Below are 254,399 nucleotides of genomic sequence, written 5' to 3' on the forward strand. Positions count from 1 at the left end.
TCTGCCGAGCTCAGCGGCGGCTCTGCCCACCGGGACGAGGTAGTCAATAAACATGGAGGCTGCGTGCCCTCCGCTCACCCGGCCCGCAGAGGAAGCCCCTGGAATCTTGGGATTTCTGGTGAAAGCTACAACTACCCCAGTATAGGTGTTTTCGGTTGTTGGCAAGGGGTTATGAACCAGAGGCCATTGTTCCACCAGTCTCTGGCTTCCACGGTCAATACTGAGAAGTCAGCCATCAGTCTAAACATTGCAACTTTTTTTTTTTTTTTTAGATTATATTTCTTTATTTTGAGAGGGAGAGTGTGCATGTGCCCTGGTGGGGAGGGACAGAGGAAGAGGGAGAGAGAGAATCTCAAGCAGACTCCTGCTGAGTGCTAAGCCAACATCGGGCTCCATCTCATGACCCTGAGATCATGACCTGAGCCAAAACCAAGAGCTGGATGCTTAACCGACTGAGCCACCCAGGTGCCCCCAAATGTTGCCACTTTTAAAGACATCAGTTTTATTCTCTAACCCCTTAAAAACATCTTCCTCGGGGTGCCTGGGTGGCTCAGTGGGTTAAGCCGCTGCCTTCGGCTCAGGTCATGATCTCAGGGTCCTGGGATCGAGCCCCGCATCGGGCTCTCTGCTCAGCGGGGAGCCTGCTTCCTCCTCTCTCTGCCTGCCTCTCTGCCTGCTTGTGATCTCTCTCTGTCAAATAAATAAATAAAATCTTTAAAAAAAAAAAACTTCCTCTGTAAATATCTCGATATGTATCTCTAAGGAATAACTATTTCTAACATAACCACAGTACTGATATCATAGCCATAGTATTAAGAGTGTATCACTCTTTTTTTTTAAAATGTTTTATTTATTTATTTGACAGAGATCACAAGTAGGCAGAGAGGCAGGAGGCGGGGGGGGGAGGGAAGCAGTCTCCGTGCCGAGCAGAGCCCAATGCGGGGCTCAATCCCAGGACCCTGGGATCATGACCTGAGCCGAAGGCAGAGGCTTTAACCCACTGAGCCACCCAGAGGCCCCAACAGTGTATCACTCTTATCAACAATTCCCAATATCCAGAGTTCAAATTTCTAATTGACTCACAAATGCCATATGCTTTTTAAAGTTTTAGCAATTTGTTTGTTTGAATCAGTATCCACAAAGGCCACATATTATGATGGCATGATATGTTTTTTTTTAATTTTTTAATCTGGGGGGCCTGGATGGCTCCGTCGGTTAAGCGTCCCACTCTTGGTTTCGGCTCAGGGCAGGATCTCAGAATCCCAGGAATCAAGCAGCACGGCAGGGTCCTCACTCTCCTCAGAGTCTGCTTGGAATTCTCACCCTCTGCCCTTCCCCCTGCTCATCGTCTTTCTCTCTCACTCTCTCAAATAAATAAATAAAAATCTTTTAAAAATAAAATCTCTTAATCTATAGGTTCCTGATACACACACGCACGCGCATATTCCTCAATAGCGTTCACCAGTTCTGTAGTTTTCCTCAAATAGATTTTGTGTATGTTTTGTAGATCGACACCTAAGATCGACACTTTGGAGAATGCTCATGTAAATGGTAATGTGTTTTCAATTTCAGATTTCACTCATTCATTGCCAGTCTATGGAAAAGCAGCAGCTTTGTATATTAACCTTATATTCTGCAATTTTTCTATAATCCTGTTAGTCATAGAATTTTTTTTTTTAAACTATCGCCATGCCCAGTAGGAAGCCCAAGCAGGACTCAACCTTGTGACCCTGAGATCATGATCTGAGCCAAAATCAAGAGTCAGATGTGTAACCGGCTAAGCTCTCCAGGCATCCCTACGGGAACTGATTTTTAAATGTTGAAGCAAACTAACATACCTCATATAATTCCCACCTGGCTGTGGTGTATAGTTCTTTTTACACATTGTTGAATCCTATTTGCTAATAATTTGTTGAGGATGTTTGTAATTATGTTTACGGAAGACATCGGTCGGCAGTATTCTTCTCGTTATTGTCTGTCTGACTGTGAGCGTCAGATTGGCCTCCCAGAATGACTTACAAAGTATTTCCTCTGCCTCTCCCTTCTGGAAGAGATTAAAGACAATTGGAATATTTTTTTTTCATAAATGTGTGGTAGAATTCACCAGGGAACAAATCTGTGCATGTGCTTTCTGTTTTGAAGGGTTATTAATTATTAGTTCAATGAAAAAAAAAAAAAAAGACATGGCCCTATTCAGATTGTGTATTTCTTCCTGCGTGAGTTTTGGTAGAATACACCTTTCAAGGAGTTTCTCCACTTGGTCTAGGTTATCAAATATACATGGGCATAGAACTATTCATAATAGTCTCTTATTGCCCTTTTTTTTAAAGATTTTTTTTTAAAGATTTTATTTATTTATTTGACAGACAGAGAGATCACAAGCAGGCAGAGAGGCAGGCAGAGAGAGAGAGGAGGAAGCAGGCTCCCCCCTGAGCAGAGAGCCCGATGCGGGACTCAATCCCAGGACCCTGAGATCATGACCTGAGCCAAAGCCAGAGTCTTAACTCACTGAGCCCCCCAGGCGCCCCTTTTAAAAGATTTTATTTATGTGAGAGAGAGAACGAGCACAAGCAGGGAAGGGACAGAAAGAAAGAAGCCAGCAGACCCAGATTAAAGCCAGCAGGCTTTAATCCACTGAGCCACCCAGGTGCCCCTAATTCAGAATATTTTCAAGTTTATCTTCAGATTTCTACTTCGATCTGTTACTTAGAAGCATAGTTAAATTTCCAAGTTTTGGGAGACTTTCTGGCTACCTTTCAATTATTTGTTTCTAATTTAATTTCACTGAGGTCTAAGAGCAAACATTGTATGATTTCTGCCCTTTAAAAACTTGTTGAGGGGAGCCTGGGTGGCTCAGTGGGTTAAACCTCTGCCTTCAGCTTGGGTCATGATCTCAGGGTCTTGGGATCGAGCCCCACATCGGGCTCTCTGCTCAGCGGGGAGCCTGCTTCCCCCCCCCCTCTCTGCCTGCCTCTCTGCCTACTTGTGATCTCTCTTTCTGTGTCAAATAAATAAAATCTTTAAAAAAAAAAAACTTGTTGAAGTGTGTCTCACGGCTCAGAACCTTGGTGAATGTCTCATGTGAGCTTGAGAAGAATGTGGAATGTGTTGTTCCTGGGTGAAGTAGTCTATGCACGTCCATTACACCCAGCCGGCTGGTGGTGTTCTTAAGTTCAACTCTGTCCTGACAGATTTTCTGCCGCTCGATCTGTCTACCTGTGACAAAGGAGTGTAAAGTCTTCAACTATAATAGTGAATGAATTTTATTTCTCTTTGCGGTTCTATCAGCTTTTGCCTTATGTGTTTTGACACTATGTTGTTGGATGCATACATGTAAGGAATATTATGTCTTCGTGGAATACCGAGTCCTTTATCATTACGTAATACCCCTCTTGAGCTCCGATAACTTTCCTGGCTCTGACGTCTACTTTGTCTGAAATGAATACAGCTACTCCTTCTTTCTTTTGGTTAGGGTTAGCATGGCATATCTCTCCCCATCTTTTTTTTTTAATAAAAAGATTGACCTTGGGCGCCTGGGTGGCTCAGTGGTTTAAGCCGCTGCCTTCGGCTCAGGTCATGATCTCAGGGTCCTGGGATCAAGTCCCACATCGGGCTCTCTGCTCAGCAGAGAGCCTGCTTCCCTCCATCTCTCTGCCTGCCTCTCTGTCTACTTGTGATCTCTCTCTGTCAAATAAATAAATAAAATCTTTACAAAAAAAAAAAAAAAAGATTGACCTTGTCGTTAAAAACTGTCCCACAGTGAAAATTCCAGGCCCAAATAACTTCACTGGGGTAGTGTATAAAACATTTGAAGAAGACGTAATGCCAATTTCACACAAACTCTTTCAGAAAATTGAAGAGGAAGAAATTCTTCCCAACTCATTCTATGAAGCCAACAATACTCAAAACCAGATGGGATATTACAAGAAAAGAAAGGGATAGACTAATATCTTTTATGAACATAAGATATAACAGTTCTTAATAAAATTGTAGCCAACCAAACCAAGTGTAAATAAAGGGTTAACATCACAACCAGGTGGGGCTTATCCCAGAAATTCAAGGCTAGTTCAATATTGAAAATCCACAATATGAAGCAACTACAAAAGAAAAACCATAGGATCATCCTTATCAATCCAGAAAAAGAATTTGATAAGATGCAAACATCTACTCTTGATTTTAAAACTAAAAAACAAAACAACAACAAAACAAAACAACCATCAGCACACTAGGAGTAGACAGAGACTTCCACAATCTCACAGAAGAGCACTTATGAAAAACCTACAAACACATTCACATTTAGCGGTATAAAAACAAACGCTTTCCTCCGAAGATCAGAAGCAAGACAGGGAGGTGCGCTCTTCCTAGTCCAATCAACACTGCACTGGAGGTTCTGGCTGTTGCAATTAGACAAGAAAAAAGAAATACGAGGAATGCGTACTGGAAAAGAGAGAGTGAAATCATCTTTATTCTCAGACTAGATGCTCATTGAGACAGGAAACCTGACGGAATCGACAAATACCTACTAGAGCCACTAGAGTGGTTTGGGGAAGATCTTAGGATGTAAGATCAATAGACCAAAAATGCTGTATTTCTATGTATTCGCAGGAAGCAAGGAGACACTGAAATTTCAGAGGCACCCGCTGGCTCAGTCATGTGACTCTTGAGCTCGGGGTCAAGAGATCGAGCCACATGTCAGGTACGGAGATTACTTAAACAAATAAAACTTAGATTAAAAAAAAGAAATTGAAGGGCACCTGGGTGACTCAGTGGGTTAAGCCTCTGCCTTCGGCTCAGGTCATGATCTCAGGGTCCTGGGATCGAGCCCCGAGTTGGGCTCTCTGCTCGGCGGGGAGCCTGCTTCCCCCTCTGCCCCTGCCTGCCTCTCTGCCTGCTTGTGAGCTGTGTCAAATAAAGAAGTAAAATCTTTTTTAAAAAAAAGAAATTGAAATTTCAAAAATACGATTCAGCATTAAATTGATACGATCAACAACATAGATGAACCTAAAGATATGCTGAGTAAAGAAGTCACACAGAAAAGAATACCTACTGTATGATTTCATTTATTTAATATTCTAAAAAATGCAAAGGAATCTACGAGAACAAAAAGCAGATCTGTGATTGCTCAGGAGCTAGGAGGGGTAAGGGGGTCCAGTGGAAGGAGTAGAAGGAAAGAACCAGAAATGAGCAAAAGGAAACTTCAAGGTCATAAATATATTCATTATTTTTATTGTGGTGATTGTTTCATGTGTCTGTAAGTGTCAAAACTTACCAAGTTGCACATTTTAAACAAGGAAAAAATTATTATATGTCAATAACTTTTTTTTTTAATTTAAGAACATAGCTCCGTTTTTAAAGCAAGCTTTGGGCAGTTTTTAAACATTATCTTCCCCTTGGCATCTCACCTTTTTGGGAGCTCACTTTTGATCCTAGGAACTTTTTCTGATTCAGAGGGAAAAAAATAACACACATACACACCCAACTTCCCAAAATATTAACCTTCAATCTAAAACCGGTTTTCTTTCACACGTTTTCCTTTACAAGGTGTCTTGGCACCTTCCCTGTTATTTGGTTCGTCTCAGCTCCCAGGGGTGTCCGCGGGAGAGAGTTGGTTTCCAAGGTCACCAGAGACAGTGAGGCACCAAGCTTGGGAGGCCGGACCCCCGCAGGCAATGCTGACCGGCCCTCAGGGGGAAGGTAAGGTGAGAAGCCCCTTCTCCACCAAATGCCTCGAGAGCTCCACAAGCGATGAGGGAGCAAGCTTCTGGGCTCACGTCTCAAGGGCCTGAGAGCTGAGAGCATGCCGGTAAGGTCTAGCCACCCCCGCCCCACAGACTTCAGAGTGGAGGGGACAAAGAGATGCTCGGGTGTGCCCGAGGAAGGTGTTCAAGAACACGTGCACGGTGCTATCTAACGAGAGCAAAAATAACCGTCTAAGCTTTACTAATAATACCCTCTTTGACATACGGGCCACCTAGCACCCCTTCTAGGGGTCCCTGCCTCAGAAGGCATCTGTCCCGGGCCATGAGGGAAATGTTTCCAAGAACCAGCCGCCATGCCACATGCGGTTCAGACATTCACTTTCTTTACAATGTGATGCCATCCGCCAGACAAAAACGAGCCTGTTAATTGCTACAAACTTAACAATTCTTAGTAAAGACAGAATGACCCTGAAAATCCTTGCTCTGCAGAGCGTCACTGCTTATCTCCAGGGAAAGGCCCAAGAGATATCAGACATAGAGGAGATACACGCTCTTACCGTTCGAAGTCCTGTGCTGAGAAGGACAGGGTTGTGCTGAGAAGAAGCTGGGAAGAGGGTTCCGGCCCCTATTTTCAAAAACAACCACCACCCACTTAATCTGTTCCTTCAAAATGAACATGACAGTCTATTAATGAGTGAGAAAGCCAAGGCTCTTTCTAAGGGAAAGTCATGCCCATGGAAAAAACATTTGAAAATGTATGACTACAGATGCTCCCAATATTGTGATTTTGGGGAAAATGTATGTATCAAAAGCAATGCGTGTCACTTGTAAGACTTTTTAAACAATTTTTATTGAGTAAACTCTATGCCCAGGGTGGGGCTTGAACTTATATCCCCAAGATCATGAGCCACCTGCTCTACCGAGAGAGGCTGGCAGGTGTCCCATCAGCTGTTAAAAGTTTTGTCTGCATGCTTGAGAAACTAAGAAACAGAATTTTAAAATCTGTTTTAAAAGCCTAAATAGAGGGGCGCCTGGGTGGCTCAGTGGATTAAGCCTCTGCCCTTGGCTCAGGTCATGATCTTGGGGTCCTGGGATTGAGTCCCATATTGGGCTCTCTGCTCAGCAGGGAGCCTGCTTTCCCCTCTCTCTCTGCCTGCCTCTCTGCCTACTTGTGATCTCTCTGTCAAATGAATAAAATACTTTTTAGAAAAATAAATAAATAACATAACATTTTTTAAAAAACTAAATGGAATTTGAGCTCATCTGTTAAAATTATAAAATGCGGGGCACCTGGTTAAGGCAGTCGGTTAAGCGTCTGCCTTCAGCTCAGGTCATGATCCCAGAGCCCTGTGCTGTCTCTCTGTCAAATAAATAAAATCTTTTAAAAAAAATTATAAAATGCAATACCTTCCAACCATTCAAGGACTAATTGACTTAAAATGTTAATTTACTAGATGAATTTCAATTAAAACATTTGCATCGTGGTGAACGGATTGGAAAATGAATGTCATGATTTAATAAAGGCCATCAAGGACACACTTCTTCAGTCTTTATCTGCCTTGGACAAGGATCTCTTGCAGTTATGACAGCCAGTAACATTCACTGAAGAGTAGGAATTTAAAAATGTACTTCATCTTTATCTTGATTTTTTTCCTGTTCCTATTTCTATTCCTATTCTACGACATGTTTTATAAAACATGTAATAAAACAGGTGTACGTAATTATTTTAAAATACTGCATCTCCTAAGAAAGCCGGGCATGTTTGGTGACCACAGGTTGGTCTATCCGGAGGGAGCGCCCACAACCGGGAGCACCCTGTTGGCAGGTGTGTGGGAAGGAACTAGACAATGGGACAGTAGCAATCCGGGCTGTGGTGCCTCGGACACGAGCAGACCCCGCGTCTTTGGAAGTTCTGACCTAGGAGGTGGTGGAGATGGGCGCAGGCAGTGGGACTTTCCTTCATTTGCCAACTTGTAGCTGGTATAATTTAGGGAAGCTCCTGGATTATTCCAATGGTCAACCGATGCTTATTAGTTTTCTCCCCTCTTGCAATTTGCAAACCCGCCCCCCCCCAACATTGCTGGGGTCCCCGGCTCCCTCCACACCAGCTCCAGGATGTGTGCGGGTCTGGCCCCAGGCGACTGTGCCTGCATTTCCCCCAGGAACAATCCAGCCGGAGAGGGAGGGGGAGGACACCGCCAACGGCCCTGCCTGCGAGGGGTTTACAATAGCATTTACCTGGGCAAGAAGACCAAGTCCATTCCCCAGTCCTAATGAAAAACTTTCCTTTTCATCTTAATTATTTTTAACTACAACGCCAGGGACCTTCAGACGCGCGCGTTACCTGCAAACATTTGGGAACTGTGATTCTCTGAAACTAGAATCGGCCCTGAGAGGCTCTTCCCCCGGGTTCAAAAGCACCACGCCGGGGGCACCGCGGTGCCCGGGAGCGCAGCCGGCCGCGGCCACGGCCCTCTGCCCGCACGGCGGGTGCGCGGCGGCCGCGCAGGGCCGCAGACGCCGGGGCCAGTTTCCGGAGCTCCCGGCGCCCAGGAGGGAGGCCGCACGCGCTTCTGGAGACGAAGATGAGGACAGAGGTGGCCAGCGGGTGAGCCGCGGCGGGGCGCGGGGGCGGGAGAGAGGCGCGCCCGCGGGGAGGGGCCGGGCGGCGGGGGACCGGGGACCTGGGAAGGGGCACAGAGTGGGGAGGCGGCCCGGGGCCGAGGAAGGGGGAGCGGTGGGGGCGGCGCGGGCTGCCTCGGCGAGCCGGGGCCGGGGCCGGGGCCGGAGCCGGGGCGGCCGGCGGGCCGGGCCGGGCAAAGCCGGGGATCCCGCCGCAGCCGGGGCCGGCTAGGCCGCACCGAGGGAGGGCGCCGCGCGGGGGGCTGCGGGCCGCGGGAGGAGGGGGAGGGGCGCGGGGGGAGGGGCCGGAGGAGGGAAGGGGGAGGCCTGGGAGGGGGGAGGGGCCGGGGAGGGCCCGGCGAGGGGGAGGGGCGTGTCGGGAGAGGGGGAGGGCCGGGAGGACAGGCGGAGGGGGGCGGGCCCGGCGGGGAGGGGAGGGGGAAGGGTAGCTGGAGGGGGGAGGAGGGGCAGGATCCGAGGTGGGGGAGGGCCGGGGCGGGCCGGGGGAGGGGCCTGCGGGCCGCGCCGCCGGAGCGGGGCCGGGGGGCGGCGCGGGCACGGGCGGCCGGCCGGGCCTGCGCCCCGAGGAGCGGCGCGCCGAGGGGGAAGGGCCCGGAAGGAGCCGCCGAGCCGCCTTCCGCGCGCGAGGCCGGAGCCGAGGCGGCGGCGGGCGAGCGGCCGAGAGGGGCGGAGGGGAGCCGGGGCCGGGCCCCCGCGGGCCGGCGCGGAGGAGGCCGCGGGGCGGGCGGCGCGGGCACGCGAGCGGCGTCCGCGGTTGATGGCGGCCGGGGCGGCGGGCGGCGGGCGCGGGGCGCGGGACGCGGAGAGGCCGGGGCCCCGGCGGGCGTGAGGCGGGGGGCGCCGCGCTCGTGCTCGGGGCCGCGGGCGCTGGGAAGGGTCCCCCGAGCCGTGGCGCAAAGGCTGTTTCTGTTGTTGTCTTGAAGGCGCTGCACCCGCGCGGCGCCGCGGGGCCGGCCCGGACCTGAGCGGTGTGGCCGCGGCGGCCCGGCGTCTGCGCTCGCTTATCCGCCCGCCCGGCCCTCCGCCGCCCCTGCCCCGGCGCGGCCGTCGTGCTGAGCGCGGGGCGACCCCGCACGGCCCCGCCGGCCCCCGGCGCCCGGCTGCGGCAGGACAGCGGCGGGAGCGGCGGCCCGAGCATGGGCTCCGCCTGGGTCTTGCAGCGAGGACGGCCGCTTTGAGGGCGGATTCTTCTGTGACCCGTGTTAGCCCCGGCGCCCGCCTTGAACAGATTTGTGGTTGGGTTTTTGGTTTCTGAGAAGGTCACAGTTTTTCCTCTTTTTCTTTCGGTTTTTTTCTGCGACGGGGGAGGGGCGGGGGGCTGAGGACGGACACCATGCCGGCTGGTCCGAGGAGACGGGAGCCTCGGTTCCCGGGCTCCTAAGGGCCCGCGGGGCGCGTCCGAGCGTCCGACTGTGCGGCCGCGAGGTTGGGGGACCCTCCCCGCGCCTCCCCTGGAAACTGCAGCGACTCAGCCGCGATCAGGACGTCAGAACTGCAGGATCCTGGCCGCGCGGAGACCCTGAGAAGCCATGAGTGTGAGGCTGCCCCAGAGCATAGACAGGTAGGCGCGCTGGGAAGGGGCTTTTCCGCACTTTCTTAACCGGAGACTGGGGGAGAGGGTGTTGCATTGGGGAAAAGGTTGCGAAGGAGGGGTTGGGGTGGGAGCGCGGGTCTCTGGGGACAGTACGGCCATGTGTGTTTGTGTGTCCTCTCGGTGTGTCTGTGTCCCGATTCAGTGCTTCTTAAAAACGAGCGATGAACAGTGAAGCCGGGAGAGGACACAGAGGGGAAGTGCTTCCCTCAGTCTCTGACTTTTGCCCTGCTACAAGCTGAATTTGAGCCCCTAACTTGCCTGTTTAGGGGGCGGGAGGCCGCCTGGGCCTGGTCACGTGAGTCCCCAGGGTGGATTGGGACTGGCTTTAGGTGTTGAGCTGCTGGGGGAAGGGCCCTGGCAGGGGCGTGGGCCTCCGCGGGCTGGTGGCTACGGAATGGTGGGGCTTGGGGGCCGGGGGTGATTCCATTTCCAGAGCCGGGGAGGATGTTCTAGGCCTGACTGATGGGACAGAAGCACCCTTTGCACCCATAGAGGTCTGGATTTTTGCCAGTGGCTGATAATAATGGCCCCCAAATGCACAGGGCGCATTTGAATTTCTTCCTCTCCAAGCTTAGGGTTTAACTTGGGACCTGCTGACCAGCAGATGCTCTAAGGTGTAATCTTCCAGGCTGGACTTAATAAGCTTGACTCTGCAGGGTGGGCCTTCCCTCCGCCTAGAGCCGGAACGAGTTGTTTTGGACTCTGAGGCCTGATGGGCAGAGGTCCTTGGAGGTCCTTGGAGCCTGGGCCCAGGATCCAGCCCCCTACCAGCCTGGGCAGCGCCGGTAGCCCTGCTCTTTACAACTATGCCAGGGGTCTGTTTCCCCAGCCCCCTCCCAGCCCCTTTCTCCTTAAAAATCTTAGCTTCTGCACATAGCCTGACTGGGTGGGTGGAGGTTAGAGGATGGAGCAAGCAGATGGAAGCCCCGGCCTGGAGACCCTGTTGCTGGAGACGCAGGAACAGCGGGGAGCCGAGGTCTCTCCATGCCCGTTAACCCCCGATGATCCGTGCTAGTCGTAGTTTCTTTCTGGCTGTGGAATGGGCTGTAAACGTAATCCCTCCCGAACACTAGAATGCGGATCGCCTGCGAGTCCTGCTTGACGTGCTCCACACCCCGACCTGGGCCCTGCGTTGTCAGTGGGCTGTAGGCAGCCAGCCACAAAGGGCATAAAACGTGTGTCCCTTCCCCTTGTCATTGGCTTCCCTGTAGCTCGCGTCTTGTAAAGGGAGGCCCAAGGTGCGTCCGGGCAGGGACGTGACATGGTCACAGGGCTGCCTTCTCGTTTCAGGCATTAGTGCATCTGCCTTTTGTGAGATGTGGTCGGTGAGTGATTTCTCTGACATCAGGGATGTGAGCAGATGGAAATCCAGGTTTGAGGGTGCAGGAAGGAGGCCAGGAGGGTTCCTGGGCTGATGCGAGATGCTCCTAGGGGAGCTCGTATACCCTCACTATCTGGTAAGGTATGGCGTGGGACGTTTTTCCCCACGTGCTTTCATGGAACGGGTCTAAAGGTGAACCGTGTTATTCCCGCTGTCCGGTGGGGGGTCCTTGAGGCTCTAGGAGGACACCTGGCTTGCCCTGTGCCATCTTGCTGGACTAGGGGCAGAATCTGAGCCCAAATGCGGATCTCCTGACCCCTGCAGGCTCTTCTGCTTGCCCCCTGCTGCCTTAGTGGGTTTGTGTACTGGTCCTGCGGAACGTGCTTTCCACATCTCCTTTTGACGGTAGCGTATGACACTGTCCAGTGTTCCCTTTGCATTGGTCTTTTCAACAGTCTTGGGAACGGTGCCGTCATTTCTCTAGGAAAGCGCCCATTTCTCCTCTGAGGTACCATAGCTCTGCAGACAGAGCATTCATCACCTCTGCCTGGTCAGAGGCTTGGGTCACCATCTAGGTATCTTATCCATGGTGTGCTGTGTAGAGTCTAGTGGAAGGTGCCTGACGGGTGTCACAATGGATGCACAGTCCCGTTGGGGAGCAAGGGAAGAATAGGGCTCCCAATGAAGACCGAGGAACTGTTGACACTCAACAGTGAGCCCCAGAAAGGCGGGGACTGCATCCCCTTCACTCAGCAGTGGGCCTGCGGTGAGCATTCCATCTGTACGGGCCAGAATGCTGGGGTGAGCGAGCGTGTCAGCAAGTGTACATTCCTCCCCCTCAGAGTGTTCCAGCACTCCTGGCTTGGTTGCCCACATAGAGCCAGGTCCGAGACGGCCCCCTCGCTGGTGTGTATTTCCTAGGGAGGAACCATGTGCCGGAAGATGTGTGGGGAAGATGTGTGGCCCAAAGAAACCTCGGGAATATTTCTTCAGAAGCGTCTTTAACTCCCTCTTGGGAGCTGACACCTGGGTCCATAGGATGGAGAAGTGTCTTTGACGACTCTTGATCTTTCTGTATTGACACACGGGCTCGTGCAGCTGCTCAGCCCCTGTCCTTCTGTCAGCGGACGGCTTGTTGCCTGTGGATGCATGTTCTCAGGATTTCTGAAAGCGTGTTTGATGCTGCAAGCAGAGATGAGGACGCCGAGTTACTTCTGTGGGGGTGACGATGAGCTTTGCTGAGCCGTCTCTAGGCCTCGTCTCCCATGGCAGGTGTTTCCCAGCTGGCGGGTTAGACATCTGCTTCTGTAAAACCGCTGTCCTCTGTGCCGAGTCCCATAGTCCTGTGGGCCAGCACAGACAGGGAAGCACTAGCTTCACACCAAGAGGGCCTGGTTTGAACCCTGGCATTTCGCTCAACTCTGCGCACTGGGACACGCCACGTACCTCCCCTCATTTCCTCCTGGGCGTCGCGAGCGTTCACATGCACGAAAGGCCTTCCAGTTCACAAGCACTTTCACGCTGTGCGTGGTTTGAGGATTATAACATTTATTGTGTCTCGTGGGACTATTGGGAGGAGCAAAGCAAACACAATCATATATTTCGAATCGCTTTCTGAGCTGTAAAAACTGTACATTTCAGGCCATGGACTTCTGAGTTTGGTTCACACACCACCTTCCAAATGAGCCCCAAACCGTTCGAGCAGCCGAGTGAGCGTCGTGTTGTTCTGAAGCACGTGGCCAGAGTGAGCAGGCTTGGTGTGTGGAGGTGCCTGGGACTGGAGGAGAGCTTTGGGTGATGGTCCTGGGTGCCTTCCCAAGAATTCTGCTGAATGGGAGAGGCTGCAGCTACCTTGGCTCCCTTCGACTGGAATAGAAAGGATGTGTTTAGCAGTCTCTGGCCATTCCCAGTTCAGAATGAATCCGACCCAGCAACCGTCCTTATCAGGGATCTGAGGTTGAAGGTACCTTTCCCCCTTCTAGGAGCAGCACAGTGTTCGGTGAGGTTGGAGGAGAGGCATAGGAGGGAGGCCGGTCGCAGGTGCTGGGAGAGGGCCTTGGGCTTCAGGGAAGGTCTTAGAGAGGAGATGCTGGTTGCCCAGACTGGGCTTATCTAGAAAGGAAAGGGGTGGCTCCCAGAACAAGGTGGCTTCCCACGTTGGCCTCAGGTTCTTATCAAGCCCTGGGCCCTAGAATCCACGTTCAGCGGAGTTGAGGCGGTTGGTGTCCCATTCAGAGCTGCAGATACGAAGCCCTGCAATGCCGAGTCTTCTCCAGAACCTACCCCTGTGCCGTCTGGGGTGAGACAAGAGGTGGCCACGGATTTGCGTGGATTTTGGTGGGTGATCACCGTGATGGGCAGGAGCAGGCTAAGCTTGACTTCAGACACTCAGAAACATTTCTGAAAGAGCACCCTCTGATTAACAAATTTTTTAGCCTTTTTTTTTTTTAAACTGTCAGATCGTGATCAGAGTCCCTGCCATCCGTTTGTGAAAGTATGTTAGAAAATAGGAAAAGTTATGTGACAGTATGATTTCATCAAAAATAAAAAAGATTCCATGAAAGGTAATAGCCAGCTCCCAAGTTAGCATAAAGACAGGGCAGTCCTGGAAGCCCCTCACCTGCACGGGACGGTCTTTGGAAGCTTTGAGGGGTGCTCCGTGGCCCGCTCTCTGAAGGTCTAGGATTCCGATGCAGGAAGGGCTTTGCTCGGTGTGCAGTCCCGGAGGACATGAGGGAGGAAGTGTCGTTTTCATCTGTGTTGGCCGAACCTGTTTCAAGTCTTCACAGTGGCACTTGCTGCCTTTAAGACTCCACTTTATTGGTTTGTTATTTTAACAGCTTGATTCCAGGGTTTATCTGTGGCCTGCCAGCCCCGTGCCCCAGGAACCATGCACACTTCCTTTTCACCAAGTCGTGTGCAGAAGGACCCACACCTCAATGGCTCTGGCCTCCTGGGTCCCTCCTGCGCCCTGTGAGGGGAGCAGCACTAAAGAAGGTGCGGGTTCTGTCTCGGAAGAAAAAAGGAATCATTCCCCTATTCACAGTCATGCTGGATCCACCAGGAGAGGGGACCTTCCGCGCTCCAGGCGAGCGCGCTGGCCGCTTGAGAACACCAGAGCTGGGGCCCTTCTCCAGGAATCTTGTCTGGCCTTCCTGGAATCGGTGAAAGTGAAAGCTTGGAGAGACCAGGGAGTCGCTGGGCGCTGACACGAGGGAGGAGCGTGGAAGGACCGTGAGGGAGGCAGGAAGGGCTGCAGACCCACGGCCCTTGTGGGACCCCGGGGGCACTCTCCCACCTGGAGAAGCACTTGGAGGTGTGGCCTGAAAATCACATGCATCCCAAGTCAGAAGGGGTCACCTTGCCGCTTCCTCTTGGCCCCGAGAGGACTCCCTTGGAGCTAGTCGCAGCAGGTGGGGGTCTGTCCCGGGTCCTGTGTTCCATCGTGGGAGGAAGTACCACGCAGTACCTGCCTGAGCCTCCTTTAGGGGCTCAGACTTGCCTCTGCTACAGCTTAAGCTCATTTCGTTGTCTTTTAATCCTGATTTCAGCCAGTCCCTAAAATCATAAGTGTTCCCCCGTCGTCTTTACTGACTTCTTCGGGATTTCCCTTCTTGTTCTAAAGAACAGTAAACCGAGACTCACATGCACCAGGGAGGAGCTTTGAAAAGTCAGAGCAAGTGATTTCCGAGTGATTTCCAGCACTTTCTCCGGCACTAAGTGCTGCTACTCTAAAGTGGTCTGATGGGGCCTCCAGTCACCAGTCGTGGCCTGGCTGCGGTCAGGGGGACGCGATGGCTCCAACAACTACCCAGGGACACAGCCCCGTGACCCGGCCTGACCTGCGATCAGTTCGAGGCACCACAAGTATTTGTCCCAGAGCTGCGCCTCGCTGGGTTCCTGCTGTTGCGGCAGGTGACGCGCAAGCACGGGGAGCTCACGTTCCTGGTGCGAAAGGTTATCGGGGAAGCAGCTGGAAACAGCGAAGGCGTCGTCCATAACTGCCGGTCTCGTCGCATACCGGGACGTATGGTTAGAGACGGAGCAGGAGGTTGGTGCTGAGGAGAGCAGCTGGGACGGGTGGTTAGAGATTGGGAAGAGAAGAGCGGAGCCCGTCAGACAAGGGAGCAACCTGGGCAGCCGTCACAGGTGGGACCGAGCGAGGGGTGGGTTGGGACGGCGGGGTTGTTGGTCTTCGTGGGGCGGAGAGAGGGCTGGATGGGGGATGAAGGCGTTGGGCGCCGGGCAGGGTCGTGTGTTACGAGGTCAGAAAAACTGTTCGCAGAGACAGTGCTGACATTGAAACGGTCGCGGGAGAGGCCTGGGCCCAGGAGGGCCCCGGGGAGGTTTTGCAGCCGTCGTGGTGAGCAATAACGTTGAACAAGGAAGAGGGGCAGGATCTAAAAGACGTTTTGGAAAGAAAATCAGCAGGGCCTGTTAAGGCTGAATCAGATTTGATTCCTATGGTTTTGAGGCTGGTTGGCTGGGAGAGGGGTCCGGCTGCTGCTAGAGAGAAGACTGCGCAGAAGTCCTCCCGCCTCCCGTGGCCGCCCAGCAGTGGGCTGCCAAGGTACAGCTGGTGAGACGACCCCCCCCCCCCCCCCCCCCCGCCACCAGTGCCGCCCTCCGGTCGGGCCTCCCCAGGCAGTCGTTCCCAGGGAGCCCTCCTGAAGGGGAGCGGCGTGGGAAGCCAGGGCCAGAGACGGCTTAGGAGACGTCCTGATCTGCAAAAGCGGGCAGGTGTCTGATGGAGCGCCGTGAACTGATCGCACCCAGCCCCAGGGTGCTGGGACCAGCGTTCCAGAGTCCAGGACCTTGAGCGAGAGGGTCTCTGTGGGAGCCCCCCACCCCCTGCCGGCCACTAACTAGCTGAGTGCTTTCTGTGGTGCGTGCCAGGATGGCCGTTGGGAAGGTGGTTGCTTGGGCAAGGACCCCCCTGGCCTGAGCTCTGCTCAGCTGCCACGGACTTCCTGGGGCGGGGGGCTCCGACCTGTGCTCGCCCTACACGAGGGACCCGCAGACGTGGCTCTGGGGACCCTGCACGAACGCAGGGTGTGGGATCTCACCCTAACGGCATTCCTTGCTGGCCCCCGCGTGGCCTTTCCTTTCCAGCCCCAACTCCGCATCCCGGGATCGCGGGTCCTCCCTTCAACTCAGCCCCCTCTGACTGCCACAGGTCTTGTTCCCGGGCCCCCCACCGGCTTCCTGGGCCCACGCGCCTCCCCGCGCACCTGTCCACGGTCTTTGCCCCCCCGCCCCCCGCTGCAGGGGACCTTGCAGGCTCACACGGCACACCGGGACGTTTCTGTCGTTCTGTGTTCCTTCCGCACACGCAGAGCGCTTGGACTCTCGTCTGTCTTACTTGCGCGTGTGTAGAATAACGCACGGAGAGGTTCGCGCAGAATTCGCTGCCCGCAGCGCGCCAGCGGGCGATCTTTGGCTCTTTCCGTGTCCTTTGTTGGTGATCACGCCTTCTGCTGCTCGGGGTTGCAGTGTCTGCTGGTCCTTCTGGACGGCTTCCTGGTGCCCCGTCGGTTTGCGGAGCGCACGCCTGCCCGCTGTGAGCCGCCTGCGCCCGCCGCTGCTTCAGGACCTCCCGCGTCCCCCGCCTGCCGAGCCGGGGTTTTCAGGAAAGCAGCTCTGAGCACGGCTGCCGGGAACCGAGACCAAGAATTGCCCTTGTTCTTGGTGGTGCGAGGTCTGGGGCACTTGGTACTTTTCGTAGGGACAGAGCACCCTTGTTGGGGTTGCTGGCCTTGCGGAGCTTGGGGGATTTCCCCCTCGGCGGCCTGGTTTCCGGGTTGCCTTTCCCCACAGGGGTCTGACGGCACCGGGGCCCACCCTGCCATTGTCCCGCCTGCCCGGGGCTGGCCCCATTCATTTCCCAGAGCAGCCTGCCCCGCAGAGAAAGGCCACTGTTGTTCTAGGGGAGGTGGTGGAGAGAGTGGAGGAAGTAGCTTTGTGAATGGGACCCTTTCTCCTCAGGCCCCAGCGTTGGGGACAGGAACACTCGGCTTCCAGGGTGGGCAGCAGGCCGAGGTCTGGGAGTATCCGCACCATCCCTCAGATGAGAACATCGGTCAGCTTCTCGGATCTTCAGGCCCTGGGGTTCAGCGTGAGTAAGCTGCGCGCTGTGCCATCCAGGTGCCCGAGGCTGGGGGCCGGCAGACAGGACGCTGGGGGGTGCGTGACAGCACACTCTTCTGTGAGTCTGCCTGGAGCACATGGGAGGGACTCTGAGGAGGGTTTCCTGGAGGGAGGGACTTTAAATGGAGGCCTAAAACTGAGAGCCAGGCTCGGGAGGGCTTGAGAGGGCTCAAGGGTCCAGGCAGAGGGGCCACACGTGCTGCAGTGGGCTGGAGGGTCGCCGAGCTCTGTCATGGGACCACAGAACGACAGATCCGTGAACCTGGACAACGGGAAGGAGCTGGGTCTTGGGGACTGTGGAAGCCTGGGTTAGGGCATTTGGACTCTGTCCCGAGGGCCACAGAGCACCGTCGCCAGACTTACATGGGGAGCGACGTGGGCAGATATGCTCTTGGGAAACCACGACCTGCAGCTTCAGCGGAGAAGGGGCGGCGGGGCAGGGAGCCGCCACCACAGGTGGGGAAGGACAGGTGGGAGACTGAGCAGGTGGCTGTGTGGGGGAGGACAGCGCCCCTGTTCTTGACGTGGGCTCGGGCCGGGAGGCCCCTCGCACGGCGGAGTTCGGGAGGGAAGGAGCTGCAGGGTGAGCCACAGCCCTCGGGGACAGAGCCGAGGGCCGCTGCTGAGTGCGAGCTGGCCCCTGGGCCTGGCAGGCCGGGGTGGAGAAGCACACGTGCGCTGCTCACGCATCCAGGTGAGGCGGACAGCGGGGTCCCACGGAAGAGGCTGGGGCGGGGAGCGGCAGAGAAACAGAAGGCCGGCAGTGGCAGATGCCCCCACCAGGGGAGGAGGGGGGCATAGAGAAGGGAGAGAGATCTGTCTGAATGTGGGGGTACTTCTGTGGCCTCTGGGTGTGGGGGGCAGGCAGGAGCCAGAGAAGAGGAGATGAAGAAACCGTGATAGAGATGTTAAGTGTCTGCCTTCGGCTCAGGTCATGATCTCAGGGTCCTGGGATCGAGCCCTGCATCGGGCTCTCTGCTCAGCGGGGAGCCTGCCTCCCCCTCTCCCAACCCCGCCTCCCCGCTTGTGTTCCCTCTCTCGCTGTGTCTGTCTCTCAAATAAACAAGTAAAATCTTTTTAAAAAGAAAGAAATGGTGATAGACTCATCCAGTCGTTTCTGAAGTTTGCTCAGGAGGAAGCGGAGGGAAGACATAGCCCCTGGTCCCTGTCGGTAGGACTTCGAGTTCACTTTTCCAAGGCAAGCCTGGCCGCCTGAGGCACACTCACACCGGAGGCACGCCGCAGCGTGGGCCAGAGACTCATTCCCTTCCGCAGGGCAGGGCCGCACCCTGCCGTGTCTGACTCTGTGACTCTGAGTTGGGTTTGGGCCTGGGCGTTTGCGTCTTTGATGTCCTCCTGGGTGACATCTGCGCAGGTGTCCGCGTGGCTCAGCGGAGCACGGTTGGTGCACCATGAGGCCTGGTGGCCTCTGTGAGCTTCTTCACCCCGCTCCAGGCCTCTGGATCATCATGGCAGAAACCCAGAGGAGATCCTGGTTCTCCGGCAGGATGTGGGCCGGGCCTGGTGGCTCTCCTGCTTCAGCTCTGGTCCCTCTCCAGCTCCGAACGCGGAGCCTGAGAGGGTGAGAAAGACGCCTGCACGGGGTATGGGGGCAGAGACCCCTCCCCTGTCAGATCCCCCTGCACAGACCTTGGTCTGGGATGCCGGGATTTTTTACGTATTCAACACTTTCATCAGACGTGTATGAACAGGAGGCCGTGTTCTCAGCGTTGGGGACGCACTGGACTAGAGGCCGTTGGGGAAGACAGACAACAGGGAAGCTTGTTTATGATGCGGACGTAAGTGAATTTGGTAAAAGCTGGGTTCAGAACTACGCAAAAGGGAAGATCAGAGTCAAGAGGGTGGTCAGCGTTCCAAGCAGGGGAGGATGCGGGTGACAGAGAGAGGGATGGAAGGTTCAGGACCCAGGAGAAAGGCCCCGATGGCGCTCCTCTGGGTTTGGGCGGTGACATATTGTTGGGGTGCGGTTTTGTCCCTTGTGTTACAGCGGCCGTCGGGCAGGGCTTTGTGCTCGTTCCAGATGGGGAGGCAAGCCCAGAGAGGCTCTGGCCACTCAGCAGTCTGGACACGGGGATCAGAGCCCGGCATGGCGTCCCTCACCCGGCAGGCCTCTTCCCAGCAGGTGTGCTGGGCCACTTGGGACTGTCCTGGAGGCAGAGGACTCCGCCCTCCTCCTGCCTCCTACCTGGTCCGGAGCGGGGCAGATTGGGTGACGGGAAGAGCACGGAGCCTTCATAGGTCACCGTGCGCACGAACACGCAGTGTGACACCTCCCAGCAGCTCCGGAGCTTCTCTGTGTTTGTGACGCCAGGGCCGTGTCACGGGGGTCGCTTGTGAAGTTCTCGAGTGAACGGATGCAATTTTTTCTAAAGATTTTACTTTTACGTTATCTCTGCACCCTGCGTGGGACTCGGACTGACATGCCCGAGCTCGACAGGCCCCTCCTGCAGCAGCGGGGCCAGGCGCCCCAACAGCGTCTTCGTTCGCGGCTTCATAGGGAGAAATCCCGCACGTCAAATGGCCCACGTCAGAGTGTGCAGTGCGGCATCGCTCAGCAGTTCACTTGCTAATTGTGGAAAATTCTCATCAGCCCGAAGAGAACCCTGTGCCCGAAGCCGTCACTCCCACCGGCCCTCGCTCAGCCCCAGCAACCCATTAATCTACTTTGTGTCCGTGGGTTCGTTAATCTGGACTCTCGCTGTGAAGGGGTCCTGCAGCACGTGGCCCCTTGTGCCTGGCCTGATCTTCCCGGGGCTCATCCACGTCGTGGCGTGTGTCAGCCATTGGTTCCTTCTGTGGCCAAAGGGTGCTCCGCCCTGTGCATCGTCCACCTGTCCGTCCGTCCTCTGCTCGCAGGCACCTGGAGGCTCCCGCTTCCCGCTGGTGGGGGTGATGCCTTGGGGGACATTCGTGTGTGGGTTTTGTGGGGACGTGTGTCCTCAGCTCTCAGGTTCGTGCCCTGGGGGGAGGGGTTGCCGGATCCCACGCAGCTCCGTGTTCTGCGCTTTAGGGAACTGCCAGACGGTTCCGCAGAAGTCCCGCGGCACCCTGGGGCCCATCTCCGAGCGTCGGAGCCCCGCGTCCTCGCCGACGCTCGCTGACGTGTCTCTGTTGGAGCCGCTCGCGGGCCTGAGGTGGGTTCTCCTTGTGACTTGCATCTGAGTCCCCTCGGGGACAGCTCACGTCGAGCACCATGTCGTGTGCTCGTTGGCTGTTTGTGGGTCTTCCTTCAAACCCCTGGCCCGGGTTTGTTAGGATTGTTTCTCTCTGTATTATATTGAGCCAAATCGCTCAACCACGCCAGGCCTTCATTTCACCATAAAGTGGAGGAGCGGGAGTTGATGTCTGTGATGCGTGTCACCATGTTGTCTGGAACCGTCATCATGCTGACCTGGGACTCTGAGCTTTGTTTTCGCCCCTGGGTCCTGCCGCTGCCCGGCCACTTACCCCAGAGACTGACCTGCTTGGGAGCCCGCTGAGCTCAGTTACTTCAGAAAAGTGGGCTCCAGCACGAGATAGAGTGTGCGCGTGCGTGAGGTGCGCTGTGTGTGCACGTGGTGCCTGTTCCGGAACGATCGGAGGAACGGTGGTTGACAGGGTGGGAAGCACCAAGGAGCAGGAGGGCGGGAAGGAGGCCGGAGTGTAGAGAAGAGGGAGGCGGTAATCGTGAAGTTCTTCCTTCAATGAGAGAGTCCTGGCAGGTGCAGGACGGGACAGTCTGTGTGCGTCCGACCCGCTGGCGACCCGCGCGGCCTGCAGACCCATGCTGGGTGGTCGCCCTGCTGCATCGCGTTTCCTGCCTTGCTAAGGCAAGCGAACAGACTGTCAGGTGCTGCGGCAGGAGCCAGCTTCAGCAGAGACTGAGAACCCCATAACGCGGCAACCCTCGGCTCCGAGCACCAGTGCGGCGCTTCCCTCGGCACAGCTGTCTGCACCTGTCCTGGAGTTTAACCCCACCGTGGGCTTGCGGAGAGCACGCGCGTGGAGCAGGAGGCTGACCTGGTTTCCCTTTCCTTCTCCCTCCTTGGGCCTGGTGGCCTCGGGGCACACTGCCTTGACAGCTCTTTTCCGTATTGGAATTGCCCCCCTTCTGATGCAGCACTGCTCCTCTGTCTTCCCGCGGATGGGGAACCATCCCTCCCTGGGGGACCCGCTCGTCTGGCTGCCCCATCTGTCCCCGTCGTTGTGTGGAGAGCCTTTTCTACAAAAGCTACAGGATTGGAAAATCAATTGGCTAGGATGGAAAGATGGCTGGCTCTGGGGGCCAGGGGCCCACGGTTTCAGGGAAGCGTGCGGGAGACGGGGTGAGGGGGAAGGATGAGACAGCCACAGGCAGCCCGGATGCCACAGGAATCCGAGGTTCTGTTCCCGCCGCAGACTTCAGGCCCGTCTCACTTTGGCTGGCATCCCCTCCGTCAGCGTCCACTCCTAGCCTTTGCGTGTCTTCCAGATGCCTTGGGGGGAGGCTCCCTGACCTTGCATCTCCTTAATGACTGATGACATTGAGCAGCTTTTCGTGTGCCTGTCGCTCTTTTGCATACTTTCTTGAGAGAAATGTCTGTGTTGAACTGACTTTGCATTCCTGGTACAGATCCCACCTGCTCATGACGCATAGTCCTTTCCCATGTTTGGTGGATCGGATTCGCGCGTACTCTGAAGATTTTTGTGCGCGGAGTCTTGTTCAATGGTGACGCGAACCCTCTGAGGTCGGGGTCCTCGTGGAGAGGCCAACACGAGCTCGGCAGTGTGCCTGGGACCGCACCACGGCAGTGCATATCGGGAATGCGGACTTCCGAACGTGCTTCGCTCTGGCCCTCTTCTTGGTGCAGACAACCAGCCGCTGATCTCCTTTACTGGGGCGCTGTCCTTGTCTGAAACTTCTCTGTTACTCCGTAGATTGAGCATTCCCAGGGGGTGTGGTCTCAGGAATGCTCTTGTCACGTGCCCCCCCCCAACTGGTACTCTGGTCACGTGCACCAGTTAGGACTCAACACTGGGGATGTTTTGGATGATAATGAAGTTTATATCCTTCAGGGTCATTGATTGACTGTAAACGTGTCCTTGTCCCTTTGTGGACGTCAGGAGCATTACAGAACAAGGGCGTAGGTGTGATGCTGCTTCCTTGAGTGCTCAGCGTTTCCCCATGCCCTAAAAAATAACTTACGAAGCCTTACTAAAGGCTGTGGGAGAGGAGGGGTGCACGGAGCACCCTCCTGAAAGCTCCCCTGAGATGTCCCTAGTGTCCCCAGCTGTCGAGTGCTCGCCTGGCGGCGTCCTCTGCCTGGACCATGTGCCCTGTTGTACTTGTCTTCTTCCCGCAGAGCGACTGGTTCATCAGACTATAATCACTGAGAATTTACGGACACAATCTCAGCATTAAATCTTGGCTTTTTCTCTCTTTTCTGATGTGAGCATCAGCAGACGGAAATGCAGGCCACGTTGAGGTGCACACGCAGGGAGACCCAGAACGGCTGTGGGGCGCTCAGGCGGGTGAGCGGGCGGCATGTGAACAGCCCCCTGTAGGCGTGTGACACTGGCAGATGCGCACGGAGGCTTCTGCGCGCTCACTGTCGACGTCTCTGTGATCGCCTTAGCTCCCTGCTCGTGTGAGATGGGAGGAGGGGTGGCAGCTCGGGTTAGTGGTACTTGGGCCTGACATCCCAAGAACGTGTTTTCTGCAAAACCAGACTGCGTATTAAATTACAAAGGCAAATTTAATTGCTTTTTGGATTGTCTGTTTCGCTGAGTATTTGTGCTGCCTGTCCGGTGGGGATGTTGGGACCAGCCGGTGCGCTAACTGATGAAATAGAGTCGTTTGTACGTACGAACAGATAGAACGCAAAGGAATGTGTATATGGGGTGATTTTCCCGTTTTAAAATACAAAGCCATTGCCTCATTTTTGATCTAGCAGCACTGCGACCTGGGTCAGGAACAGAATGTCTTGGGGGCAGAGGCTTGAATTACCGGGAAGAAGCGTCTGCTTCATCTCTACAACAGAGAAGGGCAGCGTTTCGCTTCTGCTGTGACCCGGAGGACCTGTTTCCCATAAAGCTGCTTTTTTGCCCTTTCTATTGCTTTATTGGGTATATTTGATGTGCAGTCAAAATGCACACAGAGTACGTGCCCCGACGCAGTTGACAGATGTGTGCGTCTGATGCTGTCCCCCCACCACGACCACAGCGTTCTCGTCACCCCCAGATGCTCCTGTAGACTCCTCTCTCGTTCCCACCCGGAACTTTCTGGCACAGATTGGCTTTCTTTCACGGTACATTGCTCACGTTTGTGTAATTCTGTGTCACACACGGTGACCCGTTCCCTGTCCGCCCTCTTTCACTCAGCACCGTTTGAGGCCACCCGGTCTTATACAGACGAGCGTGTGCTGGTTTCCCCGCACGGAGGTCCTTTGTTTCTCTCAGTGCTGTTTCGTGCTTTCTGATGTGCTGGTCTTGCTACATCTTTTGTCAGATTTGGCCCTATTTTATTTATTTGTTTATTGATTTTAGAGAGAAAGTGTGCGTGAGCAGGGGAGGGGCAGAGGGAGTGAGAACCCCAAGCACACCTCCCGCCGCGTGTGGAGCCCAAGCGGGGGCTCGATCCCAGGGCCTGAGATGACCTGAGCAGAATCCAAGAGTCAGACACTTACCCGATGGCACTGCCCGGGCCTCCCGCCGCCGCCCCCCACTCCCATCCATGGTTCATATTTTAAAGGGCGGTTTTTACCAACCACTTTTTAGTTATTTTAGTATGTGTAGACACAACTGATTGTTGTATGTTGACCTTGGATCTTGTAGCCTTGCGGGACTCACTTTTAGGTCTTACACATTTTTTGTTAACTCCCCAGGATTTTAGAATCCATGTGTCTGGTTCTAAATCAGTTTACCTCGTCGTTTCCAATCTGTGTATTTTTGAGTTTTGGAGAAAGTCGGAATTTTTCCACTTCCTGCTAGACCTGTGGAGTAGATGTTGGGTTCTCCCTCCCCAGGAAATCTTTAAAAACGAGAAAGCAAGAAGATCATTAAGTCCTTCTCTCCAGCAGGATCAGACGTGTGTGTGTCAGACTCCCTGGTGACGGGGGAGGAGGCACACATGGGAGCCGGTGAGCAGAGACTGGACCACCATGCTGGTGACCCGAGCGCGTCGGGCGCTTGGAGGCAGGACTGTTCAGAGCCGGGGACAGGGAGATGGTGTTGCAGGCCTGCTGCCCCAGGTGGCTTGGTTGACACAGGGTTAAACACTCACAGATGGTCGACAGGAAAATAGAGAAACCTCCCAGTCCGCACTGGTGGTTCAGTTCATTACCAAGATTCTGAAAAGAATTTACCTTTATCTGTAGTTCTTGTTCTTTGTCCTGTTTTCTTTCTCTTTTTAACAGTCTCGGTGGTGTGCTTCGGGCCCAAAACCTCCCTGACCCAAGGCCAAGGGCAACGTGAGCATCAGTCCTGGTCCCGAATAATGCCAGCGTCCTCAGAGACCCTGTGAGCTGGGTCCTGCTGCCCCACTTCTGCAAGGCTCTGTTTTGTTTAAACACACGGCAGCACGGTTCCTCGTAGCAATTCTTGAGATCTTTGGGGTTTTTTAAGATTCATTTATTTATTTGAGAGAGAGAGCCCATGTGTTGTGCACCTGCAGGGCAGAGGGAGAGGGAGATCCAAGCAGCCTCCCCACCGAGCACGGACCCTGACCTGGCCGAGGGGGGCAGGTGACTAGGGCTGGATCCCAGGACCCTGATCTGGAGCTGAGCCAAAACCCAAGAGTCGGACGCATGACCTGGCTGAGCCGCCTGGGCGCCTTAACGGCGTCCCTGTGGGGCTCAGCCTACTCCTCGAAGAAGCCTGAGGTTCCCCTGCCGTCCCAGAGTCAGCCACGTAGGCGTGTGCTGGCTGTGCAGAGTTCGGGCCAGCGCGGAGATCGCTGACCCAGCGGGAGCCGTTGGCTGCTGATAACTCCCTCAGCCCGCCTGCCGATGGCCTGTGAGTCGGGTGCCAGCAGCGTCCCCACGTCACAGCTGCAGGGGAGTCGGGGTTGCACGGCTGGGAAGTAGGGGAGGAGGACCCAAGCCCAGGCAGTGAGGCTGGAGGTCTTCTCCACTGCCCTGTCTGCTGTGGGAGGAACAGACCTTAGTACGGAGTTGACAGCATCCATGGTTCACCTGGCCAGCGGGTAGAGAGAAGGACAAGCCCAGGCACCCCGGGAGTGTCTGCCCTGGGGGGAGAGGCTGCAGGAGGAGGCTGGAGGTCTCTAGGGCCTCGACTGAGTGTCTGCGGGTGAGTGTCGCCCTGAAGTGACAGATGGGAGTCGGGAACCTGAGGGAGACTGGGGGCAGCAGATGTGGGGATCCTCCGTGTTCCAGAGCCGGCTGAAGGCGCCAGAGCAGGCAGCGTCCCTACGAAGGGGGCGAAGGGCAGGGCTAGTGGCCCACGCCGTCCGACAGAGAGGGGCCTGGTTAGATGTGCAGAAGGCCTGCCGGCTGCGGGACACGCCAGGCTGGGGGTCAGTGATCTCACTGAGAATGGTCCGTTCTGGGGGCAGAGGCCAGACCACAGTGGGCTAAAGAGGCATAGGAGGGGAAGGACGAGCCAGCAGGACAGACGACCCTTCCCAGAAGCCCAGGTAGGCGAGGGGGCTGGGGTCAGCTGGTGGGACTGGAGGAGCTTCCTGCCTCCGGAAGCCGTTCTCCACAGCTGAGAGGGATTTGGGTCAGTTTGGGCTGGGGGTCGAACTGTGGACTGGAGGGACGTGAGGGTTTAGGAGGTTCCCGAAGAAGCAGAGGGGAGTGGGGCCAGGCAGGTGCCCGGATTGGGGAAGGGGTGAGGAGGCGACTGAGTGTGTTCTGAGAAGCACTCGTGGGGAGCTGAAGAGGCTCTCGTTCCTCAGTGAGGCAGGAGGGGAGACCACCTCGGTCTGGAGGGTGACCGTGCACACACGCCCGGGGCAGTGCTGGAGGGGGGTGAGCCGGCCAGGCAAGGCCAGGGAAGTGGCAGGATTGCCACAGACGGGAGCCTCTGCGCCCCAGAATGGGGTGGGGGGGTGGACTTCCTGCGCTCAGGCACGGGTGACGGAGGCAACGCCCAGGCCGGGGAGGGAGGGGCACGCAGGTGGAATCTGGCGGGTCACTGAGCCGAGCAGCTACGGCCCACGTGCCGGCTGGTGCTCAGAACCGGCCTGTGAAGTGGTGTTTTCGGCTTCAGCAGAGGGGATTCGACCCAAACCCTGAACTAGCCCTGAGAGAAACTCCTTACTTGGGACGGATAGAGGGTTAGGTGTCCATCAGTGTCCTGGGGCCCTTCTCCTCCACTCGGTAAAACCAGAGAAGCCGTGTGTATTTTACAGCTTCATTGAGCTGTGGTCCCCAGAGCATAAAATTCACCCATGAGAGTGAGCCGTTAGGCGGTCTGGGGACAGTCACAGAGTTGGGAGGCCATCACCCCTGTCTCATTTAGAATTTTCCAGTTTCCTGGGAAGCAGCCGTGTGCTCATTAGCAGTCATTCCCCTGTCCTGCCCCCCTCACCCCAGCCCCAGAGCTCCCCTGCTGCCCCTCCTGTGTCCAGGAACATGGTTCTTCTGAACACGGCACGTGTAACCGAACCCCCGTAAGGTGTGGTCCTTGTGCCCGGCTCCCCCGAGCCTCACGCGTTCTCGGTGCTTCCTGCCCGGGGCGGGGCTGGGGGTGAGTCCGTCCCGCGGTCCGGACAGACCACCCTGGGCTGCTGCAGGTCGCGTGGCTTCCTCTCTGGGGCTACACTGTCACGAACGCTGTCGTGAACGTCCGTGGACAGGTGCGCGTCTGGCCGTGTTTCCAGTTCTCCAGGGTCAGACCCGGGAGTGGGGCTGACGGAGCGTCTCTGCGTGTTGCTGTGTTGACCGTTCTCGGCAGCCGCCGAACCGTGTCCGCGGCGGCCGTGTGACTCCGCGTCCTCCCTGGCAGCAAACAAGGTCCCCATTTCTCCATGTCCCCACACTCGCTGTTTCCCGTTATTTTGGCTTTAGCCATCTGGTGGGGGCGGTGGCGTCTCGTTGTGGTTTGATTCACATCTCCCGGAGGACCGATGTTGCGCATTTGTTCATGTGCTTACGGCCATTTGTGTGTCTTCTTTAGAGAATGGTCTATTCAGATCTTTTTCCGTTTTAAAAAAACCTTTTTTATTTTTTTGTGAGACTTTTGTATGTATTCTGGTTAACGTCCCTTCCCGGACGCGCAGCGCACACATCTGTCTTCCACTGTGCATGTAGCTGCTTCACATGCGTGATGTCGTCCTTTAATTGGAGGATGAAAGTTTGATGCCGTGGGTTTTATTGGTTTTGGGGGAGGAGTGAGAGGAATCGGCAGGGTGCCCCAGGCAGCAAGGGTGCCTTGGGAGAAGCCAGGAGAGGTTCAGCGAGGGGATGCTGAGCCTGGCAGTGCGGTGCGTGCTTTTATGGTGAACGACGACACGGCCCGGCGCGAACGTGACCGGTCCTGGGCCCTGTGTTTTCAGTCTCGCAGTCAGGCAGCCTGACCGCATCTCGGTGGAATCGTCCACCGGCTTCGACCGGCAGATGAGTCCGCGCTGAGGAGTTCCAGCGTTTGGGTCGGTTCGTGGTTCAGACGGGGTGAGAAGCTCAGCAGATCAGACGAAGCATCCGCACACTCTCTGCCCCTTTAAGAGCTCAACGCAGTCCACTGCCCCCGGCATCGCCAGAGAGCCCCGGTTTCTGCTCCCAGCACTGACTCGGTGCTGTCCGTAAATGGCTGGCTGTGGATTCACGCTCAGCTCTCGCACTTGTACCTTGCACACTGTGCCCCTGACACCTCAAGCTGGCGAATTTCCCAAGGACGAGAATCCTGCGCGCGCCGGCTGTGTGCCTGGGCCTCCTACTCACTTCCGTGGACCGAGGAGTGGTCCTTTGTGACTGATGAGCACCGTGATGGTAAACGCACGGGTGTCTGAGTCACTGGGGAAGCACATTAAGTATAAATCCATTTGTCCTCGGTCAGCAGACTTTTGGCAGAGAAGGAGGAGTTTACCTGAAAGTCCGGGTTTTTAAGTTTCGTACAGTCTTGGGTTTTACTGACGTGCAGGGTGTTATTCTAAGCTGCCTCTAGAGTTTAAGTTCAGGCCGTCCGACGTCTCACTTCCGTGGACTTGATCTGCACCAAGTGCCACGTGTTGTGCAGCCTCGTGACCCAGCGGGGGGTGGGGGGACACGAAAGCAGAGCCAGGGCTGGCTCTCGTCCTCTCCACACCTTGTGAAGGAGTCCCCTGCGGGCCTCCCAGAGCTGAGGCCATGGGCTCGGGGCCCAGAGCAGGAAGCTCTGCAGGGTTGGACAGAGGGAGAGACGCTGAGCCCATCTTTGCAGCTTCTCCGAAGGTGGTTATTTCCAGAATGGCCAGCGCACTGACGCCGGTGTGCACGCACACCCTGGGCCTGAGCCCAGAGCCCTGGGTTCCGGTTCTGACACCAGGGACCCCAGAAATGTCACACGAAGACTGCCTTGCTGTGCTCAGGCTGCTGTAATAAATACCACACACCGGGTGGTGATTTTCTCCTAGTGCTGGGGGCTGGAAGTCTGAGGTCAGGCGTGTGTCTGGGTCCTAGAGAGCCATGTTCTGGCTTTCAGACGGCCACATGCTACTCGTGCACACCCACCGCCTATCCTTGGCGTGTACACGCTGGGGATCCCGCTGTCCTGTGTCAGGAGGGCCCTCCGTGACCTCATTCCACACTCCTCTCCCAGAGGCCCAGGTTCCACTCGCTGGCGATCAGGGCCGCAGCCCAGTGCTGTGTAGGGACACAGGTGCGGCCCGCAACAAAGGCTCTCATGATCCTCCGTCTCCTCGTCTGCGACAGGAGATTGGGGGTGTCGAGATGCTCCCTCCCTCCTACGGATGGCGGTGCAGGCCATGTGCGGGCGCAGAACCGAACCGCCTGCCGTCACGGGAGCTGGATGCATTCCTTCGTTCCCCGGGGGTTTCTGAGCATCTGGTGCTGTGAGCGTGGAACAGAGCAGAACTCTTTGCCTTCCTGGAGCTCCCATTTGAGGCGAATTACATAAAAAATAAAATTGGGGCACCTGGGTGGCTCAGGTTGCTAAGCGTCCAACTCTTGATCTCCGCTCAGGTCATGATCTCAGGGTGGTGAGTTCGAGCCCCACTTTGGGCTCTCGCTCAGCGGGGAGCTGCCTCTCCTCCTGCCCCTCCCCCTGCTGTCTCTCTCTAATAAAGTCTGTGTAAAAAATGAGAAATTAAAGTATAGTGCCCTAGGTAACTGTGCTAAGGAGACCATGTCAGGAACGTGGGGTTGGCGTTTTCGGGAAGGTGCTGTTTGAGTCGAGGGGTGGGAGCCTGTGTCTAATTCTGCGCGGCCAGGTGGGAAGCTGAGAGCCCACGGAGGCCAGTGCCTTCGCCCAGCACCCCGCAGCGTGCCTGCTGCCTGCTCGCAGACTGCCCTCGTCTCCTCCCGTAGCCCTGCTCCCCATCCCCCATCACCCACTTCTGTGCAGACGCTCTGCGCTAACTAATGATTTCACAGCCTTTTTAAAAAAATCTCCACCCAAAGCCGGTAATGAGGAGTTCCACCTCGCCCCAGCCGCCAGTCGGGGGAGGCTATAGACCAGCTCCTGAGGTCGTCAGGTGTCTGGAAGTGCCCCTAAGCCCCTCCTCCCTGGCCACCTGCCCTCTGTGGCCCTGGCTCACCCCTTTCTCCACATCCTTCTGGGAAGCCCTCCGTCCCAGATCTTTTTATTCAGGCATTCCCTTTCTTTTCTCTCGGGCCTTCTCTTTCTTCGTGTTCACTGCCCCCCCCTTTCCTTGTGGGAGTGGGGCTCTCCGGTTCCCCACACCAGGTCACACCCTGCTGCGTGCACTGACCCCAGTTGTTTAGGACCTGAACGGCTGCTGCTCTGGGCCCTCTGGCCTGGCAGGAGTCCTGGCCTCACTGGCCTTGCCGTGGGACTCAGACTGCAGACCTTGGGCTGCCTCGTTGGGTCCTTCGTCCTCTGGCTCAGGCCCCTGGCACTTTTACAGCCCTTGATTATGGGGATGGTGTCCCCTGTCAGTCAAATCATTGACGGTTCAGCCTGCTCCAGCGAAGGGTCCGGCCGTTGGCAGAAACCTTCATTGGTCATCCCCGTCTCCGACCTGAGGCCTGCGCGAGGGCCCAGGAGGGCAGGCCACCTGACCGCCTGGTGTCACCAAGAACCAGAGCCTCGAGGACCGTTCCCCACCAGCTGTCTGCACCCGAGGGCAAACAGGATCCCAGAGGACTCCTTTTCTTCTTCCCTTTTTTTTTTTTAAGATTTTTTTCATTAATTTACTGACAGAGAAAACAAGAGAGAGCACAGGCAGGGGAAGGAGTGGAGGGAGAGGGAGGAGCAGGCTCCCCGCTGAGCAGAGAGCCCGATGCGGGGCTCGATCCCAGGACCCTGAGATCATGACCTGAGCCGAAGGCAGAGGCTTAACCCCTGGAGCCACCCAGGCGCCCCAGGAGTCCTTTAAGAACTGGAAAGAGTCCCAGAGAAACTAGATTCTGCCACTTGCGTCCGAGGATTCCAGCGCCTTTGATGGGATGTGTCCTTGCTCCCGGCACCCTGCCTCAGTCCCCTCTGTCTGCCAATCGGGAACAGCCTTGGGACCGCATGGAATCCGGCCGTGATTCTCAGCCAGCGTGGCCGTGGCTCCGTCTTCAGTGGCTTGTTTCTCTTTGGCTTCTGGTCCCTTAGACGTGTGCCAGTGGCTGCATATCAACTGGTCTGCCCAAGAGGTGGACGGAGCAGTGCTCTGTGCACAGAGTCCCGAAGCTTATAGTGGGTGCTCTGTGTGCGTGTGTGTGTGCACGTGCCTTTCCGTGGGTGCTGTGTGTGTGTACTTGCTTGTGTGTGCACCTGTCTGTGGGTACTGTGTGTGTGTGCACATGTGCATGTCCATGGGTGGTGTGCGTGCATGTGCGTGTGTGCATGCGTCTGTGGGTGCTGTATGTGCGTGTGTGCATGCACCTGTCCGTGGGTATGCATGCGTGCGCGTGTGTGTACCTGTCCGTGGGTGCTGTGCATGTGTGTGTACGTGTGCGTGCACTTGTCTGTGGGTGCTGTCCGTGGGTGCTGTGGGTGTGCGTACACGTCCGTGCCTGTGCTGGGACACCCAGGTTGTCCAGCTGGCCTGTGGGGAGGAGATGCAGAGACGCCCCAGTGGTGTGAGACATGCACCCTCCTTTCAAGCTGGGGCACCAGAGACATAGAAGCTGATTAAGAGTGTCAACACAAGTGTCATTTAATCCACAAATCAGGTCTTTGGAGAGAGATTTGGGGATGTATTCATCTTTCCTGTCACGCCGGGATGGCAGGTGCAGCTCGGGATACATGGGTGAAGTGCTTGTTTGTTCTCGCTGCATTTGCTGCGTGGAGCCAGGGACACGGGTGAGTTTGTGCGGGCAGGGGTGCTGCGCACCTGGGTCCAGGGGAGATTGACCAGGAGAGACCACATCAAGCAAAGCTTCTAGGGACTTTACTGTCTGGAGCCGGATTCCGTGGGTGGACTTGCCCGTGCCAGTCTGCTCTGTCAGCCACGATTCTGGGGCCTCTGGGCTGGCCTCGAGAGACCCCGGACAGCCTCCTGTCCCACCATAACTGCTTCAGGGTCCTTTAGGATTTTGAGGTCCATGCCCTATTTGGGATGTCCCTGTCCCTGTCCTCTGCACTGTCCAGCACCCACTGCACCCTGTGGATGAGCCCAGGCTCTTAGCCCCACCGAAAGCCACAACATAAAGAGGGTGAGAGTGGGGACAGCAGGGACAGTATTTTGTGATTAATGGTGTGTCTGGAGCCGTTCTTGGAGCGACACGGGGCAAGCCTGTCAGACCTCCCTGCCCACCAGGATTAGGAAGGGCCCTGGGGTGGGTATTTACTCAGGACCCCATCCCTCCAGGATACTGGAGTAAGAGTTAGTAGCCCGGATTCCTCTGGCCCCCCCGACGCCGTGCTCCTTCATCCTGTCTGCGGCCTGCGGTGCTCCCTGTCTGAGGACACTGACGGGACACTGTGTTCCTGTTCCCCAGCATCCCTTTCGTTGTCACATTGGGGGTCTCACCCAGGGAACTCCTTCGCAGTGTCATCTTTGTGGAAAGCGGCGGAGTGAGGGAGGGCCCTCGAGAAAGCTTGCTTTCTGCGCAAGTTGCTTTCGGCTTCTGCTGCCGCCGTTCCGCTTAAGTTATACCCGTGAGGCGGCTTCTTTCCTCCCTCACCCACCCTGCCTCAGTTTCTTGGAAGTGAGGGGGCTGGAAGAGAGAAGGAGTGGACATCCCCCAACATGTCGGCCCACCGCACAGTGGCTGCCGTGGGCTTGGCCGAGGGGGTGGGAGAGGCCGAGACTGCTGAGCCCACAGTATGGGCCTAATTACTCCTCGGCCCCGAGCTTGCCTGTAATTGTGGTTTCTGGGAGCCGGCGCATGCTGGAAAACTGCTGGAGCAGCAGAGACTTGGGGTTTCCGCCTGCGATGGGCTTGGATTTTCCACTTGGAACAGTGTGCCCAGCCCCCATTTTCAGCGGGGGGGCAGGGAGAGCCTGTGAAGCTCTGACGGGGCAGTTAGGAGAGGCGTAGGGCAGCAAGGCCTTCCTCTGGGTGCGAGACTGTGTACTCTGAAACCCCGGACGGTTCGGAAGAGCTCAAGGAGGCAGCAGGGCCTGGAGAGCAGGTCGGCCCTGCCCTCAGGGGAGGACCCCGTCTCTGTGCCTTGGTTTCCCCTGTCCTTGACTTGGGCATCCGTCGTCATGGGTCGGGAAGTGCTAACCTCAGACGGGGCAGCAGCTCCACTGCCTTCCTCGCGGCGGTAGTAAGAGCAGAAGCTGCTCTGAGTGCTTGTCGGATGCCCAGTGCGGAAGGAACGGCACCATTAAATCTCGAGACGGTCTCGTGAAGCAGCCGTGGCCTCTGCAACAGGTGAGGGTGCCTGAGGCCCCGGGGCCCGCATCGGCAGCAGCAGGATGTCCCACCCGGGGACCGCGAAACCGGAGCATTTGGCCTGCAGACGCATAGACAACAGTCCACGTGGTGTGTGTGCGCGGCCAGGGAACGCCCAGAGCCAGCCCGGCTTCATGGGGCTGCCGTCAAGCTTGGGGCTCGGGGGTCTAAGTTCCAGCCCTGGCACAGACCACCACCAACCCCGGGACCTTGGGGAGGCCTATGTCATTTCCGACTGTGGTTCCTCGTCTGTGAAGTGGACGTGTGCAGAGCCGCCCCGAGGGCCCGACGAGGTGCTCCCAGCTCTGCCCCTGCCACCCAGCAGGTGCTCGGCACACACCGGTGGAAGGGGAGATGAGCGGCCGGCTCTGCCCTCTGGGCCTCGGGACGGAGGTGGAAGAGAGGATGGGTCTGAGCAGGGGGCACGGGTGGTGAGGCCGCTCTTGGGCTGCAAGGGCTGGAGGGGCTCCTGGACCTGTGCTACCTCGCCCACCGTGTGCGGGAAGTTCAGCCTGGCGGCCGGTGTTTCCGCAGCCCGGCTTCCTCTGCTTTGAAGTTGTGACACCGAGATCTCTGCCCTCCTAGGGGCATCGTGAAGAATAAGTCCCATAAACGAGGGCTTGGAGTTCTGAGTTCTGACTGTGTGTGCCCCAGCCCGAGCATTTTCCTGTCTCGTGTTCAGACAGTCCGGTCCTCAGAGGAGCCCAGGAGAGGGCAAGCAGGTGGGACGGGGAGCGCTCAGGGGCCATAGGCCCGGCCCTCTCCTCCGGGGGAGCCCCGGGGCCCACACCGCTCACCAGCCGCGTGTTGTCGCAAGAGGTGCTCGAGACGTGCGTGTCGCAACCTGGCTGGAGCCCGTCTGCGCACTGGGTCCGGGCAGTGTGTGCCCAGTGCTGGCTCAGGGGGTGCGATGTTGCCTATGGAGGGAGACGTGATGGACCCGAGAGAGGTGACTCAGAGCAGTGAGGCACCAAGACATGCTGGCACCAGGCACAGCGGCTGGGAGCCACGCAACCACAGGTACCCAGACCAGCTGACCAGGGAGGCCGGGGAGGACGTGAGCTCCGCTGTCGGAGACGGGGCGAGAGGCACAGGACTGCTGTTTGGGAGGAGTTGGAATGTCAAGGTTAGTCTTCCATCATTTAGCACATTTTCATGGAGATGCGTGCATGTCTGGCCTGACGGGGAGAATCTGCGTAGCATCCCAGGTGCCGGGGACCCTCTCCCGGTCCGTCCGGGTTTGTTCCTTCAAGATGTTATCCCGCAGATGGGCAGGTTCCGACTTGAAATACCGTTCTCACCCTGCTGGGGGTAGGGGTCCCTCGTTGTGATGTGGTTTGTGCCTGGGGGAGTGAGTGTGTGTGTCTAGGTCCTGGAAAGGAGCTGCGGGACCCTCTGGCTCACGCGGCCCCGTCACCGCCCCACACAGGTGTGCGCACGTGCCGCACTCGGCTGTGAAGAAGCCAAGACCCGCCGCTGAGGTTCTGACCCGAGCTGCAGATCGCCAGGAGGCCGCGCTGAGACCACACGCACGGCCCGATGGTGACCTTTGAGGCACACAGAGGGCCCTGAAATGTAGCCGCACAGAACAGATGCTTCCATCTGTTTCCCAACACGGGGCAGCCGTGTCCCGTCTCCTGCCTCCCATCTTCCTGAGGCGCCTCCACTCGGAAGATGGGATTAGTAGGAAAGAGCACGAGGCCACCCTTGCTGGAAGTGGTGGGAGCCCTGCTTGTCTTCCCACAACACGGCCTTGGAGTGTGTCAGACTTGGGGAGAGCCCACGGCCAGGGCCAGTCCCACTACACCCTCTGTCCCGTCCCGCAGGCCCCGTCCCACCAGCACCGGGGTCCCCTGGGGGTGCACAGCTCAGAGCAGTCCCAGCATTCTGGCTGGCCTTCCGTCGGCGTCCTAACCAGCTGTGTCGCGAAGCGTCCGGTGTGGAGCTCGGGCTTTTGGCTGGGGGCCCTGGTCAGGGGAGCCGAAGGAACACAAAATAGAGGACAGAAGTCCCACCTTCCAGGCAGGTGTTTTATTACTGGTTCCCTTCTAAAGTAACCTGGGGGCGAGGACGCATCCTTACGGCACAAGTCAGAAGCCCAACGGCTGGGCGGTGCAGACAACAGGAGTGGCCATCACTAGGAGTCAGCTGAAGGAAGCTTCCGGAAGGCGGGGAGTTTCCGGGCAGTCTTGAGAAGGGTGAAAGGAACTCAGAGGGCCCTCTCCCCCCCGCCCACCTTTGTTCCTCTGCTGACTTGGGGGCTCCCCAGTACCTCTGGAGGCTTCTGTGTTGTGACCCCATTTCTGCAGGTGCCTCAGCTGTCATTCTGTGGCTTAAGTTCATCTGTTTTAAAATCAGGGGCTAACTGTCCTCTCCCACCAGTGTTTCCCCTCAATTTTGATACGCACTTGGAACGAAAACAGATTTTTTTAAAGATTTTTTAATTTGCCAGCGAGCGAGCGAGAAGACGCACAAGCAGGGGAGCGGCGGAGGGAGAGGGAGGGGGGAAGCAGGCTCCCCGCCGAGCAGGGAGCCCGACGCGGGCCTCGATCCCAGGACTCTGGGACCATGACCTGAGCCGAAGGCAGATGCTCAACAGACTGAACTGCCCGGCCGTATCCACCCGAACAAAGTTAGGAAAATGGATTTTGAGCCGGATGACGGACTGTTTAGAGGGGGTGGAGGTTTCTTGATCGGCTGTTATTCAGGACTGTTTTACGGTTCGTCCTCTATTTGTGGGGTCGAGAGAGCACAGCTCTGTGGACACAAGTCCCCAGCGAGCCGCGCCTCACGTCCCATCCCTGCTTCCGGAGGATTCGCCTAGAACGTGTAGTCAGCGCTTCAGGAAAGCCGGGGGAGAGACAGCATGCTCCTGCAGACGGATGCGGCATTTCCGAATAAGCACCATTGCAGGGCCCCATGCGAGGGGCAAGACTCCGTCTTCCCACGGTGCTGCCATGGAAGCAGGGACCTGGAGGCGTTCGGTGGCTCGTCCCCTGTCACGCCACAGGCACTGCACAGGCGAGGACACGTCAGGCCCCAGACTGAGGCCCTCCACCCTCAGGCCCTGGGACACGGGCTCAGCCTGTGTCTTGTGGGTTCTGAGCTCTGCTCTTCCTTGGCCCTTGTGAAAACCTGGAAACGGAGCAAAACTCTTCCTGGCCACCTTGCCGATGTCCCCAGCACAGACGCTGACATGCTTCTGGGTCACTGCTGAGGACGGCATCTGGCGGTTTCCTGTCCATTGAATAATTGCACTTCTCCGTGGGTTCCCCGGGGTGTGCAGACCGGTGTGCCCGGGACACCCCGGGACGGGCGGAGGGAGGGGCGCGATGAGAACGAGCCGGGGGTGGGGGGTCCTGGCCCAGCCCTGCAGCGTCGGGGTGAAGCCACGGCGCCAGGAGGAGAAGCGTGGCTCCCGCGTCCGGCTGCACCGCTCAGTAGCTTGTGTCCTCGGAGCAGCATCCGGCTCCTCGGACTCGGGTTTTCCTCACCCGTCGAGGGAAATAACAGCGTCTGCCTCGTCAGGTTGGCACGAGGATCAGATGAAGGCCTGTGTCCCGACACGTGCTTATTCCTTGTAATTTTCTTCTGCTTTTCCAAGGCCGTACGATGAGACGGGGGCAGAGTTGGTCTAGAACCACATGTCTAGACGGGCTGGGCCGCCCCCTCCCTGCGGCCGCCCCGCCTCCGACCCGCACACCCAGCCGGGTCTGGGGAAACACCGCGACCCACACTCCCACCGTGGGGGGTGGCTTCGGCCCCAACATCCGCAGACGCGGAGCCGGGAACGCAGGGGTGGGCCCCGGGGAGAAGAACCCGCGGTGGGGTGTCTGCCCCCGCAAAGGCCTAGGCACGGTCACACGGACCCACGAGCACCCCACGGTCGTCTCTCCTGTGCTCGGGCCGCTCGCTCCGGCTGCGGGACCGAGGGCCTCGGGGCAGGAATGGCGACCGTTTTTTGAGCTCAGCCACGTGCCAGACGCTACGCCAGAGACTTACCCCAGCTCAGCACGTACCGTGGGCCGGGTGGCTAGTGTTCCCGTTGTGGGGGTGAGGACACCGAGGGTCATGGCCAGGGAGCGATTTTCCCTAAGCCCCACAGGTGGTCAGAGCCGTGATGCCCACGAACCCCGTCCAGCTCCACACCTGCCCACCCTTCTCCTCGATACCCCCTTGACTCCCTGGGGGTGGCCCAGGCCCGGGGCTGCTTCTGAGGACCAGGTGACCAACTCGGTGAGTCGGACGTGAGTCTGTGCCCGTGCTGGTGAGCGAGGAGGCGGCGGGTACTGGTCCTGCGTGGAAGGTCCCGTGCCCGCCAGCATCCCGTTCTGTGCCAAGCGCTGGAGTGGGCCAACCCTCAGAGCCCCTCCCTTGTTCCTCCCTGGGGCCGCCGAGAGGAGCCCTTCCAGAACTCAAAGCCACCGGACAAGAGCAGGGGAGAGAGGTCAGCGCCCATGTGCCCAGTGGGGCAGAACGCAAGCCACATGTGGCGTTGGGAATGTTCTAGTAGCCACATTAAAGTAGTAAGGAGGGGGCACCCGGCCGGCTCAGTCAGGGGAGGTGCATCTCCCTCTCAGGGCTGTGATTCAAGGCCCCCATGTTGGGTGTGGAGATTACTTAATAAAAATCAGAACCGTAGGGAGGGGTAGGAGAAATGAACTTCAGCGTCACGTTTCATCCGTCTGCTCAAGGGTTGCCGTCTTGACGGGCAGAGTCGCAAGTGCTGATCCCGTCCATTTCTCCATGGTTCATACTAAGTCTCTGCAACCTCGGGGGTGTTTACATGGAGTCTTTCTCACTTCCAGTCAGCACGTTGGCGGTGCCCTGCAGCAGCCCCCGTGGCTCCTGAACCCCCCCCGTGGACAGCGAGGGGGCAGTCGTGCTGCCCACCTCCAGGCCTCTCTCCCACCAGCCCTTCCCGGGTCTCCCCACAGCAGTGCTCGCGCTCAGGTGCACGCCGGCTCTGTCCCACAGGCTCTCTGGGCCTCCAGCCTCTGGCCTCCGCCATCAGACCTGCACTTCTCAATGCTGGCTCGGATCCCGTGAGCCCCAGGAAGCCTCCAGCAGCTGCCTGGCCCCAGCCTCCCCTCCGTCGTTGCCCTGTGCCTCAGCGTTTCCTGAGCCTCCCGACTTCCCCTCATGTAATTCCCACAGCCGCTCCTGGGACAGGTGGAGCAGGCAGGTGGGCTGTCCAGGGTGCAGGCGTGATGTGTCCGATTCTGTCTCTAACCTCCCGTTTGTTGGCCATCCGCGGCGTGCCACGTCCTGGAGCCGAGTGCTCTAGAGCGGGAGACAGCGAAGCCAGTCGGCAAACCAGGAAAGAAGATCTGAACCGACCCCAGAAAGCACCAAGTGACCGGTCAGCTCTGAGTGGGCGCTGCGGGGGAGACTTCAGGGGAGAAGTGTGGCGGGGGTTGCCCGCTGGGGGACCTATAGACTGCGCTGGCATTTAGATGGTGGGAAAGCCCTCCCGGGTGACATTTTGATTTATCTTTTTACAAGCTCGTGGATCGTAGACAATGGGTGGATTCTGGGGAGGGGACACTGCACAGCCGGGAGGGGTGGGAGGGGCAGAGGCAGGTGGGTCCAGACCTAGAGGAGGGAAGTAGCCATAGGACTTGGAGGTGACTCGGTTTGCAGGGCTGTCAGAGATGACTGTCAGGCCCCTGCGTTCACCTTGGGAGGACACATTTGCTCAGGAGCTGGGCTGGGCTCGGGCTGGGCTGGGCTGGGAGCTGGATTTCTGTTCGCACAGGTTGGCTCCGAGGTCTCGCTGACCGTGCTTCCGCGCTCCCGGTTGCCCTGGGAGGAAAGTCATATTTTCCACATTTGTCATTGAGAAACTGGGGCTTCTCGGTGGGGTGACAGCCAGGAGAAGGCTGGGCTTGAGCCCGTATTTCACTGCGCCCGCAAGTGTGCTTTCCGAACGGTCCCGTGGGGGCCACGTGTAAAACACTGGTGTAGAAGCTCAGCCTCCCCGCACACGTGGCTGTGAGCCAGGGAGACATGGCCCTCCGAGAGCTGCGTGGGAGCAGGGGGGACTGGGCACGCCAGGCTCATCCTCACGGCTCTGTCCCTCGTCCACTCACCAGTCTGTGGCCCTCGCCACTAGCACGCTGTCGGCCATCCAGTGTGGACCTCAAGAGCATTTACACCATCAGGGAAGCTGATGGACAAGGCCCCTGTGACCCTCACACCGGCTCCCCAAGGAGGGGCATGCAAGGCCCTTCAGCACACGTGCGGCATGGGCACCCTGTGTGACCTTGACCTAGAGGGCCACCCAGACACGGTACCCGGGGGCCGTGAGGGCCCTGAGAGGCTGCTTCGAGCTCCTCCACCCTGGAAGATAAGGAAAACCAGTCCAGTAAGACCGGGGCAGGGTTCAGCGAGTGTGGACTTATCTGGGACGAAGGTCCTGGTCAGGTAGCTCTTTCCTGGTGTACGGCTGCTCATGGCTTCGGGGAGGGGCCTGGGAATGTGACTTCCCCAGACGCGGGAGACCTCGGTCAGCTCACGTGTGGTGTGCGATTTCTTCTCTGTATTCATCGTGTTATCTTTCCAGACACATAGGACATGTGTGTGCTACGTATGCATCCCGTGAGCTGGTGTGTGTCTATGTCCTGTGTGTATCACGTGTGAGGTGTGTGTTGTCCCATGTGCGTGTGTTCTGTGCCCATGTATGCATGTGTGTGGAAAAGAAGAGGAGGAAAGGTCCCGTAAACACAGTTAGCTCTTCCTGGGGCCACAGGTCAGATAACTCTTGCTTTAGGGGCCCAGACCTCGAAGTCAGGTGTGTCCTAACTCCACTTCACCCCCGTGTTCGCTGCGTGTCAGCCCCTGCCTGGAAGATGGGAAGCACCTAGTAACCAGCCACGGAACAGGGACCTGCTGGGCTGTTCGTCTGGCCCACGTGGCGGTGGGGTGGAATGAGGATGGGGAGGACAGCTGACAGTGGCTGAGCGAGACCAGGGGCACAGTGGTGTCGGAACTCCCCCCATTTCCCAGACACCAGACACCTGTGTCTTGTGAATGTGAAATTGCCCGATCTTCAATTTTTAACTAATTTTTAAAAATACACACACACCCACCACCCATAGGCCAACAGAAGGGACCTGTGGGCAGTCTTTGCTCTCGACTTTGCTCTCTGGAAGGTCGCCAGACGTCTCCGCACTTTCTCACATGTCTTACAGACTCCCACGAGGGGGGGAGGAGGGGCTTTTGGGTGTGTATTTGTGGCGTGGCTCTCCCCCGTGCCTGGTGCTGCTGGAGGGCTCCCGGAAAGTACACGCTGCGACCTTTGCCCTCTAGCAGGTGCCAGGGAGCAGGGGCGGTGGGGGTGGGGAATGCCAGCGTAGGTGTGGGCCCAGCGGAAGGACAAGGAAATGGCAGATTTCTGCGGACTGACATGGAGTCACTTCGAGGATCGGTTAAATGGGAAAGACGAAGTGTGAGCCTGTGAGGTACTGCTGGTTGTGTAAGCAGCGGGGGAGAACGAGAACATTCCCGCGTGTTTGCTTAGCTTCCCAGGAGCAAGCCCAGATGGGAAGCCGAAGACAAATGAAAACGTATCTTTGGGGGCACCTGGGTGGCTCAGTGGGTTAAACCTTTGCATTCGGCTCAGGTCACGGTCTCAGGGTCCTGGGATCAAACCCTGCATCAGGCTCTCTACTCGGGGGAGCCTGCTTCCCCTCTCTCTCTGCCTGCCTCACTGCCTACTTGTGATCTCGGTCAAATAACAAAAATCTTTAAAAAAAAAAAAAAAAAAAAGTGTCTTTGGAGGAGGGGGAGGAACAGAGTAGGGACAGTTCTGAATGTACTTTATTTTTTTAAGATTTTATTTATTTGACAGAGATCACAAGTAGACATAGAGGCAGGCCAGGGGTAGGGGAAGCAGGCTCCCTGCTGAGCAGAGAGCCCGATGCGGGGCTCGATCCCAGAACTCCAGGATCATGACCTGGGCCAAAGGCAGAGGCTCAACCCACTGAGCCACCCAGGTGCCCCCTGAATGTACTTTTTTTTTTAAGTTTTGTTTTGAGTTTTCAACTGCATTTACACGTTTACGCTTAGCAAGTTCAAAAAATGAAATTAGATGAAACAGAAAAGCAGACCGCAAACTAAGCGCAAGTCTGAAAGGAAGCATGCCCGCCTTGTGGGTGGATGGCACGAGGTCGGCAGGACGCTGTCTGAGGACAGATGGATCCACAGGGAGACTCCCACTCCATCCGGGAGTCTGGACGGCGCTGCCCCCCAACTGGGGAACCAGTAAGCACGATGCTTCTGTGTGGGAACCGGGTTCTCACTGTGGGAACTAGTCCGCACCGGGCTTGGGGAAGACGAGGGAGGACCCTGTCGTGCTGCAGTCACATCTGGGATTTCTGTGTGAACTCACCCATTCTGCACAAATATCTTGCCCCGCAAAGGGGAGCGACAGCCAGAACTCCCCCCAGCAATGTTCGACTGCGGGTCTGGCTCAGGGAAGGTACCAGGTGAGCCAGGAGCATCCGTGCAGCCTGCAGGGGTGTGCTCGACACAGCTCGTGACACTGGAGCAAGAGCTCCGCCAGCCAAATGCGGCACATCCGACAGTTTTTTAAAAAAGTGGTGAGGTGGGGTGCCTGGGTGGCTCCGTCAGTGGACTAACTTCGGCTCAGGTCGTGATCCCAGAGTCGTGGGATCAAGTCCCACATTGGGCTCCCTGCTCAGCGGGGAGTCTGCTTCTCCCTCTGCTCAGGGTCTCTCTCTTTCTCTTGCGCGCATGCGCGGTCTCTCTAATAAATAAAATCCTTTTTTAAACCAAGCGATGACGACACGCGCCTGGCCTCAGTCAGTGGAGTGAGCCGCTCATCTCGCAATCCTGAGTTCAAGCCCCATATTGGTTGTAGAGATTTTTTTTTTTTTATGAAAAAAACAAACACATTAAAAAGGAAAAGTCATGATGATAATGGACTATAACGCATTGCATCGGAGAAAAAATTCACGCGTTCGCAGCACCATTCCAGGGGAGGGTGAAGATGGTGTTCTCTACACGGCACTGCAAGCCGGTCAACATGGGAGGAAAGACCGAGCCGGCAGACGGCCTGTCCGCAGCCCTCAGTGCATCGAGCGGGTCAGGCACAGACGTCCGTGGATGGGGCAGCAGCTGGGCGTGGGGCCCCCGAAGAACGGTGCGCCTCCTGCTCAAACATCAGCCCAGGTGGGCTGCTCACTCGGCGGGAGATCTGCTTGTACCGCTGCCGTCTCCCAGGAGCGACGGAGCCGAGAGGAACCAGAGACGAGCATCGCTTACGGGATGCTCTTTTAGAAGGCTTGATGCGAATCCATGGTCTGGAGATAAGTCCTTTGCTGGCCGTGCACGAGGACGACCAGCGTGGGCAGGGTTCTGGATCAAACGACCACCACGGAGAACGAGTAAACCCGATCTGCGCTCCACGCCGGGACTGTGGCTGAGGCCGTTGGAGCCCAGCGACATAGAGGAGCGATGGATGGTGGGGGTGGAGCGGGGACACGTCTGAGGTCACCTTACTGGGTCAGAGGCGAACTCCTGGCTGTCCTGACATCGCTGTGGTTGTGTAGAAGCCCGGAGGGCCTGGGGCATCGATGCCGATGTACTTAGGGATGAAGTACCGTGCGGTCTTCTGGCTTTGAAAGGGAAAAATAACCACAGAAAAAGCAAGTGTGAAACGTTCACCGTGAATCTAGCGTCAGGCTCCGTGTGCGCTCACCGTGCTACTCCCGCAGCGCGAACGTGGGTTTGAAATTTCTCAGCATAAAATCTTGGGGTAGAGGATGTGCAGGCTGCCGCGGCCCGGGGAGCGTGGTGGGGCCGTCACCCGCAGCCGCAGAGTGAGCACGGGGTCCCGTGGTGGCAGGGACCACGGAGCCAGCACGGTGTTGGAGCCGCCTGGAGAGAGGCCTTGGCACTCGGTGCCGGGGGGACGGCGTGCACACCAGGGCACTGGGGAGTGACGCAGCAATGGCCAGCTAGTCCCGATGAGGGACCCAGAGAAGGCCATGCTGGGAGGGCCGGTCCACGGCAGGGGAGCCGACACGGGGCTCCTGCGGTCGTCCAGGCGAGCGGCTGGAAGCCACGGTCAGCCATGGTGGCACGAGGCAGGGGGCTCGGCCACATCTGTCGGGGGCTCCAGGGCGCGGGGCTCACTGAGCAGCCAGGCCGGCCAGCAGCTGTCTTGCGGCGGCCGTTCAGCAAGCCCCAGATTCTTGGGGAGAGTCCGCACTCTCCCGGGCCTTCCCCACACCCATCGGGTGTCAGTCCTTTGGAATCCTGTCTCTGCTGCCACATTTCCGTGGGTGTGTCGGGAAGGGGGGGCCCCCGCGTGGAAGTCTTCTTCTCCTCTGATGGCCTCTTTCATGCCAAACTGCCCTCCTGCCTCTGCTCCGTCCTCCCTTGCCTCAGCCTTTAACCTCCCCGCAGTTGGCCTCAGAGCCTCTGCTTAGGCTCCACGCCCAGGGACCCAGCAGCCCAAGGGTCGTTTGCATCCAGCCGTGCTTGCTGCTGCTGGCGAGTCTCCCTCCTCTGGTTTTGGGGTGGGTTTTCCTCCGTGAAGCTCTCAAGGAGAAAAAAATGTCCGCCTCTGTTGCAGGAAGGATTCTCGATGCTCCAGACTCCCTTCACAGCCTGGGGGGCCTTCAATCATGCGCCACAGCGCTCGGCCCAGGTCAGGGGCAGAGCAACGCAGGCTGAGAGTCCCCGTCTCTTCCGGGCTTTGGGACAGGTGTGTTCCCAGGGCCGCAGAGTCCATCAGAGGCCACGAGGGGGCCTGACCTGCCCCAGGACAAAACGGGCCTTCTCCTGAGCTGGCAAGGAGGGGTTCACACCTGTGTGGGGTCACCCAGTGGTGGGGGGCATGGATCCAACCCAAGACAGCACAGGAGTGGCTGGGGTAAGAGACTTTCCACCGAGATCCATTCTGAGAACCGTCTCGGTGGGGCCGGGACAGAGCGCTTACCCCGTGTCTGTGGAAGCTCTGTGGTGCCCTCCTCCACTCGCCGCAGTGACCATGTCCCAGGTTTGCGCCCCTGTACCTCACACCGTGTCTGGAGCAGCGCCGTCTGGTAGAACAGTCTGTGGTGCCGTGTGTGGTCTGGAGTGTGGTCGCCATGAGCCACACCTAGCTGTGGCGACCTTGAAATGTGGCTCGTGCAGCTTTGAAACTGAGTCTTAAATTTTATTTCAAGTGTAAATCTGCGTAGCTCCTTGTGGCTGGTGGCTGTTAGACAGCACGGGTCTGGGTGCTGGGACGCCGTTCAGTTTCACGGCGCCGTGAGTGACACGCGGGCTGCAGCGCAATGACGGCAGGACGCATGTCATGCAGAACGGTCACGGGGGTGAGTGCCACTCCCTCCCGCACCTTCTAGAACACGGGATGCTGAACTCAGCAGAGGGCGCACCGTGGGTGGAGGGGTCAGGTGGGCAGGGACCCATGGAGTCAGGTCCTTGGAACATAGCTGGAGTTGGAGCTGCCGGCCGTGCACCCTCGTGTCTGGCGTTCGGATGCCGTACCGGGCTGTGGAGTGGGAAGGACATCGGGGAGCAGGCCCAGCACGGGCAGAGGCAGGAGCCAGAAACCAGAGCAGGTGACCGGACCATAGCCAACAGTGAGAAGGAGCGTCGCCCTGGGCCGGCAACTGCCCCAGGCCACCTGGCAGCCGAGGGAGGGGGCAGCCCCACTGTGCACCTGCTGGTGCGGCGCGGGGGTCTAGGGCCGTGTGGGGGCCGGCAGGACTCCCTGCTCCATGCCGCGGCCCAGCTTTCCTGTGGACCCTAGGAAGCTCTGCGAGGTCCCGAGCAGCGAGAGGACGCAGGCGGGTTTGCATTTCTGCAAGGTGACTCTGCTGTTCTGTGGCGGGTTTCCCTTCCCAGGCCCTTGCGGCTTTTCCTGAACGAGCCGCTCCAGTGTCTGGTCTGGTTCTTTGTTTCTCTTCCTCCTTTCCTGCGTCGCTCTCTCCTGGGCCCCGTGCTCTCCTCTTCCCTGGTGTCCTTCTCTCTCTGATCCAAAGACCAGCCAGTAGAAAGCATCTCACTTGTCCGGGTAAGAGGGGCACCAGAGTGAGGGGAACTTTTCTTTGAAGCGTCAAAGGGATCTTCACGCTGGGTTGTGTGTATTACCAGAGGCGACCTTCACGGGACTGATTGTGGCGGGTGCATTCAGGCTCGTGGCTCCCGCCCTCTGCCCCGGACACGGAGCCTCCGGCCTCGGCCTGGGTGGGGGTTTCTCTCAGGTCCTCCCAGAGGTGCTTCCGACATTCTGTACACATGTGAACGAGTCTGTAAACACAGAAGCACATGGCTCCCTTCCCCGCTCTCCTGCCCACCTATTCTGTGCGCACGGTTCTGCTCCCTAGTCCCTTCACCCCACCAGACATCCCAGAGGCCAATGGGTTCACTTGGTCGCCCCCCACACACGGCTGAGCGACCCCCCCAGTCACACCGTGGTGTTCTGGCCTGGCCACCTGCAGAAGCCATCCCACGAGTCCGTACTTTGCCTCTGCCCACGGTGCCTGCCTGGTCACTTGCTGGGGATGCACCTGAGGATCCCCGTCAGAGGGGCGGCAGGTGCACTCTTCCAGGAGGGAGAGGCATGGCAGTGACGGAGTTCACCGCACCGCACAGGGGACCCGTTCAACACAAGCTCGGGGGTAAATCTGTTTCGGTAACCTTGAGGCTTTAGGGTCTTAACAGTTGCTGAGCGAGGTACCCCAGGCTGGCTGCCAGCGGGGTGTGTGTGGGTTGGAATATGGCCACCGGACAGGCCAGGCTCCCGTAGCCCACAGGATAGGCGTGTATTCAGAGGCTCGGGCCATCGCTGGGCCCCTCATTTCTAGAGAGGCATGTGCTGGTTCCCCAACAGCTTCGTATCAGATGCCCAGTGAGCCTCCTGGAGGTGCCAGTTGCGGGGGGACGGGGGCAAGATGAAATGCGAGTTGGGGAGGCTGTCCGCCGTACCCACCGCCGTCCTCTGCTGGGTGCACGTGGGTCTCCGTGTGGCTCTGACCTCCACGGTCTTGCCCTCTAGTCTCCCTTTCCTTTGCAAATCGCCGCCTAAAACTAACGAGCGCTTGTCTTTTTCTTGCATCCGTTTCCGCGCTGCTTCCTTCCGTCCCATCAGCCCCACTGCAGCCTGGTAAGACCCAACGAGCGTGCGTCTGTGCACATCCCATCCTCGCGTGGCTCCGTCTCCCGACCCCGGGGAGGGCTCTCGCCCTTCACGCCTTGCTGGGTGTCAGACCATGCCTGCCCTCCCAGCCCAGGCTTCCAAATAGATGGTGTTGCCAGTGGTGTAGACCTGGTTCATCTCCCACCAGGTTTAGCGGGTTCTGGGGTGAGAGGGTTGGCCTCTCTTTACCCAAGACTCGGGGCCCCTTTTACCAGAACCAAATGCTGGTCCCTCCCCGCACAGCTCACCAGTGTGCTTTCCTTACCCGCCAGGTTAAGCAGCCTGTCTCTGGGAGACCCGGCCCCCGAACGCAGGTCCCCTTCCCACCTCCGCCAGCCGTCGGACGCCTCTGAGACAGCAGGTGAGCTCGGGCGCTGACACCGACACCGACACGAGCGCCGCCACCGGCAGATCTGAGCTCACAACGTGTGTGAGGTGTGACGTTACACGTTTTATATATAAACTGCCTCAGTCGTCCTCCTGTCGACTCTAGAAAGTAGACGTTACCGTGCTTTACAGCTGAGGAAGCGGAGGCACAGAGGGCTCAGAAACTGGCCCCGCGCACGAGCTCAGAGGGGACGGAGGCAGGTATGAAGCCCATTGGGTTTGCACTCTAGAGCTCACGCTCCGTCCATCACAGGAGATGGTCACACATCGGCAGGCGCGTGTGAGTCCATTCACACCCACAGGGACGTGGCCGGCCGGCGGTTCCAGCTTTCTTGTCCTGCACATTCTGTGCACGGACATACATGTGAAAAGAAGGGGTTTTCTCTTTCCACGCACCCTTCCCTGGATTTGGCAGGGTCCCCCCCGGGTCACCCCCATCAGCGAGCTGGTGTAGCACGCCGCGCCCATGGGGCTTCATTTGATGGAAAACCCCAGCCTCCCTTGGGCCTGTCACAGGGCTGCTTTTCTGTCATGCCTGTCCTCAGCCAGACCCAGAGAGTCAGCCCAGTGCGCAGAGGAGGGCCGCTCCTCGGGTGTAACGTAGAGTCGGGGACAGGGTGCTGTCACTCGCCGAGTGTAGTGTTTGGACAGGAGGAGTCTGGGGAGTCTGTTAGTCTGGGAAGGCTTTCTGGAGGAGGCAGCGCTGCGGCCTTCCTGGGCTTGTCTTGATTGTGCGCACCAGCCTGCCAGCGGCTGTGCCTCCGTAACTCCTTGTCCTCTGTCCTCTCTTGTCAGGTCTTGTCCAGCGCTGCGTCATCATCCAGAAGGACCAGCATGGCTTCGGCTTCACAGTCAGCGGAGACCGTATCGTCCTGGTGCAGTCCGTGCGGCCTGGTGAGTGCTGCCTCCCCGGCCTGCCCGCGTGTGACAGCGCGTGTGCCACAGCCACTGGAGCCAGGCAGCACGTGCTTTCTGCACGGCGTGGCGAGCTCTGGGCGTGAATGCCTGCCTCCAGGTCTGGAGGGCGCCTGGGGGCGTCATCAGACCCCCGCGCACCTGCACGGGATTTCTGGGGTCGCACTGCATGCTCGCGTCGTGCTCGAAGGGTGGGAACAGCCGGCGACCTTCGGGATGGCAGGGCCCGCGCTGGGTCAGGGGATGCTGCAGCACCTCACAGTGCAGGATGGGATGTGCCGGTCCCTGTGGTCACCCGCATTGGTGGGTGCAGCGACCTTAAACGTGACTGCAAGAGGAATGGCGAGTGTGGGACAGCAGGGAAGGGCGGTGTTGGGAGATCTGTGTGTGGGCCGTTTGTGCCTGAAGCCTTCCTGGAAGAGGGGGTTTGGGGACTTGTCTGGAAGGCAGGAATGAGAGCTTGCTGCTCGATAGGGATCGGGTGGGAAGGGAGCGGAGTGGGACGGCCCGCACACAGTTCAGTCCGGCCACTGCGTACCTGGGGAAGAGCCACCAGCGGCAGGACCGAGCTGGCCGGTGACCGCGGCTGACACCGACCTGCAAGAAGGAGCACGGAAGCCTGTGAGGCCCGTGTCCCAGACGGAGCGACCGGCACTGCGGCAGACGGGCTGGGCCGCTGATGTGGAGAGCATATGGGCTCCAGAATACAGCCCCCGGCAGAGGCGAGGCGGGCTCGGTCCCTGTCGGACGGCCGCAGTAGAGCAGATGGCGCCGTCAAGCGTGTCACACGCGTGACTCGGGTTCCCAGCAGGTGAAGCACGTGTACGCTACACTGTGCTTTGCCGTGAGTGGTCGCGCTAGGTGTAGAAGCTTGGTGTTCACGTCTTCACGAAAAGCACCTTCTCACTCGTCTGCCAGTCGTAAGCTCTGTGCTGGCGGCCGCTGAAGGCCGCGGGGCCGTGCCCGTTTCCTAGAGTCACACAGTGAAGTTTGCGGCTTCAACAGACGCCCCCCCCGCTTCCGTGAGCAATGTCCCTGCAGCACAGTCCCCTGTGTGTGCAGCTCGATAGCACCACAGACCCGGGAGTGCTTCCCTGAACTGGGGACAGTCCTCTCCCTCCCGCCGCGGCGCGCTCCACTGGGTTAACCGAGACCCTCAGTGGTCGCGGCGGCCTGCACAGCACCCCTCTGGGAGGAGCTTCCCTGGGGGAGAGCTCGTGCTCGGAGCCTCTGTGGGGAGAGCTCCTCACACGTTCCGATCTCACAGGGAGACCACAGCCCTTCCAGCTTCACACCACTCCCCCGGGTCCAGTTCTGGTTCTGCTGCTGTTTGCACATCTGCAGACACTTCTCCAGCAGAGTTCGGAGTCCCTCACGGTCCTCCATGAGGACTGTGATCGGTTCCCAAACCCCGCAGAACATTGGTATTGGACGTCTTCCCACGAACCGTTGATGTTCTTCTCAGCGACATCAAGAATGACGAATCCTTTCCACGAGGTTTCCTGGTGATTTTGTCCAGATTCCTCAGCAGAATCATCTGTGGCAGCCACAGCCTCACAAAACGTATTTGTCAAATAATAAGACTTGAAAGTCGGGGCGCCTAGGGGACTCAGTCAGTGAAGCGTCTGCCTTCAGCTCAAGGCGTGAGCCCAGAGTCCTGGGATCAAGTCCCACATCGGGCTCCCTGCTCGTGGGCAAGTCTGCTTGTCCCTCTGCCAGCTGGTTCCCCTGCTCGTGTTCTCTTTCTGACAAAAAAAATAGTCTTTAAAAAAACAAAAAAAAAGACTTGAAAGGCGAAACCACTTGTTGATCCCATGAGCTGCAGAGCAGGTGTCGTGTCGGTGGGCACGAAGGCAACACCCCTACCTCATCCATCTCCGTCAGAGCTCAGGGGTGGCCATGTGCCCAGCGTGGGGCTACAACTCCCGACACTGAGATCAGGAGTCGCGTGCTGTACCAGCCGCTCAGCCAGGGCCCTCTGTCAGGGGCGTTTTGAAAGGGATCTGTGTTCCCAGCAGGTCTCGGGGTAGAGCTCAGACATTCCGTCAACCCTGCCGGGGACAGGCGTGTGGCCCTCCGGGCTCTGCCTGGCCATTTCTCAAGCCCCTGCGGCGTGGAGTCCACGTCATCCCACAGGGCCCTGGGATTCCGGGAGCGGCCCCCGAGCACCGGCTTCCACTCACCGCCCCTAACGACACAGGCACCCTGTCCCCTGGAGCCCGCAGCCAGGCCCTGCCCTCTCCTCTCCAGCTGCGGGAGTCCTGGCTGCGCCCCCTTCCCGGGGAAGGCTGCTTCGTCCCCACGGAAAACCAGTTGGTCAGTGTGGCACCTTCAGGGACTCTCTGAGCTGCGCCTTCCGGAGCACCTGCTGCTTCACCGGCCACTTCTGGGTCACGGACACGGCTTCTTTCCCGACACCCCCTGAACCCACCCCTGCCTGCTCCAGACCAGACTTCGTCCGAAGGGGACACGGTGGCCACCAGGACGCTCGGCCCGGGCCCCTCCGACTCAGGACTGGACTTCGACCAAATGGGACATGGTGACCACTGGGACGTTCGGCCTGGACCGCTCGGACCCTGGACCGGACTTTGGCCGAAGGGGACACGGTGGCCTTGGGGACACTTAGCCCAGACCCTTCCAACCCTGGACTGGACTTTGGCCGAAGGGGACGCAGTGACTGCTAGGACGCTCGGCCTGGACCACTCTGCCCCAGGACTGGACTTCAGCCAAACGGGACGTGGTAACCGCTGGGATGCTCAGCCCGGACCCCTCTGACCCTGGACCGGACTTTGGCCGAAGGGGACACAGTGGCCTCGGGGACACTTAGCCCGGACCCTTCCAACCCTGGACTGGACTTTGGCCGAAGGGGACGCAGTGACTGCTAGGACGCTCGGCCTGGACCACTCTGCCCCAGGACTGGACTTCAGCCAAACGGGACGTGGTAACCGCTGGGATGCTCAGCCCGGACCCCTCTGACCCTGGACCGGACTTTGGCCGAAGGGGACACGGTGGCCTTGGGGACACTTAGCCCAGACCCTTCCAACCCTAGACTGGACTTTGGCCGAAGGGGACGCAGTGACTGCTAGGACGCTCGGCCTGGACCACTCTGCCCCAGGACTGGACTTCAGCCAAACGGGACGTGGTAACCGCTGGGATGCTCAGCCCGGACCCCTCTGACCCTGGACCGGACTTTGGCCGAAGGGGACACAGTGGCCTCGGGGACACTTAGCCTGGACCCTTCCAACCCTGGACTGGACTTTGGCCGAAGGGGACGCAGTGACTGCTAGGACGCTCGGCCTGGACCGCTCTGACCCTGGACTGGACTTCAGCCAAACGGGACGTGGTGACTGCTGGGATGCTCAGCCCGGATCCCTCTGACCCTGGACTGGATTCCAGCTGAAAGGGACGCAATGACCAGCAGGACGCTCGGCCCAGACTGCTCCGACCCCAGACCACACTTGAACTAAAGGGGACTCAGTGGCTGCTGGGACGCGTGGCCCAGATCCCTCCAATCCTGACCTGGACTTCGGCCGATGGGGACGTGGTGGCCACAGGGACGTTCCCCGGACCGCTCCGACCTTCCCTGCACCAGGGACGTCCAGCCCGCCTTCTCCTCACCCCATGTGCTCACTGGAACCACACATTCCGTTTCCTCCAACGGCTTCTCCTTCACGTTCACAGCTCAGCTGACCACTGGCGTCCAAGGCCCAGGCTCCTAGGCTGTCGGGTCCGGACACGCCTGCCTCGCCGAGCTTCACCCCCGCTCGCTCCACCCCTGCTCGCTCCAGACTTCCAGCTTCGGACGAGCGACTCTTCCTTTCGCACGAGCACGTCGAGGCCGTCCTCAGGTTATGAACTGGCCTCGTGTCCACACTGTGGCGTCTCTGGAACGAGGGAGGCCCGCAGGGAGGGAGACAGAGGAACGGCCATTGGCAGAGCCATCGTCACACGCACGTCCGTTAGGTCTGCCATCTCGTGGGGGCAGCCTGCGGGGTCCCCAGGGACGCCGGTGCCATCCACGACCGCTCAGCACAGATCCCCGCGAAAATCGAACAATGAATGATTTAGATCTTTTGAGAGTCACCAGAGTGTGACAGAGACAGGAAGAGAGCAGCTGCTGTCGGAACACGGGCACTGACACGGTGGCCCCAAACCTTCCATTTGTAAAAACCCAACAGCGGCCGCACGCCCCACGGCCCAGCACCGCGAGACGAGGCCTGCATGAGGAAGGCCGGGAGCAGGCTGCATTTTACACTCAGTGTGTGGCAAAATGGGAGGAAAAGTGTGTTTTACGTAGTACCGGAGAAATATCTGGGACTCGTTTATGGGGAAGGTGAAAGGAGAATCTCGAACTTAGGACCAGAACAGGGTGTGAGGGTCGCACAGGACGTAACTGGCCGCGCTTGTTTGCGGGTTCCCGTGGGGGCGCGGCCTGCTCGGCCTCCTGCCGGAGGCGGAGCCGCGAGGAGACATGTCTATTCCCTGCTTCCCTCGTTCTCCCTGGTCCGGACGGGGTCGGCGCTGCTGGGAGGACTGCCACACGTCTTCGCCTCTGCCGCCGCCTCAGAGCAGCTTGCGTGGCCCAGAGGCCTGGGTACAGTCAGACCCAGAGACGGAACGGCAGACAGGCGGCTTGCTGGTGGAACCTGAGTTCTGGAAAGAGTGCGTGTGTGTGTATGTGTGTGTGTGTGTACACGCACGCGCACATGCGTGTGTGTGTTGGGGCAGGAGACGCAAAGAGACACGTGTGTCAGCGCGGACGTTGCAGGAGTAGCGGTTGGTACCGTCTTTCTGCGGCACGAGGCTTCTCCAGCTCACCGTTTCTCAGAGTGTGGTCCGTGCTGCCTCGAGAGCCGGCCCGACCCCCAGTGGCTGCCGTCCTCATCCCGAGCCCATGTCCGGAAGGACTGAACCACTCTCTGGCAAGGGGGCCAGCGGATGAGCCTTTGAACAAAACCCCCAGCGATCGTCGCGCTCACCGACTTTGGAGAACTTCTCCGGTTCCGTTCCTCCGGAGACTTTGTTTTTTTCTCAGAGATCTCGCCACATGTGTCTCAGACTTGCAGGCGAGGCAGCTCATTTCCAGCTTTGGTTTCCAGACACAGCCTGGAGCGTTGCGAGCTCCTCCGTGACTAGCGGGTTGCCGACGAGGGTGCGATCCTGAGTCCCGACGGAAACCCGACTTGGAACACGGCTCCGCCCTAGAAGCTCCTTTTAGACCAGAAGCATGTGCTTCGTGGGAGTTCTGTTTTGATCCGATGAACGCAGCTGACAGATTCAGTGATCGTCTGGGGCAGATCCGCAGAAACACAGCCTGTGGGCCGCTCGTTAGCCTGCCTTGGCTCCTGTGCTTCTTGCTTCCTGGATGACTGAGTCGTTAGAAACTGCACAGCAGCGGCCGCTGCTGCAGCCTCCAGCCGAGGGACAGCCACCAGCCACAGCAGGGGTTCTGGGTCCAGCCCCTTTTAAAGGGAGAAACTGGGCTGCCTGGGGGCTCAGGGAAGCGTCTGCCTTCGGCTCCAGTCATGATCCCAGGGTCCTGAGACCAAGCCCTGTGTCGGGCTCCCTGCTCAGTGGGGCGTCTGCTGCTCCCCCAGCATGTGCTGTCCCTCTCTTTCTCCCAAATAAGTGAGATCTTTCAGTAGGTGGAGAGATCGCAGATGCTCTAAAGCAGATTTTAACACTAAAGCAGTGACCTCGTCTTCGGCGGCGTGAACTCCGGAAGGGGCCTGTCCCGGCTCAGGAAGTACAGTTTGAAAACTCTTGTTTTCACCCATTGTTCCCTGCTCCTCTTAATAGTTACTGTTAGGTCAGCGGTTACGTTTCGTGCAGTAAACTTATTCGTCCCGTTGGATCGTGGGAACCACGGAGACGTGCTCCAAGAAAGTACAGGTCTGGGCCCGGAGCTGGGCCTGTCCCTCTGGCCCCATGGCCTGGCTCCCAGCAGCCGGGCCTCCGAGCCACCCAGCGAGAACGCCCACTGCAGCACACGGGCCACCATCCCCACGGCAGGACGGGAGGCTGCCCAGCTTCTGAGGTCCTGGCACAGAGGGCTGAGGGACTACAGGGCAGGGTCACTGACCGCAGGAGCGAGGGGCTGGGCTCTCCTGACCAAATCTTCTCCCTACAGGAGGAGCAGCCATGAGAGCTGGTGTCAAAGAGGGCGACCGGATCATCAAAGTGAGTGCCCCCCGCCTTCTGGCTGGCTCCCGGTACCCTCCTGCCCTGCCCCCAGGGTGGTTGGCCACTGGGTTGGGGGCAGGGCCACAAGAGGGCCCCAGGAATGTGGGGACCTGCCCCCAAGAGCCCCCTCCTCAGCCTTTCTGGACTGTAAGTAACCAAGCTTCGGGAATGGGTTTTATTTTCCCATTTAACACACAAAATATACTTAAGATGGGGGGAGGGGCTGAGACCAGCCAGGGGCCCAGGGCCTTCAGCCTCTGTCGCCACACGGTGCTGACCTGAGGGCCTTGCCGGCTGCCACTTGCTGGGACCTGCCCGGCCTCTGGGGTCACACAGTCCTGGAGGCACTAAGGGAATCCTAGGCGAGGCAACGCCTTAGCCCTCCAGTGGGGAGGAGGCCCGCTGGGCTGGGGCGTGGGCCAGCCGGGAAGACAGAACGTACAGCAATGTGAACGGGAGCAGATTCACAACGACCGGCGGGGTCTGGGGGCACCGGAAAGTGGCTTTGTGAAGGCATCTGAGCCTCGGAAGGACCCCCGCATCCATCCCGGTCACTCCAGCGTTTGTCCTGCCACAGGTGAACGGCACCATGGTGACCAACAGCTCACACTTGGAGGTGGTGAAGCTTATCAAATGTGAGTTGGAAACTGGGGTGCACGAAAGTCGGGGACAGGTGGGCTGGGCGCAGCAGGCCCTTTGACCCGGGGCCTCCTTTGTGGTGAGACGTGCAGCCAGGGCCATGTGTCTCATCTTCATCCACTGGGCCTGCCCCGTCCCCTGCGGTCACGGCCCGTGGAGACCATATCCTGCTGCCCCCAGCTCTCTCCAGGCCATTCATGCCTCTCTCCCCTCCACAGACAGCCTTCCTCTGTTGTGGCCTATCTGGGGGCGGGGGGTGGGTAGCACAAACATTCTGTCCGCAGCCGGGAAGACCCAGCCCTCGGAGCTGCCCAGGTGAGCCAACGGAAGCAGGAGACGCTGAGGAAAGCGCTCACGGGCGGGTGGTCCTAGGAGCGTGGAGGCCAGCGCCTGAGCGCCTTCCGCCTTCCGTGCGCCAGGGGCTTGACAGACCTGAGCACAGTGACGGACACGAGGGCCAGGCAGCCACACGCATGGGGGGGATTTGGAGCATCCTGCGTAAAGAAGAGGGAGGAAGGGGCACCGGCGTGGACGCAGGGCCGGTGGCTGGAGCTAGAGACGTCCGGGCACTCAAGTGCAGTTTTATCCGCAGAATTTTAAGCTTCATGAAAGGAGGAGGGAGAAGACTCTCTCCCCGCTCACCATCACCCAGTTTGTAGCCTGAGTGTCCGCCCTCCAGGACGACACGCCCTGAACGAGCCGGTCCTTTTCTGTCTGCCTCCAGCTGGCGCCTATGTTGCCCTGACGCTCCTGGGCTCCTCCCCCTCACCCCTCGGTGTCTCTGGGCTGCAGCAGGACCCCGCCCCCGCCGGAACGCCCCGAGCCACTCCTGTGGTCCCACCACCACCTCCACCACCGCCTCTGCCGCCCCCGCAGCGCATCACAGGGCCCAAACCGCTGCAGGTGATGGTCCCCGCTCGTCACCAAGGGGGGAAGCAGGTATAGCAAGGTGTGCTGGTGAGCAGAGGCGAGTTGGAGATGCGTGAAGAGCGTCGGTAGGACAAGGGAAGGGCTAGTCGCGTGGAAGGGGCCACTCTGCCCTTCGTGTCCACCTTCCACATGAATGCACCCCGTCTCCCCAGACAGCGGAGGGCAACGTGCTTCCTAAACAGAGGGGACCCTAAGGAGGCCTTTGGGGGTGCTGCCCACCAGCAGGGAGAGTGCACCCCTCCAGGCACGGAGAGAGGTGACCATTAAAGATACGGCCAGCCCCTGTCACAGAGTGTGGGACACATGGAGCCGTAGGGGAAAGGATGCTTGAGGGAGGAAAGGAAGAGAAGGGGAACGGATCGGGAACTCTCAGGCAACAGCAGGGGCGGACCCAGGGCAGGGCAGCGGAGGGACGAGGTGCGGTGAGGAACAGGGCCGGGGTCTGTGGTTGGACAAAAGACCAAGCGAGCAGGGGCAGGGAGCCTTGGATCGGTTCGGTACCAGGGGTGGTTGCCGCCAAGGCCTCTGGGAATTCGGGAGGTGCCTGAAGTCGGGTGAGTGGCTGAGGGTCACTCAGACGTACAGGCGACCCCAACAGCCTTACTGGGTTTTTCAGCCTGAGAACTGGCAGGTGGGAGAACAGCCGTGAGGCTGTCCCCTCTGTCACCACTCACTGGTCTCTTCGGTTTCCAGGATCCCGAATTCCAAAAACACGCCACCCAGATCCTTCTCAATATGCTGAGGCAGGAGGAGAAAGAATTACAGGTGAGGTCCTGCTGAGGGTAGCCGGCCATGGCCTTGCTTTCCGGACCCCTGTCACCGCCAAACCCCAGCACCCAAAACCTGAGGCCCGCTGACCAGTTGTGACCATGGGACGCGTTAAAGCAGAACTGGGATGAGACAGTAAATAGGGACCAGAGGTCCTGGGTAACAGGTCGAAATGGTGGACACGCAGCCCCGGGCCAACAGGAGACAGTGGGGAGAAGACAGGGAGGGAGCACCAGAGCCGAGGGGGGTCTCAGGGTCCCCGGGAGGGGGGCGGGGTGGGCAGGCTGCTGGCAGCGGGACCCCGTTGGTGGGGGTGGGGTGCAGTGGCCCCTCATTTCCATTCATCGCTTTTTTGGAAGCTGCATATAAAGCATTGTTTTAGGTCGGGTGGTACAGAGACATGGAGAGATGAGACCGTCCTTGCCCTCAGCACAGCTCTGATGGGGCAGAGAAAACTCCCAGCGTAGTAAGAGTCGGGGAGGGGACAAAGAAGGCAGCAGTCCCTGAACCACAGGGACGCAGGAGGACTTCAGGGGAGAGCGGTCTCTCAACGGGGCCTTGGGTGGGCCTTCTGCAGGCAGACGGATGGGGAGGGTCCACCGGTGAGTGCATAGCACAGGCCAAGGGCACGGACGTGTGGAACCACGCTCCCGTGCTTGGCAGGACTGAGCTGCTGCTAGTGTGGGCGGGGGGAGGGCAGGGTGGGCGACGCTGGGGCAGAAGCCAGAGGGTTACCCGGGAAGGTGGGGGGGGTGCTTTTCCTCTGGGGTTTGTGAACTGGTGGGGTATCTGTGGGTGGATGGAAATGCAGGCAAACTGCATCATAGTAAGTGTCTTAGCGAGCAATGTGGGACAATCGGGGCAGACCTGTCGGTCCGTGGGACAGAGCTCAGAGTCCAGAAGTTAAAGCACACGTAGAGGGTTGGTTGGGTTTTAACAAAGGCGTCCAGACCATTTGGTGGAGAAAACCATCTTCCAGTAGTGGTGCTGGAGCAGCCGGCTATCCACGTGCCGAGGACAAACGTGGATCCGTACTTCACGGTGTGAGCTGAATCTTATCCCAGATCTCTCAAAGACAGATGTAAGGACTGAAACTGTTCTCGAAAACCGCAGAACGTTCAGAAGAAAACACAGGTGGAAATCTTCATGAGCTTGGGTCAGGCCACGTTTGCCTACACGTGACACCAAAAGTAGACGGAACCGAAAAATAAACAAATTGTACTTCGTCCAAATTAAAAGTCTTTGTGCATCAAAGGACACAATTAAGTGAAAAGGCCGCCCCCAGGATGGGAGGAAATACTTGCAACAACTCATCTGTCCGATCCGGGTCTCGCGCCAGATTCGTTAGGGACTCCGTAAACGTAATAAGACGACACGTGAGCCAGTGGGACGGACAGCAGAGACGTGCACGGACGCCTGGTGAGCTCGCAGCGACTGGTCTTCAGGCCCGTGCTGGTCACAGCCGCACTGCACACCCACCAGGATGGCCGGAGCCAAGGCAGCGCCAGTGTGGGGGGAGGGGAGAAGTTGGGGAAATGCTGGTGTACGCGCCCTCCGTGTGCCCATTATCCTGATGGATCCCCACCATTGCTGGGGAGGACGCGGACTCACACGGCCGCCGCGGACACGGTTCGGCGGCTGCCGAGAACGGTCAACGCAGCAACACGCAGATACGCTCCGTCAGCCCCACTCCTGGGTCTGACCCCGGAGAACTGAAAACACGGCCAGATGTGCACCTGTCCACGGACGTTCACGACAGCGTTCGTGACAGTGTAGCCCCAGAGAGGAAGCCACGCTACCTGCAGCAGCCCAGGGTGGTCTGTCCGGACTGCGGGACGGACTCACCCCCAGCCCCACCCTGGGCAGGAAGCACCGAGAACGCGTGAGGCCCCGGGGGAGCCGGGCACAAAATTCGACGGGTCCTGTGAACCCATTTAAGGGGAAATCCAGAACACGTACGTCCACGAGGACGCCAAGTAGATCACTGGTTGCGGGGGTGGCCAGGACGCTACCCTGCCGTGTTCCGGAGCTGCGCGGTGGGGTTGTCGTGAACCCTGCAGGTGTGTGCAGGCCCCTCAGCTGTACGCTCACACGTGCCAAGGTTTATTTTACGTGAATTCCGCGTCAGCCGTCTCGGAGGTGCTGGTGCACGGAAGCCCGAGAGGAGGACGAATCCGCAGCCATCGCGGACGAGTTCCCGAGGTGGCGCTTGAGTTTGGGTTCAGCCCGTTCCGCTCTGGGAGGTGTGTTGGGCCTTGAACCCCTCCTGAGCTTGGAGTTTATTCTGAAGACCATGGGGCGGGTCGGAGGACTTTGAGCAGGGACTGGTCCCATTCCCCAGCCAGTGTTCCCCAGAGACGTCCCGCGGCCACTACAGGAGACCGAGCCAGAGGGGTAGGAGTCGGCACGGGAGACGCGGGGCCGCGGGGGACATCATGGAGGTCACATGGGTGAACACAGCCTGCGGGGGGCAGGTAGCAGGGCAGAAAAGGCAGGAGAACCGAGTTTGGGCGCTAGGATGGCAGCGATGCTGGTGGTGAAGGGAGGCAGAGCAGGGTTTGGGGGGAGACAGGAATGTCAGCTCTGCGTGCTCAGGGGACGTTGAGAAAATGATCGTCCACCTGCCACGTGGAGGTGAGAGGGCTGAGCCTCAAAGGAAAGGGCAGGGTTGAGACAGGTTCGGGTGTCCTCGGCGTGAAGGTGGTCGTCGGAACTGGGGACTAAGTAGGGTCCTCCCTCCCGTGCAGGGAGGAGGAGAGCGTGTGCCGTGGGATTTCGGAAGTGGGCTTCTGTGGCACACCACACCCACCCGTCGCATCCCTGTTATATTGGCTGCTAAGTTGTTTGTCCTTCTGTCTGTGGGACTAAGTAGCGTCCAGGCTGGGACCACGTCTCTGCGTGTGTTTCCTGTCAGCGGCACAGGCCCACGCAAATTTTGGGGCATAGGGACCCACCGAAGCTGTGGACAGGCTGTGAGGGAGGGTGGGGGGCACCGGGAAGGCTTCCAAGGAGGGAGACCGTGCACAGGCCTCAGACCTTGGGCCCCAAGGGTCGAGCCCTGTCTGGGGACATGTCCGTGGAAGGAGGGAGAAAGGGCCAAGGCAGCAGCTTGAAAGATAATCAGAATCGATGGAAGGGCCTCTTGGTGGCCGCTGGTTTTCGTTTTAAGAACAGAAAGGAGCATTCCTGCAGGGTGAGGGAAGGAACCATGGGATGGGGAGACTGAGGGCGCAAATAGGGTCCCTGGAGAGCCCCCACGGCTGGAGGCAGAACTGCTGTGTGGGGCCGGAGTGGCCGCATATGTCGGCAGAGCAGCTGGGAAGCCCGCTGGGGGGACGGCGCCTAGTGGGGCTGGGGGCCTTGGGCCTGGAGAGCCGTGGGGCAGCAGGGGGCTCGGCTGAGCTCACAGCTTGATGCACTTGCGTCCGGGGCCGGCTTGCGAGCGCTTCCTTCTGCAGTGCCACAGCACCTGCGCTCGGGGAAGGCGTCACAGGCCAGGGCTCATCCGGGCCTCACTGCCATCTGGCGGGCAAGGACCGTCATCCCTGTGTTACCCGGGAGGACGCGGCAAAGCTTTGCAGGTTGACACAGCTAGTGAGCACGGGGGACAGGATTCAGAGGGAGGCCTCCCCGATGTCAAGGCCCAGGCTCCGTGCTCTCCACGCGCACCAGGTACGCACCGGTGAGCGTCCGAGTGGCTCCCGGCTGTACCTGCGGCCGGACGGGGCACCTGGGACTCGGCCACGCAGGAGCTCCGTGCAGACTGTTGTGTACGGACGCTGAGCATCCGACGCCCGAGCCGGAGCCGAGGCAGACCTTGTTAGCGTGAGGCGTGCGCCTGGCCTCGAGCGGTAGGTCAGAGGGGACGGTCCTTGTGTGCTGTTGTCTCACTCCGGTCAGCCTCCCGAGGCGTTTCCCGCCACCTCTGCTGCTTTCTCTGCTCCCGAGTGACTGCGAGCTCACACGCACCTCTGCAGGCAGAGCGTGCCGTGTCCTCTCTCGGTTCAGGGGTCACGGCCTGCTGTCCCCCCCGGGGAGTCGTGCTCCCCACTAACCACCTCGTGCCTTCCCCTGCCTGTCGTCCTCACCGTCCCCAGCGCATCTGTGAGGTGTACAGCCGGAACCCCGCCAGCCTGCTGGAAGAGCAGATCGAAGGGGCCCGGAGGCGCGTCACGCAGTTGCAGCTGAAGATCCAGCAGGAGACCGGCACTGGCGGTGTGGTGAGTGCCGCGGCCAGGCGCCAGGGAGGGGCGCTGCGTGGGGGGCCGCGGGCAGAACTGGGAGGTCAGCCTGGGCAGAGGCCTCCTGAGTCGTGCCGGAGCCTGGACCAACCAGTGGGCAGTTAGTGTCTCACAGAGATGAGGGGCAGCGATCTTGCTTTGGGGGCACAGGGTGGGGTGCCACGCCGGCGGGCAGGGGACCGTTTGTCACCCCCCGGGAGCCTGCCGTCGCGGTACAAAGAAGTACCCGTGAGCTCAGCCGGACCACTGGCTTGGGTCTCCTCCTTGTCCACTCCCTCCCGGGAGTGTGGCCATTCCCACACTGGTTTTCTTTTTTTTTTTTTTTTTTTTTTAAGATTTTATTTATTTATTTGACAGACAGAGATCACAGTAGGCAGAGAGACAGGCAGAGAGAGAGGAGGAAGCAGGCTCCCCGCTGAGCAGAGAGCCTGATGTGGGGCTCAATCCCAGGGCCCTGAGATCACGACCCGAGCCAAAGGCAGAGGCTTAACCCACTGAGCCACCCAGGTGCCCCTCCCACACTGGTTTTACCCAGCACACCCATGGCGGCCTCTCAGGCCATGTGCACCACAGACGGTGGGTTTCCTCCCAGACCGCAGGGCTCCCCATGTCAGCCATGCCACGCTGCCACGTCTGTAGGGAAGCCCCAGGGAGGAGATGCCCTGACCCACGCCAGTCAGGGAATCCATGCCTCCCGTCCCGCACCGTCTCCGTCAGGCCGGAGTCCTGCGGGCAGATAAGAAGGAACTCTCCGGAAACGAAGGTCTCCAAGAGCAGTATTTGCAAAGCCAGTGAAGGATTTGAGGGTCACCTCCTTTGTTTGCTAGAACACCCAGATCAGACTGCCTGGGAGCCACAGGCTGATCAAGCGAGCTGCTCTGTTTCCTGAAGGGCACGTCCATGTCACGTGGCCAATAGGCGCTCAGGTTCTGAGCTCACCAGCTCTCAGCCTCTCGGGCCGGCTGCTTGACCCTGGGAGCCCCGGTATCCTCATCTGTGAGCTAGAGAGCCCAGCAGGGCCTGCGGGGGCGCTGATGGTCGGAGTCGAAGTGAGCCCCCGTCGCGGGCCGTGTGCGTCTGCCCTGCAGCTGTGCTCGCGGGCTCCCTGGGCTGGAGCAGCCGACACACCCGGCCAAGGGCTTCGGGGCTGAGCTCCAACCCCAGTGTCGGTCCTTCTGCTGCGCGCCTTGGGCGGGCAAGTCACGCACGGTCTGGGCTCCCATTTGCTCCCTGGTCACACGGGCCACAGCGTTGCCAGCAGCCTAAGTGAGACCCAGAGAAGCGTTCTTCGCGAGTGTGGTGCACGGTCACCGCGGTTCAGTCCTTCAGGGCCGGCCCTCTTCTACGCAGCCCTGCACTGGAGCTCCTCAGGTCCTTGCTGGGATGCTCCCCCCGGGTCCCGCTGACCAAGGCAGTGGGTGCTGAGGGGTCGGGGCGGTACGTCTGTGAACCTGGAGGCTTCCTGTGAGGGCGAAGCTCCGTCTGCGTGTTAGGGTTCGCATCCTCCTCACACTCTGCCAGGGTCACAGCAGCTCCCGGCCCAGCTGTTGCTGCGGCAACAGAGCAGGAAGGGCCGCGGCTTGCCGCGGGTGCTGAGACCAAGGAGGGGGCGGGAGACCCACAGGAAGGCCCAAGTCCGGGACAGGCTCACGAATCGTGCCCACCCTCTGACCTTTCTTTTTCAGGACGTGCCCCTCCAATATGGTGACTCCAGCCAGAGAGCATCAGAAGGTGAGGTCCTCACCCCAGCTCTCCGGCCCAGGTCTCCTCCCTGCTCCCCGCCCCATCAGGCCGATCCAGGAAGGACGGGCTGTGGTCCCGGCTCTCCGGGCAGGAGGATAGGGAGAGAAGGTGGCGTTCGTGCACAGGGACGGGGGCCGCAGGGACGGGGGCCGCAGGGGCGGGAGCTTCCCACTGAGGGCGAATGCCAGGGTGCTCCTGGGCTGATGGGGGTCTAGACCCCAGCTTGCCCACTGGACCCTGGTGCTCAGGAGCCCGGGAGCCGCTCTCGTGATAGGAAGCGAGTCGAGCCAGAGAGGGATACGGTGGGTTGAGGGCAAGTCTCGCGGTGACAGAGCCGTGGACTCTTGCTCCAGGAGGTGATAGGACCAGGCGCTGGCCCACAGGGAGCTGGAAGCTGGGTGTGGAGCGTCTGACCTGAGGGAAACCAGGAAAGGAGGGAAGGTGTCAGCTTCGCCTTTCTGAGCCCACGCAGCCCCCAGGCCATGGCACCACCTCCCATGTACACTCTTTCCTCCCCAGGGCAACTCTCCCTGGATTCCCAGGAGGGGGACAGCGGCCTGGACTTGGGGACAGAACGCTTCCCGTCCCTCAATGAGGTGAGTGCCTGCAGGGGCCAGCCCTGTCTCAAACTGTGGCCGGTTGTGCCATGGCTTCCGACCTACCACGTCTGTGCCTCAGCCACGCTCCCAGCTCCTGGACTTCTAGCCGCTCTGCTCTGTGTGCAGAAGGGGTTTCACACGCGCCTTGCGTGCAGGACCGTCAGACTCAGCATCTGTTCTGTAAGGAGTCGGGCAGGGAGAGGCGCACGTACAGTGGCAAGCCTCTGTGAGGAAGCAGCCCCAGCCACGGCCGCACACATGGGTCCTTCCCAGCTGTGGCCATGCCATCTCGGACACGTGCCCGGAGCCGGCCCAGTGGGAGGAGCAGCGGGGTCTGCCGCAGAGCACTGTCGTGCACGCTGAGCAGGGCACCCTGTAACCGAAGGCTCCGTGTGCCACTGGGCGTGTGTGCACCCCGGGCATGGGCATCACCAGACCAGCCAAGGGGGATCTTCTGGAAGGGCTTTCTGTTCCTCCAGGCACTATTGAGTCGGAACTCAGCACTGTCGGACCCTGGGCTGGACAGTCCCCGCACCTCACCTGTGGTCATGGCCCGGCTGGCCCAGCACCACCGGCGGCAGGCCTCGGACACGCCAGTGCCCGGCGCCGGCGACCAGGTAAGGGGTCCAGAGCCCCTTGTGGTTCTCCCTCCCGCCTCCAGAACCAGCGTACCCGGGATCTAGCCAGGAATACTCCAGCTAAACCCCCTGAAAGGGAAACTTTGCCTAGAGAATGAGAGTGAGGAAGGAACGTGGTGTGAGCGGCTGCTTGTGAGGACGCGTGGACATGTCTGCGGGGAAGGGACAGGACAGGGAAGAGCAGGTGACATTTGTATGAAGTGCACAGAGCTTTGTTCGGTATCTCCAGGACACTCCCGTGCACGTCCGTCTGTAAGGAAACACTCCGTCTTACACCGGATCTTGCTGTTCGGTACACTAACATAGGAGCCAAACAGACGTCAGCTATCTGGGGACCTGCCCCAGGCGCATCTACCGCCGGGGGTGCTTCCCTGTGCCCCCATGAAAACCCACACCTGAAAACCTGGTGTGGCCGCCACTGCCTGCAGGGGTAGACTGGGTGCAGGGGGGCAGTGGGAGGAGTGTCGTGGGCTCAGTGCAGGGACTCTGAGCTGTTGTAGGGCTTCTCTGACATTTTGGAGGCAGAAGCTGGGTCCCGGCATGGGAGCAGCGTGGCAAGAGCTCCTGGTGTTGTGCAACAGCGTTTCCCAGCGTCCACCCACCCCCTGCCCTCCCCAGGGCACTGTGGGGTCATGCCCTGGGCTCGTGCTTCTCTGGAGCGGGGGCTCCCTCGGGCGGCTGACAGGAGCCGGTGTGGAGGCCCTGGCCACGGAGTCCTTTCTCCCTTCCCGGAAAACCGTGGGGGTCGTTATCTTTGAATGACAGGAGCGGCTACAGAACAGCCCCCGTTTCTGAATCGTACTCTGTGGTTGAGGGCGGGGCTGGGGGGGACCATTGTGCGGAGCAGCAGCAGATGGAACCATCGGGAACTCCTGTGTTCTCTCGTAACTGGATAACGTCTGATTTTTTTTTTTTAATAATGAGCATCTTCTGCCTTCTTAATCAGAAAAATTGCGTATTTGTAAAGACTTTTAAAATAACCTCCCCTCTTTCCACAACAAGCCAAAATCTGGTGTTTTCACGCGTCACCCGAGAGCCAGCTAGAGCCACAGGTGGCTATCCAGCATCCCGGACGCCGGATCCGTCCCGGATCCCGGACCCCACGGTGCCCGCGGACGCAGGCTGCGTCTGCATTCAGTGTCTCTGGCCTCGCTCTTCCCGTGTCAGCAGGTGCTGGGCTCTGGTCACTGACCTACCTTCTGGGCCTCGGGTTCTCTGACTCCCGAGCTGAGCGTCAGGTCCACAAACGTCCAGGGGAACAGGATGAGCAAGGGGCACCCGGGAGGCGCCATCAGGGGAGGCCGCTGGAGTGAAGGGGTGGGAGGCGTCTGATGTCGGGGAGAGGGTGGGTTTGAGTGACCTGGGGAGTCCGTGGAAATGAGGCAGGTTGCGTTGAGTGGAGAACACAGCTGGGAGGGACCTCTGCGAGGCCAAGGAACCGTCCGGGGAAGCGTCCGGAAGGCCTGTGCAGGATGAACTCCCTTGTCGTTCCTAACGTCGACTCACCAGTTAGGGCTCAGTTTTAGTAAAATTGGTGCAGTGAAGCAAGTCACACTGAGAAACCTGGATTTGAGACCCGTCGTAGCCTCGGGCAGGCCGCAGGGGCCAGAGGTCAGCTCTGTGCCCTCTGCTCCAGGAGGCGGGGGTGGGGAGCTGTCGTGGGACAAGCGGCCCGTGGCTGCAGGCGCTGGTGTGGGCTGTGGTGGAGCAGGTGTGGCTGCTGAGGGGACAACGGAGCCTTAGCCCACCATCGCCAGAGCTGGCACTGCCCCCCGGGGCTTTCGCAAACAGGAAGAGCACCCCCGCTCTCGCTTCCTGTGCTCACGCACATGTGCCTGGCAGCCCCGCCTGGAAGCTCTTGACTTCTGCAAGTGAAAATTGTCGTCCTGTCCTCTGAGACTTTGGGGAGGTGGGGAGACGCCACGTTTACCTGACCGTGCGGCATTCCTTGCCGGTGCTGCACTATTGACTCCCGTCCCCTAACCTCTGCTCCCTGCCACTGGCTTCTCTCCCCAGGGCACAGACCAGACCCCGAAGCCTTTAATTATTGGCCCAGAGGAAGATTATGACCCGGGTTATTTCAACAACGAGGTAACGGTTTCCTGGTCTCCTTTCGTCATGGTCCCGTCAGCTGCTGTTGCTGGAGGCAGGGAGGGCCGCCGCGGCTGTGAGGGTGTGCAGGGCGGGCCCCGCCACTTGTCGGCTGGGGGCGGCAGGGGCCATGGGGGCCCAGCTTCAGGAGGCCGAGCTGCTGTGCCCCGAGTCCAGCCGCCCCCGTGCTCCTGCGTTGCAGAGCGACAGCGTCTTCCAGGACCTGGAGAAGCTGAAGGCTCGGCCCGCTCACCTGGCCGTTTTCCTGCGCTACATCTTCTCTCAGGCTGACCCCAGTCCGCTGGTGAGTCAGGAGCAGCGTCCTGACCGGGGCCTACGGGTGCCCTCCCTTCCGCGTCCGCCCTCGAGAGGGGTCGGATCCGCGGGCTGCGACAGGTTGCTCAGGGACAGACACTGGGCCGAGAAGGTGCAAGTCCAGAGGGCTTCCTGTAGTCTGGGTCGGTGCTGGGGGAGCGAGGCGGGACCCCTGCCCCTGTTCTCAGTCTGGTCGGAGGACACGGTCTCTCCCGGGCAACACCGGGGATGGCAGATCTGCAGCGTTCCCATGGGCGAGGGGACAAAGGTGACGATGGCACGCGTGGGGACAGGATGCCCGGGGCCAGGGCTCAGGGCCGGCAGCCTCAGCAGTTTTTCTCATGCTGCTCCGTGCTTGGAGAAGGATGGACAAGAGAGGAGGACCTTGTGTCCTTCACAAGACCCAGACCGCTGATTTCCTGCGGTTGAGCCTGGGTCAACGTCACGCGCCCCACAGGTGTGCCCTGAGCACCTGACACCGGCCTCGAGACAGAAGCAAAACACGGACCCTCAGGAGACGGGGGGAGACAGACGAGGACGAGGCCAAACCTCAGGGGCAGGGGCGCGCAGAGTCCTCTGCTGGAGGCTGTGGGCTGAGGCTGGCGTGGATTTGCCGGAGGGTTTGAACATGAAGCCAGGGTTTCTCAGCCTGCGTGTGGCCACGTTGAGCTGTAGGTTGCTCATTGGGCCTGTCTGATGCGTCTTTCCTTCTCAGCCATGTCACGAGGCTGCACCTGCCAGGCATCCCAGCACCTCTCCTGGGAAGGGTGACAGAGGTCTCCAGGCCCTGCCCGTCTTCCCCTGGGGCTGGAATCCCGCTCCAGAGTCGGGGCGTGGGGAACGGCTGCTCCAACCCATTTTCTCTCTCCTAGCTTTTTTACTTGTGCACAGAAGTTTATCAGCAGACAAACCCCAAGGATTCTCGAACCTTAGGAAAAGACATCTGGAACATTTTTCTAGAGAAAAATGCGGTAAGGCAGTCACGGATTCAGTTAATTTTACTGGACCCTTGGGGCCACTCAGGAGCAGAGGGAAAATGAAGCCACGCTTTTAGGCTGGATGGAGATAGGTTCTTGAGGAGAAGTCGGGTCTGAGGGCTCCTGGGTCGTGTTCACGCCCTGCCTCAACCCTGAGCTCCTGTCCTGGCCCCTTCATTCCCCGTGTGCACAGTAGAAGTCACATTGCCTGTCCCCTGGGCCACAGCTGCTTCCCCCCAACCCTCCCTGCCTGCCCATCAGGGGACAGAGCAGCAAAGACACAGAGACACACATTCCCCCCTCCGCCCCCGCGATGGCAGTCGAGATCAGTGAGCCATGACAAGGAGCCAGGGTTCTGACAGTCAGAGCCCTTGGGGATACCGCTCAAAGCAGGGTTTGCAAGGAAGAAGCCCAGGGTGTGAGCAGAGGAGCACCATGTGAGGGGACAGGGCCACGACAGTGCCCCCTCCTCCCTGCCCCACACACGGCACTGTGGACCTAGTCTGACCAGTGACTTTAGTCTTCCAGTTCCACAGTGTGAGCTCAGCGGGATTAATGAGATTGGGGAGTGAGCTGTGTTCCTCAGGACTTGCGTGTCCATCCCCTTGTGTGGGTCTGGAGAAGGGTGGCGGCTGCCAGCCTGTCCCCGTGGCCAGGTCCCTGTGCTTCATGCTCCATGGGACGCTCGGCCATAGGAGGGAGCAGATGAGAGGGCCCAGCGAAGTTTCCCTGTTGCTGCTCAGTTGGCAACAGTAGGGAAGTGGCAGACCCATGGGGCCGGCCCAGAAGGTGGCCAGCTGACCCTGTGGCTTCAGGTTCCATTTCTCAAACGCCCTAGCCTCGCGTGCAGGCTCCCAGAGTAGTAAGTGGGGGGACAAGTGGCAGGTGTCAGGGAAGGAGACGAGGAGGATTGGGAGGCCCGCCTTGCCTCAGGGTGACGTCTCCCACGTGCCCTGGGCTGGGGGTCTCACCACTCACTCCTACTATCCTCTCTTGTAGCCGCTGAGAGTAAAAGTCCCAGAGGTGTTGCAGGCTGAAATTGGTAAGTCAGCTCATGGGCCACTTAGTGTCGTCCTGGGTCCTGGGGGGTTCCAGAGCACAGAGGGCATGTAGCCCATCCTTGGGCACCCCTCCTCTAGGAAGGGGAGGTGGGGGCCATTCCTCCAGAGTGCCTCGTGGTAGCTGGAGGACAAGCACCAGGGGACAGGCCCTGCCTGGGGAGCTCATCCCAGGGAGGGAAGACGTGACCCCCTCAAACATGCGCTCAGTTCTGCCCTCCATCCGCCTGGACGCAGCAGGGTCGTCTGTACCAAGGGGAGGTGGGACTTGAGGGGTTCCTAAGCCTGGTTGAGCATCAGAACCCCTTGGGGAGTTCTACAAAGTCCAGAAACCAGGGCTTCCTCCATCCCACGTCGGGGTCGGCATTTTTGGTTCTGTAAGTTCCTCACTGATGCTGGGAGCAGCAGCCCAGAGAGGACCTGGCCGGCTAGGTGGTCGCTCCATTCCCTTCTCATGCTCTGCTCATGAGTAGAAGAGCTAAGGGAAGGTGGCCTAGAGGGCAGCAGCCCAAGGAGGGGTCCCAGGCGGCTTTCTGGATGATAGGTTTCCCACGGTCGAGGGTAAACGGAGCTGGGCAGGCACTGGCCCTTGCTCCTGTGATGCTGCCGCAGGGACAGGATAGACTTGGCCCAGGTCCCATGAGGGCCTTGCCTCCTCAGGCTCGTGCACTGGCCGGGCAGCCCCTGGGGCACGTCTGACAGCAGGCAGGGCCTAAGGTCCTTCCACATCATGTGGTTTGGAACACCCAGGGGTCGTGTCCTCACTTTGGGACCCGGACGTCAGGGCTCCGGTCCTAGATTCAGGAGTGACCGGCTGGATCCAGGCCTCCGCCTCCCTTGGCTCACAGGAGGGCGGAAAGCTGGCCTCCCTCTGGGCTACTGGGGGTTCCCCAGGTACGGGCCCCTCCTCTGACGCCCCATTTCTGTCCTCCCTGGGTTCCCACCAGACCTGCGTCTGCGCGCCAGTGAGGACGTCCGCATCGCGCTCCGTGAGGCTCAGGAGGCGGCCATGCCCGAGATCCAGGACCAGATGCAGGATTACAGGTGCCGACCCCGCTGCTCCCTCTGCCTCAGCACCCGCTGTCCCCGCGCCGAGTGCGTCCCGTGTGTGCACGCGCACTTGCCCCTGCTGGGTCTCTGTCAGGCATCTGTGTACGTGTCTCTCTCTGACTCAGGGCAAAGCGCACCCTGGGGCTAGGCAGTCTGTACGGGGAGAACGACCTGCTGGGCCTGGATGGGGACCCTGTCCGAGAACGCCACGTGGCTGAGAAGCAGCTGGCCGCCCTGGCGGACATTCTGTGAGTGCGCTCTCCATACCCACCCCTGCATGAACACACGTGAGCGTTTGTGGGTCTGCGCCCTAGCGTCTCCCCTCCACGTTCACCCCACGCTTCTTCCCCACTGGCTCTCCTGCTGCCTTTCTCAGGCGAGGGCGGTGGCACTCCGTGGCAGTGCGGGGCCTGGGGCTGCCCACGGGAGCCGCCTCCTGCCTGCGTGTTCCGTGGACACCGGCGGGAGGCCCACGCCACATGTCTGCAGGGGGGCTGCCTTCCGGAGGCAGATGAGCTGGAGGACGGGCGAGGGGCTGTATTTAACGAATGGCTCGGAAGACCAGCGTAGCGCGAGGAAGGAGCTCGAGCACAGCGGCCGTGCCTCTCCAGCCCATCTCGACAGCGTCCCCCGCGTGACTTTGTGGCACATGTCAGGCTTCGGGCCTGTGTGACCTCAGTCTAAGCTACACACTGACAAAAGGGGGACAAGACGGTCTCCGTAGTCTGTTCACGTGGCCTTTCTGAGCAGTGAGATTTATTGGGTCTCTTCTGGGCTCCTGGGATGTGTTCATGAGCAAAAGAGCAGTTCCCGTGATGCTGACATGGTAGCGGAAGGAGAAGGCCACGTTGGACGCGCACATTCTGTAGTGCGTTCCGAATGCGGAGGGGGAGGCAGCAGCTCCGAGGAAGGGGTCCGGAGCCAGCACGAGGCCATTTCAAATAGCAGGGTCAGGGCAAGCCACACCCGGAGAGCAACACTGGGGCACCTGCGGGACGTGGGCCGCTCTTCCTTGCGGCACCTGGGAGAAGAGCATCCCAGGCAGAGGGAGGCAGCGCGGGTGGGCACGCTTGGCGTCTGGGGGCTGTGGAGAGCCGCGTGGCTGGGGCTCGTGGAGAAGGTCTGGGCTGACGTCCGAGGCCTGAAGGGGCAGCCGCTGAGCCTTCAGCCACGCCTCGGACCTCCCGGGCCCACTGCCCTAGCGGTCTGATGGCAGGAGTCCGCCCGACCGCTCCAGGGGTGAGCACGGCACCAGCCTGTACGGCGATCAGTGTCTCTGATGCGTGAGCACCCCGCTTGGGGCCGAGCAGGGAAGCCTCGGTCTCGATCACGGAGACCTGTTGCTGGCTCACGTGCCGTTCCGAGAATCCTGTGCATTAACGTGTTCGAGTTCATGCGTGTCAGGCAGCACCTGGCCCCAAGCAGACCCTCCAGCATTTGTTGCCAGTGCCATTTGCCTGGTAAACCGGTTCCCTTAGATCCGGTCTCAGGGTACCACCTTCTGTCCTCGCTCAGTGGGCGCGACAGAGCCCCTTTCTCCAGAATACTTGCTGGGGCTGTGTGGAGGCCCCCAGGGGAGGGAGAACTGTCCCTGCCTGGGACCCACACCAGCTCCGAGCGGAAACCAAGAGTCGAGTCCCAGCCTCTGTCCCCCACGGCCCCCATCTTCCACGTCTGTGCAGTGGACACGGCTGCAGATGGACACAGCTGTGCCCTGTGGTGCGAGTCACCTGTCCTTTCTTTTATTCCAGGTCCAAGTACGAGGAGGACAGGAGGTAAGTGATCTTATGGGGGCCCCTGGCCTCGGGGGTCACAGTCTGCATGTCCCCCCAGTCACAGCGGGGTGTGGGGTCCAGGCCACTGCTGTTCCGGGACCACCACCTGGGTGGCAGGGATAGCACAAGCACTCTGCCCGCGCCCCCTCCCCACCACCGTCGCAGCGCCCCCATGGACTTCGCCCTCAATGCCTACATGAGCCATGCTGGGCTCCGTCTCCGAGAGGCACGGCCTTCCAGTGCAGCTGAAAAGGCCCAGGCAGCTCCGGACAGGGACAAGTGGCTGCCCTTCTTCCCAAAGACCAAGAAGGTGACAGAGCTATCTAGAAAGTATCTTCTGCTGTGGTACTCTCTGGGGGGAGGGATCATGCTGGGAAAGTCCCCCCACCCCATCCCTGCCCTTGACCCCCACTGCCCTCACGTGAGTGTCCTTGAGGACCCACAGATGAGCTCAGACCCAGGCCAGTAGCACCCAGGCTGGCGCAGGAACATGTGGGAGTCTCCTTCCCAGTTCGGGGCACGGCTTGGGACCAGTGGCCACGTCTGGGGACCGGGACCTTCTCCAAACCCGGTGTCTCTTGTCTCAGCAGAGCAGCAATTCCAAAAAAGACAAGGACGCCTTGGAGGATAAGAGGCGAAACCCTATCCTCAAGTACATCGGGAAGCCTAAAAGCTCTTCGCAGAGCAGTGAGTCTAGGGGGTCGGTGGCCTGGGCAGGGAGCAGCCCCGGGCCCACATGCCACTTCCTGTCCCTGCTGCTCAGTCTCCCCTTGCCGGTGCGTGCGGGCTTTTCCAGGGACAGGGGCCAGAAGGCCATGCTGGTCCCTGGGCCTGAGTCTAGAAACTCAGAGCCCGTGTGGCCGCGGAGGACCACCCCACCCCTGCCAGTGGCAGTAACTGCCCCATCCACCTTCTCCAGTCGGCTTTGTCCAGGCCCCGGAGGTGTGCGGGGGCACATGGGGGCCCTCGAGGGGACGTCCGAGTGACCATGCAGCAGAGCTAGGAAGATGGGGGCAGGTTTGGGGCCCAGAGGCCCCCCGATGCTGCTGCATACCCGGAATCCGGGTGGGCTATTCGCGGTCTCCTGGCTCTGTCATTGCTCCGGAACTTGCCGCCGGCCCCCAGGCAGCATCTTCAGCCGCCAGCGTTGGTCTCAGGAGTCTGGGAAGGGCCCTGGGGTGGGCCGGCAGCCTTTTCAGCAGTTGCTCTGGGGTTGGGGTGGGGGTCTCTTCCCGATAAGACCAGAGGTTTGCCACCACCTCTTCACTTTCCAGCTTGATGTAAGTTTTGTTTTGAGTCTTGAAGCATTGGTTTGACTTTTCATGGTTTACTTTTGTTTCTGTTTTTTTTTTTTTAGCATTTCATATTCCCTTGTCCCCTGTGGAAGGTAAAAGGACCATTTTCTGTGGGTTTTTCTTTGCTTTAGCTTTGAGTTTCCATCTCTCAAGTCTGTGTCTCCTCTCCCTGTTGGCCCCTCCTCCGTCCGTCCGTCCCTTTCCTCTGTTTGTCCGTCCCTGCTGCCCCAGCAACCCTGTGACACAGCCCTCTCCGGGCGCTGCTCTCCGCCTCCCTCCGGTCTCGGGGAACGGGCTGCAGAAGTGCCAGGGCTCTGTGTGCACGCGGGAGGCCACGTCCCACACAGTCTCCTCGGATTTTTTTCCCCTTGAAATGACAAAACTCCTCATTCTCGAGGGTTGTGCGGGCTTTCTTCAGTAGACAGCAGGTGTCTCACGGAGCTCTGGGGCTTTTACGGTCTGTCCACGCCTCTGCTTCAACCCTCCGGCTTGGCCCCTCCCTGACCCTGACTCTGAATGTGGACGGCCCCGCCTAAATGTGGTGGTTAGAGGGAGTGTCCCGCCGTGCTCGGTAGCCTTGGGTGGCTTAGGCTCCGCGCACGGAAAAATCACGTCCTCACATCAACCCCGAGAGGCTGAGCGCCTCCGGGGGGGGGGGGAGCCCAGGTGCCGTGCATGCCCCCCCACCCCCACCCCCCGCACAAGCACCATCACATGACAGGGACCCTCTGGCAGTGCAGTGGGTCTCTATGGAGAGAGCTGTGGGACGCAGTCAGGAAATCATCTGGGCACTAGAAATCATTTTCTGTAAAATGACAGTTAAAAATAGTGATATTCGAAATTATTTCAAGGTTTTAAATTCCTAGATCCTTTATGCTACTTTAAAGAAAAAAAGTTTAAAATTCTGACAAAAGGTCTATAAAAACGGTAGAAAAATAAAAGAATGGCCTTAAGTCCCAGGCCCTTTGTTCTTCACACACCCCGTCACGTCCGTCCTGCCTGAGAGAGAGCAGCCCCACCGATCTGCCGCCCGGGGCCCCGGGAGGGTGAGGGGCCTGGCGGTCCCAGTAGTTTTAACGATTGGGTTTGGTGTTCTCGAGTTCCCGGGACATCAGGAAAGTCTGAATTCGCATCTGAGGACCAGCCCACCCTGCCCGAGGCAGACACCCCACCACTGAGCATTGGACCGCTTGGGGTCACCCCTGATTAGCAGGGAGTCTATCTGGTTGTTAGTAATGTGGACTCGATTTCTGTCTCGTTTCACTGTCATCCAGAGGATGGATGAGGGAGAACGGGGGACACCAGTGAAAAATGGGCTCGTTTTAACAAACAATGTTCCTTTCTGCCTGTTTTTCACCATTACCCTGACTTACTCGGTCATGCCGGCTCCCAGACCGCGCTGTCCCTCGTCATAGCGTGCGGCTACTTGCCGAGGACGCGAGGCCCGCACGAGGAGAGCAGGGGCTCCGTCCCAGGGCGTTCCCGGGCCCCATGCCATCTCCCCGGGCCGCTGCTCAGGGTGTGAGCTGCGTAGCCGAGCCCGGGACAGGTGGAGGTGGCCGCGGTCCCCAGAGTGAGGGTGACATAGCAGACCCTCATCCAAACACATCCTCACAGCCTCCTCGTAGCGGGTCTGGGAAACTGTTCCCCCAGCTGCTGCCCAAAGGGTACTGAGTTCTGCTTCCTCTGGCCCGGCACACGCGTTCTTGCAAAACCCAACATCAGCTCTTCAGGGAGATGTGTGCGTTTCCATAGGCGGGACTCCAGTTAGTGTAGGTAGGATCAGGGCTTCCCCAGCTCCTGTTCTGAGGTCCCTAGAGCTGAACTCACTGTCTTTGAGGAGGAGAGCCCCTCTCGGGCACCACACGAGCCTTTTGAGTTTCTTACCTGTCCTGTTTCTTTGAATAAGAAACGTGAGAGAGAGACCACCCGTGCTGCTCTGCAGATTAGTGGGAGAGGACCTGGAGCTAGACCAGGGGTCTGGTCCCAGGGACGGGTCTGGTCCAGGGGTCTGGTCCCAGGGACGAATCCAGAGGAAGAGCTGTGTCTCCCGGCTCTAAACCCAGTGCTGCTGTCATCCTGCTTGCTCATAGCTCTGTCTTCGGGGCCAGGCGGGAGCGAGGGTTTTGGGATGCCGTCCCCAGACAGAAAACCGAGTGCCCTCCCTTGTCTCTCTGCTTCCAGTCAAGCCAGGCAACGTGAGGAACATCATTCAGCACTTCGAGAACAACCAGCCATATGAGGCCCCGGAGCCCGGGACGCAGCGGCTGTCCACTGGCAGCTTCCCCGAGGACCTGCTGGAGAGTGACAGGTGAGGGGGGCCACGTGGTGCTGGCCACCTCCCCAAGGAGGGGAGCCCGGGCAGGGACTGCAGCCAGCATCAACCCCGCTGCCTTGCCCTCGCCCCCTCCCTTAGCCCGTAAGGCGCCCGCTGCAGGGCTCGCAAGCGCTCCCTCAGCCTCCCCGCCTGGGGACCGTTGGGGAAGGACGCGCTCCGTGCTGGCAGTGAGGCCCGCGGAGGACGGAGCCGGGCCCCTGACCGCCCAGCCTTGGGCTGCTCACCCTCAGTGTCTGCTCTGGGTTCATCCGGGGCTTCTGAGCAGCGTCCATCCCGGGAATGAGCTAGAGGCTGAGAGAGAGCTGCTGATCGGGTTGCCACGGGTGTCAAGGCAAGAGAAGACCGTGGGGCAGGGCGGTAGGAGACGGTCCTGGGAAATAGCGAGGTCCCACGGAGATGGTTGTGGGCGCCCGTGAGGAAGAGCTCTGGAGATGGGGCTCCCCCGCCTCCGAGCACAGCGCTCTTCCCTCTCAAGAAACGCAGGGTCTGCAGCGTGCTCTCTGGGTTCTCATGAGAGCCCTTCTCTGGCTTGGGCTTGCCCTGGACTGTGGTGTGACAGCAGCCACGTCCTGTCTTGGACTCTCCGGCCAGCACTTCAGTGAAAAACCTCTGGTCGGAAAGCTCCGAGCACGTTCCCTCTGTCACTCTCGAGCTGTAATCCCCGTGGTCCTGCGTGTGCGCTCGAGCCTGAGCCCCTGAGCGGGCGGGCATGCAGTCCCCAGGGAGCGGCCCGGGGGGCCAGACGGTTCCCGCTCACACCCGAGGCTGCTCGTTTGCGGGCCGCATCTGTGAGCCTCGTGCGCTGGGACGACTCTGCCGTAGTGAAGCCGTTGGAGAGTCGGGGAAGAGGGAGGTTACGCTTGTCCCGAGCTAGAGATTGAGTGCTGGTACCAGCAAGCGCGTCAGATGAACGGTTCTGTAGACGTAATAACGTTTTGGGAATAAGGCGAGGCCTTCTGCAAACTTGTGTTCTTGAGGCTGTCAGGGAACGAACTGTGCCCTGAGGCCCTCACTAGGCTTCTGAGTCCACGGTTGGCAGAGCCCTCGGCCTGGCCGATGGTAAGCCCGCCCGGCCCTCTCCGTGGCACAGTGGGGCCAGGCTCGGTGGGTGAAAGGAGTCCCAGTTCCAGAAGGCAGCCTTCCTTCTAGGGACGGGGCCAGAGGTGGTTATGCGCCCTGCTCCTGGGGAGGAGTGTCACTCACCCGTGGGGCCCGGGAGGAGGCCGGGAGGAGGCCGTGAGGCACTCACCGGGCTCAGGCGGCCACTGTGGGGTGCTGGTGAGAGTGCTGGTGGCAGGCTTGAGCGGAGCAGCTCTCGCTGACCCCAGGGGGTGTTCAGAGGCGATCGGCTGGCGGCAGCTCCTAACACTCAGGACCCCAGGGGCAGCTCCATTTGGGTCCTTGGCGGTTCGGAGAGACGAGATAAACGGGGACGAGCTACTTGGTTCTTTCTCTGCGGCAGCCTGCTGCGACTAAGAGCTCCCCGCGCTCTGCAGGTGGGTCGAGATGAGTGACAATGGCAGCAGGGCCGGGCAGGGAGACCCCACCCCGGGGCAGTCAGGGGTCCAAGGTGCCAGATGCCACCGTGGTCCTGCACTGCAGGACGCAGAGGAGAGCAGCACCGGCCGTCGCCCTCTCCCGTCCCAGAGGCACTCGGTGGCCAAACGTGGCTGCCAGGGCACAGCTTCCTCCTGTCAGAAGCCAGCGCCCCGCCCCCGAGCCGGCCAGCCGCCCGGAGGGGAAGCAGAAGCCGGGAAGCGCGCACAAGACAGGAACGGGAGACCCTGCGCCGCGGCTGGGGCAAGAGGCCAGCAGCCAGTAGACCTTGTGCCAGGCCTGCCAGTGAGGAGGCTGGCACGCATGCGAGAGGGTAGCATCTGTCCCCCATGGTAGGAAGTCCCAGAAAAGGAGAGCTCTGCCTCCAGCAGAGTCCGCGGTAGGGGCTGACCTGCTCCAGAGCCGAGGGCAAGGGGCATTGGCCACCACACGGCCCAGGATCCGGGCCTCCAGTGCCCACAGCTGTCCTGGCGGCTCCGGTCTTCGGCAGGTATACACAGCTCAAGTCTGGTCTGTTGTTCCCAGATGTCCCTTGTCCTCTGGACGGAGACTGTGGGGCAGCAGCAGGAGTTGTCACTGGGAAATTAAGGCCCCGTGGGTTGGGGGTAGAGGACCCCTGAGTCAGGGTCACAGGTATAAGCCGTCCAGGCTGTCGGACCCTGGGTCTCTTGCCCTGCTCCCCAGCTCCCGCTCAGAGATCCGCCTGGGCCGCTCTGAGAGCCTGAAGGGCCGGGAAGAGATGAAGCGGTCACGGAAGGCGGAGAACGTGCCGCGCTCTCGCAGCGATGTGGACATGGACGCGGCCGCGGAAGCTGCCCGCCTCCACCAGTCAGCCTCCTCCTCTGCCTCCAGCCTCTCCACCAGGTGAGCAGGGTTTGGGCAGCCGGGCGGGGGGGTGGGGAGGGCAGGGGTGCTCTCTCGGGGCAGCGGGTGCTGAGGGCTGACTTCCTCCACAGGTCTCTGGAGAACCCGACCCCTCCCTTCACCCCCAAAATGGGCCGCAGGTGAGTGAGGCGCCCGCCCCCGACCGGCTGGTCGGGTGTACATACCCGTCTGCACGGCCGGTGGTTCTGCCGGGCATGGGGCAAGCAGGTCGGACCGGCCGTTGTGTGCACCCTTCCTCCTCACGGAGCTGGCCCTCTCCCCCTAGGAGCATTGAGTCCCCAGCCTGGGGTTCTGCACAGACACCCTCCTCCCGCACCTGCTAGAGGATGATCTGGGCCAGCTGTCAGACCTGGAGCCAGAGCCAGACGCTCAGAACTGGCAGCACACGGTGGGCAAGGACGTGGTGGCCGGGCTAAGCCAGAGGGAGATTGACCGGCAGGAGGTCATCAACGGTGAGGGTGTGCGCCCGACACTCGGGCGGCGCCCCGGGGATGGGACCGGCTCCGCGTCACCGTGCCTTCCCCGGGGGTGGCGGAAGTAGCCACTGGGACGCCAGCGCCCGAATGCCTCAGCAGTGAGGTGGTTGGGGGTGACAGCCGTCCCTTCGGATGCTTGCTGACGTCTCCCACTCTGTCTTCCTCCCGTCCCGCGACACCCCGCTCAGAGCTATTTGTGACAGAAGCGTCCCACCTGCGCACACTCCGGGTCCTCGACCTGATCTTCTACCAGCGGATGAAGAAGGAGAACCTGATGCCCCGAGAGGAGCTGGCCCGGCTCTTCCCCAACCTGCCCGAGCTCATCGAGATCCACAGTGAGGGGCCATCCTCCCCACCTGCTGCCCCCCCCACACACACGTGCCTGCTCCAGCTGGCCTCCAAGTCTCTCTGTCCTTTGTCCACCCACACGCCAGGGCCCCCTTGAGCAGACGCCTGTCGCCAGTGCTCCCTGGCCTGGAAAGCAGCATTCCCCTTTCCCTGGACCCTTCCCTGCCCGGCACTGGTGCCACAGGTCCCCTCTGAGGGTGGCGCCAGGTCCGGCCACATAGCTCTGCCCCAGGCCCCCATGTCCCTTCTGTCCGTCCCAGATTCCTGGTGCGAGGCCATGAGGAAGCTCCGGGAGGAGGGCCCCATTGTCAAGGACATCGGTGACCTCATGCTGGCTCGGGTACGCCCAGAGGAGGCGGGTCCCCTTTCCCACGGCTGCACAAGTGGCGGAGGAGGGTATGGGGCTGGCATGTGACGCCCAGACGGTGTCCCTCGTGCTGCAGTTCGACGGCCCTGCCCGGGAGGAGCTCCAGCAGGTGGCTGCCCAGTTCTGCTCCTGCCAGTCTGCCGCCCTGGGGCTCATCAAGGCCAAGCAGCGCAAGGAGAGCCGTTTCCAGCTGTTCATGCAGGTGCGCCCACGGCCAGCAGGGGGAGCCCCGGGCCTCCCCCTGCCCATCCACGCTCAGAAACGTGGCCCCGTTCCTGCTCTCAGGACAGACCGCTGCTCCCCAAAAGGGACCCAATCCGTGGTCAGGAGGCCCCGTTCACTCCCAGGGCCCATGGGCACGGAGACGATGTCCACTTCCTCGTCCATAAAGTGGGCGTGGCAGTTGCACAGGAGCGCCTGTCTGGCCACCCCCTTCCCTGGGTTCCCCCCCTGCCCCCACCCACCTTCCCCTAAATATTTAAGGAGTTGCTCTCCGGGATCAGGACCCACTGGGAATTTTCACACCCATCTGGGTCCTGAGCCCATCGGCCGGCTCCTGACTGGACTGACCTCTCCATCCGCACCCCCATCCTTCCAGGAGGCTGAGAGCCACCCCCAGTGCCGGCGCCTGCAGCTCAGGGACCTCATCATCTCGGAGATGCAGCGGCTTACCAAGTACCCCCTGCTGCTGGAGAGCGTCCTCAAGCACACGGAGGGTAGGACGCCGGGCGCGTGGCCCCACGCATACCTTCTCCAAGCGCAGCCCTGCTTTGTGACCTTTCGAGAGACCTTCCCGGTCTTCAGGGTCTGGTTCCTGGCCTCATTAGGGTCTGTCCAAGAGAGCGATCACAGCTGTGCCCTGGGGAAGCGAGAGGAGGGAAGGGGGGGCCTCCGGCTTGCGTGGGGTCTGAGGAAGCATCTAGATGCACCCGGGGTTGGCACATGGACTCTGCCATGACCGTGGTCCCACCCCAGGGCCAAGGCGCAGTCGGCGCCCACCCCGCCCATCCCCCTGCTGGATGCCTCCAGGCCCTTGGACTTGCGGTGTTGGAGTCCGGGTATGGAGTGGCCCCCGGAGGCTGTCCCTGCCCCCAGCCGGTCCCCGGCCCTGCCCCACGTCCCCAGAGCTGGTTGCAGGCCAGATGGCAATTCCCAAGAGCTGCTGGTGTGTTCAGAGAGGGGTGGTCTGAAACCGAGGCCCCTCCGTAGCAGAGGCCCTTAGTTTGAGGGCCTCAGTTAGGCAAAGGCAGAGCCCCGTGCCCATGCCTGCCGGCTCGCCAGGTACATCAGGCTCCAACCGGCTTCCCAGGCAGGAGCCCCTGACCGCCACCTCCGCCCTGTCGGCAGGTGGCACCCCCGAGCACGAGAAGCTCTGCCGGGCGCGGGACCAGTGCCGGGAGATTCTCAAGTACGTGAACGAGGCAGTGAAGCAGACAGAGAACCGGCTCCGGCTGGAGGGCTACCAGAAGCGGCTGGACACCACGTCCCTGGAGAGGGCCAGCAACCCACTGGCGGCAGAGTTCAAGGTGGGAGCAGAGCCGGGGCCTGGAGGGACTCAGGGTGGGTGGCATGGCTAGTCTGGGATGGCGTGCCCCAATGGGACCCCACGCACACCCAGGCAGACAGCCCCAGTGGCGGGACCGGACGCTGAAACCTGGGGCGCTAGGGAGGGAATGAGATAGGGTCGGGGCGGGGAGAGGCCTTGGTCCTACCCGTGCCCCACAGGGGCTTCCGAGCAGAGAGGGCCTCCTTTCTGCCACTGGCCCCCAGCTCCCCCACGGGGCGTCTGGCGCCTGGGTGTTTCTTGCATGTGCTCGACAAGCCAGCGAGTGAGTGGCTTCTCCCTCCAGAGCCTGGACCTCACAGCCAGAAGGATGGTCCACGAGGGGCCCCTGAGCTGGAGGATCAGCAAGGACAAGACCTTGGGTAGGTGTCTGGCCACAGAGGCCGCGGGGCTCCCCCGGGGGCGGGGATGGAGCAGCCGGCCCCTGACGCAGCCCTCCCCACCGCAGACCTGCACGCGCTGCTGCTGGAGGACCTCCTGGTGCTGCCGCAGAGGCAGGACGAGAAGCTGCTGCTCAAGTGCCACAGCAAGACGGCAGCGGGCTCGTCGGACAGCAAGCAGACCTTCAGCCCCGTGCTCAAGCTCAACGCCCTGCTCGTCCGCTCCGTGGCCACTGGTACCCACAGGGGTGGGGGCAGCCCAGGTCAAGCTCCCTGCCTCCCCCACGGACCCCCTGAGCCAGAGGATGGGGCCGGAGGGCGCGGGGGACAGGGGTTGTCTCATGTCAGACAGACAGGCAGACAGGCAGGAAAGGGCCCCGGAACAACACCTGCTGTGCCTCCGGGACTCACAGGCAGGAACAGGGATGAAGGCCCTGTTAGGAGCGGAGGGTGGGGGATGGCTGCGAAAGGGACCTGTGAGTGCCTGTCCCAGCGTGGGCCCTACGGGGTGCACTGACCCAGTGCGTTTCGTGCCGTGGTTGAGGGTCTGGGCTCCAGGGCTGCTATCACCTCCGTTGCCCGCCACCGACCCTCCCCTCCCCCACACAGACAAGCGGGCCTTCTTCGTCATCTGCACCTCAGAGCTGGGCCCCCCCCAGATCTACGAGCTGGTGGCACTAACGTCGTCAGACAAGAACACGTGAGAATTGAGGGGGCCACGCGTAGTTGCCTTCCCTTGGCCAGCGGGGTACGGGCCAGCGGGGACACCGCAGGTGCAGGGGGCCCCAGGGCCACTGTCCTTGCCCAAGTCCAATGTCACCAGCGCCCCTTGCTCTTCTCGCTTCTGCCTGCTTCCTGCCCTTCCTGCCCTGGTCTGTCTGCCCCTCTAAGCTCCCTTCATCCACACGCCCTTGGCGGACGCCTGCCTCCCGGGCCGTCACCCACCCACCCCTTGTCGCCTCTCAGCGCCTGACGAGGTGGCATGACTCAAGGCACAGACTGGTAGAGTCACATGGCGTCTCGGTGTCAGGGCCGTGCTCTGGAGCGTGGGTCTGGCCTCTCAGGGGTCGTGTGGAGGGAGCGAGCAGCTGGACAGCGCTGAGCCCAGAGCCCAGCAGAGGCTCCCTGTTCGCGGCTCGTGCTGCTACTGGGTGGTGGGGGGATGTGCCCCGGCCTCGTTCTCACCACCAGTCCTCTCTGCTCCTGCCGAGCCACAGATGGATGGAGCTTTTGGAGGAGGCTGTGCGGAATGCCACCCGGCGCCCCGGAGGTGCCCCCACGCTCGCCCATCCCCCGCCCCCGGGCCCCCAGGAGCCGACGCACCAGAGCCCCACACCCAGCAGGTGCTGGCCTGCAGGCCCCACGCGTCCTCGCTGCAGGCCGTCTGCTTGCTGCTTCCGAGCCCTTCCACCTCGGCCGCCTGCCCCATCTGCTCTCCCCCTACCTGGCTGTCCCGGAGACCACACCGGAGGGGGGTGCGGGGTATATGGTCAGGACTGGCAGAAGCCAGCAGCATCCGTCCTCCCCGCAAGGTTGCCAGCCAAGGGCAGGTGCCGAAGCCTTACACCTCCCTGTTCAGGACCCCCCCCTCGCTGCCTGTTCTGATGCAGGAGGCCAGGGGGCATCCGAGACCTCACCCCTTCTGGCTGGCAGAGAGTCAGAACCCCAGCGGGTGACCACTGGTGCCTTCTTCCCTCAGGGTCCAGCTCGATGGCTCAGAAGTGTTCCACAGTGAACCAGAGCCCGGGGAGCTGCCCGGAGGTATGTGCCCTGAGCCGTCTCTGCAGGACCCTCCCCCGCTCCCGCCGTCCAGTGTTAGAAGGGCAGGTCAGGAGGTGACGGGAGAGGCCCTTGGGGCCTGAAGTGTGAGGTTGGGATAGACCAGAGAAGTGAGTGAGCAGGGCGTCCAACAGACCTGAGCGAGTATAGACAAGCTCGCACGGACAGAGGTTCTGACCGTGGCTCTCTGCGGACAGGTGTTTGGCCACTGGGTGGAGTCCAGGGGCCCCTGCTTCCTGCTGCTGGACATTTCTGTGGAGAATGACGTGCTAGGGGACAGCGTTCCCGGGCTGGGGCTGGGGAGGAAGGGTACGGGGGTCCCATTGAGCGATTCTCTGGGGAAGGATGTAGGATGCTGGGTTTAGAGAGAGACCTCCAGGCAGGCTTCTGCTCCAGGTCCCTTCCTGCCTCCTGCGGGTCTGTGGCCACGGGCCTTCTCCGGCTCTCAGTCTGCAGTGTAAGCAGCGCCCCTGCCCGCCCCTGCCGCAGCCTACGCTCTGCTGTCCCCGCGCCCACAGCGCTGCCTGCCGTGTTTCTCACAGAGGTCCCTGAGTGCTGTTGTTCGTGGGTGTCTCCCACTAGAACTTAAGGTCCCCATGGGCGGGGACCCTTGTTTTATCGCTGCTGTGGGCCCAGAGCCTGGGCCAGTGTCTGGCCGTACTTGGTACTCAGTAAACATCAGTAAACGTCCCCAGAATGAATCAGCCAGGGTTCTGGTTCCTGTTGATCAAGAGCTGGGCATGGGGTCAGCCCCCACGGACCTTCCCTCCCCTGCCTCACGCCACCCTCCCACCCGCAGCAGGCCCTGGGCCCCAGCAGAGGGCGAAGGGGACGCACCTGGTCCTGCCGGAGGATCCCGAGCAGGAGGGCAGCCTGGAGGAGGAGCTGGGTGCCCTGCCTCACCCCTCCACGTCTGCGGGTGGAGAGCACATGGGCGGCCGGACAAGAGACCCCATCCTCCTGCCCCTCCCAGGCCCTCTGTTCATGGAAGGGCTGGCCGACTCAGCCCTGGAAGATGGTGAGTGCCTGGTGGACCCCCGTTCCCCCCACCAGCCGGAGGGCTCTCCCTGCGTGTGCTTGAGGAGAGAAGGGGCCCAGACAGTCGGGACCCCATGTCCCCACGCCCAGCTCCGGCCCGTGGGGAGTCGGGGGGAAGGACCCGTCCTGTTCTGGGGATGCCACTGCGCTCTTTCTCCTCCAGTGGAAAGCCTGAGATGCCTCATTCTGGGGAGCCTACTGCAGGGTCGGCGCCCTGAGGCACAGCCTGCTGGGGAGCCTGAGGACGACCTCACCCCTACACCGTCCCTCGGGAGCAGCACCTGTCACCCCACGGACCCCGGCTCCCCGGGCACGGCCTCCTGCGGGGGAGGAGCCAGAGCGGGGGGACGCGGCTCTCCGCTCCCTGGAGCAGCTGCCCCCGCGGGCCCGGAATTCCGGGATCTGGGAGTCTCCCGAGCTGGACAGGAACCCCGAGGAAGAGGCTTTGAGCGCCGAGGCAGCAGGAAGTTACAAGGTGGTAAGAAAAGGTAAAGTGAAGGGGACGCCCCCCATGGAGACAGACCCCCAGCTCGCCAGGGCCAGGGCCAGTCTGCCAGGTGGCGCTGTAGCCCGGAGCCGAGCGTGCGGCGGCTGGTGCAGGGTCCTGGGGACGACGACGCCGCGCAGAAGCTTTGGGGTCGGAGGGCTTCAGAGCCTGTCCCCTAACATCTGTGGGACCCGAGACAAAGGCCGAGTCCCCAAACCTGACGGTAGCCTGAGGACGGCTGCACGAGCCAGCTGTCCCGGAAAGCGTCTGCTGGGGGTCTAAGGAAGTCCCGTGGCTCCCCTGGGGGGGCTGCACCCCCCGGCACTGGGCAGACACTGGGCAGATGCTCGCGGCCGCACTGAGGGCCCCACGGCAGGGGAGGGTGCGCGGCGAGCCGATGTGGAGGACGGAGGCTGTGGGCAACGGCAGCCGGAAGAGCCAGGAGCAGCTGGGATGGGGGCTCGGGTGGGCTCTGGGCAGAGCAGGGACCCGGAGGGAGGGGAGGTCCCTGCGGCGGTGGGAGGGGGAGGAGGCCCACGGAAAGGATGGAGCGAAGCCTGAAGAAGGTACTGGGGGCGGGGGCCAGGGAGGGGTCCCGGCCTCCGCTGCATTTCTGGCCCTGTCTGCCCAGGGCCCGCCCCGTTCTGGTTTCTGGAAACTGACCTTCCTTCTCTGCCCTTCGGTGAGCTGGTGGACGGCTTCTCAGCTGCCCTCTGGGCACTTGCACATGCGATCTGTGTTCACTTTATTGTCCCTCTTTTTTCTCCTCTGCTGCCTTCTCCCACTTTTCTGCTCCCCCCTCCCCTCCCCTGCTCCTCCTTCCCTCCCCTCCTCCCTCTCTCCTCCTCCCTCTCCCCTCCCCCCTCCCCTCCCCTGCTCTCCTGGTCTCTGCTCTCCCTGGTGGTGGTGGCAGCTGGTGACGGCACAGATGCAGCGGAGGTGGCGGGCAGCAAGGCCAGGCTCCCCGAGAGCGGCCGGTCAGGGCCTGAGCCACCCGACGTGGAAGGCGGAGCAGAGGCTGCGGGTAACGAGCTTCCCCTTGGACCCAGAGCCAGACCAGGATTAGAGTGTGGGGCCTGCAGGAAGGGGGGTGGGGGTGGGCAGAGCCAGGCTTCGGGGTTGACCCCTGCCTGCATTCACAGGGTGTTCCCTGAGAGCATCCACAGGGGAGGAATAGCACCCAGGGACAGGGGGAGCCCAGGCCCTAGTCGGGAGACTGGTTGGAGCGGAGTCAAGACGGTGGGGAGGCCTAGAGACCCAGGAGCCCCGAGTCTTTGGCGTCTCCCCTTCTCTCCTCAGCCCCGTGTGGGCCAAGGGGTCTGTGGGATCCCGTGGGATCCTCTGTGGCCCCGTGTGAGCCAAGGGGTCTGCAGGATCCCGCGGAAGAGGGTGGTGGGGGCAGGGGCTGCGCGGACATTCATCAGCAGAGCTTGCGATGGGGCAGGCATGAAGGAGCCTCCCTGCGCTCCTGTCCCCGACCAGTCCCCCTCTCTCCCACTCCTCCAAGGATGGGGCGGGGCACTCCCGATTCCCCAGCGGCCGCCTCTGAGCATCCTCCCTCCGCATGGGCCATCGGGAAGGCTCTCTGGAGGAGGAAGGCCTTTAGGGGTGACAGGTGGGCGCGGTGAGGCTGGCGTGCGCTGAGCTGAATCACAGGGCACCATCCCCGGCCCTGGGTCCGTGTGGGGCGCACTGGGGGCACAGGAGGTGGCTCCCACCTCCTCCGTATCCCCCTCATCTCCTCCTCTCGCCACGGGGACAGGGAACTGCTTCTATGTCAGCATGCCGGCGGGACCCCCGGACTCCAGCACTGAGCCCTCGCAGCTCGACAGCCTCCCTGGCTGGCAGCCTTGGGGAAGCAGTGGAGGTCGCCGGCGCCCTAGCCACTCTGCGCCCAGCCTGGCCCTCAGGGACGTGGGCAGCATCTTCCACACCATCGAGCAGCTCACCGTCAAGCTCAACAGGCTCAAGGTGGGCCCAGCATGGCAGGGGCGTGGTGGGGTGCTCAGTCCCCGTCCCAAGACCCATCGCCTTGAGGGAGGGGTGTCCTCTGGCCTGGGTCCTCCCCACAGCCGCCCAGGAGCACAGAGCCACCCAGGGGCATGGCGAGGGAACGGCAGCCGGGCCCCTTCCCCAGGGCCCTGCCTCCCAGGACCAAGGTCAGACGTTCCCTGCTACCCTCCCAGGACATGGAGCTGGCCCACCGAGAGCTGCTCAGGTCCCTCGCGGGAGAGTCCAGCGGCACCACGCCCGTGGGCAGTTTCCACACGGAGGCAGCCAGATGGACAGACAGCTCCCTGTCACCTCCAGCCAAGGAAACCCTGGCCTCCGACTCCAGGGACAGCCACCAGCCAGGGCCGTGCTCAGAGGATGGTGAGTAAGGCGATGTCCCCTGGGTACCTGTGGGGGATGGACGGGTGTCCTCCTCCTCCCTGAGTACAGTGAATTCATCCCCTCAGCTTCAGAAAGGGATCTGCAGGGAACCCCCACAGTAGCTCGCCTAAAAATTGGAAACCCTCTTTGGATTAGAGAGAGAAGGGACCAGGGAGCAGGTCTCCCCCCTGAAACCTCTTACAGGGCGGCCCGGGACACCGCTGCCCACGGGCTCAGGGTGGACAGGAGTGCGGTGCTGCAGACAGCCCTTTCCAGGCCGCAGGAGAAACCCTGTGCCTTGTTCCAGATGGACGCACTGGGCGGGTGAGGGTTGTCCCCACACCACCAGGCCAGCTCCTCAGCTGTCCTCCCCATCTCCTCCATAGGCTCCGACACCCCCCTGGAAGACGGTACAGCACTCACAGCCTCGTCCCCAGGACTGTAACTGTCCCCACTCCTCTGGGGGCTGGCCCAAAAGGGGCACAGGGCAATGGGAGCCCAGATCTCCTTGTGGGCCCGCGGAAGATGGGTCCAGCCGAGACCCCAGGGGCGCCCCGCATGTCACTTGGTCTGCTCAGGTCCCGGTCCAGTTTCAGCGTCTCCCCTGCCCTCCAGCTTCTCCGAAGGCCTCTCTTGAGAATGCTGAGTGCATCTGAAAGGCCCCCCAGACACACAGGTGAAAGGAGGGGTCTCTGTGTGAATGCACTTTCTTCCTCCCTCCCTCTCCCCGCAGGACCCCAGGGCTGAGGCGGGCTCCCTCTGCCTCTCCCCTCTTTGTCACTTTGGTTTCCTATAAATATGTACGTACTGTATGTGCATCTCGCTCTGTAAATAACTTTGACCCATTTTACTTGTGTTCCTGGGGGCCCGGAGGCAGGCCCAGAGGGCACAGCTCACATCTCCTAGTTAACAGGCCTGCTCCAGGGTCAGGGTGCGAAGGGGGAGCCAGACCTGAGCACCAGGTCCTCCGTGGGCAGGAAGGTGTCCCAGCCCACCAGGCTTGAGAGCCCAGTCCCTATGGCCTGAGCCGAGAGCTTCTCTCCCCTCCCAGGACAGTCCTCTTCGGGGGAGCTCCTGACCCCACCTATGTCCACCATTTGCCACGCTCTCCCTAGGGAAAACCAGTGTATCAGGTGTGGCCCCGAAAACCTGGCCCAGGAGGTGGGGCAGGGGTTCAAATGCTGGAGTCCCCCACGTTAACCCGGGCCCATCCCGGGGCCATGGCGGCATCGGCCCCTGTCCCCATGCTAGCCCCCTCCTCACGGCCTGGTAGGATATACACACTGTGCTAGGTGTATATATACGTATATATATAAATATATATATATATATATATATAATATATAAAATATAGAGATGGAAATGACTGTTTTCCTGTTAAAATAATGTATACTCTTTTATTTTCTTTCTCTCATGGTTAAGTTTTGTTTTTTTTTTTAAGAAAAGTTAAATATTCTTCAATCGTGGTGGTGTGTGTGTGATTTCTGGAACTGCTCGGATAAAAGATACTGTGGTTCTTAGGACTGGGGGGAAGACACAGGAGGCAGCCCCCACGCCCGGCTTCAAGCCCCCAGGCCCCACCGTGGCCGGAGACTCCAGGCCCAGAGCTTCCGACGGGCGCTCGCCGAGCCACCATCGGGCAGACCACGTTCCACAGCCCCACGGCCCAAGCAGGGAGAGGCAGAGCCCACGCCATCGAAACACAGGCAATGGGTGCAGAGTCGGGAGACCCCGGCAGCCGCCCTCCACGAGCCCCAGGACTTTAAGGCAAAATGCGGGGCAGGGGGAGGCCGTGTCCGAGGCCTGGCCAGTCCTTGCTGGCCTCAGCCTCTGCTCTGTCCCCTCCCCCCGCTCTGACGGGACCCAGAAGCCATGTTTTCCCCCACACCTCCGGCCCTTCTGCCTTCACTGACAGACCGAGGGCCAGATTCCCTTCCAGCTCTGCCTCACACTCCCTCCCAGACCTAGCACAAGCCACCTGCCCACCCCACGGGCTTCAGATCCAGGGGGACATCCGGCACTCCCTGGAGGAGCCCTGCTGTTTGCTCGGGAAGGGGGGGGGGACACTCAAGCTGGAGCTCAGCGGCCGGGTACCCAGACGCACAGAGAGACCCATGAGAGCCGCAGAGCCTCACCAGCCTCGCAGAGCAGGTGTGGGGGCAGGGCGAGCGCGTCTCTGTGGGCTGAGGGATAGGTCAGGTTCCATCTGCCAGGCTCCCTGGGCCTCATCCACAGGTGATCTCGGGGGGGCCCCAGCTCTCCACGCTCCTCTGGCCCGCCCACTGGGGCGTCCCTGGCTCCGGGCGGCCATCACCTGCAGCCAATGTGCCGGGCTTTGTGGGCTTCGAGGTGCTTGGCCTTTGCCACGTCGATGCACAGACTTAACGCCCTCTCCAGAGTAGCCTTCCGGTTCTTCGCGTCCCTAGCTGAGTCCTTGCCTCCAAAGTGCCTGGGCAAATGAGCCGACGGGGAAACGCAGAAGAGGAGGGGCCGGTGGTGGCGGAGCCCGAGCCCTCCCCGTGCCCCTTCACCGGGCCTGTGCCAGTCCCAGGTCATCCCACCGCGTCCTCTGAGACCAGAGGCTGAATGCGGGTCCTGGCGCGTCCCGTGTCCTGCAGGGAACAGGCAAAGAGCAAGCAAGAAGCACGCCCGAGGAGACAGGAGAGTGTGGCCCTGGCCGCCCGAGCCTAAGGGCCCGATCTCATCCCAGGAGAGCTGCAAAGCCCTTCGGCCCTTACAGACTCAGAGTCCAAACCTTCCGTGTAGTTCTGGAACAAAGTTTTCAGACAACAGCAGTGGGGAAAGGACAGCAATCACGGTTTGTTAATGACTGGAGATCTCCCCCAGGGAAGCCAGGCCACCAGCACTGGGCAGCCCCCCATGTCAGAGGGAGATGGGGGAGGGGCTAGGTGGAGGACGCAGAGGGCTCCTCCTCTCTGGGCTTGGCCTTGCTGATGGGGTCCCTGGGCAGCATCAGTTCCTGGATCATGGTGTACGTTGGACATTGCGGGGAGAAGTAGTTTTTCTGAAGGAGGGAAAGGAAGGTGACAGATGACAAAGGGATAATATCACTTCTCTGGGAGGAGACAGTTTCCCAGGTCGGGGCAGGGGGATGGGCCGGAACGGGGGACTCACCGCCAGCGACAAGCACAGCAGCCCCACAGGGCCCTTGGCCGCGCTCTTGGACTTGGAGAACTGGGCCTGGTGCTGCACGGTGGCCAAGAAGCCCTCCAGCCCCACCTCTGTGATGCGGTTTCCTGGTGGGGGGAGCGGCCCAGGTGGCCCCCCCGCCCCTGCCCCTCACCCCTCTGATGCCCCTCTGGCCTTCCCGCCTTGACCTCCCACCCACGTCTCTCTCCCGACACTAACTGCCAGAAGCAGGGCCTGTCCTGCTCTCACCCCGAGCCCTGTGTGGGGTGGCTCTGCTCCACCGAGTCGGGGCTGCGCCCCCCCCCACCCCCACAACCTGCTGCATGGGCCCAGGTGGCCGCAGGGGGGAGGACGGGCAGGGGCGCTCACGCACGGGTGAGGTTGAGGTGCAGAAGGACCCTTGTTCCCAGGATGAACACTTTCCCTCTCGGTGCTCCACGGGCTCCAGGAGAAGGGTTAACCACCTCTGAAGGCTCCGAGACCAGCTGCTGAAGCAGGAGGACCCCTGCAGCTGACCGAGGGGCTCAGCCCACGGCCGCGCTCTCTGTCCTCCGTGCTGGGGGTACAGAGATAAGCCTGCACCCCCAGAAGCAACCCATCCCCCCCCCCACACACACACCCACAGCCAGAATCGTTGGGGCCCAGAGGAGTCCCGCAGCCCAGAGCAGCGCCCGGGGCAGGTCCCCGGGACCACAGCGGAGGAGGTGGAGGACAAAGGCCGTCCAGGCAGAGGAAACTGGCCAGAGCAAGAGCCGAAGCGTCGTGTGGCACTGGGGTTTTCCCTGCGCACCGGCGGGCAGCGATGAAGCCGCCCCTGGGAGAGAGGGGCGCGCCCCAGAGCAGCCGGCGGCGGCGGCGGCCGCCGGGTCAGGATGGGCGGGGCAAGGTTCCGGGGGGCGGGGAAGGGGCGGGGCCTGGCTGGCTCGCGCGCAGGAGCGGAGCCGCCGCTTCTGATGTCCAAGCCCCACGTCGGACATAGAATTAATTACAAAAAAAATTTGTAACGCAGCACCAGCCCCTCTCCACCTGACCTTCCTCTCTGGTAGGATCCTGTCTTGATGGCAGACAAGACTCCCAAGAGAGGCCCTTCCCTGCCTATGCGGGAGACAGAAGGGGAGGACACAGACCCTGGGGCAGCCGAGGGCGGGGGCGGGGGCGGCAGTCGGAAGGCTCCAGAGTGAGGTGTCAGACCTGTCCGAGGTGAGAGGGGGAAAGAAGGCTCATAGTAGCAGAAGAGGGGTCTCCGGAGCCGTGCACGGGGGGGGCCGCAGGGGGACGTAAGACGCCTTCCCGGGTGGTTGCGACGCGGGCGAGGAGGACCGGGGAGGGGGACCCCAGCCGAGGGAGATCTGGGAGTGGCTGCCGCGCCAGGGCCAGGGAGAGTTGAATAACAGGGGAAAGGTGAAGGGAAAGGAGAGCCCTGAGCTCCTGCCCGCCCCCCAGGCAGCCTGGCGGGGACGGGGGGGGGGGGGGGGCACGCGAGGACGGTAGGACATGAGTGGTAGCCGGAGAGACCTCCAGGAGGGGCTGGCGACACGCACTTGAGGGAGGTCACTGCTGCCCACCATGGCCCCCCCTCCCCGCGCCCACCCTCCTCCCTGCCTCCCCGCACCCACCCAGTTCCTCCACCCCACGCCCAGCCCCTGGCGCCCACACCGGCTCCCTGAGCTCAACCCCACATCCACCCGACTTCCTGCGCCCACCCACGCCCCCAGCGCTCACCCCGCCCCCCCACCCCCGCGCTCACGCGCGCCCACCCCCACCCCAGCAGCCTACCTCGGACTCAAGCAGGAAGCTGCGCTTCTCCTTGTTTCCGATCTTGGGCCCTTCCCCTTGCTGGGCTTCTGCTCCGGGATGGTGACCTCTGGAGTGGGGAGAGGGGCCAGAATGCACCGCGTAGATGGTGCCATTCTGCCCGGGGGCCCCAGAGGGCACGGGCTGGACCAGGAGATTCGCTCCTCAAACCTTGGGACGGGATGCAAGGGGAACAGAACCCAGGGGCGGGTCCCTTTCCTCAGGCCAGTGCCACGGGGTTCCAGGCAGGGGACATGGAGCGCGCAGTGTCCGGGGCAGAATGGGGGCTCACCCACAGGAGGAAACCCAGAGACCGTGGGCCCCAGGAGGACCAGCGGGTGCTCAGGAGCCGTGCTCTCCCCCCCCCCAGCTAGGAGGGGCCGCTGGTGGGCAGCCCCACTTACTCCCCTTACTTACTCCCCTTGGAGGCCTTGGTGTCTTCTTTCTTGAGGGTCCCCCTGTGTGGGTGACTGCCCTGACCCCGGCTTCTCCTCTCTCTTCGCCCCGTCCTGTGCAGCGCAAGGAGAGAGCTGAAAGCCTGGCTTGCTGGGGTTGTCCCCAGGCCCTCCTCCTGCAACCGGGGTGCGATGCGTGGCCGCTTCCTCCTCCGCTGGGCGGTGGCTCGCAGGCACACCCACACCCTGACTTCTCCTTTTTCTTGCCCAGGGCCTTTCAGGGTCTTCGTGGTGGGCGACTTGTCTGGCTTCTCTGACAGGGCAACATTGCTGACGCCCGTGAAGGGTTCTTCTCAGCCTTTGGAGTCCCCGTGTCGGGAGGAGGAAGGCTGTGCTCACAGAAGGGAGGGGATGAGCCGGCACCCCTCCTCAGGGAGAGGTGAGGGGATCCCCAAGCCGGACTGACAGCACCCCCACCCCCAATCTCCCTGCCTAGGACGCTGACATTGCTGCTGGGGGACGCTGGGCTGGGGGCCCAGACTCGCTCGCTGGGAGGGAAACCCGGGGCACTTCCACTGCTCCTTCTCCGCGTCAGTCCTCTCCGCCGCCCAGGAAGCAGCCGTTCCACTGGTGGAAAAACAGCTCGAGCTCCGGGGCTGGGACCAGGGCTGGGACCGGGCTGCTCCGGGGCTGGGACCCGGCTGCTCCGGGCTCTAACTCCTAGCCATCCCCTGGCCCACACGCTGCTGGCCGCGGCTTGGTAGGAGACAGAGTGCAGACGCCCACAAGGCCTGCGCCAAGGGGCGACGACGGGCCAGGCCCAGGAATGAGGCCGGCTTAGGACGGGCCAGGGGGCCGCAGGGCTCACCGATCTCGAGCGCTCATGAGACCCCTTTTCCAGCAGGAGGCGGCGGCGCTCCACCACCTCCGTGTGTGTCAGCTCGAAGGGGCGCAGGACCTAGGCAAGCGGCCACTCAGACGCCAGCCACCGGCCGGGGACCCCCCCACAACTCCTCCGCCCCCCCACCGCACCCACCTCGGCCAGCTTCAAGGCGCCCTGTCCTGGATACGGTTGTGTGCCATGGACAGCCAGAGCAGGGCGCGATTCAAACCTGAGGCCCTGGGGCTGCGGGGGTGGGGAGAAGCCCATGTGAACCCGCTGCCCTCTGCCCCACTCCTGGTCCCCGGATCCCAGCTCCCCAGATCCCAGCTCCCTGGTCCCGCCAGATACACACATCAGCGATGTAGCCAGCGCCTGCATCCCCGATGTGGTTGAAGCCCAGGTTGAGCGAGACCAGGGAGCGGTTACAGCTGTGCAGTGTGGACAGAGCCTGGCCCAGCAGCTGTGCCCCATGGTCGTCGATGTCGTTGTTCCGCAGGGACAAGTGGGAGATGCTGCCCGTGGGGTGGGGAGGAGGATTCGCTAGGAACATGGGGTCCGGGCTCGCCTCTCCGGGGGACCTGACCTCTGAGGGTGAAGGCAGGTGGGGGAGGGCAAGGAAGGGGAGACTAGGACTACCTGGCTTGGGGAACAGGCCCAGAGACGGGGGCGAGGAAAAACAGTCTCACGTGCTGTCCAGCTCCATGAGCTTGTGAAAGGACTGCTCGGGCAGCGGGTTGCCCTCCAGAGACACCTTCCTGAGGACAGGGAAGGTCTGAGAACCAGGAGGCACCCCTGAGGCCCGGGAGGGATGGGTCAGAGAGGAAGTGTGGGTCTCCAGGACGCAGCTGGGAAACAGACTCAAAGGATGGCCTTCCAACAGAGAAAATTATACAGGACAGAAGGGTGGCCGTGCCAGGGGGTCACTCCCCAGCGATAGTGGCCCATGGTGACCTGGCCTCTGGGAGGATTCCTGTGACCACCACGTGTGCCCCACCAGAGGGTGGCTGGACCTGGTGACTCACTTCTGACCAAATGGGATATGACAAAAGTGGTGAGATGTCACTTCTAAGTTCAAGTTCCAAAAAGACTGTGGCCTCCACGTTAGGGGCTCCGTGGCCGGGGCGGGGCAGTCCCTGCAGGGAGGCCTCGTGCTTCGTGCACGGGCCACGCGTGTAGCTCGGAAGCCAGGGGACAGCAGCTCCGGCCCACGCTCCAGCCACAGCTCCACCCGCCCCCACCCACCTACCCGCCCCACCCCCACGGAGAGATTTGTGAGTCAGGAATAGGGAACCACGGGACCACCACTAGCAGTGTCCCTCCCACGGTGCCCAGGGATGGAGGGGGACAGAGGACCTTTCCCAAGTCACAACAAAAGAACTAATGGCACGAAATTTCTCTACTTAAATATATTCTCCCATGGGGCGCCTGGGTGGCTCAGTGGGTTAGGCCTCTGCCTTCGGCTCAGGTCATGATCTCAGGGTCCTGGGATCGAGCCCCGCATCGGGCTCTCTGCTCGGCGGGGAGCCTGCTTCCCCAACTCTCTGCCTGCCTCTCTGTCTACTTGTGATCTCTGTCTGTCAAATAAATAATTAATTAAATAATAAAATAAATTCTCCCACAATTTAGTATCACTTTCAGCCTTTGGGGCTGGCTCATCTTTCACCTAAGCCTGATTACACTCCTTTTAAGTGATTTGATTATGTTCATCTTATTTTTGTATCTTACAACGAATGCTACCGTTCTGTTTCTGCTGGCTGATTTGTTTCTAATTGCCACAATGGACACAAGTCATGTTCCATGGTGTTCTCTGTGAAAAGTGTTGAGGACCTCCAGCTTCAGAGGATGCTGTCCCTGCCCTGCAGACAGCCCATCCCACGGGGCGGGGCAGGGGGTGCGGTGGGTGAGGCCGCGAGCCAGTGTGAGGGCCCCGGGGTTTGTTCCGCGAAAGCAGGGTAAGTCCTGGCTGCTGGGGGAGGCTCCGGAAGGGGCGCCCAAACCAGCTTTGCCACGGGCTCCTGTAAACTACACCGCCTTACACCTCACACCGGCTCCTCTTCCTCTTCACAGCGTTGCTCGGCACCGCCTCCTCCAGGCAGACTTCCTGTCTCCCCGTCCTACACCCGCGCAATGGGGTGACTGCGCCCTACCTGCCCCCACTGCAGTGGTAGGCCCCAGGCCCCAGGCAGGAGGGAAAAGCTCCAGGAAGAGAGCGGATGGTGGTGGGAGGTGGGGGGGAGAGGGAGGGAGGCGAGGAGGGACGGTCGGGGCCCAGAGGCCAGCCTCTCCAGGCCTGGTTGCCCTCGGAAAGGGGAACCCGCTTCTTCTGGTCGACTGGAGCTTCAAAAAAACACAGCCCTGGGCAGGGATGCGGCTCTCCTCCCCAAACCTGCCCACCCTGCCGGGGTCCTCCCACCCCCTCTCCTCTCAGACCTGAGCGTGGATGGCGCAAGAGGCAGGAGAGCGATGAAGGTGGTCAGGGTCTTATCCGTCAGCCCCACCTTCCACAAGCTGGATTGGGGGGGGGGTGTACAGAACCCAGCTGGAGCCTCGCCTCCTCCTCCCCAGGCCCCTCCAGCCACACCCTCCCTGCGCCCCTCCTCCCACAGCCCCCGGGGTTCTTTCTCCCAAGCCCACGGAGGCAGCGGCCCCAAACTGCCTCCTGCCCTCCCCAGCCCCGCGTCCCCTCACTGGATGGCCTGCAGCGGCTGAGCGGAGGCAGACACGTAGAGAAGATTCCCAAGATCCGCTCCTCGACCTTCCAGCCTGCGGGCGGAGGCGGGGGGAAAGGCGCCTCAGCCCGGGGCCAGGGCCCCGCGGCGGGGGCGGGGGTGCGGGGGTGCGGGGCTCACCGCGGATGAAGACCTCCTTCACCGACTTGTCCTCGGGCTCCAGCTCCACCTGCACTGTGGGCCGGAAGAACACGTACTTGCTCTCCAGACTGTTGAGGCTGCAAGACCCCGACGGGCGCTTGATCGTCTGCAAGCCGGGTGAGAGGGGCCGGGGGTGAGGAGGGAGGAAGCAGAGCGGCGGGCCTGGGGCGGCCGCACGGACGTACCGCTCAAGTGGGGTGGGGGTCCAGCCTGGGGCGCAGCGTCTTGGGCCACGCAAGCGGCGTGGGCCGGGGTTGGGGAAGGAGAGCCGGGAGACTCGCCCACCTGCACCCACCGCCGCGTCGGACCCTCCCCGCACGGCCGACACTCACTGCCCTGCACCCCCGCCGTTTGGCCCGCCCGGCGGTGCGAAGCTGGCTTTGCACCGGGCGACCCCGGCAGACACCCCCGGGGCTCCCCGGGCACTCACCTAAGGCGGGCTTTTCCGACATCGAGGCGAGGGGACGAAGGCCGGGTGCGGGCGAGGCCGGGGAACGACTTTGGGGCAAGTCGGTGTAGTCCCGAGCGCGTGCAGAGCTCCGCGAAATCCGTCTCGAGGACCCCGGTGCACTGGTACTCCTCTGCGGGGGGCGGCGGGGGGACGGCGGCTGTGGCCCGGGGTCGCCACCGGGGGGCAGCAGAGAGCAGCGGGGGTCCTGGGGGGTCCCCGGCCCGCCGCCGGGGGTGGGGGAGTAGGGGGTCGGGGAGCGCGGAACAGCTGGGGCCCCTCCTCAGGAGAACGTCTTCACAACCCCTCATTTCTAAACGGTAAGCTGCGTTGAGAAACCCGAGGGAGCAAACAGCGCGGAATCCAGGCGCCGGAGAAGGGGCCAGAAGGGCCGAGGGCCACACAACACCCGGGGCGACCCAGGCCTCCGTGCGGCACCTCCAGCCAGCCGCCCTCAAGGTCGCTTCCCCCTCCGCGGGCCCGCCAGGCCGGGAGGGGCTCAACACGTCCCACGGGGTAGCCCGCGCAGCCTCCTCCTCCGCCTCCATGGGGACGGCCCAGGACCCCACGCGGGGAAAGAAGCCCAGGCCCGCTGCGAGCAAAGGCAGGAGCCAAGGAGCCCCTCTGCAGACCCCAGCCCGCCCGCCCCCCGCCACCGACGCGGAGCGCCCGCAGAGCCTCCGGCGTGCGCTTGTCCCACAGAGGCGTACAGGGGCGCTACACCCGCCCGCACTCTTCTAGATGCGCTGGGAACGTCGGTTCACTCCAGAGTTCCATCAGCGGGGACAGGTGCCCGCGCATCCCCTCTGGAGGGCGGTGCCGACCCCAGGCCAGTCCCCAGAGGCCCCTGCTCTTTCCTGCCTCACCCATGGGCATCCAGGAAAAACTGATTCCCGGAGCCGGGAAGGGGTGTCCCTGGCACGTGGGAGAACCGGGAGGCAGAAGGGTTGGCCCAGCGCCAGCCTGCTCTCCCAAGGGCCCGGCAGCCTGGAGCCCCCACGCACCATCACTCCCACCTTGCGGCCTTCCGGGGTTGCAAGCCCAGCCGGTGGACAAGGACTGCTAACAGCAGGAAACCTGCCCGCAGGCAGGAGATGGTTTGGGAGCACAGGGGCTCCGCGTTCATGGGGTCAAGAGAGGGTGGACGGTTTTTGTGGCAAAGGAGCGCGAAGCACAGGCACGTTCCTCCCGCGCCCAGCCATCGGGAGAGCACCATACACAAGACACGGGAGCTCCCTGGGCAGGGCCACTGAGAGGAGGCTCAGGGTCCCCGGGGTAACCCCCTTGCACAGCAGTCGCCCGCACACCACCTGCCTGCGGGAGTTGCTCCCCCTGCCGGGGGAGCCCCTCGACCCTTCCTGCTTCACCCACACCACCTTTCTCTACAACAGACCTTCTCGAACTCGAGCAGCAGTTTTGACTGGAGAACCAGTCAAAGAGTTTTCTGCCCCGCCCTCGCCCCACAGGGCCCGTGACTCCGCTTGCTCAGGGGAGTCCGGGAAAGTGCATTTCTAACAACTTCGTGGCGGGTGCCAAAGCTACTGGTCGCAGGGACAGTGCCCTGAGAGCCGCCGCCGCTTGCCCTAGGAGCCCCGCTGCGGCTGGGGACGGTCGCGGGGCAGTGCTCGCTTCCACAGAAATGTGCTGAACTTGGCGGGACGAGGAGATGCTCTATGTCTGCCTGGATCCCGCGGCGGTTACCTGGGGGACAGTGCCGCTCCGACAGGGCCTTGCTCTTGCTCCCTCTCTCGCACACTGCCACCTGGGTCTCACTACAGACCTCGCCTTTGCACTTGGAGAAGCAGAAGCCAGCGGACGGCGTTTCCTCTAACCCTTCCTACCGCTGCCATCACCCTAGCTGAGGCGCCAGCCCAGAGCCCTGCTTCTGCCCCTGTGGCAGCACACAGGACCCTCTGGCCGCCCATGTGTTCCTGCCCAGCATCCCTGGGCAGTAGCCACCTGCATTCTCTCCCCGCCGTTGGCTGGGCCAGTCAGACTTTCCCTGCCAGCCGCACTCCCCTAACAGCTCTGGGGCTGGGTCCTGCGTGCTCTGTTCTTCCCTCCTGCCCACGGGAATCTCTTTCCTTCCCAGGCTGACCGGGACCTAAGCAGCTCCCAAAGTCACACCTCCAGCCCTGCGCTCTCTTGAGTGCTCCAGACGTGTCCAGCTGACAGCCCCGCCGAGGCCTTCTCTCACATGCCCTCCCTCCAGGCTTTCCTGCTGCGTGAATGGCCCCTCAGCCCATCCTACTGGCACCTGGGAGTCCTTCCTCTTCGCACCCCAGCCAAGACTACCAACTTGTTACCAGGAAGCCTAAACCTGTTCTCCCTCATGCTCTAGTCCGGCGACACTGTGCCCCAGCCGGACTGTTGAAACACCTCATTCTCCACCTCCCTGCCTCATTCTCTACCCACTCCATGCCATTGTCCATACAGAGTGGTGGGGGGTGGACTGGCCCCTGACCAAGGTCTGACAATCACAGCCTCTTCCCGTGTCGGTTTCCCATGAGTCCAGGGACAGCAAGCCCCTGTCCCCTTTCAAAGTGGTTGGATCTGAAGCCAGAGGCCTTCCAATAGGGGCTCCTGGCTGGCTCAGTTGACAGAGCATGTCTCTTGATCTCAGGGTCATGAGTTCAAGTCCCATGTTGGGTGTGGAGCTTACTTTAAAAAAAAAATTCCCATAAATTCCCCTTCATGTATCATCGGTTTGGGTTGGGGTTCCAAGGGACAGAAGCATATGCTTACTTGTACGCGGCCTGTGGTTTTCTTTTCCCAGAAAATGTAAATGGACTATGTGTGTATTGTTCTCTCCCTACCCAAAAAGTGGTTGTTGAATGAGTGCGTGAACAAAACTCCAAGTCCCCTCTTGGTGGGTTCTCGGGCCTCCCTGCCCTCCTTCCACCCCCTGCCCCGGGGACCTCCTGTCCCTCCCTGGGCCCTCTTCGCTCGTGCATCTTGGCACATCTTATCACCTTTGTCAGTCCCAAACCACAGTGTGGGTTTTCTAGGATCGAGTTCAAGTCAAACATTGGCCAAGCTGAGTTCTAGGAGCGGGGCTGGAAGTGCTGTGATTTCTAAGGAGAGAGCCCAAGGCCACGCTGCCAATAGCCATTAGCACGCAGAGCGCCCCGCGGTGTGCGCGGAGTGGGTAGTGCACCTGCTGAGCACAGAGCTGCTTAGCATCAGAGACGCCACGATTGTCCCCCGGCTCGGCTGTCGCGCCCACCAGGGCGTCGGTCCGCACTACCCGTGCAGCGCGCCCGGCATGACGACGGCGCCCACCCGCCCTGGCAAAGCCGAGCGCGCGAGGAGCCCGGCCGCCCTCCTACCAGGGTTCTTGGGCTCCTCCTCGCCCACCGGCTGCAGGACGGTGACCGGCTTCTCCTTGGCCGCGCGATCCCCCTTCTTGGTCACCGCGCCGGACGACTTCTGTGTCCCGGGACGCGGGGCCCGAGGGGAGACCCCGGGCGCACTCGCCTCCCCCGACATGCCGGCGCGGTCCGCAGCGACTCTGGAACGGCCCGGCGGGCGAGGAGGCCAGACGGGACTCGGTGGGGCTGGCCCAGGGGGACGGTCGAACCGGGGGTCTTTACTCCGCGGCCAGCGCCCTCCCCGCCCGCTGCGGCGACCGCCTCCGCGTCCCTCTCCACGACAACCGTGGCGGGCGGGAGCAACCGCAGAGCGCGCGGGGCCACCGGGGGCGCCGCAGAGCCACGGCCGGGGGCGGGGCGAGAGAGCGCGGGGCGCGGCAGAGCCACGGCCGGGGCGGGGCCACAGGCAGGGCGGGGCGGGGAAGCCTGGGGCGTAGCAGAGCCGCGGCCGGGGGCGGAGTCACAGGTGGGGCGGGGCCACAGCCCGGGGCGGGTGCTAGGGGTGGAGCCACGGCCGGGGCGGAGCAACCGGGGGCGGGGCCCCGGAGCGAGCGCGAGGGAGGACCGGGGTCGGGAGCGCTCCGAGTCCACGCGGCCCGCTGCGCCCTGGAAGGCCGCGAGCATGTGAGGGACGCGGCAGTCGGAGGGAACTGGGCAGAAGAGTCGGTGGGGACAGATCCACTTCCGGGGCGCGGTAAGGAGAGGGTCCTCGTGGGAAAGGCGCGGCGCTGGGTTTCCATCCTCGACCCGTCTAGTTAGCCTCTGGGAAGCGTGGGCAGTTAGTAGATCCGGATTCGTTGTCCGCGGGTAGTGTAGACCCTTCCTGTTCCACGGCGGCGGGCCCCCATTTGAGCGGCCCCTCTCCCGCCTGCCTTCCCCCTCCAGCCTCCGCAGGGCTGTGTGCCCCCAGGGTCACTCCCAGCGCCCTGCGGACAGGCCGCTCCTCGGAAGCGGGGCCTCCGGCGGCCTGTGAGCTCCCAGCCCGCTGCTGGCCCGCACCTGGGCACCTACGAGCCCTTATCCCTGGTACTTTCTGCTCACTCAGCCTCTCCGCCTTTGGGGGAACATTTATTGATTATCTACTGTGTGCCAAGGGGAACCAATGTTGGGCACAATACATGATTCCTGCCTTCAAGGAACCCACCGCTTGGTGGGGGAGGCAGAGATGAATCAAACGATCCCATAAAGAAACCACACATCCCAGAGAGAGCTGGTACTGAAGGCCTTCTCCAGGCGCCGGGGAAGGCGCACAGCTTTAGTCCGTGCAGTGCGAGAGAGGCGCTTCCGTAGGACAGTATGTGAAGGAGCAGCAGTGAACAGGTGAGAGTGGAAGAGGACAGATGTGCAAAGTCCCCGTGGTAGGAAGAAGTGTGGCTCGTAGGACTTGGGGCCCAGGGTGACGGGAACAGAGTGACTGTGAACACAGTTCCAGGTGAGGCTGAAGAGACCGCCAGGCCAGCAAAGCCCTAAGGCCTTGGACAGTTCTGACATGAAGATGTTCCGACAGAGGTCACCTCACTGCCTGGTGCTTTGAGCAGTTGCTTGGAGCAGGTACCCAGTGCATGCAGGCAGGACAGTCAGGCTGTTGCTAGAGTTGACTGGTTCGGGCTGCCTCTCGACTACACAGGACAGGCTGTGTGCCTAGAACCCTCTGAAGCCCCCCCCCCCACACACACAGCCCAGCCTGGGAGTGCACAGGAAAGGAACCCCATATACATTTTCAACATTAATCTGAAATCGAACTTCTAGCAACATTGATCCCACCTGTTTACGCACAAGAGCCCCAGGGCCTTGGGGAGCCACAGGTTGGAGCACGGATGACAGGGAATGTGGGCTTTCTGCTGACCAGGGTCCCCCAGGCTGGAAGCTGGGAGCCAGGCCCTGTCCCCTCCACGTCCACTTCCTCTAGCAAATGTCAAGTTCCCGGTCTGTCGGTCCTCTCCCTGCTCCTGGCAGGTTACATACAGCAGGCTCTGTCCCCAGCCTCAGGCAGCAAAGAGTAGGTATGTGGGTCCCTGCATGCCACCGTGACTCCTCAGCGGTCCTGGTGCCGGAGCGGGGGTGATGGGGGCTGCCGAACTGGAGGCAAGTCGTAATGCCCGGGGATGTGGCTGTTCTTCGGTGAGTCGTAGTGGCCAGGGGGCAGGCCCGGAGGCAGTGGGGGCTGGGAGCCCGCAGAGTCTCGGTCTGGGGACAGAGAGGGGACAGGATGGGAGATGGCTTCTCCCTCCTCACCCCTCTCCTCCCACTGCCAGCCAGGGACGCCACCCTGACCTCACAGGGTGAGGACCCTTTGTCACCAACCTCATTCCCCTCTTTCCTGGGTACCAACTGCTCAAGTCAGGTGCTGTTGGACCATTTCAAACCCTCAGCCCTGTGTAGCAGGGACACCGCTCACGGGCTCTGAGAGGCCAGCTAATGTCCCAAACCTCGTGCCTGGTGCGAGCCCAGGTCAGAGCCCAGAGCCCAAGCTCTTGCTGCCACAATGTGTTGCCACTGCTCTCTCTCCCTCCAACCCTTCCCTCCCCCTCCCTGTCCTGGCCACCACCAGCCCCCCTGCCCCAACGGAGAAAGGGGGGCTCACCATAGGTCAGAGGGCTGGGCTCTTCGTAGGTGCCACTATCTCTCTGTGGCTGGGGGTGTCGCCGGCCCTGGCTGTCCCAGACCTGAGCTGGCTGCCTGAGGGGGGACCCTGTGGGAGGGCCTTTCATCTCCACATAGCTGCTCTCCCGGGGGCTCCCTAGGAGGCTGGGCAGGTCCCGGATGGTGGCATAGGGGTTCTCGCTACTCAGGGAAGCCACGCTGGCCCCCAGCCCCTCTTCAGAGATGGGCCCTAAGGGGAGAGGAAGGAAGTCAGGCTCCGTGGGGGCCCGGGCTCCTAGCCCCCAGCTCAGTCTGCCCCCTCGCCCCTGCGCCCACGCCTTTGCCAGAGAACAGGCCTGGGCCACCACGGCTGCTGGAGCTGGGGCTAGAGCTTCGGTGCAGGCAGCCGCTACTGGAGGGGCAGGAAGAGGAGGGGACTGTGAGCGCGCAGGCACCCCCCTCCTCTGGAACTGCTCCCACAAGCCCCGGCTCTGACTCGCCCACCCCCGCCTCGGCCTCCAGGCTCCTACCCCGCTCCACAGGCCCTGGTGGGGGCTCACGGCGGTGCTTCCAGTCCGCGGGTAGGGTGCTGTGGTTATCCAGCCCCTGGAAGCCGGCGAACTGCTGACTGCCCGGAACCTAAGGCGGGGAGGGGCGTGGAGTAGGGAGCCGAGCAGGCCAGGATGGAGCTTTCCAGAGACCCGGGTCTGGGCCCGCCCCTCAGCAGCGCCCCCGCCCCCCCAGCACTGACCTTGTTGGGGGGTGGGGTGTTCGGGGAGCACTGTGACAGGGTGTGGTAGCTGGGGTTGGAGTAGTAGTGGCTGTAGCTCGGGGGGACATCTGCACAGATAGACGTAGGCGTGTGGTGACCCGGCCGGTCCAAGAGAGGCCCCAGGCCCGGGAGAGCGGCTCGGTCAGCAGCAGGTCAGCGGCCGGCCTCTCTGACCCCTCGTTTCCCCTCTGACGCAGATGGCGCCATCTTCCGGTCCGGGAAGGGGGGAGGGACATGGGAGCCCTGCCCCCCCTACCCCACCCGGGCCCCCAGGCCAGCTCACCTGGCATGACGTACTCAGAGCTGTCCAGGTGCCCGCCGCTGTAGGCCACCACCAGGTGCCGGTGCTCCTTGCCCTTCTGCCAGTGGCGGTAGCCGACAAAGAGCGCCAGCAGGGCCACCACCAGGGAGCCCAGAACTGCGATGCCGATGACCGCCCCCAGCGAGTTGTAGGCCACGGGAGAGGTAGGCATCATGGTGAAGGGCTCCTGGTTTCCTAGGGGCACGGGGTGGCCACTCAGCCTGGTGTCTCAGGTCTACTGCGGTGCGCAGGGCACGTGCACAGGAGAGGCCCCAGTAGGGAGGCCGGGAGCACCAGGGGTCTGGGTCCTGGTGCCCTGGGGACAAGGGGGGCCTGGAGAAGAACTCACCAATCCTGCAGGGGGCACCGCTGTCCTCTGGGGGACACACACAGGCCCCCGTGACCGGGTGGCACCTCTCTCCAGGAGCGCACTGGCATGGCTGGGAGCAGTTGGGTCCGAACGTCCCGGGAGAGCAGCCTGGTAGGGAGGCAGGGAGGCAGGTGTGGTGAGGGGCCAAAGTGGCAGTCTCCTCGCTGGGCTGGGGGGCAGGGCACGAGTTCCCTTTCCATGGGTACCTTCCAAGCAGAGGCGTCCCGTCCAGCCTGGGGGGCAGAAACAGCTCCCATCCTGGGGGTGGCAGGTGCCCCCGTGGCCACACTGGCAGGGCTGGGCACAGTCAGCTCCCCAGTGTCCTAGAGGGCATGCTGCAGGGGACAAGTGGCTGTCTGCCGGGGCAGGGCCAGCCCCCCCTGGACAGACGCTCAGCCCCAGGCTCACTGAATCTGCTCGGCCTTGGTCTCCCAGGGACACCAAGGTTTCGAACCACAGCTGCCACGGGTGACCCGCGGATGCTTATCACGTGCCCACCTGCCCACTCGAACCTGCGTTTGGTTGTCTAACAGCCATTTCAAAATGGGGTGCCCAGGGCCGGATAAGCGACGGACCTGTTACTCCCCCGCGCTTAGCTCTGATTCTTTTTTTCTCTTTAACCTAAGCTGGAAGTGAGTGTCCGTACTGTTTAAGGCACGGTTTCTGTGCACCTGACACCAGGGAACAACGTAACGGCAGCCCACCCGGAACTCTACGCCCCCGAGCCCGCACCCAGCCTCTCTGGTCCCCTCTTCGCACTTCCTTCTAACACCTGCAGTACTTGGGGCTCTGGGCTCATCTGTTCCATAATGTTATTTATGCATTTTTGTGGGGAAGAAGCCACTTATAAATAAATATAAATTTAAAAACGCAGAAGCAAAAAGAAAAACATGTGAAACCAAGCTCAGGTCTCCCTCACCCGCCGCCGGGCCCCAGGCCCAGACCAACAGCGCCTTTCCCAGGCCACCCTGCAGAGGGAAATCCCAAGCTGCACCCCAGGGCACCTGGGTCATAATAGTGTCCGTACGTTTTATATAAACTACGGACCCCAAGTGGGCCTGGAAGCCTCCGGTCCTCAGCCCAGCGCTCAGCACGCACACGCGCTCTCACACACAAGCCGCCACCTACGCTGGGAGCAATCGGAGCCTGTCCAGCCGGCCAGGCAGAAGCAGGTCCCGTCCGAGGGGTGGCAGGAGGAGTGGTTGGCACACTTGCAGGGCGCACAGCGTTTGCCATAGCGGCCAGGCTGGCAGGCTGGGGGGAAAGGGCCGGTGATGACTCGGGGCGGGGACCACCCCTGGGTCAGCCCTGGACCCCACCAGCCCCCTCCCTTCTCTGCATTGTGGAAGACTCCGAGAGGGCAGTGGGGGCTTCCGGCATCTGACATTGCCCTGCACCGCCCTGCTGGTGAGGGAGGGAAGGAGAGGGAGCCTCACATTTCTGGCAGGAGGGCCCTCGGAATCCGGGGGCGCACACGCAGTTGCCGTTCTCCGGGACACAGGTGCCCCCGTGCTTGCAGGTACAGCTCTTATTGCAGTCGGCCCCCCAGAGGCCGTCGGGGCAGGGCAGGTGGCAGCGGGCCCCTGTGGGAGAGAAAGGTATGGAGAGCCTGGCCGGCCCCTCCACTCACGTCCACAGGGGCTCTGATGGACATACTCCCTGTGGGATCCATCCCCCAGCTCTGGGGGGCTTGGGGCCAGGACACCTCAGTGCTCACCCGTCCAGCCGGCCTGGCACCGGCAGTGTCCATGAACAGGGTCGCAGCCATCAGAGTGGTCACAGTCACAGCGGCTGGCACAGCCTTCGCCAAACTGCCCCTTCTTGGAGAGGGAGTGGAGGGTGGGGCAGGCCAGTCAGTCAGCAGTTTGCTGTGACCTGCCCTCCCGCGGGCAGACGGGCTGTTGAGCACTTACCGGGCAGGGGAGCTGGCAGTGCGCTCCGTGCCACCCAGGGGTGCAGGTGCAGGCTCCAGTTTGGGGGCTGCAAGCCGCCTCGTGGGCACACTGACAGCTGGCGTTGCAACCAAAGCCCCAGGTTCCAGGCGAGCAGGGCACGGAGCAGTTACCACGCTGCCAACCTGGAAGAGGGGCCCCACAGAGAGGCATGGGGATCCAGCCCCATCCCCCCACCAAGCACGAAGGCATGAGCTGTGCCCTGCTCTGGGCTAGGAGCTGAGAGTGGGCGTGGGGGTGCTCGAGGCCCAGGCGGGAGGCAAGCGTGTGCACCGGTAACACGCTGGGTGGCTGCTGGTGGTCCACCACTCCCTTCTGGGGCCTGCAGAATGGGGGGCAGGGGGGCTTGGCAGCGAACCCCAAACCAGGTACCTAAATGAGTAATGCAGATCACGTGTAAGACTACAGGGAGGAGTGGGGACTGGAGACCGGAGGGGGGTTGCACATCACCGAGAACCAGCCAAACACAACTCAAGCCGTGTCAGAACGCAGCCTAAAGGTTGCCAACCGGCCACCCGTGTGGATCTCAGAAGCCCTTCTGGGCCCTGCCAACTTGTGGCTCTTGATGACTGAGGCCCGAGAGGTGCCTTCTGGCCTGGACCTTTAAGCGCAAGTAGGATTTTTGTGGTTGAAAAAAAGCAAAGTGGATTTTCCAGGAAGGAAGCGGCCTGGCGACTTTCCCACTGTCCAGCTGCGGCCCGGGGGCCCCGCCCCTGCGCTCGGACCCGCCTTCTTGCCCGTGGCCCCGCCCCCAATCCGCCCCTCCCCGGAGACCCTGCCCCCTTACCCTCCTTGCACACGCAGGCGCCGTCGACCGGCGAGCAGGCGATGGCGTTGTCGCAGGAGCATCGCGCGCTGCAGTCGACTCCATAGGTGTCGGGGGGGCAGAGGCTGGCGCAGTGCGGGCCCTGAAAGCGGCGGGGCCCGTGAGCGGGCGGCCCGGCCCCTCCGCTCCCCCCTCCTCCGGGTCCTCCCCGCGCCGCGCCTCACCGTGTAGCCGGGCGCACAGCGGCAGTGGCCGCTGTCGGGCTGGCACACGCCGCCGTGGAGGCAGAGGCAGTGCTCCTGGCAGCCGGGCCCGTGCGTGTCCTGCGGGCAGCTCTCGTTGCAGTGCAGGCCGGCCCAGCCCGGCAGGCACGAGCACTCCCCGCTCATGGGGTGGCAGCTGCGGCGGGAGCGAGCGGCGCTGTCTGACGGGGTCCGCGCGCGCCTCCCGCGCCTCCCCGGGCTCCTCGGCGCGGCGAGCGCCGGGCTTCGCCGAACCGGGGGGCCATTCCGAGCGCGCCCCCACTCCCTTCTGTGACATCTGTCCCGCCCTCGGGTCGGGCTCCCGGCCTTCAGCGCCCAGGGCCTCTCCCATGGGCGTCCGGCCCCTGAGCGCGCTCCCGCGCCACACCTGAGGCTGTGCTCCGGGTCGCAGGTGCAGGGCTCCTGGCAGCTGAGGCCATAGAGGCCGTCGGGGCAGAGGCGCTCGGTGCAGCGGTCCCCGGTGAAGCCGTGTTCGCACAGACACGCGCCGTTGGCCGGGAAGCAGCGCGCGCCCTGGGCGCAGTCGCACGTCTCTGCACAGTCCTGGCCGAAGCTGCCCACGGGGCACTCCTCACGGCACCTGGGGGCCTGCCGAGTGAGTCTGACAGCGCGCACCCTCCCGCCGCTCCCGCCTCCGCCAAAGCCACTCACCGATCCCCCGTGTAGCCCGGGGCGCAGCGACACTGGCCAGTGAATCGGTCACAGAGGCCACCATTGTGACAGTGGCACTCTTGGGAGCAGTTGGGTCCATGGAAGCCCTCTGGGCAGGGCAGGGAGCAGATGGTGCCCTGGAGAGGTGGAACATGGACAGCCCCTCCCCATGGGCATAGGACCCCTTGGTACCCCCACCCCTCAAAACCCTGCAGGGTCACAGAGCCCACCCCCTTCACACACACCCTCCTCCAGCCGAGCAGAGAAGCTCCCCGTGCAGGCTGCCCCCTTCCTACCATCCAACCAGGTGGGCAGCTGCAGGAGCCCTGGGAGGCCTGGTAGACACCCCCGTTGTGGCAAGGTTGGGTTCTGGGGCAGAAGCCAGCGGGGCCCGGGAGACAGGACACCTCACAGCTGCTGGGCAAAGCAGTGAGGTCAGGGCGGGCACAAGCAGCACCGGCCCCCCTTTGCCCCCAAGGGCTGCTCCCCCATCCCTGCCCTGTGCTTCCCGGGGGAGCAAATCCTGACCTCAGAGCTCAGTGTGGCAGCCAGCCTGCGGGGGCCGTGCCCCCCCCGGCCCCCCCACTTCCCCACCCCCCACCCCCACCCTGGGACAGGAGGAGTCAAAAAGCAAAGGTTTCCAGGACCAGCAATGGCAGGGACAGCCGGCACCACCAGAAGGGGTAGGGTAAACAGCCCGCACTGCCGGTCCCCTCCCCCCACCTCTGCTCCTGCTGTTGCAGGGGGTGGGTGGCAGGGGCAGGGGTGGGGAGGGGAGACAGACACGTCTGCCTGCCCTAGCTTCTCTGCCCCAGAGGGCTCCGAGTTGGAGCTGCTCCATAAGGCCCAATGCATCCCCCCACCCCGGCCTGCACCTCCTTGCGACAGGCTTCTCTGGGACCGTGTCAGCCCCACTTTGGGACACCCGCTCACACGCGCAGGCTCTGTCATCTGCACAGAGAGCCTCCCAGCTGGAGGACCCTGCTGTCGCCTTACAAAGAGGGAACAGCTCACAGAGACTCAATGATGGGCTCAAGGTTGCTCAACTGGTCAGTGGCAGAGCTGGGACGAGGACCTTGGCCTCTCCATTCTGTCCCACTGGGGGCCCAGCCAGAGTCTCCTCATATCTGCACGTGTGCCCAGGTGGCCCTGTGCCCACGACCCTGTTGTGCACCTGGGCCCCTTCCTCTCCGGGGGGCAGAAGCAGGCTCCGGTCCGGGGGTCACAGGGCGCTCCGTGGCACCTGCAGCGCAACCCGCAGGCAAGGCCGTACTGGCCGGGGGGGCAGGGCTGGAGGCAACGTGGGGGCTGCAGGCCCAAGGGGCAGAAGCAGGCCCCGCTCTTGGGGTCGCAGGAGCTGTCGTTCCCGCAGTGGCAGGGCTCGTCACACTGAGGCCCCCACACGCCTGGGGCACAGGCTGCGGGGTGAGGAGGGCAGAAGGGGGTCACCAGGGGTCTCCCCTTCCCTAGCCTCCATGAGTCCAAGCCCACTCCCCAAACCCGTGCCCTGTGCCCCACTTCGGAAAAGGCAGCTGGCTGCTCTGGGGCTCTTGGAGTGTTGGGGTGCCTGCCCCGGGGGGCTAAACCCCTGTGAGCGGTAGGGAGGGTGCGGCCTGGCCCTCCTCCACAGCCCCCCCCGCAGCTCCCCCCCCCCCCCCCGCCGCACTCACCACTGGAGCAGTCCTCGCCCCGCCAGCCCTGCTCACACTGGCACCGACTGGGAGCCACACAGCGGCCGTGGACGCACTCCTGGGCACAGAGCGCTGAGGCAGAGACTGAAGGAGTGAGAACCACTTCCTCTGCCCCCACCAGCCTTTCCCCCTCGGAAGCCCGACCCCGGGGGGCCTGACCCTCCCAGAGCAGCACCTCGGCCTGGAAGAAGTGGCCACAGAAGACAGGGCCAGCAAGTTAGGCCAGAACTTGACAGAAGCTCAGAGTCCAGGCTCCCCAGCCGCTTTCGGTGACATTGTCCAAGCACCATGGTTGGGAAAGAGAGGGGACCCTCAGGAGGGAACCAGACTTGGCTGCTATGTGGACATGGGTGGGTGGGGCGGGACAGGCTGGGCAGGGGTCGACAGTGACGGTGACGGTGAGAGGCAGAGCAGGCTCCGGCTGGGAGCCTGTGGGGTGTGGTGTCCCCTCCGGGATGTGTGGTGGGACCAGGCAGGTGAGCCTGGGCAGCGACTAGTGGAAGACCCAGAGCAACAGAGCAGGGATGGGAAGAGACAAAGACTCGTAGTGACAGAGGGACACAGGCAGCCCTGAGACAGACAGACAGACAGAGACAGAGATGCTCCAACACATGGAGAGGAGGGGAGGGAGAAACATGGGGGCAGCTAGGACAGAGGTGGCTAGTGGCTGCTGCTGGGGGTTGCGGGGGACAAGCCCGGAGGCAGCAAGGAAGACTCACGGACACAGGTGTCCCCGCTCTCATAGAAGCCATGGCAACAGCGCAGGCGTTTCCGGTGCTCCGTCCTCACCACCTGGCGGTACACCGGCCTGTAGACGACCCTAGGGGACCCCCGAAGGTGGCCCTCAGTGCCCCCCGCTGACACCAGGCCAGCCACACCCAGCGCTGTGCGACCCTGGGAGGCCCCTGCTCCCGTGCAGCAGGAGCATTCCCTCACTGCCCCCCACCACACACACTTGCGCACACGCACACCCGTGCACAGGTGCACACACACCCACACGAGCCCCCCCCAAACCTCCCTTTCAGGGCTGTGAGGCCAGACGCTTCCTCGGCTCTCCCAAGTTTCCAAGAAGAGAAGGAGGGTATGGAGAGCCGGGGCCGCTGAGCCAGCGCTGAGCCCACGGCGGGTGGGGGGCAGGGAACCCCGGGCACTCACGTGGGCTGGGGGCAGGCGTGGGGGCTCTCCCAGGGCCGGTCACAGGGCTCTGAGGGGAGCAGGCTGAAGGGGCGGGAGTGGGACTCCTTGGTGATGGTGGTGAAGCTGCAGGACAGGGGTGGGGTCGGGTCAGGGCGGGGGAGGCCTCGCTGCCGCAGGGCCCTCAGGAAGCAGGGGTGTGAGGGCTTGGCCATGCTGGGGAAGGTGGGTTTGCTCCCCCAAGCCTAGGAGGAACCCCTACCTGGCCCCCTCCCTCTGAAGGGATCTTCCCGGAATTGGAATATTTCTGGGACCCCCCATCACTGCCCCCTCCTCGGCCTATAGAACCAGAGCGTTCCATCCCCCTGCCTCCTCCCTACTGGCAAGAGCCGGAACTGATTCCTGGGGCAGAGGTGTGCTGAAACACTTCTGGCCAAACCCTGACCTGGGCCTTGCTCCCCAACCCCGTGCCTTTTGCTCCCCCTGAACCAGCGTCCCTATTTGCTCCACAGTGAGTGGCTCCCATCCTGCATTCTGCCCTGCAGCCGGCTTCCCACGGGGACCAGGGGGTGGGGACACGAAAGGACAGGGTCAGAAGTAGCCCCTGCAGGGGAGCAGAAAGAGAGCAGGGACAGAACCAGGAGGGATGGGAGGGAGGACTAGGGAGAGGCAGGGAGGCGGGGGGGGGGGGGGAGCTGGGGAGAGGCAGGGAGGCAGGGAAGGAGAGGGAGAGGAGACCCCGAAGAAGGCAGTAGGGGGAGCTGGGGAAGCCACAAGGGACCCTCACCTTTCCCAGAAGCTGCAGGTGTTGGGGTCACTGGGGCTGAGGGCTCCAGCCAGCCCCAGACCCAGGGCCAGGAGTTGCAGGGGGCACAGAGGTGGTAACATTGCCAAGGCCGGGCTCTGGAGAAGGCGATGGACAACTGAGAATCTGCAGGGACCAAAAGGTAGGAGAAGACACGAGGCTCTTGCCTCTTGTCCCCTAGCCCTCTGCCCATAGTGGGCTCTGCTCCCCAAGGTCACATCCCTGACCAGGTGGATGTTACCTCTGCCTGGCCGTCCTCCCTCCATTCTTTGCCTGGGTCCTCACGTCTTCCAGTCTCCCCCAAGTGACACCTGTCCTCCCCTGCCGACCGCCCCCACCCCTCCCAGCACCATTCACTGAGCCCTGGCCCAGGGCCCCCAGAGGCAGGGCTCCTGCCCAGATCCCAGAGCCCCTCCAGGCCCTGCTCAGGGCACCCAGACACTGGTACAGAGTGGGAAGCTGGAGCCAATGGGAAGTCGTGCGGGAAGCCCACAGGGGCTGGGGGCCTGGCTGGAGAAATAATTCCCAGTCCCCACAGCCCATCGTGGAATTGGCCACCAGAGGGGACCTTCCTGTCACTGCATGCCAGCAGGTGGGGCCAAATCCCTCTGATGCAGCTCGGGCCTGCGGCTGCTGCAACGGATGGGAGTAGGGCCTGTCCGGATGACCTCGAAGGAGGCCACTCCGATCCACGGTGTCGGGCCCAGTTCCACGGGTTCCCGGGAGCCCACGGTGCCCGGTCACAGAGGACACATTAGGAGCCTGAAATCCAACTTGCTCCGGGGGATTACTGACCCCAGGGACGCCACCGAACACCACAAGCCAGGGAGAACCCCATCCCCACCCCGCCAGAGGCCCCATATGCCCCCAGGTCCCACTGCTCTGGCCCCCAAGCTGGCCTCAGATGGAAGCAGCCCCCAGCTCTCTCTGGCCTTCCCCTCAGCCATCTGGAAGCGGCTCCTCTCTTCTCCTCCACCCTGGCCTCGCCCGGTGGGTGGGGAGCAGGTCGGGACCTCAGCTGGGTCCACTCGGCTCCGGCGCTCAGGAGGGGCTGCGCTCCTGCCTGCCCACCCTCGAAGCCAGAGTCAGATTGTGTTCCATGTTCCTAAAACTCGTCCTGGCTCCCTGCTCCCTGCCTCCCCGAGGCACCCACATCTGCTTACAATTTTCCCGGGAAGGTCGCGGTTGCTTGCCCCTTCCCCACCCCCCACCCCCGGAGTATCTCTGGAATTCTGGAATGCCTGCTCCCTGGCCCCGCCCGCGCCCCCCCACCCACACACTCCCAGGGTCCCCGCAGCCCAGAGACGCACCAGACTTCACCCCACATCCCCCTGTGCTGCGGCCCCAGAGATGCCTCCCCCTGTCTCCCACCACCTCCCAGCTGCTGGCCCAGGGGCTGTCCCCACTGAGGATGAGGGGTGTCCCTGTCACAGCTCCCCCAGGGCATGTGTCCGCCCCCCCTCCCGCTGGCCTTCCTGGTGCTTCTCCACCCACCCTTAGGCCTCAGGGCACTCACCAGCTCTCTAGGGCATCCTGCGGCCTGAGAGGCTCAGAGGAGCAGGGGCACGGCCTGGGGGACCTGGCAGTGTCCTGGGGGATCCCAGTGCTCAGGATATGGAGCCTGAAAACAGGAAACAGAGGCTGGTTCCAGCAGGGAGCGGGTCATGGGCTCCCCCCTCCCCACACCCTGAACTCAGAGGGTGGGATGCAGGGGGCTGGGCCAGTGGCTGGTCTCCCGGGCTGGGCACCCAGGCCACTCTGAAGGGGTGAGGGGGAGACTCAGCCTGTCCTCAGAGAGCCAGGCCACACGAGGGTCTGTCCCAGGGCACCCCCCACTCCCCTCCCGAACAGACCTGGCTTCTTCTGCCGGCGTCCCCAGCTAGCCCCTCCACCCCTGCCCTGCGCGGGCTGCCTTCCTAGGTCCAGGGCCCACCTCCAGGATCCATGGTGCCCGCTTTCAGGTGACCTGTCCCCGTGGGGCCTCCCGTGGCTGAGCCCCTGCAGGATCCTGAGCCTCCACATGCCTCCCACCCCCACCCTGTTGCCACACCGCCCTCCGCCTGGGCCCTGAGCTGTCCTCAGACTGGGGCTCGGTCTGAAGGGATCCAGATTTCCCGCCACCCAGCACCCCCCTCTCCTGGACCCCTGTCCCCGGAGTGCGAGGCTGGGGGGGCACACGCCCCACAACAGGAAGGACCTGAGGCAGGGCAAGGGGCCCTCACATTAGCCCCTCCTGCCAGTCACCACCTCAAAAACCAAGGTCTAGAGGAAATGGTTCACCTGGGGGCTTTAGGAGGTGGGCAGGGGACAATAAGGAGGGCTCGACCCCCCCATCCCCCGCCCATCCAGGGTTCACCTTGATAATGGCTGATCAGGGGCTGGAGGGCTGGGAAGATTCTGTTTTCCCAAAGGGCCTCGGGCTCCCAGAAGGCACCAGGGTCCCAGTGGGTCAGGAGCAGGCCTGACAGTGGGGTTGGTGCAGCCAGTGGGTGGTCCACAGGGAGGGGTGAGGTGGGAGGGGGATCCCAGCAGGAAGGGGCAGTGTTTGGCCTGACCAACCTCAGCCCCTCAGCTCCTGATCCCAGGCCAGATCAGGAGCCCAGAAGCCCAGCCTGGCCCCTCACCTTGTCTCTGAGACTGCCTGGGCCCATCCCAACACCCCCAGACCCACAAGTGCCCGGGCCACCTCTCCAGGGTGTTAAATCAGACAGTGCTGGCTCCCGTCCTGCACTCACGGAGGGCGCCCCAGTCCCCCTCACTGTGGGCTCCTGGAGGCCGAGGCCTCATGTACTGTGTGGAGAAAGGTAGGGAGCCGCCCCCGGGTCTCAGGTGCGGTGGGCCTCAGTCCCCTATGGGAGGCAGCGGGGTTCACAGGTGAGGGCTCGCCCAGGCCACACAGCGGGTGGGATCCAAACCCAGACCGCTGGCAGGCGCTCCCAGTGGTTCCCACCAATCCAGCCCAGAAGGGGAATCCCAGGGGCTTTGCATCTCTTTGTAAAAGTCTCAGTTATGCAGAGGGAGAGATGCCGAGGGGGCGGGGGCGGACAGGAGGAGGGGGGCTGCCGGGGAACACACCAGAGTCGTGGGAACGGGATGCGCTCGCAGTCCGGGACCAGCGGAGCTTTTCTCTTCCACCTCCAGACACGAAGCAGCTGCCCCCGCCGCCAGGCCCCGAGCCCCCCCAGGCCTGAGCGTGGCCTCCCCCACCCCCAGCCATGCCCCAGGGGGCCTCCAGGCCCACACGCAGCCCAGCCCCAGCCCTCCTTTTGCTCTGGCGGATTCCTTCCGGTGGGGAGCCCCTGTCCTCCAGCTGCCCCAGCCCCCTTGGGAGGAGGGAAAGGAGTCTGGGTCTTCAGGGTGGGGCAGAGCTCCTGGTGGACAGGAAAGTGACCATTTCCATAGGAGGCAGAGAATGGGAGGACCTCCCCCTGCCCAGCTCCCCTCCCCAACTTTTCTCCAGGAGGGGGTCAACAGAGGACAGCCTCTGAGCTGGGCCGCGAGTCACAGCTCTCAGCTCCCCCACGAGAGGGGTTGAAGCAGCAGAGCTGTCCCTCAGATCAATGTGGAAATTGACAGATGAAGGGCTTTGAGACCCCCCCCACGTGCTGGGTTCACACTCACCGTCCCCCCCACACACCCCATCCCCATCCCCCCCCCACACCCCATCCCCATCCCCCTGCCCTTGGCACTGTCATACCGTTTGGGTATCAATTCCAAGAAAAGCTGTTTCTTGTTTTTTTCTGAAGAACCTCCAGGATGATCCCGGAATGGGGCCTTAGCTGCTGACACAGAGAAGGGAAGTGGGGGTGGGAGGGGCCAAGCCCCCCACAAAACTTGATCCCTCAGAAGAATGATGGGCTGCCCGCCAGGTACGCCCTCAAGCCAAAGGCAGCGGCTGAGGCAGGAGGCTTGGCTACTGTGGACCCAGCTCCCAGCCTGACCCCCACCCACCAGAGAGGCCCCAGCCCCTCCTCCCATCTCTGTCTCTCTGCCCCTCCTGTCATGTCACGGAGTCCAGAGATCATAGCACTTACAGCCTGGCACTTACGAGCTGTGTGATCTCAGGCATGTCACTGGAGCCCCATGAGCCTCCATTCCCTCATCTGTGAAATGGGACAGTGGCCCCCACACCTTGCGGGGTACGGTGGGGGTAGGAACCGTTAGCGCCGGTAAGCCCCCTGGAGCAGAGCCTCAGCCCGGAAGCCGCTCTGAGGACATGTGCGGGCACAGGGACAGAACCCCCCCACCAGGTTCTAGGCTCTCAGCCTCTTCTTTCTGTTTTTGTTTTGTTTCTCATCAAAGTCTCCCTGCTGGGGCGCCTGGGTGGCTCAGTGGGTTAAATCCTCTGCCTTCGGCTCAGGTCGTGATCTCAGGGTCCTGGGACAGAGCCCCACAGTTGGGCTCTCTGCTCAGCGGGAGGCCTGCTTCCTCCTCTCTCTCTGCCTGCCTCTCTGCCTGCTTGTGATCTCTGTCTCTCAAATAAATAAAATATTTAAAAAAAAAAAAAAGTCTCCCTGCTTTGGGGCAACTGGGAGGCTCAGTCAGGGAGCACCCAACTGGGCTCAGGTCATGATCTTGGGGTCCTAAGATGGAGCCCCACGTCAGGTTCATGCTCAGTGCAGAGTCGGCCTTGGACTCCTCTCTCTTCCTCCGCCCCGCTTCTCTCTCAAATAAACAATAAATAGTCTTTAAAAAAAACAAAAACAAACCTCTCTGCTTTCTGCCTTTTTCATCTTCCTCCATCAGTTTCTTGGTCTGTGTCTTTCTGCCTCTCTCCTTCCTTTCCAACTGAGCCCCCCAGGGGCCCCTCTCCTTCCTTTCCTCCAGGTTGCCAGGCACAGCACAGTTGTGCAGTGTGTTCACTGCACAAGGGAAGCTACCCTCAGGCGTGCTGCAGTTCACCAAGCCATATGTCTTAGCCTAGCCACAGGGGCCTGGCCCCAGATCGACCTGCCTTGTCTGTCTGTTTCTCTGTGCTCTTTCCAAGCCTGTCTTGGCTATGGAGACAGGATCACCTAGTCCTCCTCACCCAGCAGTGAGACCCAGTCTGCCCCCTCAGGGCTCAGCATCCACGTGTGCCTGCACACGCAAGCGCAGAACCCCGGCTACACCCAGCCAGGCCGCCGGCCTGCAGCACTCCAGGCTTGTCTGCCGGATGGAGGGGCAGGAAGCCTGTGTGCTCCAGAGGCTGGCGGGGAAGGGGGCAGGGGTGAGGGGCCGGCCTTGTGTTCTCTGTGGCTCAGGAAACAGAAGCTAGAGGGTCCTCAGCCGGAGCTGTTTACTCATCAGGAAACAGGGAAACCTGGGATTCTGATTCACCAAATGTCTATCGCGTGCCTCCTGGAGGCCGGCGCCAACGCCAGGCCCGGCCCTGCCATGGCCACGGCCTACGGGGGCCCTCTGACCGCTGTCCTCAGTCACGGGGAGGCCTCGGGAAAGTGACTTGCCCGGGGCCACCTGGGGGGCCAGCAGCAACGCCAGGATTAGAATCCGCCTCAAAGAACAAAGCACTGGGGCGCCTGGGTGGCTCAGTGGGTTAAATCCTCTGCCTTCGGCTCAGGTCGTGATCTCAGGGTCCTGGGACAGAGCCCCACAGTTGGGCTGTCTGCACAGCAGGGAGCCTGCTTCCCTTCCTCTCACTCTGCCTGCCTCTCTGCCTACTTGTGATCTCTCTGTCAAATAAATAAATAAAATCTTCAATTTCTTAAAAAAAAAAAAAAAAAGAACAAAGCACTGGGTGGAGCGGAATCCCAGACGACACAGACCGGGGGGCGACTCCCCTTCCAGACCCTCCCGTCCCACTCCCTGGCACCCCCAGATACCCTCAGAAAGCACCGCTCCTCTCTAGCCACCGCTCCTGTCTGACGCCCTCTGTGGCTCCCCACACCACCACCCCCGGAAAGGGTACCCGGGAGCCAGGCCAGCTGGCTGGCCATCCCCCTGGGGGCACAAATACTTGCTCCTCTGGCCTGAGCACCGGCCTGCAGGCCCCCTCGGCCCAGACGAGCCCCCCCATCCACCCACCCAGGGCCGGCTCCAAACTAGACGGGACCAACACTTCCTCAGACTCCAGCCAAAGGCAGAGCACCCGTGTCAGTCCTCTGCGGGCACGTGGGGCAGACCGAGGCCAAGCCATGAGTCCATAGGCCCCCAGAGGAGGGACCCTGGTGTCCTGTCCGGTCTGAGGCCGGCACTGGGACTGCAGGTTCATGCTCTGCCTCCCCCCACAGGCTGGGGTGCCCTCCGTCCGTGCCGCTCGGAGGCCGTGAGTGGGCTGGGGACTCCCACCGACCACCATGGCTATGACACTTTTATTAAGCTTGGCCTTCCCCGTGGGAATGGGGCTCTGTGGGGCCAGGGCGCTTTTCCACCTTCCTCGCCCCTGGCCCTGGCCCTGGCCAGCAGGGCCCGCAGGGATGCCTGGCCCCCGGGACGTGCCTTCACCCCGACGGGGCAGTGGCACTGGGCCCTCAAAACCGGAAACGAGTTCCTAAGGAGCCTCCACCCTTAGGCAGGGTAAGGCGGCTCCAGACCTGCCCTCCTGACCTCAGGCAGGCGTCTTCGGCGGGCCCCCAAGTTCCTAAGCGATGAGAGCACAGTCCAGCAGGGCCCTGAGTCACCTGGGGAGGAGGGGCTGGGCCCACCGGCCAGAGCCCTGTCCTGTGCCACGGGCCTTGGGACTGGGACCCACCCCCAGCCATCCACACACTCCCATCCAGTCAGAGGGTCTGGGCCCCTGAGGCCCTGTGTGGGGCAGGGGAGGCCCCATGTCCCAGAGCCTCGCAGGCACCGGTCCCCTCTGGAGACCTCTGTCTGGGCACCCATGGGAGAGCTGTCCCCAGCCCCTGTGAACGTGTGCTGCGGCTGGTTTCTGCCCACACCCCCAGCGCTCTGGAAGAGCACGCTGTCACGCTTCAGAAAGACCCCAGACAAGGGAAGTCACGAGCCCCAGGTCACACAGCCAGGCAAGGGCAAAGCGGGGATGGGGACTGGGATGGGGACCGGGTCTACCAAACCCCAAAGCCTGCGCTCACCCTTCCCATCTCCTCCCGCGGCCTTCCTTCTGCTCTTCCCACCCCCCTCGCCTCTGTCTCCAGCCCTTCTGTTCTTTCTCTCGGTCTCTGCTGTTTGCCTAAGTCCGCCCTTTCTTGCCTCTGGCTCTCCTCTGCAACGTCACTGTCCGTTCTCATGTTTCCGTCTCTTTACATCCCCATCTTTGTCTTTCTCTCTCCTTCTTGGTCTCCCCTTCCTTCTGCTGGCATCTCTAGGCCCGACTACATGCCAGGCCCAGGCATGGTGCCGTTACTCCCCCCTGCCGAGCCAGGACGGCTGGGCTAGGATGGCAGGGATAGGACAGCGGGGCTAGGACGACAGGGCTAGGACGGTGGGGTTAGGACAGCGCAGATAGGACAGGGCGGCTAGGACAGCGAGTCTAGGACAGCTGGGCTAGGACGGTGGGGCTAGGACGGCGGGGCTAGGGCAGTGGGGCTCAGCCAGCCAGGCCCTCCAGCGTCCAGGGAGTCTCTTTCTCAAGAGTTTCCCAGGCCACTCTAAGGAGATGCTCCGGAGCACAGTGGTGGAGGCCCTGCCTCACTCTCGCACCCTCCCCAGCAGATGGTGGGGGCCAGGCAGACAGCAGCCCAGTGACCTCTATCTCTGCCTAGAGAGCCAGTTTCCTCTTCTGGGAAAGCCTGATAGGAATGGGGTAGGGGAGGGAAGGAACAGAGGCCAACCCTGGGCTTCACCTCCCGGTGGAGAGAGGGGGCCAGAGGGGCGAGCCTGGCCTCCCCCTGAGCTTCTCCGCGAAGGGAAGGTAGCCCCAACCCCCCAGCCACAGCGGCAAGTAGGCCGGTACCCTTCGGGGTGCTCTGGGAGCGGGAGAGGAGCTGCAGGGGACCGGCCAGGAGAGCCGCCCCGGTGCTGCCTCACACACGCACACGTGGGCACTAGAGCGTGGACTGGGTGGGCGGGGGTCAGGGAAGAGCCCCTACCACGCCATGCCCCTGCCCGGCCCAGCTGAGGCCAGGCTGAGAGCTGACCCCTTGCCCAATCCCTCCCGGAGCAGTGGTCTGGCTGAGCCTGGGAACCTCGAGCCTACACAAGCTGTTCCCATCCCTAGGGACCTGGGTCGTAGCCCAGCCCGGGAGAGACGCTGATAAGAGGTCAGGACAGGAGAGTGAGGCTCCCGCCTTGAAGGCAGGAGACCGGGTGTGGCTGCGGGGTGGTCTTCTAGCCCCCACCCCCGGGGCAGGCCTCCCCCACTCCACCCTTGCCGCCTCCTATGACCTCTGCCAGCCCAAGTCTTTCTGCCCATCCAGATGCGGGAAACCTGTGGCCAACTTCTTGTGTCCCCAACTGGCGAAGCCGTGGGTGCCGGGAGCAGCATCCCGGCAGTCGCTCACCCTCCTGAGGGGTCAAGTCTCCTGTTAGCCACCCCCCCCCAGCAGTGACAGGAGCCCTGATCAGGCCTGTGCTCGGAGGAGACAAGCTGTCCTTCAGCTGAGCCTCTGGCGACCCCAGGGGCAGGCACGGTGCTGTGGGCGTCCCCTCTCAGAAAGACCCGCGGGGCCCAGAGGACCTACAGCCCGGGAAGGGGCGGAGTGGAGGTTCCAACTCCTGTGTGGCCACTCACGCATCCCCGAAGCCTAGCAGAGGACCTGGAGCCCCGCTCTCAGGCTGCACAGCCCCCCGCTCCCCCCGCCCCCACAAGTCGCTCCGGGGGGCTCGGGAAGAGGCCTCTTCTGCATGCCACTAACTTGGTGTCCCCCCAGAGGGCCACCCCAGTGCCCTTGGCCCCTCCGCTGCCCGCACCCTCACGCAAGAGAACTCGAGGTCCTCAGCCCTTCCGAGGGGCAGGGGGGACGCGGGGTGCGCGGGGGCGCACAGTCACTCACCTGCCTTGGACTCGAGCTGTCGCCGGCCTGGGGTGGGGACCGCCCGGGGCCGGGAGGGGACGGCGGGGCTGCGGGACGGCGGGGAGGCGGGGCGCGCGGCCCGCGGGGCGGGGCGGGGCAGGAAGGGGGCGGGCCCTGCGGGGCAGGAAGTGTGGAGGGGGCGCCGGGGCGGACGCCGGAGCCCGGGGAGCGAGGGAGGGGGGCTGTGGGCTCCCGGGGAGGGAGATGCGGGGGAGGAAGGCGCTGCGGGGGCGCTGGGGGGGGCGCTGGGGGCTCCAGGGGTCCCGGGGCTGGGGGCGCGGGGGGAGCCCGGGGCTGGGGCGCCGGGGAGGGGGCTAGGGACGGCTGGGGGGAAGGAGGCGTTGGGACGGTGGGGGCGCCGCGAGCCGGAGGGAGCGGTGCTGGGGTGGCGGCCTGCCCCGGAGTGGAGCGGGGGGCCCCGGACCGGGACCCTCGTGGTTCCCCAGCAGCCGCAGGGCCCCGGCTTGCTCCGCCTCCCGCGCCTCAGCCTTCCGGGCCGCAAAGTGGGCCCGCGCCGGGAGCCAGAGAGCCCGTCCGCGGCGGGCACCTCCCCCGGCCGCCCGGCGACCGCGGGACCTGAGGCGGGCCGCGGCCCAGGGTCGCCTCCTCCGCTCCCGCCGGAGGAGCCCGGGGGACGCGCCGCGACCTGGGCCCGACCTCCGCCGGCGCCACCTGGCGGCCACAGCGCGCTCCCGCGCCGCACTCTTCGAAGGCCGGGGACACCTTGGTGACCGGCCGGCTCGCTCGCCCCTCGCTAGCCCTCTGCGTGGACCGCGTCAGCGAATCCTTAGCGCGAGCTCGGTGCGTCCCAGGAAGAGGCGGCTGTGCCCGCGACCGCGCAGCGTTCGGCCGTGGTCTGCGCTCCCGCCCCGGGTTGCACCGCCTACCCCCAAAAAGCCACCATGGTTCGGAAAGTGCAAGGCCGGACACCCCTCCTCGGAGATTTCTCGGATCAGCTTTACTGAGGCATGACTGACAATAAAAACCGTATCCACTTAAAAATGTACTGATCGGGGCGCCTGGGGGGCTCAGTGGGTCAACGCTTCTACCTTCAGCTCAGGTCATGGTCCCAGGGTCCTGGGATCGAGCCCCGCGTCGGGCTCTCTGCTCCGCGAGGAGTCTGCTTCCTCCTCTCTCTGCCTGCCTCTGCCTACTTGTGATCTCTGTCAAATAAATAAATAAAATCTTTTTTTTTTTTTAATGTACTGTTCGATGACGCTTTTTAATATTTTTAACAATTGGGGCGCCTGGGTGGCTCAGTCGTTAAGCATCTACCTTCCACTCAGGTCATGGTCTCAGGGTCCTGGGACCGAGCCCCGCTTCGGGCTCCCTGCTCAGCCAAGAGTCTGCTTCTCCCTCTCCCGCTACCCCTGCTTGTGCTCCCTCTCTCGCTGTGTCTCTGTCAAATAAAATCTTTTTTTAAAATTTTAATTATGACAAAATCTATGCAACAAAATTTACCACTTTAACCATTTTAACAAGTTATTTTTTAAAAAGATTTCATTTATTTATTTGACAGACAGAGATCACAAGCAGGCAGAGAAGCAGGCATCGAGAGAGGACGAAGCAGGCTCCCCGCAGAGCAGAGAGCCCCATGCGGGACTCGATCCCAGGACCCTGAGATCATGACCTGAGCTGAAGGCAGAGGCTTAACCCACTGAGCCACCCAGGCGCCCCCACTTTAACCATTTTAAAGTGTGCAGTTCCGTCGCGTAAATACCTCCACACCGTGCAACCACCATCCATCTCCATAACGTTTCCATCACCCCAAACTCGAACTCTGTCTCCATGAAACAGCAGCGCCCCACTCCTCCTCCTCCTCCCCGTCCCCGTCCCCCCTCCCCCACACTCCTGTCTGTCCTTTCTGTGTCTATGGATTCCACTACTCCCAGTGGCAGAAGTGGAATCCCAGTGTTTGTCTTTTTGGCTGGCGTGTTCACTTGGTTTGACGTCTTAGTTTGATGAACTTTGACAAATAGGTCACCCTGTGTATCCACCACTTCAAAGTAGCTTTCCGGTTTTTTCAAAGTAGCTTTTCAAAAGGAAGCTCCGCGCGCAAAGCGGGGCTCCAAGTCACCACCCCAAGACCAGGTGTTGTGCGCTCCACGGACCGAGCCGGCTGGATGCCCCAATCAACATAATTTCTACAAAGTCTCCCGGCCCCGCCAGGCGCCTGGGCGGCTCAGTCCGGCCTCTGACTCCTGATTTCCACGCAGGCCGGCCGGCGTGGGGGGCTTGGAGCCCGCGTCAGCCGTGAGTCTGCTCCAGATTCTCTCTCCCTCCACCCCCCGCCCCGCATTCTCGCTCTAAAATACATATATTTTTAAGATTTTATGTATTCATTTGACAGAGAGAGAGAGAGGGAATGAGAGGGGAGAAGGTCAGCGGGAGAAGCAGACTCTGCACGGAGCCGGGAGCCCGACGTGGGGCTCGATCCGGAGACTCCAGGATCATGACCCGAGCCAAAGGCAGTCGCCCAACCAACCGCGCCACGCAAGCGGCCCAAGAAATAATTTTTTTTATAAGATTTTATTTATTTATTTGACAGAGAGATCACAACTAGGCAGAGAGGCAGGAGAGAGAGAGAGGAGGAAGCAGGCTCTGCGCCGAGCAGAGAGCCCGATGCGGGGCTCGATCCCAGGACCCCGGGATCATGACCTGAGCGGAAGGCAGCGGCTTAACCCACTGAGCCACCCAGGTGCCCCAGAAATAAATAATTTTTTAAAAAATATTTTATTTATTCATTTGACAGACACAGCGAGAGGCAGCACAAGCAGGGGAGAGGCAGAGGGGGAAGCAGGCTCCTCGCCGAGCAGGGAGCCAGCGCGGGGCTCCATCCCAGAACCCCGGGATCATGGCCCGAGGCGGAGGCACACGCCCAACGACGGAGCCCCCGGCGCCCCCACAATAAATAAATCTAGTAAGTTTTCTGCGCCGTCGAACTCGCGGTGACCTTTGCACGTCGAGCCGCAGCCCCGCCCCCGACGCGCGACCGCCGGGACCCGCCCTGCCGCCGCGGAAGCCGGAGCCCCCACGTCCGCGCTGCCGGCCTGTGCGCTGCTCGCTCGCGGCGGGCTTCGCTCCCCGCAGGCGCCTGGGGCGGTCGCGCCGGGTCACCGAGGTCGGCCGCACCGCCTCCCGCCCGGCCGCGCCTCCGCACGCAGCGCCGGGCCCGCCGGCCGCGCGGGAAGCCGCTCGGAACGTCTGCGCGCGAGTCCGCCCGGACGCGCTTCCTTCGTCCCCAGCGAGCGGCCCCGCGTGCGGCTCGAACCCGGGACCCCGCGACGGGCAGTCACGCGCTCCGAGCCCGCCAGACGCCCCTGCCCCGCGGCTCCTTGGGGCGGGGAGGGGCTGTGGGCTTTCCCGGGACGAACGCGAGCGTCGTCCCGGCTTCCGGTCCGGGGTCCAAACCGCGTCTGGCGCACGGACTCTGCCGAGAGGCTCCTGCCCGCGGAGCGCGAGGAGCGGCCGGACGCGTCTGCGGCGGGCGGACCGGAGGCCTCCAGCAGGGGGCAGCAGAGACCGACGCACGGCTCCGTCCGGAGGCCCACGACCATAGAGGAGGAGCACCCCTGAGGCCAGAGGGGCCTTGAAAGGCTTCCGATGCAACGCCTCCTAGGGGCCAAGCGGGGAACCTGCGCTCCGCCCCGACCTGAGCCCGCGTTCTCCTCCCTCCAGGTTTGGTTGGGCGCCCTGGCGCCCTCTCTGGGACCCTGTCCGGCCTCTCCCTCCTTCCCCACCCTTGCATATGAACCTTAAACTTGCCTCATCTAGCCTGAGTGTTCCCTTTTTTTTTTTCCCAAAAATTTTTAAAAATTTACTCATTTGGGGGAGACTGAGCGAGAGCATGAGCAGGGGGAGCCGCGGAGGGAGAGGGAGAGGCGGGCTCCCCGCGGAGCAGGGGCCCAGCGGGCGACTGGCCGCCGGGACTCTGGGATCACGGCCTGAGCTGCAGGCAGACGCTGAACCGAGCCACGCAGGCGGCCCTGGCCCGAAGGTTTCGGGGACGGGGACAGGCCGAGACCGCCTGCGGGATCCGGAGCCCGGCGCAGGGTTGGAGCTCGTGAACGTCCAAGCCCCGGGCCACCTGCGCCTCAGCTTCTGGGCCCAGCCCTGCGGCTGGGACGATGGAGGTCCTCCTCCTGCCTCCCGAGAGGGGACAAGGGGTCCAAGGCCCTCATTCTTTTCTTTTCTTCTTCTTCTTCTTTTTTTTAGTTAGTCGCTGTACGCAACATGGGGCGTGAACTCACAACCGGGAGATCCGGATGGCTGGCTACAGGGACGGAGCCAGCCCAGCGCCCGCCTCCTGCATTCTTTTGTTCAACAAGCAATGAATGCGCTTGTGCATGGGCCCAGGATGCAGAGGAAATGACCGTGACGATGATGGCGGCAGCTTTTATTGGACAGGCCCTACTGACATCCCGGCACTGGTCTGAGAACCTTGCATTAGCCAAGAAATGAAGTCCCCCGGTTCTCAAGAGCTCCCATGCTAGTTGGCGACGCGATTATTCATTCCTTCGTGGAACAGAGGTTTGTAGAGCGGCTGCTGTCGCCCGGCATGGGGACCACAGCTGTGAACAAGCAAAACCTCTGTCTGAACGTGGAGGGAAGATGGAGCTTGAGCCTGATTGTGGGGCTGCTGGGGAGGAGACACATCCGTAAAATCGTGATGCATCCCGTGACCTCCGTGCTGTCACAAACAGGCAGACGACACAGGAGAGGGGGGTGGGAGTGCTGGGGGTCCTGGTTTTAGAAAGGGGGTCAGGGAAGCCCCCACTGAAAAGGGAATCTCCAGGTGAGGACCTAGAGGAGAGGAAGAGGGACCACACAGCTCTCCGTAGGGAGGGCATTCCAGGCCACAAAGGCCCTGAGGCCAGAGCATCTGCCATGTACAGAGACCAGCGAGGAGACTGGGACCGAGTGGTGTCAGGGGAGTGGATGGGTCAAATCCCACGGGGCCCTGTCAGCTGTGCTATGGCCACTGGAGTTTCTAGGAAATGGGGAGCGTCAAGGGGATTTTGAACAGAAGAGGGTCACGATCCTGTTCAAGCCTGAAAAGAGTAACCATGCATTGTAGGGAGCACAGTGGAAGCAGGGAGAGTGGGAGGAGGCCACCGCACCGATGGGGGACACAGAGTGTGGGTGCCTCATCCCTCTGGGAGGGGAAGGGGTTGCGGAGGAGCCCTAGAGGCAGCTGTGTCGAGGGGGTCGGAGAGGGCTGGAGAGAGGGTCCTGATGTGGCGGCCAGCGGTGTAGCAGGTTGGGCTCTGGGCCCCCTCAGCACACAGCTCATCTCAGCAGGCTGGGTGCCCCACACGGCCCAGATGCACAGACATACAGAGGGAGGGGCCCTTGGCCCCAAGCAGCCCACGTGGTGGCCAGCACAGGTAGGACAGGGCAGGCAGGGAGAGCCTCAAGGGAAAACCCAGGGGCATCTGGGTGGTTCAGGGGGTTAAACCTCTGCCTTTGGCTCAGGTCATGGTCTCAGGGTCCTGGGATCGAACCCCGCATCAGACTCTCTGCTCAATGGGGAGCCTGCTTCCTCCCTCTCTCTCTGCCTGCCTCTCTGCCTACTTGTGATCACTCTCTCTGTGTTGAATAAAAAAATAAGATCTTAAAAAAAAAAAAAAAAGAAAAGGAAAGTCCAGAAGGACAGAGCCTCCTTGCCGCTCCACAAGCCTGTCTCGGTGCTTGGCCACGGTGCTGATGACACTGGCCGGCGTGGCCCACCCACAGGGGTCGTGCCCACCGGACCCCTCCCTTACCCTCCTGGGTCTTCGGGTGTGGGCAAGGGACCCTGGAAAAGGAGCTACAAGCCTGGTTGCCCACCTTCTCACCTGGCGTCCCTGTCCCTGCCTCAGGCTCCCAGGTTCCTGCCCCTGGTGGTCCCTGCCCATCCCCACCACCTCACCCCTCCCAGCCCTGCGCACTCCAGTTCCCGTCCCTCACAGCCCCCCCCACTGGAGCTGTAATCACAGCTCAGCCCAGACCCCCTCCTGTGAATAATTGGGGCTGATTTAGGGGCTATCAGGGGAGAGAGGGGGGGCTAATGGAGTTGGTGGGGGGCCGCCCTGGTGATGAGAGAGGTATGAGAGGCAATTAGCCGGGCCGGCAGCCTCAGGATTCACCTAATGCACCGGCCAGCAGTAAGGGCGCGGGAGGGCTTAGGGGGTGGACTTGGACTTGGGGAGGGATCCTGGCCCTCCATCAGGATGCCCACAGGAGGTCGGAAGACAGCAGGAGGAACTTCCACCAAACAAGGACAAGGGAGGGGCACTATGGAGAGGGAGGGAGGCTGACGGCATGAGTCAGGGGCTCCTGGTCCCCCCCCAGACCCTCACTCTCAGTGCATGTGTGGACACACACACACACACACACACACACACACACTCTGCCCCAGCTGAACGCTATCCCTCGCTGGGGACCAGCTCCTGATTAATACCAACATTAGCCCTGAATGCTCGCCCCCCCCACCCCCGGCCTTGCTGTCATTAATTACCTCCTCTCCCAGCCCAGCGCAGGGGAAGCCAGTTCCTCTGGGGCAGAAGGAATGAGTCTGACCCCCGGCCCAACCAGCCACTCCCACTCCCTCCTCAAGGCTTCCGAGGGTAAAGGGAAGGGGAAGAGAGGCAGGAAGGAGTCCTGAGGAAGGGAGGGAGAGTGGCCTGTCCCCAGCACACTGCACCTGCACCGCCTCTCTGAGGCCCTCACCCCTGCGCCAGCCCCCACCCCCAGGTGGTCGGCCCAGGGCTGCAAAACCTGGGTGAGGTGGGTAGCCAGACCCCGGAGCCGCTTCCCCTGCTTCCATCCTTTCTGATTCCAGCTGGAGAACAGGAGCGAGCACAGCTGTGTGCAGAGAACGAAATTCACACACACCTCCTTCCAGAGACTGTCCCACGCGAACCCCAAACCAGACACACTGGGGGTGAGAAGGGGATGACAGGCTCCCCCGTGGGGCACCGCCCAGCACCACACCCGCAGCACCTGGTTCCCAGGAGCAGGGGAGGCTGCCCAGATCCAGGCAGCAAGGTGTCCCGGAACATGCCAGTGTTTGTGGAGGGGGCCTGGCCTCCACCATGGGACCCCGACTGGCCTGTCCTTGAGCTTCAGAGGGGGCCCTGTCTCCTGCTCTCTGGGCGGCCCCCTTAAATCTCTCCAGCTCAACTTCGCCACCCCTCGTCGCTCTTTCTCTCTCTGTGTCACACTCGCATGCAGGAGCACACGTTAAAGCAAAGGCAGCGTCCCCCACAGTCTGTTCCTTGCCTTCAGTCCTCTCCTCCGCACAGTCCTACACTGTGTCTCTACGAGTCTCCCTCAGGGAAGACGCAGGCACCTCAGCTCCCGCTCAGGATATGGCTGGGGGCTCCATGAGATTTTTCTGAATCCCCCCAACAACCCCGTGAGCCCCGTTATAAGGCCAAGTGAGCCTAGAGACCTGGCAATCGATATCCCTCAAAGACAAAGATGCTAATAACTTTATCCCCTCTTGTCCTCCGACTCTTGCCTGCATTAGCTCTGACCACAGGCCCGGGCAGCTGGGACCTGCAGTGGGCACGCCTGGAGCCAAGTAACCCCTTCAGATCCAGGTGGGAAGCAAGAGGGTAGACAGCAAGGAGGACTTCCTGACACTCGGGAGCGGGAGGCCACGGGGATGAACACAGGAAGCCCCTGCAGTATGTTCCTGCCACCCGGATGGATACGTTGGAGGCCTGGCTTGAGTGTGTGAGGATTCGTGACCTCAGAAGCACCCTACTGGGGTACCCAGGTCCCTGTCTAATCCCTGAGGGCTGCCGGAGGAGGTGAGAAGGTAAGGGAGGTTTCCCTGGGGAAAATCAAGGAACAGGAGCTGACGGGGTGGGTCAGTGGGGGCTGCTCAGGCCTTTACCTCCCTAGCCCTGCAGGCTGCAGGCGGCTCAGAGGGAGGATGAAGCCCCTTCCTTGCCTCCCACCCCCACAACCGGCCAAGTCCACTCTGCAGCTGGAGGGCTGGTCGGGACCAGGCAAAAGCACCTCTTCTGTGAGGACTGTCCCCACACACGGCTCCTGCCAGCCTGTCCTGCCCCACCCCCAAAGACCAGGGCCAGGCCGGGACAGAGGGCATGCAAAGGAGGAAGACAGAGGAGGAGACAGAGGAACGAGGCCGCCTTGTGCCTGGAACGTCCAGTCCCCGCTGGAAGGGATGCACACACAGGACTTGCTGAAGCCTCCGAATGGCCCTGTGAGGTGGCTGCCACTGCTCCCCAACCCCCAACACCCCCCCCCCATTCTGGAGCCGAGGACAAGGCGCGACAGAGAGGCTGAGTGCCTTGTCCACCACGGAACCTGCCGCTCTGGCTCCAGAGTCTGGAAGCCTCATCTCCAGGGAGCCTGGTCCTGGAGGAAGAGGAAGGGCCCCCGTGTCGCAGGGGACGGGCTTGACGGGCGACAGGACTCCAGCACAACCCTGCCTGGGCTCTGCTCCCAGCTCACAGGCCCCGTCCCTTTTCCTCCCCGTGATGCAGATGGGGCACAGCATTTCTCTTTGTGACTCTGGGCTCCTCATCCCTCTCTCCCTCTCAGCCTCTCCATGGGCTCCTCCTGCCTCTGTCCCTCCTGGCTCCAGGTCCGTCTCTCCCCACCGCCCCGGGGCCGGAGCGGCCAAACACTCCACTGGGTCAGAGCTGAGGCTCGATGCCACTGGGGGCAGGGGCTGTACGGCCAGGGGCACTCAGCTGAGAGGTCGGGATTCCTAGGTCCTGCCTCCTCCAGGGACCGCCGTCCCCTCCCTCGCTGGGCAGCCTGTCCACGGCCCCTTCAGGACTTGGACAAGACAGGATCTCTCCAGCTGAGACTCGGACAGCCCAGGGCCTCCGGAGTCTGGGATACTCTCTGGGGTCTCCCTTAACTTGGGGGTTCATAGCGATGCAGGTCAGGACATCCCCCCCAAGGCTGCCCAGCCCTCTGCCCACACTGTTCCTGGAAACTGGAACAGAGTCCTGGCTCCTCTGTCTCCTGTCAGGAACCCAGCCCCTGTGGGACACGGCAGGAAGGAGGCAGAGGTTGCTTTCGAAGGCTGAGGGGGTCCAGCGGGCTCAGACCCCTGGGTTCTTCAGTGAGCCCATCTCCGCACTGGGGTGGCCCTGGGGGAGCCCCACTGGCTTCTCTCTCCAGAGCTGGGAGAAGCTGGCAACAACCTCCTTAAGAAGAGAGTTCTGGGGGCGCCTGGGTGGCTCAGTGGGTTAAGCCGCTGCCTTTGGCTCAGGTCATGATCTCAGGGTCCTGGGATCGAGCCCCGCATCGGGCTCTTTGCTCAGCAGGGAGCCTGCTTCCTCCTCTCTCTGCCTGACTCTCTGACTACTTGTGATCTCTCTCTCTGTCAAATTAAATAATAATAATAATAATAATAAATAAAAAGGAGAGTTTTTAAAAAAAAAGAAGAGAGTTCTGGGCGCTCCCCTCAACGCTGAGCATATCTACGGAGTCTGCCACCAGCTCTGAGCCAGTCTTCAGTCCACACAGATTTTTCTCAGGGTGGGGCTTACACTGGGTCTAGGGGACCCAGATGTCCACTCCCCACAGCCTCAGGTTGCTGTCCCTGTCCCAGCTCCCTGTGGGGTCCTCAGGGTCCCCTCTCAGCTGGGGCTGAGCCCTGGTGTGCGTGGGGCGGGGGCTAGCTAATGGACTTGGCACAGCCAGGAGGTAATTAGCAGGGAGGGTGGGGTGGAGTGGGGCGCCACTAACCGCAGAGGAACCCGACAGCTACAGCGAGGGGACGGGGGCCGTGTCACGTGAGCGCATGTGCCTGCCCGTGAGACCTGGTCGTCTGCACGCGAGTGAAGGGCGGGGCTCTTTTGCCGTGAAACTGGCCATGTGAGGGCAAGCCAGCCCCCTCCTCACCAAGCAGGACAAGGCCCTGGGCTCAGGTCACCTGAAGGGTCCGAGTGACCGGCTTCAGCTCCTGTTCCCGTCCCCTCCCCCACGCTGTCGCAGACCATTCCCCTCCCCGGCTCGACCTTGTTCCCAGAAGCCCCCACCTCACCTGCCCGGCTTCTCCAACAGCACCTCCGGCTGTAGGCTTGAGGTCTTCTAATGCCCTGACGCTCTCCACCTTGGACAGGGTCCACTTGCCCTGGCGGGTCCCTTCTACTGCCTGACCTCCGTCCCCTCTGCTTCAGGAATGGCCCAAATCCTGCTCAGGGAGGGGCCCCCAGCCTCCCCCCAAGGAGCCTCCCAGTCCGCCGCCCCCTCCTCAGCCCTGAGGAGCGGCTCAAGGACGGAGCCCACAGACGGAGCACAGGTGAGAGACTCCGGCGCGGCTCTCCGGGACGCCCTCGGACTCAGCTGCCCGGCAGGCCCGTGTCTGTGTCCACCACTCATCCACCCCGTCTGTCCATCGGTGTCCGTCGTTCTCTCTCCTCTGTCCCCACAGGCCCCCGCACAGTCGTCTGCGTGTCTCCAAGTCTGTGGGTCCGGCCCGTGTCTGCGTCGTCTCTCTCCTTGCGGCTTTGCCGCTCTACCTGTCAGATCTGGTCGCTGACCCTGTCTCTCCCGCCACTGTGTCCCCCTCCCCCTTCCTCCACCTGCAGCAAGCCCCCCTCACTGGGAGGGGCCGCCCCCCCCACCCCTCCCAGGTCAGAAGAGGACGGAGGGCCTCAGGGACCAGACCCCCCACCCCATCAATCAGCCTGCAGCCCTGGGTCAGACCTCCATTAGCACTAACCAGCCTGGACAAGAGGCAGACACCATTGGGCTAGGCCTCGGGGTGATAAGACCCAGATTGAATCACTGGGGCGGGAAGCTGGGCGCCCAGGGACATGAGACAGCCGCGACATCAGCCCCGAGGAGCCATGGGGAGCGCGGGTTATTGCGGGAGCTGAGCGGATGATTGGAAGTGATGGGCCCAGAGTTGGGGGGGCCGCTCCTCCGGGGCTCCTGGTGAAGAAGACGGGGGCGGGGCGGGGAGGACCTCAGCCAGCCTCGGAGCCTGCAGAAGCCTGGGGCCACGCGGTAAGGCCAGTGGTGTTCCAATGGGCACAGAGGAAGGGAGAGCCCTCCTCCTCCTTGGGCAAAATGGGAGGGGGAGAGGCCTGTGTCCTCAGGAAACAGCCGCTTTGCCCAGGCGCCGGCCCCCAGGTGCTGGTCTCAGAGCCCTCAGAGCCAGGAAGAGGGATGAGGGGAAGCAACACGGGTCTTGCCTCCCTCAGTGTTCCTTCACCCTGCTCCTTTCCCGCCTCACCACACTCCGGCACACACACCCGCGCACGTGCACACACGTGCACTCTCCCTCTCTCCCATCCGTGTTCTACACGCGCCTGCTCTGCTCCGTGGGGACGAACATGAGGCAGACCCTCCCCAGCGATGCCTCCCTCCTGTCCACACGACGGCGAGCTTCTGTCCCTCCCGCTACAGCAAGAGCCTTCCTGAGCACGAAGCGGTGAGACAGCCGATTTGGGCCGGGGGCTCTGGGAGTCGCCCCAAGGCCACCCCACCACCTCCTGGACACAGTGGCCCCGGGCCCAGGAGGGTTTGCCACCGCTGGTGGCGACAGCTACTGGGAGTAGGACCACCGCAGCGGGGAACGAGCGACAGGAGGACCGTCCCCCACCTGAGGCTCAATCCCCCCGCAGAGTGACGTCATCACAAGAACTGGGAAGAGACATGGGGCCAAGGGATAATAAATATAATTGCTATGACGGGACCCTGCCCAGAGGAGCAGGAGCAGCAGCCCCAGACCCCACTTGTCCCCTCTGGCATGCTGAGAGCGAGTTAGAAGCTTCGAGGTCACCCTGGGGCTGCTGGGAGTGGCAGGGGTCACGGGGGCCAGACCCCAGGCTTCGGGCTGTACAGGCCCTGGGCTGGCCGCCTAGCCCAGGACGTCCAAGTAGACGGGAGGTGCCTGGGCCAAGGCTTGGAGCCGGGCGTGCACGTCCTTGATGCTGTGGCGCTGCTGGGGCTCCCGCTGCCAGCAGCCCCGCATAATGGCGTAGACCTCTGGGGGGCAGGCCCGGGGCCGCTCCAGCTCCCTCCCCTGCGTGATGCATTCAATCGCCTACGGCCGCCGGAGAAAGAGAAAAGAGGGCGCCGGGCGCTGGAGCAGGGGCCAGAGGCCAGCCACAGCTCCCCCCGCCCCGCCTCCCAGAGGCTCTCCAGGAGGGTCCCACAGATGGCTGGGCCTCTTGGCTACAAATAATCTAAAAGGAGGCAGGGAGCCCCAAGATTCCTTTCCACTCAGATGCTGGGCAGGGTTAAGGCTACGTAGGCTGGGAAGGTTGGGCTGGAATCAGACCCTCAGGAGACTTGCCAGCTGATGTGAGGAAGGGGCAGGGCCTCCAGCTCCCAGCTCCGAGAGCCAGAGGTAAGGAGAGCGGGACTGCAGCCAAAGGCCCTGGGGACTGGCTGGATGGCCATTTAAGGTAGAGGGCAACCCCAGTTCCTTTTGGCTTCTGTAGGTACCATTCGGGGGGGACCTAGCACTTCTGAACAGAAACTGCAGCAGGAAAGACCCGAGTCAGACTCCAGGAAGGACTGTTAGAGCAGTTAAGGGAGCCAAAGAAGGAGAGATGGCGGCTGGGTGGTGGGTGACGGGGCCTGGAGTCTCTCCCCGTCTTCTTCCCTCCCTCCCCATTAAAGGACTTGGGTTATGGGCAGCACTAATTCCATTCCCTCTCTCCGTGCTTGAGAAAATTAAAATCTATAACCCTCTCCCCCGCCCCAGCAGCCTCCAGGGAGCGGACTGCATTAGGAGAAATGGAGACTGACAGCTGCGAGCCAAGGAGGGGGTGGGGGGAGCTGCTCTGGGAGACAGAACACCTGGGGCCTGCTCTGGCCGAACCCAGCCAGGAGGGCGGAGGTGGGGCGGGCCTGTCCTTCCTGCGGTCTGACCTCCAGCCTTCCTGCTGCAGTGTCAGGCCCTCGCGCACCTGCCCCTCGTCCAGGCCTCTCCCTTCCTCCCTGATAACGCCTGCTGCGTCTATAAAACGCAGCTGAGGACGGGGGTCTGGGCTCCATCTGTAAAGTGCTCTGAGGCTCCCCCAGGAGCCCGCTGGGCCCGGGCTAGGAGGCAGGAATCCGAGGGAGCGGGAGCTGGAAGAGGGCAAGGAGAGGAGGGGCGGGGGTGGAGGAGGCCCCGGGCCTGCGGGCGGCAGCGGGATGGAGGCCCCGGGACCGGGCAGGCAGGGCCGGGGGGGCGGCGGCGGCGCTGACCTCGGTGTTGGAGAGCTGGTACCAGGGCTGCTTGCCGTAGGTGAAGATCTCCCAGAGCACCACGCCGAAGCTCCACACGTCGCTCTCGGTGGTGAACTTGCGGTAGAGCAGGCTCTCCGGCGGCATCCAGCGGATGGGCAGCATGGTGCGGCCCCCCACCTGCGGAGGGCGCTGCGTCACCGCCGGGGCTGCGGTGCGCCCCGCTGCGCCCTGCGCCCCGCCCCGCGCCGCCGCGCCCCCAGTAGTTACCCACCCACCCCCTCCCGTGGGTCCTTAAAGATGAATGGAAGGGGCTCTGGGGGTCGGGGGCTAAGCGGGACAAAGCGAGGGAGTCCTCTCTGTGCGTCCCCGGAGCGCGGAGACACCCTCCTGTGTGGCCCAGGAGGTAAGACGGGGTTAGAATCCGGAGACAGGCAGCCTGGGCCCCCACGCCCCAGGAAGAGAAGGGTGAGCCTGCGCCCAAGGCGGGGGACACCAGAGACCCTTACTCGGTAATAGTCCGTGCTGTAGATGTCCCTGCTCATGCCGAAGTCCCCGATCTTGACCACGAGGCCTTGGCCCACCAGACAGTTGCGCGTGGCCAGGTCCCGATGCACGAAGTGCAGACTGGCCAGGTACACCATCCCCGCGGCGACCTGGCTTGCCACGGCCAGCAGCTGCCCCAGGCCCAGGGGCCCCGGAACCACGTCCTCCCCGCCAGCCAGCAACTTGGCATCCGGCCCATGGGACCTGCCAAAGAGTGAGGGGGGGGCGGGCTGGGTGGCGGGGAGAGCCCTCAGGAAGCTGAGGACCCGGAACCGGGGAGCTGGGGTGAGGGGGGGTGCGGAGGACTCCGGAGAATGGAAGAAGGAACAGAGAGGCAGGTGTCCGGAGGGCTTGGGAGGGGGGCCGCCAGGTGTGCCCACCTCCGGAGCCTCCACCACGGCCCACACTTCCACATTCACGTCGCCCCCCACCCCCACAAGGCAGCCCTTGTGAACTCGGGAGCCCAGCAGCCGGCCACCCACCGGCCTGCATCTGTTGCCCACAGACACCTCCCATAGGGCCCTACAGATGCTCACCTTCTACCCCCAGGTCTGCCCCTGCCTCTGTGAAGGGAAGCTTCCCCCCTCAGACTCCAAGCCTGAAACCTGGGGGTCCTCCCGTCTCTCTCAACTTTGCTCTCAATATTCAGCCTCCCGTGGGGTTCTTCTTCCTGCCAAAGATCTCCAGGATGCCCTCCACCTCCCACAGCCACCACTCAGGATCAATCCCTGGTCACTCAGCTCCATTCCCCAGATAGTCCTTCTTCTGACCCCAGCCCGAGCCAATGGCTTTGTCGGGACTGCCCCTTCCCACAGGCCAACTTACTCCTCATCTGTTTCTTCCTTCTGTCTGGCAGGGGCTTACTAAACACCCCAGTGTGCCCGTCACCACAGCTACCGTGGAGAGTAGGATAGAGATCAACAGGGGCAGCTGATCACTCAGGCCAGGGATGGAAGAAATCAGGGGAGACTTGGAGGAAGAGACATTTAAACAGACTCAAACCCTGAAGAAAAGAGGTGAGTAAGCCATTGAAAAGGGTCAGAGACACAGGAGGATGAAGTGGGGGGGGGGGGACCTGGCATACCATGCAGTGGGAACTGTAAGAGCAAAGGTCCAGAGGCAGAACAGACAGGCTTCCTAGGGAATGTCTTCCAGACTCATCTAGGAGTCTTCACGGTTCTCTCCTTTGATTCCCTGTGCTCCCCCAGCATTGAGAGTCACTATTCCCACAGCCTGGGCCCCAGATGGTGGCCCGCCCCTGACCTGCATCCCCAGGACTCAGCACGGAGCCCACACCGTGTCTGGTGAGCCAGGTCTCCTGTCTGGCCCACCGTTGACTCCAGTCTCCTGAGCCCATCCACCTCCACACTCATCACCTTCCTCCTGCTCCCACCCTCCACGGGCCCCTCCTCGCCCACAGGGTAAGCTTCGGCTCTGGGGTCTCTCCCAAGCCTGATGGAGTGGATGACCCTTCACTCCCAAGGGGGTGTTTGGAAACCAAATCACGACCAAGAGCTAAACAGACACACAGTGCTTTCTTGTCCAGAACCATAGCCCTCCACTGTCCCTCTGACTGGCAGGGAAACTGAGGCCAGAGAGGAGAGCTCTTGGCTCAGCTAGGACATCACAGCTGAGTGCAAGCCCGGCCTTCCCCCTCCCTGCCTCACAGGTCACCGGACGCCATCCTGGGGAAGGGAGCGTGTTCATCCAAGGACTCAACAGAGGGCACATGTGATCATCACAGTCAGGGACTGAGAGCAGGGCTCCACCTGGGGACATACTCCCCACTGGGTGCCCCTGGGCAAGCCGCTTACGCCTCATCTGTGAAATGGGCACATTTCTTGAAGCTATTAAAATCATGGCACACATGAGTAAACATATCAGAATAGTTCTGTCCAAAGCCAAAGGAATGAACTTTTAGTGACTTCCTGCAGGTATAAATTCCCACGTATGCTTGGAGACTCTGAAGAGCGCCTCTATCTACACTCTCGCCCAGATACACTTGTGTGCGCGCAGCCACGGCTCGGGGTGGGAGCAGCGCGCCTGGAAGGTGGCAGGAGCCCCGGGACCGGCTGTTGCTGTTGCTGTAGCTCTCTATGCCGTCAGCCCCACAGGCCTGGCTTCCACGCGCCCCGCCCCCATCGCCCCCGTGCCTGCAAACACACCCATGCAAGCCGCAGGCCTGCCCTGCCGTGTCCTGACTTCTGCCCGTGCCCCCCCGCACCGCCCCATCCCATTCCCATGTTGGCCTCCAAGCTCCTCGGGGACAGGAGCGGGCCTTCCTGCTCTGTTGAGGGTCGCCCCTTGGCTGGACAGACAACCGGGGTGCGCTTGTAGGGAAGGGGCTCGGGACGGGCACTCCTACCGGAGGAAGCGGTTGAGGTCGCCGTGGTGCATGTACTCAAAGACCATGAGCAGCGGGCGGCCCTCGGTGCAGACCCCGAAGAAGCGCACGATGTGCCGGTGCTGCAGCACGGTCAGCAGCTGCGCCTCCCGCTGGAAGTCCTGCTTCGCGCTCTCCGACACCTCCTTCAGCGCCTGGACGCCGGGGTGCGGGGCTGAGTGTGGGGGGGGGCCCTCCCTGTGTACACCCGAGGGGGCCGCAGCCCACGCCCCAGCCTGAGCTCCTGGCCCTGGAACGATGATGCTCAGGGATGTGGGACCCAGGCCCGCGGGAGGTCGGGGACAGGGTCTTACCTTGACGGCCACCAGCATCTTGTCCTGCTCCGGCAACAGGTTGTGGCACTCGGCAAGGAAGACCTTCCCAAAGGCGCCCTCACCCAGCTCCCACTTGAGCACAATGTCCTGGCGTTTGATGTGATGAACACCTGCGGGGGGCGTGCGGGGTCAGACCGGAGCCCCCCAGGTCCGGAAGGACAGACCAGCAGGGGCTGACGGTGAGGCTTCTTGTATTCCCCAAAGTCCCGTGCTGTGGTGTGCACGGGGATGGGGGATGGGAGGGATGCTGGTTCGGCCCGGGGCAGCCAAAGGAGAGGGTACGGGGCTTCTACACACGCGCACGCGCGCACGCGCGCACGCACACCTAGGCCCCCCTGCCCTTGACCCAGGAGAGCTCCTCACAGGCATCACTGAAGTACTGTGGGTTCTCAATGATGTGTCCTTGGAGCCCTGAACCTTTGCCCTCAGTGGGGGACAAGGAGCTGCCCCCTAAGGTCATAAAGTGCAGAGACATGGCCAGTCCGTCCTCTGGAGCCAGCACGGCGGCGCCTGGGGAAGCGACACAGCCTTATGGAGGGGTCACACTCCAAGTGCACATGCTGGCCCCTGTCGGGGTGCAGGGCACCAGGCAACCCCAGCCCAGACCCTGCAGGGGAAGGGCACGGGGAGAGAGGGAGCCAGCAGGGGAAGGGGAGGCACTCTCTCTGTTTGGCTCCTGTCCAACCCCAGGCCCTGTGGGGCCACCAAAGAACTCCCCCCCCCACCCCCGCCGAGCTCAGACCTCCCAGACCCACTTAGTGTTTGACTACAATCCAGCCGCCAATTAGCAGCTGCCTCCTGACACTCTCCCAGCCGCGGCCCGACAGGCACACGCACCCCCACACATCCCACAGCCTGGGCCTCGTCCACCCTGACACACACCCCCTAGCTCTCCACTGTGTGCAAGCCCCCCACACGGAGGCCAGGGTCAGGGAGAGCCAGTGGCAAACAAAGCCAGCAGGACAGATGCGCACACAGCCCGCTGCCGCACCCCTACTCACGGCCAACCCCGAACTTGTTCCTCTGTCCACATCTGTTGAGCACCAGGAAGAGCGTGGAAAGGAAGAGGCAGGCAAAGACAGCCAGGCCCACGGCCACTGAGACCTGCGGGCGGGGGCAGTTAGAGCCGAGCTTCTCCCACTCCCTCGGAGAGCCCCCAGAGCAAACAGCTCCCCATCCTGTGTCGGAGCCCAGAGCCAGGCCCCCAGAACAGCCTCTTCCTCCCTTGGGGCCCCAGGCCTTGGGGTCAGGCTTCCAGACTCCGACAGAAACGACTGTCAACAAGCCGCGAGCCCAGCCCCCGACTCCCGGGGCTGAGACAGGCCCCCCATCTCATGCTTACCCCGAAAGGGGTTTCATCCTTCTTCTCCACTGGGTCTCCGGAAGTGCTGTTAGTGTCTGTGGGGACACAGGGCACGGAGAGTGCGGCTCAGCACACATGGTGTCTCCTGCAGCAGCTCCCACCCCCACCCCTGCTGAGCCCTCAGGGATCAGGTCCGCTGTGCCCCCTGCCCCGGCCTCGGCTTCAGGGACCAGACAGAACCTGCCCTCTTGCCTGGGCTACTCACCCACTGGCGAGAAGGAGACTGCAGTAGGGGAAGGAGAGAAAGCGGTCAGATGGCGGCCGGAGAGCAGTGAGGCTTCCCTCTCCCATTCCCCCCACCCCGGACTCATCCCTTCCTGGGGCAGGGGGTAGGGTGGGGGGCTGGGCGGCTGGGCCTCAAGGAGAAGAGGCCCAAGGCCCTTCTCCAGCCAGGCACCTATGCGCTGGTGCACGGCCCTGTCCTCGGCCAGCCCGGGGAGTGTGGCAGCCCGGGGCTTTGGGGCTCCCGGGGCTCGGCGGAGGCAAGGCAGGGAGGCCAGTGCAGAGCTGGACTCCAGAACCCCAGGCTCTTTTCCGCCCAGGACAAGGCACTCCAGCTGTGGTCAGGACCACAACAGTGAGGGGGCCCTGGGGAGGGTGGTCGTGCGCCGGGCTTGGGATGGCCCTTGCACCGGGAATGGGGTCCTCGGGGTTGAACTCGAAAGGGTTGTCCATGAAGGCGGCCAGGACGGAGGCGGACGCCTGGCCGGACGGGTTGGCGGCCAGCAGGGTGTAGTTGCCGTTGTTGACGTGGGTGGGCTGATTGAGGCGCAGGCACCCGTGCCGCACGGTCTCGTTGGCCGCGGGCTCCAGGAACTCGGTGAAGATGAAGCTGGTCTCGTTGAGCACGGAGCCGTTGAAGAGCCAGCGCAGGGCGGGTGCCGGCTGCCCGTCCACCGAGAAGGGGATGCACCAGTGGTGTAGCTCCACCGGCCTGTGCAGCTGCACGCTGGCGGGGACTACGGGCCAGAGAGAGGGACAGCCGGAAGTCAGGGAGCAGCCGGAGGGGACCCGGCGCTGACCTGACAAGTCAGGGGGCTGGGGGGTCTGGGCACGGCCAGAAATCAGGCGGCGGGCCGAAGAGAAACTGGCCACCGGCCCGAAGAAATGCACAGGGAGGGAGCTCCTGAGGAAAGCTGCCAGGAAGTCGCAAGTAAACGGAGCAGCGGGTGTACACAGCTCGCAGGCTTGGAGAGCTTCTAGGTGGCCGTGAGTGACAGCCCCTAGGAAACGGGGTCCAGGCCACGGAAACGAAACACGCGGTCTTTTGGATACGGGTCCAGAAAAATGAAGGGCAGTTAAGCTTAAGTAGATCGGGAGAGGGCCGACACATCAAAGAAGCAAAACATGTAGTTAAAATGCTTTCAGAAAGGGGCGCCTGGGTGGCTCCGTCCGTTAAGCACCTGCCTTCGGCTCAGGTCACGGTCCCGGGGTCTTGGGATCGAGCCCCACATCAAGCATCAGGCTCCCCGCTCAGTGGGAAACCTGCTTCTCCTTCTTCCTCTGCCTCTCCCCTCTGCTCATTCTCTTTCGCTCTCTGACAAATAAATAAAATCTTAAAAAAAAAAAAAAAAAACGCTTTTGGGGAAAAAAAAATATGGGTTTGAAATAGACCCAACCTGGGGAAAGCAAAATCTTCTTTTTTTTTTTAAAGATTTTATTTATTTGTTTGACAGACAGAGATCACAAACAGGCAGAGAGGCAGGCAGAGAGAGGGGGGGAAACAGGCTCCCCGCTGAGCAGAGAGCCCGATGTGGGGCTCCATCCCAGGACCCTGGGGTCATGACCTGAGCGGAAGGCAGAGGCTTTAACCAACTGAGCCCCCCAGGTGTCCCAGCAAAAGCTTCTTGATAATAGACACACAGATGTTGCGCAGGGGGCCCTACTCAGCAGGGAAGGACCCAACGAACAAGAGATGCTCCCAGCACTGGGGTGGCGGCGGGGAGCAGGAGTGACTCTTAGAAATACAATGTTACACAGAAGAAACTAAGCCCAGAACAGAACTTGCGGGAGGGTCTGTCTCTATAATGCACAAGAACAGGGAAAACTAAGCCATACTGACAGGGAAGCACACGTGTGTACAATTATTTTTTAAAAGCAAGGAAAACAGTTATCCCAAAAGTCAGGATGGTGCAGAGAAAAAGGATGGGAAGAGAAAGGGAGTGTGTATGTTTGAAAGAGCCAAAGAATAATGATTGTTTAAAGTGTCAGTGTTCACACGTCTATGCTAGATTTTACAACTAAAGAAGAAAATTTGTGTAACGTACATGATTTAAAGTAATTTGTTGAGGCGCATCTAGGTGGCTCCGTGGGTTAAGCCTCTGCCTTCCCCTCAGGTCATGATCCCAGGGTCCCGGGACCAAGCCCCCCCGCATTGGGCTCTCTGCTCAGTGGGGAGCCTGCTTCCCCCTCCCCTCCCCTGCCTACCTCTCTGCCTACTTGCATTCTCAGTCTGTCAAATAAATAAATAAACTCTTCAAAAAAATAAATAAATAAAGTAATTTGTTGGCAGACTAGGGAAATTAGGCAGCGAGCCTAGAGGAGAGCTCAGGAGGGGAATTTGCTCTTGTAAAGCTCGGAGGGACAGCAAAAGGGCTCCGACGGGTCGGGCAGGGAGTGACGCAGTGAGAACAGCTGGGCAGCCAGAGCTGAGGGCCTCTGGTAGCAGGACTTGGGCAGCGGGCCAGAAAGAAATCCATTCCCATCCCTCTGGCCTTGACCAGTCCCCGGGACTTCCCCCACAGGATTGGGTTTTCACGGGAATCTGGAAACAACTGGGCGGGAGCCTCTCGGGAGATAGATACCTATCCCAGCCCTGTCCTCCAGCCCAGACCCTCAGAGCCTGTTTCCAGGGAAGATGGGGGTGGGGTGGGGGGTTGTCGGGGGTGGAGGCGGTCACTGGGACTCACAGGAGACGTTGACCTGCACGGAGACTTCGGCCCGGCCCATGTCGTTCTCTGCCCAGCACGTCACATTCTTCCTATTGAGGTCGCTGGTGACGTTGGCCAGGGTCAGCCACAGGGACGGCGGGCCCCCAGATTGCTGGGTCAGGAAAGAGAAGGGTAAATGAGGAAGGGTGTCGCAGGCTTAGGTATGGAGGCAGGGGCTAGAGCCGCTGTCCTGAGGGCATCCCTGTGGCTCCAGATGGAAAGAGAGGAGGGGTGGGGGGAACGGGGGAAGGGAAGAGGGAGAGGAGAGAACACAGCAGAGAAAGGTCCCCTCCTTTAGAACGCGTGCGCAGACTATCTCCTGGAACGTTGATTTAATGATCCGAAAACATCAAGAACATGACCAGTAGCCTCAAAACAGGAGCGGACTACCCTGAACGGGGACCACCCTCCGAGCAGCTGGGCCGATGTCCAGAAGGCCAAGGACCCAGCAGGCACGAGTCATTCTTGCTCTGCACGTGGCGACGGCAGTTTCAGCCCCAGGGAGACCAGGGCAGCGGGCAGAAGTGGCCACAGCGCCCCGACCCCCTCTGGCAGATAAACGCAGAGCCTGAAGCTAGAGGCAGTGACTGGGCAGTGACGGGACTCTGAGTCACCGTCGGAACACTGGATCAGGTTCAGGTTCTCTTCCTAGGAAACGGGGGACGCGTGCCAGTTACGTGACCTCGGGACAATTCCTAATCTTGCTGAACCACGGCTTTCTTGCCTTGTAAGCCACGGAGGTAGACAAAATGATCCTTTCAAGTGTTAGAAAGCTACTTCCATTAAAATGATGGAAGGCCATGGAGCGGTGGACCAGCCTCATTTGTCTGGAAATTTCAGAAATGCAGAATCCCTTCGACTAAGTGCCGGGGGAGGTAAAGTTTCCCGGGACCTCCACTGGAGTGGAAGTTTGAAGATCGCGAAGAGCTCCCTCACCCTGACGCAGGCTCTCTGTTCCAGCCTCCTCGGGGGGAAGCCTGGCCCTGCTCCAAGCTTCTGTCTGAGGGCCCCCCTCCCCCAAATCCCTGTGGGTGCTGGGCAGCCCATCAACTCAGCCCTATGAGCTGCTCTGCCACCCTCCGGCCTCCTGAGGGTGCCCAACCACCCCCCGGACTCAACCCAGTTGGGTGTGACTTTTCTATAGGAAGTTGCTAGAAAACAGAAGTGATAGCAAACATGGAAACCTCCCAAAGAGAAAAGCAAAACCCTGGAATTTCCCAAAACAGCTAAGCAAAGGTCTCCCCACTGGTGGTCATGCCCAACCTCTTGCCTCTACCTTGTCACCTTTCCATCACTCACTCTCGTGGCTCTGCTCGGTGGCTCTGCTCAGTGGCTCTGCCCCCCACCCCACCGTGCCTGCGTCCCTGGCCCCCAGTGGCTCCTCTCCCTTCAGTACTGTCCCGAGGGCCTCCAGCCATCCTGGAGGTACAGCCCCTGCCAAAGTGAACCCCTGGCCTGGCTCCTCCAAGGGGCCGGACCCTGTGTATCCACCCATGTGGGACCAGGTCGTTGGGTGGGCACCACCTACTGTCGGCCTCTGGTGACCTTGTCAACGAGGCCGGAGACAGCTGGGGCTACTAGGGGCTGCCCATCGCCCGCTTGAGCACAGAAAGCCTAAGACACGTCTGCAAGACCAACATAGCAGCCGTGGCCAGAGGCAGCAGAGACATCAAAGGTCATCACGTCCACCTCCTCAGCTGACAGGTAAGAAAACCAACGTGTAGACAGATTTTCCGAAAGTCAGTCCAAAAACTCATTAGTGAGAAAGCTGGACCTGGACCGGGACTTTCTTTACTAACAAGCTCATCACACACCCAAGAGGATCTGCTTCCAGCATCTCCAGACAAAGATGGGAAAGACCCTGGGGACGCCCTGGATGCAGGACCACAAGCGCCGTACAGACCCCCGGTCCTGTTCCCTTGTCTAGAAAGCCAGTGATTGGGAGGGATGGTCTGGGGGTCCAGGAACCATCTCTCCAGCAGCAGGCACCGTGTCCCCTGGGTCCCCACCGGGCCAGTGCCTACCGTGAGGGCAGGTGTTTGCCGGCCCCACAGAACAAGCCTGAGCCCCATGGGTCGAAGCCGCATCTGTCCCTCCCTTACATGCTTCTTCCTCACAGTCTCTCTTTCCCCGTCTTTGTCCCCTGTGTCCTGTCCAAGCGTCTCCCAGGGAGAGGGGGAGTGGAGGGACAGGGTGGTGAAGGGCTTCTCACCGTCACTGTGACCAGCTCCTCCAGCTCGGTCAGGATCCAGCCGGCCCCCTCCAGATCCCGCCCCTCCACCAGGCACTGCAGCGACACATCGTCCCCCACGTCCACGGAGGTGTTGGGCATCTGGACCTTCAGCACGGGCACGCCTGGCAGCCCGGGATGGCCAAGAGACATTCGATCAGGGAGTGACCTCTGAGCCCTCCCCCAGGGTGGGGCCTCCTCCCCCACCCGCCTCAGTGGCCCTGAGCCCCTCCTGGTGACGCCCAACACCCTCCAACCTTCGGCAGCCCCAGCTCTCGCCCGTGTCTGTTCCCCAGGCTCCTGCTCAGGGTTCCCTCCGCAGGCCTGTGGCTCCTCCCCACCCCTTATGCAGCCCCGGCACCTACCGCAGCTGGCATTGGACAAGAGGGCCAGCGGCCCTTGCCCGGGACACTGCAGCTTCTGTCCACGCACGCCACCCAGCCCCTCCTCCTCCCAGCGCAGCAGCCAGTACACGGCACACGTGCAGTGCAGAGGGTTCCCCAACAGGACCCTGTGGGTACGGGGGACACCAAGAGAGTCAGGGACAGGGCCAGGGTCGGGCCTGAGGAGCCCCAGAGAAGGAAGTAGCAGGTAGGAGGGAGTGTGGGCAGACCGCAGGCTGGCAGATCTGGAGGTGAAGGAAGGGGGACAGGGGCGAGGGTCCTCTCAGGCACCCCAGGAACAAGACGTTATTACAAGAAATAGGATCCAGAAAGCCCAGGAGCCGGCTGGGGGCTACATGGATTCCTTTACCCCAGCAGGCTCCTCAGGAAGACAGGTGTGTGCGTGGGGTGCGGGCGACATGGGCAGCTGCGCGCCCTGGCGTAGGGAATGGTGCCGGCCCCCCACTGCCAGAGCGCATTCAGCCTTAGCCACCCAGCTCTCCCCCCACATCCTGGCCGCCCCCAGGGCGGGAGGCCCCTCCAGTGGGCCTGCAGTCTCAGAGGGGGTCACGGGCGTGGACAGAGTCCCCAAAGCAACCCCCACCCACCGCCACCACTACCAGCAGAGATCCACATGCCCGCGCGCGCACACAGCTCTGGCCCCCAAGAAGGGCCACACTCACAGCCCCTGCAGGGGGAGGCCCTGGACGGCTTTCCAGGAGAGAGACTCCAAAGCGTTGAAGGAGAGATTCCTGTGGGAGTTGAGATAGAGACGGCCGCCTTGAGCCACCGACCTTGCTCTGACCCAGGGAGAGGGAGGGAGGGAGAAGCCACGGGAAGCTGACATCTCACTACCCCCCACCCAGTCCCCCCAAGCCCGGCAACTAGGACCAGGCAAGGAGGCACTGGGGTTGGGACAGGTTAGGCTCTTGGAGTCCCTTTCCTCTCGCTGGGACAGAGAGAGTTAACTCCACTTAACCCCCTCCCCAGACCCCAGGGAGGGGGTCTCAGGGAACAGCCTGCTCTCCTCTCCCCCCTACCTTGGCCCCAGCTGGCAAAGTGCTGAGACCCCAGCTGGGGGAAGGGCCCCCATCTGTGCTCCCCTCCCCGCAGAGCCCAGACAGGCCAGAGGAAAAGGGGGATGGTGGCGCAGATCTCAGAGGACTTCCTCAGCTGGCCCCACCTCAGAGACCCCGGGGCCCCCAGGGATCGGAAAGAATGGCCCAGGCCAGCCCCAGACGCAGCTGGCGTGGGAGTGCAACTGTGCGGCCTCGGCCCAGAAACACCCCTCCAGGCAACTGTGCGGCCTCGGCCCAGAAACACCCCTCCAGGAGTCTCAGAGCCCTCATCTGTAAAATGGGCTGCCGCTCCCTCTCGCCGCGTTGGCTGCGAAGACTCAGGGACGTGAGTATGTGACATCTCACGGGTTTGCATTCTTAACCGAAGCCCCACTTTGGCATGAGGGAGGCGCCTAACGTCACCTTTCCTGCTGTGCAACATCACCAGACACAGCCGAGACTTTAGAGGACCCCAGCACCCTGCTGTCTGTCTGTCCACCGTGGTGAGAAGGAGGAACTGAACTGCTGGCCCCAGAGGCCAGAGAGGGGGCTGCGAGGGACTCCAAGAGTCTCCCTCCCCTGCCCGCCGCCGCCCCTGCCCACCATCCACAGAGGAGCAGCTGTGACTCCCGGGGTGGGCAGGGTGACTGCGGCGGATCTGATGGCCCAGCTCCCAGGCTATCCCCGGGGGCCAGGAGGGGGTGGGAGGTAGCATCCCCAGCCAGAACCTGCGGCACGCTCCTGCCCCTGACTCCCTGTGGACAGGTGTGTCTGAACTCTGGGAAGAAAAACGGGGCAGACGCCCATGAGACGCATCCCTGTAGCGTGAAGTGTGGGAGCGAGAGACACCATATGCTGCGGCTGATGGGGCTGGGGCGTGCGGTTTGGGGGTTTAGGGGGGTGGGAGGGTGGGGGGGTGGGGTCCCAGGTCACCAGCATCCCTGAAGATGCGGAGAAGCCCCAGGGGAATGGGTGAGGCCACGTCCCTGACCAGGCCTTCTTCACAGCAGCTGGGGGGTGGGGCCCAATCCCAGCAGACACCCATCTGGCCCCCCCCCCAGCGCTGGCCACTCACAGGCGACTGAGCCGAGGAGTGAAACGGAAGGCGTCAGGCGCCACGGAGCGGAGTCCACTCTTCACGATGGTGCTGGGAGGGCGCAGCAGGGTCAGCCCACAGGCCCTCCGATCCTCGGGGCCCCACCTCTCCGCCCACACCAGCCCCCAGGCCCCAGTGCAAGCTCTGGACCTCCCATCCCCCTACAGGCTCCCCAGCTGCCTTGGGCCCCCGAGACCCCTGAGCTTTCTGGTCTCCTCCAGTCCCTCTGTTGTCAGCCTCTGAGTCACTGGTCCCCCGGCCCTGCGCTGACCGCACCCCGACAGCCAGCCCCTCACAGGTCTCGCAGCTCCCCCAGGCCCCGCAGGTGAACGGCCTCCAGACGCTGCAGATGCACTTGGTTCTCGATGTGGCTGTGGGGAGAGGGGATGGGGGGTCACAGGGGCGCAGGTCCACCCTCAAGTTCCCGTGCCCACCTGCCTGCCTCCCTCAGCATCGCAAACGCAGGTGCATGCACTCACACACGCACGACCTGTGCACATACAGATACACGGACACACGTGTGTATGCGTCCTCACCAGCACGCAGACACACTCCCAGCCCTCATGTGTGCACACACGGGCACACACTCACATACCACCTCGCGCGTGTCCACAGGAGCCCTGGTACATGCATGGACACAGAGGCAGGCCGGTCGGCACGCTCCCACTGTCATGCCCGACACACGTATGCATCGGTCTCTCGTGTACAGCAGTGGTCCCACGTTCACAAACACACAAAGCCCCATTCTCAGCTTAGGGTTCTGCTCTCCTGCCCAAGGCCTCTCCTGTTCGTGCTCAGAAATGGGGGTCACGCTGGGACTCCTGCCTCCACAGAGGACCAAGGCTCACTACGGCCCCACAGCACAGAAATGGCGGTCACGCTGGGACTCCTGCCTCCACAGAGGACCGAGGCCCATGACGGCCCCGCAGCACAGAGGGAACCCCGTGGTCATGCGAATCTGTGTGTTCCCAAACACACACTCCCCATCTGGGCTGACCACACCGCTGCACACTTGCTCCCTCGTTCACCCACGTGTGCGCGCACGCACACCCCACCCTCAAAGCCACAGTCCCTCCCTACGCTCAGGCAGCAGCCACGACTGCCCCCACCCTTCAACAGAGCAAACAAGAGGCATGGAGGCTGTCAGTCGGGGACCCCTTGAGCCCCTCCCTGCCCCAAGAGGGACCTGAGAAGGGGGACAAGGGCACTGGGTGGCTGGAGAAGGGACGAGGGTGGTGAAGAGGCGCAGACAGGCGGTTCACAGGGCAAGACAATGATGGGAAGGCTCAAGGGGGGCATAAAAACACAGGTGGTGAACCAGAGACACAGAGAAAGAGACAATGAGCAGGAAGAGACTAGCAGAGAGAGAGAGAGAGAGACAGGCAAGGGGACAGACAGATAAGGACAGGGAGACAGAGACACAAAGAGATAAGGACAGAGCACCACAGAAAGCCAGACCGGGGCTGGGACAGAAGGACAGGTGCGCAGGGATGGAGGCTGCTGCCACCCTGGGGCCTGCCCAGCTTCGGGATCTGGCACGCCACGGAGTTCCTGAGAACTCGGGTGCCCTGCTGTGGCACGTCAGTGAACCCCCCCACCCCTTGCACACACAGACATGTACACACACACACTTGCCAGGGGCCTTTGACTCACTGCATCTTCTCAGAACTCTCCCCTCACCCCTCTCCCCTTCCCTGGCTGGACCAGGGGAAGGGGGGGAGCCAAGCTGTGTGACCTCTCTCCCTCCGCCTACTTCCCAGCAGGGGGGGGACCCCAGCTGCACCAGCTAGGCAGCCTTCCCCCAGTCCTAGGGAGCCCTCTCCTGTAACTCCGCTCACAGAGTCTAGAGCTGGAGGGACCGGGGAGGGGTGGCGGCAGCCGCCGTGACCAAGCTGTCCAGCAGCACACTCAAAGCTGCCTCATTCGCTTGGATTCATCATCAATCTGTCTTTTCGAGTCCATTATCTCCTCGTTAGCTCTGCGGGTGAGGGAGGAGGAGGGGACGGGCAGGCGGAGGCTGGGGGTCAGGCCGCTGCCTCACCCAGCAGGTCCTCTCAGCACCCCACCCTGCATGGCTCCTGGTCCCCAGCCTAGCCTGCCCATGCCCCCACCTCCCGGGGGGGCTGGGCCCACTGGGTAAGGGAACAGGGACAAGAGCTATGACGGGGAACATTGTGGAGCCAGGGCCCTGGTGTGAAGGTGCAGGGGACTAAGGGGACAGGGCTGGGGACAGCAGCCCCTCCCACCCTGCAGAGCCCTAGCCCAGACCCAGACAAGGCCATCTCCTCTCCTTCTGATCTCCCTAGGGCCATTAAAGAGAGAGATGGAGGACCTTCCCGTTAATTACCACAAGATACGAGAGGACCTCACTGCTAATGATCACAGTCCGCTCGAGTAACTTCCAGACAGTGACGGTTCCCACCTCGGACGCCTTCCAACCCATCACTGTCACCGCATGAGGCCAGCTCCTTGCCCACCCTCTAAGCCCCAGGCAGAAGAAAAAGGATTTTTCTAGCAGTCCCTCCCCTCTTCTAGAAGTCTTGCTGGTCCCATGAACTACATAGAATACTCAAGCATTTTCCAGGCATCGCCCTGTGATGCTTGAGTACCTCTAGGCCAATTATCACAGAATACTCCCATAGGTTTCCCCAGCTGCTAACAAGTACTCCAGTATTTTGTAACCAATTACTGCAGGTTGTCAGAGTACTACAAAATGCTGGAGATTTCTCCCAGGTTGCGGCCCCGAAAAGAGGAGAGCCTGTCAACACGAGCCCTGGCTCTCTGCCCCAAGTAGGGGGATAAGGGTGGAAAGGGAGACGGGGTGGGGACAGAGAAGCCAGGAGTCTCGTTTTCAATCCCCAAATCAAGGGATAGCGGGGACAAGAGATGGTGGAAACAGGGAGAGGGATAGCGGGGACAAGAGATGGTGGAAACAGGGAGAGGGGAGCTCAGCCACCCCGCTGTGCCCCTCACCACCTCCTCCCTATTCCAGTTCAATCCCCAGTTCCAGAGCAAAGAGCTGGTGTGGCCTGGTCACGGCCAGGAGCAAGGTAGGGGCTGGCTTCCCCCTGGAAAGGGGCTACGGCGGCAGGGGTGCCAAACGGAGGGGTTCCCCCCAGCTCGGGCTCCTCCTGTCTGCTCTCCAGAGGCTGCTTCAGGACGGCGGGGCTGGCTCAAACCGGGTCCACGGACAGCTCCCTTGCCTGGCTGCGCCAGGCACCGTCCAGACGGTCACTGCCGTGGCGCTCAGGGACCCGCGGGGGCAGAGGCAGGCCCAGGTGCAGTCTCCCGCCCCGCCCCGGACCCCGCTGGCCGGAGGAGAGCGCGTGCCCTCGGGGCCCGGCTACGCCCGCCAGCCCCCGCGCCCCGCTGCCGCGCCCCCCGCGCCCGCTCCCCGCGCCCGCCGGACACTCACAGCTCCGTCAGGTTCTCTGCGGCCGGCAGGCGGCGGAGGCTCTGCAGGGCCCCAGGCCGGGAGCAGCGCAGCCCCGAGGGGCCGTGAGGGCAGCAGACATCGGGGCAGGGCGCGGCGCCCGCGGACGCCAGCATCAGCCAGGCCAGCAGGCTGCCCGGCCCCGCCGCCCGGCCGTGTCCGCCCCGCTGCCCTCGCGGTTCGCCCCGCAGCATCGCGCCGGCCCCGCAGCCGTCCGTGCGCTCCCAGCCGCGGCCTCCGGGCCTCCCCCAACACGTGCGCCCGCCGCGCTAAAGACCCGAGCGCCGGGAAGGGGCGGGGCCCGCAGCCTGCCACGCCCCGCCCTGCCCCCTCTGGCTCCACCCCCACCCCACCGGTCCTCAGCCCCAAGGCGGCCCCCACCCCTTTCGGGGGACCCCGCGCCCCTTCTCCCCCAAGCCCCCTCCCTCGCTCCAGAGGAGACGCCTTAGAGGTGTCTGCTGGGGTGGGCGCGGGGGCGGGAAGGGGATGCGTTATTTCCCGCAGCGAAAAGCAGCTGCCTTTAGGGGGCGCGGAGATGACAGGGCGGGGGCAAGGTCACCATCGGGGTCATCCCCGCCCGCCCCCAGCCCCAGTCTCCCTCCTCGCGGCGCGCGCCCCTCAGGGAGTGTTCGAGGTCCCTTGGGGTAATGGGGTGAAGCAGTCTCCAAACCCTAGAGGAGAGGGGAAGGGACCCCAAAAGGACCCAACGCGGACCTGGGGCAAGAAAACACAGCGGGAGAAAGGAGTCGCCCCAAAACAGCGGGAGAAGGGCCAGGGGAGCCGAGGCGCCGGCTCGCCGGAGGGACCACAGGGCGGCGCTAGAGGCCCGCGCGCAGGGGTGTGCGCTCGGCGGGGCGGGGGCGCGCTCTGCGGCCCGCTCCGAGCGGCGCCCCGGGGCCCCGCGACCGCCCCGACCCCGGCCGCTGGGGCCCCGCCGGGCTGGGCTGGCATCGACGGCCGCCCTGGCGAGAGCATCGATTTCTGCGCGGAGAAACGAATAGATCGGTTCTTAGCTCCTCGGACCGCGAGCCGCCGCGGTGGGGCTGGGCACCCGTCGGTCCTCGCAGGCCGCGCCCCGGGAAGCCCCGGGATCCCCAGCGCCTCCCACGCCGCGTGCCTCGGCGGCTGCAGGAGCCCGACCGTCTCAGGCCGGGGAGGGGGCGGTAAGGGCGAGCAAAGGGTCCCCGAGCAGGGACCCTCGGGCAGAGAGGGCAGGCGAGGGCCGCCCGGAGCGCCCTCCGAGAGGACGAGAGAGAGAGAGAGAGAGAGAGAGAGAGAGGCGCGAGGGCCCCTCCGCCGGGCCCGCTGTCCCGACGCGGACAGACAGACAGACAGACCGGCAGCCTGGTTTGGGAAGGCGACCGGACAGAGGCAGGCCCAGGATCTTGGCTGTGGCCGAGGGACTTGGCTGGGACCGAGCCTCGCGCGAAAGCGGGCGTGGCGGCCCCCGGGGGGCTGCGAGGGGCCCGGAGAGGGGAACCGCCTGCGCGTTCGGGACCGGTTCGCGGTCCCGCCGGGGTTCAGCAAGCTCGCCCCGCCGGCGCCTGTCAGGAGCCACCCAGCAGGTGTCAGGGCTCCCGCCGCAGAACGTCCCCCCAGCCCAGCCCAGCGCAGCCCCGGCCACGGCCCCCCTCCTCCGCCGGCAGCGCGGCCTCACGTGAGCGAGTCCGCAGGGGCGATAGGGGAGCTCGGTCCCCGGACAACCACCCCCTGTATTTTGGCCTTATTTCCCCCAACAGACCTGTCCACCCTCAGTTGTCAGGCTAAATATTTTGGCTTGGCGGGAAGGGCGGAGAGAGCCGGAGGTCTCCGCCAGCCAATCCGTCTGGCCTTGGGGCGGGGAGGGCGGGGGCTGGGCGCGGCCCCCGTGCGCCCGGAGATAGCGCGCGTCTCCGCGGCCACCTGCCGCTCCTGCCGCCCGGGTGCCCCGCGGCCGCGAAGATCCGGGCCGCTCTCCCGGGCGGGTCCGCGCCGCTCTCCGGGGCGAGCTCCCCAGGTTTCGGTTCGACTCTTGCTCCGGGTTGGCAGGCCTCCGGGGCTGCCGTTTGCTCGCACCCTGCGAGCCCTTCTTCCTCTGGAGGGCTCTCAGCATCTGCTCTGTTGCGGTCTGCGTCTCGGTCCTCATCTCTCCGTCTCTTGGTTCAGACTGAGTCTCTGTCTGTGGCTGGGCCACAGGCTGCTGTCAGTGGCTGGCTGTGGCTGTCTTTGTGTCTCCGTGGCTCTCATTCCGTCTCCTGCTATCTCTGCGTGGGATTCCCCCTCGGTGGGTCCCTACCCTTCCCTCCCCCCTTGAAGCCTACCTCTCTGTGTCCCTTAGGGCCTGCCAGACCCTTTTTCTCCCCAGAGCCATCTGCAGAAGCCGGGACTGGGCACGAGGCAGGGCTGGGACAATGGCAGTACCCAGGCTGGGCCCGTGGGTAGCACACCTGCTCCTGATCCTCCTCTCCTTGGGATCTGGCCTGGACACACTAGAGGGTGAGTCGCCCAACACTGTCTCCTGGACCCCCATCTCCACCCCTCCCACACCCCCGGCAAGCCCGGAGGCCAGACAACTGAGTGTCCAGCCGGAACACAGGTGTTTACCTCCTGCAACATGAAGACTGTGGTTAGCTCTCAGAAGGACTTCCCACCAGCAAGGGCAGTTAACTCTCCCCCATAAGCATTTCCTCTCAGTTCCCTGGGATGTGAGAAGGACCTTGAAGAGATGAAGAGATGCCCTCCATTCCCACTTATGAAACCCTGATCCCAGTAAACCTGAATGAGAATGACATGATGGGGGGAGGGTCTTAGGGCTCATTTCCAAGGCCACTGAACTCGACAGGCACCGGGATGGGATGGGTAGCTCAGAACCGGGCACCATGAACTAACTGAACCCATTGTGCAGACAGGGAACTGAGGCTCAGAGGACTGGGAGGGAAAGCTGGCTAGTGCCCAGGGCCTGGTCCCATGGCCCCCACACTCAGGGCCCCCACACTGGGATGGAGGGTGCCTTTCACTAGCCCTTCTGGTCAGAGGCTTCCCATGTGCAGAGTTTGGGAGGGGAAAATGATATAGACCAGGAGGCCCACTTGGGGGTGCCGGGAGCCTGGTGGGGGCAGCGGGGGGGAACAGAAGCTGAACTGGCAAGATTCCAAAGGGGAAGGATTAAGAGCGCGGCCTTCCCCAACCCCACCATCCCCTTCCAGACTGAGACGGTTCAGGGGTCCAGCTCTGTGTGCCCACCTGGCAGGTCCCGTGACGCCCTCAGACCAAGGGCTTCCAGGAGCAGGTCAGAGACAGGAAAGCTGCAAATGGGTTGGGGTCAGGGGTCCCCTGAACAGTGCTAGTTGGGAAGGCCTTGCAGGCAAGGAAGAGAGAGCCTTTTCCCCTCCCCTCCTCCACTCTGCACCAGGACAGGTTGCCACGGATGCCAGCCAGGAGCACGGTTGTCAGGCGGGGAGCACGTCTCTGGGAGGGGGCCCGGAGGGTGGCGTTCAGTTGTTTGGTCACAGGGGACCCAGATGTCCTATTCCCAGTGCAGCTCCGCACAGGGCCATGTCCTGAGCAGAGGCAGGCAGGGGTTAATCTGTGAAGGTCGAGGATTTGTTTTTCCAAATGACTCCCATCAGGGGAGCCCTAGAGAGGCAGGGGCATGAGGGAAAGTGGCATGTGGGTGCCTTGTAGGCCCTGATTGGCCTTTGCCTGGAGGGCTAGAAGTGTTTTCTCATTCTGTCTTTCGGGGGGGGGGGGCATGTGCACGCGCCCCTGTGTACCTGTGTGTGCTCAGACACACACACAGTGACTGGGCAGAGCCAAGTGCGGGGACCCTTAAGGATGACAGGGAGAAGGTGTGATATAAGCCCCAGGGGGCCGCCTCCTCAGCAGGGGCTGGGCAGGGGTGGGGGAATGGGGGGTGGGGGTGGTCTGTGGCAGAGTGCCCGAGCCAGGCAGGGAGCGAGGGAGCGAGGAGCGGAGGCTAGCCGGCAAGCAGGCTTGAGTAGATAAAGGCCGAGCAGATCAAGAATTCAGACTTGCATCTCCTGCTGCGGAAGGAGCCAAGTGAGAGCACACTTTGGGCCCAGGTACCCAGCCCGCCCGCTCCGGGGACTGGTCCTTGGTGCCTCGGGGAGAGAGAGGCAAGTGGGCCTGGGTCAGAAGAAGGCGGACACACCCCCGTCCCCAGGAGAGGAGTGGACTTAGGAACCAAATGTGCATGGATTCAAACTATGGTCCCGGGCGTCTCCAGCCCTGAACTGAGCGCCGTGGAGGGACACGGTGCTGACCAGCAGCGCCCTACCCTCGGGAGATCCCCTCCCTAGAGAGTGACAGAAACATGGATGGCACCTGTGGGTGCCAGGGCCAGTGCTGCCCAGCCTTGGAGGGAAGTGATTGACTCAGGCCAGGATCGGGGGAGGCGGGCTGGACCTGTGGTTCGTGGGACGAGCTCTGAGTGTGTGGCCAGGCCAAGGAACCCCGCCCAGGCTGGCGTAATTCGTGTGGGCCCGTGTGTGTCAATGCCCCGCCATGTCAGCCTGAGGGATTTTAAGTTTGAACTCCCGGCGATGGAGAGTTGGAACGTCCTTTCCAGCGTAAAGCAATGCAGGAACCAGACATGGAGATCCCTCAGGCCAGGGTGTGAAGGGGATGTATGAGGCTCTGGTCTCAGCCTTGGAATTTGCTCGTTGGTCAGACATTGAGCGCCGGTTTCGTGCCAGGCACTATACCAGGCACCATGGAGACAGCAATGAATCATTCCAAGATCCCTGCCCTTCTGGAGCTTACCATAAACAAAATAAGGAAATTGTATATTAGCCAGTGTAAAGATTTAAGGAGAAAAATAAAGTAGGAAGCGGAGGGGGGGTATTTAAAAGGAGGGTCAGAGACGGCCTCATTGAGGAGGGGACATTTGAGCAGAGACTTGAAGGAGGTGAGGGACCATCTAGAGGGAACAGTGTTCTAGTCAGGGGGAACAGAAGGTGCAAAGGCCTCAGGGCAGAAGCTTGGCTGACCTGTTTGAGGAACAGTGAAAATGTCAGTGTGGCTGATGGGGTCAGAGAGGCCGCAGAGGCCTTGCCAGCTGGGGTAAAGACTTGAACTTGAAAGAGGTGGAGGAATGGGAGCCAACTTTTTTTTTTTTTAAGATTTTATTTATTTATTTGACAGAGAGACACAGCGAGAGGGGAAACACAAGCAGGGGGAGTGGGAGGAGAAGCAGGGTTCCCGCAGAGCAGGGAGCCTGATATGGGACTCAATCCCAAGACCCTGGGATTATGACCTGAGCCCAAGGCAGACTCCTAATGACTGAGCCACCCAGGCGCCCCGGAGCCAACCGTTTTTGAGAAGACCCTTTGACTCTCCAGGGCAGAACAGACCAGAAGGGCACCCGGGCGGCCGTGGGCCCTTCAAGCTGCCAGGAGCCTCGGGAGCCAGGGAGGCGGCCACAGCAGAGCCCTGCTCCCGGGCGATGTCCTGCTCCCGGAGAGGCACCCCTCCCCAAAGCTTCCCCAGGCAGGATGGGGTGCCGGGTCCGAGCTGCACTGACAGCCGCTGCCGCCTGTGCCCACAGTGTGTCCCAGCTTGGACATCCGCTCGGAGGTGGCCGAGCTGCGCCGGCTGGAGAACTGCAGCGTGGTGGAGGGCCACCTGCAGATCCTGCTCATGTTCACGGCCACCGGCGAGGACTTCCGCGGCCTCAGCTTCCCGCGCCTCACTCAGGTCACGGACTACCTGCTCCTCTTCCGTGTCTACGGCCTGGAGAGCCTGCGGGACCTCTTCCCCAACCTGGCGGTGGTGCGCGGCGCCCGCCTCTTCCTGGGCTACGCACTGGTCATCTACGAGATGCCACACCTGCGGGACGTGGGGCTGCCGGCGCTGGGGGCCGTGCTGCGCGGGGCCGTGCGGGTGGAGAAGAACCAGGAGCTCTGCCACCTCTCCACCATCGACTGGGGCCTGCTGCAGCCCTCACCTGGAGCCAACCACATTGTGGACAACAAGCCGCGTGAGGAGTGTGCGGACGTGTGCCCCGGCGTGCTGGGCGCCACCGGCCAGCCCTGCGCCCGGACCGCCTTCGGTGGGCACACCGACTACAGGTGCTGGACCTCCAGCCACTGCCAGAGAGGTGGGCCCCAGCCCAGAACACCAGCGGGGGTGGGCGCACAGGGAGGGCAGGGGGGGGGGGGCAGGTGCTGGGCGGCCACAGGACGGGTCAGAACAATTCAATAACTGAGTTGGCAGGAGACTGTCAAGGGACCGTGCAGGACAGCAGCCAGGAGTCAGGGAGAGGGGACAGGACAGGTGGGAGGTGGGCATGGGGGAGGGAAGCCACATGGGGCAGCGGCTAAGTACAAGGCCAGACGGCCTGGGCTCCGTCCGATCTCAGCTGTGCAACCTACTGGCTTCGCTCAGGGGGCATGTCTGAGCCTGTCCCTTCATCTGTAAGGTAAGCGCGGAGTCGTCAGGGGCCATGAGCCATTCTCTCAGCATTAGACCAGTGCCTGGGCCCTGGTGGGGGTTCTAGGTTCCTGATAAAAGTGGTCCTAGCACAGGTGATCCAGGGCAGGCTGGCAGTATTTGGGGGGAGGGGAGCTGGGTAGGCAGGGAAAGGAGGAGCTCACTGAGGAAGGACAGAACAGTGGGGTCTTCCTTAGCAAGTAAGGGGCCTGGAGAGAAAACAGAAGGAAGGAAACAGAGCAAAGGGGGGGAAGTGATACAAGGAGGGGTGATGGGAGGAGGAAGAAGAAGTTACAGGGGAGAAAAGGAAAAGCTTCCAGAGGCTAGGACAAGACCTGGCATCCCCAACCCTCACCCAAAGCCTCAGCGTCACAGCAGAAGTGTAACCAGATCCCTTCTGTGTCCGCTGGGCCCCACGTCCCCATGCTCCTGTGTTGGCTGTAAACACCGTGGCTGCTTGTCCTCTCTCATGTACAGTATCAACACGCCTTCGCTGTCCCCATCACACACCCGCTCCCAGACAGCAGGCTGCCACCCGCAGACTTTGCATACCTTGGGCTCCCAGCCCCAACACCCAACGGCGGCCACTTTGGGCCGCCCCCACCTAGGGCACAGAGCCAGGGAGGGTGGAGGTATGGACAGGTGAGATGATGAGGGGTGCCCCCTCCTTGCACACACTCGCAGGCCCACCAGCCCCAGGCCTCACTGCCCAGGAGAGGGGGCAGGTTCCCCCTGGCACCATGCCCAGTGACAATCTGAGCACCAGGCCCAGACAGGACAGCAGGCTGGGGAGAAGCAGTTTAGGTAGACGAGGTCATTGCTCTGTCCTGAGCTCTGAACCCCCACCAGGTGCTGTGGGAGATGGGAAGCCACAGAGAAGGGCCATGGTCCTGGTCCCCAAGAGCCCCATCTGGGGAAAAGCAAGCCAGCAACCACTGTCATCTGCACTGGAGGAATTTGGATGCTGCCTAAGAGTGTTACCCCAGGGGAGGGGGTGGCACCGGAACAGGGGTGTCGGGGGGAGGCCTAACTCAGCACTCTGTCCACAGTGTGTCCCTGTCCCCATGGGCTGGCCTGCACAGCTGGCGGGGAGTGCTGCCACTCCGAATGCCTGGGGGGCTGCAGCCAGCCAGAGGACCCCCGGGCCTGCCTGGCCTGTCGTCACCTCTACTTCCAGGGTGCCTGTCACCGGGCCTGCCCTCCAGGCACCTACCAGCATGAGTCCTGGCGCTGTGTCACGGCAGAGCGCTGTGCCAGCCTGCGCTCTGTGCCCGGCCGTGCCTCCACCTTCGGCATCCACGAGGGCAGCTGCCTGGCCCAGTGCCCCCCGGGCTTCACCCGCAACAGCAGCAGGTGAGTGTAGGGGATGGGGGCACTCTTGGGTCAGTAAGGGGGTCCCCACTGGTCCGGGGCTCACTCCACACCTCTGCTTGCCCCTGCTAGCATACTCTGCCACAAGTGTGAGGGGCTGTGCCCCAAAGAGTGCAAGGTGGGCACCAAGACCATCGACTCCATCCAGGCGTCACAGGACCTGGCGGGCTGCACCCACGTGGAAGGGAGCCTCATCGTCAACCTTCGCCAAGGCTGTCAGTACCTTCTTGGGGGCGCACCTCTGCTCCTGGCCATGCCCCTGACAGTGACCCAGCTAAAGCCCTGCTTTCTATCATCCTGGGTCCCAGTCCTCAGGGCCCCCGCCTTGCTACCCCTGCCATCACACCTTCCCCCGCCACACCCCTGCCAGCCATACACCTCCCCCACCCGGCTCCAGCCCTGTCTTCCCCGGTTCCAGATAACTTAGAGCCGGAGCTACAGCAAAGCCTGGGGCTCATCGAGACCATCACTGGCTTCCTCAAAATCAAGCACTCCTTTGCCCTCGTGTCCCTGGGCTTTTTCAGGAACCTCAAACTAATCCGGGGGGACGCCATGGTGGACGGGTAAGGGGTCAGAAACAGCCTCTGACCAGCTCCCTCTATCACATGTCCTCCCTAACACTCTCCAAATGGGGGGAGAGAGCATGGGCTCTGGAGTCAGCTCTGTGGCGTATGTGTGACACTGGGTAGGTCACTTAACTTCTGTGGTCCTCAATTTTCTCATCTGTAAAATGGGTTTAATATAACACTGCTTATTCTTTCTTTTTTTTTTTTAAGATTATTTATTTATTTATTTGACAGACAGAGATCACAAGTAGGCAGAGAGGCAGGGAGAGAGAGAGGAGGAGGCAGGCTCCCCACTGAGCAGAGAGCCTGATATGGGGCTCGATTCCAGGACCCTGAGATCATGACCTGAGCCGAAGGCAGAGGCTTAACCCACTGAGCCACGCAGGCGCCCCTGACACTACTTCTTTCTTCGGGTTGTTGTGAATATTACTTACGTTGTTGTGTGCAAAGCACTTAAAACAGTGCAGGGAACACATATATTCTATATCGTTTATGGTGACATCAGACTCCACATAGGTCACCACTGCTTTCTGACGCTCTCAACAGCAGAGCAAGACCACCTGTGTTTGAAACCCATCCCCGCCACCTACCAGTCAAGACCTACCTATAACATAGCTAGGATTTTTCAAAACACAGAGAATGTTTTGTTTTATTTTTATTTATTTATTTGTTTGTTTGTTTATTCACGAGAGACAGAGAGAGAAGCAGAGGGAGAAGCAGGCTTCCTGCCTGGGATGACGACCTGAGCCAGAGGCAGATGCTTACCCAACTGAGTCACCCAGGCATCCCTGTTTTATTTTATTTTGTTTTGTTTTGTTTTATTTATTTACAAGAGAGACAGAGAGAGAGAGAATGTTCGCGGGCCGGGAGTGGGGGGCCAGCAGAGGAAGGAGAGGCTTCACACTCAGAGTAGAGCTCTAGAGCGGTTCTGAAATCACCAGCCTGAGATATGACCTTGAGATCACCACCTGGAGCCAAAATCAAGAGGGCGCTCAACCCCCTGAGCCCCCCAGGCGCCCCCAGAGAATTTCTAAATTATCATCCAGCTGAGTGGTTTCTCATGTCTCTCCTAAACTGCCGTGGACCCCCAGGGGTACCCACACTCCAGCTGGAGAGGCATAGCCCCAGGCTGAGGGCCCCTCCTCCCCTGTGCCCCCAGCTCAGCCCCTCCAGGAGGGGCCCATAAGGCGCTCGGGTTCCCCACCCCTTGCCTCCACTTCCCCTGCAGCGCAAGGTCTCTCCCCAACCCCCACCCCCGCCCAGGAACTACACTCTGTATGTGCTGGACAACCAGAACCTACAACAGCTGGGGTCCTGGGTGGCTGCGGGGCTCACCATTCCCGTGGGCAAGATCTACTTCGCCTTCAACCCTCGCCTCTGCTTGGAGCACATTTACCGCCTGGAGGAGGTGACCGGCACTCGGGGACGGCAAAACAAGGCCGAGATCAACCCCCGCACCAACGGAGACCGCGCCGCCTGTGAGGCCCGACACCGCAACCCCAGAGCGAAGGACCCCCAGAAACCCCCGACGCGCGCACGCGCACTGAAACACACCCGGGGCCCCGGGGGGACATGGCCCCGGGGGGAGGGGGCGTTTGCCCCGGACGAGGCGACGGGTTCTCTTCCGGGGCCGCGCTGCTGGTGGCCTCCGCCTGGTCGGGGTGGGAGCTCGGGTGGAGACAGACGCGGCTGACCGCAGGTGTTGGCCCCTCGCCCCCCCAGGCCAGACTCGCACCCTGCGCTTCGTGTCCAACGTGACGCAGGCCGACAGCATCTTGCTGCGCTGGGAGCGCTACGAGCCGCTGGAGGCTCGGGACCTGCTCAGCTTCATCGTGTACTACAAGGAGTCGTGAGTGCCGGGGGTGGGGCTAGAGGGGCGGGGCCAGAGTCCCCCCCACCGTGGGCAGGGTCAGACCCGGTCCCGCCCATCTGTTCCCAAACGCAGCCGGGTGAGGGGTGAGGACAGAGCGCCGGGGTGCAGAGAGGCAAGGAGCCAGAACCCCTAAGACTCACTCCCTTGTAGGGCCCACGCCTGGCTCTCCCTTCACCTTATTCACCCCTCCGTGCCTCAGTTTCACCTCAGCAGTGAAATGGAGAGGACAGTCAGGACTTCTGAGAGACCAGGAGAGGCGCCCCGCTGGGAAGGCTCGGATAATTAAACTTCAATTCACTATGTTAATGTTCTGTGCTGACCACAGGCTCCTGCCCCAGCAGCGGTTTGGGGAGCACCCACTAATTTGGCCGGTTTTATGTGGAGCTCTGCCAGCATTTCATTAAAACCTAAGGAAGGAAGGGAGGCGGGACAGCCAAGGACAGGCTGGTTTGGCTTTGGAGAGAGCATACTGACCATAGTAGGAGGGACAGTGGTTAGACCACAGGAAGGATCTCTCCAAAAGCATGGCTAGGAATCAAAACGAGAATTCTTAGAGGAGAGAAGTGGGTTCGGGATGGCAGGCCGGGAGGGCAGCGTGGGGAGTGTTTCCACGTCTACAGTCAACAGAAGATGGGAGCCACCTGGCTTGGAAGCCTTCCTGTGGATTCAGATGGGGAGGTCTTAGTTTCCCACTAGCACATGGCCTGGTGTGGGAGGAAGGAGGACGTGTCAGTGGCGCCAGGCCGGCTCAGATGGCCAAGGCTCTCCTGGGCCTCATTGGGAGGTGAAGGTCTCCAGCATGAGGAGCTGGAGGGTTTGCTAAATACAGACTCCTGGGCCCCATCCCCACAGATTCCAAGTCAGTTAGTCGTGGGGAGAGCCCGAGAATCCGCATTTCTAACAAGCTCCCAGGTAATCCTGGTCCAGGACCACACTTCGAGGAATACTAAAGTGGGCTGGCCGTGTGCACGGCACCCCCTGCCTGGCTCGTGTGGCTCACAGTCCACACAGCTGTACCCAGCCGCCTCTGGGCTCAGAAGGTAGAGAACCCTAAGTGTCCTTCAGGAAGCTCCCCTAGCATCATGGCCTCACAGCCTGGCTGTGGCTTTGCTGGCTCAGACTTGCTGTGGGTCCTGGCCCAGTCCCAGCTCTCAGCAGACCCACCCACTGGGTGCTCCCAAGGAGCGGGATGCCTTCACGCACACTGGAAGAATGACAGTGACCTTCTTATGGTGGTTCAGAGAGGACAGGAGAGCTAGAAACTGGGCTGGGGCTGAGCCGCCCCTCAGTGCTAGGGATGCGGTGTTCAGCCCATTCCAGAACGCCACAGAGCACATAGGTCCAGACGCCTGCGGGACCCAGAGCTGGAACCTGCTGGATGTGGAGCTGCCCTTAAGCCGCACCCAGGAACCCGGGGTGACTCTCGCACCCCTCAAGCCTTGGACACAGTATGCAGTGTTTGTACGGGCCATCACACTGACCACCGCTGAGGACAGCCCCCACCAAGGAGCCCAGAGCCCCATTGTCTACCTCCGAACCCTGCCGGCAGGTATGCGGAAGACTTTGAAGGGGGTGGGAGCTGGATACCTGAGCCCTGTTGGGAACGCGGGAACCCAGGCACTAGAAATAGGGAAGCTGGGTCTTTCAACACCAGGCCCCTAGAGACCTGGAAGCCAGATGTTTGAGTCCTGGAGAGAATGGAGGGCATCGGCCTAAGGTCCTAGGGACACTGTAGGTGGGAGAGGGCAGGGGGAATACTTGAGCCAATTCAAGGGCCTTCGAGGGCCGTGGGAAGGCCAGGATTCTGCGTTCCAGGAAGGGGAGGTTCCTTGGGAGAATGCTAAGGGCTTGGACCCCAGAGAGGGACCATTACCAGACAGTACCAGAAAGGGGGATCCGCAGCGCCTCAGTCGCACCCTACCTGCGTCCCCAGCGCCCACGGTGCCCCAGGACGTCATCTCCACGTCCAACTCCTCGTCCCACCTGCTGGTGCGCTGGAAGCCACCGACTAAGCGCAACGGGAACATCACCTACTACCTGGTGCTGTGGCAGCGTCTGGCGGAGGACGGCGACCTCTACCTCAACGACTACTGCCACCGCGGTGCGCAGGGCAGCGCAGGCCGGAGGGTCGGGGCGGCGGCGCCGGGGTGCTGTCCGTCTGACCGCGCCTCTTCCCCGCGCCGCGCCAGGCTTGCGGCTGCCCACCAGCCACAACGACCCCCGCTTCGACCGCGAAGACGAGGAGCCGGGAGCCGAGACGGAGCCCGGCTGCTGCCCCTGCCAGCACCCCGCTCCCGGGCAGGTCCTGCCGCCGCTGGAGGCGCAGGAGGCCTCCTTCCAGAAGAAGTTCGAAAACTTTCTGCACAACGCCATCACCATCCCCAAGTGCTTGCCGTGCCGGGGGCGGGGGCGGGGCGGGCCTGGAGGGCGGGGCCGGGATGGGGCGGGGCGGGGGCGGGGCCTAACGCGGCCCTCCCGGGTCTCCCCAGATCCCCGTGGAAGGTGACGTCCATCCATAAGAGCCCTCACAGGTGAGCCGGGCGGGGCTGAAGGGTGGCGGTCCCGGGGCGCGGCCGCGGCTCTGACTCGCGCCCCCACCCAGGGACTCGGGGAGGCAGCGCCGGGCCGCCGGGGCCCTCCGGCTTGGGGGAAACACCTCGGATTTCGAGATCCAGGAGGACAAAGTGCCCCGGGAGCGCGCAGTGTTGAGTGGCCTGCGCCACTTCACGGAATATCGCATCGACATCCACGCCTGCAACCACGCGGCGCACACCGTGGGCTGCAGTGCCGCCACCTTCGTCTTCGCGCGCACCATGCCCCACAGTAGGTTCTCCCCCCGCCCCGCCCCCGCCCCGCAGGACTCTACCCAGGTAGTGCTCCAACGTTCGACCTCCCCACGACTCCAGTCCCCATAAGCCCTGAGCTTCCTGGACCCTCGAGATTAGCCCCCAGGCACTTGGACGTGAAGCTGAGGGGCGGGGCTGCCTGCTGCCCTCTCCCGCAGGAGAAGCCGACGGCATCCCAGGGAAGGTGGCCTGGGAGGCGGCCAGCAAAAGCAGTGTCCTCCTGCGCTGGCTGGAGCCACCGGACCCCAACGGACTCATCCTCAAATACGAAATCAAGTACCGCCGATTGGGAGAGGTAGGTACCCGCGGGAACCCCCAAACCCGGACCCAGACGGCATGTCCGCCCTCTTCCCAGCCAGCCGCTCTGCCCTGCCCTCAGGAGGCCACCGTGCTGTGTGTGTCCCGCCTGCGGTTCGCCAAGTTCGGGGGTGCCCGACTGGCCCTGCTGCCTCCTGGAAACTACTCCGCCAGAGTTCGGGCAACCTCGCTGGCAGGCAATGGCTCCTGGACAGAAAGCATCTCTTTCTATGTCCCCGGCCCAGGTACAGGTGGCCTCGGTCCCATACGTGCACCCCCACAGCCCCAGCTGGGTCCCCAGCCACGTCTCCTGTGGTAGAAACCACAGGAACATGGTGGCCACTCCACCGGGTTCCTTCCCCTGTTCTCACTTCCCATGGTGAAAAGAGAAGTGTCCTCTACCCTCTGACTTCTCCATCTTTGTTTTGACCCTACCATCTGCTGCCCTCTGACCACCAGAGGAGGAAGACTCCGGGGGGCTGCACGTCCTTCTCACGGTCACCCCCGTGGGGCTCATGCTGCTCATCATTCTTGCTGCCCTTGGTTTCTTCTACAGCAGGAAGAGGTGACGATGCCCAGTCCTACCGGTTCCCACCCCCTCTCCCAACCCTCCACCCCCCCACCACCGCCAGCCCTCATCGCAAGGTCGGTCCCTGAAGGGTGGTATATGAGACAGGAAGAGAACATTCCTTAGAAACAGTAACTCATCCCCTGAGGGCAGCATGGAGGAAACCACCTTTCAGTCTGAAGGACCAACTTTCCCTGATGTAATTACCAGTGCAGGTCTTCCCTCCGGGGACTCCCCAGTCTGGGCGCACTGGGAGTGTTGGTTTGGTCACTGTGTTCTCAGCCAAGAAAGCAGGGGAAGAGACAGGAGACCTCACCAAGCGCCCTGGTTGGTTGGTGCCAGATGCCCTGGGGCTGAACACAAGAGGGAAATGGAGGCAGAATTTTTTTTTTAAAGATTTTATTTATTTATTTGACAGAGAGAGATCACAAGCAGGCAGAGAGGCAGGCAGAGAGAGAGGAGGAAGCAGGCTCCCTGCTGAGCAGAGAGCCCGATGCAGGGCTCGATCCCAGGACCCTGAGATCATGACCTGAGCCGAAGGCAGCGGCTTAACCCACTGAGCCACCCAGGTGCCCCTGGAGGCAGAATTTTGATTAGCTGGCTTTTAAGGATTATCGGAGGAGGCAGGAGCCGCCCTCCTCCTGTCCTCCCTGTCCGCAGTCTGTCAGATCCCAGATCCCAGGCCTAGGACAAAGACCCTCTTGTAAAGTGTCTAGGGCTCCCCAGGGACAGTCTGGCCAGGGACGGGAGGAAGGGACTTCGCTCCTCCTTGCAGTATCCCTCCTTCTTGTTCTCTGACATTGCTCCTTCCTTCCTGAGGACCCTTCCAGCCTGACACCCCCCCCCCAACTTCCCCTTGCAGAAGCAGCACCCTGTATGCCTCTGTGAATCCGGAGTACTTCAGCGCCTCTAATAGTAGGTCCGGGAGTGGCGGGACAAGTGTGTGGGAAAGGGAGGCAGGAGGAGAGGAGAGGCACGCTCCAGGAAACTTTCTTAGACAAGGCCGCCTTGGGACCCAAGCCTTTCTGAAGAGAAGAGAGGTGGGTGGGGGCATGGCAGAGGCCGTGTTCCTGCCCCATGACTCCCACCTCCTCTCAGTGTACGTCCCTGATGAGTGGGAGGTGCCTCGGGAGCAGATCTCCATAATCCGGGAACTGGGCCAGGGCTCCTTTGGGATGGTATACGAGGGGCTGGCACAAGGGCTAGAGGCCGGAGAGGAGTCCACACCCGTGGCCCTGAAGACCGTCAATGAGCTGGCCAGTCCACGAGAACGCATCGAGTTCCTCAAGGAAGCCTCTGTCATGAAGGCATTCAAGTGTCACCATGTGGTAAGGAAGGATCAGGGACACTGCCAGGGTAGGGTCCATAATTACAGTGAAAGTCACATGATAAGAAGGATAGGGTCAAGGATGAGGTCACGGTACCATCAAGGTCAGGGTTGGGACTGAGGTAAAAGTCATGGTTAGGGTTAGAGTCAAACCATGTCATGGTGGGGCCAGGGCAGAATCTCGGCTAGGGCTGTGATCCATCATCGATGGGGGTCAGTATTCAGCGTCTAGATCATTATTAGGGTCATGATTGGGATCAAGGTCAGAATTGGGTGAATCATGAAGATTGGAATGACAGGTACGATCAAGGTCATGGGTTAGGGTCAGTGTCATGGTAGATTAGAATTAGGGTTATGGTCATGGTTGGGTTAGAGTCAAGGTGTCAAGGTCAGGTGGTGGTCACAGCAGGGCAACATTTTGGCCAGGTGGGTAAAGGGTCAGGGTGGTGGGTGGACCTGCAACCAGGCTCTTTGTCCATCCCAGGTACGTCTCCTGGGTGTGGTGTCCCAGGGACAGCCAACTCTGGTCATCATGGAGTTAATGACCCGGGGGGACCTCAAGAGCCATCTTCGATCTCTGCGGCCCGAGTCAGAGGTGGAGACCAGGAAGACCCTGGGCCACAGGGCTGGGGAGTTAGAGAAGACTTGGGCACAGTTGTGGGGGGATGGTTGGGCAGGAGTCCAACCTCTAGGTTCCTTCTTCATCAGCCCCCTGTCTTGGCCCTAGAACAACCCGGGGCTCCCACGGCCAGCGCTGGGAGATATGATCCAGATGGCTGGTGAGATTGCAGATGGCATGGCCTACCTCGCTGCCAACAAGTTTGTGCACCGCGATCTGGCAGCCCGGAACTGCATGGTGTCCCAGGACTTCACCGTCAAGATCGGGGGTACAGACGGTGCCGCGTGGGCATGAGGCAGCCTGAGGAATAGAGGGACTCTCCCTAAACTGGGCTGGGAGACTCAGGCCCACCCGACAGCCCTGTCCCTCACAGCAGCCCGTCCAAGGCCACAGGTCCTGGGGCGGGATGATCTCTGAGGTTCTTTGAGCCCTCACATTCCAGAATTCTTGGAAGCTATGGAGGGGGAGAAGGCCAGAAGAGGTATCCCTGGGCCAGGAGCTGGCATGTGCTTCTGCTGCCCCCATACCTGTCCACCCTCACTTTCCAGACTTTGGGATGACTCGAGACGTGTACGAAACTGACTATTACCGCAAGGGCGGGAAGGGGCTGCTGCCTGTGCGCTGGATGGCCCCCGAGTCCCTCAAAGATGGAATCTTCACCACGCACTCGGATGTCTGGTGGGGGCTGGCTGGAGCAGAGGGCTTGGGGGATGTGGAGGTGGGGTCCGGGATGAGGCCCGGATGCGCTCAGCAGCGTGCAAGGTGCTGGGCTCAAGCCCTTCTGCGTGTCCTCCAGGTCCTTCGGTGTGGTGCTCTGGGAGATCGTGACCTTGGCCGAACAGCCCTACCAGGGCTTATCCAACGAGCAGGTGCTCAAGTTTGTCATGGATGGTGGGGTCCTGGAGGAGCTGGAGAGCTGTCCCCTTCAGCTGTAAGTCACCCGCCACCCCGCCCCTTCCTCATCCCTGCTCTGTCTACCCACCCTGCCCCCATGACTCTGGCCCGCCTCCTCTGATGCGCTCTTGTCCGCTGGTCCCCAGCTGAGTCTTCCCCCTACAGCCCTGCTTACTCTCCCGGAGTCCTCCCAGAGGCCGCCTCCCACGGCCTCCTTGCGGCAGCCCCCCTCACGCTGCCCCGCCCCCCTCACGCTGCCCCGCCCCCCTCACGCTGCCCCGCCCCCCTCACGCTGCCCCGCCCCCCTCACGCTGCCCCGCCCCCCTCACGCTGCCCCGCCCCCCTCACGCTGCCCCGCCCCCTCACGCTGCCCCGCCCCCCTCACGCTGCCCCGCCCCCCTCACGCTGCCCCGCCCCCCAGGCAGGAGCTGATGCGCCGCTGTTGGCAGCAGAACCCGCGCCTGCGACCCGCCTTCACCCGCATCCTGGACAGCATCCGGAGCGAGCTGCGGCCCTCCTTCCGTCTCTTTTCCTTCTACTATAGTCCAGAGTGCCGGGCGGCCCGCGGGGCGCTGCTGCCGGATGTCCAACCTGACTCTCTGCCCACCCCAGAAGGGGCTTCCTCAGGCTGCCGCCCCCAAAATGGGGGTCCGGGGCACTGAGGGGCGCCGTATTCCCCGGATGACTGGCGGAGAGGTAGGGTCCTGACCTTTGTGGCCATGAAGTGTGCAGACATTCACACCCCATCCCATGCTCAGAAAGGCCAGGGGGTGCCCAGGCTGCACCAGGGAGCGGGAGAGGAAAGATGGGGTGGGGGGCTCAGAGCGGACTCGCCCTTAAGGAGTCCAGAGACATCCAAGATTTCTTCGGGAGTCTGAGTTCTCCACGAGAAAGTGAGCAAGGTCCCAGCCCGAGTGGAGGAGAGGCCCCCGCCCTCAGAGAGGGGGCCCTACTCAGACGGGGGAGGGGGGCTCACCCCCCCAGAAGGCGGCATCCAGAGAACCCCAGCCTCAGCTTTGGGTCTCCTGTGGACATGTGGCGCCGTCTGCACACTGGAAACCAGCAGAGCAGCCCGCATCAGGCCTCCCTGTCCTTGTCTGGGATGCTGGGGTTGGGGTGTCTCACCGCTCCCCTCTGCCCCACGGATCAGGTGGTGTGGGGAGAACCCAGAGACCTGGGTGAGCAGAGGTCCCAGCCCAGCCGGGTAGCCTGCCCGCCCCCTTCCTCTCCTTCCCTGAACCCAGGAACCCCCAAGATTGGTGCTCCTCCTCCCTCGTGCCCAGGCGCATGCCTCGGTGCAGCTTTCCCCCTTCTCGCAGGCCCTTCCCCTCCACCTCCCTCCTACCCTTGGGTGATTGGGGCTTCAGGAGCCTTGCTTCCTCCCTGCCCTCGCTCCTGCGCCGCACCCCTGCCTCTCACCGGAAGGCTGGAGAAAACACAATAAATGCTGGGGTCTCTTTGTGCCCTGGCCCCGGGCAGCCCATTACCTCTCCGTCTATCTGGTGCTAACACGGGCTGAACTTCCTCCCTCCTCCTTGGGGACTTGACCCTGAGCTGGGGATACCGGATAAGCGCGCGGCTGTCCGCAGCTCCGCGAGGACCTGACTTGCCAGCGTCCCCGTGGCGGTGGCGCAGGACGACCTCCGCAGGACGACCTCGCTGTTATCTGCCACTCAGGCAGCCCCCCCGCGGCCAAGCCGACCCCCGCCCTCATCTCTGGGGGGACCCTCGCGGTTCCGGGGGCGGACAGAGCCGGGAGGGGCCCTGATGCCCGGCGGGCGCTGGACGCCCCCAGCTGCAGCCGGGCAGGGAGGCGCGTCCGCTGGGAGCCTGCGTGTCCGCTTCCCCCGCGCCGGAACAGAGATGCCCCCAGGCACGCGGCAGGAGCCCAGCGGAGTCCCTTTCCGGGCTCCGATGCCAAGGCCGGCGGGGCATTTGCGGGGAGGAGCAGCAGATAAAGGACTGAAGTCTCGGGGAGGAGGCCGGCGGCAGAAGGGGCTGGCCGGGCTCCGGTCCTGTACCGGCCTCTCCGCGTCCGGCCTCGGGCTCCCAGGCGGTCACGCGCGGCCGCACACGCGGAGCCTGGGGAGAGTCCGCGGAGACCGTGTCTGGCGGAGCGTTTACAGCTCCTGTGCCCTGCCCTGCCGGGGTCAAGATGGGCGGCAAGGACCCCGGGTCCCCTGGACCCCTGCCCTGACCCTGCCGGTCACTGGTCGCTGAAGCAACAGTGACCCCCAATGGTTGCTGGTGGAACCACAGCGTAGCGAGCCGGGAGGGCGGGAGGTGGGGGGGGCGCTGGCCTCTGACGGCCTCCCGGGGACTAGGAGGGAGGGACGCTCCACACAGGAGCCCCCGGGGGAGACCCACAGCCTCCCACGGAGCACACAGGCCCCGACAGCAGCAGTGGGCTCAAGCCCTCTCCCCGCCACCCATACCCCTAACCTGCAGAGTCCTGCACACGGCCTGTCCACATGCACGGGTCGTCTGGGTGAGGACGGACTGAAGGAAGGGATGGAAAGGAAGAAAGGAGGGCTGAGTAGGTGGCGGCTCTCGATGAGCCTGCAGGAGCACTGTCAGAGGGAAGCTCTCCATGAGCCCGCGGGAGCACAGTCAGGAGCTTGAGAACAAGCTTTCAGCTACCCCTGATGACTGACAGAGTAGGGGTCTCAAAGGGGCTGCATGGCAGAGTTCCAAGGTCCTTGCTGTGGCTGTGGGATGGGGGTTCCGAGTGGGTGTGGTGAGGAGCGAGGGGAGCACCCCACTCTAACTCAGGGGTATCTGCCCTTCTCCAAAGCCAGGACACTAGCCCCTGGCCCAGAATCGTGGGCAACAGTATTGTAGGAATCTTGGCCCCCAATATTGGGTATCAGATGTCCCCTCATTCGGTTCCTGGGAAGGCAGAACATCGGAACAGTTTGGCTTCCAGGACTGAGCAGGCCAGGAGCCACTCCCCCCCACCTGCATGGCTCCCACCGCAGCAGGGAAGAGAAGGGAGGGGGGCCCTGGGAAGAAGGAAGTGCTTCTTCACCAGCAGCACAAAGATGGTGACTGAAATCCTAGGAGAAAGGGGGGGGACCCGTTAGAGGCACAAGATACTCCTTCCTGCCTCTCTCCCCAGCAATGACCCCCTGTGGCTGTGGCTCTGAACCACAGACTCCTTCTCAGGTGTCAGCATGGGGACAGGACGGGACAGGGTGGGTGCTGGGAGGTGGGGAGGGGAGACACACAGACCAGCAGGGGGATGGGAGCCCAGAACCTGTTTCTGCCTGCAGTTTCTGGACTCTCACCCCCCCACACACACCGACGTCTCACCTCTGCCTCCACTTGTGAGCACAACAGGGACACTTTCCGCTTGGTCACTTCCAGATATGAAGGGGCAGAGGATGAAGGGACCTCTTGGTTCCCCAGCCTTCTGCGGGGGGGTAGTCAGGCTGGTCCTGCCGAGCTGCAGGAGGGGGAAGTAGGCAGAGGTGCAGGGAGATGAGGGGATGGAGGGTCCCCAGAAGACGAGGGAAGAAATCCTGAGATTAGGAAGAAGGACTCTCAAGAAAACGAGACCAGGCCCTTCCGCTCTGGCAGGCGGAGGAAAGAGAGAGTGTGCCCGACAGAGACGGGCAGCTGGAGCTCAGGGGTGCGGCCAGCAGCGCCCCTGACACAGGAGGAAAGAAGGTGGGGCCGTGTGAAAGACTGGGGGCGTGGGAAGCAGGGGGACCCCTTGGAAGCAGCCTTACCTAAGGGAGAGTCCCCAGTGAAGGAAGGTCAAGGGCTGAAATCGTGTCATGAATGCCGAGCGCTCCATGAGCGGGACAGCCCAGCACCAATGACCCTTGCGGCCGCACTGAGGTGTCACTTGAAAGCTGCAGCGGAAGCACATGGAAGGGTGACCGCAGTGAGTGCAGAGGGAAAAGCCCAGGTGACAAAGGATACGGGTGCCCCGTCTTGCGTTTCCCTGGGCAAACTCAGAAAGATGCCTGGAAGCGTAGCTGGGTGGAAGTACAGCTGGGAGGCGGGGCTGCGGGGGGGGGACTCCGTTTGCTTCCCTCCATCTTCTCCATGTGTTTGTTAAAGAGCGTACATTATAGGGGCGCCTGGGGGGCTCAGTGGGTTAAGCCGCTGCCTTCGGCTCAGGTCATGATCTCAGGGTCCTGGGATCGAGCCCCGCATCGGGCTCTCTGTTCAGCGGGGAGCCTGCTTCCCCCTCTCTCTGCCTGCTTCTCTGCCTGCTTGTGATCTGTCAAATAAATAAATAAAATCTTTTTAAAAATTAAAAAATAAATAAATAAAAACATCACACAGCCAGTTCCTGGAGGTCCAGCTTCTTCAACCCCCACCTTGCCAGGGGCCGAGAGCAACCGTCTTCTCCATCCCTGGTCGCCATCTTTCTCTCTCCGTTCTCTCTTCCCTGGCGTGGAGGCCTTCCAGTTCTCACTTCGACCCACCTTCCCACCATCCCGACCCTCTGAGCTCCTTTCAATCCGTCTGGACTCTTCCTTTCCTTCCAGCACGCCGCCAGTGGCCTGGGACTTCCCTGGGACTCGCCTCCACGTGGGACCCATCCCCCACCCCCACATCTGGGCCGTGGCCCTTCTTCATGCCCTTTCTGGTCCTGCACCTGCTGCCCGCCAGCCGCGGCGCTGGGGTCAGGAGTGGCCTCGGGAAAACGGAAACCACGCTGGGTATTTCCACACGCGGGGCTGAAGATAAGGCGTTGACCTCAGTGGTACGGGGGGCCAGAAGCCAACAAGGAACACACCAAGTAACCCTGATCGCCGCAGGTAGATGCTCCCACCTGTAGGCTGTGAGAGCGAGCAGGCCAGAAACTCAGAGTGGGGTCCAGCTCCCGGGGCGGCGGCTGGGGCTGGAGCACCGCAAGGAGGAAGCCAACAGGAAGAAGTCTGGTCGTGCCCTGTCAGCCCCCCTCCCGCCCGGCGGCCCCAAACATCCCTCTGCAGAACCCAACAGAGACCTGCTAGCAGGGGCGTGTGTGACTGCGGTTTGCAGTCCAAGCCCCGGCTGCAGCAACTGAGTAAACCAGGTAGGGTGGGGGCTGGGAGGCGAGAGGCGAGTGACCGGTGCTGGTGGTGGTTATCGTCCACTGGGATCATCCGTTCCTAAAATGCACGGAGCACCGACGACATGTGTGCACGCGGCCCGCGCTCTCCACTCAGGGAACAATGTGTCATGTGTCCTACTGTGGCTGACATTTGGCAGATCAGGACACGGGAGCCTGAGAAAGTCCCACAACTAAATAAACGGCAGAGCTGGGATTCAACGTCCCAGCTGTCCTGGCGTTTCCCCACCGCGACCCACTGCCGAATGACTGCTGGCTGCCCCTAGCGGTGCTGGGGGGCCCTGAGGGGGGGCTGCGAGAAAGCCCCAAAGGGCAGGAAAGCACTGGGTACAATCGCCTGGCCCCAGCACCAAACCACCTTGAGCACACAGTGACACGTGGAATTCACACCCCAGAGTCGGCCATGGGGGACAGAGTCACAGCAAGGAGCAGAAGCCACGCCCTGAGGAACACACCGTGGGGGGGCCAGCACCCCAGGATAGCTGCCAAGGTGAGGAGCAAGGGCCTAGTCCCACCTCACCGCTTCCCTGCTGGAAGCCCCCCAGGGCTCCCAGGACCCAGGAGCCAAGACAAAGCAGCCCGGCGGGTGCCCTCGGCGTTGTGTCTGGGGCTCCCTGCCCTTCATGCTCACTCCTGCCCGGAGGACCTCTGAGCCCCGCACCCTCCCCCACCCATCTGTGCTCCTTCATGCTGAGCACCACCAGACTCCCCCAAACCCACTCTCTCGGGGACCACCTCCCCTCCAAAGGCTTTCTTGGCCTCATACAACCTGGCTCCAGGCACAGTGTCCCGCTCCCCACCCCCACCCCCACCCAGGCTTCTAGTTAATTCCCATCAGTCGGAATTACCTGGGTTGGTTTCCCTGTGGGTCTCCACCTCCTTGGGTCTTCCTTAACCCTGTAGCCCTTAAAACGCAGGGGCTCCAGCGCCGAACATGTTTTCAACACACGACCCGGATAACCTCAGGACAGCAGCTAAGGGCAGAGCGTTGGAGATGGAACATGGCCTTGGGAGCCAGACCCGAACTGAATGTCAACTGAACATACTAATGTGCTCCGGAAAGTTTCCGAGAGCCAACTTTGAGCCTCCGCTCAACTAATCAGTCAAGTGGGAAGTCCAAGGCCAAGTCCACGGCCGCGCAGGAGGCCTGAGGCCAGACATCCACGGAGCCAGCCACCCCCTCCTTGCCAGCCGGCCAGAGGTTTCGAGCGGCATTTCCCCAATGCTCCGGGAGCTGGAGGCCCTGCCGGGCGCCAGCCAACACTGTCTTCTTCGGGAAGTTGTCCATCCAGATCCTCTGCCCATCTGTGAACCACGTTGTTTGTGCGCTTTTTGCTATGGCGTTTTATGAGTTCTTTACATATTTTGGAGCTTAATCTTTTCCCGGAGATAGGATTTGCAACTATTTTCTCCCATGCGGTAGGTTTCCTTTTCATGTTGTTGGTGGTTTCCGGCCGTACAGAAGCTTTTTAGCGTGATGGAGTCGCACTTGTTCGTTTTTGCTGTTGTCGTCTCTGTTTTGGGTATGAAACCCGTGAAGTCATCACCACGACTGATGTCGAGGAGCTTCCCACCTTCGTTTTCTTCTGGGAGCTCGATGCTTTCGGGTCCTGTTCTGTTAATCTTAGGTCTTTCATCCATTTTTTTTAAAGATTGTATTTATTAGAGAGAGAGAGCACACACAAGCAGGGGGAGCAGCAGAGGGAGAGGGAGAAGCGGGCTCCCCACTGAGCGGGGAGCCCGACACAGGGATGCCTCCCAGGACCCCAAGGTCATGACCTGAGTCGAAAGCAGACCTTAGCCGCTTCACCGACTAGCTGCTGAGGCGCCCCTCTTTAACCTATTTTCAGTTAATTATTGTTCCTGGTGTGAGATCGGAGTCGGGTCTCATTCCCCTGCATGGGGCCGTCCAGTTTCCCCGACATCATCTACCGAAGGGACCACCTGTCCCCCCTGTGTATTCTCGGCCCCTCGGTCATGAAGTAACTGACTGTGCGTGGTGGGTGGTTTCGGGCTCTCTCTTCCGTCCCGTCAATCTGTGGGTCTGTCTCATACCAGTGCCATCCTGCCTCGATAACTACTGGTTTGTGATACGGTTTGAGCCCGGGAAGCCCGATGCCTGCGGCTTTGTTCTTTCTTGAGACTGTTCCCGCCCTTCTGCGTCTCCATGATTCCACACACATTCAGCTTTGTTCTGCTTCTGTGACAAGGGCCGTTGGAATTTTGGCAGGGACCGCACTGAACCTAGAGATTGCCTTGGGGAGGACAGACATTCACCCCTGACTTCTTATCACGGCCCAACCCAGACGCCCCTCGACCTGCACTCCGGCCCTCGCCTCCACCCAGCCACCCCATCACAGGACAGCTCTCTCTGCGGCTTCGCAGAGGATGCACGTGGCTCTGGGCACGACAGCTTTGAATCGCCAAGCGGACTCCGCCTGCCTTAGGATTCGAGCTCTTTGAGTGGAGAGGATGGGCTTTGACATTTGGTGTGTGAGCTGTAGCGTGACTCCTTAAAACTCAGATGTTAAAGCCCGGACCCCCAGTGTGACTGTCTGGAGAGAGAGGGCCTTTAAAGAAGGAATTACGGTGGGACGCTTGGGTGGCTCAGTGGCTGGGCGTCTGCTTTCGGCTCTGGTCATGATCTCAGGGTCCTGGGATCTAGCCCTGCATCAGGCTCCCTACTCAGTGGGGAGCCTGCTTCCCCCTCTGCCGCTCCCCCTGCTTGTGCTCTCTCTTTCTCTCTGACAAAATTAAAAAAAAAAAAGTAATGAAGGCTCAATGAGGTCACAAGGGTGGGGTCCTGATTGGCTAGGACAGGTGTCCTTGTAGGAAGAGGAAGAGACCTCCGGCATGTCCCCCAACCTGCCCTGCAGCAGCACAGAGGAAGGGCCATGTGAGGACACAGCAAGAAGGCGACCATCTGTGAGCCAAGAAGAGAGTTCTAAGCAGAAACCAGTCCTGCTGGCACCTTGACCTTGGAATCCCAGGCTCCAGAACAGTGAAAAAAATAAATTCCTGTAGTGGGTATCCACCCTGCCCCCACCCAGTCTGCGGTGTTTCATTACAGCCGTTCACACTAACACGTGTGGGGCCTCAAGGAAAGCATCTCGGGGTCGGGGTAGGGCACAGTGCACAAGTGGTCTAACACACATGCTCTTTTTTTTTTTTTTTAAGATTTTGTTTATTTATTTGACAGACAGAGATCACAAGCAGGGGGAGAAGCAGGCAGAGAGAGAGGGAGAAGCAGGCTCCTTGCTGAGCAGGAGCCCCCCGATGTGGGGCTCGATCCCAGGACCCTGAGATCATGACCTGAGCCGAAAGCAGACGCTTAACAACTAAGCCCCCCAGGTGCCATAGCACGCGTGTTCTCGAGCCCTTCCTGGTCCCTGCCCAGCCGTGTGTAGGGCTGAGGGGCTCCCAGACCCCGGCCTCCACAAGCCCAGCCAGGGGGAGACGTGTGGTCTGGACTTCACCGCAGCCATGAGGAGACAGAGGTCACCAGTGCCCCTCACGGTGCCGGGAGCTGGCAGGTAAGAAGGGATCCACGCCGACCCGCTCCTCCGGGTCAGACCGACCCTCGGCTGCTTGGCGCCCACTTCCTGGTGGAACCCCCACAGCCACCCTTCTGGAGGACTGTTCTCGCCCCATTTTCCAGATGGGGCACCAGAAGCTTGGAGGGATGGAGCGATTGCCCAGGCTGACCCCGGCAGGAGGGTAGAGGGGGACGAAGACACAGGTAAAGGAACAGTTGCAGCCTCAGAGAGACTAAGCCTGTCCCAGCGACCTCCATCAGACGAGAGGCCTGTCTTAATCTGCACAGAGCTGTGGTGAGACGGCGAGCTGTGCCTGGTCTCCGAGTTCCCTCCACGCGCCGGGCTGCGGGCCTGGGCCCAGGCCCCCCGACAAAGAGCCGTGGGAGTGAGTCCATGTGAAAGGCGAGAAATGCATCCGTTGCAATCATTGTGACGTGCATCAATGTGGCGGGAGGTGGGGGGGTGGTTTCCAGAACATACAGTGAGGGGCTTGGGGAGGGCATGGAGGGCACCTCTTCATCTCGTGGCCAACCCCTGGGGGCTGGGACCAGGGGAAGGCGACAGTGTTTCAGGAAGAGGGAGCAGGCAGCTGGGGAGGTAAGGTCTTGGGGTGTGGACGGAGTGGCCGGCCGTGACCCTGGGCGAAGTGCTCCCCTGCCCCGAGCTCTTCGGGCTGCAAGCCTGGTGTCCGCCTCCCTCCGGGATTCAGGGCAGCTGATAGCCCAGGTTCGGGGACTTTCGCTGCAGTCCCCAAGCCAGCCCGGCCCCAGCCAGCATTCCCCTGCCATGCCCGCACGCCACGCCCATTCCTTCTTACACACGTTTGCAAAGCTGGTGCCTCTTCTAGAACCTCCTTTGCCCACCTCCTTCCACTCTGCTCACCCTCCCTGACTCCACTCAACTGCCTCCTCTGGGGGCCCAGTGCTCCCCGCATGCGGGCGCGACCCGCCAGCCCAGCCCCACGGCACCAGCCCCCCACCGCCCCGCCCCGCTGCCCACTGCGCCCTCACAAGAAGGATCTGCTGGGGGCGCCCGGGCAGCTCAGTGGGTTAAAGCCTCTGCCTTCGACTCAGGTCACGATCTCAGGGTCCTGGGATCGAGCCCCGCAACTCAAGCGGCTCCCTGCTAGGCGGGGAGCCTGCTTCCCCCTCTCTCTCTGCCTGCCTCTCTGCCTGCTTGTGATCTCTGTCTGTCAAATGAATAAAAAAGTCTTTAAAGAAGTCAGCATCAGGGGCGCCTGGGTGGCTCAGTGGGTTAAAGCCGCTGCCTTCGGCTCGGGTCATGGTCCCAGGGTCCTGGGATCGAGCCCCGCGTCGGGCTCTCTGCTCAGCAGGAAGCCTGCTTCCCTTTCTCTCTCTCTCTGCCTGCCTCTCTGCCTACTTGTGATCTCTGTCTGTAAAATAAATAAATAAAATCTTTAAAAAAAAAAAAAGAAGTCAGCATCGATGTTACAGTAACCGCTAATAATGTCGCTTCTGATCACGACCTGCTTCCCCCAGGACTGTCCCTCCTTCCCCCAGGATTGCTGGGTTTTGCCCTAACCCAGCTTCATTATCTGCTGAAGGTGAAGCCACCCCCTTATCTCACAGATTTCATATGACCTCAGAAAGTCCTTCCAGAGTCTGCCCCACACCCTCCCTGCTGCAGTCCTGCCCCCTTCACTCCTCCTGTGTCCTAAGAGCATAATTCTGTGTTGGAATCTCCCAGGAGCCCAAAACCCAGGCACCTTGTTGGGGCTTATCCTTTTGAGGCTGACATCCCCTATGGCCCCTGCTTAGAGCAGAAGCTAAGGGAGAGACAGGGAGGGAGGCAGAGAGAGAAAAGGGAGTCCCAGTCCAGAGCGAGGGAGCGGAGGGAGAAACAGCACGGATCGAGGTCAGATGGCAGTCAGGACTTCCCAAAACCCAAAGACAGACTGACACAAATACCCACCACCCCACCACCACCACCTTCAGCTGTCTGGCTTCCGGGGGAGGGACAAGTGTCTTACAGCTTTCCATGACGTGGGTCCTCTGCCAGGGCTGGGGCTGTGGGTAAGGCGACATTTCCTGCCCTTGGGGGCCGGGGTGAGAGAGAGGAGTTGCTGAGTGTGCACATTGTGTGTGCGCGCGCGCGCGCGTGTGCACACACACACAGACACACAAGCAAACGCGCACTCAGCCCCAGGGGCTCTGTTCTCAGCCCGGCCCCATGGAGTTCCCCCTGGCCCAGCTATGCCCTCAAGGTAAGTGTGAGGTTGGAGACTGTGGGTGGAGGGACGTCCAGACCCCCATCACCCCTGCTGGCTTCAGGCCTGAGCTCCCACTTCGTGGGGGGGAAGGGCCCCATCCCAGCCAGAGCTGGCCCGGCTGACTGGCAGGGTGCCCGCAGATCTGTCTCCTTCTCTGGGGCACAGGCTGCTCAGCCCTGGGGACATAGGTGGCTGGGTCTGCTGAGTGCTTCCTGAGAGGAGGAAACAGGAGAGCGAGGCCCGGGAGGCAGAGGATCTTGACCATAAAGAGAGGTCATGCCACCCTCCCCCACCCCTGCAGCAGGCACCCTGCACGGTGGGACTCTCTGCTCCCCCACACCTGTCTCCCTGGCCACCCAGGGCCTCCCTGGCTCCTTACTCCTCCCCCTTGAGAGACCCCCTGGGCTCCCCCCTGCCTTTCTCCTCTCCTGACTGTCCCTGTCCTCCAGGTCCCTGGTCAGAGGCCTGCGGGGTGCGGGGGGCCCCGGGAGCCTGGGGGAGAGGCAGTCCCTCCCCGAGAGACTCCAGCTGTCCTCTTTGCCCTAACAGGGACCAGCAGAGTCCCTCCCCCAACCTTTAGCACCTTCCAGCCCATGGAATTGCCCCGCAGGGGCTGCCGGGAAGTGGCCTTGCTCCAGGCCCCAAAGGCTGAAGAGGACCAGCCCAACCCCAGGGTCACGGCTGTCCACGCTGCGGTGATCGAGACCCCAGCCGGCACAGCATCATCCTCCTCGGCTCCCATCCCCCCACCGGTGAGGGTCGGCAAATGGACCAAGGCCAACAGGGAGAAACCAGGGATGAGCTGGGGCTGCCCACAGGGCTGGGGCAAGGAGGGAGAGAGGGAGAGGATGTGGGGAGCGTCTCCTTCCTTCGCCATCATGTCCCCTCACTGTCCCTGCGGCATTGGGGCTGAGTCCGCAGGCGACTAGGTACAGGGTACCAGGTCCCAGAAGCCGGTGTCTGCATCTCTGTCCGTGGCCTTCCCTGCCCAGTGCATCTGGGCCTCAGTCCCTGTCACCCAGCCGGCCACTAGGAAGTCCTCCCTCGGATCCAGCCCAGCCCCTCCTATGGGAGGGTGAGTCCTCCCTCGCTCTGTCCTCTGGGGTGACAGGGAGCATCACGTCTCTCATTCTGAAGGCCAGGAATGAGTTCCTGTCCTTCTGGAAGGCTCAGGCTAAGAGCTCACAGCTACTGGGTTACAGGCCCTCAGGCCCAGAGGGAAGTGGACAGAAATTCTCTGGAAACCAAAGCAGTTGGAGCTGAAGAAGGGGTTTTAAGCTGGACCCTGAGAAGCACTTTCTGGGCAGTTATAGCCTAAAATGGGCAACTGGGATGGAGAACAGGGGTAAGGCTGAGGAGGCGGCAGCTGGCTGGCATCAGGAGGAAGCCCCCGAATCATGGCTATTTTCCCGTTCCAGGCACCTCCTCAACCCCCGGGGGCTGCCTCCAGCCCAGAGGATGCTGGGAAGGCCGAGGAGGGGCCGGAGGAAGGAGGCCAGTCCCTGCGGGCCGAGACCCGGGTGTGGTTCCAGAAGACCCAGGCCCACTGGCTTCTGCAGCACGGGGCAGCCCCTGCCTGGTTCCACGGCTTCATCACCCGGAGGTGAGTCACAGCAGCGGAAAGGGGCCCAGAGAGGGGCAGGGCCAGCCCTGGGTCCCCGGGCCCAGCAACAGGGCATGGAGGCTGCAAGTCCAGCCCTGAATCCCGGAGGCTCCCAAGCCAGTCTTGGAGCCATCTGTCCTGGGGGAGGTCCCTGCAGAGGCCGCGGCCCGCTCGCTCTGGGGCTTCTGCTTCCATTCCTGTCTCTTGGCCTCCGGTCCTCATGGCTTCCCAGGCCTCCCAGCCTCCCTCCCTCTCTGGCCTCTGCTCTTCCTCGTCTCCCTTGCAGGCTGTCCCTCCTGTATTTCTCAGCCCAGCTCAGCCTGTGACTTCAGAAACCTACAAGTCTATCACCACCCCAGGGCACCTCCACCAGGCTGCCCTCCAGGATGGGGCTGCTGGCTGGGAGCGCTCCTGGGTGGGACCCCTGCCCCCCCCCCCCCCCACCGCGCTCCCCAGTCACCGCCCGGGACAGCAGACCCAGTCCTCTCTGCCATCCCCACCCTCCTCTGCCTCTTGAGCCCTCTTGGCTGGGGCTTGGGGTCCTCCTCAGAGCCGCAGACAGACCCAAGGCTGGAAGTCTTCCTCACCCACAGGGAGGCAGAGAGGCTGCTGGAGCCCAAGCCTGAGGGATGCTACTTGGTGCGGTTCAGTGAGAGCGCTGTGACCTTCGTGCTGACCTACAGGTGAGGGGCGGGAGCAGGGGCCGTGCCCCTCCCCAAGGAGGGCCCGGGGGCAGAGCTTCGGCTTGGAGGGAGGGCCTGGCTCCACTCCAGGGTCTCTGATCCCACGGGCGCCCTCCAGGAGCCGGACTTGCTGCCGCCACTTCCTGCTGGCCCAGCTCCAGGACGGGCGCCACGTGGTGCTGGGCGAGGACAGCGCCCACGCGCGGCTCCAGGACCTGCTGCGACACTACACGGCATGCCCGCTCAGCCCCTACGGGGAGACGCTCACCGAGCCCCTCATCCGCCAGGTACGCCCGGCCCCCGGCCCCAGGGAGCCCGGCTGCAACAGCGGCCTTCTCATCCTGGCCTGTGACCCAGCCATAGGCCCCTTGTCCACCCTGTGCCCTCAGGAATCCCTTCGATAGGGATACGTGCTGGGGGAGGGGTCCTCCAGGGACCAGGGCAGGCACATGTGGTCATTTGTGTTTTCAAGTGAGGGCTATCTACTGAGCACCCCGCAGGCTCTGGAACTAGACCGTGGACCGCGAGGTCACAAACACACAGAGCTCGCTTACCAGCAGCAAAGGCAGATAAGAGCAATCAAGGGGCATGAGAGAGGAAACGCAGAGTGAGTGCCACTGGGCCCGCGGGCCAGGGACCATGTCAGGGCGTGCCTCCCTGAGGCTGGTCAGGCAGTGCCAAGACCATGCATGAGCCGGTGGTCTGGGCACAGGGATGCAGAAACAGCTGACCAGAACAGCCTTGCCTTCTGGAGCTTACATTCTAGTGCGGAGACCGTGATAAGACAGAGAAACAGATTATCCATAATATGTCCAGTGCTAAGAAGACAGGGAGTGACCAGGTTGAAACACGTGGGTCTGGAGTCTGGGACAGAGGTCTGGGCCAGAGATCATCTGCATATAGAAGGACTGACTGTAAAGCCTTCAGGAGGGCTGGGAGGGAGCGTCGATGGAAAAGAAAGGAATACCAAGTCTCCAGCATTTAGAGTGCCCAGAAACGAGGGCAAACCTACAAAGAAAATTGAGAAGGTTCAGCCAGAGGGAAAGAAGAAAAACCAGGAGTATGTGGTGTTCTTTCTGGAAGCCCAGCAAAGACAGTGCGGGGGTGGGTGGGGGTTTCCTGCACTGATGGCTGACCTCCGCGGTGGGGGAGGGGATCCTGCCTCAGTTCAAGGAAGTGCGTGCCTGTGGGGGGACTGTGCCTGTGGACAAGTCTCACATGGACCTTCACGAGGAACTGTGGACACGGAGATCCCCAGCAGTGGGAACAGGGGGCAGGGACATCTGGAGGCAGAGCAGTCAGGTGCCAGCTGTCGGATCAGGTGCCGAGGGGTCTTGTCACCCCACTCCTCTGGAGTTTGGACATCCCCCTGGAGGACAGGCAGCCACTAAAGGGCCACCGGGGGCATTTCTTTAGCGCACTCTGGGCGCAGAGTGAAGGCTGGGTTGCAGGGCAAGATGCGGCAGGGGAGGACTTGGGAGCCCTGGGCTGGAGTGGCGGCAGTGACCCCCAGAGAAGCGTGCGGATGTCAGGTTGTTGAGGCAGCGGAAGGAGCAGGGCCTGCGGGCCATGAGACCTCACCGGGGGGTGGGGGACCGGAGGGTTCCTAAGGGGCTGCCTCTGCAGCAGGGTGGGGGTGCCGCCTTTTAGTCATTAAGGAACTGCGGTGACAGGAGGGGGAGGCGCAGGGAAGGAGAATTCTGATGTGGTTCTGTGAAGCCTGCAGTGCTCACACACCTCAAGGTGTGGACATGCACCAGGTGGGTCGCTGAAGCACGAGGAAAACCCCGTGGCGTAAGCAGACCGGAAGCCGGGGCCTGTGGACAGCCAAACCCTCGGCTCCAGCCCAGCTCCCCGTGGGAAGGGACCCTCCCACTGTAAGGTTCATCTTCCTGGAGGCAGTCTCTCAGCCCCGAAAATATATAGCTTAAGCCCCCACAAAGTACTCCTCTGGCTCCTGCAGAACGAAACACAGGCACGGCAGTCGGGACATCTGTCCCCATGCGGAACGTTGTTTGGCTAAAGGCTCGTCCAGCCTTGTTGCATTTTTACAACCACAGGCACAAATGGAGACTGGCCTGGCCTGTGTTCCTGGTGCAATTTAAGGTCAAAGCTAGACACAGCCTGTGAGCAGAGCTACTTGAACAGCCCCACCCCACCCACCTTGGTCCCCTTGTTCTCCTCTCCATCCCCTGTTCCTCACCCAGGAGCCCCACCAGTCCACATTCCCGTGCCTCTCCCCAACACATCCTCCACCAGCACCAGCTTGCTCTGTCCTCCTGGATTCCCCCAGCCGCCTCCCCGCACCCCTCCTGCACCAAGTCCCTGAGGCCTCGTTCTTTACCATCTTTGCCATCAGACGCCTGAGCCAGCAGGACTTTCCCTGAGCACGGAAGGGTCAGACCCTGGAAGCAAGGACCCACCCCCTCAGTACAGCCCGATCGTCAAGAAGTTGCAGAACGTGACCCCCACGCAGAAAGAGAGGACCCGGGAGCAGAAGGAGGTATTGGGCGGGAGGGGCTGAGGGAGGGGCAGGGGGTGCGCGGCAAAGGAAGGGTCCCGCGCGGGGGCGGGGCCTGCGGGAGGGGAGGGGCCCGGTGATGTGGGCGGGGCCCGGGCGCCGCAGCCGCAGCCTCCGCCGCGCCTGGGTGGCTCTGACGCCCCCTCCCCACCCCGCCCCCTGCCTGGCCTTCTCTCCGGTCTGCGCAGCCGCCAAGGCCCAAGCCTCCCGTGCCCGCCAAGCCTCAGCTGCCCCCCGAAGTCTACACGACCCCGGCCCCGAGGCCCCGCCCGGCCCCGCCCCCCAAGCCCTCCAACCCCATCTACCAGGAGCCCGACGAAGCCATCGCCTTCTACGCCATGGGGCGCGGCAGCCCCGGCGAAGCCCCCGGCAACGTCTACGCGGAGGTGGAGGCGGAGGCGCCGCCGGGCGCGGGGGGCCCGCCCTGCGTCCTCGGGCACCCGGCCCTGCGCAAGTGCAGGTCCAGGCCCGTCCCCGGAGGCCAGGTAACCCGGTGCAGGGAGGAGGCGAACCGCAGCCTCAGGGCAGCCTGCATTTTGGTCCCTGTCCCTCACCTAGTCCCAGCCACCCGTACCCCACGCTGTGCCTCGAATCTTGGGTCCAACCGTCACCCTTGGTTGGAACTTGGGGCCTCCCCCGGGCAGGCTCCCTCCCCTCCACCTTCACAGCCCCACCATCCTGAAGAAGAGAACTTGGGAGTCCCTCTTGTCATCTCATAGGAGCTCAGGGAGGGGCGCCGGCCCACGCTCCCCGCTCCCACTTCCACTCCGCACCATCCCCTCCGTCTTCCCTCTGAACAGTGCTAGTCCTGTCCCGTCCAGGGCTACGTTAGACCTCCGGGCCACTCCCACCCTCTTCCCGCCTCGGCCCCCTCCGCAGGCCCTTCCTCACCCTCCCTGGAATGCCCCAGGCCTGCCTCAGCCTCAGAGCCTGTTCCCCCACTCCCGCCCCTGCTGCGGTGCTAGCGATCAGAGCCCGCAGCCCAGCCAGGTCCCTGCCCACTGCTCTCCAGGCTCCTGCTAAGCCGCCAGTGCCCCACAGCCTCCTGAACTCAACACAGCAACCAGCTCTCACCCTTCTCCCCAGACTCCCCCACCTCTACCTCCCAGCAGGACTGAGGACCCTGCAGTCACCTGACTCTCCAAGCCGAACACCCAGGGCTCCCGTGACATCCCCGGCCCGCCCTGACAACTCATAGGCCCCCAGTTCCTGCTGGTCCCTTTCCCAGCCTCAGCCTCATCATCCCTCCTCAGGATTTCCCAAGGGCTTCCTAACCGGGTCTGACCACACTGCCACTTCTGCTCCACCCTGCCCCAGGGAAGCCAGAAGGGTCTTTCTAAAACTGCTCCCTGGCCCACGCGGCCATCCACACTGGGGGAGGCAGGGGACCCCCCTCTTCCGCGGCACCTTCCTCCCAGAGCGGTTCACATCTCTCTGAGCACACCCTCCCACTGCCCGGTGACCTTCTGGCTGTCCTTCAGGACCAGCTTGCCCTTCTCCTCCCGGCAGGCTTCCCAGACAGGGCCGCAGCGGCTGTGCCTCCCGTGACGCGGGACGCCTGTCTCCACTCTTCCCCAGCAAAGTGCAAGCCGCCTGGGAGCGGGGCTGGGGCTTACTCATCTGCTTCCAGAGCACCCAGCACAGTGCCCAGCACGGAGCGGGTGCTCAGGAAATGGTGGCTGAATGAGAGCAGCTTAGACCTCTGCAGGCCAACATTGTTAAGACCAGAGGCCGGCCTCGAGGCTGCTCCTAGGCCTGAGAGGCTGAGGGTAGAGGGTATGACCTCGGATCGTCCTTCCCTCCGCAGAACCTAGGCTGCCGGCCACCGTACTCGGAGAATGCTGTGCCTGGACAAGGCCCTCCTGTGCCCCGCCAGCCCCTGCCCAGCTGGGGGCATACCCTCCCCCACAAGCTTTCTAGACAGAGGGCAGAGGACGGAGGACAGGCGTGACTTCCCCTGGGTCCTCCTCAGTAGCCCAGTGAGTCTGAGCTGGGGGAGGATAAGCCAGGACACCAGGTCCACAAACCTTTGCACACCAGCCACCGAACAAACTGTAGGCGATCAGAGCTAGCAAGGACCTCAGCCGTCATCTGTTGCGAGGATGGCACAAAGGTGTCATCTTGCATGCCAACTGCCATCCATTGGTCATGGCTGCCTGGAGCACGGCCCTGGGAAGGATGTTCCGGTCATCTCCATACTCAGCAGAAAAGAGCATCGTGATTGATCAGTGATGTCTGCTGCGGGCAGGGAGGCAGAAGGAGCAGTGTATCCTTATGCCCTTACTGATCCAGGCCAAGTCCTGGTGCCACAGATAAGGAGACAAAGCCAGAGAGGGACAGTGACTTGGCCAAAGCCAAGGACTAGGGCCCAGGCTTCCTCGTCGCCCTGTCCAGCACTCTATCTCTTAACAACACCCTCCTCTCTGTGGGAAATATCAGAGATTTCCTCCAATACGAAATCTGGCTACTTTCCAGAGTTCCACTGCACAGAGGCCTGGGTGCCGGTTCCCTCCTCCAGATCCCAGCTTAGCCCTGCTCCCCGGACAGGTCTGGGCCCCCCCACCCAAAGAAGCCTGGAGTTCAGGGGAGCAGAGGTGGACTCGGCTCCCTTTTAGGGACACACACACTGGCTCCATCCCGAGAGTCCCCGAGAAGTTGGTGGCTCGGTGACCCGAGGGCCTCTGAGGAGGTGTGCCAGGACGGCCATGCTGCCTCCCACTGCCCAGCTTCTCCTCCTGGAGTCTGATTTCCTTGGCCTTCTGAGCCTTTGGGTCTGGGCCCTGGTCCAATGCTGCTGTTGTCTGAGGAATGGTTCGGCGAGAACAGATGTTAGACCTTGTTTGTTGATTGTCTGGCTAATAAATCATCGCCAGCCACCTCTCCCCACTGGGATCCAAGTGCTCCAGCCTCCTTCTGTCTGTCTCCCTCTCTCTCTCCTATCGTGGAAGGCAAGGGGTTGAGCCACCACTGCAGTGGGGGGAGTGGGTCTGGGGGTTCTGAGATACCTGGGAAGGGTCATGAATCTGGGGGCTGGGGGCTGCAAGGTAGGGAACTGAGAAGTCTTTCTAGGCTGTGCTGGGCAGGTAGCCAGGGGAGAGGGGGAGCTGCATCACGGGGGGGGGGGTGCCAGGAAAGGAGGGACAGGGAAGAGGGTGGTTGAGGGGTGAGCCCTGGACCTCCTTCCCCCACCCCCCATGCCAGCACAGGACTGGGGGGCCCCTGCGGTGGCTGAGTCTGCGTCTTCCCAGCCTCTCAGGCTGTGGCCTTGCCCCCGTCAGGACCCCAACCCTCCCCCGTCCCTCTTGTGAGGCTTCTTCCCCTCTCCACGCAGACCCACTTCAGGAGCTTCCCCCTGCCCTGGGCTGCAACACCCCTGGAGGACTCTGCCTTGGGCCTTGTTTTCCCCTCAGACTGGGGGCTCTCGGGGGCCGGGCACGCCTGCCTTCCAGAAGCCGCTGGAGGCTCTGGGTGCTCCTATGGTCCCATCAGCACAGCCAGCCCTTAAACTCTCTCTCTCATGAAAGCTTAGTTAAGCCAGTCTGTGCTCATCAGGGTTCCCCGCTCCTGCCAAGGGGGCCTGGAACCTACTGAGGCACAGAAATCCTGCAGACCCTTCCCGGAGGCAGAGCTCCCGGGGCCACCCCCAGCCTAGCACCCCCAGCCCGGCACTGGAACCAGCCCCCATGACTAGTGCGCTCCCCGCCTTCCCAGCCAGCTCTCATGAGCTTAAGGAGAGCTTCGGCTGCTGAGTCAACAGAGTCGGGGTTCCACTCCCTTCTGTCTGCAGGTCTCCCGAGCCAGAGAGATCGGGAGGGAGGCGGACAGGACGGGAGGGGAGGGGAGCAGATGGCTCTGCCAGAGCCTGGCTGACTGCTGGGGCAGCGGAGGGGCAGAACAAGTAAGGGTTTACCGTCAGCGAGAGCTGCAAGTCAGGGTCTGAAAAGGCATTACCTACACCCAGGAGCAGAATGGGACGGCCCGGTGCAGGGAGGGGGCAGAAATGCCTAGTGACCCCCTTGGTGCTCCTGAAGGAGCAAAGCCTGGGGGTGGTGGGCAGCAAAGCTCTCCCCCACCGGCATCTGCACACGGCCAGGACAGGCTCGCAGAAGGGGCGCTGGGAGAAGTGGGCGGTGGCATCAGTGAGAAGCCTGGGTGCTCTTGCGGCGTTGTGCTAGCTAGTGGCATGGCAGCCCTTCCTCGGCACCACTGTCCCCACAGAGCGCCTCCTTGCTTGCACAGGGAGCTGCTGCCCAGGTCAGAGACCATGCAAGTGAGGGGCTCATGGAAGCAGGACTGCTGGGGCTCCGGGGCACACCAGACCCTTCGTGACTGCTTTTCTTTTTGGTTCCCCCAAGTAGGAAACTGGTCCAGAGAGGGGAGGGGACAGGGAGCTGGGGGCAGTCAGGCCCACATCTGGCCAACCCAATCCTGTGCACCAGGGGTCGCTCCCATATCAAAGGATAAGGCCCCCCAGTCCTCGCAGGGGCTCCAGCTGCAGGCCCAGCCCCCCCAGACCCCGGTGGGCGACGTCTCCCCGGCTAACGACCCCGCCCCCTTCCCCGAGCCGAGGTGGGGTGCCAATCCGGGGTGCTGTCCTACAGGCCCCAGGACAGATAAGCTAAGAACTCCTAGAAGTAGCTAGTGGCGGGGGGGGGGGGGGGGGGGGAGGCTCCTCCCCAGCCGGGGACCCTGCTGCCACAGGGAAGGGCATTTACCAGCCGGCTCCATCCCCCACGGTCCTTCCAGCCCCCCGGCCCTGCCCTCCACGCAGGGCTTCCTTGGGCTTGGGGCACTCAGTGCTGGGAGAGGACATCCCAGCCCAGCCTGAGCCTGAGGAAGGCTCTTCCCTCCAGCACTGAGGCTGACCCTGACAGCTGTCTGCACTTTTCTGGAGCGGTCCCCCTCATCCTGAGTGCTCCCGCCTCTTCTCTGCACTTCCCGCGGCTCCCGCAGCGCACATTCAGGGAGGAGCCCTAGAAGTCCGGCTGCGGATGAACACCATGACCCTTCTGTCCTGGTGCACCCCATCCTCAATTACCACGACCTAGGACGTCTGTCCCCCACTGAAGCAAAGCTGGGCGGGGGAAGCGGAGGCCAACGCAGCTGCGGGCAGCCTGCACCACGCACTCTCACGTCCTCACGGCCTCCCCGGGTTCCCCAGAACTTCATCCGTCCCCACAAGGGACTGAGGGTTCTCCAACAGCAGGCACAGCACCCAGCCAGGGGCAGGACCTGAGCAGGCCCTTCTCCAGGGTCCAGAGCCTTGAGGGAGGCAGCCCGTGACAGCCTTGCCATCTCTGTGCAGTTTCTGACTTTTAGGGACCTCAGCTTCCCGGCTCTGCTGTCCTAGTCAATGCCACACCGTGCCCTCGGGACACAGGCCAGCCCTTCCTGGGGGCCCCTGGGGAGACCTGGATCCATTCCTCCCTCTGCCTCCTAGGCTGGTGCTGCCGGACCAGCTTTAGCCACGTATCATTTCCATTCCTCCTCCTCTCCGCCGTCCTGGGGTCTTCTCTGTTTATCAGAACTTGAGGACGCCACCTCCGAGAAGCCTTCCCAAATGAGGACTGTCCATTGCTAATCTGCATTTCTCTTGGTGACCAGGAAATTACATCTCAAATAAAATGTCACATTTGGGAGGACTAAAAGTGGCTTTAAAAAAAGTGGTGTTAAAAAAAAAAAAAGTGGTGTAAGGCTTCTGTAGAACAGAGGTGAGAGACCAGAGGCTTACAGAAACTGGCCTAAGTCCACACACTTCCAGAAGACGCTAGGACCCTCGGTGCCCAGAGCCCCTGCAGCTCCATCACGGGGGGCCTCGAGGCCCAGGGGCGTGGCGAGCCAGGGGGCGGGGCTACATCAGCAGCGTCCAGGGCGCAGCTGACAAAGCCTTTGGCTCCTCAGGATCTCACACCTGGGGCAGTGTAGCCTACCCCACCACCTACGACAGCCCAGGAGGTGACCCCGGCCACCGCCCCCCGCCCCCCGCCCCCGTGCTTCCGTGCGCCTGCCGTAGAAGCGCTGGTGGGTGGCTGCTCCTTCCTGAAGACGGGCTGGATGCACGGATTTGGACCACTACAGCCCCAGTGTCCCTGCGGGATGCAGGAGCCCTGTCTGGCTCCAACCCGAAGTGGGTCAGATTTCAGATAAGTGGGTGGTTTTCCTGTAAGTGACGATAGCCTCCCGCGTACTTAATGAGAAACAGACTCCAAGACTTACCCGGCCCGCACAAGCGGCCGGCAAGAGCCTCCCTCCTGCAACCTCCCTCCCAGCCCCGGTCCCGGCACCACTGGCTTCCAGCTGCCCCCGTGGCTGGAACCTTCCGTCTGTCACCAGGGCTGTCAGGCCTTCCTCCTGGCGCTTCCCCGTGGAGAAGCGGGCAGCAGCTAGACGCAAGCTGCTGCGTCTGGTCAGCTCCCCGTCCCGGGCCGGGTACCAGGCCCTTCGCAGGACTCCGCCAACGCCCTCGTGGAGGGAACAGGAAGTCGCCGGCGCACAGCCCTGCCGGGGCCCCGATGCCCTCGACAACACGCTCCACGGCGGTGTGTACGAGGACCGGCGCGGTTCCCGGACCGGGGCCTGCGTGTCCTGCACCACTCCCCCGCGCTGGAACCACGTGCTGCTGGCGGGCACCCCGGTGCAGAAGCACGAACTGAGGCCATGACCCTGCTGCCCCCTCCCTCTCTAGCACAACGTTCGGGATGCAGAAGTCTCCAAGGAGATCTGTCTGGCCCCGAGGACCTCTGCAAGGCTTCCAAACCGGTCAAGGCCAAGGGCAGCCAGTGTGAACGCACATCCTCTTCAGGGACAGACACTGGCCGCTTCTGCTGCTGCACTGAATTTGCTAACAACTCTCGTGTCTCAGGAAGAACCTCCCTGACCTCCTCTCGTCTTCAGAGACACCTGAGACCAGCAACACTTTCCAGATCTGGGACCACAGGCCTGTGCCCCACACAAACTCGTACATGTAATTCCCAGGGTCTTCACTGGCTGTACACACAGCTTAGAAGGTGGGCACAGAGAAAAAGGCAGAGCGATCGCCGAGGCAGCTCGTGACGGTGCAGACGGTGCGCTGCAAGGGTAACGTCAGATCCAGAACGGGCAAACAAGTGAGAAAGATCCAGAATGGAAAAAACGAAACCACACGAAAAAGTAGGAAAGGGCTGAGGGCAAGCCAAGTCTGTCAGACTGAATGTTTTATTTCAACAGACATCCCTGGTTTTTAAAAAAAAAAAAAAAAAAAAAAGGAGAAAGAAAGTGGAGGGAGGAGGGGCTCCCCGTTTCATCACCCCAACCAGGGAGCCGCGCGCCCGTTCAGGAGCTCAGAGCCCCATCCGCAGCGTCGCTCCAGTCTCTGCTAGCTCCGAGGCAGAGGAGCTGAATTTTCTAACTTGTGTTAAGAAAAATCTATCAAATGTGTTCATTCTCGCAGAGGCGAGGGCCGGGGCCTCAGGGACAGAGAGCCTGGGCTTGGAGCAGCAGGGTCCCCGAGGTGAGGCCGGGTGGCAGGAGCGCAGGGGCGGCGGGTCCGGAGCCCTAGAACCCGTACTTGGCCTGGGTCTGCCGGCGGCTGAGCTTGTTCTCCGACCACGTGTTCTTCAGCTCCAGCTCCCGCTCCTTAGCCTGTGGCGAGGGACACGGGCGCACTGAGCCGACTGGGGTGCCGAGGGGCCTCCCTCTCGCCTCTGCGGGCTTCCCACCTAACATCTTCCTCCCCCAGACCAGGTACGGGGAAAGAGCAAAGCCCCCGAGACTTCACTGTCTCTCAGTTTAGCAGAAAGGGAAGACCCTGGGAAGGCAGAGAAGAAGCGGCTCTTCAGGGAGCAGACAGCATCTCTCTGGGGCCTGACGGGCTGAAGCAGAGGAAGAACTCAAGAATCCTGGTCCGAGGGCACCTGGCCGGCTCCATCAGAGGAGCAGGCCGCTCCTGATCTCTGGGTCACCAGTTCAAGCCCCATGTGGGGTATACAGATGACTTAAAAATAAAATAGCGCCCGGGGGGGCTCAGTCGGTGAAGCGTCTGCCTTCGGCTCAGGTCATGATCCCGGGGTCCTGGGATCAAGTCCCACATCGGGCTCTCTGCTCAGCAGGGAGCCTGCTTCTCCCTCTGCTGCTGCTTCCCCTGCTTGTGCTCAAACACACTCACTCTCTCTTTCTCTCTCAAATAAATAAAATCTTTAAAAGTAAATAAATAAAAAATAATTTTTAAAAAGATGTTATTTATTTATTTGACAGACAGAGATCACAAGTAGGCAGAGAGGCAGGCGGGGCGGGGGGGCAGGGGGAAGCAGGCTTCCTGCTGAGCAGAGCGCCCAATGCGGGACTCGATCCCAGGACCCTGAGATCATGACCTGAGCCAAAGGCAGAGGCTTAACCCCCTGAGCCACCCAGGTGCCCCAATATAAAATAATTTTTAAAGAAATAATCCTGGTCCCCCACCTGCTGGAATTAAACTGAATCCCTCAGGAATGGGGGCAAAGGCGAGTTGGAGGGCGCATCTGAAAGGAAGACAGATCTGGCGCCTGGGACGCCCGACCAGCCAGTCAAAGAGGACAGGGAGGAGGGAGAGCACAGGGGAGGACCGTGGATAGTAGGGGAGGAATGGGGAGGTCAGCCTCCTAGGTGTGGACAGGGCCACACTGGACGCCAGCCCCGCCACAGCTACGCTAGGGGATGCGGTTTTGCTGCTGTGCTGAGTGGATGTGGGACCTGAGAAAGTCACACCACTTTCCAGCACAACCGAGAGCTGTGGCAAACGGCCTGGAAGGTACAGAACGGAGACTTTCCTCCGCTGACCTCAGCATGGCACTCGGGGAGTGAACAAGCGGTGCCCTAAAGAAGGGCTCGTCGATCCCACCACACAAGAGTAATGGGCGCCGGCTCCCCTCCCCTGAAGAAGGTGGGGATTGAGAGCTTGGGTCGGAAAGAAGTTCCTCGCCTCAAATCTTTTCCCTACCGAAAACAAGACGGGGTAAGGACACAGGGGGTCCCTGAAAAGGAAGGTGAAGCCATGAGGGGAACAATGGAAACAGGTTCCCCACTGAAACCTGCGGGCAGCACGTGGGCCCCAGGAAAGGGCGGGGACAGCACACTGCCGGCGGGGCCCAGAAACGCGTCTAATGACTAAATGAGGACTTCAGAGGTGCTGGGTCCTATCCGGTAAGTAACATTCTAATTCCAAAATACATTTTTGGATCATCTGTGTTAATTACTTGTGTTGGTATTTCTTGCCACAGAAGTGGGAGAATACAAAGTCAGCCTCCTGGGGCGCCTGGGGGGCTCAGTCGGTGAAGCGTCCCACGCTTGGTTTCGGGTCAGATCATGATCTCAGGGTCGTGGGATCACCCCGGGGTCAGGCTCTGCGCTGAGCACGCGTCGGCCTGAGATTCTCCCCGTCTGCCTCTCCCCTCGCCGGTGTGCCTGCTCAGGCTCTCTCTCTCTCTCAAATAAGTAAATAAAATCTTAAAACAAAACCAACCTCCTTATCAGGTAGATATTTTGCTAAAAGCAGGTAAACCAACCTTTTCCTTTAAAATAGTTTCTTAAATCCCTAGATAAGCTTGCTATTTACTTATTTATTTTTTAGAAACTCTCTTTAAAAGAACCATATGAGAAACCACTTCGCTGCCCTCTGGGTTCGTGTTCCCGAGTCTCAATCACTCCAGGCCCTTCCCTCTGAGCCTTGTGGGAAGGGAGGCAGGAGCACAGTGGGTGATTCTGAAGGACTCATCGCCCCCTGGTGGCCACGTGGAGAACCCGCCCTGGGCCAGGCGGCAGGAGGCTGGCCCCCAGCACCGTCACAGAGCCCGCCAGGCCTCGGGCTGCCCCGCCCTCTCACCTGATGGATCAGGTACGTTATCTGGTGCTTCCGCCGCTGCTGGCCTGTCGGCTGCTCACCTTTCTTCTGCGAGGGAAGAAAACACCATCATTAAGCCACAGGGAAAGAAGGAGAAGTATCTCATGTGCCCAGGTGGGCCAGAAGGCTGAGGGCTAGAAACCAACCACAAAGCCCAAATCCTGGGGGACAAAAGTCAGCTTGTGGCTGTTTTTACATCTGTATACTTACAAACAGTTATTTTTATTAAAGCCGTTATGCAAAAAACCCAGACTTAGACGACCTGCCTGAAACCACCTGATACTCCCGCTGGACTGGAAATACTGGGGTTGGGACCGCGTGTTCCCAGCCCAGCAAGCAACACGGGGCTCTGCGCACGGTGGACACTCGATGCCAGTTACAGTGCCTGCAGGGGGTCTAAACCCGCATCGGCCTAAGGCCACAGGCGACCTACGTCCCTTCAGGCCCTCTCGCAACCCTGCCGGTCTCCCCGGCAGCCCCGACTCGTCTCTTCCCTCCTCCCGGCAGTGCGCACGCCAGTCCTGCAGTTCGAATCCCCACCGTCGCCCCACCTGTCTCCAGGCTTCTAACCTCCACCCAGAACGGCACTGAAGCCCTCACCAAGCCCTGATGCAAAGGCTTTACTGTCAAAGTCTGTACTGGTCCTGCGGTCTTCCTGCCCTCCACCAGAGCTGTCTCAGACCAGAAGCTTCCTAATCAGCTGCACCAGCTCCCAGCACTCGTCTCTGGAGTGTCCTCAGCAGCCTGTCATCCCTCATCAACACTCGAGCATCCTGATGTCTCTCTCCCAGCTCCACTGTAAACGCCTCAAGGACAGGAACCGTATCTTTTCCTTCTTCTTACAAAATCTAGCTCTAATACAATGAGATGGTGCAAAGAGAACCTGAACCTGGGGAAACGGCGAACTCCAATTCCTTGCTGCTACACAACATCCCTTAACACAACCGTCAAAGATGGCCAAGGAGGACCAGCCCCGGCCCGCGGTGAGCACCGTTACCACGCATGATGCTTCTCGATCCACAGTCAGGAGATCGTGCTCTCCTAAGTGGTTTTTCCAGGAAACAGTCATAGATCTGTGCTGCTCTAACCACAATCCTTTGCTCTGTCCTGTATGACCGCCAGCATTCAGTTAAAACAAACGGCTGGGGCTTGGATGGCCATCTGTGGCCACAGAACAAAGCAGAGAAAGTCAGGGGGATGAGATGGCCATGGGAGTAAGATGCCCGACCTTGGCCTTGCTGGTGCTGGGCTCAAATCCAGGGCTTCCCCACATTTCCCCCTGCTGTGGCAGCCTCATTAATGTCCACACTTGCTGTACTCAGCTACTAGGTGGAGAGTTCATTACACGGAAGAAAATGAGCACGGAAGGCAGGAGCACGGCGTGGGACGCGTGAGGAGTAAAGCATCTGAAAGCCACAGCTGGCTACGATAGAGCGGAGAGAGGTTGCGTACGCAGAAGCTGAGCCCCCAGGACTCTGCTGTTATGCCCACACCTCCAAGATGTGCTGAGCCAGGCCCCAGCTCAACAGCACGGAGGAAGGATCCGACTGTCGGCAGAGGGCAGAGCCGCCGCCAGCTCCGGCCAGCCAGGGAAGCAGCATAACACGTCAAGGCTCTTCCCAAGGGCAGGATGGGAAATGGCGCCCCCCCCGCCTCCCTCCTCACTCTCAGCAACCAGGCTCCACCGTCCAGATGGGAAGCAGAGGGCTGCAAAGCTCTGGAAGGCAGAGGTAGCTTCCGCGAGGCGCGAGCACACCCCACAACACAGGCAGCAGGCGTGTGTGACAGGTGCTGGACGGTAACGGTCAGGTGTGGGGTCAGGACAGGGCTAGGCCCAGATTTAGCTTTGGGGCCACACAACAGACCTTCCCACTTACTTTGCTGAATGACTTCATGGTCTTCTCTTCTGTCAGTGACTTGGTCATCCACTGCTGGGCCCCACTGAGCTGGTCGTCACCTTTGATCTCCACAAAGTTGACCTCCTCCCTCCCTCGGTTCCTCTTGCCCTGTAGCCGCTTAAACTGCAAAGGACAAAGAAAGCAGGAGTAGGGGCTCTGGGTGAGAAATCGGGATGTCACTGGTGATCCAGTATTTATGGAATGGTCTTGTGACTCCCCACTCCTCTGCGCCAACTCCCTGACCCCTCCCAGGACAATGTCCCCTTTCACCCCACCACCCCTGATGCCAGAGGAAAGGCTGCTTCTCAGCAGTTCTGCCCTCAGGGAAAGGGAGCCCCAGGCAGCGGTTCCCAAACATGAGCTCAGGGTTCATTGCTGGGAATTTGTGCTCAAAATGCAGATACATTGTATCTACTGAAAAGACTGCACCCGATTTTCAAATTAAGAATTCAGGCTAGGGGTGCCTGGGTGGCTCAGTGGGTTAATCCTCTGCCTTCTGCTCAGGTCGTGATCTCAGGGTCCTGGGATGGAGCCCACATCGCGCTCTCTGCTCAGCGGGGAGCCTGCCTCCCCCGTCTCTCTACCTGCTGCTCTGCCTACTTGTGATCTCTGTCTCTCTGTCAAATAAATCTTTAAAAGAAAAACAAAACAAAATAAACCAAAGAATTCAAGCTAAAAAAAACCAAAATCCTAGGATTTCTCCTCTAAAACCTGGTTTTCACACGTCTGCTCCTTCTCATTGGTTTGGTCTCACAAAAGGCAGCAGATACCACACCAGAGCAGACCCAGAGAGGGAGACGGGGAGAGGGAGCCGCACAAGAAAAGCCTGGCAAATTTTCTGGGAGACTGCTACTCTCTCTTCTCCCTCACCAAAAAGGCAAATCACACCAAAACCACCCAAAGATGCGCCTGGAAGGCAGAGTGGGTAAGGACTCCAGGGAAAAGCACTCGAGGTGCCTCGGGGATCCCATCTGTTGAGTGTCTGCCTTCGGCTCGGGTCATGATCTTGGGGTCCTGGGACTGAGTCCCAGGCCGGGCTCTCTGCTCAGTGGGCAGTCTGCTTCTCCCTCTCCCTCTGCCCCTCCCCACCACTGTTCTCTCTCCCTCTTAAAATGAATAAAAAAAATTTTTTAAGGAAAAACAAAACAGAACACTCAAGAGACTACAGTGGAACTCAGATCCCAGTCTGAGATTACCAGCGAGGCTCTGAGGGGCATCCCGCCCACAAAAACTAACTTTTGCCAGAGGATGAGCCCTCTGCGGCCTCCTAGGTGGAGGACAGAGGGGCACGGGCCTTATTCATGGGGGTGGGGGCTGTTTCCGCCCCAAATCCACTCCCCACTTATTCTTTCAGGCGAGTGAGCACCACATTCCGGCTAAGCACCCGACCACCCCCACCCAAATTCAGCCCACCCGGCCCCCGCAACCACGTGTGGCCACGGGACGAGAGTCTTGGGGAGGAACCTTGGGGAGGTTTCCTAAACCGGAGGGAGAGAGCCCTTCCTCCGGCGCTCTCCCCAGTCCGCCTCTGCGGCCATCGCTGGCTGGAAGGCTGGAGGCCCTAAGCAGGGCCGGCAAACTGACCGTCAGGAGGGCCAGACCGCCTCGCGCCTTCTTCCAGGAGCAAAAAAGCGAGCTGCCCTGACTTAAGCCACCACGCTGGAGTTTCCCGGTTACGAGCTGCCGCAGTGAAGCCCAATTCAACACAGCTAAAAACCCCGTTTTTTCTTTAGTTTCAGATTTGAAACCTGGTGTCCACGGGTCAGAGCCGGTCACTGGTGCGTTAACTTACTGCCTCGTCATCGATGAAGGAGGCGTCTGGGGCAATTTCCTGGGGGGGGACCAGGGCCGGGTCCTGTGCAGGATAGTAGCCACCACTGTAATAATCCTGCAGCCGAGAGGGGACAAAACACGCCAACTGAGCGGGGTGGGGGGGGGGGGACACAGAGCAGACCCCACCCGGGAGCCCTCAAACCCACCAGTTCAAGCCGCCGAGCCCAAGGATCCCAAAGATGCACCCTGGACCCAAGAGCAATCCGCACTACCCAGACAGGGGACACAGTTCCGGGAAGGGTGACAGGAAATAAAGACCCTCCCTCCCGCTTCAGTTCACACTCTGCTCCCTCAAGCCTTCCGCTTCTGGAGGTGATTCCCAACCCTTAAGCCACACTGCCCTCGGCCCCGCCCCGGCCCCGCCCCTCAGCATCGGCCCCGCCCCCTTGGCCCCTCCTTCCTCGGCCCCGCCTCTCCTCTCCTCGGCCCCGCCCCCGGCTCCCCGTCAGTCTCACGCTCCTCAAGCGCTCCTGATGCGCTCCTGATGCGGAGACAAGCTCCGGGTGAGCAGGGGGAGTGGTGTGAGGGCACAGCATTCCCGCTTCTAGTCTTACTTGGGGACTCAGGACGCAAGGACACCGCCGGCAACAGGCCGGGAGGGTGCAGATCTAGCACAGAACATGAATTACCTAACCATACCCCTGAGACTAACACTGTGTCTGACACAATGTTTCCTTGCATGAAAACAGGAAACAAAATCTGCGATTACAGGGCGGTGCAGAATTTACAACAAGACGGGGAACAAGCCAGGTGTGTGTTACCACACACTTAGCTCTGGAATCTGAGGACCAGCCTGAGACCCACAGGTGCTGCGGGTCCCAGAGAGAAAGGGGTGCAGGCAGGGTGAGCCCCCAGAGGGACACCGGGAGAGGCGCCCTTCCTGTCATACTTTCTCCCAATTCTTCCCCTTTTGCCCCTAGCTCCAAAAATGATGCTCTAAGAACATTCACTTTCTGGTGAGCTAAATGGAACCTAAGGTTTAATACGGACCAAGAAAATACATGAAAATACAGAGCGACTGGAGCACAATTTAAAGTACTCACAGAAAGAGACATGCAACCGCAGGGTGCTGAGCACACGTAACATGCTCTCATGTGCACAGACTGCCTCGTGCAGCTTATAAATGGATTCTGAATACCTGTTATTCATTTTAAATGGCTTTTTTTTTTTTTACTAAAGAGGTCAAAACACTCTTATCTTCCTCCTCCTTCCTTCTAACAATGTTGAAGGGAGATACACGGTCCCTGATCCGCCTACAGGACACATGGAGGCTCAACAGCAAACACTTAGGAAGTATTTAGAAATTGTTGGGGCGCCTGGTTGTCTCAGTCCGTTAAGTGTCTGCCTCTGGCTCAGATCATGATCCTGGGGTCCTGGGAACAAGCCCCCGTGTTAGGCTCCCTGCTCAGCGGGAAGCCTGCTTCTCCCTTTCCCTCTGCTGCACTATCTGCTTGTGCTATCAGATGAATAAAATCTTAGAAAAGAGAAGAAGAACAGGGTCCCCCCAAAGCCCACCCACGATGGGTCCCTGCCCATGCCCAGGCTGAAGATTAACAATGGCGGTTCAGAATCGCAGCGGTCCCAGGGGACTTCAGTCTTGGAAAACTGCCGCCAGCTGCCCCTGCTCCGCCAGCAGCCCCGCGGCCAGCCCCCAAGTGCCAGGAGTCCCCTAAACCCACTCGCGAGCGAGCGGCCCGCTACACCCACTCCCACGCCACCCACGGCAAAGCCGAGCAGCTCCGCCAAAGGGCACTTTGACCGAAAGTCATTACCAGGCATTTGCTGTCCCAGGCACCGCGCTAAGTTGATGGGACAGCCTGGCGAGACCAAGAGGCCACCGCTCTTAAGCCCCTGGCACGAGGGAGCTGCTCGGACTCACACGGCATGTGATTCAAAGCCCAAACTGCCCCCGGGCCCCCCCGCTCTCTCACAACACAAATCCCGGCACCCCGGCTCCCCAGGGCAGGCGCCTCCACCCTTCCGACCCTCCACGGCGCGGTCTTCCGCATCCTCCCTTCTCCCTCTTCCCTGCTGTGTCGACTCTCCAGATCCCCCGGCCCTCAGCCCGTCCTCTCCCGGTCCTGCTCTCGGTCACCCCACCTCCAGCTCACGCATCCCCGCCACCCCACCCGCGAGGCCACCTTGGATCTCCCAGACCGGAGGCCGCTCGTCTTCCGCCTCCTCCCTGCCCGCTCACCGGCTCCTGCGGTGAGGGCTGGTGTTCGGAACCGAGGTGTCAGTCCTGTCGGACTTCGAGACTCAGGCAGTTTTAGACCCATACGGCTCAGGACAAAGGTAGCACGTGTTGGGGCCCCACACGTACAGGAAAACCAAGACGCCAGAAGACAGTAATTCAGCCTCAGTGACAGCACGGAGGCTGCGTCGCTGGCCCACGGCTCTCCCTGGCTGCCCCGCTCCAGCGCGCTCCGGCCGGCCAGGCCTCTACCCACCTGATAATAAGCACCAGCGGCATTGGCGTCGCCGTATGTGGAAAACTGACTGTAGCCGTAATCCTCCCCAGGCTTGGGCATCCACGGGGCCCCACTGGCGCCCGCGGCCATCTTGAACTCAAGGGGCGCATTGGCCGCATCGTCCTGGAAGGCCGGCTCTAGTTCTGTGCCTGGAGGCAGCTCTTCAGGGATGGTGGGGACGGGGTAAGGGTATGGCTCAACTCCAGGCGGCTCAGCCTTGTCAGGGAGGGAGAAGAAGTTCTCAGGGGCCACCTCCTCGTCACTGTCGTCCTCCTCCTGCGTGATCTGCTTCGTCACCTGCAGGGCGGCACTCTTGGCGGCGGCCTTGATGGCAGAGGGCGACGGCGTGGTGGTCGTGGTGCCCACGACAGAGGCGAGGGGAGAGGGCTTGGTCTTAGAAGCCTGTCGGGAGGGCTTAGCGTCGGAGGAGCCGTCCGCGGGTCTCCGGGAGAAGGCGTGGGGGAGGAGCAACCTGTTAGTCTCTTTCACGGTCAGGTTTTTAGGTTGGGGAAGCAGGGCAGACAGACCAGTCCCCTCGCCGGATCCCTGGTGAGCGCAGGTTTGGGGAAGGAGGAAAGACACGGGACAAGTGAGATCTTGGGATCTGTATTACCAGCATCAAGAACGAGAACTACGGATGGGCACCCCAGCCTACGACCCTGCCAGCCCTTGTTACCTCCTTACCTCTGCCCACTCAGCCCACCCAACTGGGCTGGACTCTCCCACCCCAGGCCCTTCTATCGGCTGCTTCTCCCAAGGTAAGATGCCGTCCCTGGTCTCCGTGGCTCCGTACCGCTGCCCTCTGCCACAGAGTCTTCCCTGATTCTGTGTTTTGGGCAAATGTGATGCTCTTTTTCTTTCTTTTTATTTAAATTCAAATTTAATTAACATATACTGTTTTATTGGCTTTAGAAGTAGGATTTAGTGATTCACCCATTGCATACAACACCCTGTGCTCATTACTTCAAATGTCCCACCCAGTTACCCCATCCCTGCACGCCCCCCACCCCCACAGCCCTCTGTTTCCCGGAGTTCAGTGGCTCGGAGGCAATGCTCTTATCCCACAGCATTCTTCTTCCCCAGCAGCCCAGGGCTCTCTCCAGCCGACTGCTCTGCCTCTCTCCATGCCTTGAAGGCTCATTTTAACATAGGAACCCTCTGCTTCCTTTGGACTGCTACTCAAAATCAAAAACAAGGCTCTGTCCAAAAGATACCCATTCCCGTTGCCCAAAGTCCTCCCGCTGCCCAAGGACAGCCCTACAGACAAGGCATATTCAGCTACGCCCCCGGCCAAGCACTGAACTTCTCAATCTGAAAGCTGATTAGCTCCGCCCATCCGGAGCTCCTACCACCCATAAAAATCTCTCTGATATTGCTTTCTGTATGCTACAGGGCCTGCCTAGCCTACGTGTAGGGCTGAGGGAGGTGTCCATTTGAAAAAGGAGAATGGAGGGGCGCCTGGGGAGCTCAGTCAGTTAAGCGGTCATGATCTCAGGGTCCTGGGATCAAGTCCCGCATCAGATCCCCTGCTCAGCAGGGAGTCTGCTTCTCCCTATCCCTCTGCCCCTCTCCTCTGCTCGTGCTCGCTCTCTCTCAAATAAATAAATAATATCTAAGAAAAAAAGGAAGGGGGGAAGGAAGGAACAAAGGGAGGGCGGAAGGGGAGAGTGGATAAGGTCACCAGGCCCCTATCCTGGAAGGCCAGGATTTGTCAGCCCCTTGGCCAACCAGCGCCGGGGGCAAGTGAAATGGGGCTTGGGAGTCAGGCAGGCAGCAGGCTCATCCCGCCAGCGGGCACCCTCCCTGCTGTGGGTCCTGGAAGACCGCAGACTAGAGTGTGCAGGCACCGGGCCGACATGCCACGTGGAGTGCCTGCTCAGGCGACCCTCAGGTGTCCAACTCAGACAACATCTGGGGTCGCAGCCACGGCCCCCAGCCAAGCTCTCTACCCACCCACCCCCGCTGCGCGCTGGCAAGGCTGCTCTTGACTCCCGAGGCCTTCTGAGCCCGTGTCCTCCCGTGGCTAGAGCTGCCCACCCACCTCGACCAGGAAGCCATTCTGGTAACGGAGAGCTGGCCTCCAGCGGCCTCAGCTGCCGGCGTGTGAGGTGACTCCTCCCCCCTCACCACTGTAAGCAGAGCCACAAGCTCACGCCCCCAGTGCCCTCTCTCCCTCCCACATGACTGGGCCATCAGCCGTCCCAGAGGTGGACCGACACCTCGGAGGCCTCAGGGAAGGGGGCAGCCTCAGCATCATGCACCTGAGTCCGGAGATGACAGCCTGAGAGCCAACACCAGTTCAGCTTTTGTTTTTCTGGAGACATATGGTCCATGAGCTCAGAGAGCACTCGAGGCCCCGAGTACGGGGAAAAATGGGAAGAAACTCCCAGGGGCCAGAATCGAGGCGCTGGGACAAGGGGGAGCAGAGAGGTCATCTCCCGGCATGGTCTGGTTGAGGACTCTGGGTCACAGTTCCGGAGCAGGAGCCCAGTGCGGCAGGGACGGGCTGGGGCTCCAGGGTGAGACCGCGAGTGGGACCCCGGCCCGGCCCCACTCGCCAGCTGAGCCCGGGCAGGCTCCTTCCCTCCCGGGTGCCCCAGGCAGGATGTGGGGGTGATGACGACCCTGGGCCTTGGGGGATTCGATCAAGCAAATGCTGGTTAGGCGCTCAGAACAGCGCCTCGTACGCAGGAGATGCTATTTACGTGTTTGTTCTCCAGGTTAAAAGTGAGATGGGGAGAAGATGGAGAATTTTAAAACACAGATGTTCCCTCCCATGGTTCTGGCCCTTCTGTTTCCTACTCTGCCTCTTGACATGATCCCTGGAGCGGAAACACACGGCAACTCCTGGTTTCCACGTCCCCCACCCCGCCGGCGCCTGCCGGGCAGCCGTGAGAGGAGGGCAGAGAGCACAAGGGCGGGAGTCGCCCAGAAAAACCACCCAGAAACGGCCAGTCCTCCCGTCCTCGCATCTGCCTAAGCGCGCTGGGGCAAGCGCCGGGCGCCACAGCTCCCGCTCTCGGCAAGCAGCGCGGGCAGGGAAGAGGCGGCCTCCGCACGCCGCAGAGCTTACCTGAAGAACAGTTTTCTTCTTGGAGGGCTCGTCTTCCTCGGAATCTGACTAAGAGAAAAAGAAACGGAGTAAGGCCTTCCTGCGAGACGGCGGCGGAGGAAGCAGCCACGTCAGGGGAGGGCCGTGGGAGGAGGGCCGCGCGAGGGTCCCCCCCATCTTGTCCCTGCCCCACCGAGTGCCCCTCGAGGGCAGAGCTCCTCTCCTGCCCCCGACGTCAGACGTAGGGGATGTGCCCAGCTCCCCAGGCCACTTGTTCTCCTGCCCCAGACCTGTGGCACGACCTTCGCGCCATCAGTTTCTATCCCGTCAAAGTAGAACTCCTTCCTCCCTTGTAGACTTGGAGGGAAGAAAAAGCTCTGCCCGTTCTCCTTGTAATCTGTCCCTGAGAAGATGAATGCGATTCGGCCTGCGGTCGCCCCCAGCTCAGCCTCACGTCCGGAACCGCTCATCCAGACTCCATAACCACACGGCCGGCGGTCTCCGGCGGGAGTCAGTGGTGTGTTAACTACTCTTCTGCGCGGCATTAAAGGTCAAAGCCGTTGAAGAAATCCATTCTCTCCCCAACTATGATCTACTGTCTGCCAGAGAGTTGTTCGTGTCCAGGAAGAAGGCAGGCCAGTGGGGACGGTGAGCGCCTGGGGCAAGACAGGTGGCCACTCGTGCCAGCCCTGACTCACGGGACCGTTCCCAGCACAAGCTCTCGCACGGACCTGCACGCGCCGCCCAGCGCCGGCTCCTGCGTACCCCCAACCATCAGAAGGGGGTGAGGCATACGAACAGCGAGCTCTACCACTCAGGTTTTTAAAACGTTAATCCTAATCCCCAAGCCAGGAACCCTGACAGCCTTCCGTCTGTGCCCGGGGCCCTTGGTTTGGGCATCTGCGCGTAACGGGCCTCTGAGACCCGCTCATCACCAAGCTTCTGCAAGAACTCAAACCCTCCGCCTTCCTCAGCTGAGCCTCCTAGCCCACAAGTTCCTTCTTGGGCTCATGGGCGACAAGGACCTCACGGTAGCTGAGAACCTACTCTAGGCGAGACACGGTGCTCCATAGAGAACTTCCCGACGGCTGCCCCGGGCTGCGTTACAGGCAACGCTGCGCTGGCACGAGGCAGGGCCTGGAGTGGGGAGAGCCGAAGACCACTCACCCCCAGGGGGCCTCCAGGACTTTGTGTGTGTGCGGTGACACAGAAGAAGTCCCTGCCCTCAAGGAACTTTCAGTCCAGGAAGAAGAACAAGCACCCAGGGCGCCTGGGTGGCTCAGTGGGTTAAGCCGCTGCCTTCGGCTCGGGTCATGATCTCAGGGTCCTGGGATCGAGCCCCACATCGGGCTCTCTGCTCAGCAGGGAGCCTGCTTTCCTCTCTCGCTCTCTCTGCCTGCCTCTCTGTCTACTTGTGATCTCTCTCTGTCAAATAAATAAATAAAATCTTTAAAAAAAAAAAAAAAAGAACAAGCACCCAGTAACTGCAAAGGTGGCGGTAAGACACAGGACATCAAGGGGCACCGGAGAGCGCAGTCGGTGATGCTTCCCGCCCTTGATTTCAGCTCCGGTCTGGTGTATCTCAGGGTCAACATCCTCCCCACCCCTGTCGAGCTCATCACTGGGCTCAGAGCCTGCTCGAGATCCTCTCAGTAAACTAACAAACAACAGGAGGACGTCAAGCGCAGCTCAACATCCCCTCAAAAGACCTGCTGGTCCTACATTCCCTTCTTTCCCACGGGGGCCTCCCCTCAGCACCCGCCCTGCGCCTCGACCTCAGCCCCGGGCCCTCTGCTGTGTCTGCGCCCTGGACTTCCTGACACCGAACTCCCGAGAATCTTCCCGGCTCTGTGAACATGACATTTTTCTTTTTTTTAATTTTTAAAAAGATTTACTTGGGAGAGAGCACACATGCGATGGGGGCTGGGAGGGGCCGAGTCAGAGAGAGTCTCAAGCCGACTCTGCGCTCACCACGAAGCCCCACCCAGGCCTTGATCTTACGACCCTGAGATCATGACCTGAGCCGAAGCCGAGAGCCAAGGGTTGGACGCTCAACCAACTGAGCCACCCGGGTGCCCCTGAACGTCACATCTTTCTCACTCATATATATCCTTGCCTTTCCCACCATCTAGCTCAAGACTGCCTCACAGGAGTCTGTGTGCAATGATTTCCGCCACTCACCCGCTGCCACAGGCACACGCATGACGAAACCTGGAAGGGGAGCCCGCCCTGGCACTTACGTGTGGGGTCTGAGGGAAGGACGGTCACCCAGGGGCAGGCAACTGCTGACACTTCCCTTAGTCCTCTGAGCAACACTTCCCAGCAGACGCCATCGCCTCAGCTCCGACGGCACGGAGGGGAGGCCTGGCGAGGTTCCACGGCAGCTAGACTCGGCGGGAACCAGGCCCTGCGTCTCTACAGAGACACCACGCCCAAGGTGCCAGCCCAGCCCGAGCACCCCCGGAGCAGGCCCCGCAAGACCCCACAGGACACACCAGGAGCACAGGCACGAACCCAGAAACACAGTCTGAGTCTCAGCTCTGCTGCTTCTCTGCCACCCCCGAGCCTGCTAGAAAGGACACACACGTCACAGCAAGACTGCACGCGCTACTGGCACAAAGAGGGACGTCATTAAAATTCTAGGCAGAGTTCAGGGACTCTCAGTCTCTCCGGCCTGCAAGATGTTAAACTCAAAGGAACAGCCTGAAGCCCCCAACCCCTCACATTTTGACCTGTTCTGTCTCCAGCTCCCAGGCCTCGGAGACCCCTGACCACGCCCCACCTTCTGCCCACGAAGCCTCGTCCCCACCCGCAGACCCCGGGACACAATTGATCTCCCACATCTTACACAACAGCTCCCACTTCAACGAACTAAAAACAAATTTTAGGAGCGCCTGGGTGGCTCAGTGGGTTAAGCCTCTGCCTTCGGCTCAGGTCATGATCTCAGGGTCCTGGAATCGAGCCCCGCATCGGGCTCTCTGCTCAGCAGGGAGCCTGCTTCCCTCCCTCTCTCTCTGCCTGCCTCTCTGCCTACCTGTGATCTCTGTCAAATAAATGAATAAAATCTTTAAAAAAAATTTTTTAGCCAAGTTTAAGACGATGACATCCATAAAACCAAAAAACAAGCACATTCTCATTTCTCAAATGTGTGACAACAGAATGAGGCCCCATGAGGCTGACTGTCCCACGACCGACAGAGCCGGTGGCTAGGGCCACGCGGAGGAAAGTGCCGTTTTCTCCCTCAAACAGCTCACACTGCTTCCATGGCACTGTCGGCCCCGGTCTCCAGGTCTCCTGTACGCCTGCACGGACTGCAGGAGCGGCCTGCTGCTCCTGGATTCGGGGAGCTGCGACAGGCTCTCGTGATCCCCCCGCCTCGGAACACCGGGTCCTAACCCACCGAACTGGCCTTTTTTTTTTTTTTAAAAGATTTTATTTATTTATTTGAGAGAGAGACAGTGAGAGAGAGCACGAGCGAGGAGAAGGTCAGAGGGAGAAGCAGACTCCCCATGGAGCTGGAAGCCTGACGTGGGACTCGATCCCGGGACCCCAGGATCATGACCTGAGCCGAAGGCAGTCGTCCAACCAACTGAGCCACCCAGGCGTCCCCCCACCGAACTGCCTTAAAAGTCATCTCGCAACGCGCACAAGCTATGGCAGAGCCCCTGAAACACGGCACCCGAGTTGGAATCCGCCAAGAGCACTGAGCCCCAAACCCCGTAAACCCCTGACTATCCATCTCTGGGGAGGGACAGAGCAGAGTCTCTGCATCTGAGGGTTGATAAACAGGCCTCGGGGACATCCGGGACCACATCGGGGCCATGGGGCAAGTCCAGGGGGCCTAGGGGCGCGCACTTAGGGAAACTGCCCCTGCCCCTCACATGAACTCGCACCACCTCTGCCCTAGAGGCCGTGGCCACACGGAGCTTCCTGGACCCACTGTGGAGGCTCAGAGGCCACGTGAAGCCCTCGAGGCTGTGGGGGACACTAAGCTCTAGCAGAGAACAGAAGGAGAGCTTCGAAAGAAAACCCATGTCTGGCGCACAGTGCGCCAAAGCGCGGGAGGGGGGCGAGGCACTATGGGCGCCCAGTGGCCTGGGGCCTCCCTCGGAGCCCTGCAGAGGAAACGTCTGCTCGGCTTCCTGGAGACCCTGCTGAGGTGACGGGCTCAGCCCCAGCACACGTCTCATTTAGACGCAAGGAGAACTTCCTGGACGTGGACAGGGACAGCAGCACACTGGACCTTTCTCCTTTATCACAGCAAAATACACACGACATAAAACATGCAACTGAGAAGGATTGCGTGCACTCAGCGGACTGCACCACCATCACCACTGTCCACTGCTGGAACTTTCCATCATCCCAAACACAGTCTGTACCTCCCAAACCACAACCACTGTGGCCCCCTCCCAGCCCTCCAGCCCCCGGGCACCGCTCCTCCCCGCTCCGTGTCTGTGAACGCACACACGTGGGGGGCCTCGCACAAGGGGGGGGGGCCCACAGCACGTGCCCGTCTGCAGCCGGCGGGCTTCCCTGAGCACCCCGCTGTACACGGGCCGGCGTCTCCTCCCTTGCTCGGGCTGCACAGCGGCCCACAGCATGCTGCTCATCCGCTCACGTGTGCTCGGACACCGGGGCTGCTGCCGCCTTTGGGGCAGCTCTTCTCACCTGGGACGCAAACTGCCGGACTAGAGGGGCACCCGGCCGGCTCAGTCGGTAGAGGACGTGACTCTGGATCTCAGGGTTGTGAGTTCAAGCCCCACATGGAGTATGGAACTCACTTAAAGGAAGTTTTTTTAAAGAAATTTTTAAAAAAAGAAACCGCTGGATTACAGAGAAATTCTAAGTAACTCTGAGGGACTGCCCAACTGTCCCCACAGGAGGCTGTCCAGCGAGGGCCCCCACGACCCCTGGAGTGCTGACAGCAGCCAAGGATGGGCCAAGCGGCGCTGTGTGGTCAGACCCGGAGACAGGGCGATGTCCGAGACCCCAGAGCACCGGGGCCCAGCCAGAGCGGACCCTCCTGAGCTTCAGAGGCACAGACTGGTCGTGCCTTGGATATAAGTCATCGGTTTCTTCTTGGCATCCTAAGAGCCCAGGGCCTCCATGGCCACCACTGTCCTCCCCGCCCCAGCTGCCAAGAGTGACAAGACACACACCGGAGACTGCTGAGCAAGAACGGAAACAGACGTTTTCCATTAAGCCGGCCCGCTGGGATCTGCTCATCTATGGAAGCCTCCCTCCCCGTGGCCGCCTCCCTCTTATCTTCCCGGGCTCTGGCGCTGACAGACGCCCTCTCCGGAGCGGCCATCTCTAGCTGCCAGGGCCCGGAGCCAAGGAGGAAATGAAGGCCCAGGCAGACACCCCCCCGGGCTCCAAACTCGAATCACTGGTCCGCTCCTCGCTATTATCCCAATCAGTCAGACTCATCAACTCGTTTCCCTTTTCAGTCTCCGGGATCCAGTGCGGACCCGCGCCCTCCGGGTAGAGCGGCGCCTCGTCTGCCCGCGGCCGCGCCCCACGCCTGCGGCTGCTCGGGGCTCTCTCCGCCACAGACGCGGCGACAGAGGCAAACAGGCCTGCGGTATTTCAGACCCATCTCTGTTCTCTCGACTCGCCGGTCCTCCGTAAACGAGGGGCGATGCTGGGCTGACAGAGTCCCGGCCCCTGGGCAGGTGCCCCCACGGATGTCTGTGCTCCTTCCCTCCCGACCAAGGGCTGAGGCTGTGCTCTCTCCGCTGCGGTGGACGCTTACTCCCTTGCATAACAGAAATGACCAAAACGAACGAAACCTCCCATCTCACAGCTGCCGATGTCCCACAGTCCCGGTGAACAATCTGAAAATACGGGTAAGACTGAGCCAGATGACCCTGAAATGTGTTCGCTCCGGAACGCATATCCTGAGACCGAGACAGCAAACTCACTTCTCTAACGCTGACCTTCCGTGCCCTGACTTGAGAAGTCCGCATCCCCCAAGTCCGCAAAATCAACAACCGACCTGAGCCCGGAGCAAGGCCGGACCACGGAGATAAGAAGGGCAGAGGCCGCGGCGGCCCTCCGTTCCGCGGTCACTCCTACCTCCTCACGCAACTGCACAGCTGACCCAGACAAAGAACTGGGCACTGCCTGTCCCCACTGCGGCCCGGCTGCCCGGGGAGCTGTCCCCGAGCGGGACCGAGCGGACCGAGCGTGCGCGCTCGTGGAAAGCCAGACTCGGGACCGAGCGCCGAGGCCCCACCTGGGCTGCCTGCTAAGAGGAATTACACAACGAGAAGGTGGCGGTGTGGGTGGCCACCGTTCCCCGCAGGAAGGCTGAGGAGCAGAGAACACCTGCTCTGCAGACAAAGAAAAAAGATCAGACACGTCGAGAGCTGTGTGGGTCCCCGACAGACCTGTGATTCCTGCCTCCAGCCCCTTCGCGAGGCCCCTCAGCGTGTGTACGACGCGTTACTGGTCAAGCTAGCTCGAGGTGCCTTCTGACACTTGCGGCCAATTAAATGCACCCAACCCCCAATCTGTCCCGTTCCTGTCTTCCCTCACTACATGGCGCCACCACCCTCCCAGCTGCCTGAGCTACAAGGCAGGGGCCAGCCTTAGCCCTGGCCTTCACCCAGGCCATCCCGTGGACGGCCTACACCGACCGGCCACTTCCGCCTCCCGGACAGACCTGCGCCCCTGCGCCCAGGCCAGCACCCTCTCTCACGCTGTGCCCACCAGCCTCCCTGCAGGTCTTGGCCACTCTGTGACCAGGGGACCCTTGCTGGGCCTTTAAGGGTGCTTCCCCACCCCAGGGTCACATACAAAGGCCTTTGCGTGGCGCGCACAGCCCACATCCCTGGCCTCTGCGCCCTTCCCAGGCTCCCCCTCCTGTGCTGTACTGACGGCGGGTGCACCCCCAGCACCGTCGCTCTCTCCGCAGGGCCCCTGCAACAGTGCCCCACGACCTGATGGCTCTGGGCTATGCACCTCTCTCCCTCTGGCTCCCTCCTACTCAATTATCTCCTCTCTGTCCTGACATCTCCTCGCTCCGGAAGCCTCCCGACCTCTAGACTGCGTCCTGCGGGCACCCATCCGGCCTCGAGCTGGGCGCCCGCCAGGTGTGCTCCCGCAGCGCCGGCTCTCGCGCAACTCTCCCCACCTGACCTCAGGTCTACCTCCTCGTCAGTCTCGTCCACCAGACCGCGAGGTCCTCGGGGACAGAGCCGATCACGGTCACCCCTGTCCTCTCGGCTCCCCGCACAGACAAGCGGCTTCGTGCTGAAGGAGTGAAGGAGCGAGAGTTCGGAGTCGGTAACTTCTGCCGCAGAGCCGAGCCCTGAGCGCCAGTCACTTAAGGAAACCTCATTCGTTCCCTCAAACGTGTACTCGGAGCCGGCTGGGTGCAGGACACAGAGCCTAGACGCAGAAACGCTCAGAACCGGAGGGGCAACAGCCGCCCTCACGTGGCCATCCCCAACTCTCCGAGGCCACCTCCCGCGGGAACCACGCGTTCGGAGACCGCCACCAGCTCAGGCAGGGCGACGAGGGAACGGGGAAGCTGAGGGCCGGCATCTGGCTTTCTCTAACAACCGTGTAGCTTCGCGCTCAGGAATTTTCGTGAGCTCCACTGACAGAGGAGGGGCGGACCCGGAGCCCTTGGAGCAACCACCCCGAGCCCGCCTGGACGGAAGGTTCTAGGACCTCTCCCAGCCACGCTTTCTAAGGCTGCCCTCGCGGACCTGGACACGAGCTCCCTCACGGTACAAAGGGCCGCGCAGCCCACAGCACCGCCTCCCCCAGACCTCACACTTACTCCACCACAAACGAGGTGCAGAGAAACGTGAAGAAGGGAAAGGAGAAGCCCGAGGACACGAACCCATTTTTTTCTATCTTACTCAGGGACTTCTGTCTGCTCGAGGTTAAGTCAAGGCCCAAGTACATTTCAGCGGAGCGACAGGCGATCCTAGAGACAGAGACGACAGGCTCGGGTGAGAACACGGGAGCGATACGAAAGCCTGTGGAAGAAAGTCTGCAACGAGACAGCCAGGGAGATTCCGGAACGTCCTCCCACGTCCGCGCAAGCTCATCCACTCAGAAGACACGCAGGGGCGAGGCCCCGAGCAGTCTCAAGTGCAGGAGACCGAGCGGGGCTAGGACGCCGGGAGCCCTGCCCTCGCGAGGCTGGCACACCCGTGGACGGAGCGGCGGAAGGAGCCACAGGAGGCCGCGGGGCTTGTGGGCAGCCCGGGCATCCCCGGAGCAGCCGGCTTGCAGAGGCGAGGCGGGGGACGGCAGGCTGTGTGGGGAAGGTGCAGAGCGACCCGGGAGACCGAGCAGGGACACGGCCCGAGACAGAGCTGCGCGCCTGCAGGAAAGCAAGAGCGGGATGAGCTTCTCTCCGAGGGTCACCACGGGGCGAGAAGGCCTGACCAATTCACTCTGCAGAAGAGAGAAGCGGAGGAACTCGCCAAGACCCTAAGCCGCCACCCGCAGGCCTCGTGTCTCCCTCACTCCCAAGCGCTCACCCCAGAAGGGACCTTGTCTCCCGTTCCCACACGCAGAAAACAACGTAAGCTCCGCCGCCTCTTCTGCAACCAGGACCCAAGCGCCCCAGCTCGTGGGGCGTGGCCACACCTAAATGGGGAAACCGAGGCAGGGGCCTGGAAATGAGCGGCCCATGCCTTCACCCGCACTGTGTCCTTCCCTGGGGAAGGTCGCACACCGTGGACCCCTGCTTGCCCCGCAGACACCAGAGTGTCATCTCCCCGAGTCCTGCCATGAGGGGAGGGCCGGTGCCTGCCCGCGCCCTGCACTCAGCACACGCCCGAGTCGGCCCGCAGCGCGGAGCCCGCCACGCCTCTCTTCCTCTGGCCCTGCGGTTCCTCGGCTGGGTGCCCCGGGCAGGTGCGCCCGAACGTCCAGCCGGGGCGCAGGAGCCCTGCCTCCTCCGTCACTTCTTCCCGCTCCAGGCTTCGCGCTGCGCCAGGACGAGGAAGCGAAGAGCGGCCCGAGGCGCAGACGCAGCAGGGGAGCCGCACGCAGGGTGGCGGCCGGGGCTGTGGGCGCCGGGGCCGGCCGAGGCCCTTCCGCAGGCGGGTGCAGCCTGCAGAAACCGCACGAGCAGGTCCCGAGTCGACAAACGCGCTGCCCGGCTCGCGCGGCCGCAGGAGCCCCGCGGACCGCAAGCAGCGGCCGCAGGTACGGGAGGCGGTCCGGGGACCTGCAGGCCCCGCGCACAGCCCGGCCCCGGCCCCGGCCCGACCCGACCCCGAGGGGCCGTGCGGGGCTGCCCTCCCCGGACACTCACATCCCCCTGATGCAGCTCCGGCGCCGCGATCTTCACGGGCTCCGTCCTCTTCTTTGGCTTGGGAAGGCCCAGGGGGGACCCGGCACCGCCCATGGAGGGGGGCAAGCCGAGACCCGGGCCCCGGGGCGAGGGCAGCCCCAGCCCCAGCCCCTCCCCAGCTCCCGCCGCCTCAGCCGGGCTCACGCCCGGAGGCGGGGGGAAGCCTCCGAGGCCGAAGGGCAAGGGCGGCGGAGGCTGGAGCCGGGGGTCCCCGGCGGGCGGGGGCAGCAACAGCGGCGGGGGGAAGGCTGGGGCCAGCATCTGGGGGGGCGGAGGCAGCAAGGCCGGGCCCTTGGGTGCGGGGAGAGACGCGAACAAGCCCCCCAAAGTGGGCCCGGACGTAGGGGCCGCCGCCTCCTCCTCCTCCGGCTCCGGCTCGGCCTCATCCGGCTCACTCTCATCGCTGCTGGCGTAAGCAACCAGCGACATGGCGCCTCCCGCCTTTGGGGCGCCCTTGCCGGCAGACGAGGCCTACTTGAGACCGGGGATCCCGGAGGCCTAGTGGGCCCCCGCCACTGGGCGGGGCGGGGCACCGAAAAGCCCGCCTTCTCCGTACTCTGGGGCTAGACGCGGCAGGAGCCCATGGCCACGGTAGATTTCCACCGAGTAAGGCTTCCCTCTTCACTTAAGCGCCCAGTCCCGGGCAACTACACACAGCTAATGGCCGCCGAGTCACTCCGCCTCCTCCTCGCCTCACCAACACGGAAACTACAACTCCCAGAGGACACTTTGGCCACAACTCCATTCTCGCCGCCGGGAGATCAGCGCAAGGCACGGCGGGAGTTAGAGTCCAAAGAAGGATTAAGGGTCGCGCAGAGAGCCAGGAGGGAAACCCGCCTCTGACGCGAGGACTTCTGGGATGAGTAGTTTCTCTGGGCCTCTGGCGATCCCGAGGGAACTACAAGCCCCATCAGTCACTGCGGTAGTTCCGGAGCTGGGTGGGAGAGCACTTCGGTACTTGAAGTTCCCTAGGGTAGCCTCTTGGGCGCTAAGGTTGATGGGAGTTGTAGTGCTCGTAGAAACTGCAAGCGCTGTCGGGAAGGAGAGTGAGTCGGCCAAGGTGGCGGACGGGGAAAATCGCTTAAAGGGGAAGCGATCTGTGAACGAACAGATGCAGCCCCGAGTCGCCTGAAACCGGGAGTTGGAACAAAACGCCCCAGTAAGAGCCGGGCCCGAGAAACGAGTCGAGAGTGGGGGATGAGTGAGAGAGAATCGAGACTTCAGACCTAAGGATACACGTCTGCGAGCTGGACAAGGGGACCCCAGAGTGGGGGTGACTCCCTCGCCCTGGCCAGGGCGCACATCCGCGAGGACACCCGGCTTTTCAGCTGGCGCCGGGCCCCTCTGCAGCGGCCAGGGGGAAGGAAGTCGGGCAGGACCCGGAGGGCAGAGCCGGTGCTTGAGCCCCGTTCCTTCTGCCGCGCGCTTGGGGGCGGTCCGGAGCATCCCTGAGCCCGTCCCCGTGGGCCTCCCACCCGGCCCCCGCGCGCGCCCTCTGCGCCCGGCTGATCCGCCGGTGGCCTGTTGTTTGTGGTCGTGCGACCTTCGCGTCCGTCCCGTCGCGGCTCGTGGATGCGCCCGCCGTCGCGTACCTTGTTCCCCTTCTTCGTCTCTCTGCGCCCCTTCCCGGCTGCCGGTGACTGCATGTCCTCTGTCGCCAGCTCCGTGCGAGCCCTTCACAGGCTGACCCGCCTCGGTGCGCGCCACCCCCGGGCTCCCCGAGAGCAGAGGCCCCGGAGGTCGGCCCCTGAAGACCGTCGAGGTTTGGGGAGGAGGCCAAAGAGGAAAATGGAAAGGTTTCTGCCAGGGGACCGCGATGATGGCAGCAACCAAGGGGGACCGAATCTAACATCAGACAAGATGCACGATCCCCTCCTCCCACCCTGTCCATGTGTCTAAAATCTCACTCTGCCTGCATAGACAAGCTCGGATGCCACCTCCTCCAGGAAGCCTCCCCACGCCTGTCTGCTCCCGGCTCTGGATGCAGGGAGCAGTTTTCCTGCCTACCAGTTCTTAAACTTTACTGTGCCTAAGATCCTGGGAAAGCCTCTTAAAAATGCAGATCTCTGAATCCCAGCCCAAGAGATCCCTTTTCAGCAGGTGTGCGGAGGAGCCCCGAGGCTGGATTTTTAAGAAAGTGCTCACAGGCGCATGGAGGACCTCCCAGTCCTCCCTCGCAGCTGCCATGCTTCGCACAATGCCGACTTCCAACACCCGCTCTTCACATCTAAGTTCCCGAGCCTGCTTTCCGGTGACTTTGGGCAGTCACACCTCTGAGTCTCAAGTTTCTTCTTTGAAAAAATGGCTAGAGTATTAGGGGTCTTGTCTTACTTCTGTAAGACGCACCTGACGTCAACCCGCAGTGAAATGATTTAGAACCTAAAACACAGAGGAAGACGACGGTCACTCTCGTCAGTACGTCTTGCTGCACCGCAGAGGAGAGAGGCCTTGCACCCTGTCTGAACTGGGGCCTCTCACTGGGCCCTCTTAATGATTCGCCTTAGTACGAGAGCAGAGATCCATGGAGTGTGGCATCAGGGATCCCCCCACCAGCTCTCCAGTCACGCAAGCCCACCTGTGAGGCTCCCAGTTAAGCTGCAAGCTCTTGCCCACAGGGAGAAGATGGCCTTTTGGTCCCTCTCTCTTAAACAGGAGCAGCACTAAGGATTACATGCTGAGGAAAGTCTCCAACAGGAGGGACAGAGACAGAGCCAACAACCGGAAATAGAGAAAGTGCAGGGAGAAGAAAACTTTAAAAATCCTATCAATCATTTCCCCAGATAGACAAGAGAAAATACTGGATCCATGAAACAAAACAAAATACCATAAAAAGTAATATGCGGGAGCTCCTGGGTGACTCAGTCCGTTAAGCATCCGACTCGTGATTTTGGCTCAGGTCATGACCTCACGATGGTGAGATGGAGCCCTGCGTCGGGCTCTACACTGGGTGTGGAGTCTGCTTCAGATTCTCTCTCCCCCCTAAAAAAGGTAACATGCAGAAAATATAATAGAGCTCCTGAGACCTAAAAATGTAAAAGCATAAATAAAGTTCTCACTAGGAGCATTGGATGACACAGGAAAACCAGAGAACATCCCAGAAAGTCCAACATCTACGTAATATGAGCTCCAGAAACAGAGAACAGAAAGGAAAACGAAAAAACAGACGGGAGGAACTAATAAAAAGGAATTTTCTTTTTAGGTAACCTCTGTGCCTAACAGGGGACTTGAACTCACAACCCTGAGATCTGGAGTCACACGCTCCACCCACTAAACCAGCCCTGTGTTTACAGAAAACTCCCCAGACCTGAAGGACAGGAGTTTTCAGACTGCAAGGTCTACCAGCCGCTCTGCATAATGAATAGAAACTGACCGGCATTGTCACGAAATTTCAGAACGCTGGAGACCAAAAGAAGATCCTACGTGCTTCTGAAGCCAAGACACGGCCAGGTCCGGAAAGAACGCCGCAGACTTCCTAACAGGACACCCTGGAAGCCAACGGCGGGAGCCAGACCTTCAAGACTGTGCAGGAACAACCCTTCCAGCCTGGAATGCGACAGCCGGACCATCAGTCAAGGGGGCGGGGAGAATGAAGACATTTTCACACAAGGGGGGTCTCGAACCATCTCCCCTGTGAGCACCCTTTCTCAGGAAGCTATTAGAGGATCAAAAACCTGGGTTGGGGGGACATAGTAAATCATGAAAGAGAAACACCTAGAATTTAAAATACGGACCGTGGGGCGCCTGGGTGGCTCAGTGGGTTAAAGCCTCTGCCTTCGGCTCAGGGTCCTGGGATCGAGCCCCACATCGTGCTCTCTGCTCAGCGGGGAGCCTGCTCTCCCCCTCCGTCTGCCTCTGCCTACTTGTGATGTCTCTATGTCAAATAAATAAATAAAAATCTTTTTAAAAAAATAAATAAATCAAATACCGACTGTGCCACACAGAGGGGGCGGGGCCCAGGGAGCAGGGGAGGGAGGTCGGTGTGTGTGTGGCTGGTGTCCCCCTCCTTCCTGCGGCCAACAGTCTGGTCCGGGACGGAAGGCCATAGGAGTCATGTCAGCAAGAATTTCAAATTGATGGTGTATCGGGGGCATCCAAATATTTTGAGAAGAGATGGAAATAGTAGATTTGTGGCTGATTTGATGAATGAGAATCTAGAAAAACAGACAAAAACAAAAATAGTTAACAACTTAGGGAAAACAGAGTGTTAAGCATAAGAGAAGACATAGTCACGGCTCAGATGTCGGCGATATGTGAACACTGACTGTGAAGACAACGGAAATTATCCTGTGACTCTACCGGGATGATGGAAATTTGGGGGACAGGACAAGTCCGTGCAGCCGAGATGGATGGAGGGAAGAGCGAAACGTACTCCAGAAGGTTCTGTCAGCAGATAATGCCACAACTGGAGAAATCAAGATGCAGCCATAACAGCATGTTGCTTAGAAATATGGAATTAAATCACCAAAAATTAGTTAAAGTACTTTGCATGTTGAATGTTGTCGTCTCTGGAGAGGGAGTAGAGAAAAGTGGGGGCTGGGACCACTATTTTGGATGAAAACTTCGAGAACCCTGTTTCTCTGAACCCTGTGCATCCGGGACTCGACATCAGGGATGAAACTCAGTGCATGGAAGTGGAGTGACCGTAACCCCTGGTTGGCTCTTTATGTCCTTTCATTGTGGGTCCGCACGGGCCCCTGTTCGATTTCTCTATTGGAAAAATGTGGGGTCACCGGGGTGGCTCAGTTGTTAAGCATCTGCCTTTGGCTCAGGTCATGTTCCCAGGGTCCTGGGATCGAGCCCCGCGTTGGGCTCCCTGTTCAGCAGGAAGCCTGCTTCTCCCTCTCCCACTCCCCCTGCTTATGTTCCCTCTCTCACTGTCTCTCTCTGTCAAATAAATAAATACAATAAAATACGAAATTTGAAAAAAAAAAAGAAAGACAGAAAAATGTGTACGTATGTAATCAGCCCGCACATACCCACCCGCCAACCGTTCCCACTGACCCGTGCTATCCCGGGCTCCCCGTTCCCGTCACGCTCCCCACTTCCCCCAACACTAGTATCCACTGTCCTGAAAACTTTCCTGTGCCTATACATTTTTTCCATATCCGTATGTACTCCTGAAAATATACTGGCCATTTTCAGCTGTTTCTAACTTTAGCAAAAGGGTTTCAAGCTGTAATGACTGCTTTCTCACTCAACAGTGTATACCCCTCAGGTTTATCCACGTCGAACGTTGCCTGTTATTTTTTCTGTTCTGAAATTCCTTCCTGTGAATATACAATTTATCTATCCTTTCTCCTGCTGATGAGTGTTTTAATTGCTTCTCGTTTCTGCGGCTAGGAACGAGGCTGTGATGTCCTTTCTCCCCGTCCCCGAGCGCACACACACACAATGGCTTCTCTTGTGTGCCCACTTGGGAGTGGAAATAATGGGTCACAGAATGTGGGAAAGTCAGACCTTACAACTGCAGCCAACCGATTTCCAAAGCAACACAGAAGTGACCCCAACCTCCCAGCAGCTGGTGCTGCTGTCGGGCTTGTGAATTTTTGCTGGTGGGACAAGCACACGCGGTCTCCGAGCGTGGTCTTGATTAGAGTTTTGTGCATCGCTAATGAGACCATCTTCTCACGTGTGTGGGCATTATATATATTTCTTTTCTCTTATGTGAAAGTCTTGTCCCCGTGTTTGCCCGTCTTTCAACTGGGTCGCTGGTCCTTTACTGATTCTACGTGTTGTCTGTATAGATAGACTTGACATTATTGGGTTGGTGGGTTTGCATGAATATTTTGAAAAAGCAAATCAACATACCAAAACCTAAAGGAGGGAAGGTGAATTTGGAGTGAGAACACTAGAAGCTTCCAAACTGGAACACGAAGTCGGGGCAGGGCTGGGGTACGATAGTGACCCAAGGCTGGAGCCACCTGTCGTGTTCGTCTCCAGACCCACCCTTTTCCCCCTCGAGCAGACTCGCACGGCACCTAACAACGTCCGAGGAAATGTGTGAGGGCGAAGGAATGAGTCAGTAGGCGAATGAATGAAGCCCCAAGCCACCAACTATGTGGTGGCAGGAATGGCTTTGCAGCACCTCACTGACATCTGTCCCCACAGAGGCCACCATCAGCCACACTGCCGTAGGGCCAGTCCTGCCTCCATACTTGGAAGGATGCTGTCTCTCTCTGGAGGGAAGAACAGGGAGTGAACCCAGCAGGGTTCAACCTCATCAGGCCGGGAAATGACCGTGACTCCTCCTCGCCCATCACCAGCTGGGCTCCTCTCCAACTCCCCAGGTTTCTGTTCCTGGTGTCAGTGCGAGGGGAGTCTGCCCACACAGGATTACAGCTCCAGTGATTCTGTCACCCCGACCCTGGCCCCAGACCTCCTTCCTTTAAGCCCCAGGGACTCAGGGGAAAGCAGACAGACCTGCGGTTCATGGCTGTACAGAGCGGAGGGTTTCACATCGGACCCTGGGCACCCCTGTCCGTAAGCAGCCAGGTCACTGCCTGCACTACCGGTCAGCAAGCTCCAGCAAAGACCGTGGCCGTGACGGGCCTTGTACCTCTTTCACTCTGCAAATTGAAGAGAAAAATGGGGAGAGACCCTTCCTGCAGAATGAGTTGAATTGTGGGCATTCGTGTTTGCTACAGCAGGTGTTACGGAGAGAGGACACCTAACAGCCCAAGGGCGGGGGCTGGTTAAGGAACCTGCAGCCCAGCAGCAGGTGGGCACTAGACAGAGCCTCCTGGCGAAGCCCAGGGGGCCCCGAGCTACACCCAGGCAGCAAGAGAAAGTGCAGGGCCCCGCGCCGGGGAGGCTGTGATTTCTGGGCACCAAATAGCTCTGCGTTTGCTTGAAAGTGGTATAGAGAGGATACAACTGGAAGACGCGTAGAGGTTGGTCCTATATTTGGTCTCTAAGAAGAAAAGTGGGGCAGCTAGGAGAGACAGGTGCCATGGAGACCGCTTTTCTCAAAATCACCTTCTTTATCCCCGAAATCTTACGTATCATATGCCCCGTACTAATAACTTACCAAGGAAATTAAACTGAGTTTTTAAAATGGCGATGCGGGCCTCCCGGGGATCTCGAGGTGCTCTGCCCCTCTCGCTCTGGAAGGTGCAAGGTCTCTCCCCTGAGAGCTACGGAGCTGTCACCACCGCCACACTTGGGGAGAGTGGAGCACCCCAGGGCCTCGGCGGCCACCCTACAGGGGACACACCAGCAGCAGGGGCCGGGCTGTGTGCTCTCCCCTGACCTGCTGATCCCAGGCCCCCTCCGCTTCCATGCCATTGCCTGGTGAAGCTTCCAGAAGTTCACATTTCTCTCCTGTCCCAACCCTTTAATGGCTCCCACTGTCAACTAATTAAATATAAATTCTGGGCACTCGGGCCCATGCATTAGGTTTTGTTTTGTTTTTAAGTAAGTGCCACACCCAACATGGGGCTTGAACTCTCGACCTTACGATCCAGAGTTACATGCTCTACCCACTGGGCCAACCAGGTGCCCCCCCCATTAGTAATATTTTAATTCTTCAACTGACTTTAATGTAGACCTCAAGGGGAAAGCCATTGCCTTGGAGCTGTGGTGTCCAAGAAACCTTCTGCGAGAACAGAAATGTTCTGTGTCTGCGGTGTGTGCCACACTGGCCACCAGCCATGCGAGGTCCCCCAGAGCACCTAAGTGTGGCCTGAGCGACTGAGGAACTGAACATTGAATTACGCTTAATGTTAACCCATTTAAGTTAACATTAAGCACAGTCTTAGAACGTGAATCCAATGATTGTCATGTTTTGTAAAACAGAGCCCTCTTTTTTAAAAAAATATATTTTTTAAAGATTTTATTTATTTATTTGACAGAGAGAGATCACAAGTAGGCAGAGAGGCAGGCAGAGAGAGAGAGAGGAGGAAGCAGGCTCCCTGCAGAGCAGAGAGCCCGATGCGGGGCTCGATCCCAGGACCCTGGGATCATGACCTGAGCTGAAGGCAGAGGCTTTAACCCACTGAGCCACCCAGGCGACCCTTAAAAAAATATTTCTTTAGGGCCGCCTGGGTGGCTCAGTTGGTTAAGCGTCTGCCTTCAGGTCAGATCAGTATCCCAGGGATTGAGCCCTGAGTCAGGGCACCTGTTCAACGGGGAGCCTGCTTCCCCCTCTCCCTCTGCCATCCCCCCACCACGCTCTCTGGCTCCATCTATCAAATACATAAATAAAGTCCTTAAAAACATATTTCTTTATTATGAAGGCTATTAGATGTATGGAAGACTTATAACACATGGGCGTTTTCAAGAAAAACAGCTACTGGGTGGCTCAGTGGGTTAAACCTCTGCCTTCGGCTCAGGTCATGATCTCAGAGTCCTGGGATCGAGCCCCGCATCGGGCTCTCTGCTCAGCAGGGAGCCTGCTTCCTCCTCTCTCTCTCTCTCTGCCTGCCTCTCTGCCTACTTGTAATCTCTGTCAAATAAATAAATAAAATCTTTAAAAAAAAAAAGAAAAAAGAAAAACAGCTACTATTACACCAGCAGCGAACAGCTAACGCCCTGTAGCCACCGACCCGCGCCCCCACGTTCTAAGGCTCCCACAGAGCGCACACATGCACGGATTCCTGGACGTCCCCTCCCCACAGGAAGGTTGCTAACTTGAGGCAGGTCATGGTCGGTCAGTGGTGGGGATGGGAGTCAAACATGAGCTGAGCCAGCCGCCTCCCCCCATGCCCGCCACGGCAGCAGTACCCACCAGAACGGGCCCAAGGCCAGTGCCTGCGCAACTGGGTGCAGAGGAGTCCACTTTCTCGAAGTACTAATCACGGAAAGTGTAGAAGGAGCGTAAATGCAGCTGCTGCAAACTCAGCAGGCACTGACTATGTTCCAGGCTCTGCTCAGAACAGTCTAGATACATGTATTCATTTATTTAACAATTTTATTTATGTATTTGAGAGAGAGATAGAGCACAGGAGCAGGGCAGAGGAAGAGGCAGAAGGAGAAGCAGACCCCCGTGGAGCGGGGAGCCCAACCCCAGGACTCTGGGATCACTCCCACACCCCGTGGAAGGCCGATGTCCAACCAATTGAGCCACCCAGGAGCCCCCAGATACATTTATCCGTGCCTGTCCCTTCACAAGCCGTCTTTATAGACATGCAGACTGAGACTCGGGGGTTAGGTAGCTCTGCTAGGATCCTGTGGCCGGGAGGGGCTTGGGCAAGGCGACTGGACTGCTTGGATGCCCTAGTGAAATGCATAAATACACATATCCCCTCTTTTACATCCAAGGGGAGGGGTCAATGCAGACCCATTTTGCAAACCGCTGGTCTGAACCACCCATTCTACCTCCCTGTTCCAGAGGGTAATGGGGGGGCTTCACACAGAGCCGGGTACAGGAGCTGAACCCCTAACTTGGGAGCCCAGGAGAAGGCAACTGAACTTTCTCTTGAACCTACAGAGCACCTGAGGTTTTCAGAGGGCCGGGCTCCTCTGCCCTTCACGACACCCCACAAGGTAGTAATCTGTATCACAATTTTACAGTGGAAGAGAATTTGGTTTAGAAATTCTATCCAAGTCGTTTGCCAAAAGCGAGATTCAAACCAGTTTCCCTGACATGCTAACCTGGGTGGTTTCCACCAGGCCACTGCCCCTTCCCCTAGCTCCCTGAGCACCAGCGCTCGGGCTGCGTTGTTACTCCCCCTTCCCCACAGGGACACTAAGGACCCCACCATGCCCCCTGACCTTGGCCCTCCAGAGAGAGGCTTCAGAACCCTAGAGCGGGGTCTGCGCTCACAGTCTCCTCTGCGGCAGGGCCCCGAGTCCCCTGACTTCTGTCCTGACCCCCTCCCACACACAAGTTGAACCAAACACCAGCATCCACGGAAGGATTTCACGGACACATCTGTGAATTGGTTCCAAGCTGGGCTGGGAATCTGGGGGCCTGTGACCTGTGTGTTTTCCATCCCACCGCTCAAACGGGGGTCCAAAGCAGAAGCCCCACCTTGGGGCTTGTTGGAATGGCAGCCACCCCCAACCATACTGAGTTAGATTCTGCTTTTCAAGAGGATTCCCAGATGATTTGTGGGCCCATTCAAGCGTGCAGGGGACTAAGTTCCACCGGACTCCCAGGGGAGGTCGGCTCAGCACCCCCCACCCCCGCCACCGTAATTGAGCTTGGCTGGGCTGTTAGGGCCAGCTGTGAGGTGGTTGAGGATGTTATTGTAGGGAAAACTTGGATATTAAATTGCAACCAAGGGCCGGGGTGAGGGGGTGGGGGGGGTTACTCCAACAAACGGAATCCTGATAGTTTCCCGGCAGCCAGCATCTGCAGGTGGACTGGATGGCGGCCTGAGAGACGTGGAAGGGTTCGGACGCCTTGCAGCTACCTGTTGGGACGCAGCGGCACGGAGAGAAGGGGCTCTTGGGGGCTGCACTAGATTGGAGAACAGTTTAGAACATGTTTGTTGCGCTGAATGTCGCCTGTCTCTAACACCGGCCTGGACACTTAAAGGAAATATACTGGGGGACAGGATTTCCTGAGACAGCCTTAGGAACCTGTGACAAGACTCTGCTAACAACAAGAACAGAGAAAAGGGCAGGATCAGAACCACCGCACTGACAACAGCTCACGCCAGAACGCCCTGCCGTGCAACAACTGGAACCTGGGAGCTGTGTTGGAACAAGCTCTGAAGCACATCGGCAAGTCTGTGGCTGAGGCCATGTCTGGCTCTTTCATTGCACCGGGAGTGTCCCTTTGCTACAGGAGCGCCTGTGGACAGGGCCAGAGGGACTCCTATTGCAAGGGGGAACTATGCCGAGAGGCCACACTGTTATGAAAGCCAAACCCGTGAAATGCTTTGCCGTAAGGACGGAATGGATACCAGCGGCAGACTGGTACGACTGTGCGGAGCAGTGTCAGTTAACACCAAGCAGCCATCCCATGCCTCCCAAGTCCTGGTCAGGAAGGGGGCTCAGGGAAGTTCAAGGGGTCCCTGTTCTCAGGAGCGGGGTGTGGACCTGGGCCTTCTGCTACATCCTGGGCTTCCTTGCAGGAAGACTTTGCATATGCTTTGAAGTGCATCGGGGAAACTCGTGGTTAGAAAAGCATGCATGCCTATTTTACCTATTCAAATCCAGAACATGCAGTTGCAAAACTTTAAGGATCTCAGAAGTGCCATAAGAGATCCAAATATCTTATTTCTTCTTTTTTAATTTTTAAAAAAGATTTTATTTATTTATTTGACAGAGATCGTAAGTAGGTGGAGATTCACGCAGAGAGAGGGGGAAGCAAACTCCCTGTTGAGCACGACCCGATGTGGCCGAGATCATGACCTGAGCAGAAGGCAGAGGCTTAACCCCCTGAGCCACGCAGGAGCCCCAAATTTTTTTAAGATTTTATTTATTTATTTGACAGAAATCACAAGTAGGCAGAGAGGCAGGCAGAGAGAGAGAGGGGGAGGCAGGCTCCCCGCTGAGCAGAGAGCACCATGCGGGGCTCGATCCCAGGACCCTGAGATCATGACCTGAGCTGAAGGCAGAGGCTTAAACCACTGAGCCACCCAGGCGCCCCCCAAATATCTTATTTCTAAGAGACCATAGGTGCCTGGATTTCAGCAAATCCAAGAAATAATTACTACAGTTCTGTTTGGCTTAATGGGAAGAGACCTGAGTTCAAGTTTTGGCTCCACCTCTTGTCAACCTAGAAGCCAGACAGAAACGGAATATGGAATCCGGCAGAATCCCTCATTCTCCGACGCCAGCTCCAAGTCACCACCTCTGTGAAGCCTTCCCAGATTCTGCCCCATTCCCCCTCTCCCTCCCCAGAGAGGCAGTGTCCGGCTCCCCGGTCTTCACGGCGTGGTATACTGGAGGTTTGGGATTTACTGGCCTTGTGTGGTGTCCCCCCCCACCTCCACCCCCACCCCGAGAACAGGGACCGTCTTTGCAGGCTCAGCGGCGGCGGAGCCCAGACCGCCTTTGCCAGGAAGTAGCGGCCAGAATGTGGCCGCTCTGTGCCACGAGCCCTCGGACACCTCCCGACTCCCAAACTCGAGCCTCTCCCCTCCGCCGAGGCCGCTCGGATCCCCGGGCGTCTGCACGTCGGTGCCCCGCAAGCACTGGGGGACACGGAGGGGGCGGAGGGCAGGGAGAGCCCGCGCGCACACGGGCTCCGGCGGCCGCGTCGGGCCCCGCGTGCGAGCTACCCCCGGGCCAGGAGAGGGGCGCCAGGCCGCTCCGTCGAGCCGGGCGCCAGCTCCTCCCGGCGGGCGTGCAGGCGGGCGCCCCCCGACAGCCGCACACAAAGCCCGCTCGGCCAGCTCGGCGCTCGACTCCTCACGCCTGTGCCGCCGCGCGCCGCCGGGCGGCCCCGGGTTGGGCGTCGGGCCGCGGCAGGCCCGGGGCGTCGAGCGCCGCGCGCATCGAACCGGCGCGGGAGGGGGAGGGGGCCGGCGGGGGAGGAGGGGGAGGGGGCCGGCGGGGGAGGAGGAAGAGGCCTCGCGCCGAGGAGGGAGCAATTGAATTTCAAACACAAACAACCGCACGAGCGCGCAGCACCGCGCCGCCGCATCCGCGCCCGCCCCGTCCGAGCGGCGCGGGCGCACAGCCGTGGCCGCGCCGGAGCTGGGGCCGGGGGCCGCCATCGAGGCGGGGGCCGCGCGAGGGCCGGAGCGCAGCGGCGCCGCCACCGCCGCGCGCGCAAACTTGGGCTCACGCTCGCCCTGCGCGGCGCGGAGCCCGGGGCGCCCGGAGCCCCGCCATGTCGCGCTCCAACCGGCAGAAGGAGTACAAGTGCGGGGACCTGGTGTTCGCCAAGATGAAGGGCTACCCGCACTGGCCGGCCCGGGTGAGCAGCGCGGCCCGCCGCCCCGGCCCCGGGCTGGGTTGCGTAACACCCGGGAGGACGCGGGCGCCCCGCGCGGAGGGGCGCGGGCGGGGGGCGGCCGAGTCGCCGGCTCGCTGCGAGCGTGTCCGCGCCCCCCCCCCGCCGGTTACATAATGGTGGGGGCGGGGGAGGGCCCGAGGCTGGCTGCGTGGGGCGCGCGGCCTGGGCTGGGGCCGTCGGGAACCCCTCCCGGGCGCCCGAGGACCCCCTTAGAGACCCCCGGTGTCGTCCCTAGTCGCTGCCCCCGGTCGGAGCCCGCTCGCACCGCAAGGTAGCAGGAGGGTCCCCGCCGTGGAGGGTTGAGTGGAGGCGGAGTTCCCTCCTGGAAAACTTTGGTTCGGGGCGGCCGAGAGAGGTCTGAAGTTGGGAGGGTCGAGGAGTGTTTGGGGGCGGCGTAAGAGGGGATCTGTCTGGCTCGGAAGTTCTCCGCCAGGACCCCTCGCTCCGCAGCCCTACAAAAGTGTTCCTCCATAAGCTGGCAACTCAGGCGGGGGGCTGAGGGTGGCACGGCCTCCCGGGAGGCCGGGAGGTGCAGTCCAGGCTGCCTCTTCCTGGAGGCGGGGTGGGGGAAGCCCGAGCTGCTGCTCCCCCTTCGGATAGGATCCTCCCGCCACAACGGCCGGGTCTGCCATGTGGTTGAGTCAGCCCGCCAATACGCGCCCCCCCACCCCCAGCACCTGGCCAGGTGGGAGGGTGGGGCCCGAAAGCCCAGCCTGGTGTGTGCATCAGGTTTCCCCTAAGGACTGGGTCAGCTCAAATAAGGGGAGTGGGGGGAGGGAGGTTGCTGGAGGAGGTCGGGGGTGTTACGGGTGGGGGGGGCAGTTGTCTCTGGCAACTTCAAAGTTGGTCTGAAGAGGCCTTTGGAATTGGGAGGGGGTGTGACTGTCCCCTAGAGGTAGGACTCAGAGAACCGAATAGGAGGGCAGAGAACAGTGGGTGGAGGGCAGTTTCCAGGCCAGGGGCCAAGAGCAGAACGGCCTCCAGGCTTTGGGTTCCTCTCCACGTGAGTCTGTGTCCTGGTTGCAGACCCTGCTGGAGCTGGGGAAAGTTTCCCCAGGCTCCGCTGGAGCTAGTTCAGGTGGCCAGGCCAACATTGGGGGCCACTTAGGCCCCTTCCTCACTCTATACCCTCTTCTGAGCAGCATGCGTAATCCTGTATCCCTTGAGCTCCTTGTTCCCTGAAACTTCCAGATGTCCAGCCTGTGAATGGAAGGAAGTACAGGGAGAAGTGGGGCTCTCCCAGCTTACAGGGCCTCCTAAGAGCCTGGGCCGTGGGGGGTGCTGGAAGCAGAAGCAGCCACCCAGCCTGGTGTGCACATGGTGTGTGTGACGTGTGGGCCGTGGTGTACTTTACCCTACACCTTTGATCTGTCGGGCTTCTAGGCCCGGACACCAAGCCCTTGTCGGGCCCGGCAACCTGAACCCAGGTCTTCGCTGCTCCTACCTCCTGGGGGTGGGACAAAGTCTGGAGGCTGGCCCAGGCCCCAGGGAGGGTGCAGCTGGAATGTGGGTCGCCGGGAACTCTTTCCCCGGATCAGGGAAGAGAAAAAGGGAGGGGGACACAGGGGCCCACATTGGGCCCCATGAGGTAGAGCTTCAGGGTGAGGCTAGGTTGTGGATGCCCTTCTGTCTTGTCTTCACTCTGGACCTCCAGGACGGAGGGTGGGGACAGGAAGAAGGTCTTCTTTTTGAGGCCTGGACCTTGGAGATAGAGCTTGGCTTGGGGAGGGCAGGTCAGATAGGATGGCAAGAAGGTGCCACCCTAAGCCTGTGCCCTGGCTTCTGTGACATTAGGGGATGGTCCACCCAAGGCTCTCACCTCCCAGATGAGTCCCCCTCTCATGTGGAAAGAACAGGCCAGTCCGAGCCTCCTCATCGTGCTGGGATGCTGCCTGAGCCCCCAGACGGACAGAGTCTGAGGGGGCCTGGCCCTCCTGAGAGGGAGGAGGAGTGTGGGGCCCTCATGGACAGCCCCACCTAATCTAAGAGACAGAACCCTCAGCCATGGCAAAGGGCCTGCTTCTGGGGAGGACGGCTGACTGGGGGTGAGGCGGGGAGAGGCCCAGCCAGAGGGGCCACGTGTTCAGCAAGACCTGCCTGGAGTGGAGGGTGACTCCATCTTAACCTTCTCCTTTCCCTCTTCCTCCTGCTTGACTTCTTGGGGGATCTCCAAGCACTTAGCAATTAACCTCCAAGACTCAGGGATTTTTTCCTCCCAGGTTCCTTCCTCCTCTCTGCTTCCTGTTTCACAATCCCAGAAAACCTGAGCAGCCAGAGGGCCTCACCCAGCTCACTCCCCCTGCCCCCCCCCCCCCCCCCCACGGCTAGGCCCCACCTTCTCTTTTCTGTCTCTCAGGCTTGCCACACTTTCCCGGCCCTAACTGTCTCCTGCCCCAGATTTTCTGGTTCCTGGGTCAGGTTGGGCCTGGCCCTGGGCGTGGTGGTCAGAACCCTGGCTGGCAGGCTGTGTGGGCTTAGCCTTCCCTGCTCTCTTCCTCCGTGTGGGCCGGCCGCCCTGGGCTGGGGAGTCGCCCGCTTTCCGCACCTGTGAGCTTCAGCTCCCTTGTCAGACCTCAGAGGGTGGCCGTGGGCTCTGGGAAGACACGAGTCATGTGCTCTGCTCTGTGTGATGCAGCAAGTGCAGAGGGCTGGGCCTGGAGTGGATGGGCCCCGGCCTGGGAGGATGGACCTTCTGGATTCCCGCTGTGGCTGAGAAGCCTCGGAGCCCCCTCCCCTGTTGGCCAGTGTGTGGGGGGGGTGGGGGGGGGCCCCCAGCCCTCCTCTGGCCCCACCCTGACCCACTTAGCCTTGAGTCACTTGTTCTGAGTCACAGCCTGGATATAAAGCCTGGGAGACATATGTCTGTATTGGGGGTACAGGCCTCCCCTGAGACCTCATGTCCTCTGTGTGGAGGAGGAACCGCCCTTTGCTTCAAAATGCAAGACATTTCCTTTGCAGCTTGAAGGATGGAAGGGATTTTTCCCCAGTGGAGGTGAGGGGCTGGGACTTGCATTAAGTGGAAGGAGCACCCCTCTCCTGGCACCTCCCCCACAGGAACCTACAGTCAAGGGGAGGCAGGGGTGGGGTTGGCCCTGTTGGGGTAGGTGCCCACCTGCCCAGGCTGCTGGCTTCTTTTCTTCCAGACCCGCCCTTTATGTGGAGGGGTCAGCAGGGCGGCTGTATCTGGTTAATCGTTTTGTTTTTAATTCCCATCCATTTCTTTGTTTCTCCTCCGCCCCTGAGGCTGGGCAGCTGGTGGCCTCCTGGGTCCCCCGTCACACCGCTGAGCTGCCTCTGACTTCGCTGTCCATGGCCTCCCATGGCCTCCCATGGCCCGTGCCTGGGTCCCCCGTCACACCGCTGAGCTGCCTCTGACTTCACTGTCCATGGCCTTCCATGGCCTCCCATGGCCCGTGCCTGGGAGCAGCCCTGCCCTAACTGTGCTCCTTGGGAGAACTTCTGGCCCCTCCTTTCCTGAGCCTCAGTTTCTTATTTTGGCCCTCCAGCAGGTTAACACTCAGGTGTGACCACCAGGAATGCAGAGCGCAAGGTTCCCTGCTGTGCTCCCAGCAAGACCCTTTGCTCCCCAGCCCTGCCCCTTGTTTCTGGAGCTGAGATCCTCCGAGAGGAGGCCCAGGCCTTCTGCTATTGTCCTGAGCCTTTCTCTGGGGACCTCTAAGCCTTGGAGGCTCACATTTTGTTTTTCTGCTTGCCCCCTCTGAGAGGGTGTGGGGAGCTGGCTGGTCACAAGACCCAGGTGTCCTGGCCGGGAACCGACTCCTCCTGCGCCTGCACCCAAGGGCTGGCTTCCTGAGAAGGGGCTAGGCCCTCCAGCCCCTAGCTGTGCTTTCAGGCTGCAGCCTGGGACCCAGGTGCCAGACTCCAGGCTCGGGGGTGGGGTGTGTTAGTGTCCCCTCCTCCCCAATCCGGAGAGAGGGCCTGGGGGGGAGGGGTGGTCACATTCCTGGTTGCTGAGTGGCCCCGGGGGCGGGGTGGGTTGTCATGGCGATGGGGATCCTGTTTGTGGGGGGGGAACTGCATGCCTTTCCACCCCCTGCTATCACACCCCAAGCTCTTGGTCATGGGGAGGGCCCAGTTGGTGCTGGGCCTTCCTGAGGGGAGGAGCCGAACCTCTGTCCCCAGAGGCCACAGGGCAAGGGGGGAGGTGCCCAGGGACCTGAAGGCTCCATGCCTGGAGCAAGATGCCCCCCGGATTCAGGCCCAGGGCCCCACCCCCTCTCCTGGGTGTCTCAGCTGGTTTCCAGCCCCCCAGCCTCCTCAGTGGCCCAGGTCAGGCCCTGCGTCCCAGTCTCTGTGTTAACCACCGCCTTGGCCTGGCCGTCTGGGTCCTATCTGTGCCTGGGGCCCCAGTCAACATGGCCACCTGGCCTGTGTCCGGCGGGAAGCCAGGCTTCTGGGGCGGCTGCAAGTGTTGCTGGGAGTTGTAGTCCCCCCGCCCCTCTGCCCCCAGCTCAGCTTGGCCTGGGCTTCCAGGGCCTGGTCTGGGGAGGCTGATGGGGCTGCTGCCTGTCCATTTCCCCGACCGCAGACCTCTGCACCTTCCCCACCATGGTGCTCCTCGTGCCTGCAGGATGTGGGGGGCAGGGGGTCAAGTCAGGAGACCAACTCAGACCCTCACTAACTTCCCCTGTCATTTTGGGGGGCCTGTTTCCTCCTCTGTAAAATGAGTGACTAACCTCAGGAGTCTTTCAAAGTGCTCCCCAGAGGCCTGTGGCGTTGTCTTGGGGGGGGTGTCAGGTGGGCAACCCTTGGCCTTGCCCCTCCCCCTCCACCAGAACCGGCCGCCTTTCCCTGCTGCTCAGCTTCCAGCGTCAGATCTTTGAGCTGTGGGGGTGCCAGGCCCCTAGCAGGGGGGACAGACAGACCAGCTTTTAGGTCTCAGGGCAGGTGCAAGGCTGATTCCACGGGCCGTGCTCAGATACTCCTGCGGGTGACCGTGACCCTGGCGCTCTGAAGGAGAGGGGCTGAGCCTTCTGTGAGGGGAAGGCTCCCCAAGACTGAGTGAGTGTGGGAGACCAGAGGCCAGCGTCTGTCCGGGGAGGAGGGCTCGCACCTGAGGGCTGGACTGCGGGCCAGGCCATGGCCATTTAATCCTTACCCACCGGACGGCTTAAGTGCCTTGACATGCTCCATTTTACAGATGAGGTAACTGAGGTCGGGGACGTTGACTGCGTTGCCCCAGGTCTTCCAAGTATATTGGTGGCAGCGTGGGGATTCGGACCTTGGTGCCTGGGAGGAGGTGATTGGGTGGGCCCTCCGGTGAGCCCACGGCACGAAGGGCTCGAGGCAGCACCTGCACGGTGGGCACAGTGGCTTGTAGGCGGGCAGTAGCCCAGCGAGCCCGAGCGGAGAGGTGGCCCTGGTTGGGCTGGGCTGTCGAGCTCGAGGAGCAGGTCCCGCTCCAGGCTTCCACCGGGCTTCTTGTCTGACTCTGAACGAAGTCCTGCTGCTTGAAAGGGTTTAAACACCACCTCGGGGACCTCCTGGGTCCGTCTCAGTCTGGTTTTACGCAAATGTGTCTTGGAGGCCGGCCTCAGCCCCAGACTCGACCTCAGGACCCCACTCACTGGCTTCCCTCATCTTGCTCCCAGATCGACGAGATGCCAGAGGCGGCCGTGAAATCCACAGCCAACAAGTACCAAGTCTTCTTTTTCGGGACCCATGAGACGTGAGTGAGGGGCTGGAGGTGGGGCGGTCAGAGGCTGATCTGGCGCCCCTCCCGCTGGGGCTGCGCAGCTTACCAGCCAGGGCTCCAGAGCACAGTCTCCCCTCTCTCCCCAGGGCATTCCTGGGCCCCAAAGACCTCTTCCCGTACGAGGAGTCCAAGGAGAAGTTTGGCAAGCCCAACAAGAGGAAAGGCTTCAGCGAGGGGCTGTGGGAGATTGAGAACAACCCCACTGTCAAGGCCTCTGGCTACCAGGTGAGCGGCTGTCCACCCCAGAGACCCCCTGGGAAGCAGGTGTGGCCACTGGCTCCGGAGCCCATGGGACCGGAAATGTTTAGCCTGCAGGAGTGGGGGTGGGGGTGGGGGAGGCCCTGTAGGAGGGGCTGGGGTCGCAGGGGGTGGGGTGCGTGGTGTGGGGGGCAGGGACAGGACAGAGGCGGTAAGTGGGGACAGCCCTTTACGGGGCCTAGTGTGAGAGTAGGACTCGGCCTGAACTCTTTCCACAAAGGCTTCCAGGAGGAGGTGCTCGTGAGCCGGGCAGGATGAGGCGGGAGGGTGGGGGGCGGGGGTCGGCGGGGAAAGGGTCCCAGCTCCTTTCGGGAGAAGTTGACCCGAGGTTTTGCCTCCTGCTCCAGCCCTCCCCCCTCCTGCACAGAGCCCTGCCTGCCCGGCCAGTGGGTTTAGCCCGGGGCTAATCCGACAGAGGTGGGTCTCAAATCACTCGTGAGACTGGGCACCTGGGGGCGGGCGGGGGCGAGGTGGGAGAAGGAAGGAGTGAGTGGCCGCGGGCGGGTCCGGGGAGGGGCCCCATGGGCCCCGCTGGTGCCACTCAGCCCCTCCCTTCTCCGTGCAGTCCGCCCCGAAGAAGAGCTCTGTGGACGAGCCGGAGCCTGAGCCCGAAGCCGCAGAGGGAGACAGCGACAAGAAGGGGAGCGCCGAGGGTAGCAGTGATGAGGAGGGGAAGCTGGTCATCGACGAGCCGGCCAAGGAGAAGAACGAGAAGGGGGCGCTGAAGAGGAGAGCAGGGGACACGCTGGAGGTGACGGACACCACCTGGAGCCGCGGAGGGGGTGGGCGGGCAGGGGTACTTCAGGGACATCCTGATCTGGGGAGACCAGCACCTAGTCTGGGGGTCCCTAGACCCTTTAGCTGGCAGAGGGCTGGGGAAGCGGACAGTGGGTGTGCCCAGGAAGGAGCCTCTCTGGAAGCAGGGGCTCTGCTAGGTGGCTGGGGTCCTCCCTCTCTGGCCTCAGTGGGCCTCATCTCTGCCAATCCTCCCCAGGACTCCCCTAAACGTCCCAAGGAGGCAGAAGACCCTGAAGGGGAGGAGAAGGAAGTAGCCCCCTTGGAGGCTGAGAGGCCCCTCCCTGTGGAGGTGGAGAACAGCACCCCCTCGGAGCCCAGCTCTGGCCGGGGCCCTCCTCAAGAGGAGGAGGAGGAAGAGGAGGAGGAGGAGGAGGAGGAAGAGGCTGCCAAGGAAGATGCTGAGGCCCCAGGCATCAGAGATCATGAGAGGTGAGGGAGCCCCCTGCCCTGAGGCAGCTGGGCTGGGGGGGCCCGGCCACCCAAGGAGAGGAGGAGGAGGGCCTGCATCAGAGGCAGGGTGGGCTCCCCCAGGACACTGGCCCTGGCTGGGGTGTGGCTGGCAGAAGGGCACGCGATAACCCTTCTCCCCTCCAACCCTCCCCCGCAGCCTGTAGCCACCAATGTTTCAAGAGGAGCCCCTGCCCCGTTCCTGCTGCTGTCTGGGTGCTACTGGGGAAACTGGCCATGGCCTGCAAACTGGGAACCCCTCCCCCCCACACCCCTGCTCTCCTCTTCCACTTACTCCCCCCCACTCCAAGCCCAGCCTCTGGAGATTGACCTGGATGGGGCAGGCCACCTGGCCCTCACCTCCCTGTCCCCAACCCTGTGATCTGATCTGAGTCAGGGCCCTGTCTTCTGCTTCATGGGCTGAGATGCAACCATTGTGTCCCTGCCTGCCTGGAGCTGTTTCTGAGGGTATCCGGTGGGGCCTGGACTGGCTGTTTCCACCTCCTGACACCTCCTCCCCACCCACCTCCCCCAGCATTCTGGACCTCTGGGTTAGCTGGGATCAGAGGTAGGAGTGGAAAGGCTGGAGAAGAGACAGCGGGGGTCGGCTTCTGGGCCTGAGAAGGGCAGTCTTCAAGTTGGGGAGGAGGGTGGGCAGGAGGATGGCGTCTCCTCTCCGTGCACTCCTGTCCCTTCCTCCCATACCTATTATCCCAGCTGCCTAGATTCAGGGAAAGTGGGACAGCTTGTGGGGGAGGGGCTCCCTTCCATAAATCCTTGGTGATTGACAACACCCTTCCTTTTGGTGACCCCAGGAGTTCTGGGAGTTGTAGCTGATCATCAAAAGATTGGGGCCTCCTGAGACAGGCAGGGTTGGCCTCACCCAGTGGGGGCAGGGGAGTGTTGATTATCTGTCCACCCCCCTTGATCTCTGCCCTGGGGAGACCCCTAGCCCTGTCCCCACCCCACGTGCTCAAGGCCAGCCTACAGTCATAAATGTCACCCAGACATAAAGGAAAAGACACATTTTTTAGGAAATGTTTTTAATAAAAGAAAATTACAAAAAAAAATTTTAAAGACCCCATCCCTTCGTGTGCCCCCCTCTTCCTCACTCTTTCCCCCACTGCTGCCCCCACTCCCGAAGTGCACCGGGAGGCTCCCCTTCTGTTTGGGGTCTGACGACTTTTCTTTCTGTAGCTGGGGCTTTGGTGTTCCTTCTTTGTCACGGCCCGTTCACACCCCGCACCCGGTCTCCTCAGTGTCGTCACCAGACCCGAACCCCACTGAGCGGACAGGGAAAGAAATGCCCTCGCCCAGCCTCTCGCACGTGGTCTCTCTGCCTCTGCGGTCTCCTGTCTCCCCTCGTCCCTCTCCCTCGGGCTCTGATGAACACTTGCTGACTGTAGCTTTGGGAGTGTAGCTCCGAGAACCGTAGCCGATTTCAGTTCTAGGACAATAAAACCCGTTGATTACTAGATCGGATCCGCCTGCTGCTTGGGCCGGGAGGCATGGGAGGGACGGCGGTCGCGGAGATGCCCTTCTCGGGAGGGGTGGGCCCTGCACGTCGGCGCGCGCCGCACCCCTCGCTCCACGCCTGCCGGCCGCGGGTAGCACGGTCACCCCACCGGCCCCTGGGCGGCCGCGGCGCGGGGCTGGCGGGAGCGGGGTCGTGGGCACCGGCCCAGCCCCCACCGGCCCGGGGACGGGAGTGCTGCGTCGGGTCCGAGCGGGGGTGCCCGCCAGCCCAAGCGGTGGGGAAGGGCCGGGGGGCCGCGAGCGGGGTCCTCCCACGACCCCGAGTCGCATGAGTCGCGTGGAGCGGCCGGGGCAGGTCATCTCCCGCCCTCCCAGAGCTGACATTTTGTGACAAGCCCATCGACTAGCCTTCGAAGCGTCCACGTTGCACCCTTTCCTGCAGAAGCCTGAGGGCAGTTTCTTAATCTGCCCTGACCCCCTGCTGCGGACTGGGGCGCGCGGGGAGAGGACGGGCCTCAGCCCTGCCTGGAAGGGGAGGCTCTCGGCTGCGAATGGGAAGTCACAATCCCCTAGAAAATGGAGCCCTGCTCTCTGGAAACTACAATTCCCAACGGCCCTCGCGAAGAGCGCGTGAGGGAACGTTGCCAGGCGCTGAGGCCTATCCCGCCCGGCCTTCAACTTCCGACGTGCTTCTCGGTGTTCTTACGTTTCCTCATTTCCTACCCGACCAAATTTCCTGTTTGCAGCTCGCTTCCAGGCGGCGGACTACAACTCCCAGCTTGCACAGCGAGGTTGGACCGAGGGTCCCCTCGCATTTGGACTACATTTCCCAGAAAGCCCAGGGACCGCGGCGGGGGGGGGGGGGCGGCGGGGTGCCAGGGCGCATGTGCGGGCGGCGCGGCGGGAAGCCGAGGTGAGCGTCGGGTACGCAGACGGTGGTGACTTCGCCAGGGTCGCCCGGGAGCCGGGGTCTGGAAGGGCCTTCGTTTGCCCCGGCCGTGCTCAGTGGGCTGCCGGGAACGGGTGGGTGCCGACGACTGCTGGAGCCGGGGTGGGGGCGGGCGCGGCGCCGGGGCACGCCGCGGAAGCCCCCCGAGGACGTCCCTCCAGGGTGTGCGGGAGACGACGGCGGGTCCAGCGGGCCGGCTTCCGGGGTCTCCTCTCGGAGCTGCAGACCCGGGCCCCTCGCCCCGATCCGGCGGCTGAAGTAGCCCCCGGGTTTCCTCGTCTGCGGAACCGACCCTGTGGTCCGTGCCCCTGCCGCTTCGTTCCCAGCCCGGCGGGGCGGCTCCCTGCGCTCGGCGGGGCCCGGGGCTGCGCTCCGACGCGCGGGTTGGATCTGCGGGGAGCCGTGGGCCCGACGTTCGCTGGGGACAGCGCCGGGCGTCGTGGTTTCCGCACAGGGAAGTATGGGGGGGGGGCGGCCGACGCTCAGACAAGCCGGTTCGGTTTTGTCCCCCCGCGCAGTGAGCATATTGGAGCAGAAGGAAGGAGCCGCGCCCGTTTCCTCGCCCCGAGCGAGCCCTGGGGCTCTCCTTCCTTCCCGTAAATTTTTTAAGATTTTTTATTCATTCATTTGACAGAGATCACAAGCAGGCAGAGAGGCGGGGCGGGGAGGGGGCGGAGCAGGCTCCCCGCTGAGCAGAGAGCCCGCGCGGGGCTGCATCCCGGGACCCTGAGATCATGACCTGAGCCGAAGGCAGCGGCTTAACCCACTGAGCCGCCCGGGCGCCGCTCTCCCTTCGCGTAAATGTCGAAGTCTGTGCCCGAATGTACGCATGTTTGGTTTGCCGCAAGACGTGCTACCGTTGACCGGACTTCGCTCTGCGCTCTGTTCAGACCCAGGGGAACCTGCGGAGTGTCAGGGGTGAGGAAACAGGCGCAGGCGTTGGGTTGCGGCAGAGTAAGGCGGTGAGCACGGAGGGGCCGCAGCTCTCTGACCCCAGCAGCGCTTTGTGCCAGGAGAGTGCCCTTCACTTTGTTATTTTTTAAAGATCTTATTTTTAAAATTTTTTACCTTTTCGACAGAGCGCACAAGCAGGGGGAATGGCAGGCAGAGGAAGAGGGAGACGCAGACTCCCTGCTGAGCGGAGAGCCTCATGCAGGGCTGCATCCCAGGACCCGGGAGCATGACCTGAGCTGAAGGCAGATGATGCTCAACCGACTGAGCCCCCCAGGCGCCCTAAGAATGCTTTATTTGTACGTTGAAGTTAGATTCTGTTCTTAGCTACAAAATAAGATTAACAGTCCCTGCTCCATTCTTTTCCTCTCCCCCTTTTTAAAAAGGATTTATGCATTTATTGGAAGTGTGTGAGAGCATGTGCCGAGGGAGAGAGCATCTCTCCCTGCTGAGTGTGGAGTCCAGTGCTGGACTCAGTCTTACGCCCTGACATGGTGACCTGAGCCGAAATCAAGAGTGCCACGCTTAACCGCCCAACCAACTGAGCCCCCCAGGCACCCCCTCCATCCTCTTCCCTTAGTGCGGGATGCAGGAAAGTCGCGTGGTGCCGGGCAGGTAGAAGAGCTTAGTATTTCTGCCTCGGTTTTCTCATCAGCCCACTGACTTAGTCCATCATCCCAAACTGGGAGGCCCCCAGTACATACTTAGTTGGGAAATCCAGGACTCTGTCATCCTAGCGTCTGGCCCTGGGGCCTTTTCCTTTAGAAAAGAAGCTGTCGGGGCGCCTGGGTGGCTCAGTGGGTTAAGCGTCTGCCTTCGGCTCAGGTCATGGTCTCGGGGTCCTGGGATGGAGCCCCACATCAGGCTCTCTGCTCAGCAGGGAGCCTGCTTCCCCCTCTCTCTCTGCCTGCCTCTCTGCCTGCTTGTGATCTCTCTGTCAAATAAATAAAATATTAAAAAAAAAAAAAAAAGCTGTCTTAGGGAGGAGGAGTGCTTGTTTCCTGAATGAATTTAGGAATGGGAAGTGGTGTAGCAACATTTTAATTCCCTCCTTTTTTTCTATGATTTTTCTTATAATTGCCTGGCCCTTGGCCGTGTGCCCCTGATTTGATCCCCTTCCCGGTATGTTTCCTATCTTGCTGTCTGTGCGTGTACGTGAGAACTGTTTACAGAGTGTCTACTATATGCCGAGCCCTGCTTGGATCTGCTGGACTCAGGGGTGACCCAGATGGCACAGTCCCTGGCCTTGGGGAACTTTTTGTACTTTGAAGTCAGACACGTGGGTGTGAACGTCAGTTCTCACGTAGTAGCTTTAGACCACGGGCAAGTCACCGAACCTCAGTAAGTCCTTTGTCATCTGTAAAGTGAAGAGAACATGTCATGGGGATTCAGTGAGATCCATTTAGCAATGGACTGAGCGCAAGAAATGAAGACCTTGCCCACTTGTTTCTTATTTCTGTCTGTCTATTCTGTGGGGGTTTTTTGGCTTTTAGTTAGTTGGTTGTTTGTTTACCGTAGGCTCCACACCCAATGTGGGGCTTGAACTCAGGACCCTGAGCTTGAGTGTCACGTGCTCTCCCGACCGAGCCAGCCAGGCGCCCCTCCATCCATCCACTTCAGAGCTGAGAAGCCTTCTGGGTCTTCCCTGGCCAGGGGACTTCTCCCGGCCTCCAGCCATGCGTCTCTCTGCCCTGCTGGCCTTGGCATCCAAGGTCACTCTGCCCCGCGACTACCGCTATGGGATGAGCCGTCCGGGCTCCCTTGCAGACAGGAGGAAGAACCCTCCGGGGACCCGGCGGCGCCGAGTGGCTGTGGAGCCCATCTCTGATGAAGAGTGGCATCTGTTCTGTGGGGACACGGTGAGAGCCTCGGATGGGGCGGAGTGGCGGGCGGGGGGGGTTCCCGGACAAGCGCCCCTCCCTGACCCGCACGTCTTCCCGCAGGTGGAGGTCCTGGAAGGCAAGGATGCTGGGAAGCAAGGCAAAGTGGTTCAGGTCATCCGGCAGCGCAACTGGGTGGTCCTGGAGGGACTGAACACGGTGAGTGGAGAGACGGGGCTGCTCCGTTCCTTCTGTCACTGTGCGGTGAGCAGCCCAGGGCAGGAGGAGACAAGCTGCAGGGGCAGGGACACAGCTGACTGCTCTGCTGTTCCCCTGGGGCTGAAGGCAACGGCTCTCTTCCAACAGCACTACCGCTACGTCGGCAAGACCGCGGACTTCCGGGGAACCATGATCCCCAGCGAAGCGCCCTTGCTCCACAGCCAGGTCAAGCTTGTGGACCCCGTGGACAGGCAAGCACACGTGGCCCTGGTCAGAGGGTTTCCCACCCTGTGTGTCTACGTAGCTGTTGACCACACTGATACCAAAGGAACGGTGGGTCGCGGGCTCCGAAGTTGAGAGGGGCTGTCCATGTGACGGACGTGAGCCCCTCTAGGTCACCCCAGTACAGATGAACAGCGACAAGATGGTGACCTGTTTTCAGCCACTGGCTTTTTTGGGGCAGAACACGGCAGGAAGAGCTGGTTCCCATGCCAGGTTTTTCTCTTCCACCCACTAGGAAACCCACCGAGGTGGAATGGAGATTCACCGAGGCGGGAGAGCGCGTCCGTGTCTCCTCGAGATCAGGAAGAATTATCCCCAAACCTGATTTTCCCAGGGTGGACGGCATCGTCCCTGAGACGTGGATTGGTGAGGCATGGACTGAGGGGCAAGGAGGAGGCAGGGGCTGGGAGGAGTGGGAGTGAGGGGTGTTAAGAAGCCCTCCCACCTGTGTTCCTTCCTCTGGCTCGACAAGATGGTCCCAAAGACACCTCGGTGGCAGATGCTCTAGAAAGAACCTACGTGCCCCGTTTAAAGACACTGGAGGAGGAGGTGATGGAGGCCATGGGGATCCAGGAGCCGCGGAGACACAAGAAAGTCTACTGGTACTGAACCCAGGAGAGCAGCCTCTCCCCTCGTCTTCGTCGTGAAGGCCAGGGCCACTCTGCTCCAGACCTCAATAAAGAGCTAGGAGTCCTCCCTCCCCTGCGTGCAGCTGTTGCCTTCCGGTAGATGGAGCCACCTGACGCCGGCACTGTTTCTGGGACTGAAGGAAGGGGCCTCCTCACGTACTGCCAGAACCTGGATGGAAGTTTGCCAGCCTCCCCCAGGGCAGGGCCTGCAGCCTGCTAGGCAAGAGACCCGTGAGGGATGGGGTGCCTCCCACGGGGGCGGGCGGTAGGGGTGGGGGGGCGTGAGGCCCAGCTGCCGCACCTCAGCATCTTCCCAGAGGAGGCGGACATCTGTCCTTTTCCACGCTGACCAATAATGGCAGAGATGAAGACTACACTTGTTTAATAAATTAAAAATACATCTTTACATCGTAGAACACAAACACAGGGAACAAGGGTAGAGGATGCTGGCTCTCTGAGTGGTGGGGCTGGGTAGTCTCAGATGGTGTCTGTCAGCGGTCTTCAGTCTCCAGAAGAGAGAAGGCTTCCCCCAGCGGCCTCTTTGTAGCCACCAGAACCAGGTTTCTAGGAGAGAGCTCAGGACTGAAGATGGGCAGGAGCTCAGCGTGGAAGCCTGGGAGAAAGTGGCAGGGCTACTCAGGAAGGAAGAGAGCTGACTCTCAGTCATCCCCTGGCAGCCTGTGGGCAGAGCCCGTTACCCCCGGGGAAGGCTTCAGGGTGTCTAAGCAGACCCAGTTCTCTACCAGGAATACGATGTCCACTGTACGTTCTTGAAGCCTGGGGTTCTGGCTTAAAATGCGCCTCAGGGGGGCACCTGGGTGGCTCAGTGGGTTAAGCCTCTGCCTTCGGCTGGGTCGTAATCTCGGGGTCCTGGGATCAACCCACATCAGGCTCTGCTCAGCAGGGAGCCTGCCCCCCCCCCCCCCCCCCCCGCCTGCCTCTCTGCCTACTTGTGATCTCTGTCAAATAAATAAATAAAATCCTTTAAAGAAAAAAATGCGGCCCAAGGTTGGAATCTGATTCTGCAGCGATCTGCACTGACCGGGCTCCCACCCCTGGGCGGCCCAACAGGTGTGGGGGGCTGGGGGCCTGGAGGAGGAGCCCCAGCACTCCGGCCCCACCCACCCCGCGTCTTGTCCCCCACCCCGGCAGGGCAGGCCAGGCTGCGCTCACCCTGCTCCTGAAGGTAGAGCAGCCGGTCCAGCAGAATCAGCGTCTCCACTAGCGGGGCAAGCAGCAGCGCCAGGCTGAAGAAGGCCACCACCCGGTTCTCCTGGGACAGGTGGGCCCGCAGGGCGGCCAGATTCAGTGGCAGCCGGGGGTCCAGCCCCACCCGCTGGAGCCCCCGCTGCACGTACCTGCAGGGGCCACAGGCGGCACTCAGTTTGGGTTTAAGAACCTCCACTGCCCGTCAAAACCGTCCATTCCTCGTTCGACTGCAACTTTGCTTCACGTGTGTCCCCCTACAACGCATTTTCAAACGTTTCTCTGGCCGTGAACGGTCTGTCCAGTAGCAAATTAATTGCAAAACATATCTTCAGCCAGATCTGTCCCATTATTTAACTATATTTTCAGCATTTAAAAAACTTCAATAGCTCCCACGTAAGAGAGCGACAACTGCCTTCTCAAGAAATTTAGAGAACTGCCCCCGAGACCTCAACATGCACCGACCTGGCACATTTAGGACTTGAGAATAAGCCAACAAGCAAGGCTGGGAGGGAATCAGACCTTCAGGCGGTGATGCCCCCTCCCCCCCGCCCCCCACCCCCCCCAGTCTCACTCTTCGATCTTGAGCTCGTGGACCCTGGGGATCCCCTGCACGCCAGGCCTCCGGAGCTCAGGCCGGGCCCCCCGGACGACGGTCTCCAGGGCTGCCCGGTAGCAGTGGGCGCGGAGGCCGGGGCCGGATCTCCGCAGCCGCCCTGCGTACTCCTCCAGGGCGTGGCAGGCTCCCTCCCGCAGCCGGTAGGGCAGCTGGTGGCCTGGCAGCCCGGCCACCCACTGACTCAGCGGGTAGCCACCAGGGTCGCTCAGCTTCATGTAGCAGCAGCCCACCGAGGCCAGCGCCACCACCTCCGGGCAGGAGAAGTGCCTCAGCAGGGCGACGCTCAGGTCCCCGCACGCATGGAGGCCAGTCAGCAGCAGGCGGGCCCCGCCCCGAGGCAGGGTCTCCAGGGGAAGCAGCAGCTCCTCGCACAGGGCCGTGGGCTCTACCCACCTAACGACATGTTGTGGGGAGCAGCGGGGGCCGGCAAGGACCACCTGTGGGGGTAGGACAGAACGAGGGCCGGTGTAAGGTCTGTCCGCTGTCCCCGTGCCACCTCGGGTCACAGGAAGAGGTGTGTCCTCTGCATTCCTTCCCAGGAGGGAGAGAAGCTGGGAAATGGGACAACTGAACCTTGAATCAGGAGCCGGGCTGAACTCTGGGCCCCTCCCAGGGAACTGCAAACCTCCTCCCCGAGTCCCAGTGCCCTCATCCGTCAGCAGCCTGGTACCTGACCGGCCGGCTGGCAGGCGGAGCAGAACACACAGGGTGGAAAGCACTTGGTAACCAGAAAGTCCCTGTAAGATCTGAGGCTCTGATGAAAGGGCGCCCTCGGGCGGCGGTGGGGGAGGGGGAGGGCAGCAGGATTAGAGACGGCACCATCTCAACCCCGGAAACGGGAAAGAGCAGGTCCAGCCTCCGTGCCCCAGTCCAGCCAACCAAACCCCGCCCGCGGCCCCGGCTGCAGGGAAAGCCGGCCTACCTGTGGGTGCCTCTTCTCCTCTTTCTCCAGAGCCTGCAGGAGCTCCTGGTCCAGGCGCTGGGCTCTCTCCACCAGTCTCGGATCCCCTTCAACGCTCTTCACCGTCAGCCCCAGCCCCAGGGACATGTACCGGGAGAGATGGCCCTGGGGTCACGAGAGCGAGGACGGAGACAGCCCTGTTCAGTGCCCCTCCCCTGAGCTCCCTCGCGGTGGCCCAGACCCCCAGAAAGCTTATCCGCCCGGCCAACTTCCACCACTCCCCAGCACCTGCTTCCAGGGGCCCGTGGCCTCACGACCTGCCTCCTGCCTTCTATCCCCACAACTCAAGAAAAGAAACCCCAAACCCCAAACCGCAGAATATTGGGGGTCTGACCCACCTGGCCTGAACCTATATCCACAACCTGGGTGCAGCCCGTGAGGTCACTCAGCTTCTTCACCAACTACAAGAGGCGGGAACAAAGCTCTCCTGGCCACTGGTCCTCGGTTCCCAGAGCAAACACCCACAGTGAGGGGGGAGGGGCTGCAGGGGGTGGAGGGAGATGGGGGGGGCCACGAAGAGACAGGAGATGTGGAAACCCAGAGGAAGGGCGCTGACCCCAGGCTCAGGCTCCACTCCCTGCTCCTCTCAGTACCAACAAGCAGAGGAGCCCCGCCGGGAAGCCCAGAGCAGACGGTGGCGGTGGGAAACGGGAAGAGGACAGTGATTTGGACACAGCCGCCAACCAACCCATCCAAAGGAGGAACAGGTGACCCAAAGGCAGCCTCGAGGCAGGATTATGGCACGCCTGCCCAGGGCCGTCATGCAGGCGACACAAGGTGCCCACAGCGCGGTAACCCACAGCGTGTGCTCCCACACGCCGCCGCACGCCAGCCGTCTCACCTCTCCCAGCCTCCGGATCTCGTGCTGCTTCTTGGCCCTGACGTGTTTCCGGAACGGAGCTGTCAGGCGGGAGCTCTGGCTGGGGTTCTCCAGGAACTCGGAGGGGGTCTGAAACCCAGGTGTCCGGGTAAAGGCCAGGGCACAGGCTGTGGACTTCAGGGCGAGCAGGGAGAGGGGCCACACCGAGCTGTACCTGCGACAGGCCGGCCGGGCCCCCAGTGAACAGCTCCGTTGCAACCCAACCGCGCCAGTCTGCAACCCAGGAAGCCCCGGGGAGACTGTGAGCCTGAGTCCCCCAGCCCGGGGCCCCTCTTGCCCATACCTGACCACTTCCCCTTCCCCGGGCACCCCCAGCAGCTGTGTGGCCAGCTGGGGAGGCTTCAGTCCATCCAGCGCTTCCTGCCATGAGCCTGGGAGTGTGGCCCACAGGTTGTCTGTGAAGAATTCCTGCAGGAGGGGAGAAGCGGGCTGGCCACTGCCCTCCCCACTCCTCCCGGGCCCTCCAGACACAGGGCCGCTGGCTGCAGCCAGGAGGTGCCCCTCCCCAGCCTGGTCACTGCTCCCCCCCACACCCCAGGGGCCCAGGCAGCACCCGGACCCGCCTCTCCTTGCTGCACTTTCCCCGCCTGCTGCTCTGTGTCTGCTCCACACGGCTGAGCCTGAGAGCGGGGCCAGCGTCTTCACCGCTGCATGGGCAACAGCACAGTGACGGCCTGTGGTGTCAGCACGCTGCCATTGAGCACTCTGCCGTTATGCGTGCTGGACACTCACGTGCCAGACGGCATCTTTAGTCACACGCTGTTCCCCACCCGTTCTGGAGTTCTGCTCACGCACCAAGCTCCAGTCTAGGCTCAGAGAACACACAAAGAAACAGACACTGTTCTTGTTCTCGAAAAACTGACCAAAAAAAAAAAGTAACTCCAAGTTGCATCAAATGCCAGGCAGACCGTAAAACCCTGATCAAGCGGGTCTGACGGAGTCTGAGAGAGCACTCCTCCAGAGAGAGCAACAGGGACGACTTGTCTGAGGAGCTGGCGCTCGAGCCCAGACGCGGATGATGGACACACAAAGGCAGATGAGAAAGGCCAGGCAGTAGTTGCGGGGGGAGGGAGGATGTGGGGCCAAAGAGAGCAAACTGCTGGTTATAAAACAAACACATCTCGGAGAAGTAACGTACGGCAGGCTGACTATAGCTAGCAATACTGGACTGCATATTTGAAAGTTGCTCAGGGTAGATCTTAAAAGATCTCATCCAAACAAAGTGGATCTGCCTTCAGCTCAGGTCATGATCCCAGGGTCCTGGGATCAAGCCACAAACTGGGCTCTCTGCCAGCCGGAAGCCTGCTTCTCCCTTTCACTATCTTTCTGTGCTCTCTCCCTCTCTCAAGCAAATAGAGTCTTTTAAAAGTCCCGCTAACAGGAAACACTTATCAAAGACTTTAATATGCCAGGCGCTGCCCACAACATTTTCCCTGTATCAACGCATTTAATCTTCAACCAAACCTGTAAGTAGTCGCTCGGCTCCCATCTTATACCTAAGGAGACTGCGCGCTGCAGTTCAGCAACTTGTCCAACTCGAAAACCTAGTTAAGTAGCAAAGCTGGGATCTGAAACCGACTGGACTCTAGTTCTTGCCCCTAACCCCTCTGTTCTACTGCCTTCCTGTGCAGGAAAACATTCAGGCACACGAGTAAGTGCAAAGGCCCAGGTGCCCACCATGTCTGCAGAACAGAAATCAGGCCAGAGTACGTGTGGAGAGTGAATGTGGGGGAACCAGCGTGATGGCCTTCAAGAGGCAGCAGGGCGCAGACTGTGCAGCGTTTTCTAGGTAACAGTGAGGAGTTAAGATCTCATGAAAGCATCGAGGAAACAAGGCAGCATTTTTTTTTCTTTTTCAAAGATTTTATTTATTTATCTATCTATTTGACAGACAGAGAGATCACAAGTAGGCAGAGAGACAGGCAGAGAGAGAGGAGGAAGCAGGCTCCCCGCTGAGCAGAGAGCCCGATGTGGGGCTCGATCCCAGGACCCTGGGATCACGACCTGAGCAGAAGGCAGAGGCTTAACCCACTGAGCCACCCAGGCGCCCCTTCTTTTTTTCCTCTTAAGCAAACTCTACACCCAACCTGAGGCTCAGACTTACTACTCTACCACTGACCCAGCCAGTAGGTTTTAAGATCAATCAGGCTGCTTTGTGAAGAAGTGGTCACAGAGCGGACACAGACATCAGTCAGAAAGCGGTCCAGGAGCGAGAGGACAGTGGCTTGGCCCCCCGGGGGTAGCAATGGAGATGGGAACAAACGGGTGAACCTGGTATCTATCCTGCAGGCAGAGCTCAGGGAAGGCCTCGAGGGCACATCAGCGAAGGAGAGAGCTGCGTCAAGGGTGCTTCTGGGTCTGGGGGCCGAACGCGTCCGTGGACGCCGGTGCCATTCACCCACCGGCTCCCTCACGCTTCCCCGTGAGCCTTCAGACAGCGGTGAAGACCACGGCGGAGAAGCCGGGGCTCGGAGTTTCTTTAAAGGCCTCGGCTGACCCGGCGAAGGAGGCAGGAAGGTAGCCCGACCCCGAAGCTCTAACTCCACGCCCCGCTGAGCCAGGGGTTCAGCCACAGCGGGGCGGATTCCGGGACAGCGCGCCCGCGTCCGCGCCTCCCTCGGGACGTGCGAGGCGAGCAGCCGCCCCGAGGTCAGGAGTCCTCACGCGCACGTCAGCTGAACACGGAGGGCGGAGGACCCCCTCCTGCACAGACGCGCGGAGGACGGGGCAAAAGCCACCCCGCGGCCCTCCGCCCGCCGCGCGCACCCCTCCCGCCGCGCCCCCAGCCCCGCCCACACCCCGGGCTCACGATGATGTAGGCGTCCAGGATAGGGCGGTAGCGCGCCAGCACGCGCGTGAGCTTCACCGCCAGCTGTCTCCGCTGCTCCGGAGAGAGGCCGCGCGCCGAGACGCCCGGCATCCCGGGGGCCAGCCGGGGCGTCGGCCGCGAGCGCGCGCTGCGCGGGGACCAGGGTCGGGGCCACGGGAGGAGGACCCTCGGCTCCCCACACCCCCGACACCTCTTACCCCGCCGGCCGCTGGGGCGGAAGACCCGACGCTCCCCCTGACGTCACAGCTCGCGAAGCGGCGCGGGCGCACACGTGGGGCGGGGCGCCGCGCACGGCGTCACAGAGGCGTGCCGCGGCGCCCGGGCCCGCCCCTCCCTGCGCAGTTCCCGCCTGCCCCGGAAGTGGGGCCGGTCCCGCGAGCGGCGTTTCTCGCGAGGCGCGGCCTCCCCACCTTCGAGTTGTACCTCCACGGGGCTAGAGGGGCCGGGGAGCGCATCCCGCCCCCGCCGCCCCCCACGCCGCCGCCGCCGCCGCCGCCACTGCCGCTGCTCACGCACTCGGAGTCCCTGGCCTCGCTCCCGGAGGCGGGGGCGCTGCGGGCGCGCGCACGCCGGCCCCCGGCGCGGTCCAACCCGCGCGCCTACCGGCCGGGGCCTCGCCGGCGCGCTCCGACTTCCGCATCCGGCTCCGGGCGCTTCCGCTCCTAGCGGGGCCGCTGGGAGGTAGGTGTGGGCGCGAGGGGCGCTCGCTGTGGCCGGACCCCCCCCCCCACCGGCGTGCTCGCCAACGTAGGCGGCCCGCAGCGGCGGTTCCCCCGGCGGATGGGTGTTGTCAGAGGGCCTGTGTCGGGAGCGGGGCTGAGGTGCGATGCGCGCGGGGGTCCCCGCACCGGGGGCCGAGGGAGCCGCGCGGGGGGGCGGGGCGATCCAGACCCCCTGGCCCGGCCCCTCCACTGCCCGCGACCACACTAAGACCTCCCCGCCCGGGCGGACGATGGAGCTCCCCGGTTCTGGCTCGCCGGGCTCCGACTTCGAGCTCGTTGGCCCGACAGCCCCCTCGGTTTCGGAATGAGACTGAGCTCGGCCGAGGGCAGGTGACCCTTGCGAGCCTTGCAGCTGGTGAGCTGGGGGCCGCGCCAGCGTCTTGGCTTCCCGGCTCGGACCGTGCTCCGAACAGCGTTTCCCGTTCCGGGTTCATTCCCACTCTGGCGGGTGGCTCTGCTGTCTTTCCAGCCTTAAGCCCCCCCGCAGGTGGGTCTTACCGTTCCCCAGCGGAGCCGGCTCGGTTACGAGGTTCGCTTTCTTCCCCAGGGTGTCCTCCAGACCTCCCGATGTCGGCCCGTGGGGTTCGGCAGAGGATGAGTCCTCCGTCTTCCTGTCAGTAACCATTCTTCCCACCTGCGCCCTCGCCATCCGCTGTTCTCATGTCTACCTTGCTCCTCAATCTGGATTTTGGTGCGCCTCCCCCCAAAAAAGGATTTGAGGGGAATGCCAAGCACCGTAAATTCGTCAGGAAGCGGCGACTCTTGGAACGGAGGGGCTTTCTGAATAAGAAGAACCAGCCACCGAGCAAGGCGCCTAAGCTGAACTCAGAACCTGCAAAGAAAGGGGAGACTTCCAGCGCGGATGGCGCTTGGAAGGTCTCTCCCCTTCCAAAAAAGAAGACCGTTGCCTCCAGCAGTGGACCAGAGCAGTCCCTGGACAAGAAGGCTGCAGTGCCGTGGCTGACCCCAGCCCCTGCGCAGAAGGCTGGGTCTGCGGTGGCAAAGGTAGATTTGCTGGAGGAGTTCCAGAGTGCCCTCCCAAAGATTAGGAACCATCCAGCTCGCCCCCACAAGAAGGGCCCCCAGAAGAACCTTACTCAGAAGAATGCCCCACAGAGCTCCCCCCAACCTCATTCGGGCGATAAGTGTTCCGCAGCATCTCAGAAGATGCCGAAGAAGATGGTGGCCATTGACTGTGAGATGGTGGGCACGGGACCCAAGGGGCACGTCAGCTCCCTGGCCCGATGTAGCATCGTCAGCTACCATGGAGACGTGCTCTATGATGAGTACGTCCTTCCCCCCTGCCACATCGTGGACTACCGGACCAGGTGGAGTGGCATCCGGAAGCAGCACATGGTGAATGCTACCCCCTTCAAGGTCGCCCGGGGCCAGGTGAGAGGCATGGGGTGCACTGGACACAGCGAGGCGCGGGCCCTTCCTCAGCCAGCGGGGTCAGCCTGAGAAGGAGGTGAAGGTGAAGTGGGCTTCCCGCTGAGGTGAGGCAGGCTGAGAGTCCGGGAAGTTCCAGGTCGCTGCCGTGACCGAACCGGGGCAGCTGAGACCTACCTGCGCTCCCGAAACCATTTCTCCTCTGGGAACTGGGAATCCACACAGGGAGGGAACCGCTGCCCAGGGGCAGAGCAGCAGCCGCGAAGGGCGAGGGAAAGGGCTCCGTTTGGGAATGGCTGGTAGAGCTGGAGTTTGGGGTTGAGCACGGAGAGGTGGAGACGGTTCTCAAGCTTCAGCGTGGCAGGCGTGGGACCAGCGGGGGCCGCCTGCGCAGGGTGCTGTACGCACCTGGGGCAGGTGGCCTGAAGCGGAGGGGATGTAACTCACGGGGCAGGCGTGTCGGGCTCTCGCTTCACTCGCGGAGCACACCTCCCTTTGGTGGCCCGTTCTGGAGGCCCGACGGGGGAGCTGCGCGGAGGGACAGGGAAAGGGTGACTGGAGGGGCGGGAGGAGGTGGAGAGGAAGCGGCCGCCTCAGGGGGCCTCCAGGGGGCGCCCGTGGTTTGCGTCGGTGGCTTCCGCTCCGCGTTCTCCGGCCGGCCGCTCTGTCTGTTCTGCCGGTTGTGTTCTCGTCCTGACCGTCGAGGAGCTTCGTCAGAGCGGACGGGGCCGATCCTAGAGAGTACTTGGGAGGAAGGGCCGCAGACCGTGGGCACCGCTGAGCAGGGCTGGGGAGAGGCGGGAGGTGGAATGGGTCTGAGATCTCAACTCCGCTTACCTCGGAGGAGGGCTGTGTGTCGAATGAACGCCCAGCGAAGGTGTTGGCGGCGGCAAATGGCAGTTGCGGTCGGAACCCGCAGGGACCTCGTTCATCGTGGACTCCCATCCGGTTTTCATCCTGATGCCCTTCCCGGTGCCCACGCTGGGGTGTGAGGCTAGGGGGTCTGGCCCCGTTTGGGGGCTCCTGGGGGTTCTGCACTGACCACAGGACTGCTGCTCTTGTTCACAAATGGGGCCCCACTTGGGGAATGGCCTTCAGACCTCATGGCACATCCTTTGGTTGTTCTCCTGCTTTAAGATCCTGAAACGGCAAAAGGTTATTGCTTGGTCTCGAGACTGGTGTGAATAAGGTTCCCGGGCAGCTGGGGAACGAGGAGAGCAGCGGCGCTGGCGTTCCAGGCTGCTGGACCGCTTCCCTCTGCAGCCCGAGTCTCTTTCGTAGCTCGTAGGCCCTTCCAGGGTCTGATGGAAACCATAGACCCAACCCCCAGAAAAGCCCCACGTGCGTGACTATTTGCCTGTGACTTGGGACTCCTGTGACCTCCGTGGAGCCCGTCTTCGACTGCATGTGTCCAGCACGTGGCAATGGCTGGGGGGGGTCACGGAGCCTGAACTGAACTGGAGAGTTAGCAGGCGTCTTACACGGGACTGGGATTTGGGACTGGGCGACGTAACCTGCTGTCAGGGTGGAGATAAACGAGGAAACGAGCCGCTGCTCAATCCAAACCAGGTCACGCCACGGGCAGCAGCTGCTCTGGGGGAGCGGAGGTGGACCTCAGATGGAAGGAACCTTGTGTGGGGGGGATGAGGCGGGCGAGCGCGTGGTGGAAGAGAGTCTGGAGGGACCCGTGGGCACGTTGAGCCTCTGGGACGCAGGACCCCCCCAGCCGCCGCCTCCTCACCCCCACATCCTCTGCGCCTGTTGCAGATTTTGAAGATCCTCACGGGGAAGATAGTGGTGGGACACGCCATCCACAACGACTTCAAAGCCCTCCAGTACTTCCACCCCAAGTCCCTCACCCGTGACACCTCCCACATCCCGCCCCTCAACCGGAAGGCCGACTGCCCAGAGAATGCCACCATGTCCCTGAAGACTCTCACCAAGAAGCTTCTGAACCGGGACATCCAGGTAGCAACTCCCCAGATGCTGCCAGGCCCTCTGCTCGGGCGTGGGGGGGGGGTCCTCCGTGCTGCCTCGCTGCAGACTCTGGCCCCAGAATCACCCCGGACGGAGATGCGGGCGGGCCGCTCTGATGGGAAGAGCTTGGCACAAAGGGGCCCCATGGTCTCTCCACCTGTATGTAGGGCCACAGTTCCTGTTCTCTGCTGCGCAGTGTCCTGGAGTTGGGGGGTGGTGTTCAGGAGAGGGAACACCTTCAGGTGTGTGCAGAAGCCCGGCTGGGAAAGGGAGAAGGCACATCGTGGTGCTCTGAGAGCCTGCAGAGTGGGCATCTGGGTCTCCTGTGACACGCTTGCACGGGGAGAAGGACGGCCTGCCTGGCAGGAGGGCGGCGCACGCTGTGTAGAGAGCGGCTGTGGAAGGGGCGGAAGGTGCCAGACTTGGAAGGCCCACCAGGGATCTGGAGCGTCGTGTGTGGCGAGCGCAGAGCAGCGCAGCATGTAGAGCCCACAGCAGGACCCGGGGCGGACAGGAGTGCGGGACTCGAGCCCTGCCTGCACCAACCCAGCGGCAGTGGCGTGTCGGGCGGGGGGAGCCCGTCGGGAAGGGAAGAGAGAGGTTCTTATGGCTTCACGCTCTTGTCTCCCTTCCGTGTTCAGGTTGGGAAGAGCGGACATTCGTCCGTAGAAGACGCGCAGGCCGCCATGGAGCTGTACAAGTTGGTCGAAGTCGAGTGGGAGCAGCACCTGGCCCAGAGCCCCCCGAGAGACTAGCGGCAGCGGGGGCGCTGACCCCGGAGAACCGGGGCTCTGCCTGCTGGAGAGCTCAGCTGTGAGGGGGACACACGCCCACCCCGGGCTTAATAGTTATGAGATCTCACGTCAGGCGTCATGTCGTGTGTCTGGTTAAGGCCTCCACAGCCCCGCGCCGCTCCCCTCTTCCATGGTGCTAAGCCCGGGTCCCAGGGTGCCAGCCTCCAGTGGGCCTTCGACCTCCACGGGCAGGGCCCCTGCACAGTGTCGCTGTCCCAGCTGCCTTATCACCGGGGAGGCTGCGGGTCCCATTTTATGCCTTTTGTTCTCAAGTAACAAGCAGCACCCCCTTTCCCTCTCAAGTACCCTGGCGGGGTGGCAGTGTATCCCAGACTCCACATTGAGCTGAGAGTCCCCGCCTGTCGCCCGTCCTTCCCACCCTGACCTCCGGAGGGCCCGGCCCCGGGCAGGTCCAATTCTCCTTCGGGCTCCAAGGCAGTAGAGGTAAGAGCGTGACTGGGGAATCAATTTTTCTGACTTAGGAAAGCAGTCTCTTTCCTAAGGTCTTGGAGGGTTTGTTTAATGTAGATCCCCCTTGGTAGGTTAAAAAAGAATTTTAAGTGTTTCCGTGGTTTTTAGTCTTTTATCTCTAAAGACTCAAATTATTCCCTCGATAAACTTTTATAACGGAAATGTGTGTGCTGCTGCTGTTAGGGCTTCCCGTTAGAAAGTTTCGTCAGGAGGAGGTGCGCCTGGTTGGCTCAAGTCAGGCATGCAGCTCTGGATCTCGGGAGTCGTGAGTTCAAGCCCTCCGTGGGACATAGAGCTTACTTGGGGAACAGAAAAATCTTGGCACGAGGTCTTACGGGGCTGTGGCTGAGCAAGGGCCCGCGGGTCTCGGTGGATGGCACCGTCGGCCCCCCCGTTCACTGGAAGTCATCAGGAAGCGCCGATCAAGCCTTTGCATGTAGCCCACGTGCTCTGCTCCGTCGTCCTCGTCCCCACTGTGAACCGAGCACGCCTACAGTGACGCCCCAAACCCCAAAGACGCCTTCCCGCAGAGGGGATGTGGCTGGCAGCGTGAGTCAGGTGGGCCTGCGGGAGGGACGGGTGCTTGGTGATGCCAGCCCGGTCAGTCCTGCTTGGGAAGGTGAGTCACAGGCCTGACCTCGTGTCTGGGATCACTGTGCACGCTGTGTCTTGAGAGAACGCGGCCTTGGCGTCTGCTCCGGGACTTGTGCCCTCTTGACTGGCTGGTTTGGCTCCCGGGACAGCGTTCGCGTCACAGCAGCCAGTAGCAGGGAGTTTCCTGTGGCCACACCAGACCTTTGCCGTGGTCTTGCTGTCCCGTCCTGGCCGCAAGGGGCTGCTTGCCCAGGCAGCTGTGGGGCCCTGAGCAAGTTGGTTCCTGCTGAGCCCGACGTAAGGAATGTCTGTGACACTTGGGAGAGGTGCCAGGCGTCCTCACACACCTCCAGGTGGGAATCATCAAGGAGGGCCGCACCCAGAATGGGGAGTACACTCGAGAGCAAGTTGGAGTCCACTTGTCATCAGTAAACTGGGAGCTACCTGGGAAGGTCTCACTGGAGGTCGGCTTTGTGTGCGTCTGGGTAAACAGCCAGCGGCTCTGGTGGCCCCTTACCCAGCCACCCCACCCCACCCCCCCGTCCTGCTCCGGCCATGTCTGGTCTTGGTGCAGGGCTGGCAGGAGCCGTTTGCTCACCAGGAAGAAGTTGGGGCCCAGAGGACCTTGCAACCATTTCCTCCGTGTTTCCTCTCATCACAGTTCCTGGTTAGAGCCCAGCTTGCCCTGCAAGGCTGCACGGGACCCCCTCTATCCAAGTCCCCTTCCTTCTCTGCCCTACTGTTCCCAGGGTCCTGGCTTCCTCTGAGGGTGGCCAGCGCCCTTGCAGATTGCCTTGTGAGTCCTGATCAAGTGTTTCCCCGAAATGCCCGTCCCTGGGATGGAGCCCGGAGCCCGTGTAGGGAAAACACATGTTCCCGGTGATACTGCTTCCCAGCGGGAGGGGGTGCTGTGATTCAGAGACCCCCTCTGCAGGTAAGCTTGGGGAGGGGCAAGGTGAGAGGTGTATCCTGCTAGACGCCATCTCGGTGTTCTGAATATTCCTCAAACCCAGTGGCTTTCCCTGAGTAGGGGGGTGGCGCTGCACCCCCCACCCCCCTGCCAGTGGCCACAGTGGGCCTGCAAGGAGGAGTCGTTTGATTCCTGGGTTAACAGAGGATCACAGCTGACAATAGCAAAGTCAACAGTGCTAGGATTAGGACTTGCCCCAGGGCACAGGAGCCCGGATCCAAGTGCAGAGACAAATGCCCACGAGTGACTGTGCCAGGTGCGTCCTGAGTGTCCTCCCTCCGCAGCAGGTGTGCGGCTCCCAGAGCGCTCCCGTTCCCGGCGCTGGCAAGCAGCTCGCGGCATGAGAGCCGGTGACCTTGTCACTGTGGTTGGAGTGGGATTCTGCCACGTACTAAATGTGGCATCAAGGGTTCCAGCCTTGAAACCCTGGGACTCGGAATGCCTGGGTGGCTCAGGGTTAAGCATCTGACTCTTGGTTTCCACTCGGGTCCTTACCTTGGGGTTGTGAGTTCAAGCCCCGTGTTGGGCTCCACGCTGGGCACGGAGCCTACTTAAAAATGAAAGCCATGAGGCTCTTTTCTACCTGTGATGTTAATGGCTGCTGTCAACAACAGTGGTGTCCATGGGTCAGGCGGGGCGCTTGGTGCTCGGTCCCCTGGGTGCTTGCGCCGTCCTCGCTGAGGCCGGTGCTGACACTCGCACATGACGGCTGGAGAGGCCTGGGTTGACAGAGGTTGTCGCCTGGGTTGTCGCCCAGGCCTAGTAGCCGAGTGCGGGCGGCAAGCCGCTGGTCCACCGCGGCCCGACTGCTGTTGGCCCAGCCACGCTGCCTCGGAGAAGACTTGGAACCCTCCGCTCAGATCCTGCTGATGCACCGCTGGGGGCCGGGCGCGGGGCTAGACACGAGGGAAGCGGCATGGTCTTTGTCCGCTGGCCGCTCACCCTCTGACAGAGGGAAACCCGTCAGCTCACGTCAGACGGCCAGTGCTGTCCAAGACCGCTGCGGGATTTGAAGCAGGGGACCCATGAGGTCCCCCTTGGATGGGAGGATAGTGCTGGCTGCGGAATGGAAGCTGGATTGGAGAAGGGCCAGGAGACGAGTTCCGTGTGGATACTTTGGATGAGCGCTGAGGGAGGGCTGCATCAGTGAAGTGGGAGGAGGCCTGCGAGTGTCCCCGCGGAGGGAGAATCAAGAAGACCTAGAGATCAGGGCAGGAAGATTAAAGACGGCCTTGATATTTCTGACCTGCGGGGGACAGAGGGCTGTCCTTCACCAACGTGAAGAGCCTTGGACTGGCAGGAAGGCCTCCTGTAGGAAGGTGTATACAGGAGAGCACAAGGCTGAGATCAGAGGCTTGGGAACGCCCATCTTACAGGCCTGGAGGGAGGCCTGCCGGAGGCTGCCGGGGGCCGGAGGGCGACAGAAGGGTCTCCAGCAGAAACGGGGCAGTGTCCCAACACCACGGCGCGGGCCAGTAAGATGAGAGCCAGGGAGAGGGTCTGGTTTTTGCATGAATCGGGAGCTACAGCGGGCCCCGAAAGACGGGGAGGACGAGCTTCACCTTGACCATCAGTAGGGACCCTTGTCTTCTGGGACTGAAAGGAAGGTGGGCGGTGTGGGGTGGATGGGTAAGTTTCTGGGCAGCCCCTGGTGACCTGGTGTGCTCACGAAATCCGAGTATGAGCCAGAAGCCAAGGGACAGAAGCTGGGAGCTGCAGAGGCTGATGGAGGGCCCACGGAGGGCAGAAGCTGGGGTTGGAACCTGGGTTTGCAGGGGCGGTGCAAGCCGGCTGGCAGGTCTTCCGACCTTATCCGGCAGCCCAAATGCAGAAGCAGCGAGTTTGTGGTTGGGGCAAGGGGAGGCTGGGGTGTGCTGGAGCCCATGGACTTGCAGCCCTAGAGGGCCTAGAGAGGCTGAGCTGTTGAATGAGGGTCAGAGACGTCCCGTGGCCAGCTGTGGGCTTAGAGACCCAGGAAGGTCGAGCCTGAGCTGGATCCTCAGGGACCTGGGCAGGCGCAGCAACGAGCGCCTTCGGGGGGCTGAGGCGTCGCCAAGGAGCGTGCGGAGTCCCGACCCCTCTCGTGGGAGCTGGGCCGGTCTCGTTCGCAGCCCCGATATTTGCAGAGTACCTCTTTCACGCCCCTCCCCAGGACTGTTAAATACATGATTCAGTCAGGAACAAGAGGACTGGGGCGCCTGGAGGGATCAGTCGGTTGAGCGTCTGCCTTCAGCTCAGGTCATGATCTTGGGGTCCTGGGATTGAGCCCCGTGTCCGGCTTCCTGCTTGGCGGGAAAACGGCTTCTCCCTCTCCCTCTGCCGCGTGCTCTCTGTCTTTCTATCTCAAATAAATCTTAAAAAAAGAAAAAGAACAAGAGTACAAACGGAAGGCACAGTCGATTATTTCTTTCAGCCTAATAGTCACTGATTTTGGCTGAAGTCACGTGTTTACTTCTTATTCATTTGTCCAGAAACGGTTATCGAGCACCAGCCTTTGCCAGACACTGTTGTACGACCAGCAAAATCTACGTGGGGTTCCTTGCAGGGGGCCGATGAGTGCCGTGCAGGACAGTAAGGAGCAGGCAGGTGCACGTGGACACAGGACTGTAGGTGGGTTGTAGAGAGAAGAGCTCTCTGAGGACAGGACATGGGAGCAGAGGCCTGAAGAAAGTGAGGAAACCCATTGTGTAAACACCCGGGGAAGAACATTCCAGAAAGAGCAAGAGGGGCAAGGGCCCTGAGGCAGGCGTTCACTTGGCATGTTCGGGAGCAGCAAGCTCAGTATCGCTGGAACAGACTGGGCAGAGGAAAGGGTAGGAGCGGGGTGGGTGAGCAGGGCAGAGGGAAGCAGAAACCACAGAGCCTCTAGACCATTGTAAGGACGCAGCTTCTCTCTGCACAGAACGGCAGCCACTGCAGGGTTTTGACAAAGGAGTGGTTTGAACTGATTCAGGGTGCAAAGAAAGCCCCCCTCCAGCCCCTGGGCTGCTGGGAAGGGAGAGAAGAGAGACAGAACCATGGAGCTCTTGCTCTGTCTAAGGAAGAGACGCTAGGAGCCCGGGCAGCGGTGGTAAGTGTCTGCTTCGGGACAGACTAGCTTCCCACACGTGGAGGATCTTTGGTGGGGGTGACCCTGAGCAAGTGTTTATTTTCTTGCCTTTCTTTTCTCGAGGAAGTTCAACATCCGACATGGGGCTCGAACTCACAACCCAACTATCAAGAGTCACTGAGCCGGCCAGGCGACCCCCAAACACCTCAATCCAGGCAGACATTCTGGCCTTTGAACTCTCATCTGGGCTGTGTACACGCGGCCCACCCACCACGGAGCGCCCAGGGAGCGCTCGCACCCTCGGGTCAGGACCCAGTGTGGTCCGCTTTGGGGATTGGCCGCAGCCTCTGGCAGACAGACTGTGAGAGCTCGTCCAGGCAGTGATGAAATGCGTAAGGGCCATCTAGGGGCATAGGGGGCCGGGCTTCCCCGCCCCCCCCCCCCCCCCCCGAGGCCCTGGCTACCTCAACCCCAACCGCCTTCGGAGCCCCTGCTCAGGGATATCCCTCCTCTCTGCCCCCACCACTTGGCTGGGCTGACCTGCAGGCTTGCGTGCTTAATAGGTCTGCTGTCTAGCCTCGCTCAGGGACACCACTGACCCTGGGCTTTCTTGGAAAGGTTTACGTGACATGTCAGATTCTGAGAGAGGTGCAGATAGGGGGAGAGGTGCGGAGAGAGGAGGCAGTTTTAAGAATTTGGCATGGAGGGGCGCGTAGGTGGCTCAGTGGGTTAAACCTCTGCCTTCAGCTCAGGTCATGGTCTCAGGGTCCTGGGATCGAGCCCCGCATCGGGCTCTCTGCTCGGCAGACAGCCTGCTTCCCCTCCTCTCTCTGCCTGCTTGTGATCTCTCTCTGTCAAATAAATAAATAAAATATTAAAAAAAAAAAAAAAGAAAGAAAGAAAAAGAAAAGGAGAATTTGGCATGGAAAGACAAACACCTTTGTCTTCCAGGCTCAACCAAATTCTGTCCTGAAGGGTTGAAGAGCGGCTTTGGGATGGGCCAGACTGGAGACAGCGTGGGGACGGCGCTCAGGTCTCTCTTGGCCAGGCCTGCCACGCTGGCCCATCTGTCACAGCCTGAGCATTTCCACGAACCCAGTTTGTCTGGCCTCCCTCGTCAGGGCAGCTCCCCCAGAGGAGGGTCGGCCTGGTCTCCTCATTCCCTTCTGCCCCATGGGATCCTGTTCGGTTGCTTCTTTGGAAGGAGTCCCTGAGATGGATCCAACCACAACTGAAGGAGGAAGAAGGGGGACTGCCCCTGCCCTGGGAGCCCGGGAGGGAGACAGCCCACGCCCAGGACCCAGAGGGAGGAAGAGGCCTGTAATCCAGCCTGGCAGCTCGAGGCCGGGACTGGGGCTCTCGGCTGGGCTGGGAGAGTGGGTAGACGTGGGAGGCTTTCCTGAAAGGCGAGCCGGTGGGGCTGCTGAAGGAGCACAGGGGCCTTCGGAGAAAGGGCCGAGTGTCTTGGTGGCTTCCTCCTAGGCTAGGCCCGGCCCTGCTCCACGCACACCCTCCAGCCAAGGCACAGAGTGCCTCCTCCCTGCTTGGGTATCGGTTCCCTGGGGCTCCTGGAGGCCTAGCCCCAGGGGGTCTGGGAGCTCCAAAGAGGGGGTTGGGCACCCAGAGACCACAATGCCCATAAGCAGCAAGAAAGGCCTGCAAGTGCCCAGGACCCAGGCTGGCTCCCTCTCTGGGCCGGTTCCTGCGAGCTTGGCAGGAAGACGGTCCCACGGAAAGTCCAGATCCTCGGGAGACCTGGAATCCCAAGGCTGACTGTCCCAGAGCTCTGCGGTTTAGTAGGCAGGAGACTACAAAATCCAGGCGATGCTGGCTGGCTCCTTTGATCCCCAGGGACATGTCCCTGCGGGTCCCCAAGTGCTAATCGCCCCCCACCCCACAGATGTCTTCCTCAGGTTGGTGGAGGAGACACAGACGGGAGGTGGGGCTTCGTCAGGGCAGCCTAGGGGCAGGCTGGGGGCCCCTGCTGGACGGGTTGGGCCAGGGTCATGGGCAGGGGGAGGCGGGAGACTGTTCCGTCTCTCTTTGACAGCTAACATTTTCCAGAGCTGGTGCCCGCAGGAGAAAGGAAATCAGAGCTTCCCACCTCACACATCTTTTTCCCATTTTGTTCATGCTGCCCAGGGAAAGCCATTAGGGCTAGGTCAGTCTGGGGCCTCCCCCACTGCCCACCTCTCCAGCCGGCTGAAGGAGGGGCAGGGATGGGGGGAGGGTCACTGGAAGGACAAGGTTCTAGCCTGCAAAGGGACCCGACTGTGAACTCTTGTATCCCTTCTTAATTCCCTGTCCACTCAAGATGGGAGTGTGGGGGCAGGCACCCAGAACCCCAGCTTCTGGGGCCCTCCCTCACTCGGCTCAAGTCCTCTGCACCTCTGCTTCTGTCTCTAGGGAGTCTGGCCCACTGGCCCTAAGGAGCATGGAGCCTAGGCCTGGTCTGCAGCAGGAAGCGCCCTGGGGTTGGGGATGCTGGCCTAAAGGGGCGGGGGGTCTGGCCTCCTCCCTGGAGCCAAGTGGGCGCCCAGACTGCTGGGTATCATGGTCTGGAGGCCGGCTGCCCTGAGTGCACCGAGGAGCCTGGAGGAGGACTCCTCCCGAATCTGGCTGACTGCCTTTCTGAAGCTAAGCCCTTCGCTCCTGTTATCCTGCCCCTGCTCCCAGGGACGGTGAGTCCAATGCCCTTGTTCTATCTTATCCAGTACTTCAAACGCCCCCACTCTCTTCTCTGGGAACCTTGCCCTTCTCCCCTCCCCCCTGCCCCTTTCCTCTTCAATCCTGGAGTCTGCTGCTCTGGCCTGGTGCCCACCCTCTGCAGTCCAGGCTGGAGAGGGAACAGAGCACCCAGCCAGTCTGCAGCCCTGCTGATCTTCTCCTTCTGCCCGAAGCTCCAGCT

General features: G+C 61.2%; 12 protein-coding genes across 32 annotated transcripts; 6 read left to right on the top strand and 6 right to left on the bottom strand.

Annotated features, from left to right (window-relative positions):
• Positions 1 to 8,076: 8,076 nt before the first annotated feature.
• On the bottom strand, positions 8,077 to 9,507 carry LOC125085617 (vegetative cell wall protein gp1-like). Its single transcript, XM_047704080.1, has 3 exons — positions 9,315 to 9,507; positions 8,835 to 9,272; positions 8,077 to 8,549 (listed from the first exon to the last, which is right to left on the bottom strand). Exons 1-3 carry the CDS (start codon positions 9,478 to 9,480, stop codon positions 8,077 to 8,079), a joined length of 1,077 nt encoding a protein of 358 aa, XP_047560036.1. The 5' UTR covers positions 9,481 to 9,507.
• Positions 9,508 to 9,596: 89 nt separating this feature from the next.
• ARHGEF11 (Rho guanine nucleotide exchange factor 11) lies at positions 9,597 to 87,199 on the top strand. The gene is given in 43 exon segments (XM_047705202.1): positions 9,597 to 9,903; positions 46,490 to 46,504; positions 46,810 to 46,898; positions 47,720 to 47,818; positions 53,970 to 54,019; positions 54,600 to 54,657; positions 55,386 to 55,564; positions 56,285 to 56,356; positions 60,457 to 60,579; positions 62,286 to 62,331; positions 62,863 to 62,939; positions 63,422 to 63,559; positions 65,597 to 65,671; positions 65,874 to 65,975; positions 66,859 to 66,957; positions 67,963 to 68,005; positions 68,969 to 69,065; positions 69,197 to 69,319; positions 70,823 to 70,846; positions 71,012 to 71,156; positions 71,434 to 71,533; positions 72,204 to 72,233; positions 74,326 to 74,452; positions 76,721 to 76,900; positions 76,993 to 77,051; positions 77,197 to 77,373; positions 77,586 to 77,732; positions 78,006 to 78,085; positions 78,189 to 78,314; positions 78,711 to 78,828; positions 79,460 to 79,638; positions 79,963 to 80,038; positions 80,125 to 80,292; positions 80,666 to 80,756; positions 81,274 to 81,399; positions 81,756 to 81,817; positions 82,635 to 82,853; positions 83,037 to 83,199; positions 83,201 to 83,361; positions 84,274 to 84,384; positions 85,123 to 85,331; positions 85,547 to 85,733; positions 86,120 to 87,199. Coding segments are annotated over 43 exon segments (4,641 nt in total). The 5' UTR covers positions 9,597 to 9,871; the 3' UTR covers positions 86,179 to 87,199.
• Positions 87,200 to 87,993: 794 nt separating this feature from the next.
• Positions 87,994 to 98,963, bottom strand: LRRC71 (leucine rich repeat containing 71). The gene is given in 22 exon segments (XM_053447798.1): positions 87,994 to 88,758; positions 88,869 to 88,990; positions 89,257 to 89,310; positions 89,313 to 89,334; positions 89,336 to 89,368; positions 90,660 to 90,706; positions 90,709 to 90,747; positions 91,095 to 91,125; positions 91,127 to 91,186; positions 91,312 to 91,461; positions 91,941 to 92,030; positions 92,109 to 92,131; positions 92,134 to 92,184; positions 92,304 to 92,467; positions 92,642 to 92,710; positions 94,386 to 94,463; positions 94,644 to 94,659; positions 94,662 to 94,718; positions 94,805 to 94,931; positions 95,256 to 95,339; positions 95,342 to 95,406; positions 98,603 to 98,963. Coding segments are annotated over 22 exon segments (1,662 nt in total). The 5' UTR covers positions 98,763 to 98,963; the 3' UTR covers positions 87,994 to 88,638.
• Positions 98,964 to 99,693: 730 nt separating this feature from the next.
• PEAR1 (platelet endothelial aggregation receptor 1) lies at positions 99,694 to 118,914 on the bottom strand. Of its 8 annotated transcripts, XM_047705197.1 has the most exons (25): positions 118,827 to 118,899; positions 118,335 to 118,510; positions 112,289 to 112,393; positions 111,449 to 111,553; positions 109,915 to 110,058; positions 109,149 to 109,253; positions 108,713 to 108,813; positions 107,973 to 108,077; positions 107,477 to 107,720; positions 106,599 to 106,716; positions 106,303 to 106,439; positions 106,019 to 106,231; positions 105,613 to 105,787; positions 105,410 to 105,530; positions 104,584 to 104,747; positions 104,388 to 104,490; positions 104,107 to 104,253; positions 103,799 to 103,924; positions 102,877 to 103,005; positions 102,650 to 102,778; positions 102,283 to 102,495; positions 101,979 to 102,067; positions 101,758 to 101,866; positions 101,229 to 101,477; positions 99,694 to 100,831 (listed from the first exon to the last, which is right to left on the bottom strand). In XM_047705197.1, the coding sequence occupies exons 5-25, from the start codon at positions 110,013 to 110,015 to the stop codon at positions 100,680 to 100,682; spliced, it is 3,030 nt and encodes a 1,009-aa protein (XP_047561153.1). In that variant the 5' UTR covers positions 110,016 to 110,058; positions 111,449 to 111,553; positions 112,289 to 112,393; positions 118,335 to 118,510; positions 118,827 to 118,899; the 3' UTR covers positions 99,694 to 100,679. The 8 variants fall into 8 exon arrangements, with proteins under 8 accessions (XP_047561153.1, XP_047561151.1, XP_047561152.1 ...); XM_047705195.1 differs by lacking the exon at positions 112,289 to 112,393; XM_047705196.1 differs by lacking the exons at positions 112,289 to 112,393; positions 118,335 to 118,510 and adding an exon at positions 113,630 to 113,711 and having other exon boundaries at positions 118,827 to 118,890.
• Positions 118,915 to 130,491: 11,577 nt separating this feature from the next.
• Positions 130,492 to 148,022, bottom strand: NTRK1 (neurotrophic receptor tyrosine kinase 1). The gene is made up of 17 exons (XM_047704413.1): positions 147,748 to 148,022; positions 144,629 to 144,703; positions 144,312 to 144,383; positions 142,862 to 142,930; positions 142,161 to 142,306; positions 141,778 to 141,920; positions 139,545 to 139,677; positions 137,268 to 137,594; positions 136,841 to 136,858; positions 136,615 to 136,670; positions 136,274 to 136,376; positions 135,636 to 135,782; positions 135,252 to 135,382; positions 134,920 to 135,092; positions 132,518 to 132,758; positions 132,030 to 132,188; positions 130,492 to 130,875 (listed from the first exon to the last, which is right to left on the bottom strand). Exons 1-17 carry the CDS (start codon positions 147,957 to 147,959, stop codon positions 130,690 to 130,692), a joined length of 2,391 nt encoding a protein of 796 aa, XP_047560369.1. The 5' UTR covers positions 147,960 to 148,022; the 3' UTR covers positions 130,492 to 130,689.
• A 1,664-nt stretch (positions 148,023 to 149,686) lies between these two features.
• On the top strand, positions 149,687 to 166,091 carry INSRR (insulin receptor related receptor). Of its 3 annotated transcripts, none has more exons than XM_047704410.1 (23): positions 149,687 to 149,767; positions 150,083 to 150,240; positions 153,311 to 153,862; positions 155,244 to 155,547; positions 155,638 to 155,780; positions 155,984 to 156,128; positions 157,395 to 157,609; positions 157,854 to 157,980; positions 159,315 to 159,553; positions 159,938 to 160,105; positions 160,194 to 160,389; positions 160,494 to 160,535; positions 160,607 to 160,827; positions 161,009 to 161,145; positions 161,230 to 161,392; positions 161,607 to 161,712; positions 162,578 to 162,630; positions 162,814 to 163,043; positions 163,527 to 163,637; positions 163,770 to 163,929; positions 164,210 to 164,339; positions 164,458 to 164,592; positions 164,977 to 166,091. In XM_047704410.1, the coding sequence occupies exons 2-23, from the start codon at positions 150,156 to 150,158 to the stop codon at positions 165,215 to 165,217; spliced, it is 3,903 nt and encodes a 1,300-aa protein (XP_047560366.1). In that variant the 5' UTR covers positions 149,687 to 149,767; positions 150,083 to 150,155; the 3' UTR covers positions 165,218 to 166,091. The 3 variants fall into 3 exon arrangements, with proteins under 3 accessions (XP_047560366.1, XP_047560367.1, XP_047560365.1); XM_047704411.1 differs by having other exon boundaries at positions 164,981 to 165,066; XM_047704409.1 differs by having other exon boundaries at positions 164,210 to 164,592; positions 164,981 to 166,091.
• Positions 166,092 to 175,265: 9,174 nt separating this feature from the next.
• On the top strand, positions 175,266 to 183,091 carry SH2D2A (SH2 domain containing 2A). The gene is made up of 8 exons (XM_047704426.1): positions 175,266 to 175,386; positions 175,942 to 176,144; positions 176,811 to 176,995; positions 177,589 to 177,678; positions 177,797 to 177,965; positions 180,038 to 180,181; positions 180,388 to 180,684; positions 182,007 to 183,091. The coding sequence occupies exons 1-8, from the start codon at positions 175,353 to 175,355 to the stop codon at positions 182,148 to 182,150; spliced, it is 1,266 nt and encodes a 421-aa protein (XP_047560382.1). The 5' UTR covers positions 175,266 to 175,352; the 3' UTR covers positions 182,151 to 183,091.
• A 4,283-nt stretch (positions 183,092 to 187,374) lies between these two features.
• Positions 187,375 to 209,328, bottom strand: PRCC (proline rich mitotic checkpoint control factor). The gene is made up of 7 exons (XM_047704416.1): positions 208,593 to 209,328; positions 199,328 to 199,375; positions 196,234 to 196,800; positions 193,743 to 193,838; positions 191,930 to 192,073; positions 190,035 to 190,100; positions 187,375 to 187,819 (listed from the first exon to the last, which is right to left on the bottom strand). The coding sequence occupies exons 1-7, from the start codon at positions 209,058 to 209,060 to the stop codon at positions 187,733 to 187,735; spliced, it is 1,476 nt and encodes a 491-aa protein (XP_047560372.1). The 5' UTR covers positions 209,061 to 209,328; the 3' UTR covers positions 187,375 to 187,732.
• Positions 209,329 to 221,089: 11,761 nt separating this feature from the next.
• HDGF (heparin binding growth factor) lies at positions 221,090 to 230,178 on the top strand. 2 transcript variants are annotated; one of them, XM_047704414.1, is made up of 6 exons: positions 221,090 to 221,445; positions 227,097 to 227,173; positions 227,287 to 227,425; positions 228,024 to 228,209; positions 228,453 to 228,685; positions 228,864 to 230,178. In XM_047704414.1, exons 1-6 carry the CDS (start codon positions 221,359 to 221,361, stop codon positions 228,868 to 228,870), a joined length of 729 nt encoding a protein of 242 aa, XP_047560370.1. In that variant the 5' UTR covers positions 221,090 to 221,358; the 3' UTR covers positions 228,871 to 230,178. The 2 variants fall into 2 exon arrangements, with proteins under 2 accessions (XP_047560370.1, XP_047560371.1); XM_047704415.1 differs by lacking the exon at positions 221,090 to 221,445 and adding an exon at positions 221,601 to 221,755.
• An 887-nt stretch (positions 230,179 to 231,065) lies between these two features.
• Positions 231,066 to 235,098, top strand: MRPL24 (mitochondrial ribosomal protein L24). 2 transcript variants are annotated; one of them, XM_047704431.1, is made up of 7 exons: positions 231,116 to 231,202; positions 231,977 to 232,090; positions 233,598 to 233,938; positions 234,023 to 234,118; positions 234,266 to 234,369; positions 234,636 to 234,766; positions 234,873 to 235,098. In XM_047704431.1, the coding sequence occupies exons 3-7, from the start codon at positions 233,756 to 233,758 to the stop codon at positions 235,007 to 235,009; spliced, it is 651 nt and encodes a 216-aa protein (XP_047560387.1). In that variant the 5' UTR covers positions 231,116 to 231,202; positions 231,977 to 232,090; positions 233,598 to 233,755; the 3' UTR covers positions 235,010 to 235,098. The 2 variants fall into 2 exon arrangements, with proteins under 2 accessions (XP_047560386.1, XP_047560387.1); XM_047704430.1 differs by lacking the exon at positions 231,977 to 232,090 and having other exon boundaries at positions 231,066 to 231,202.
• A 296-nt stretch (positions 235,099 to 235,394) lies between these two features.
• On the bottom strand, positions 235,395 to 242,074 carry METTL25B (methyltransferase like 25B). Of its 8 annotated transcripts, none has more exons than XM_047704421.1 (8): positions 241,949 to 242,074; positions 238,979 to 239,103; positions 238,657 to 238,764; positions 238,154 to 238,216; positions 237,777 to 237,920; positions 236,810 to 237,291; positions 236,203 to 236,387; positions 235,395 to 235,642 (listed from the first exon to the last, which is right to left on the bottom strand). In XM_047704421.1, exons 2-8 carry the CDS (start codon positions 239,060 to 239,062, stop codon positions 235,521 to 235,523), a joined length of 1,188 nt encoding a protein of 395 aa, XP_047560377.1. In that variant the 5' UTR covers positions 239,063 to 239,103; positions 241,949 to 242,074; the 3' UTR covers positions 235,395 to 235,520. The 8 variants fall into 8 exon arrangements, with proteins under 8 accessions (XP_047560377.1, XP_047560373.1, XP_047560376.1 ...); XM_047704417.1 differs by lacking the exon at positions 241,949 to 242,074 and adding an exon at positions 241,505 to 241,761 and having other exon boundaries at positions 238,657 to 238,849; XM_047704420.1 differs by lacking the exon at positions 241,949 to 242,074 and adding an exon at positions 241,505 to 241,729.
• ISG20L2 (interferon stimulated exonuclease gene 20 like 2) lies at positions 242,060 to 247,040 on the top strand. 3 transcript variants are annotated; one of them, XM_047704427.1, is made up of 4 exons: positions 242,060 to 242,206; positions 242,795 to 243,639; positions 245,404 to 245,604; positions 246,255 to 247,040. In XM_047704427.1, exons 2-4 carry the CDS (start codon positions 242,908 to 242,910, stop codon positions 246,366 to 246,368), a joined length of 1,047 nt encoding a protein of 348 aa, XP_047560383.1. In that variant the 5' UTR covers positions 242,060 to 242,206; positions 242,795 to 242,907; the 3' UTR covers positions 246,369 to 247,040. The 3 variants fall into 3 exon arrangements, with proteins under 3 accessions (XP_047560383.1, XP_047560384.1, XP_047560385.1); XM_047704428.1 differs by having other exon boundaries at positions 242,066 to 242,210; XM_047704429.1 differs by lacking the exon at positions 242,060 to 242,206 and adding an exon at positions 242,324 to 242,346.
• The last annotated feature ends 7,359 nt before the right edge of the window (positions 247,041 to 254,399 follow it).

Source organism: Lutra lutra, chromosome 15 (assembly GCF_902655055.1).
Source record: "Lutra lutra chromosome 15, mLutLut1.2, whole genome shotgun sequence".
NCBI lineage: Eukaryota > Metazoa > Chordata > Mammalia > Carnivora > Mustelidae > Lutra > Lutra lutra.

Bases quoted from the DNA above. Each gene is read 5' to 3' on its own strand.
- MRPL24 (XM_047704430.1), top strand. From the start codon at position 233,756: ATGCGTCTCTCTGCCCTGCTGGCCTTGGCATCCAAGGTCACTCTGCCC. The intron at 233,939-234,022 runs GTGAGAGCCTCG...GTCTTCCCGCAG, and splicing joins ATCTGTTCTGTGGGGACACG to GTGGAGGTCCTGGAAGGCAA. The intron at 234,370-234,635 runs GCAAGCACACGT...TCCACCCACTAG, and splicing joins CTTGTGGACCCCGTGGACAG to GAAACCCACCGAGGTGGAAT.
- PEAR1 (XM_047705194.1), bottom strand. From the start codon at position 110,015: ATGTTACCACCTCTGTGCCCCCTGCAACTCCTGGCCCTGGGTCTGGGG. The intron at 103,006-103,798 runs GTAGGTGGCGGC...TGTCCCCTGCAG, and splicing joins AGGCTCCGATTGCTCCCAGC to CATGCCCTCTAGGACACTGG. The intron at 101,478-101,757 runs GTAGGAGCCTGG...CTCTCCCCTTAG, and splicing joins ACCAGGGCCTGTGGAGCGGG to GGCCCATCTCTGAAGAGGGG.
- LOC125085617 (XM_047704080.1), bottom strand. From the start codon at position 9,480: ATGCTCGGGCCGCCGCTCCCGCCGCTGTCCTGCCGCAGCCGGGCGCCG. The intron at 9,273-9,314 runs ACACCGCTCAGG...CGCCGCGCGGGT, and splicing joins GACGCCGGGCCGCCGCGGCC to GCAGCGCCTTCAAGACAACA. The intron at 8,550-8,834 runs GCCCCTCCCCCG...GGTGCGGCCTAG, and splicing joins TCCGGCGGCGCGGCCCGCAG to CCGGCCCCGGCTGCGGCGGG.
- PRCC (XM_047704416.1), bottom strand. From the start codon at position 209,060: ATGTCGCTGGTTGCTTACGCCAGCAGCGATGAGAGTGAGCCGGATGAG. The intron at 193,839-196,233 runs GTGGGTAGAGGC...TCTCGGCTGCAG, and splicing joins CCGCTGGTGCTTATTATCAG to GATTATTACAGTGGTGGCTA. The intron at 187,820-190,034 runs GTGAGAGGGCGG...CCCTCGCCACAG, and splicing joins TAACGTACCTGATCCATCAG to GCTAAGGAGCGGGAGCTGGA.
- INSRR (XM_047704409.1), top strand. From the start codon at position 150,156: ATGGCAGTACCCAGGCTGGGCCCGTGGGTAGCACACCTGCTCCTGATC. The intron at 155,548-155,637 runs GTGAGTGTAGGG...TGCCCCTGCTAG, and splicing joins TTCACCCGCAACAGCAGCAG to CATACTCTGCCACAAGTGTG. The intron at 161,146-161,229 runs GTAGGTACCCGC...CCCTGCCCTCAG, and splicing joins AGTACCGCCGATTGGGAGAG to GAGGCCACCGTGCTGTGTGT.
- METTL25B (XM_047704417.1), bottom strand. From the start codon at position 241,615: ATGCCGGGCGTCTCGGCGCGCGGCCTCTCTCCGGAGCAGCGGAGACAG. The intron at 236,388-236,809 runs GTGAGACTGGGG...TGGCCCCTGCAG, and splicing joins CACGAGCTCAAGATCGAAGA to GTACGTGCAGCGGGGGCTCC. The intron at 235,643-236,202 runs GTGAGCGCAGCC...ACTTTCTCCCAG, and splicing joins GCTCTACCTTCAGGAGCAGG to GCTTCCACGCTGAGCTCCTG.
- ISG20L2 (XM_047704427.1), top strand. From the start codon at position 242,908: ATGTCTACCTTGCTCCTCAATCTGGATTTTGGTGCGCCTCCCCCCAAA. The intron at 243,640-245,403 runs GTGAGAGGCATG...CGCCTGTTGCAG, and splicing joins TCAAGGTCGCCCGGGGCCAG to ATTTTGAAGATCCTCACGGG. The intron at 245,605-246,254 runs GTAGCAACTCCC...TTCCGTGTTCAG, and splicing joins TTCTGAACCGGGACATCCAG to GTTGGGAAGAGCGGACATTC.
- HDGF (XM_047704414.1), top strand. From the start codon at position 221,359: ATGTCGCGCTCCAACCGGCAGAAGGAGTACAAGTGCGGGGACCTGGTG. The intron at 227,174-227,286 runs GTGAGTGAGGGG...CTCTCTCCCCAG, and splicing joins TTTTTCGGGACCCATGAGAC to GGCATTCCTGGGCCCCAAAG. The intron at 228,210-228,452 runs GTGACGGACACC...AATCCTCCCCAG, and splicing joins GAGCAGGGGACACGCTGGAG to GACTCCCCTAAACGTCCCAA.
- SH2D2A (XM_047704426.1), top strand. From the start codon at position 175,353: ATGGAGTTCCCCCTGGCCCAGCTATGCCCTCAAG. The intron at 176,996-177,588 runs GTGAGTCACAGC...CCTCACCCACAG, and splicing joins CACGGCTTCATCACCCGGAG to GGAGGCAGAGAGGCTGCTGG. The intron at 177,966-180,037 runs GTACGCCCGGCC...CTTTGCCATCAG, and splicing joins CCGAGCCCCTCATCCGCCAG to ACGCCTGAGCCAGCAGGACT.
- NTRK1 (XM_047704413.1), bottom strand. From the start codon at position 147,959: ATGCTGCGGGGCGAACCGCGAGGGCAGCGGGGCGGACACGGCCGGGCG. The intron at 142,931-144,311 runs GTGAGTGGCCAG...CAACTCCCACAG, and splicing joins ACTCCTCGGCTCAGTCGCCT to GAATCTCTCCTTCAACGCTT. The intron at 132,189-132,517 runs GTAAGGGTCTCT...CGCCCTCCGCAG, and splicing joins ACAGCACGGACTATTACCGA to GTGGGGGGCCGCACCATGCT.